Here is a 237,899-nt window from a genome sequence, read left to right as displayed (position 1 = left end):
ACAACTGATTGTTTCAGGCATCTTGGAGCTAGGTATTAATTCAGGCCTACAAAAGTATTATCCCTACGTAGCTGCCACTCTCCCATCACTAATCCACTGAACAACACAGACTCCTGCTTTGCAAGTGCAATGTGGAGGCATTCATAATCTGCAGACTAGTGTGGGTGGGTTTTTTAAACATTTGTGACAATTTCCATCTGCTTATCTAATAATGTCCCTCTACCAATTAAGATCCTCTTCTCTCTGTAGCACAGACCAAATTAGCGCAGTGTAAATGAGCAGTGGAATTGAAAGTCCAACAGCTGCCTTACATCAGCTTCCTACGCAGAGACCCATTTGCCACCATGCAAGTGCTTTTTTGTAGTTTGGTCCAAGCATGCAGAGATAGCAAGCCCATTTACAAAAAGCAGCTCAGCTGATACTGCAGCTATAAATAGAGCCACAAGAAACTGTTCACCCAGAGATATAAACTAAGCTAGGCAAGAGCTCTGAAGTCGAATCTGAAAGGTTTCTCTCCAGTTTTGTCCTTACTGTTCTCATGTATCTCATTTTGATTAACATTAAACTGGTGGCATTAAATTGAATTACAGCAGCTAGATGCAAGACAGATTGTTAAAAATATTGCTGGATTCTTGTTATAGATTTGCCATACTCCTCCCCTCCATTCAAAATAATTAAAAACTATATGTTTCACTTATTTTTTCCTCCCTACTGAAGATATAAATACTTTTATAATTATTTGAAACTTAAAAAGGCTTTTTCTTCCTGGTCACCTTTTGTAGACTCCCCAGAAGCAGGATATGAATGCTGTGGGCGGTTTGTTCCAGTTGCGACCAGACTTTACTAATATCCTACTGTTAAATGAATGTTCCTGTTATGGAGTAGTAGCATGGAAGGTCAGTCTGTTTCCTTAGCAACTTAAATATGAATATGTAAAAAATGAAGTAATTTTAATCTATATGGTGAAAACTATGCATTCAAAGACAGCTAAGTGGAGAGACCAAAGTATTAAAAGTTGTTTTGAATTTGGTATCCTAAGGCTGAGAAGTTCAATGGCCTCCCTTTTTAGAGAGTACCAATATCCCTACAGGTTCCACTGCTAAGGTTCCTGAGTTTTGAACATGTTGGTATGTACTTTAATAGCCATAAAGTGTCTCAAAGGCAGGGTCACTGATCTGGTATGTCCAACTGGCTTATGGAATAACTCTGAAAAAAATTCCTGAAAGGCACACATGAAGCAAATACTAATGGAGACAGGGAGAGGGGACACAACAGAGACACCAACAGGGTAAGGGAGGCAGGATAGACAGGAGAGGACAGATGACATATAACCGAACAGGTCACTGATACACAACAAAACACAGTAGCTGTTTTCTTACTACAAGCTGCACTACCAGTTTCAAGCTCATGTCATTTAGACCTGAGAAGATTAGTCTACTGTCAAATTAAGATTTAGGCATCCATCTTCTGTCCTAGCTGTTTGACCTCAACATGTATCAGTCCTGACCTTCAGCTGAGCCATGAAGGAGGGATAGTCTTTGACAAAAATGTTCCATTTGATGGTCCCTGAGGCTGAAACAAAAATAGCTCAAAAACTCTCCCCTTTGCATTACCATAGCTTTGGACCAAGCCAGTGTCTTGTTTCTTCTAGATCCTAATTATTGACTGACTACCCACCTCAAACAGGAAGGCTTTTCAGAAGAATGGGATCACTCCCATGAGAGACAGTCCTCCAAGATCTTCTCCAGTGTGGATTCTTCCCATGGTCTGCAGTTCTTCATGAACTGCTCCAGCATGAGTCCTATTTCATGGAGTCCTCCAGGAACAGGCTGCTCCACCGAAGGCCACCCACAGGGTCACAAGTCCTGTCAGCAAACCTGCTCCTCTCTCCATGGGCCAGAGGTCCTGTCAGGAGCCTGCTCTGGTGTGGGCTTCCCACAGAGTCAGAGCCCCTTGGGGCATTCACCTGTTCCAGTGTGGGGTTGTCCATGGGCTGCAGGTGTTCCTCTGCTCCCCTATGGACCTCCATGGGCTGCAGGGGCACAGCCTGACTCACTATGGTCTGCACCACGGGCTGCAGGGGAAACTCTGTTCCTGTGTGTGGAACATCTCCTCTCCATCCTTCCTCACTGGCCTGAGTGTCTGCAGAGTTGTTTCCTCTCTTCACTTGCTGTTTCTGCAGTGGTTTTTGCCTCTTCTTAAGTACTTTATCCCAGAGGTGTTACCACCATTGCTGATGGGCTCATCTTTGGCCAGCAGCACATCTGTCTTGGAGCTTTCTGGCATCGGCTCTGTCAGACATGGGGGAAGCTTCTGGCAGCTTCTTACAGAGGCCATCTCTGTAGTCCTGCCTCCAGCTCCTTGCTACCAAAACCTTGCCACACAACCCACTACAGCTTATTGACTGATAACTGCTCCAATTCAGGTGAATATTCTGTTCAATAACCCTCTTGGTAAGTAGCGTAATACACAGTTTTATACCTGAGGTGACAATGCTCTTACAAAAATTGCTATTTGTAACACTGTTTTGGAATGCAAACATGAAAAAAATCGAGTCTAGGCATGTCAGCCTTTCAAAATATTTCACATGCACTTTTTCCTGTAAAAACTGAGATTTTCATGAAGAGCATCTCACTGTCTATCAAGAGATCTGAAAAGTACTCCATCAAAAAAATTTCAGGCAACTCTTGACAAAATCTTTGTTTTAAACAGGGCATTCTACAACATAAATGGGTTCATATTGTCATAGCTGCAAACTTGAATAAAATGCCCTTATTTTGCATTTTGACACATCAAAAACTACATTGACCTGAATAATTCCTGCCTCTCAATTTGAAAATGCTTAAAATTAATATATAACAAACTTTGGGGTGAACCAGTTATAATTGATTCATATACCACTTTTGACAAATCCATACAAATCTGAATTACTTTGAGGAACAAAAAAATTCTCTTTTAATTACATATTTTATTTAAGGCACATATATTCTACATTTGTTTCCTTCTCAGAATCACCCCACTATTTCAGACAAGAAATAAACAATAAAACTAAAAAGTCCTAGACTTAAAATTGTTTGGGATCCACCTGTAAAAAGTGGTGAAGGGTAGTATCTACAATGGATGAAGGAGAATCTGCTATCTGAAAATGAAAATTTAAGTATGTTCATACATAAACACAACCAAAAGGAAAACTACATATCAAAGTACAAGATAATCATATCTTTTAACAGTAAATCTTTTGCTATATGAAGCATCTTGACAACATAGCTTATTATTTGTCCTGATATGAGATTCTGAAAACAAAACAGGACAGACTGGCAACAGCTCTACCTTTACATATGCACAGCTGTTGCTTTAGAAACAGATTGAACTACCTGCATCTCATGGAAAAGGAGAAGGTCTGTAGATATTTTTTACAAAATAGAGGAAAAAAAAGAAATATAAAAAGAATGAAAAATGCTTTTCACATAAGATAAATAACATAGTACTGTCTCTCTTTAGAAACAGCAACTAAATAGCATTAATTTACAGGTAATCTCAACTACTTTCATCGTTAATAAAAATATCTGCAAGTCTAATTTTTCTTCTTGTCCTTTGGTAGCCCTCCATAAAATGAAGCAAAGCACTGACTTTGAAAAAGAATTCCAGCAGGCTTCCCAGGTGTTCCCCTTTGAATTTATTCTTCCTAGACTACAGTGAATCACTCTTATATTGATCTTTTGGCTGCTGCCTCACAGTGTGAAATGCATTTGCATTGTACTTCTGGAAGTCACACTTTGTGGTTTGCTAGCAATCTGTGAACTATGTCACCAACATGGAAGTTGTAGAACTTGATGAACTTTACTGTGATGTAGAATATATGGAATGTCAAATACTGATTTGTATGATTATCATGAAGTTTTTCAAGTTACGCGCTGATACATGAGTGGTGTATCCAGCTACTGAGCCTGAAATTGCTGCAGGAGGAGGAAGAAAAAGGATACAAGAATTATGGGTGAATCTAGACAGTGGAAAAATAAAACAGTATAAACACTAGATGTAAAATGCATTGGAAGACAAGAGGTATTTATTAAATACAAATAGCTTCTCAGCACTAGAAAGATAGTAATAATACTTAGTATCTGAAGGCTAGAGGAGAACGGTATGCAGCTTTCTTTGGGCATTGTACTGCATGTATGATGTGTATCTGTTGCCCACTTTCTTGTTCTTTTGCAGGATTTGGCTGCAAGAATCCAAACGCATTTACAGAATGAGAGAAGAATACCAGTGAAATACTAGTGCTCTGAACACAGGAATTTTCAACATGCTGTTGGAGGGCCCATATATATATATATCTTTGTTTAAATTTCATTGGACTAGTCTTCCCCACCATTCAGATGTCTTAACATTTCATAGCTTACAGAAATAATATTATTTAACTTTTATAAAAATCAAAGAAACAAGGCTATTGAGCTAGGTACAAGGTTTGTTAATGATGTGCAAGAATACAAATGAAAGCAAAATCCTGAATGTACAGATTATACCTGAAAGCTGCATATATATATGACAGTATAATAGAATCAACTTTACAGAAAGGGGTTTCATCCATAGTAAGAAGTAATTGCATTGACCTGTGGTAATACCACAATGATTTTAAAGGCCTGGAGTACATTGAAAGTCTAAGAGGAGATCAATAACTTCTTTAGGTGTTCCTAGGACAGATTCATAGTAAGTGGTAAGGAGGGATTTAGGAGAAGTCTTAAGCATAGCTGAGTGACAGCTTGCTTTAGGCAATGACTGGGGCATCGGTTTTGCTGTTATGTAAGCTATTTGAAAAGCCTTTAATTCCATTGAAAAATATTTATCTTAACTTATTAATTAAAAGGAAGAAAGCATAAAGACCATAAAAATATTTCCCATAAGATTTTATTAGACTGAACACCTGTCTTGAGAATTACTGATTAAAAGTCTCCAACTCTGTGTGAAAAATCAAGTGTGTTATGTTGAACATAACTGAAATAACTTACATTTTTATTTTAGACTGGCTTAGAGGGACCAAAATTCAGATTGCTTGTTTTTCAGCAAATTAAGGCACTTGCAAATCTACTGTAATTCCAATTTGCTAGTGGGCAGATGGCTGCTATGAATAAACTGTGCCACACTCAGTGAGACTGTGGCCTGTGCCATGTATTTGGTACCCACAATTATGGGAACTTCTTCTGAAAGGACACCAATGCTATACAAATGCATATATGTTTCATGAATGAGAAATCTGAATACTTTTTACTTTTCAATAACATACCAGAGCTAATAGTGCATAAGTTGACTTCCATATTCATATGGTATCAGCCAGAAAAAAATCTTGTAATTATATGCTGTTGTGTAAATAGGATAATTTTATTAATTTTGGACTTGTTAGGATGCTATGACTGAAAGAATTTCAGGTACTGATTACAACAAAGCAAAAATTAATTGTTACTATCTATGCTTCAAAGGAGCATAGATAGTACAATTACCTGCTTTTTCTGACTCGCCTGGCTCATCTATGAAACTCTGCAAATGCGATACTTTTTAATTCAATGGAATTTAAATTAATCCCGAATATCCACAAAATAGCAATTTTTTGCATCTTTTGCTCATACTCATGTCCTGACAAGAAAGATTATTACTTTAAATATCCCATGAAGTTCAGCGTTGCAAAGGTTAAGGGAAAGGTATGCAAGGGCCAAAGAGGTTGTCAAAGTGCAAAACAAACAAAACTTTTCTTCCCTCCTATAGCTTCTCCTAGTTTTTGTTTAAGCACTGTGGACCAGTTCTGAAGTAGCAACACTACTACTGTTTTCAGTATGCCCCACTTTGCTTATGTTTATGCATTTGAGGTAAGTCTGTATCACCTACGGAGTAAATGACTGCAAAGTGCTTAGGATGCCACCCATGACTGAAGACAGTAGAGGTGATTTAGTTTCTGAAAGGCAATAGCAAGTCTAGCAGGTCCAGCAGATCCAGGCTGTTGAGTTAGCTGGCCATAGCCTGCCTCAACATCTAACTGCTGAATAAAAGCAGCAGCTGCAGCAGGTTTAGAGCGACAGAAGCCATGGGAAAAAAGTGTAACTAAGAAACAGCAACAGTAAGACAAAATACATATAAACTTTTAATGAATTAACCTTACAAAAGACAATAGCTTCAAAACATTTGACACGTTTGTACAAAACTATTCCAGCATTGTAATTCTCTCTTCAGAAATAATGCCAGCAAGCCACCCAACGTGTCCCTGGCTATGAGATGCAACTGGTGATCACATCCAAATCATGTGTGGACAGAGTAAACCTATTTACAAATACTGTATACTTTAATACCAGATTAGTGGATGCTATTGGGGAGCGACTGTATTTTCCAGAAAACACCATGCATCAGAAAATAGTATGCACCCCTAGCTTTATTGCCTTTTTCCCTCACATTTGTCACTAACAACTCTCTTAGTCCTTTCAGGACGTGTTATCTTCTTTTGATTCCTATTCCTTCTTTACTTGTCTTTGAATAACAGTGCAAGTAGCAGTACAATCTTCCAGTCCTATAGCGTACACCGCAACTGTTCTTGAACATAGGAATATCAAGGTGCAAAATGATGGCTCATGGGACTATTCTGCAGCCATATGAAAATAAGTGCCACATACCAGAAAATAGCACGCATGTTAAGGGCCAAAATGTAGTTAAAAAGTGCGTGATACTTTCCTGAAAATATGGTACTGATGACACGTACAAGCATCTTCAAGATGCCACATTCCCCTGTGAAAGGGATCTTGTCATTTCAGTATGTACAAAGTATGTCTTCAATTCTCCTTTTCCTTTTACATTTATTATTCCTCTGCAAGTGCTCATGTATCCCAGTGTTTGCAGGACATTGTTTGTCTCCTCTGTAACCTGCAACGACACAGTAATACAACCAGTGTTGGTAACAAAGCAAAGCAGAATCTTCTTCCAGCGTGTAGTCTGAAGACATGTTCCGCACAATTATAATGCTTATAAGGCCTTTAAGGGTCTCAAGTTAGGTTTGAGGACCTGAGCTGTCAAGTAGTCTGTTGCTGGATGCCCGTTCTAATCACTTACATCAAGTATCAAATTTGGTGTAACCACTTCTCTAACTACGGTTGCAACAGCTTGTAGATACACATATGGCACTAGGGACAACACTCTTTCTCATAGTGCACTTTTATCAACGTCAGGACCTTATTTTCACTTCCTCATCTTTTTACAAATACTAAGGCTGTGTAAGCAAAATGATAGTAAGATGTTAGCATCACCTGTCAGAGCTGCTGCTGCCAGTTTCTCACAAAACTGTCAGTGAACCCAACTTTAGGCTGTTCTGCCATTTTAGGTTAAAGCCCACTAGGACAGAAGTTGCTCAACAGCATCATTTGTCTCAGACTACATGTGTTTCTTTGTGAAACGAGCAACTGTTTCTAGACAGCATTGCTTCAACATTCCTTCTGTTTTCAGTTCTGACGAAGTTTGTAACTTTACTTTTCCATTACTTAGTTCTGAATAATCTCAGTGATAGATCTGAAGTGCTCTCAAATGCATGCTGGGATCCCAAAGTGCTAGGCAGCATACTAGGCAGGTACTTCAAATGTCATCTCTGACTATGGAATCACTGGAAAGTTAGAAAATTTAAGGTTTTTCTATACAGGTCTATCAATAATCTATACAAATAATATAAAAAGATTATTAATCAACATGGTTCATTACAAGGAAAGTTTCATGATTGCTTTATGGATTTAACTTGATGTACAAGAATTAGGATAATTTCCTTTTAGAAATAACTAACATCCAGATTGCCCTTCAGAGACAAGATGGCTAGTATTTTATGAGTTTAGAAATTCACTGAATAAAAATGTGATTTCCCTCAAAATCTCTCTTAATCTAGGGAGACATTTCCAGGCACCTATGACTTCTTCCACTGTATGCCTCTGCAGGGTCAAGACAAAGTTTTGCTTCTCCTCCCATTTTCCCTGTAGTTTTCTTTTAATTCTTTATGTAGCTTCGAAACAAAGACCTGTTTAGGTAAAAATTATATGATGTTTTTTAAGAACTAAACTCAAAAGAATAAGATAAATTCTAGTACAAATTCAAGACTTACCTGTATTTTATCTAAGACACCAGTGCTGTCCATCCTGCTGGCCACATTTACTGTATTGCCCCATATATCATACTGTGGTTTTTGAGCTCCAATTACTCCAGCTATTACAGGTCCATGGTTTATACCTGGAAAACATCACAATGTAACATTAGGAACAAAGACAAGTGCTGGTCAAGGGTCTGGAGCACAAGTCCTGTGAAGAGCAGGTGAGGGAGCTGGAGTTGTGCAGCCTGGAGAAGAAGCTCAGGGGAGACCTTATCACTTTTACACAACTGCCTGACAGGTTGTAGCAAGGAGGAAGTCAGCCTCTTTCCCCAGACAACTAGTGAGAGGATAACAGGACATAGCCTCAAGCTGTGCCAGGGGAGGTTTCTGTTGCACATTAGAAGAAATTTGTTTCCAGAAAGGGTGATCAGAAATTGGAATGGGCTGTCCAGGGGAGGTGGTGGAATCACTGTCCCTGAAGGCCTGGACACAACATTTAGTGCCATGGTCTGTTTGAGATGATGGCTTTCTGTCATAGGTGCAACTTGATGATCTCAGAGATCCTTTCCAACTTGATTGATTCTGTGATTCTGTAAATATCCACCAAACAAGAACACACAGTACATCTGGCAACATAGCAAGTCAATGAACATAGCATCTGGCCCATGCTGAACAGTGAGTGCAGCAGTGAATAGTCTGCTCACCATGGTTTCATCCACCATTTACAGCAGGAGAACATTAGTTATAAAAATGTCAGAAGTCAATTAATCTTAGTTTTACAGCTCCCTCTTATCCTGAGTAAACTTGGTATTTTAAACCATTGGTATCCTAATAACCTATTACAGTTTTTATAAGGTAGCATCAGGAACACACTGTGGGAGAGCAACAACTTCTGGGAAAATGGACATATAAGAATTTATTTTCATTTCTGCTTGTAGTGAAAATGGCCTCTCCCCTCTGCAATAGTTGATGTCTGAATCAAATTACTTTTATAGTATTGTTTGCTTCCTAAATGTAGAATAAACTAATGTGAATGAACTGAAAGGATTTGAAGCCTTATTCTGAAGGCTGGATTGACCACAGGATGGTCCTAAATAACTGCAGTATAAATATATGTTTTCAAATAATTTGATTAAGCATGGTGTAGAACAATACAATATACTCCCTCATTTGACTCTGGCTATTTTTTATCTTGCAGTCAGTTTGTAACCTATGTTACATCTACAAAGGGAGTAACTCTGCTAATAAAGAAACCAGGAGGCAAAATCAAAAGTACTATTGTTTACCAGCATAAAATGCACTACAATTATACCTACTGATGAACAGGAAAGCCAAGCTAGACCTAGTGAGAAATACACTCAGAAGAAGTGAGTAGTCTGGATTTCTAAAATTACCACAATGAATCGTAACTGACTTCTACTAATTCTTTGACAGAAACCATCATGAGAAATATATCTATGTATCAAAATTTAAAGTGTGATTGTATGACAGCCAAGGATCTCAGAGCTGTCTCATCTAGTATGTAATGTGGCAACATGGGCTAGCAACCACACCGTAAGCTCACTTGGAAACCCTGGAAAAAGTCACTGTAGAAGTTAAAGTCAGATAATTGGGAAAACATGCAAACCGTAAAAGACAAAAAATAGAACAAGTGCTTGGGATTAAATGCACAAAGGGACTTGGGTCTTGCCAACACACTGCATTAACAACCAAACCATGGATGGGTCTTTTTAATTCATGACATCCAATGTGCAGAAAGCACTAGGGACCTAAAAATGAAATTTGCAAAAGCCATCTGGCTAGCAGGCAATAGTGAAGAGGTGTGTGTCACGTACATTCTGCCATGGTCCAGAAACAGGTAGTGCAGTGGCATTTTCCTAGAAAATACAATAGCCAGGAGAGGACTTTTATCTTTCACCTCCTTCCTGAACCATCAGCATGGATGGTTTAAGTAATACTTCTAGGCTGAAAAGTCAGCTTCAGATCCCTCCTCCTTCAAGGAGACTTCTACCTGTATCTCTTAGGGATGTTTTCTGGCCACCCAGGCCTTTGGCATATCCTACTCTTTGTCATTTCTTGCATGACACATGAATGTTTGTTGAGGCAAGGCTGGAGGAGTAGGACTCTCAGTACAGGTGAATGCTCTAACAGAGAGTGATACCATTTGCCTCTTTCTCTCATATTAAAAGTGATATTTAATAATTTCATGAAATAGGAAATACTGTTCAGCAGGAATGACAGAGAACATCTCATTCCAAAGTATCCTACAGCCCGGGCTCATAGCCTGGCCTCAGTCAAAATCAGGAACCAAATTAAGTCACCTACAACACAAACAAATGTTCTAACTGCTAAGTGTATGGAAAGCAACACATCCACCTCTCCCCAGCCAAAAGTAGTATCTGTTCAAAACTTGCTGCAAAAGCATATCTAAGCTCGTGTAAGAAATTGAGTACATCCCCTAGCAGAAAGGAAGGAATGCCTGAAATATCATCTAGGTGCTCCCCTCCCTTGCCTGACAAGGTCAGATTGGGCTGTGTACCTCCTAAGGCCCATTAGCATTTTGGGCACTCAGAAAATTATGAAAGCTGAGACCTCCAGTGAGTTGCAACAATTCCAGTGTTAGATGCTGGCAGAGGCTTTTACAAATGGCAGTTTGGGTATAAGTCAATTATGTCGGAGGTAGATGTTCAGATATTTCTGTGGTTATAATTGGTATGGATATCAGATACTTCCATAATCAGGTTGTGGTGGGAAGTAGAGAAGTGAAGTGAAAATGGGAAGTGAGTATTTCAGTAGTGCCTATGTTGGATTAAGATGGCAAAAAGTTTTCCACATGAGTCTCAGTTTAAAGGAGTCAGCATAGTTTTAAGCAGTTTGCAAATGTAGCCCCAACAAACAGCACCTCTTTATCCATACTGACACTGCTGATATAAGTATGTTTGCAAGTATGTGTCATGTCATCTATGGCGAGAACTTCTATTTTTTACACAAATATGGTATTTGTACATATTTCTTTTAAACCCATCAAGTTCTGAAACACTCTGAAAAGAAAGCATACTTCAGATTTGCTTTGTCATTTTTTTGCTCCAACAAGGAATACAAAACTACTGGTAAAGGAATGCCCTAAGGAGCAGAAGACAGCAAGTTTTGCCAGTGGGTGGCACTGTAAAATAAACATGAGAGGAGCAGCACAGCAAGAAAAATAAAAGGGAGAAGAATAACTGTTGGAAATCAAGTACTTTTGACATGTTTACAGGATTTATGGGTTTCCAATATTTGTTTACTGTTTTCATTTCACACTTTCCACGTTACATATTGCATTGTAAAACTGCTGTATACTGATATCAGGAAATAAATATTTTGGAACATATGGTTCTTCAGCAGCTCTGAATTCATTCATTTCATCATTCTTTCCATCGCTTACTGTAACTATTTAATTTTAGAAATACTATGATGCACAAGTAGAAACAATTGGAAACTGAAACATAAGGGATATTCCTTTCAAAGATAAATAACTAGTCATCTTTCCTCTTATCTGAATAACAAAGAAGACAAATACTCTCCCTTGTTTAACATTGCAGGGGAAAGGGTGCATTTTTGTATGCTTGCTTGAGTTTAGTAAGTGTAAAATATTTCAAACTTCAGCCTCACTGGCCCCTCATATCGCTTGTCCTCCAAAACCCTTTATATAGTTTTGCAAAGCCCAGTCAAGAGTTTTCTTGTGTCTTTTGGTGTTGGTAAACTTAAAAAATGTATGTAGCTAACAACCTCTACAATAATTTTTACAAACTTACCATAAAACCATTCAGAGGCATGCAAATACATTTTTGCAACCATTCTTTATTTAGAAATACTGCTCTTTCCTGAGTCCTGTCTTGAAACAGCAACTAAAGCTGATAGGCAATACAATGTAGGCTGTTTTTAAACAGGGTAAGCATGATGCAGTTTACTGTCATGGCCCTTCTGGTCAGTTCTACGAATACTTTAATCATCTGGTACTTCACAGTGAATTCTTCCCCTCATCCATGATATTCTGTCTTGGTTTAATGACAATATGTTCAGGAGGTGAGACCTGTGATGAGGTAAACTCTTCTTCTCTTTCATTTATTTCCCTCCCCACAAATATTGACAAGTTTTTGAATTTAGGACAAGTCTGAATAAAGGAGGAAAAAGATTACAATTTTACTAAAAAAATGGAGAACTAACAGAACAAAACAAAACCAAACAATAGCAGAAAAACATGTCACCTAGTCACCTCCTTCCCCTTTGGTTAAAACAAGAAAAACCTGGAAGATTATTTAATTCAAAGAAAAGAAGTACTAATGCAACTATGTTGCAGCATGGATCCCGATGGAGAACATGTGACATGACAGTGATGGAGCCAGAGTGGTGCTGGGATCAGATGATTTTGAGGCATGTGCAGCTCACAAAAGGAAATCTATGGATTATTTCAGTGTGGCAGTGGCAGCAGCTGGCGGAGGCAACTCGCACCCTTCAGGCAGCTGGTGGTGGTTTGTCACAGCAGAAGTGGTGGGTGTTGTGCAGGAGCTGTGGCAAAATGTGGCAGGAGCAGGAACTCTTAAATTGTCCATTGGGAGGCAGTGGTGAAAAGTTATGGGTGTCCTTCCTCAGTACTCACACCCGGGAAAAAGCGAACCAGTTCCGGAAATGCCGGAGGGTTTTATCTTCTTCTCCCTGAGTTCTCATGGTGTTCCACTTCAGGGACACACCCTCCACCTCCCAGTGCAGCCCCAGTGGGGTGAGGGGTTGGTCCCTCATGCTTCAAATTATCTGATAATATGAAAAATTCAACAATCTTTCTCCTTTTACTTAAACAATAACATATTCTCTTAATAATCCTATGATACTTACCTACTCGTAACTTGAAGTCATTGAATGAATGCTTGTTTATGACATCCAGTTTTGCCACCAAGGCAAATGCGAACTCCACCATAGTTCCTATGTGCATATACTGTCGTTCAGGTTCCTTAATTGAAAAGACAAACAAACAGGGTAAAATAATTTTCCTGAGCCTTAGTTGCTGTGAGAATACAACCAAAATATGCTGAACACTTGAAAGCACTTGAACCTTTAGGGATCTCTTAATGCCAGCAGGAAGATGCAGAAAAGTAATACAAAAGGTGGCACCCTGTCCAACATCAGTTAGGTCAAACAATGGCCAAGAGACCAGGATGTCTTTTACTTACACAACCAGGCAGTCAAGAGATGATAGATCCAAACCATGCTTAATCTAATATTTTGATTCTCAAATAACTGATTAGGTGCGACCTAATCTCACAGGCACTCAATGTTTATGTGTGCTTAGGATTTGTTAAACTATTTTCTCTAAGTGTCTGCTTCTATTTTATGACCTTTCATAATAAATAATGCTTATGGACAGCCTCACAAAGTCTCCTCCCTCTCACTATTGTACAGCTCAGCACCCTTATTAAATGTTTACGATCCAGTGAAATTCCCAATTTTAAGAGTTCTTCCACTGATCTCATCTGGCAGATAAGCAAGCACCTCTGAGAACATCTAACATACGTGAAAATGAATAAAATACGAGAGGAAAAGAGGAAGAGGGTAACCTCACTCTACCCCCCAATTTACTAGCTCAGAGCTTATATCACTTATAAAGGCTGTAGACTTAATCTCTCCTCAAACATCACAAAGTAACCTTATTTCTAAGTATTGTTTTGAGTCCCTTCAGATTGAGGGGAAAATTGATCTTTGGTCTCCTATAGCCCAGAGAAGGACCCTGTCAAGGGAATGATTTCATAAGAGATGGACCCACTGTTCTCTGTGAGAAATTACTAAATCTTCCTCATTTCTTGAGATAAAGTGACAGAAGAGATGATTCACAGAGTGGATGCAATCAGCCTAGGGTGGGACAGTAGCAGTGCTTGCCGACGCAGCTGTTTAGATGAATGAAGCCTGTTTCTTTTGGAGTTCACTCCTAGCTAAGACAGATGGTTTCCTCTTAAGTTGATACATCCAGACCCCCTCCTCAGGCACTTAGTCTTCCTCGGATGCTTGTTTTAAGCTGGGGGTGGTTCCCAGCAGTATGTCTGGCAGTCAGTCACTACACTAGGTACTGCAGTATCTGTGCATCTTTTGGAATCTGGACTGAAGGCTGCTAAGTTCTGGTGGATTTCTTTAGAAAATGTCAGCTAAATAATCAAAGGAATGCTACAACATGGATCTCTTGATTCATAGTTTGTGGAAGTAACTCAAATGAAAAATTTCTTCTTGTGCACACTACTTTTAGTAATGACTGATAGCTCTCTCTGTCTTCTCATCTCCAGTTCACAGTTCATTTTCTTCATCCCTTCCCCTCCCCCTATTAAATCTCAGAGCTAATTTAAAATAATTTTTTTTCCTCAGAATCCTTAGGGTCTATAGTTCATGTGCTAATTGCTTCTGTCTAGAACAAACATGAGTTTGGCAACAGAACATTAATCCTTAGCATAGACTGTGTTGATTCGTAATTGCTGTCTCTCTGTTGCTAACCTGTAGGACTCTGAAGATCATGGCAAAAGAAAGAATTTTGCTTAAAAGTTATGAATTGCTTCTCTGAACCTAATTTCCACTGATTGCAGTTCCTAATCTGTAGGGGTGAGTGTGAGTGCATCCCTTAAGGAAAGCTGTTTGGAGTTCTACCTTAAAGAGAACAGAGCTACCTGGAGTATGTGTGGTGGCTTGTGACCAATGAGAGGTTGTGGTGTATGCAAGGTGAATTGGTTAACCAATTATGTGATAGCATGTTGAATGTGAGAGTGCATAAAAGATGTGGATATTACTGTGTGAGAGTCAGTCAGATCTAGATCTACTAGGATGTGAGGTGATGTAATAGGAACTATCTACTTCTACTATGAGCTATGAGAACTGTCAATCTGTCTTGAATAAACTCTCAAAGATGTGAGCCTTCTGATCAACCTTCTGATGACTGCTGTGCCTGAGCTTTTCTGACCATCAGTCCACAGCCCAGCTCGGTATAAGGGGCTCTCCCTATATCTGGTGACCCCAAACACGCGGACCCGACATTTTCCCGAACGTGCGGACGTGCTGAGGTGTCGATGAGCCGTGGGTGATTGATGATGGAGGTGACCTCCTGAAGGTAATGGACGACGGTTTCTCTTAGTGTAGCAGAGTTTTTGCCGTGGTCGAGGTCACAGAAAAGCTGTTCTGAGAAAGGAATCTAAAAGATATTCGCCGGGATGGCTGTTGCAGCTGTGATGGCATCTCGGAAAAGGTCGCTGGTATGGGGAATGCGGTAAAAGCGTTGACGTAAGAACACCTGGAATTTCTTAAGGTGAGCCACTAAGAGAAATCCCAAGAGATAACCTCGAGATAGTATATCTCTGGAGAAGAGCGTGATAGTGCTTAAAGTGAACAGAGTAACGATTGCTTTAATATCATGAGGGCACAGCATGCAGAAGTGTGCGATACAGAATGATTGAGGATGGTAAATGAACTTAAGAAGCAAGAAATAGAAGGCAGAGATAAAGTGGATTAAAAGAAAGGACTGTTGACGTATGCTTAAAGGATAGAAAGCTAAGAGACTGTTACGAAATCTCATGCCATAAGGGTTAACTTGGAGAAGGTTTCTGCTTTGCAATAGTAAATCAAAGTGCTGGTAAGAGGACTGGTGCTAATTAACAAGGACTCTGACAAGCTTAACTGATAAGAAGGTAACTAGCTAGCTAAGAAAAACAGAAGTGGGAGAAGAGAGTCAGATTTATTGCTGCCATAAAACCGTGTTGCCTGCTAAGACTGTGGAGAAGCTTTCTTACTGAAAAATGCTGCTTTAAAGTTTGAGTTTGGGTCAACTGTTGTTCTGAAAGACTGTGCAATAGCTTATTTGCTGCATGTTGGTAACTTTGCATAAGATGAAGAATTTCAGCTGCATATTTCAAGATTGTGCCGAACCCCACAGAGAAGGGATGGACAAACCCTTGGGGGGGCAAGAGTAACACCCCCAGGGAGGTCTCTCCACATCATGAGTGTTGGCTCTTGCAGACTGCTGGGAGTTAGAGGTAGATCTACTGCTGTAATAGGAACTTCTAGGAACTAAGTTCTTCTATTATGTGCTGTGAAGAACTGTCTGTTAATCTGTCTTGAATAAACTCCCTAAATTGTGAGCCTTCTGATCAAGCCTTCTGATGTCTGCTGTGCCTGAGCTATTCTGACTGTCAATCCACAGCCCAGCTCGGTATAAAGGGCTCCCCCTGTACTAATTATACCATATTAAATAAACTAGAAACAAAGGAACACATTCTCAATGCTGAGTTTGAGGGTTCTCTAAGTGTATGGTTAGTAAACCTACTCAGCCCTCTCAGCTTACAATGGAAAACATTAGTTCTTGAAATCTTTTGTACAGTCTCTAAATCCAGTTCTGATGCAGCATGTAGGAATAAAAATCCTGTATTATATTTAGAGCAGAAGGCCTGTTTTAGCAAATACAGAGGTGGCATTTTCAAACCTCAATGTGAAGAACAATTCACATGGACTGCTAAAGTATACACTTGTACAATATAATCTATATGAATAAGAAAAAAACTAGGTCACATTATTATACATTAACTTGCAGTTTAAAGAACTGAATGTTAGCTTTCATTTGAACATGTCTTTTATTAAGCAAGAACATTTTCTTGTACCTGACTCTGTTCTTGATTAGGTGTAGCACTCAGTCCTGTTGCTGCCATGTAAGTACTTCCAATGGTCTTTATCTTTTCAACACCACTGAACTTTGGCTTTGATAGTAACTGTAAAAGAAGGACAGTTATTCATTATTCACATCAGCAGCCTTGCTGCTCTAACACCACTCAGAGCATCAGTTCTCAGAACAGTTTCAATCTAGACACCAAATTGCTTCACAAATACATATAGGATGAAGAACTTAAGGATGGATAAAAAAATGGTTACAACTTCCAGCAAAAGAGAATTTCTGTCATCTAAAATACTTTTCTATTATAAAGGGAATAAATTTATAGGAATGAGAGTAAGTTCCACCTTATTTTACATACAGCTCTTAAAAGTCAATGACTTTGCACTTGTGATATTGGAACTGAGTGACCATGCAAGACAACAGCTCAGCTTTAAGCATCTTTTCCACGCCAATGGGATGGTTTAGGTCAATGGGACTAAAATTCAGGGATCTTAGTTCATGTCCCAGGCTGGTTTGGACATTGGGCACCCTATGTTCTAAAAAATGGGTTTGCTGCTATAATACGCCCTCTATAGCAGCAGATCTGCAAATTCTAACGGTGCTCTCTTGAGTCATGACATGATCTTCATACCTTTTACTGATATCTTCATCACTAATAACTTTCTTAAAGACAACTACTGTTGTCAGTGAGGCCTTTCTAGCTGCCTTTTCGCAATCCATCTGCAGTGATATCCTTTAATTGTTTCTAACTTCGGGGAATGGAACATTAGAACTTATACAATCTTTTGATTTGTTTATGTACCAACTGGTCAATGACCTGTGTGTGAGAACAGCACAGATCAGGGCTAACACAAAGTTGTATGTGATTTTAGACACCAGTTCTTGTTAATATATGGCATGTAATATGACTGTCTCATGAGCTGCAGCTAAAGGGCAAAATTTCTCAATCAGATATACACATAGGGTACTTATTAAAGAAAATCAAAAGCAATTGAATGTGATCTCACATCAGTATCTGAATTATCCCACATAAGTATCTTTCTCCTTTAATACTCCCTGTAAGTATTTTCCATGTGACCAGACATACAAAAGTTCTTGTCTGACAGCTCTTCCACTCTCCCCTTCAAGTATGTTTGCTTACTGTTGTATACCCCAGGTTATTAGGATTGAAACCATATGCCAGCTGTTAGAAGTACATACATCATCAAAGTCAGCAATGATCTCATTCAGCAGCCTGAGACATTCCAAGCCTTCCTTATTTACATCAGATTCTGTGTAAAATTCCTTGAAATCCGGAACAGAGGCAAACATGACACAGACGCAGTCATATGACTGATGATATAGATCCTGTACAAAAAGAAAACAGAATAGAGGGGGAAAAAAATCTATCATACTCAGCTCTAAATAAGTTTCCTTATTAATATGCAGTGTACAGATTCTGAAAAGGGAGGTGCTGCAGTAGTTGGAATGCCTTGAGATCATGGTTGGATGTTTTTTGCATTTAGTTGCATTTATTAATTTTAAAGAGTGTATAAATCAGGTTTTTTAAAACGACTGAATGAACATACACAGTTGAAAACATTATAATGATTTTTTTTTTGTCTTGGTTCTTCGATTTTGCAAAATAGTATCTAATTTATTATAAGTGTATTATAAGGTTTTTGTGATACTGTAATAACTAGAGAACTGAGCCAAAATCACAAACTTAATGCATAATGCAACACAATCCTGACTTATAATTCCTAAGCTAAAATGAGAAGATGCCTAATAGGATAAAATAATTGTAATTTCTTTTCCATAAGAAGGCAAAGAATTCACCTGAACTAAAACTTAATTATGTCAGATTCTGCATTGTCTTCTGTGACGAAAGAAAGAAAGAAGAAGAAAAGAGGGAGGGAGGGAGGGAGGGAGGGAGGGAGGGAGGGAGGGAGGGAGGGAGGGAGGGAGGGAGGGAGGGAGGGAGGGAGGGAGGGAGGGAGGGAGGAAGGAAGGAAGGAAGGAAGGAAGGAAGGAAGGAAGGAAGGAAGGAAGGAAGGAAGGAAGGAAGGAAGGAAGGAAGGAAGGAAGGAAGGAAGGAAGGAAGGAAGGAAGGAAGGAAGGAAGGAAGGAAGGAAGGAAGGAAGGAAGGAAGGAAGGAAGGAAGGAAGGAAGGAAGGAAGGAAGGAAGGAAGGAAGGAAGGAAGGAAGGAAGGAAGGAAGGAAGGAAGGAAGGAAGGAAGGAAGGAAGGAAGGAAGGAAGGAAGGAAGGAAGGAAGGAAGGAAGGAAGGAAGGAAGGAAGGAAGGAAGGAAGGAAGGAAGGAAGGAAGGAAGGAAGGAAGGAAGGAAGGAAGGAAGGAAGGAAGGAAGGAAGGAAGGAAGGAAGGAAGGAAGGAAGGAAGGAAGGAAGGAAGGAAGGAAGGAAGGAAGGAAGGAAGGAAGGAAGGAAGGAAGGAAGGAAGGAAGGAAGGAAGGAAGGAAGGAAGGAAGGAAGGAAGGAAGGAAGGAAGGAAGGAAGGAAGGAAGGAAGGAAGGAAGGAAGGAAGGAAGGAAGGAAGGAAGGAAGGAAGGAAGGAAGGAAGGAAGGAAGGAAGGAAGGAAGGAAGGAAGGAAGGAAGGAAGGAAGGAAGGAAGGAAGGAAGGAAGGAAGGAAGGAAGGAAGGAAGGTTGGTTCTGGACAAACATGAAAAAAATGGCCAACAGGGAGGAGCACTAGCATCTGGACAAGGCAAATAAATTATTACTAAATTTTATCTGTATTTTCTAAGGATTCCATAACCCGAGCATCACTGAAGCTCCACCATGACTATGCACTAGGGATGGAATATATAATTGCAATTCACAGCTTGAGCTGTTATTCTGTTGTTGCATCATGAATTAATTGTTTTAAGGATCCAGATGTCTGAGACTCTACTGTGGGAATCCCAAGGGTCAAGCCGGTAAGGAAACCTGGTCTGACTGTGATGCCTTAAGATCTGTATGTATTTGTAGATTTTAATATGGCTGTATAGTCTCTCACACTTAAGGGAGCAGTTAACAGTTACTAAAACCTCTTCCTCACCATTTGTGCCATATTCTTGAAGTTCTGTTTAATGTTCTTTTCAAGGAAATGATTTTAGCAAGGACATCTTGTTTGGGACACATGCACCTGGGAGATATATTGTAGTCAAAGCAAGATAGAAGGCCCAAAACCCTTGGAAAAGCTCCAAAGGGACAGATCCAAGGAGGTTTTGGGGACAGATGGTTCTCGTGTTGGATGTATCCAATAGATATGATAATTAATAAATTAGTGTTATAAATTTGTAAGAACCCTTTACTGGGAGTGCACTTATGTATTTTGTAGCACCTGAAAGCAATTTCATTAAAGGACTTGCTCTCTATTTTATCCACATTAACATTGTCCAGTTCTTTTCCTCCGTTTTAGGCAACAACTGTGTGAGCATGGTGTGTGACGAGAGTCAAGCTGGGCACCCTTTGGCTGACTGGAGCTGCCTGCTCAGGTGGTGCAAGCATTGACTCCTACAGCATCAGACAGGAAACCTTCCTTAACAACATCCTGTGGTTAAGCTCAGCTTTCCTTCTCTTTCTTCAAGTCGCCTTCCCTGTAACTTGATTTCAATTTTGGATGAAGGAATTCAGTAACAGTATCCCATTATCCCATTCCTCTTCCTTCCTCTCTAATACTGGGGCAATACCACCCGCACTAACACTCTATAGCATAGTACCAGCATGGAAAACATATCAAATGGCACTGTTTATAACCAGATGAGTAGCAATTGTGACTGTCACAATAAATGTCAGAAAATTTTAGGAAGGCATTCCCAGTTAGTTTATTTTGATCATTCATAATAATAAAGGCTGTGGTACTTGAATGTCTTAATTTTCCCATGAGTATTTCACTTGAAACATTACTCTCCAAAATGTTTCATCGGAAAATTAAATGCAATACCATTCCAGGAAGGAACAGCTTTGCTTCTTTTAACAAAAATAAAATCATCCTGTCTTCTGTATTCAATTCTTTTTTTTCCCTCTTTAAAAAATTCTGAAATTTTGCAAATATGTTCCTCTTTCTGTCCCCTTGTCTCCAGTGCCTGAATATCTTCTTAGGATGGAGAAGGCAAAGTAGTCCAATTCTACCTCTTGAAAGGGTACTACGGTGAGGCCCTCTGGGGCAGAATATTTGCTCTAAATAGGGTGCTAGTTCCACCTTGTAGCTAACAAAACAAAATGCTCTTTCTCAGTAACAGGCTTGCCAGTTAGTTTGCACCATAAAAGCTCTGGAGCATTTTTTATTAATAGGGAATCTGAATGCAAACAGTATTGAGGAGAAGGATGCACAAGCCAGGTGCAGATCTCCTGCCCTGTTTCTTAGTTTATATTTTAGATTTGTTCTTACCTTTCTCTCTTTCTACCTGTCTACTACCCAGCACATAGACTGGGTAAACAGAAAACCAGCTCCAGAGGTTCTGGGAAAGCAAATAAACCTTTACTACAGTTTGCTCTGAAGGAACTTTGCTTTTGCATATAAGCATTAGACAATGTGTACCCTGTTATAAAATGACCTTTGTTGATTATCTGAAAGTGGAGTGCCATTGCTTCCAGTTAACATTCATCCACTCATTTTTTTGTCTTCCATTTCTTCTGCCTGCTCTTCAGCAGCACATTTTGTTTTCCCCTTTCTCCATATAGCTGCATGAATAAAACACTAAGAGGTATTTTGAAACAGACTATTCATCCATTAGCTTGATTTAAATCTCATAATCTGTTTTAAACAGAGAAGAACATACATAAAACTCTATTAACACGAATGTTTGCAACTAAGGAAAATGTGGACAAATTTCAGTTTAGTATCTGTCGATCTACATTCCACAAAAATAAAACAAAGGCCTGATCTGTCCTAATATCTTTAGGTGTATATACATACACATGCTGAATGTCGTTTAAGGCTCAACACAACCTTGTTGACATTGAAGTAAATCTGAAGACATGACAGATGCTTATATTCCTGAATAATTCCAGAATTTGAAAGGCTCTTCTTCTTTAAAAACAGTGTTTAAAGAAACAAAATAAGAAACAACTTAAGGATTTGGGGTTTGGTTTTGTTTGGGTTTTTTTTTGTTTGTTTGTTTTCGGTTTTGTTTTTTTTTTTTTTAATGGATGCCATTAAAATCATGTCAAATAATTTTTACTTCAGTTGACATGATATATTGGAGAGCTCAGCATATTACAATTTTTGCTCTTCATTATGTTTAAAAAAGCTCATTCCAACCTAAGAATCTTGAGGAGGGACAAGACAAATCCAGTTGTCAACACAAAGGTAAGCAGATGGTATTGCTCTGCTGGGGAGCTGAGGTGGAATAGCACATAAACAAGAAAGGAATCTCCTGATGGTTTGCTGTGTTTAATGCCTTAACTGAGAACGGGAGCTGAGTCAACTTGGCTTGTAGCCAAAATCTTTACTGCATTCAAAGGAACCCCACAACAATTTTCATTCAAAGTTAGCTACCAAATGACTATTTTCAGGGAATACAGTATTGATATGAAGTCTTGATCAGTACTGCTTAATGCAAACCACAGTGAAAGGGAAGATATTGTCCTTTTTGACACAGGAGATCATAAAGTAATCCCTGAAGCTGGCCTCTCCCCTCTCTTGTCAGTTTTGGAGCAATTATTTGGTATGCATGAGTAATTCAAACTCTTGCATTTAAGACTCCTAGAGCTGTTATTCTCTCGAAATGGTTTTATATTATCATTCTTTTTTTGCTTTATTAATACTGTAAAGGAATATCAGGAGCAGATTTAATTTCCACCAAAGTAAAGATAGATCTTTTGGGTGATTCTTCTGGTGCTTAGATTAGGGCCATAAGCAGTGAGCAAACAGGTAATTCAGTGTTCAAAACATCTTTGCCACTGTTTCAGGGAAAAGGTTAATTTTCACTTCAAGGAGCAAGCTCTCCAGTCAGCAGAAGAAAATTGAGATCCTGGTTGCAACTTCACTTGGACCATAGAGGAAAAAGCACCTGAATGCATGTGATTTTAATTTAAATCCATGTTGATTAAACTATCCTTCTCTTCCCCCCCTCTTCACCTTTTTTTACCCTCCTTCAATAGCCATAGTGCATTGCCACTTAAGATAATTCCACTTTTTTAATTTCAAGGTATTAAAGTGCATTCAGTGCAGTAAAGCAGGTGGGTAAGACTGTAAATCTATAATCTTGCAGTATGGACCTACTGTTCAAAACAGCCTTAAGTGTATTTCCAGGGTACACTGAGGATATACAGAGACAGCTGACCTCATTCTTCAGGTTCCTTGCCAAGAAGTGTTCAGCTACGTGGGCTGGAAGCACATTCTCCAGAAGCACCCGATTTAGGTTCTCCATGGTTTCAATCTCCTCCCGCTCTTTTTTGAACTTGTTCTTCCACAGGAAGTCTAACCTACAGTAATATTCATTCTGTTACAAGAGGACACAGAAGTAAAGAAACAATAGGCATCTTGTCCTGCTGGAGTACAGGGTTAAGAGACAAAATAAGCACAGACAACCCCTACAAGGCTATTATTTGGCCACTCAGGTACAATTCCAGATCCCACAGAAATCAAACCCCAAGCATGCACTATGACATACCTATCATGAAACCCAACCAAAAGACCCAGAAGAGAAAAAGAAAAGTTGCAAGGTGCCTTCAGAAATGGAAGATTTATTTATTTACTCTTAGGCTTTAGTAGAAATTCATTCCAGAAATCAGACACTGTAATGGAAACAATTTACAGTTTTGTAACCTAATGTGACTTCATAGGTATGGAATTTCACTTAGAAAAATGGGCATTTCAGAAAGACCCTAACTTTTACCAACTTGAAATTACTTTATGCAATCAGCTTGGTAAAAAGAAAACAGCCTACTAAAAAGGAATCAGCTTGGTAAAAAGAAAAAAGCCTATTCAGTTTATCAAATCATGATCAGACTATCAAAAATAGCCTCGTCCATTGGGATGACCCAACTGAGTTTTGGTTGTTGAGTCTTTTCTTTGTTTTAGCTGGTGGATCAATTGCCTTTCGTTATACTTTATCCTTCTTTTCTTTTTGTCCCAGGGTTTTCATAGTAGCTTTTTAGTATCTACAACAATAACAATACCTGGAACTATATGAAAATGTGCAACATTCTTGGAATATCAAGTATATTTTGTCATCCAATTCACTACAAATACGGTGAAAAATTAATAAAAATACCTTTTTGTGGAAAATTCTCTACTTTTTTCAATACTGTCAATGTTTCTCATAAATTCTATGGCACCATTTCTACAGTAAAGCCTTCTCTGGCCTATCTCTTTTGAGCTGATATAAATCAAGAGCTATTTCAACATAGTCTAATGGTTTAACACTATCATGCAGTCTCAATGAAGACCATGTTATTAACCAGGAGAATATGCTTAGGATGACAACCTTAGTATAGAAAAACCAAAAAATGCTTCCTAGTGTTATTAGCAGTCAGTAAGCATTACATAAAAATGAGAGCAGTCCTTCTGACTGGACAGTGACTGTCACAGCGCAAAATGGTTCATAGAGATTCTGTTAAGATCATAGCCAAAGATAAGGGTAGCAAGTTGAAATTAGGTGGTATTAAAATGATTTGACAAGCTTTTAAAAGACAATGAAAGTAAAAACTGGTGGAACAAAAAATGTATCTGCCAAATAACAACCCTTAAAGGCAAGAGGGTCCAGGAGGGATGGACATGTTTTAGGAAGGAAATTTTGAATGCACAGCAACAGGCTATACCAGTGTGCCGAAAGGCCAGCCGGAGGGGAAGACAGCCAGCTTGGTTAAATAGGGAGATTCTGAAAGAAATCAGGGATAAAAAGATTTACAGACTATGGAAAAAAGGGCTGGCTACTTACGAAGAATTTACAGATAGAGCTAGGTCATGCAGGAAAAAAATTAGGGAAAGAAAAGTGGAATTTGAAGTAAATTTGACTATTTCAGTTAGGGATAACAAAAAGTCCTTTTATAAATACATTAAACACAAAAGGAGGGGCAAGGAAAACCTCCATTCTCTGTTGGACTTGGAGGGAAATATAGTTAAGGAAGATGAGAAGAAGGCTGAGATACTTAACACCTACTTTGCCTCAGTTTTCACCAGTAAGACAGGTGGCCCTCAAGACAACTGGCCTTTGAAGCTGGTAGACAGGGAGAGAGAGCTGAATAGCCCTCCTGTATTCCAGGAGGAAATAGTTACTGACTTACTGAGCCAGCTGGATCCTAACAAGTCTATGGGACCAGATGGGATCCATCCCAGGGTGATGAGGAAGCTGGCAGAAGAGCTTGCCAAAATGCTCTCCATCATCTTCCAACAGTCCTGGCTCTCTGGGGAGGTCCCAGATGATTGGAGGTTGGCCAATGTCACCCCAATCCACAAAAAGGGCTGCAAGGAGGACCCTGACAACTACAGGCCTGTCAGTCTGACCTCTGTGCCTGGCAGGGTTATGGAGCAGTTCATCCTGAGTGCAATCACACAGCACCTTCAGGGCGGACAAGGGATTAGACCCAGCCAGCATGGGTTTAGGAGGGGTAGGTCCTGTCTGACCAACCTGATCTCTTTTTACAATCAGGTGACCCACCTGGTGGATGAGGGGAAGGCTGTGGATGTGGTCTATCTGGACTTCAGCAAGGCCTTTGACACTGTCTCCCATAATATATTCCTGGAAAAGCTGGTAGCCCATGGCCTGGACAAGTGTACCCTCTCCTGGATTAAGAGCTGGCTGGAGGGTCGGGCCCAGAGAGTGCTGGTGAACGGAGCTGCATCCAGCTGGCGGCCAGTCACCAGTGGTGTTCCCCAGGGGTCTGTGTTGGGTCCAGTCCTGTTTAACATCTTTATTGATGATTTAGATGAGGGGATTGAGTCCATCATCAGCAAATTTGCTGATGACACCAAGCTGGGAGGGAGTGTCGAACTGCTGAAGGGCAGGAGGGCTCTGCAGAGGGACCTGGATAGACTTGAGAGATGGGCTGATTCCAATGGGATGAAGTTCAATAAGGCCAAGTGCCGGGTCCTGCACTTTGGCCACAGCAACCCCCTGCAGCGCTACAGGCTGGGCACAGAGTGGCTGGAGAGCAGCCAGGCAGAAATGGACCTTGGAGTACTAATTGACAGGAAGCTCAACATGAGCCAACAGTGTGCCCAGGTGGCCAAGAAGGCCAATGGGATCCTGGCCTGTATCAAAAATAGCGTGGCCAGCAGGACCAGGGCAGTGATCCTTCCCCTGTACTCTGCGTTGGTGAGGCCCTACCTTGAGTACTGTGTTCAGTTCTGGGCCCCTCAGTTCAGAAAGGATATTGAGGTGCTGGAGCGAGTCCAGAGAAGAGCAACAAGGCTGGTGAAGGGACTGGAGAACAAGCCCTATGGGGAGAGGCTGAGGGAGCTGGGGTTGTTTAGCCTGGAGAAGAGGAGGCTCAGAGGTGATCTCATCACTGTCTAGAACTGCCTGAAGGGAAGTTCTAGCCAGGTGGGGGCTGGTCTCTTCTCCCAGGCACTCAGCAATAGGACAAGGGGGCACGGGCTTAAGCTCTGCCAGGGGAAATTTAAGTTGGATATCAGAAAAAAATTCTTTCCAGAGAGAGTAATCAGGCATTGGAATGGGCTGCCCAGAGAGGTGGTGGATTCCCCATCCCTAGAGATTTTTAAACGCAGATTGGACGTGGCACTGAGTGCCATGATCTAGTAAATGGACTAGAGTTGGACCAAGGGTCGGACTCAATGATCTTGGACGTCTTTTCCAACCCAATCGATTCTATGATTCTATGATTCTAAATACGTGCAAGATGAAGAAACAGTAAAATGATTCCTTCTCTAAATGCACACAGAGAAATACACTGACTTTAAATTAGTTGAAAAGGGCCAGGTACTATTTAGATATTCAATTACAAAACTGAGGGAGAACATCCATAACATGAAATCCTTGTTTCTTTGTTGCCATACACGCTTTGTTCTTATCCATATACCACTAAGGACAGAATGCAGACCTCACATGCACTGCAAAAGAAATATTCTGGCTCTCCTGACTCAAAGATCACATCCTTCTGAAAGTAAAATGGATCTTAACATCTTAGAATGCATCACCCAGCATCTCAGAAATCTGGACTTGGAATGTCAAATAAACAAGCTGGTTATTTTCGATGATTTCATGTTACTAAAGGATATTTGCAGATTATAAGCAAATGAAGAGCGGGCAAAGACTTAAACCCTTGTACACCCAAACATGAAGGAACAGAGAACCTGAGAACAGACTTTTGCAGGAACTTGGAAATAGAATTTTATCGCTGCTCTGTTATCATGCCTCTATTAAATGGCAATTAGTCCTCCTATAAAGCCTGAGGCCAAAACCAGGGGTTTGTTTGGGTTTTTTTTCAGAATTGTCCACATGATGCAAAAAGCATGCAGGCACTTCTTTAGTATGTCTTTTTTATGCGTGTATTAGATATTTATACATCTAAGAACTTAAATGTATAAATATACATACACACATGATAAATTCAAATGCCATCAACTGTATTCATGCAGGAAAAATATAATAAAAACCTGGGATGTCAAAATTATTGGTATAAATTGACAGAAGTAAAGTGAATGCCTACTGAAATTAGATATCCATACATTGAACCAATTTTGTGTTGAAAATAAAAGCTGGTAGCTAAGCTAAAGTCTTCAAAAAGATCTTTCTTCTTTAAGAGCTGGTATTAAATAGATAACTTATTTACTATTTTACTATTTAATGAAAGAAATTTTGGCTGCTGGAAAAAATGGCAAAGAGAACTCAGAAATCAGAAAAATAAATCAGAATGTATTCTACAATTTGCTTTGAAATTAGAAAAGGCAACAAACCGTTTTTCAAAATTCATAATCAGAATTTTAAAAACAAAAAAGCACTAGCTCAGTAATTTACTTTGAATTGTGGGAATTCGTTTTGTTTGCATCATATGAAACTTGTGGGGGACAGCCAGAGAACTGACAAATGGTAAGGATATAATGAAAATCTTTGGAAAAGAAATGAGACAATAGAGCAAGGTACTTTGGAAAAAAAAAACAATGCTAAGGAAAAGAGCTATTTAGACATATTTGCTGAAGTTGATACAATTGGAAGGGTTGACACCTCTTCTGTAAACATGCCTCCGTCTTAAACATGCCTCCACCTATTACAAAGAAGTTAATGATCATGTGACTAGGAGTGAAATCTGAAAAAAGTTTCACTAAATTCTTTCAGAAGACGCTCTTGAAAAAACTACATTGGCCAAGAAGAGAAGGATTCACTCACAGAATAAAAGCTCACTTAAAACCAGAACAGAGTATACAAAAAAGTAGTTTTCACAGCTGAGGAAAGTTGTCATAAGCATCTCAGCAATAAAATAGCCAATGAAATTCAGTGTGGATAAACATGTGTAACCATCACGGAAAAAATACACAGCCAGCCTACAGAGTAATGGGATATGTATTATTTTAGGTACTGTTGAGAAAGGAATTCATAGGCTATGTCAGTTCTGGTAATTCAAAGCAGGTCATAAGAGAAATTAAATGCTCAGTGGTGTTTAAATGTGAGCACACTTACACAGTAAAGCCCATGCCAGTCTGCACTCTCCTGGGCGGGGTGCGAAGAGTCGCCACTCTCAACACATTGTCTACCTGTTGGCAGCCTATTTTGAAGTAACTCTAGGTGTATGCATGCAGAATGAAATGAGTCATTTGGTCTCAGTGTCAGGAAATGGTTGTAGTCTATGCTGGCATGACTATTAAAAAAACCCAGTTCTACTTTCCCCACCTCGCTTCTGTCTGCTCACTCCCATCCTATGCTCATTTTTTGGCAGAAGCATTGCTGTAGCCACATCATAAATCTTGGAAATAGATCTGGCTGAAAACCAACCATTTCTCCAGGGTTAATTTTTAAGTGTGATCATTTCCCTGTTTTGGTTTACTACACAGCTCCACAGCAAGCTGTGCCAGTACAAATGAGGAGACACAAGGATAAGAATGATCAGCTGATGGAAGGCCTACTTCTTCCAGCAGGAATACTGGTTGTGCAGCTAAAAGTATTAGTTGAACTTGACAATTAAGTTGGCTTGTAAAACATGTAATGATACAGTAACTCTCCCTCTCTTCATTCCTATTGAACCAGGCTTTTGCATCAGGACAGGCGTCTCTCTGACCCTAGGTCAGCAGGTTCACAGAGCTAGGCTTGTAGGAAAGCATTCACTTTTTATTTGGATTAACTTTTTGGTTTCTCACTCTGGGGACAGAGGGGCATCAATGGCAGCTTAAGGGAAATGGAAAGCCTACTCTTTTCATCAGTGGCTATTATCTTTAGAATTATTAAAACAATCAGATATCAAAAGAAGATAAAAGGCATATTATCCGCAAAGTAGAAAAATGCAATAAGAAACAGAGAAATTATTTGTATAGTACCCTTGATGGAAGAAGGGTAAGGAAGAATTTCACTTTGCCTACACTGCCAAGATGGCTCAAAAGTGTCCTGCAAGTGCCACTCGGTGAAAGTAGCGAACAGAAAGTTTAAAAACAGAAAGACAGACACTGTCACATGACTTTTTATCAAATTGTGGCATTCATTATCAGTGTTGGGAAGACTAGGAAGATAAAATGGCTTAAAAAGGGATTAGATAGTGAAACAGAAAGCAGAGCAGCCAATAGCTGTTAAACACTGCCAAAGAAATGCCAGCTGCCAGAAAGGTAGAAAGTATATATATATGCCTGGAAAGGTCACTCTGTGCAGGTTGATTTCCTCTCTACTCTTTTTCCATGCATTTGTTACCAATCAGTACCACCAACAGTAGCTTAAAATGGCAAACCTTATGCCAGGTATGTATTAAAATGAATCCATAATATTTTCTAGTAATATTTATACTTTCCCTGAGAGTGTTTGAAAACACAGAATTTTTTTTCTCTTTTTTTAAGGGAAAATAAATTAGTGGGAAAATCAAAAGATTGATGAGTTACAGGTAAGTAGTATAATGACAAGGACCTGGAATCCACAACTCTGAAAATGAAGACTTCTTCCATTAGAGGATCATTTCTTAGCTGGCATCACACAGAACACCTGTACTTCATGTAAAACAAACGTTCTTGTTGATGTGAATGAACACACAAAGAAACCTCTCCTTTCCCAGTAAAGGTGATAGTCCTTCTCTCCTTTTTTCTTGGTGTTGCACCCATCATCTTCATCTGACACTTTGGTTGACAAGGACTAAAGATTCTCAGTTGGTCCGAAGAAGCCCTTATCCCTCTTTCTGAGTGCAAGTAGCTGTGCTCCATCCCCACTCTCTGTTACCATCATCAAATAAACAACTCTAATGCTGTGCTGGCAGCAAAGCAGATGAAGAATGTTATTTCTAACTCAAGAAGGATGTTCTCCACTACAGGAAATACTGTAAAAGCTACCAGATAAGAATTTTTTCTGTAGCAACCTGCAGGTCCTGCATGGCAATTTAAATGACAGTCATTACATTTCAAGGAATTGTAATGTGAATGAGTGTTTTAAGGACAGTCTGGGATAAGACCCTCCCTAAAACTGCCGTCCATGGAGGTACAGGCTCTTCATGCGATCTCACATGGATTGCTTCTTCCATCTCAGAGCCCTGTCTTGTGCACTGTATCCTTCCTGACACAGTGGGCTGAAATTGCAGTTTTTAGCCAGGGACCATGGACAGGATTTAGAGAAAGAACTGCTCTTGCATCTTCCCTCAGCTTAGGTTAGGTAAGACCATTGACATCACATTTGTTCTGAAAAAGCACAACTGGGTAATAAAGAGTACTTTCCTGTTGGGTCACAGTTTTAGTGCAACTATGGCCTCAGCATGTGGTACACTTATGTGTGCATGCTATATTGTTTCTGTGTCTGCATCAAATTGTAATAACTGTGAAGAAAATAGCTTGTCACTAAGCAACTAGGGGAGACAGCAGATGGATGCAGACAGATGGGTGCAAACCAGGAAGCTATGAGATAATATCGGTCAGAGTGACAAGCAATAGTCACAGTATGCTATCAGCATAATGTCTCAATGACAGTTATTGGTGAGGTTTGAGTGCAAATTGGAAGGTAATAAATAAAATAGCTTTATAGATGCTTCTGACACTCCTTTCCAAGGGTATGGGATGGAATAGAATAAGAGAGTTTCTTTAGGAAAGTGACAGGCTGCATGTGGTGGCTGGCATTGTGTTCACTGATGCAGAGGAACAGAATCATGCATCTTACCTGTCTACCCAAAACCAGCAATGTAATAAAGAATATGAACAAGGAAATGGAGCCCATTGTCTTCAGGTCTTTCAGTATTCCTGGCCTACAACGCAAAAACATAAGTCAAGCAGGCTGCGCAAAAGTTAAACCAATATTACTTCCACCACAAAAAGAACACCACAATTTATACCACTTTATAGTATGCAAACTAAGGCCATTTAAATACTATATGCTTTATTCTTTGATAAAAATACCATTACTTATATTACGTAGCTTGAATTACTTCTACTACATTCTGTGCAAATGTGCCTACATTTTGAAGTCCAATAATAAGATGAGGATTCAATAAAAACAATATACTTGTTTGCTTACAAATGGAGAGTGTTTGAGGCTTGTTCTGTACAGGCAGAATAAAAAGAAATTTTTAATGCAACAACACTATTTCCATAGTGGAGAGCTTGACCATATTCAATGAATATGGAGAAACAGAAGCTAAAGCACCTAACTCAAGATATTTTTTCACCTGAGAATTACAGGAGGCATAAACTAGATGTTGTACAGAGTTTATTAAAAACTCTACTTTGGCAAAAGACACAAGAGGTAATGGGAAACACCAGAACTCGAACTCTGCTCTGAGACCACAGAAAGAATGTTGGTGAGAAATTTAGAAGGAAAATATCAACAGGCAAAGAAGCTTGAATAGCAGAAACAAGACTGCCAGAAACACATGCTCAGTCTAACCCATCCCACGATTCTCCACACCATCACATAGACACCCTTTCCACTAATGCAATGAAAACAGAGACCTGGGTTTGTTCATTTAATCTTTTAGATTTCAATGCAAAGAAAACCTACACCTTTTTAAAAAAAATCAGAACCTTCTTCATGATTGTTATAGCACAAGAAATTATACTGAAACTCTACTCTGAATATTCAGTCTCTGGTATGGCATATGCCATACAGTCAGCCTACACAGAAGAGAATCACCTCTTTGCTTTGAAAATAAGATAGAAAATACAGGTGCCCAAAAATTACTTTATGGAAATAGTTGAAATTGGGAGTCAGAAGTTTGGTTTTATATATTATCACCTGTAAAAAATATTTCAGCAGTCTCATGGAAACTTAACATACAAACTCACAAGTACAGCAAAATTTAAAAAAAAATCAAAACTGTTGGTCTACCAATTTTTTCAATAGCTAACATTGCACTTGTAAAGATTGAAGACTACATATGTAGTCCTGAGGAGGCTGATTGTCTTTGGCTTGCAGCAAATATGCTTCAGCAGCCTTAATGATGTTCAGTCTGAGACCTTAACCTTGATGATGACTTCTTTGTAATGTCCTTTATTACAAAATGTCTGTATTAAACCATAGTCTATTCCCTAAAGTATGTAATTTAAATGCCTTGTCCAGAGTTATTTCTTTTATTCTAATGATCTGAGGTGCAACATTAAATAATATATTTACTGCAGCATGACAATGATTTTAAATTTTGAATCATTGACTACATAGCCAAACACACAGAAAAAAAACCAACCTGTTTCATGACATAAGAACTGCCATAGTTTCAGAAGGACTAGAGTTATCCACCTACCTTCTAAGAGGAGCCATTGTGTACATAAATTTGCTGTAGTCATCCAGCATGGGCCCATGAGTGTGTAGAAGGATAACATTGTAGCCCACCAATGCAATCAACATTATTACCATTTTCAACTCATAATTTATCCTCAGGAAAACAGAACAGGAAATGAGCCCTAATATGCAGCTGTATATAAAATACTGGCAAAGAAAAATCAAATGGAAAGTGTTTAGAATTTGGCTCTTGAGTAGGAAATCATGCATAATAAAATGCTCAGGCTAGTGTAAAAACCAAGTAAATGATTGACCACTGAAGTATGCAATCTATCACAATCTGGAACACTATGGCCAATAACAATCAGATGCTGGTATTTCATGAAAGAGACCAATTCATTGGCTTCAACTAACCAAAACTCAAAAGAATCCAGATTATGCTCCTAATTTATACTCCCTAATTTTCATCCTTGCACACTTTTGATTCACTCATCTGCATTTGTGGGACACTAGTGCTGGTTTTGATATCTAATGTAAGAGTCTACTGCCAGCAGACTGACAAAAGATTTATTTCTGTGCCACTGTAGAGTTTTCACTCATGCTTGAGTACAAATACTACCCTGTATATATTGTTAGCACAACGGTCAGGGTAAAATGTCTAAAGATCTGAAAACTACAGTGTCATTGCCTATATTTTCAGTAATTATAAACTGATGCTAAACGATTAACTAATGATGAACGGTTGCTATGAACCTCATAGATATGGAATTTCACTAACTCTAAAAATACAGCTAGGGTAGGAAAAATACAAAGTTATTAACAGGGCCTATGCATAATATAAATATAAAAATCCTTCTGTCAAATCCTCTTGAATTATGATGATATAAGAATACAATCATTTGCAGAAAAAGCCTTTTCTTTCCAATTTTTTACATATATATATAAATACGTATGGTTGAAGTCAAATACCTGGAAAAATATTTTCTCTGGATACTTTCTGGAAATTGATTACGGCATCAAAATTAATGCTAAAACAGGAATAATACATCATCCCTAGAATCATTATCTTAGTCTTTAATATGCAACAATTTTTCCAAAAATGCTTCCTGAAAATTACAGTCCTGCACCTTGTAAGGAAGTTTCTTTTCTGAAACTACAAAGCATTCTATTTCTAGATGTGCTATTTTCAGACTACTGTTGACTTGTTGATGGCAGTACTTTTGACAGAACCTGAATCACTGTATACTAATTCTGGAGGATCACTAAGAAGAATAGTTTTCACAGCACTCATCAGACAGAATTGATCTGCCATCTCAGTCTTTGCTGTTATTGCAATTTGCTTGAAGATCTGGTTGAAGTAAGAAATAGATAGTACTATTGTTCAGAATCACCAAAAATAAAACTACTCTGATGGCTGCATTTTGCAGGAGGTCACACTCCAAATTCAGTGCTATATTAAAGCATCATTTTTTGACTCTGTAAGGCATTCTACTGGTGAAATCAGTTTTCCAAATAGAAACAAGCAAAGATACTTTTGAATCCACCACTGGATGCTGTTGGACAAAACCCAAGAAACTTTCAAGTGGAACAGTCTCTGATAGTGTTCCACGAGAATACATAGCATAGATTGGAAACTTCAACTAAGATTTCAGACAAGGGCTGATGGATTAGAGAAGAGTGGCACAGACACATTTAAGAACGCAGACTCTGATATTGCATATTGCAGTGCAATATTTCAGTAAGCAACAAGCAGATCTGTAGAGCAGGCAATCCAGAAAGCAGTGAGGCTGAGCAGGCACAGACCCATGGTCTGCTTGGCATGTCCCTTGGCCACAGGACAACCTCAGCCAGCTCAGCCAATTTATCACAACCATGGAGCCTCCAGGCAGTTCCCACTTGGTAGTGGCAGTGGTACCACATCTGTGGTCTCTTATCTAACAGTGCAACAGCAAGTCCTCATGGATGTCATGTCTGAGAGCAGAAACAGCAAAAATCCTCTAACAGTTCAAATGAGAAAAATACTGGGTAAGCTCTCCACAGGTGGAATATGCCCCTCATGGTGTACAATTCAGGCTTCTTAGCATCTGAAAAAGGGCGTAATTCCATCTATCCTTTTTCCTTCTTGATCTAGCTCAAATAAATGGTATTTTAACCAATACCTTACAGAGTCTGAGTGCCTTTCTTACTGGGATCACAGGTCCAGTGCCTTGCACCAGTGCATTACAGCCTTAGGATCCAGCCCAGTATATTTGGTCTCTTCTCTTAAAATTTAAGACCTACCATTCTGTGGGTGTAAAGATCTTTACTGAGCTAAAAAGGGATTCTACTCTCATATGTCTATAGAGAAAAACTTGACAACAAAGTAATTTTGGATTGTCCTAGTCAAATAAAGTGTATTCCAAAACTGCATCTTTTAGAAGTTAGTATTATAACTTTCATTTATTTAACATGTGGAGATAGCAGCACTGACACCAGACTGTATTTTATCACAGGAAGAGACATGTACATCTTGAAATCTCCCAGGCTTAATTTCTATTACATGAAAAATACAGAAGCATCATAGCAAAACTACACAAAACTAAACACAAAAATGCCTCTATAATTTTACTATGGAGTCTTTGCTAAAACTTTAAAAAAGCAAGCAATACAAGTCAGAAAACCTATTCTGAGGTATGGAGGAGGAGGAGAATCAATTACATTGCTTCAAAATGGACTTATTTCAATTGGGAATAAAACAATTCCCAAACCTCTTATTTACTTATTTTAGATGACATGGTCAATAGATCTGTCATGTCCACTATCATAAATCGCATAAAGTTTATCAACATGAATAAAGCTTATAAGTAACATACAGACTCAAAATACTGGATTTTTAATTTAAAGAAACAAATATTTGCCAGCTTAAGTATTCAATACATCATCCAGTGAAGACAGAGGAATTTTATTTCCAGATTAAAAAAAACACTATCAAAAGTGGTATCTCAAAAGGAATTTATAGCTTTTTTCCAAGCTAGAAGTTATGCAGTGTGTGAAGATGAAAAAAAATGTGTATTTGAGAGATGTTTTAAAGTTTTAAAAAACTTTAGCTAACCTAATATTTTCATTTATTATTCCTAGAAGTGAAATTTTAACATAATTTTTAATGTCAGTTTATCAAGGACAAAGTTTCATAGATGAAAGAATGTGTTTTAATCTTTTAAAAACTATATAAACCACAAATTGCTAGAAACGTGCCACTCATAAGAAGAGCTGACAAAGTTATACAAGAGAAAACAAAGAAGGCACACTCCACACACTGAATCCTAATAGAAAATATAATTTATGAAAACTATATTCTTCAGATGCTTGTTGGAGAACTTATTGGTAAAAAAGAGAACAACACCTTTCAAGATATTCAAAACTATAATAAGAAATAGCAAAAAAGATGACTAGAAAACCTGTTAACTAAAGAAGCAAACAAATATAAATAAGCATTAGAAAATCTATTTCTACGTGCTTGTGAGTGTGAACACATGCAGAGGACAGGAGAAGGGTTGCATAATTTCTTTGTCCAAAAGGATTACTTGATGTCAGTCCCAGAAGTAGATGAAGGCACCTATCCATACCTGGTTGCATCAAGTTAGCTAAATTTGAAAATGAGAAACAGAAACTAAAGCTCCACTATAACTTTACCAGAGAGATGATGAAAATCTGTAAGTGCTGCAGTTAGTGCAACCATTTTTCTTCCTGGAGAGTTCTGTACATAATTAACATCTTGCTTTTGTGTGCCTGAGACTGTTTAGTTTGACATAGTGAATAGCTGTTTCATTTAAGACACACTGTTTGGAAATCAGCATCCACCATTTTGGTAATGGTCTCATTATTTCACCATAGAAATAAAATAATCTCTTTTTTCCTTTTGCTGCCACAAGCTTATTCATCCAAAGTCTGTTGACCTATTTTGACACAATATACAGCTTGTTATGTTCAACTGCAGATCTTTTGTAATCGTTTTAAGAATCACTGCTCTCCAGGATACAGTTCCCGTTTTTTGCAGCAATGTCCTTCCCCCTCTTCTTGCAAGTGCCATTGTGCTTTTGTTCACAATAAGACACCTTCTTCAGATCAGTTCAGATTTTTTAAGTAATTTATAGTGGTACATAAGTATTTTATTTTCCTCCCTCTTACCCCACCTCTTAATCAAATTTGCAATGATGGAAGTGTGACAATCACAGATTTCACACTTAGTGATGTAAATGGTGAAGATTTTCATATCAGCCACTGGTCCTCATGAAACCTGCCTGCAGACCAACCTGACTTTCAGTGCACAGTCTGTTTTGCAGTCCCTGTGTGTTATCTTGATATCTTGTAATGTGTTGACATGGGTAAGCTACATTTCCTAGTTAGCATGCTGTTTCCTGCTTTTTTAATCTGACATTCATAAAACCCTCTATTTTCAGAAGTAACAACCTCCTTTAACTTCCCACTTACTTCAAATGCAGTTGCAGGTGACTGAAAAAAAAAATCAAGCTTTTACTGCAGTCTTAAAAACTGGTGGGTGTTTAACTTCAAGCAGATCTGGCAACAGTCAATTTAGTGTAATTGTTATAAACAAAGAAAAAAATGTAAAATGAACTTACCGGTAGGAAAAAACAGTTGTTTTGTATACACCACCGTGTCTGATTACTTGAATTAGGAAAACTTGCATTTGATGAATTAAGAACAGGGGGAAAAGCTATCACAGCATTATCCAGGAAAAACTAGGAATAAAACAACATATAATCCATTAGCTTGACAACTGTTTGAGGTCAGAATAGAGAATAGGAACAGAGAAGGAGAGAAAGCCTTGCCAATAATCATTTAACTTCAGTATTTCACTGCAAATTGAAATAGTAAAGGGAAAATGACATCACATGATTACTTGTTCACGCATCCTCAAACAAAAAAAAACCTTTTTAACCTTCATCGGACACTCTTCTATTTGAGTAAGACAAAGGACTCTTTGTTGTGTTACTTTCATATATTAGAAGCTCACACACACAAGAGACAAGAATGAAATAAATTCAATATGAGTAATTCCTGGGTTTACTTCAACTGAATGTCCTATTTAAACATAATTGTATAACATGAAAAACTCAATTATATTATATAAACATATATGCTACATATATATACGACTGCCAAACCAGACCCTAAAAAATGTTAGTAAACACAGATTTTTAAACACCCTCCTATAACTGATCTCAAAAGGCTCTAATGACTCGCTGGTGCATGAAGACATATGAACATCTGCCTCTTCTTGCAGGACATGTGGGTGAAATGCACACACTCTTGCTTATGCTACTTGCACACTCTCCTGCGAGGAGATGTGGGTGCTCTAGTTTTATGTGCACTTGTGCACACAACTCCCTGCAAACTGTGAATGCACAGGCTAAGGACACAGCACCCTGAGTTCATGCACAGACAAAACTGAGGTGTGGGTTCCTGCCTGTCACAGCCTGTGCTGTGCCCACTTACAGAGCTCTCAGTATCTGACTGGGAGTCTGCTCTTGCTGACTTGATGCCAGAGGGGTGACTTATAACAGTGTCAAACCAGATTTTGACACTCAGCTGCTTTCATTCATAACTCTGCCTCCTGCTACACATTTCCATGTTTCTTTTATACTTTTCACACTATTTCCCTCTTTACATCGGAATTTTTCCTGAAGTCGCTTGGTTACTTTTTCTTTTTCAGCCAGCTCATGCTGGCCTTCCTCTTTAACAGGAACAATTTCAGGCACAGGCCCTTCAAACAGCCTCAAGTATTTAATCCCCTGCCTGTCTCCAACTATTTAATAGCTGTTGTTAACAAGGGTACTTGCCAAGGGTCTCCACATCCCTCTAACAGTGTACATACTTTTTCTCTACAGGTGAAATAACTATTTACCTTCAGAATCCCACTCTACATATGTCCACAGAGCAAGAACTTATATAACATGAGGAACTAAGATGGAATTTTTATATATATAAAATTATATGTATAATATATATATTATACATATAATTTTATATATATAAAATTATATATATAAAATATATATATATAAAATTATATAGAAGTATTTTATTTTGGTTTTGAACTTTGTATAGGGCATTTCTGACCTATAAATGTTACCTATATACATAGAACACTATCTGAAATATGGTATATCAATGAATACGTTAATAGATATAAAAAGGGTAAAAAAGGATATGGAAATGTTGTCACCTCCCATGAGCTAAACATGAATGATATGTTTGTACTTGTCTTTCTTGTCTCTCATCAGTTATCTACATCTGCTCTGACGCTTTGAAGATATATATTGTTCTTCAACATAGTATATTTTGTAAGAGTCAGTTCAGTCCTACTAAGCAGTCACACCTACTCAAATGACTCAAGTGAAAGCGGTATTTTTATGAATACCAATATTTTCCAGGGAACATCTGAGCATGCTACCATTAAATTCTCATTTTAACTTCATATATTCTAGCAGCTTTTTCTTTTCTTGTGTTTGCATAATCTGTAACCCTTTGTTGTGAGTTTTGCCTCACATGACGACAATACCTGCTGTGCTGCTATTTCTTTCAATAGGAGCCATGTGGTGATAGACCCTCCCCTCAAAACAAGGGATAAGCAAGTTAGTGCATCTTTCTTATCTCACCAATATACATATCTCACTGAAAAAAAAAAGACGCCATATCTCTCACTAAGGTATGAAAGCACTTGAATGCCAAATGAATATCACAGCTTCCTTTGAAAAATGCCAGTTGGTCTGGCAGTTGAGTCAGGATTTTTATCCATATATCCCCACATGAAAGCCTCAAGAACAGTGTGGAGAAGCCCAGTTTCCGGTATCATTCCTCCTCTTCATTAAGCTTATAAGGAGAATGTTAAGCAGAGTACGGAATGCCAAGTACCTACCAAGTCTATAAAGCATTTTTTTAAAAAGGAAGAGGTGATGCTGAGATATCAGTTAGCTGGAAAAGGATAGTGAAGATTCAGAGAGTACTGCAATGCATTTAGCAGAATTTTGAGAGCATTTTCTTTCTGTCTTTGTATAATATTTCTTAGCTTCAAAGTGTTCATGCATTTGTGTTACTTGGTGTCCTGTGGCATGTCTCTTGTTAACGGTCAAAATGTACCAAATTCAAGTTGCTCAGTAATTTTGGGTTTTTTTATAAAAGCTTGTGTGCCAAGTGAAAATACAGAACTACCTTTGTGCCACCATGTATTCAGGTCCCAGCCTCTCTGTAGAGGCATCATGCAGTGGCAAACCACTGCCTTGTTCAAAGCTTTCACCAGCACCAGGTGAGAGAGACAAGGAGCTTACTGGGCCTTCACAGATTCAGATAACACCATGGTATTTGACAGACATGGAGAGATGCTCACTTATGGGTTCATCTTTGCTGGTCTGTGGAGCAAACTATCATGTGACAGCAAGACTCTGTCTCTCCCCACACACCATAACTGCTGCAAACATTATTTCAGAACAGTGTCTGATCTGCTAGTGCATCTCAGCTAATCTAGTGCATCTAGACTGATACTGATTTTTTAAATTTCTTAAATCATGTCTATAATCTGGAATAGATTTCTGATGCGGCCCTGAAAGTACCACTTAAGTGACATGACTGCAGCTGTGCATTGCCCATTCTCCTTCCAGTTCCCAGGCCAGGTGAATCTCCCTAGGCAGGGTCTGTTTATTCTTCTTAAAAGACGTGCATGCATTAGGCACCCTCCAAACCACTACGTGCTGTGGTGCCACATAATTACAGCATAACTGCCAAAGACCTTGCTTATTAAAAAGGTCAGCAACTGTATCAATGAGTTTGCTCCACTAAGTGGAAGGCACACTAAAGAAACCAACTTTCCACTATGAGAATGAAAGCAGCTTGCTTAATTATTTGTCATTATTTAAACATGGGATATAATTCACAACTAGAGACGGACAACACTTGCATCGTTTAAGGCAGCTCATGCTCAGAGACATACATTAACAATGGAGCAAAAATACTCAAACCTCTGTCAGTCCTCACATTCCTAAAGACATGTTCTTTAAGAGGAAACAGTCCTGTTGCTAAAAATACACTGGACAAAAAGACAAAGCAAGCCCTTCGAGGAGGGCCACAAAGACAATCAGAGGGCTGGAGCCCCTCTCCTGTGAAGAGACACTGAGGAACCTGGAATTGTTCAGCTTGGAAGAGAGATGGCTCCAGGGAGACCTTATAGCACCATCCAGTACCTAAAGGGTACCTCTAAGAAAGATGGGGACAAACTTTTTAGCAGGGTCTGTTGTGACAGGACGAGGGTAATGGTTTTAAACTAAAAGAGGGTAGTTTCAGACTAAACATAAAGAAAAAAAATTATGATGAGGATGATGAGGCACAGGAACAGGTTTCCCAGGAAGGTGGTGGATGCCCCATTGCTGGAAACAAAGCCAGGTTGGACAGGGCTCTGAGCAACCTGATCTAGTTGAAGATATCCACACCCATGGCTGAGGGGCTTGAATTCGATGACCTTTTAAGGTCCTTTTCAATCCAATCTACTCCATGATTCTATGATCCTGAATCTTAAAGCTGGTAGTTAGAGAACCTTCCTGGGACTTCCTGAGATCCTGTTGCTGTGCCAAGAACCATTCCTGCATTTGAATAAGAAGTCATTGAAACCAAGAGCTGTTACAGGATTCTCCCATCATGCTGTGTTCCTTGAAATCAAAAATCCCAGAAGATGGTAAGGTACAATCACTTAATGTATTGCATGCAGTCATTGGTTCAGCTTCCAAGTACTGACCCTTTGCATTCATGCAGTCCTACCATCTCCTTGAGATGTCTGGATTGTTCTCTGCAGGATACTTTTTCATGTTTGGTCTAAAGCTGGTTAGCTTGGCAAAAACAGTTTTTCTCAGCCACTGATTTTTGTCCTACTCTCTGTATAGCACCAGATCTAATGCTCACCCTTTCCCTTCAGCTAAGAAGTATTTGATACTAACATCACATTAGCTGACTTGCCTCCAATGATCATGACTATATACCTCTCAAATGTGAAGACTAGATTCTGATGTCTGCTGAAACAGCTAATTTGAAATAAAATTGCACCCCTATTTTTTCTAGTGTTCCTTGACCATGAAAACTGAGTTTTAATTGATATTGTGGTCTTAATTATGATTTATTAGGTGTGGAATGGTTAGACGCTTTTTATCTCCATTAAATCTTAATGGCTACATTTTGCCTTTTTCTACTGAAAGGGTTCATGGAAATAAATGCAGTTAATGGACTCTGCTATTAAGAACATGTTGCTTGGAGATATAATAATGATACTTCAGAGTCTCTCCCACAATTTGCTATTAATATTAAGGAAATGCAAATTTCACAATCATTTAAAGTCATTTTTGCTAGTCAAACTACTAAGGTTTAGTTTCAAGGGGAGAATTGTACTTAAAATTATCATCTCATGAATAACATGGAACGTGGTTATTTGTAACACTGTAACATTACTGATAAGGCACAAAGACTCTAAATACAACCTATTAGGTTTTACTATAACATTCAGTCCACCTAAATTGAACTTGAGCCAGTAAAATTAAAGCCTTTTTCTAAAAATGACATACTGAACAACTGCTCTTTTTTTTTTTTTTGCTAGAATGTCTTTTACTAGTTGAGGGCCAAATTTGAAGTGGGCTGTACACACCAGAACTTTAGTCTAAGCAAAAATCAGTTGCTGACCATATCTTCTGTTACAATTTTTAACTTAATAAATAACCATATGCTTGAACTCTAAATCAAAGTATTCTCTAAACACAAGTCGGTTCTTTCTTTTTTTCTTATTTATAGAGAAAGTCTAATCTGATCTTCATTTTACAAGTTACTCCATCTCTACGTTTTATTCTGTTGTATATACATACATTTTGTCTGGTTAAAGGTTATAATTCAAAAAAGCATATAGTCTTCAGCTGAGGATAAGAAATCATGGAGAATCAACAGCTTTTCACAATAGTTGTTCCCATTGCTAACTGCTTTCACTGCTGAAAAGTGAATTTATTTTCTCATTTCCAGCCACTGCTTCTTCTGAGTTTTTCCTCTATCAGCCTTATACACCCAATTTAATTCACTGAATTTTAAATTTTGAAAATGGAATTGGTTTTTGAGTCTAACTCCTCTTCTTCAAAAAAGCAAGAAAAAGAAAAAAACAGAAAACCAACAAAAACAAGACTAGGAAAATTTTAAAGTAAAAAGGGAGACAAGGTGCTACCAGAAATTTCAATTGTACGCATTTAAAAGCCCACATTACACAAAAAGCCCACATAAAGCCTTCAGATGAGTTTAGTACTTACTGCAACAAATGATTGACTAAGAGTCCCCCAAAATGTCATGGGAAAACAAAATAAAACAGTGTAGTTATTTTCAATCTCTCAGTCTTTTATGAACTTCAAAACAAAAGTAACAGCAACTCCAGGAAGAGGCTGGAGTTGCAATTTCAAAAGCACTAAAATGTGAATCTCATTCACTTGAAACATGACTATTACCTCTGTATTAATGTGGTAATGAAAAGATTACCTAGAAAAATATTAAGAGTTCCTATTTTGCAGATACAGAACTGAACTGGAACACCTTCACAGGTTTACAAATCAGCCTTAGCCAATGGGACGAAACAAAGGAAATTTTTTGATCCCATATGCTGCTTATCCCATGAGACAACACACTCTTGAGAATAAACAGGATCGCTAAGATTCATGCTTTAGGAAGACAATGGCAGATCTAAGCTATATTTGCTTCAGTTACAAAAGAATAATAGAATTACAAGGATTTTTCCTACTAGGAGAGAAAAGCACAGGTTGAAATGACTAAAGTAGACATAACAAATTTGTAGTTAATTATTTTTCAAGTTTTGATGTAACTTCGATTTTTTTTAATTTAAAGAAAAAGAATAGTATTGAAATCAATAATGTATAAATTATGATTATTTTAGAGGTGCGTGACAAACTAAACAGAGCTTCATTTGTTTTGTACAAAGTCTTCCACACATCCTTTGAGGGGATACTTCCTTCTTTCAACGATGTTCTGTTTTACTAAGCAATGCAGAGATGACCAAGGGACTTGTATAATTAAAACCTGGGATTTAATAATTTTCTATTTGTTATAAATAATATTTTTCTTTAAGATATTTAGCCAGGTTCTGAGCTCTTGTTGACCCTCCTGTTTGCAGAGGCCGCCATTACACTGTATGTTTTCTGTTGCTCTGCTTTACATTTCTGTCTCTGACAATCATTATCATATAGGTTCCTGGCATAGCCATGGGCCATAAACTTGACATCTAAACCAATACTGACTAACAACAACCAAAAAATCTTATAAGAAAAAAAATACCCCTTTTTCCTTACCATGTTGAATATAGCCATGGTTAATATTATAGCAGTGGTTGTCAATGTAAGAGTGATCCTTGGCCAAGGACGGTTTGCAATTATTCCAGATGATTTCAGGATCCACAATAACGAAGCTGATGCTTTCTTGCTACATTGCTAAGTGTAAACAGTATAAAAAAAAGAGAAAAAAATAGCTTTAGTATATTTATTTAGTATAAAAAAGGGTAGAATTAAGAAGGCTCAATATTGAGGGCAGCATTAATCTTGAAACACATGGAACTATTCAACTATTCTGGTCTCACAAGAATCACAGAAGACGATTATACATGAATTATAAGGTCAAATTCAGTTAAAGTATCTGCCATAATATCAATTCTGTTAAATAATTGTAATTTGTGAGTACCTTATTAAACATTTGATATATAAACATTTGATATATACTACTAATAATAGCAAATACAACGCTGACAGCAGTGCCACTACCTTTAATATCAGTAAAACTTACAAAAATTAACTGACCTGCCTTGCCTCAATTAGTAGCCTCTGGAAACTTCAAAATGTAAATAATGACTCTTCAAAGTTTTTGACAGAGAATAAAGGCTATATACATAGATACACCCCAGCAGCCCTCAAAATAGAAGATTTGCTGGGTTTTGCTTTCATTTGTTTGAAGTACTATTTGATAATTAAATTTTAAGTGAAAAATAACTAAGCAAAGCAAATCTGCCTTCCCTAAAACTGTCTAGAATGCAACAAAGCATTTCATACAACAACTGGACTCACATTGATCACAAAGAGAATAGAATTTTTTTTCTTATATAGTGACAAAAATAAACAATAAAAAACTGACTCATTTAATCTGCTTCTAAGAACACATTGCAAGGCCTCCATTCATACATGAATAGTGCCTGGAGGACAAGAAGCTCACACAGAATAAACAACAATTTGTGACACATCCAATAACTATTAATTCTCCCAAAATTTTAGCAATGAGCAGATAAAGTTGCCTAGAAGCATCTGGTGCCCTTTCAAAATGTCAAATTCAGTTATAGGGAAACCTCTGCAAAAAAGGTAATAAAATCTTAAGGAACACAACGGTCCCACAAAAGTAATTGCTTTTATCAACTTGTTTTCTCTATTTACTTAATATTATCAGATTGCTTAACATATTGTTTCAACTCAGCCACAGCAACCAGCACAGATACAAGCATAGGAAGCCTCAGAAAGGACAACACAAGCACTGAAAACTACCAAACATAGGACTTAATTTACAGCACTGATCTATTAGTTTAGGTTCAATAGCTGTGGCACATCTTGCTAAATTACACTACTACCCAACACATATGATGTATTTTGTATGAAGGTCTTTGTCATAGTACATGTAACTATTTCCCTCTTAATTATACACTATTTGAACAAGTCCACTACATATGCAGATTTTTTTCATATATCGTTTCTTTTTATGACAGGGAGTTTTGCATACTGGATTGGACAGATTCTGGGTTCAGTTTCTGGAAGGTCAAAACAATAATTGGAATCTCAAGGATGGACAAAGAAAAGGCAAAAACCAGGCAGTTTTATATACACATTACTCTTTCATATTATAAAAACACAAATACATGAACTCAGAGGACCTGCATTTCCTACTCAAAAGCCTTTTTAAACTTCCAAACCTTGTTCTTCATCCCTATGTACATAGCAAACTTCCAGAAAATGTAAATACATATGTAAATTTTAGAAAAGTTTTGTCCTCCTTCCCACTTTAATACAAAAGCAGAAAGCCTTGATTGCTGCTGTTGCTACAGAAGGGGAGTGCTCCAATGATGCAGGGAATGGATCTGTGTGAAAATGAATCATTCAGTTACCTGTCTAGTCTGCCTAAAATCTAATGAGTCAAGGAGCGCGGATTTACAGCAAATTAAAACTGTCATGAAATCGTGCCTTAAATTACTCTTTGCCTTTATTATAGCTCACCTGGAGCTTTATTACAACTTCACCTACATTGTTCTGTGTAATTTCTTGTAAATTTAGAAGCAACTGTGATAGTTTAAACAGATTAAGGACAAAAGTAGGCAAGTACACCAAGAAAGTATAAGGAATATAAAATATAGGTAAAGCTGTTCACTGTGTTCTTTTTGAATTACATTACAGGGAGCTATATTGTGCAGGAAAATTTTTTAGGGTAAGAATTTCCAAGAAAACAAGCTAATGATGAAAATAAATTATCTGGTCTAAACCAGGTATGTTTTACTAGGAATTTCAGTAGTTTTAGGTAAACTGTACATAAACTTCCCTTACAGGATGCCCTCCAGACTAAGGCTGTTTTCTGCCTAGAAGGATGGTGGGCTGGCACAGGACAGTTAATTTTGCAATGGAGCAGAGAGAAACTTGGGATTGTGTAAACATTATGGTATATTTTAAAGGCATTGTAGGTATGTGGGAAAACTTCCATGATGTTTAGGGAATAGGGCACAGGAGAGCAAGAGGCAGAAATCTCTGTTGAAGTCCAATATCTAAATACACAAATGTCGGTGTCAAATAATGACAACTTTTCAAAATTTTCTACTTTTACATCAATATTTCCAATTGTTAAATTTGAACTTTCTTCAGTTTTTAAAGTAATAATTGAAAAAAATTACAGTACAGAACTGCTGAGATTACTTAGTAATGTCCTTGCTGATAACAGAATTTTTTTCTGGTAACTGCCTTTGCTTTCCAAGTACCTGGAAAGCAGGTACAGACATAGAAATCCTCTATACCACACTTCCTTGCAATAATTCTAAACTTTGCTTACAAGATTTTTGATTAACATCACCTGACTTTGCTAATGGATTTTAGCAAGGAGGAACTAATTGCACTGAATTTTTATATCTCCTTAAAAGCTGTTTTTCTGCGACAGTTGGAAAATAAAAAGCAACTTTATCACCGAGAAAAAGTCTGGAGAACAACATAGATTTCAACATAGATTTCAGGAAACAGTCATTGTGATTAATCAATAAAGGTAGTCCATTCTTCCCACTGCTATTGATAAAATTACAGATACTGCTGGCTCTGACCTGAAGAAAATTGTGAGTGATGTCAGAGGGCAACTTCAAAAATGAAGATGTAGATAGTTATTTCCACTTGTCAAACAGAAACATACCAGAGCTCAGTGATGTATTTCTTACCAGGCTGTTAAATGCACAGCTATGATTTCTAGAGGTGAACGACCACTGTTTATTTGGTATATCTGTCATGTCCACTGAGTTTGTTAAGCCAATGAGGGTCCTGAAAGGAAAATCTGTGACAAAACCCTAAAAATCTTTAAGCCATTGAGTAGACATTCCTTGGAAAACATGAAAGAATACATTGTTGAAGAGTATTATCTATGTGAATTAATAGATTTGCAGAACTTTGTTTCACTTTTGAGCAGTCCAAATCCAGAACATACGTAGTACCACAGCAGCAGTTCACTACTGCTGCAAATTCGGGGAACCTCTGGAAGCAGAACTGGAGTGGTGGGGTGATCATTAAATTCAGACTTTTAATAGCACTGGCAGATTGTGCAGCTTTATTTTGCTGATTAAATAGCTTACATCATACACTACTTCTTGTACATGTTATGTCTCCTTTGCAATTTTCTGAATTAAGCAGAGAATGAGATTAAAGGAAGAAAGTAATCATTTCTTGAAAGCATGAAAGTAGGATAAGACATCAGATCTCAGTAGCATTAGATTCTGTGTTTATTCTAAGTGGAGCTGGCAGAAAATGGTTCAATGTTTACCATTTGCCAACTAGAAATAATAGGTATTTGTAGTATGAGAGGTGACTAAGGTATTACCTTTTCATCTGAACATGTTAAATCTGATATGACAGCTCAGCATGATAGTGAGTAATAACTTATATTGAATATTCAGAACATTAAAATGTATCCTGTGTTGTCTTTCTACACACAAAAACCTACTTCAGCATTTGGTAAAATAAATGCTCTTTCTGGGTGAGATCAAGGAACTGGTGAGAGAATAAATTGTGACAGGTATGTTGTGGAAGAAAGACAGTGTCGCAAGAGCTGTCACATTTCTTCACATGCTAGCTGAGGTTGGAACATCTTCAGTGATGACCCCTTACTTAGAGAAAGCCAGTGAATCCCATTTTCTATTCATTTGGCATTCAAACATGACTTGATATTTAACCAATACTGATATTACACAGAACGAAATCAAGAGAAACAAAATCCAGATTTTTTCATGTGTTTGTTTTCACTCAGACTTAAGAAGACACCGAAGGTCAAACCCAAAGAACTCACTGACAGTAGACCTAAGCTTCTTCAAGGGGGATTTTGCTATACAGACATAAGCTTTTACTTTACACATTTCTTAGCGGTCCTAATGTTGATAAAAAGGATCAAAGTCCTTCTAAAATGAGTACTGTAACACCAAGCTTTCGAACTCCATTTTGAGACCTGTAAATCTAAGCCAGGCACTTCGAGTCATACAGAATGCGTACAGGTGAAAAGTCTACTCAACTGATATTTTTCATGGAACTGGATGGACAAAATCTAGAATTCTGGATAAAGAAATAACAGCAAAAAATAAAGTTGGTATCACAATTTTAATTTCATCATATTATATAATAATGTTATTATTATATATGTCTCCATATAATAATGTTAATTATACTTTACAAAGTGTCACATTAAAATGGCCACATGGTTTGTTTCAACTGTGTCACTCAAAGTAAAGAACATGTCTATAAGCTGCATAAATATAACTTTAGACAGTCAGAATTCAGTCTTGGCACTTCCTGTGGTGCTCTCTTCATTCAATAAAATGTACAGTCACTGTGTGATATGCTACTTTAAGGTAAAACGTTCTTAGTTCCTCCCATCAATATTTTTCTATTTCACAGGAAATATTTAAAGAGCTACTGGTTTTGAGAAGAATCAAATCTGAATGATTTTTTAAAGACAATGCTCAGGGCTTGGAACTAGAGGAAGAAGTTCCAAATGCTACGTTTTACATTGACCAAGTCTTGATCTCCAAGTGAGACACCATCATCCAAAAACTGTCTCACAAAACAGGAACCCTGATCTGTGATCATATTGCAGTACTAACACATCATGAATATGAACTTTCAGGTGACATGTTAAAAACCTTGAAAACAATCTGGATGCTCTTTGCTTTTTTCCTTTTTTAATTAATCATAGGAAAAAATGTTTGCATACTAGACCGTTGGTATAAGGAAGAACACTTGGATATCTTTTTACTCGAAAGCAACTTAGTCTCATCTTGGGCAAAGATATTAAAGGCAGCATTGTTGGATTTTAAAAATATTCAAAATGAGAACTTATTAGAGAAACAGACATAAGAAACTTAGTGACCAAGATAGGCAAGTTCTTCAGCTGGTCACAAACACGTAATGTCATAAACATATAACTGAAGAAGTTGAGTAAGTAGGAGGATTTTTGTTTTTATTGACATCAGGACACTTTCAACATTCTTGAAGTCTGAACATAGTAGTTAATGGTGATGGATTTGCTGTACTTCTGCCTGTGCTAGAAGTTCATCAGAATGACTTTTAGATTCGATGAACCTCTTTCCTGGACACTGCTCTAGGTGCCAAAGTGCTTCTCTAGGTTCTCCCTGCCTTTCCCATCCCTGTTTTAACTTTAATTTACAAGCAAAGCCTTACTATTGAAGAGACTAAGGGGCCTAGATCTTTGATCTGTATTGGCATTAAGAAACACTCACATCAGAGATAAAATTCCTGGTCAAAAATAATTTCCAAGCAGTGCTGCTAGTTCAATTAGTCTTTTCTTTCCTTGAAGAACTTTTAAATACCTTAAATGTATACAGTTTTTCTGACTGTTAAGTACCAATGCCAATTGCTTTAGAGTAAAATACAATCTCAGCAAAAGAAAAAAAAAGGTAATGATTGTGTTTCACTCTGTGCAGTGGTGTGGTTTAAACAACATGCTGTCTCCATAAGGGACAGGCTGCTCATGTACTGGATGCACTGTGTAAGATGTTCTGGTGACCTCAAAACAGAGCATCTTTCTCAATGGTGAAGCCAGTTATTTTCTGATGTTTATTTTGTTGGTATTGTGTTCTGCTAATTGCATGGCTCAATTGAGTATTTAAGAGAGACTATAAACATGTTCAGATGAGATGATATTAATTCTATCCTCCCTGTTAGCAGTTAAACAGGTTTGCAAGTTATAAACATATACAGCAAGAATCCATTTTACATTAATGGAAAATAACTGGTACACAGAATATGTTCCATCACTTAAGTGCACGCATGTCCCAGGTAATGCAAAGATTTTTGAGACAACATTTGAATCAATGCTCAAGAAAAATCTGCTTGAGACTAGTACTTCTTTGGCTGGCTACCTCAGCTACCCCAGAGACCTTTCCTTTACATGCTTAGTGTGGTTTTTTCCTATTAATTGCAATACATTTTCTCATGTATCGTTTAGGTAACCAGATGTCTGCTTCCTTGCATTCACTTCAGGAGGTAATCCACAGCTAACAGTTGCCAGGTCTGAGACATTTCACACTCATTCTATGAACTTGTCCCTACCTTAAGAAGACAAAGGGGAGATAGAAAATATATGAGCTAAAGGACCATCACTGTCCTATTTCTCCATGTAATTTGGGATGGAAAGTTCTCAAGAAAAATTCAGAGAAAATACTCCAAATTAATAAAAAAGAAGAGAATATATTTAAAATGTGAAACTATAAACCAGAAAGTACCTTTACCAAAAAGACTCATAATCTTAAGATTTAACCCTAAATACTGTGATTATCTAAAAAACTTAGAAAAAATACATTAGCACAAAACAGTAATTAGAATATAAAAAATATAAATTCCTTTCAAGTTTCAGGATATGTCATTTTAGCTAGGACTGAGGATGGTTCAATGCCTATAGCCCAAGATTGGCAGGGGATGAGACACCACAAAGGCAAGCTCTGGAAGTCTGTAATCTTATTTGAGCTACAACTGACATTGTTTGATGGAAAAATTCCTGTTCTTCTTTAATGGCTGATATCATCACTCCACATCAGATTGAGCTGGACCACACCAGTGCTGCTAAACAGTAGAATCAATTAAAAACCAACTCAGAGTGAAAGAGTGAGCATAAATCTCCTCTTACAATATTGTAATTAAATGCCATAAGAGTTAGTAATTTTAGCATTACAGTCTGAATTGCTTTTTTCTTTTGCCAATGAAATGAAAATCATAGAGAGAAACTTGTCAATGTTGGGTTTTGTGTGACTTACTCTGTGGTGGTGGCAGCCATTTATAATCAGTGGAGATGAGAGGGCACTGCCAAAGTACTGAGACAAGCACATAGTGCAGTGACAGCCAAGGGTCCTAACCTGAACTTAGATTTTGCTGTCTTTATAGGCACTCCAGGTCCCACTCTATAAATCTTGCCAACAGTCCTGTAAATATTTGACTACTACTGCAAGTTATGTACCAGGTGCATGGGCTAAGGTTGGTGGTAGGGCCTGATCCTGGCCAGGCACCCTGGGGAACAGCAGGGCAAGAAAGAGACAGCATTCTTGGGCAGAGAGAGGAGGAGGGAACAAAAAGAGAGAAACAGCAGAGAGAACACCAAGGTTGGAGAAGGTACTCTGTGCTGGAGCCACTTCAGCCGACGGAGGACACATACTGAAGCAGGTGAAGTTCCTGAAGGAACTGCAGCCTGTGGAGATGCTAAGATGGAGCAGGATGAAATTGTGAATGGAAGGACTAGCAGACAGAAAGGCCTATGTACCAACCCCTCTCCACCCGCAACTGTGTTGCCTGATGGGACGTAGAGGACTCTGAAGCAAAGGAGTGAAGCTGAATTTGGGATAGGAGGGAGTAATGGTGCAGCTTTAATGTTTGGTTTTGTTTATTACTACATAAATAGATTTTACTTGGCAATAAATTAAATTTATTTTCCCCAAGTTGAGTCTCCTTTGTCTACGACAGCAATTGGTCAGTGATCTCCCTGCCTTATCTTAAGCCATGAGCTTTGTCATCATGGTTTCCTACCCCATCCTTTTGAGTGAGGCAGAGTGAGTGAACAGCTGGGTGGGTGTGTGCCCATAGCCAGGGCTAATCCACCACAGTTCATCTGTCAGGATCAGTCAGGCCCAAAAAATTCTCAAGTTTTTTGGTGCATTTATAGAAGAGAGATATTTGGTGACTTTGAACTCTAATTATGTGCAGATGCATGTACACACGAGAACACCCACATTTATAACATGTCTTCTGCAAGGGAATCCAAAATGTACCTCTTTAGAAAAACAGGTGTGAAGAACATCCACTGGCAAAAACATCCCCAAACAAACCCAAATTAAATCAGCATTGAGACTGCTTTCTGTTAACATTGACACTGTAGAGTGAAAACTCAGATATCGATACTTATATGCTTTGAAAATTTAGACTTTTTCTTCTATAAAGAAAACATTTACAGTTATGGGTCAGATACTGCAGTGGATATGCTACTGAAATATAATGTAGGGTGCCACTGTGGTTAAAGCTGCAAAATAATACCTGGATTTTGACAAGAAGGAAGAAATTTTAGAAAGAGGACAAAGGAAAGGAAAACCTACTGCCTTTTTTGTTAGCTGCCTCTCATCCATCATTTTTACAGAACTAAATGCATGCTCATGAAGGAAAAGCAGCATAGTATCAACTATGGTCATAACTTGCTGAAAGGCTTAGCAGCATGGCTTGGGTATTAGAACAGCTGAGCTCATAAAGACATAAACATATGTCTTCATTGGAACTCCTCTGCAATTTATCTAGGTTAGAACAAGTCAACAGAAATGCAATAATAGGTCCCCATTTCTGGGAACTATTTACAATACTTATATAAACATGGGAAAAAAGGCATTGAACGTAGGTATTGGATATTATTCAAGTGGCCCAAATCCTCAAGTCTGCCTTGGCATATTTGCTTAGCCATCCCTTTAAATCCAGAAAAATATGTTTGTGTTCCTCCTAAGTAACACTATAAATAGAAGCCCCAGGAGACTGTGTGTCTTGACAGTATTTCATTAGCACCTCTTCTACCTACAGGAGAATGGCTGGCTTTTCCTTGAAGGATTTTTTTTAAATTTGCTAATTCAACGGCAGTACACTGACATCACCATTTTATTCTTAAGTCAATAACAAAGAGCAATCAAGTATGACATTACATGAGAATTAATTTTGCTGTTAAGTAATAACAATACCTCTCAAACCTCTCTTCAATGATTAAAAATATTTTAAAATATTGTTTCATTATATCTCAGATTAGTTCTTGAGCAGTGACAGCATCTCTAACTTATTGGAAAGACAACTAAAATGTACATTAATTATATTTTCTTAAAAACATGTCCTGGTTAATTACAAATCTCACAAGAGAAGAGGGAGAAATTATAAAATCCTACTTCCTCTGTTTCTTCCTTTAACTATCTTTTCTTACTGTTTTACTGCATAGTGAAGTAATTGTCTTTCCCATGTGCATATTTTGCTTTTTTATAAAAGATATTTCTGTTTTCTGTATGGGAACTTGTGGAAACACAGAGAAGGAGAAGTGGGAATTAAGTGACAAGTATACAGATAGCTTTATTTCAGCTTACATGCCAAATTCAGATCGCATTCACTTTCTTACAAATCCTGAGACTCCTTGTTCTAGATGGAGTTATATGCTGGACCTATTTGAGAATAACTGAAAGGAGGACAATAATACTCAGAAATTCCATTGTGAAATGCTGAAAGGTTTACTCAAACCTTGAATTAAATTAAATTCTCAAATTCAGCATAATAGTGTGTGCACTAATAGGTATTACAGTAACACCTGGAGTGCTCAATGGCCAAATTAGAAATTTACTGTGACATTTTTATATCCCAGACTAAATTGTTATGGTGAAATATCCTCTAAACTCGGAAAATGGTCTTACACAATACTTAAACAAATACACAGTCCCCCAAATTAAAGCGTTCATAGGATGAGTCATCTCCTGTAAGGAAAATAGCAAGAAATTTTAAAAAGGCAATCAATCAAACAATAATGAAAACCTCTCAGAGGATCCAGCATCATAGGGGAAAGAGATAATCAATGTAGACACAGACAACCACTGCAATGGCATTTTCTGGTTTTCAGATAAATGAGGACATTTTACAGAAAATTAACATGGACAAAACAATTCCTGCAGAAGCCTGAGCATGCAAGCCTTTCTCCTTTAAGTGGTAGTCTGCAAAGGCAGAGTAACTTGGCAAAATTAGAACATGTTATTGAAAAGAAACCATCAACTAATGGATTAAATTTCCTTGAATACCTACCAAAAGCTGTCCAGCAAAACAGATAAACAAAATGAAGGAAAGCAAGAGAAATGCAGCCCCAAATGAAATTCCAAGAATAGATGTTCTAGAAGAAAAGGAAAAGACACATTAATTTTTCTCTTGCACATTCATAACATGACCTTTTTTGTCTACAATATTGATGATATGAAAAATTATTATGCGCAAGTTGCAACTTCAAAACATTAGCACCACAGAGAAACAAGTCAAATCCTTACTGGAATGACAGGCATTTCTCTGTCATTTGCTCAATTCAGGAATACTTCAGTTCATATTACCTATGACTTTGCAAGGCTATTACCATGAGATAATTTCTACACATATAATTTAAATGACAGAGTATATTAGCAGTAGCAATGTTTTGCTCTGTTTTGACTTTAGGAAGTCTTTGTTAAAGATTCTTAGTGCTCTAGTTTTATATTGTTGATTTTATAATAATTTAAGAGTCCAATATATATACAAAATAAACTTGCTGGCAGTGTACATTCACCTCTAAAAAGCAGAAAATATCATGGGACACTGATACCTGGTTTTCAGTGTCCTGCAGCTAGAACCTCTGATATCTGTGATGCTGCAATGTCTCAGACAGCAAGGGCCCTAATATAGTGACAGCTATGTCATGAATGGTCAGATTTGACTGGAGGGCCAGTCTCATTCTGAAGTATTGGAGGACATGATAGGAAGGAAAAGTAAACACCATGAAGAAAAGAAGAACCACAACAGACTTCAAATAGGGAAAAAAAAAAGAGTAATCTATACTCTTCTTGAAATCATCCTTACTCAGTGTTCTAGTTCATCTTTATCTCATGTGTTATAAACAGGAAGGTCTAGCCAAAATAGCATCCCTGGGCATTCAGTAAACAGAAATAGGGATGCAGTAACAATCTGTGAATTAATTCATTCAGCAAATGTGAAAATCTGCCTATATGAATACCACAGTAGAGCATAATTGCTCCATCAGGCCCCATACAAGAGCTTCTTAGCACATCTGCCCAGGGAAAGCTGCAGTGGAACCTAATTATGTTAAATGAATGCCAAGAGGAGACCAGAAGCTCTGGATCAACTGAATTGTTTAAGGAAGGGAATTAGATGCTGCCATGAAGTCCTTCACCTGAGTACCTGCCCTCAGTTTTAACCACAGATTTGACACTTTTACAGAATTAAAAAAATATATCTCAACTCCTTTGAACATCAGCAAATATCTTACTGTATCAAGCCTTATATGCCAGAAATATTGGCATGTCATTTTAGAAATAAGTTCTATATCCCTTTCATTTCCATAAAACTGTAATACATATTTTGTTTGCGCCTCCATAATATTATGATTCAGAATTGAATTACACTATTAATACAAGCACACATCTCTGTTCTTTAAAGATCCCATGTGAATTCGAATGTATACATTTTTAAAACTATAATACTAAAAATCTAGAACTATATGAATCAATTTCCTTAGGTGACATACAATAATTGGAAAACGTTTTGGTCTGTTTTAACAACAATGTTATAGAAGCTATTTTCAGGAAAGAACAAAAAAGCATTAACATCACCAACCAATTTGATGCCATTAAAAGCATTTTGGAGAATAATTGATGAGCTTCCCTGCCAATCACTCAGGGAACTTTTTATACGTTAAGTATCAATCATCACATTTTGGGCTGACGTGCCAAGTGGATGAAAAACAAAAAAGTGGCAATTCACATTATATATTAATCTTGAAATAATATTTCTATTAACAGTTATTTGAAAATCATTATTACTTATGAAAACCAAATCTCAGGTGGACTGAGATAGCACAATATGTAAAACTAGCCTCCACTCTTTAGGAACTTAAAATCTAGTAAGCAAGAGAAGAGATGAAAGGAAAAAAAAAAGAACAACAACCAAACTAGAAAGAAAACCTGTTAGAAAACTAACACTTTCAAAGTTCATATATGCATAAACACTTCCAATCATATATATCCTTCAGTAACATTCAAGGAACCAATCCTCTACTTCAAACTATTGCTATTCTTTCTCTGATATAAAGGGTACAAAAAGGAGCCTGCACACCTTAAAAAGCAATTAAACACAAGAACAGCCTTATTAATCAAGTTTGGGGTGCATCCTCTTAGGAGAAATGACGATGTTTGTGAGAGAAATTGTAGAGCAAGGGAAACAAAATTAACATGGCATAAAGAGAGCTTATGCAAAAAGTACTTAATCTCCCAGGCAACAGGCAAGAACAAAAGGTCTTTGTAGCTGTTTTACATAATCAATGATGTTCTTGAGGAGACACAAGAAAAAGAATTACACAGCAAGGTGAGCGGGGCAAAGAGGAAGGAACTGAGGATAACAAAATGAAAAAGTGGTATCTTAGAATCCAGATTTGAGTGGTGAAAACAGCCTAAAGTAAGTCATATTTTTGTTTCCTACAGCCCATACTTTTCTGGGAACAGTAGGAGTACTCTTTTAGTTAAGCTAAAAAAAAATGGTTTCATGCTGCTCCTAGAAGGAAAGAAGTGGGCTGAAAATGCTACAAAGGGAAGCAAAATACTAAAAATTCAGCTCCACCATAAACAAGCCTTGCTTGAGGCAATAACCACAGGAAATCCATAACATGCATTTATTTTTTTTTTGGTCACTGGAACATTATAAAACCAGTATAGGTCTTTACAGTAAACTGAGCTTGCTTTTGTTCTGTAGCATTATCAACTGCATTGCCCAGGTCACCAAATACATTGCATTGACAGATTCAGGCAAACTAGTCAGAAGAGCACCTGAAATCACATCAGTCAGATAACTTTTTACCTGCCTCTTCTATGCTTCAAGGAATGACCTCACTTCGGTTCTCTGCTGCCCCATCAGGAACTCTGACAGGAGAACCTTTGATCACAACCCATGGTGGGACAGTTTAACATTCAGGAGACAGTATAAGAACTTTTCAGGCTTCAGATAGTTCCATTCCTAAACAATTTATGGTCTTGGCTACCCTCCTCATATTTTTCTTGTTTCATCAGCAAATATCTGTTTTGAATTTTTATCAGGTGGCACGGGATTGGAAAAAATTGTATTTATACATACTTAGATCTTGTTGGCAACATTTTAGCTGAAGAATAAAAATTTATTTATGAAGGTAAAGATAGTGAAAAATGCAGAAAAGAATGTATTTCTTCTACAATTTCATAAACTTTATGAAAATATGTGACTTGCAGCACATATCTCTTAGTAGCATGTAGAATTTCCTTAGCTTGCCATGTAATTAATGTCCATGTTTTGAACTATAGGACTGCAAACTCTCTTGAAATGATGAAATCATAATTAAGACCTTGCAAATGACAATGATATAAGGCAATACTACATTCAGACTCTCTTTATATCTAAACATAGCTATTTCTTTCTTAACTCGACTAAGTGCTTTCACTAAGCCATTGAAGGATTCAATAGCTATGGAGATGGCATGGTAATTTCAGTATTGAAACAAGTATCAGTTGAGTGTTCTAACCCCACTTGAGCTGTGGTTTTGGTTATGTTTAAGTATTTTTTTGTTTGGTTGGTTTTTTAAATCAGATATAGCAGAAAGATAGCTAGTAATGGTGGGGGTTTAAGTACTACCTTTTTATGAAAAAATTCAGCTGTGCTTGATTGGAAATACTATGGTAAGGCCTCCTAACCACATCCCTGGGTAGAACTAGATGATTGTTTGGCATAACTCAGGATGAAAGGACACAGTTTCTTGAACACAGCAGTCTCAGCGAGTGAAGACTCATGAAGAATCTTAAATGCAACCCCTATAAATCCCTTACTTGAGTAGCACAAGAAGTACCTCCTCTTCAACAGAAATATTACTTTCGTCAATTCACCAGTTTGCATTTCAAAAAACCCAACACTACCAATTCCACGTTAATTGACTTTTCACTTAAATAAAGAATATAGGGTTGCCATGAATTACTAGAGATATTTTTCTCACTTGATAAACCAAGAATGCTAGAGAGCCACTGAAGGCCTGTTGCAAGGGAATGTAATAACAAGATTTGCTTTCATTTTAATGACACAATAAAGATCTATTCCTCATCATATATTTCACCCCAAAATATTGTTTACTTGATTAAATTTTTAGTTACCAATTTAAGTAAAGTTTATTATTCAAACACCTCATCAGTTTACTGACCCTGGAAAAATTAAAATATTAATAAATTATTTCAGCCTGGAAATAAATGTCTTGTGATCTTGAAGATATTAGTACTTGCAACTTGCTGGATTTTATTCAACATCAAATATCTTCAAATCTACTTTTAAGTAGCAGGTGGCATGCCTGCACAGAAATCAGTGGTATTACCTACTGCAAAACCAGATTAATGGAAAAGTGAATCAATAAAACCCAATGACAGATGTAGTTCTTCTCCCTGTCTTCATTAGATCACCATTTAAAAATCCCATAGATCTTTTGGAAGAAAATAAAAAGGCTAGACAGAATTTTAGTAGGAAATAACATCTGCAGCATTGTAGTACATTCAATTTATGCTACATTTGTGATAGCTACCTACACTGTTAATTTTCAACCTTTTTTTTTTTTAATTTGCTGTGCTCTTAGTTTTCCAGCAAAGATGCAGGTGCCTGTATAATACCCTGACTTTCTATCTTCCATTTTTGCAACCAGTAAAATAATACACAGACTACTTGAAGCTGAATATCATACATGTTAGTAATACCTGATTTCACACTTTTGCTTTTACAATTTAATACACAGTCCTATAAAAGGATCATAAGACATCTAACATGTTGTTAATGAAAATGTTGAAGCATATGTACCTTTTGCTCTGATGTGACAAAGAGATCATGTATATCTGCATGTGTTTTTACAAGTTGGAGAATGCTTTTCTTAAAACTCCTTAGAGTTCAGTGATAACCTGATATTTTTAAGGAGCTACACAATTGGTTTCAGTGACATAGTAAGGATAGAGTAAAATGAGCATCTTACTATGTGTATGATAGATGTATGATAGATTAATGTTCATGAATGAAATCAAAACCTAAAAAGAGATTCAGACATCATATTGCGGGAAGGCAGTATTGAGATTCATCTTTGGCTTTTGGGATATCACAAACAATGAATTTCCCTGAATTAACTCCCACACTTATCAAAATATGGTTTGAGCTGGTGAGATAAAATTTACCATGCATTCTAATTTCGTATTTTTCAATAGTAGCACCCAAAATCAGACTGAACCATGAACTAGATACAGATGAATTCTTGGAGGAGTGTCCCTTGATGGCTTGTGTCTCTGTTTTAGAAATTAGCTAGGAACCTGTTTGCTGTAACATCTGAACAGAAGTCCATAAAAATTTTATGCATGTTATAAAAGAAATCTGCAGCATGGAAAGTCATTTTAAAATGACCTAACAGTTCTTCTGGCTTTGAATTAAAATGTGAGTAAATACTACAGAACAAGACCCATCAATCAACTATGGTTATAAAAAATACTCCTGACAATGCTGTACGGGAGAAAAGACTATGAATTAAGAATACTGTACCACAGGGAATATACAGTATTTGTTTCAAAAACAATTTCTATAAAACAGGTATCAACTTTCCACTATGTAAACAACCTACAGAAAAACTCCATTTTAAGAAGTCTAATAAAACATTCCTTCTTAGAGCTATCTTCCAGTTTTCAGTATGTCTAGAATATGCACAGAAAGAAAGATAGCTGATTTATATTCACAAATATAAATCTGCTCATAATAAATAGCTGCTGATGAAAATAATTATTCCAGAAATGGATCCTAACATTCTAAAATTAATTTTTAAAATACACACATATGAATATTAATGATGTTTTCATGCTTAATAGAGCAGTATTATCACATTCTTATGTTAAATACATTTATTTATCACAGTTCCAACTCTGAAATCCATTTTGTGCAGCTTCAACGTCCAACTGTCACACATTTTACATATAATTTTAGTTGCACAAACTTCTAGCTTATATTACTTTTTTTACACATATGAATTTAATTCCTGTCATCATCATCACATTTTGGAATGCAAAGGAAAAAACTAAAATGAACGAAGAATTCATACTAACGTTTGGCACAACACTACTGACAGTGTTTATAATTAGAAACAAGCCTAACTTTGAAGATGGGATGAAATCCTCAGTCTTCTCTGTTCAATATAATTTCTACAAACTGACCTCTGTAATCTGAAAGTTCCAAAAGTTTTTAATTTTTTAACACTAATGAGCAAATATACGTAGGAATGAGTACATGCTAAATATCACTTACTTTGGCAAAACCAGAATCTGTACAACAAAAATGCAGAAGAATATGAGACAGGCGCAAGTCACATAATACTTAAATGCAGGCAGAGTAGTTGCTCGATACTAGAATGAAAAAAAATCAAATGTTATAAACACAATTGCTAAAGCAGATAAAATATCACCCAACTGAAACTTCAACTCAAACATGCACATATGCATAGGCAGTCTTTAGCAACAGTAAATTTCCTGTTCTTCACTGGCTTCACATCCATTCACCTAGGGTGAGGGATTATCAGGCATAGTATTGAATCTTTTTGCTTCTTGAAGAACAACCATATCAAACAGTTTTAACTTGTCCTTGCATTGAACAGACTGTCCCAAATTCATCACAAAAAGTTTCATTAACAAACAAACAAACTTAAAATATTTAAAAAATATTTTTAGGAATGGCCAACCATTCTTAATAGATTGCAAGATTCTTTGTCATTCATTCCTCAAACTGATTTTCAATTGTTGATAATGAATGGGCTGAAACAACTATAGAAAACGCAACAGTCGTTTAAACAGGAAATTTCTGAGCACAAATGTAGCAAATTGTAAACTGTGCTACAGAGCATAGCTAGCAATCACACTGATATTTACTGGTCCTATATTATTACTTCAATTAAAATATTTTATGTCTGTGTTAAAAGGCCTCTTATGTCCACTGATACTACTAAACACTTGATATTCTTAGGAGAGAGTCAATTTGATCTGTTTTGTCATGAGAAAAATCTATTTATCTCTAATTAGTCTGTCTAGAGACATGAGAATTAAGCAATGAAATATTTATCAGAGCTGTTCTGCTATTTGAGATAGAGCTATCTAGGTTGAAAACAATTAAGTACTCAAAGGAAAATGATCTAAGTAGCTATTAAAGTTACTTACCCTATCCAATTTTTTTTCCAAAGAATAAAAGTTTAAGATTTAATTACTAAAAGAAAATACACCCAAGTGCTCAAAATGCAAACTTGAGAAAATGGAAAGTGCATGACCTGTGCCTTCTAACTGCAAGCACACAGCTGTGTCTTTGTGCTTGCTGCCAAGTTCTGCCCATGGAACCAGTGTACCAAACTTTAGGTGAACATGTAGAAAGTGGCTTTGGCAACCCAACAGCTTTATTCCATTTTGAACTGTATGACAAATAAAAAGCAATTCTTACCACATATTTAACTGCATTTCAAGGTAAAGATATGATTTTACTTGATGATTTGCATTAAGTTCTGCTCTTCCACCTGTTAAATATGTTTATAATGGTCCTGTTCAACATTTTTGGACCTCGAGCTGCTGTTAAAACCTCATAGAATTCCAACCCACTTCTAAATTTATGTTGGTGTTTCACACTTCTCCAGACGTTTCCTAATGAAGGCAGGCAACTCATTTCTTAGGTTAAACAATTACTTTGCTTTATTATCTTGCAGTACTTTCAGACGCTATAGGGATGTCATGTTTTTTTCTCAAGTTGTCTGTCAGAATTCATTGGTTAATACCACCCACATCAAAATCTTAGCGTGCTCCTAGGTACAGCCTTGATCCACTCAGTGTGCCCCCTAAATACTACAGATGAGACCACATCAAGTCTAGACTCTTCTCTCTTATGAAATCTTTGAAACCAGCTCAAGGAGTCTTGAAACTTTTTCCACACAAATGCATTGCTAAGGGCATACAACACCTGCCTTTGTCAGCTGTAACAACATTGTTCTCAGGAGCTGTGAAAGAATCTGAAAATTATTTAGATGCTTTGAAGTGAAAGATATGTAAAAAAAATGTATTTGAGTACCACACAGACACAAAGGATACTTGCTGCACAGTGTGAACACAGTATGTGAATACTTCCTCTAGCCCATTCTTGCCAGGTTCACTCAGTTGTCCAGCTAGCTGTGGTCAAACCTACCTCTTACTTCCCTGAGGGACAGCATAACTATTCATCTATCAGCTTCCCTATGCTTATGGGAAAGCAGAAAGAGGCAGCTCTCCAGTCTTCCTTCTGAAGCTGCACCAGCATGCAGAAATACACTTAAGGTCCACAGGGCCATAAAACAACAAAAAGGACTCACTTCATAGGCTAGTGGTCACGACAGTCACCTAAAAGGGGGGAATCTTTCATTCTCCAAGGACTAGAAACAGCATCAGTTACTTCATTTGTACATACAGGTCTCAAGAGTGTTTTATCACACATATTAGTCCAAAGAATATTTGGTGTGTTGCATCCAAGATAGCTAGGCATTTTCCTTAAAAATATATTCATAGTATTGTTTCCTGAGAATGGCTGTGTGTATGGAGAAAACTAATGAACAACTGATATCATTACAAGTCTATCATTACTACAGGTGGAGTCTTTGAGACATTGCAAAAAAAAGCCCCAAACCAGTGCAGTTCGATAAATGACTTTTAAGAATGTAGATTATGTAACTTAGGAATTCTTTGCTCCAGTTCCATAAAAATTGGACTCTCAAGCCTCCTCACAGTTCTGTGAGACCATGAAAATGTCAAGAAGTTCAGGTGAAATGCAGAGCCCTACAAACAGGAAACTAGTTGCAGGCATCACATGCGTAAGATTTCTTCCATAAATTAGCTAAAATATTATTGTAAGGTTTGAGTACTTCTCCTTGCAGGAGAGGTAGTGTCGACATGGCTCTGTATTACAAAAGCAAGGGATACAAGCCTCATTTAGGGTAGGTCTAAGAAGGAACTGACCAAGGAATTTGCAATTGAACTTAATGAAAATAACTTACTTCTTTTTCCAGAGTCTTGTTATAGAAAAGAAGTGATATTCTTTGAATGTCTTCAGATTTAAGCCATTGCCTAGAAAAGGAAAAGAACACTATCAGTGAGATAAGAATAAAGTAGTTCTGTCCTTTTACATAAATGAAATACAGCAAAATAAGAAAATCACTTGGAATAAGTCACGTTCTTGTGTATTGCAATGTATATGGTGAATTTCACTGACAGTAAAAGTGGAGACTACAAATCCCCTCTTGGTTTTGACTTCTGGTGGTAACATACACATGAAACAAAAGCTCAGATAAATTGTTTTATTGTGGATCACTCTTAGAAGAATCAGGGGAGAGATGTATATGATGCAATTCTAAAAGTGATATTCCCCTCATGTCCAAAATACTGTAGCATATCCAGCTGGCAGAAGAGAACTTGAGATAAAAACAGCTCTTCACAAGTGTTTTTTAGGAAGCACACTGCTACAATATACAAGAGTGGTAGGTAAACTACACTTCATGAACTCCTACTGCAAATGAAAATGTAAAAAACATTATTAAAAGTGGTGGAGTGATTTTGTCTTTGAAATGTGTCAGTCTCTTGACCATGACCTTGTACTACAGAGGTAGATTTTGACCCTTTTACTGATTATTAAAAATTTCTTTCCAGCTTAAAGATAAGAAATAGTGTGAGTACTTGCATTGGAATGACAAATCTATTTTAAACAAAGTGAATCCTGACAAAAGCTTGACTTAACTTTTACAAAACAAAATGTTCTAATATGAAACTCTACATTTATTTTAATGGACACTCGAAAAGATATAATGTATTTAAATTTCAAGAGGGTTAGGCTGCTTGTACCTCAAGCGCACTACACAAATCTGAAAAAGAAATTAATTAAGCAGGCTAATTCTGTAGGCATGAAATATTTGAGCTTGAATAATAGCAGCAGGGCCTGACATTTTTTGCAACCTTTCCAGCAATAACTTTAAATTAGGCTCTAAGTAGTGCCTTTAGTCCCAACTGACAGGCTGCAATGCAAACAAGTGGCAGTAATGAAGCAGAGCGGAACAGATCCAAAATTAAAGTTCTGGGGGAACAGGAGTGGACAGAGTGCAGTGTAAGATATTAGCTTTGATTTATGAAAAAAAAATCTTTGTTTCCTTGCCTGGGAGCCTGTCCCTGTTCCTGTGCAATCAGTTTCATTATAAAAAGGGGCTGTAAACATTCTCAATTCTAGGAATGTTTAATTTAAAAATATATTTCCCAATTTGCCCTGCAATGGCTCATGTTTATATCTGATCACAGTTAGGATTCTGAGAAGAAACACATCTGGTAAGCTGGTGTACATATGGCATGACTTTGTTTTCGTTCAGCTGTAACCTACTGGAGAAAACATTCAGTTTGTGGCATATTTTTGGTAAACTGAAAATTAAATGCAAACCTTCTACAATTTAGTCATAAAAATCAATCTTAAAGTAGCCCTGTTTTTCAAATAGTTAACTAATTTCCCATTTTCCCCTGTGGTATTTGACAGGATGATTGATTTGATTACCATTACCATATTGTTCAAAAGTTCTGTCTGCAGATCTCCTCCCAGAGGCCTCATTCAGTTTGTACACACTTGAGCGTATGTGAAATCAGCCTCACATTTCACACATTACAAGCTCTTTTTTTCCGAAGATTTTAGTTTTTCTTTAAAGCTCAGAAAAAAACCCCAAAATCATACTGGTTTTAGGCAGCAGATGCTGAGAGATCGGAGATGAGGGAAATAGTACAACATATATAAATGGAAGTGGAGAGTAATGGAAGAGAGAGTACAATGTCACATACCTTTGACACAGAGATAAGGGCTCAAAAATTCTGCCTCCAGCCTCACTCCCTGATGAGCCTAAAAGTTACCAAAGTATTTGCAAGAAATTGGGGATACAACTCCTGAGAAGCTTGGTACCAAATTTTGGCTTAAATTCTTTTGAAATTCCAGGAATAAATAACATGGAGAGAGAGCTGAAATTCTGGCTCTATCCACAGACATGTGTGGTTTCACAGGGCTTGTCCTGATTGACAGTACACAGCAAGGAATTGTGCACAGAATACAGCAGCCACTGTGACTTAAAGGAAAAAAAAGGCAAAGAGAGTCAGTCTCTTTAACAAACTGCTACCAAAGAGCAATTGGTGAGCTTTAGTTTAGCCCCCTCTGTAAGTATATATTTAACTAACAGATTGCCATCCCTCACATGTCCTACACAAGCTCCCTAACCACCAAGGCTCAGGATGGGCTGCTCATCCGCCTCTTGTGCAGGACAGGCACTTTGCAGCCAGGAGCACTTTGTTTAAGATACAGGAAAAAGAAACACATGGAGAAAGCATCACATTACACCCAAATGGCTAAGGGACAGAAGCTCTTTGTTCCTCACTCACTCTTCTAAAACTGTATTTCTGTATCTTTTAATGTAGTGCTCTAAGATAATAATATTGAATAAACAGGTCATAACTTTCCTCATTTGACTTTGCAAGGAGCATTGCCAACTAAGTCTACCACTCTGAAGGATGCTGTAAGGCCCATGGGCTGTTTTTAAGATGCCGAAGTTTCATTTAAATTCCAGAAGAAGGAATTTAATGCCCAGGGTTACTGGGCCTGTTATTGAGGCTGTGTACATATGGTGGTAGCAGTTGTGTGGGGAGATGGCTAAGCCAGCTTATGAACTGTCTGACAGGAGAGCAGTGAGGGAGGGAGCCCAGAGAAAACACTACAGTAGCCTTAAAATCTTGAGGTACCATTTCAATACATACTACATTATTTTACACTGAGTAAAGACAGTGATACATTCAGACTACAGATTTATCTTGGGACTGGCTGTAAAGTGCCTGGTCATGTAATTTCCAAAAACTTCCATATTATTATCATGCAGGCATGATAATAATATCATGCAGACATGCAGATAGCTCAGGGTGGATGAAAAATGACTCTGTAAAGTGAATGTTTGCTTTTGAATTACTTTCACGCCTTGTTCTAACTAAAAAGGTCAAAAGCAAGGTACTTTTAATACTGTATTTTAAATGCAATAATGTTTTTTTCCTCTTCTTTTTCAGTCATAGACCTATTTGCTATACAGTCCAAATTTTACACTTAAAAACTTTTAGAAATATCAGTTTTCTTATAGGATTTTCTTAAAAGTTTGCTTTCTGATTCACGAAAGCAAAAGATCTAGTTTCACAACCACTCAATTATAGATGAAAATAACATTTTCATCTTACAGCCAAAAAACTGAGGTACAAAAACATGCACAATAAGGAAAACAAAAATGTGATTAGTTTTGTGTCCCAAAAGTAGGAAATACTTTATTTAGTTGTTCTCAGTGCTTAGCTTTCACATAGTTACAGTATTACTGAATTCACTTGCTGTTTGAGGAATAAGCACTTTTAACAACTTATTCTCAGGCATTCAATTGAATCACAGCTTTTAAGGCATTCGTTCAGCAAATCAATACAGAGATAGGTTGACAATAGTGTTTTGGAAGGTGACATTCAGCCTTTCTGACATATACAATCATTCCTTACCTTTCTGCAGTTCCCCATGTAATTCACAAAATGCACTGACACTTTTTCAGAAACCATTTTATCTCACAATTTCTCTGAATTTTATGTACTAACTAGGTAAGACAAGGATTCTCTGAAGTAAAACAACATACAGTATGGTCACAACAGTATTTTAATGCATTCATACAGATGCATTACTTTTGACATCAAACAATCACTTTTACAATCCACTTATCAAGTGTCCCTAAAGACACACAAAACCTGCCAAAATTTATACAGCTGTTTTAGGGAAGTCTACTATAATAAATTTCAGTGCAGTATAAATTATAAAAAGGCTTTGCCTATCACATGCCCTACCCTCTTCCACTCTATTGTTCTATGATCTACAACTATCAATACTATTTTCTGAAATTACTGAAAAGCCTTTTCCTAAAGCAAAGTACCACTTAATAGGACTAAAATATGAAAAAACCTCCAAATGTGACATATGAGCATTTAATAATTAGGTGTAATAATCAGCTGATTAAGATTCTGAGCGACAGAAGTAGGGGGGGAACAAGTAATTCATTGCAATTATTGTCTGCATTTTTGAAGGACAATTCCCTCATTTCATCATTTAATATAAGAAGCTTAAACACTTATTTTGGTCTGGTATTGATTTCTCTCTCAGTCTTATCTATTCACCAGCAAGCAGAGAACATCAATACTGCCTTCAGCTTTTCCTAGGACACAGAAAAAATACATGCCAGGTTGCTTCCCCCAAATTCCAATATGCCAGCAAGATTAGCCTTCTCTAAGAAATCAACCAACTAGTTGAAATGAAGAGATATTAAACTATAATTTTAGGGAAAGTTTCTAATTCTGAAGAATTGTTTCTGTGACAATTGTGAAGCATCAATTTTCACATCATTCAGATTCCCAAGCCGGTTATTTCTTGTGTCTTACTCCTCTGCTCTAAGGTAAGATAATTCTGTATGAAGGCTTTGAGTCTACAGATACAAACAGCTACAGAGCAATAACCTATTTGCCATGAAGATCAAGACAAGACAAAATCTCTGTCACACCATGATTCACAGGCACTTTCTTATCTCGTATAGTAGAAAATGTTAATGTACAGCCTTTCTTCACAATGTGCAGAGCTTCCTATGCCAGTGTTAGTGACACCTTTCCTGTTTTCAGACTTGGGTGCATGTGGGAGCAAAAAATAGTAAACACTTCTCTCTCACAGATTTATGCCAAAGTTGGAAAGGATAGAGACAACAGAGGATAAAAACATACTTCTGAGCATTGATTCCATCAATGGCCTGGATCATTCTCTCATTCAATTCCTCCTCAAACCTTCTTTTCTGTGATTTTGTTCTGAAATGAGAAATGTTGGAAATTACCTTGGAAAATCATTACATAGCTAATAAACATTAACCAATAGCTAGCATATACTTGTGAGGATAAGAACAATTTTTTAACATTTATACTTCAATAGGAGCTATAGACATCAGGCACACTGGACCTTGCTATGATTTCTTAAAAGAAACAGCATAAGCTACAGTCTGACACACACACACTCACAAATCCAGAGTTTAGCTATTAGGGAGCTCTGAAAATACAAATCTAAGCAAATATTTCATTAAAAACAAAACAAAACAAAACCAAGAGAACTCAAGAGATTCTGATTGAGGGAAGGTCGCCCACAGCATTATGGATTTATGAAGAAGAATGAGAATATGTTCAAATTCATAAACCATTTCAGTTTCTTGCAGTTATTTTAAAAAAATTCAACTTTTTCAGTATCTTATGATGAGCACAATGTGATAATGCACCCAGGCATAATAGGTATTCTCTACCAAAAGACTGCTAACTCTTCTTTTCTTGGAAATATTTTACTATTTTTAGTAAGAAAACTGAGCACTGTCTGAAATCAGTTTCAAACATACATCATGTTTCTCTGTTTGTAACTTTGTAACACATGTGCAATAAAAAAGCATCTTTTCTTTGGACTGGACTCAACACAAGCCCAGCAGAGGATCATCAGAATGAGTTTGTCTTTGCTAACATAAGTTACTGCAAAGATCATCAATCCTTTCAGAAACTGTGTTCTCCTTAAAAATTAAATATTTCAAATATTGACAGATTATGTCTCTGTATTTCAAAATTTAAATCCAATGTTAACTTAAAACCAGTGTTTTGTAAGAAGTCAACAACCTGATCTGAAATTTGACTTTTTGCTTACCAAAATATTCTTAAACTACAAATTGAACCCTGTCAAAGGTAAATGGATTTTCTTGGGAGATCTCTTGGGAGATCCTTAACAAGATAAGACTATTGTGTAATTACGTAAGAACTAATACTGCCACAAACAGAAGCCTACAGTCAGGCTTCAAACCCTACATTTTCATATTCTAAACCAACATTCATTTACAAAGTGCTTATGATCATTTCAGGTGTCTCATATGGGAATGATTAACTAGCTTATCTAGAATCCTAGCTACATGTCTGTCTCACCAAGGACTTTCGACGTCATTAATGGTTTCTAGAAACTCCTTCCATGATATGGTATCAAGACACATTTGTACTTTTTCAATCTATTTTAGAGTGGAGTGTAGAAACACAAAAGCAAGATCACTTGAGATTCTTCAAGAATTGCAGTATTTCCAAATGCCAAAGTCTGGTGATCTTTCATTGGCTGATTGAAGTTCTTTGGACATACTGTCCAAATGCAAACATGCAGTTTCAAAATTAGACTATTTTTATTAATATCATGCATGTTCAATCAAAACTTGTTCATCTTCTGGATTTTAGCAATATTTTAGGTAATTGCATAACTCTACAGTAACTAAGAAAACATACAATAGACTGAAACAATAAACCACATTACGAATACAAAGCAATTAAACAAATATATAAAATGTGTCTTTTAGTATATATCATTAGCTGTTGTAATAAAAACTATTAACAGTCCTTTCCATCTTCCTTTTTCTCACCCCTCTGTGCCTTCTCCCAGTTTTTCTGCATATAATTTTCTTCCCACAAACAGAGTAACTAGTTCCTTAGGAGAAACAAATAGCTCATCAACATATCAGATCAGAATAATGCTCTTTGGTAGCAGGAAGTATATTTACAAATCATAAGTAGTGTGTCTGCCAAATTTGTTTCCATAGCCCTTCCCTGTGTAAGAGATATCAGCTGAAAAAGTAGTTTGCATGAGAAATGGCCCTTGATATTTGAAAGCATATCAATATATATGTGTTTATATAGACTTTATATGAATAAGTAAATTTTTCACATTAATTTACCTCTCTCTGCAACGCTGAAAATGATATTGCCCCATGGGAACATCCTAAAAAACAAAACAAACAAAAAAACCCTATTAATTACAATAGACTTTGACAATATTAAGGTGCTGTAAAAATAGTGTTGAAAAAGGGTCTGGTAAGGAGAAGTTTCCAATACAAATACTTTTAACATTAGATTAAAACTGTCTACAGGAAAATCCAGCCAAGAGTAAAGACAAAGTGACCTGAGGAAAAACTATTTGTCATTCCAAACACTAAACAACTAATACAACAGTCTGAATCCAAGAATATTTTGCTTTACCACAAAGAGTTCAATGTCACTACTGTTTGGATGTAGCCCAAACTCTTGAAAGCTTCAGCAAAAAACAAATCTTAAGTAGCCAAAGGATCTGAGGAGCCAAATACTACTAGTGGTAGTCATTACTTTTTATTAATAAGCAACAGCAGCCATCACGGCCCCACTTATTTTGTGATTATAGTGATGGGTGGGTACTTTCTGTAATGTAATGTCACGATCCACATTTCAGTGCACTGTATTTATTGAACAAGAATATGAAGCTCAATCCTATGTCCTCATATGTAACAGAAACAAAACTGAATGCCAATGTTGAAAGTTATTAAAATTTACCTTTATGCTTTCACTTTTTAGAAGTAGAAAATAATGCAAGGTACAAGCTGCAGCTTGTACTGACAGCAGTAAAACAGTGTTAGCAAAACTAAAAACAAATTTGTTCTGCGCAAGAGATGCAACATTGCACTATAATACTCTAAAACTCAGGCCATCAACCACAGCTAATAAGTGGTAGGTGCAACTTCAGATGGTAGATATAACAGTGAGTATGGATTTGATTCCTGGAGTACTCTGAATTAAGTCCACTACAGCTATCGCAGGGATTATTCTAACTTCACAGCCTTTGCTCCAGGTTTGGCCATATTCTAAATGAAGAATGTAGCTAAACAGTCAATAAATCTCAAGGAATTTCTCTGTATTGGAAGTTTTCCTTTGTAAAGGTGTTGCATTCTGGCTTTAAGTTCAAAATATCTTTCCATGAGATGAACAGCAGCCACTATACATGCTGTGACTGGGGAGTCCAACCTCAGAGGGTCAAATTGTGTATTTCAGTAAGTATGTTGGACTCCTTATAATTCAGAGATGCACTTACAGGAAGACACGGCTTCTTAGACCTAATCCAAAGCTCACATTCCAGTGGAAAAGAGTTCAGCAACTTCACTGGGTTTATGCCCTATACAAATACGTGTATCTTCTTCTATCAGAAATAACCAGGTATTTAGCAGTAAGCCCCTTTTTCCTTTCACATATTGCTAATTTGTATGAAGTGACATAAGTAGGCCCCTACTGTTGTGCTTATCTTGCCGTTTTCAGTGGTCATGCTGTCCCTGTGGTGCAAATGTGCAAATGGCTTGGCTGCTCCCCAAGATTCCAGGTAACGGGTCATACGGACAGAAGCTCTCATTTTGGCTCCATCAAGAGTATGTCGAGGTCGAATGTGGTGCTGAGGGCTTCGCTTCTCTCCCTGGTTGACAGAAAATAAAAGGTGTTGTCAGCCTTTGCATTCATGACCTTTGGAAGCAGCACTTAAAAATGGAAAGTTGCTAAGAACCTGCAAATCTTAATGATACTGCTGGGAAATATCAGATACTTATTTCTGAAGAGCGGGAAACATTTGCAATGCAAACATTATGTATTTGTAGGCATCAGTAATAGCTCTATCAATATCTTATGGTAATGAATTATTCAATAAAGAGATTAGTGGTCCTGCTCAAAAATATCTATGACTGGCCACAAAAATAAAAGTACTACTAACCTTAGGATTGATTACAAAGTAAGTCTTAACATTATGTTCTTTCAGATATGGGTCCCTCACATCTCCATCCCCATCTTCTACTTTGTAAGCTCCATTCAAATGTGCCAAGGTGACTGAGGTGATGTGAACACGGCTGAAATTAAAAGAATGACAGAATCACAAATAACGATCAAAACATAATTTGAACCTGGTCAACCACTTTAGCAGCTTTTGGATTTACCTTTTATATATTGCTCACTTCATTTACAGTCCTGCTAATCTAATTTTTAGAAGTTTAATGTGTAAAAATCTAAATTTCCATACAGCAAAAAAATATTCCTTAAAATCACAGGAATACTGAGCGCCCCTTTTTATTTTTCCTAAAGCAGCACTAAGAATTAGTTCAGGCATCTCCACGAAAGCTGATGGCTTAAGACATGCTACCTATGCATTTCTCCATGACTGAAAAATCCATGTGTTCAGAGGTTATCAGGGAAACCTCTTACCCTGGGACTCCTCCAGCTTCCATGTGATTGGCCAGAGTAACATCATGTGACCACACATCGTACTGCCACTTCTGCAGCCCAATAACGCCGCACAGCACATTCCCGGAGTGCACTCCCACACGCATATTGATATCAACTCCAGTTGCATCTCTCACTTTCCTGCAGTTGAGAAGAAAACCTCTGTTAATATACATAATACGCCCTTTCTTTGCTTTTAATTTACCAGTCAGAACTGTGTGGATGTCACGTCCCTGGAAGTGCTCAAGGCCAGGTTGGATGGGGCTTTGAGCAACCTGCTCCGATGGATGCGTCCCAGCTTGCAGCAGCGTGGTTGAAACTAGGTGATCCATTCTGATCAAAACAATTTTATGATTCTATGAAATTAGCAATAACAACAGTAATAACATTTGCCTCTTTTCAGCATTGCCTCCATTGTTCTTATGCTAAGAGTATATATTGCTTTCCTACTGTCTATATTTGCAACAATTTGTAAAAATATTAATTCTCAGCTCCATGTCTGAAATTCATTCTTTCATACTCATTGAAATTATTTGGGAGGGCTGAGCTAAGTAGTGGCAATGTTTGGTCTCGTGGTAGAACCTAAGGACTGTTCCTGTTCTACAGGAAGCTTTTGGAGATCTGGAACTATTGTTACACACCCTTCTGTCTGAAGACCCTAGTATTTGCACTGGAGACCTAATATCTGTCATATCTGAGGGGAAGGATGAAAAATCCAGCACCTCAGGATATTCTACAGGCTGTGGCTTGTACACACTTTGGGGATATGGGCTCAGTGCCATTCAGGCTGTGGAGACCACGAGATTCAACAGTCTTCCACATGCTTAGTGTGACTAAGAATATTATACAGTGATTGAAAGGCCACCCTCATTGTTCAGACCACATCTAAACCTTTGACCTTTCTAGTGGCAGAGCTAAGTATCTCTTCACCCCAGCTCAAATCTCAGAAGAACCCTACACATAAGTTAGGCATTTATCTTTCCAGAAGAAGCTCTTCCCAATCATAAGTGGGTGACTAAGGTCAAACTACCAGAAGGTTTTCAGACATATGTCATATGGGTACCTAACTCCATATATAAAGAGCTATAAAACTAATTAAGATATTGATAGGCTTATACAGCTCTAAAAAATGCAAAGATTGTAACTTAAATAGATTTATGTGTTTAAACCCCAACTCACATGGACCTAAACCTGACCAGTAATAAGGAATGTGCACATATATTTATCTTTGAGAAATTCAGGGTGTTAATGAAAGAATCAACTACAGAATTAGGAACCCAAATGGCTCCTGTATACGAGTCAGGTTCATAGTTCTAGCAACATCTTCAGTCCCAGTGACGAGAATCATCAGCTCTGTACCTTCTGGAATACAGAATTGAGCTGGCCCGTAGAATTTAATAGGCTTAATTTGATATGGTAAATGCTACATTTAAGCAGTAGTTCTCAAGTGTTCTTGTTCTGGAAAATTAAAGTAACGGGAGCATGACTGAAAGAATTTTAATTCCTCCCGTCTCTATCAAGTGTTTATTAGTATCTCTTCACTTTGCCATTTTGCACTGCTCTTGTGTAGCTGACACACTTGAAAACGAACTGCTCGCAAATGATCTTTCTAAGCAGTTGGCAAATGACAAACACCACTTTGCTCTGTACAAAGAATATGACACAAGCTTAGCACTTCAGAAAAAAGGGTTTTACAAAACTGGGCAAAAATGGAAGAGGAAGATTTACTTACTCTCTAGGAGTGATTGCTAAAAGGCTGCCCTGCCATATTCTGCAGAGCAAGTAAAATAAAGTCTGGTCGAAAATAAGCTCTCAGGAATTCAGGAGGGAAGCAAGTAGAATATCTACCAAAACTGAATCTTTTCTTTCATCTCCCAAATTAAAGAAACCATAGAAGACGTTAAAATAGCAGTGTAACTCTGGACTAAATTAGGGTTCACTACTTTTTCTCTCCTATGCTCCTTGAACACTTGCTATGACGATGCAGACACTGAATGCGTTAAAGAATATGGTCTATCACACCCCCATAGGACACTTGACTTATATACACAAGTGTATCTGAAACTTCCCACTTTAATTTTCTGCTCCCCCAGTCTCTCCAGTTTCTTAGCACACCACAGGCTGTGTCCCCATCCTGGCTGGGCAGTCAAAATACTCATCCTGATGGTATATTTCCTACTGCAAGCTGAAATTTGAGTTTGTAAGGATTCTTTGTTTTTCAGAGGCATGGTTAGCTTCCAGGTACTTGCAGCAGCTTTACTCCACACAAGCAAGAGTTTGGGTCTTTAGGAAGGCACCTACTCTTCTTACCTGAGCTTTATTCATCTCTAATATGGACTCAGGTATATAAGACTCACCTAGTCTTGTCTTACACACTATAACACATTTAGTGAGCCTGCAGCATTTAGTCCCCTGCAAACAGCTAGCTTTAAAAGTATAGATTCCTTTTGGATCAGACCTACAAGAATGAAATCATATTAAAACAAAAATATTCTACCTTATATCTAGCATTCAAAACAGTATAACCATCTCATCCAACACTTTCACTTTCCTCTGAAAAGGAACTCATTTCATGCTACTAAATTAAAGTCAGTCTTTGAGAAACATGTGGCTGAGAAATATGTGAATTAGGAAGTCACTAGAGAGAAAAGGGGGTGGAATTTGGGCTGAAGGAAAACAACACATATATTCACACATAAACATATTTTGCCTTAACAGATAAACTCTAGCCTTCAAACATCCAGTTAAGGTGGCTGGCTTTCAACATCACAGGCAGCACTGGCATTTATGGCTCGGTAAGGTGAGCATCCCACTCCTGGGCATGCAGGCTGCAGACTACAAGAAACACTGAATTTGTTCCAACGTAGAGTAGGAAAGAAACTAATCAGTGGGACTGCAATCCATGTTTAAATTGAAACAATCCACAGCACAGTGAGGCTGAATAATTCAAAATGTAGCTACATATTATTAGGTAACAAGACTGAATAAGACTTTGTACTACAGATCACCCGGCAATTTGGCAGAATTTTTTGCTTCAAAGAGAACTGGAACTGAAACCACATTCAGGTGGAAAAATCTATACAGAACTGTTAATCCAAGCAGTGAACTCCTCCGTTTGAGTAGTTTACACACCCAAGGGGCAGTTTGCACCTCAGTGACTGAATACAGCAAAAATTCGTATCTGACAAAAAGGATATTTTAGATAGTGAGTCAAACTTACTGAGTTACACACTTCCAACAGTACAAGTATTACTTCTCATTTTACAAAGCACAGAAGTATGTCAGGAGGTGATTCCATACAAAGATGAAGTAATCATACAACAAAATATGGAGCTGATTAATAATCAGCAATTTTTATTCACCTGCAGGCTGCAACACTCGACATAACACTCTAAAAGCATTTGAAAGCACGGGGTAGAGATGCCTCACTTCTGTAAATAGGCTGTGGTAATCAAGCACGTCTCTACAGGAGCATCATGGTTTCTGACTACCATAATAAAGTCAGATCAGAATATACTATATAACTAACATACAATTTTCTAGTCTATAAGGCTGCTCTTATCAAGAAGAACCTGATCATACAGCATTAACAATGAACATACTTGATAGCAGCTTGAGCAGAAACTTATTTCCAAGAAAATTGGAAGTTCTGAAGTGTGAGGAACTGACAGATTGCTCTCTGAGCTCAAGTAAAACATTGTATTATGATGTGTGATATTATACTTTCGGTTCTTTTTGAAGGGCACTGTATGGCTTGAGCTTAGCGTTGTTTTTCCACCAGTCTGTAACCTTCTATATTTTTTTTCTCTTAAGCAAGGCTGATCGGAAACTCCATGCAAATCCTTTTAACTCACATTTCTCACACAGCACACAGATGTTTTGAAATCCAAACCAGAAAGCTTTCATTTTCACTCAAAGGCTGGGGAAAAAACCCCAATGCGTTTAAGCCAGCCAACAGCATGGATCAGAACTTCAGAACTGACACCATTTTACCAACTGTTCTACCGAAGGGCTGGTAGCTTTAGTTTCTAATATGCTAGAGAAGCAAAGGTTTTAATTATAATATTGATCTAGTACGTCTAAGTGAAAAAGAGAAAGCATCCAGTGAAAGCAACTGAGGAGACAACCAAATCTGTAGATTTTAATGTTTGGGAAGAAGTACTCCAAGTGTCATTTAAAAATGGGTTTTTTGGGGCACGATGTAGGGTACAACCATACATGGATGAAGAAAAAACATTTTAGAAAATGCAGCAACCCAGTTTCTGTATTGAAGTTAGTTTTAAAGAAAGGAGATCAAAAACCTAGATTCCATAACTGCTACACCTTTGCTGTGAATACATGTAAAGGAAAAGAATCAAATTTTCGTTAATCAACCTATCCATACAGTAAATACCCCCTGAACTGAATAAAAAGACAAGGCAACTGAAAGGCAAAACTCTTGTGACTACAATTAAACACATATGAAAAAAGTATTAAAGGATTAAAGGAATATTTTTGTATGTCTATTTCATTAATCATTGAGATTAACACTGTTCACCATATCTGCCCATTTCATGATGAGGTGCACACCACACACATACTATACAAGGATAAGACAACTTCTTACTTTGCTACCTGGACAGTAGTAAATATGATCTGGGCCATAACATCAAAACTAGAACTTAAACTTATAGAGGAGCATGCAAATTTTAAAATCAAAGTCCAATTGGATAGAAAAAACCAAATCATACAGATGACTCCCAATTATCCAGAACTCCACGCTACATATTTTGGCAAAGTGTAACTCACTTATATACTGTAATTTTAGTAAAAGGAAACTTAGTTTTCCTACAGAAAAGATATTTGTGCCATTAATGATAACTGCTATAAGTAACTGCTTGAATAGTTTAATCCCTAAAAGCTAAAAAGAATTATGTTATGAATTGTTTTCTGACTTGGTTAAAAAAAAAAAGAAAAAAAATGAAAAAAGACATGAAAGGCTTTGTAATTGTTCTTTCCTCAAAAAATGTTTTCTAAATAAGCTAACGGAATAAACACCTTGCTTAAGAAACAAGCTACAATACTGAGCTGAAGTTTCTGTGTAGGAAGGTTTAAGATCCTTCAGCACGATTTGCAGACATCCAAGTTAGGTTTAAGTACCTTCATACTGAAACCTGTCCAGTTTTGGTGGCAGAACTCAGTCAGGGCAGGTAGCTTACAAGAGCTATTTCAACTCTGCACTGAGAGTTGACAGTAGTCAGGTGTAGAGCTGAGGGGGAGTAAAGGTGCCCTTTTGCAAAACTTCTTTGAATTTCCGTCATCGCCAGAACTGCTGGAGTTGCCTATAATCCATTCCCAACCTACTCTTCAGTAATAAGCTAGAGGATTCTCCAAGTGTGCCTGTAGCTGTATCCTCAGTTGTCTTACAAGTGTTAATCCATCAGATACAACCATATTTCTTTTTCCTCTTTCACAAGCCTATCAAGCCTCCTGTTACTATCTGAGTTACTGAAATAAATTACAACTGCTGTTTCAAATGTAATCATATTAGGATTCGCAAATACTTTGCTCTATTTTCTGTTTTGAAGGCAGACCAAGCCCAATTTTTGTGGGAAGGAAAAAAAAAAGGACATATAGAAATTCAAAACACTGTTGATATGCACAAAATTCTCAATAGTACCTCATTGTGTTAATGCAAAAAAAATTTTTCAGGAAGTCCTCACCTTTACAGAAAAGGTGACATTAAACCTAAACTTGGGGTTTTGTAAGAGAGGCATATTTAATTGCTTATCTAACAACATGGGAAATAGGTCTCAGCTCAGGAATCTTTAAGCTATTAGACATATCTTTGGTGGACATGCTCAGTATCACTCCACAGGCTTAGGGCTTGAGGCATCTTAATTGTGGTCAGGCAACTGCTCCTGACCACCACCGAATTCCAAACTCATCAGGAGCCAGGAGCTCTGGTCTTTCACAGAGCTGTTTGACTCACAGATGGGCGGCAGCATCATGACTGAAAAAAAAAATCAAAGCTTCCAGGTTTTAGGTGATGTCTACTGGGATATTTATCATCTCATAATCACAGAATCACAGAATAGCTGAGGTCAGAATGGACACCTGGAGATTGTCTAGTCCACCCTCCGTCTCAAAATGCAGACAGCGAAAGGAGATTGCTTAGGACCATACCAGTTGGATTTTGAGCCTCTCCAAGGCTGGAAAGTCCACAACCTCCCCGTGCCAGCGCTCAGCCACCCTCACAATGAAAAAAAGTGTTTCCTGAAGTTCAGAGGAAAACTCCTGTGCTTTAGTTCGTGCCCATTGCCTCTAGGCCTGTCACTGGGCACCACTGAAAAGCTTGGCTCCATCTTCCTTTTGCTCTCACTTAATATATACTTAAATATATTGATGAGATTTTCCCCCTCAGCTTTCTCTCCTTCAGGCTGAACAGTCCCAGCTCTCTCAGCCCTTCCTCATATGAGCAATGTTCCAGGCCATTAATCATCTTTATGGTGTAGCGACGACGGCCTTGCACAACCCAAGACTTTAAAACATTTCTTCGCTGAGTCCAAGATCAAGATAATCCTGCTGGACCTTGCGGGGAAACACAACTACTGCAGGTTTGAATATTTCAACCAGATACAGATAAAATAGATTTTTATGGCTGAATATTTAACAATAAGTTTGGCACTTACTTAATGGCTTCGCACATGTCCAGTCCCATTTTCACACAATTCTTGGCATGATTTTGAAGAGATATAGGTAGTCCAGAAACACAGTAATAGCAGTCACCTAAGATTTTAATTCTCATACATTCATTTTCCTGGAGGAAAAAGCAAGGTGACATGGTCACTTTCAACTTGAAATACATAAATGTAGGTTTACTGTTACAAAGTCTGACTTAAATGGTATTAGCAAATTCATTCTACTTAATCTTGTTTCAGCAGAGAAGGATTTGGCTTGCTAGAAGAGAAGTGCTATTAAGAGTTTTGTATGGCTGATCCCTCCATCTGTTATGGTCCTCAAGGGGCAAAATCAGGAAGTAAGTTCATTGCAAAACATATATAAGCAATGGCAATCATAATACTATTTCTATAGTTTAATATATTTTACTGTAAAGATTTTAATTTTTTTAAAAAAACAACGCTGGATAATAGCTTTTGAACTAAGGAAAACCAGGAAATTTTTGTATGTTCTGGTGTTTCTGATTTCACCTTCACACCTGAACTTTGATGTAATTTTTATAAAAATACTACCTAAATGAACAGAAAAAAATTTCCAATTGTATTTTACTCTTTCCTTGAGTAATCAAGAGGCTGTGTTCAGTAATTAAAATTGCTTTGATCAATACTGTCTCTCTTCTCTAGTCTCTTAAAGGTTTTTCTAGAGATCAGTAAACTTACTGACAGTCTTTTATCTTGTGATCTTTAATCCCTGTTATTGTGAAAAGTCTATTTAAAGAACTGTTCATCTGCCATTAAGCTTTATTGGGCTCCATAGGCCATCTCTATTGGTCCTATTAGAGAGAGCTGGCTTGTGTTTCACAGACTGTCACACTGGGAGAAATACACTTGCATTCAGATCAGACCCAGATTTTTTTTCTTCACATTTCAAATCTAGTCTTCCCACCAAAGTCTCAGAAATACTGCCTGAAGTCCCCAAGATGAAAAAAATATTTTAAAGATGACTTATTTATTTAAATTAACAGTAGCAGCCCATAGAAACCCACCTTTGCAATCTGATCAAACTTGCCAAACAGCTCATTTAGCATGTGCACCAATTCCCCTGGTGAGCAGTCACTGGCCAGGCGAGTGAATCCCACAATATCAGCATACAAGATGCTAGACAGAAATAGAAATGAACAGAATCGTGGTCACAATTTCCTTCTGCAGGACTCAGATTTATCAATCAACAGCGAAACTTGCGAGTAAGCATTTTGAACTTTACAGACTTCACAGAGATATGCCCATACTCAAAACAGCCACTGCTAAACATAGAGCAATAAATACAACTATATTTATAGGCAAACATACCTTTACCTTGATAGGTGCTGTGTTTATAGGTAATATATACCTACATTTACCTTTATCTGTATTACCTCCTGAGGTATTACTTTTACGGTACATCTATGTTTGTAGGGATTTACATATATTCTTTCTAAGAATGTAATTCAAACTAACTTGTTCAATCAAAAAACTGGCAAAAAACTTGCGAAAAAGAAAGAATTATTGAAATCAATGGTGAGCTATTTTTCTAACTACTAGAAGTTTATAATTAATAAATCATTGGATCCTTCAGCAGAAGATTTTTATCTCAGATACTGTGTAAAATATATATGTCATACAGCTGCCTTTATTTGCACAATATAAAGCCTGAGAGATCGTTCCACTTAAAATTTACAAAATCAGAAAAATTCAACTGACAAAAATTACAATTTTGACTAGTATACATGAAAGCAAGCTTCAGTATTTTAACTCGAAAAGTCACAGAATCACATAATATGCTGAGTTGGAAGGGACTCAGGAAGACCATCAAGTCCAACTCCTGGCCCTGCACAGGACCATCCCCCAGAATCACACCATGTGCCTAAGAGTGTTAACCAAATTCTTCTTAACCTCTGTCCGGCTTGGTGCTGTGACCAGTTCTCTGGGGAGCCTTTTCCAGTGCTCAACCACCCTCTGGGTGAAACACCTCTTCCTAATACCCACCCTAAACCTCCCCTGACACAACCTCAGGTCATTCCCTGGGGTCCTGTCACTGGTCACCACAGAGGAGAGATCAGTGCCTGCTCCTCCTCTTCCCCTCACGAGGAAGTTGTAACTGCAGTGAGTTTTCCCCTCAGTCTCTTACTATCCAGGCCAAACAGACCATGAAGACATTATGAAAAGAGATTATTAATGTGTGGCTTTTTCTAAAAATTCCATTCTGTTATCACCTTTCTGGCTTTTCTGGAACAAGGAATTGCCAGCATTTGATCAGATTAACAGACAACAAACACTACGTTGTTGAAAGTCATATTAAAAGAATTATTTTCTTAATTGTTCCCTTAACACTTTTCATTTTTTTTCTGAAGGTTTTTATATATTTTATTACAGTACAGTACCTTACGTTGGTGTGCCTTTTGACATACAAATTATGGAAGTTGTTGGTGTTTTCCAGCTGACCTGCCTTCGGACCTTGTAACCTCTGAATGATCTCTGCTTTCATTTCCATGGCAATGTGAGCAGGCAGTAAAGAAAGTAGAAGACGCTCCTAAAGTTTAAAATGAAATGTCCACAATTTCTTTAAGGAGAATAAAATTAGTATGGTAGCAACACTGTGCAAGGCACACACTATTGTCAATACTATAGAACATTTTGAGGAGGCTTGTGCTCAGATCTGGTATGGCCTCCAAAGTTAATCAGTTCTGTGAAGAATATGACAGAGATATATACATGCTTCCAGGTAATATCTACCCTCTTAAAGTCTTTGTGTATATTAGAAAAAGCTTAAGCTAAACTTAACATAGGGAGAAGTCATGCATAGTAATCTATTCAGTATCTGAGTAGTACACAGCAATTAAAACAAGAGCAGCAAAGCCAGTTCAGAGAACTTTCAGGGAAATCCAGTCTAATTCAGGTAAGAATAGGCTAAATCTTTTTTTTTAAATGTATTTTAAATAGTTTGCCGTAATTTAGCAGTTGCTCGACTGAAATTAAAAGATAAACACTGACATGAATATACTGAGAATCTTGAAAATTTGCAGACTATTTTGATATGTACTCTCCCCTTTTTTTAATATACCATTTGACAAAATATTTTTTTAAATATCAACTTAAAAGCAAACTGAATATTAAAAAACCCCAAGCCCTACATGAGTTTCCTCATCATTTCTTGGTATTATGGTCTTCCTCTTGTAAAGCTCTCTTACACTAGTCCATTTTCATTTTGTCCATTTTACCTGTGACAGCTTGACACTCAAGTCCTATTTCTCTGGAAAACAGATCAACAACAAGAACTCTGCAAAAAACTCCTTCTTGCTTTGATCATATTCCATCTTGAAATTGAACACGAATTTCCCATTTTCTCCTAGACACAGCAGAGAGACTAATTTGGGCTAAGCACAAAAACCAGAACCCTAAACAAGTGAGGAGTGAGAAGGCATCTGATAAAGCCCTTGACAGAGTCAGAGGCAGCTAGGCCAGAAGAGATGACAACCTAAATTGTGCATGATCCATAGGTGTTACTCAGAATGATGCATTCTCTTTAGTTCACAACACGTATTTTTGCAGAATGTGCAGTTCTATTTATGAAGGTACCAGAAGAAGTGGAACCATTAATGCAGTTCTCTGTCTGGGATAATTCCTCTCATTCAGGTCTAACGAACTTGAGTAGAGCACGGCAATACAGGGCTATAGACTCTTCTGATATTTGGAGCTACCTCACCTATCTGTCATATATAATGAAGACTTCACATTCCTCATAGCAGTGGTGCACTTGTAAGCACAGGATTTATATGTGGCCCTTTGAAACTGATTCTACACGTACTTTGTAAAAACCCTGTATTCCACTGAATCAAGACAGAATCTTGCTTTGTTGCTGTGTAACACTGAGCTAGTAACTTTCCTTTTTCTCTTCTTTGATGAGATCTAAAAATAATTTTGATTCACATAGGTATGGATTGTTTTTTATTTTGCATACTAAGGCATATCACATAAACAGTAAGATGACTCTTGAAGTAAATGTTCAAGGCAAAGCATACCTGTTTCTAGCCTGACTAAAGGAAGGAAGAGTAAAACAAGATGTACTGCTTTGCTGCGGCTAGGATCTCAGATTTGACACATTGTAACTGAGAAGAACATATGCAATTGATTTTTCATCAAAATGTAAACGTGACTTTATTTCTTAAATGAAAGATTTATTTAGCATTTTTAGACACTTTAAGAAGTTTTTTCCCAAGAGATTGATGTATGTTCATTGCTTATGCCCATTGGCAATGTTTCGTTTCCCAGTTCTTAGCGGAAGTATTTTTCTAACTTTGGAAGAATATCTGTACAATCAGTCAGGGTTTTTTTCCATAATGAAAGCTTATTCTTCCAAGTTGCTCTTTATCTACCAGAAAATTGTTGGTTTGTGATGTACAGGATAGGTCAGCATTTGTTAATAATTACACAATTAGTGAAGAGGTGAGTGCTATTAGCTACAATTTGACATCACCATTCTCCTGTTGTGCCATGGCTAGTAAATACAAGCTAGTTCACTATTTTCCTATGACTGTTATGATTCCAGAAATGCAGTGATGCAGACACTCAATGTATGTGTTTGAAACACAGAGAGGTTGGAAAAAGGTCACAAGGGAAAGCAAAAAAGGCTTTCAATGAAGCAAGAGAAAAAGCAAGAGATAAAGTTTTCATAGGAAGAACCATAAAGTCAACTATAAGCCAAAGAATAATATGAAAAAGGGAAAATAGAATGCCCTCATTTTGTAGGGGAATTCAGAAGAGATAGAATATTTTCCCTCCAGGGAATTTTTCTCTCTAGGACAGACCATTATTCCACTCTGTTTAAACATCCTGGTGAAGCTTTTCACTACACCAGAATTCCCCTAAAAGAATGTTTTCCTTTCTCTGTTTCCACTGTAGAGAAGATGAGGTTGCAACCAGAGGTGGCTTTACAGAAGTGCAATTGGTGAAGAACATTGCAAAATACTTTGCCATGCCCAGCTTGGGTACACAGCCTTCAGCCACCCTCTCTGTCATGCAGGCTACAAGAGCTCACATTTCAATCCTTAAGTTTTCACTTGTGTGATAATGTAGATTGTTTATTTTCATTTCTTTCACTAAAACTCAATTGTGAAAGAACTGGAATCTCAACCACTTATGAAGACTGTGGCTGGGCTGGACAGCTAGACAAATGCTAAATGGTTGCAAATACATTGTTTCCTCTCTTTCTGCTAAAAGATCTCAAGAAATGCAAAGCATTTAAGAACACCTCTTCCTGTTTTGTCAACTCTGATGCCTTAAAACAGCATAATGGAAGCATCAAAACCAATTGCTTATCAGCCTGCAATGCCTGACGTTCTGTACTGAATTTTCTGCAGAATGGAACAAAGTGAGGGAACAAATCAAGACCACTACTTATATTTGGTAATACATTCCATTCTGTACTATTCCCTCAAAAAGACACAACATCTGCACATGAAAATCTAGGTGAACTGACTTTGAGACGAAACACTTGTTTCTTCACTTGCTCATTTGTAGCAGACAGAGAAGCCACTCTCAGAGCTAGTCGGTAAGAAAAAAACATAAGTAATTCTGAATGCAAGGTCAAGAGGTACCATTTAAAAGTCTTCAGACTGAAAATAAGAATACCTGATTCTGGTGAAAGAGAAACTGCTGTTCTATAGAGGTAACAAAAATCTCCTCATAAATGTCTTTCCCTGAAATATTACCAACATGACATTGCAGCTTATATATAGGATTCATGAACATAAGACTATTTCATTACTGTGCATGCTCTCAGGGGCTCTGCTTTCCTCTCAATCACTCAAGTCACTTGTAGCTGAGATCTTTTAGGTCCTAGGGCTAAAAGACAGAGCTCAATCTATACTGAATACAGCATTATAGTGCCTTTTGATACTGTAACATTAAGTAATTCTCTTCTTCATCTGGATCCCAGCAGAAGGATAGCAAGTAGTCATCCTCCCTGGATTCTCCAGCTGAAAGTTTTCCATGCTACACGTCATTTGAATTCCCTTCTCTTAATCCCTCACATTCAAGTGGATTTCTTTGTCAGAATTTTTCCTGAATCATACACATGACTTTAGCAGTGATTTGCAGTTACAGATCACTCCTCTAAAGCTTGATAAACTCTAGGTGTTTGTTTAGCTAGGGTTAGTACAGCTCATTTAAAGAACACAGCACTGTGCTCGTTTCTGCAAGGTGGCAACTGCGTTTGAGTATCTTGCACAGTATCATGATGTTGTTATGCAGCAAACAAGCAAAATATCCTCAAATGCTTGGTACATTACCTTTTTCAAAGTCCATGTTTCACAAATCAACCTCTTCTTGGCTTGAGGCAATAATGCTTTATTTATTTGCTCATTCCTATTCTGTTATGTAAACTACCAACCCTGATTCACTCATTTGAACGAGATTACACAACTATCAGCTCTTTTACTGTAGCATAATTTTAAGGATTTATAGATTTAAAAGCCAAATAATCTTTCATCTAGTCTGGTTTCTTGAATAATATAGACAATAAAATGTCATTATGGAGAAAGGTAGTCTGATACGACATTAAAATTAGCTTAGTGCCTTCCTGTCAATGGAGAGAAACTGTTCTTCAAGGTAATTCACACAATCTAATACTGAATTCCTGAGGGGGCAACTTTCTCTCTCTCGTCTATGGAGGGAACTGTGGGGCCAGATTTTGGTATTACTGGAAGAAATGTTTGTCTGTTGTTAAGCTGCTTCTGCTCAAGCACTCTGCAGAATATATATATATATATATCTATATATATCTATATATAGATATCTCAGTAAACGACTATAGGAATATTTTTGTCTCTATAAATCCATATAAGGATATTTCTCTCCTTTCAATGTCGTTTAGGGCACTGAATATTGAATTCTGATTTTCTGTGGGTTGGATTTTGCTTTCAGATTCCTGTGGCTTATGTCTAATCATCTATTTAGCAAGTTTGACAAACCAGGTCAGTAAGTCAGCAGTAAGAGCTTGAGGAACAATTAGCCTATATATGCATTCTGCTTCACAACAAAGTTAACAAATAAACATGAATAAAATTAAATTTTCAGCTGCCCTTGAAATGTAGAAAGAAATAACCTACAAGAAAGGAATCTTGTGACTCCTAATCACACAATGATGAAACAGCCATGAAGCTGATAGAGACAGTGATCAACAGGGTACTTGTTTGTCAAATTATGCTACTGTTTTACCCAGACCTGATGACCATTCTCTCAAATACACCTAACAAGGACTAATAGTTTTAAATTGTTTTTTCTTCAAGCTAACTTGGACTCCTAACTGGGAGGGGAGATTATTTTAAAAAATTACATCCTACTATCCCCTTAAATTACTTGTGCTAAGGTCAATAAATTGATTTCCCTCACACCCACTCACACAATTTTACTCATACAAAGGTATTCAATCTTGATTATAGAGACATCAACAAATGGAGAATTCATCAACTCCTCAGCAGTTGTTTTAGTGGTTAATCAGCTAAACTGTTAAAAATCATTAAAAATATCTTCTGTATTTCTTACTTTGAAATCTTGGCCCTGTTACACCTTTCTCAGCTCAAGATTAATGTCCATACTCTTTTCTCTGTAAAGTTAAACACCAATAACTTAACTCTCTTTTTAGTCAGGTAAACAGCTCCAGAAATCTCCTGCCCTTAAGTATTTTCTGCACTCTCTTCTCAAAACCCTAAACAACTTTCAAACAGATTGCAAAGTTTTTTTGACACAAATCCTAACATTTTTTTCCAGTAAACAAAGACAGACATGCATATACTCCCCTGTTTTATTCCCCTCAATATGTGCACAATTTACACTGCACAACTTTCTGCTGTAATGTCCCTGGAGTTCCCTGTATGCTGTTCTATTTCTCACATGGTCTGCAAAAGATTTTTTGAAATTGTGGCCTTACAATATCCTAGCTATGGCCCATTCTCCTTGTTTCTAGAATTATGACTCTTCAGATAGTTATTATAAACTCCCTTGATCAGTTCCATATTGTAGTATTTACTATCAGACCAATATTTGTGTTTTCTGCAAAAATGAATGTCTATGAATGTTTTCATACACTGCCTAATCATGAACAAGGAGATCTGGTTCTTGTAGAAAATGACATACATGCCAATTCATTGAATATCTCCACTGATAATTTCCAGTTACTCCACTTACAATCCATTAGACTGCGCTCTTTTCATGGGGAGTGTCAGTACTTTTATGCTGAGCATATTGCATCAAACATCTTACTGAAATCTTCTGATTTTGGAAAGTTACTTAACCCCTAACCTGTTCCCCATTAAAAACTGAAAAATGTTCTCATGACTCAATTTCCTACCAAGTTGTTGAATACATCACTATTTCTTTCCAAATGCAAAACCATCACAGCAGCATCTTTTATTTCATACTGAATGCTAATACTGTTTCTATCTAGTGGCAGCTCCTTCACTATGATGACTTCTTTCCTGGAATACTTCCAAAATACTGTTACTGCCCTTGATAAAACTAGACAAGGATTAAGGATTTTTCCTGACATGTAGAAATCTCCTATGTATCACAACTTTTGCCACTTTGAATCATTTTTTTACATATCTAATTGCTGCTTTGGCTTTCAGTTGTGGCTAGCACAGGCTTTATGCAACAGATAATACCGTTCCTGATGACAGAACTATGAACTCTCATCTGTTCTTGTCTGTTCTTCTAAAGGGCCCCTCCCACACTGCTTACAACAATCATGGAAAATGAGGTTTTCTTAACATCACCAAGCACAGCACTGTAAGATATTTTGGTTTATGACCCTTTTGGTGAAATTTCCAGGCTGGTAATGCCAGGGGCCAGAATATCAACACCAGAAAATCAATACACACAAGAGGAATGAAAGCACCATCCTCTCAGTCCTCATTACTTCCCCAGCCATGGAATTCAAATGCCCTCAGGAACTTATTTTGCAGAAGAGAAGCCATTGCTGTCCAGGAGCTGCTCCCATGTGAAAGGGAGCCCTGAGTGGGCACTGCCAGTGGGCAGGCCCATGGTGGCTGCCAAGGGCTCAGGTCACCAGATCAGACCATGGTGATAAGACATGTTCACCCAGGTGCCAGGACTGGACCAGGGCCAGGGTGAGGCCCATGGAGGGGCCAAAAAAGGATCTGCCCCCGTGGTGCTGCCAGGAAGCCCCTGTCCATGGAAGAGGTGCTGCCCTGCCTGACCTGTAACAGAGTTTCAACCGTGCCTCCAGAAAAGGGCACATTGTCTTCAAATAACTTTGCAATGGCAAAACATCAGTGGTAGGACTTGCTCACTTCACAAGAATGGTACAGCAGATGCAGGCTTACGATTGAATGGTTCTCAGGCTAGATCCACAGTGCCCAGCTCATTTGCTGCTGAGCAGCTCTGTGAATGTAGAGCTAGCATCTAGCTGGTCACCTTCACCTCCAAACAACATCAAGGCCATCCAGAAGCACAGCTTTGCTGCCATAGTTTCAGTGTACGGATCTGAAAGCTCATTTAAATTCACAGGCTCACCACATATTTGGCAAAGACAAATTCGTTCACGGAACTTAGGGGATGTTTAATGTTTATGCATAGATTACAGTTTGCATATGTAGGCTGTTTATGACTAATTTTGCAAATGATGTTCACTGCACCTTCAGAATACATGCCTATCCTGCGGCTGTTCGAGTGACGAGTCATCAAACAGCAAAACAATAGAGTAAACAGAACATACACTGCCAGAGCTGCTTAATTAACTGACAGAATTTCGAAGTTTGTTTCCATGTGATCCTGTTAACTCTTGTTTTACGTTTTATATATTTACAGAACTGATGAACAGGAAGAAGCAGCATTTTGCAAAGAATCATTTTGATGAGATTAACATGTTTATTACTGTGTCACCCAATGATGAAGTATTACAACACTGGCAATTGCTCAATACTATTCCTTTGAAACAATAAACCCTTTAACTCCTGTACATCTCAGTTCACACTTTGATGAGACAAATTTAACACTATTTTTTCAATAGACATGAACAAAACTGGACACGTCTCTCTCTTCACATATTTTCCTTCTTTCAAACCACCCATGAGACATGTCAGGGAAGATATTCAAAGCAGTGCTTAAAGTTTCCTGTTCAGCTGCCCAGTTTAGAGCCAAACCTTATGGTTGAAAGCATCAAACCCAAAGCAAAACTAAGAGCATTTCTAAGGCACAGCATTGCACTTAAATTAGAAGATTACGTCTGAAGCACATTCTCATCATCACTCCTCCATGCTCTTGTTGTTACCATGAAACTGGTTGTTTTTACCTCTGACATTGCCTGTTGATATTCTTGCCATCTGCTTACAGAATACCAGCACGGCATGGATTTCTTTCCAATATTTTATCAGATTTTCCAATATTTTATCAGATACTATACAGATAACACAGATTTGTGGGATCAAATGTTAGTCACCCCACAGAATAAGGCTCAAACCCAAGGATCAAACACCCAGCTACGCCTGTCAGGAGCTCATATATACTTTGAAGTGGGGCAGACAGAGCAGTCAGAAGTAGGGCTAGGCAGCAATAGAAATGAATCAAACCTCACAATATCTGCATTACACTAGTCAGGAGTAGAAGTAACTAAACACAGGTTCAGCCCATAAAACAGCCAATTTAAATAGTGATGAAAGTCTATTGAAGCAGAAGCTAATTCTAGTTTATTTCACCCATATATTAATGAAAAGTGAACCCACAGTAAGGATCTGTCCTACTTCCTACAAGACAGTGATAAATTTTAATATTGCAAGCTGTATATTTAAACACCTCTTTTCTGAACAGCAATAAGCATCACTGTTCATTCAACAGCTCACTTCCTAGCTTTGAAGACAGAGGAAGCTGACTCACACTAGGCAGAAATCAAAGAACAGGCAGATGTCTGGAGGGTAAATGCTGGTACTGCATTGATAAAGCAGACCTGTTTCTTTACAAAGGTCTAAATAAAAGGGAACAAGATTTATTTACATTATATCTCTATCTCAGAAATGAAAGTTCCTCTTCTGCTTAGTCACAGAACATGTATCTTACAGAAATCCCCCAACTGCTCTTTAATGATTATATTCACCAGCTACTAAAGACAGAATATTTTAAATGAAAAATTTTGCTCCCACTGAAAACTAATTCTCTTAATTTTGAGGAGTTTGATCAGGAAAAACAAACAAAAAATGACAAAAACTTACTATTTGTATGGCAGATATATGCCAAACTATTCATTAACACTCATTACTAGGCCTGACTATAAAAGTTAGCATAAATCATAGCAAGGCTTAAAGCTTTCTATGGTAAATACCAGACTTTCAAGTGCCTTGTCACCTGGGGAAAGCCTATCCCATGAGAAAAGCACTAAGTCTTTGAGTGTAATGCAAAGAGAAACCAGGAATCCTAGAAAAGCAATTGAGAAAAATTAGAGCTGCAAGAGGAGGCCACATAATAAGAATATGGCCAGAAAAGGGTGTTGTTTATGATTCTGTACTAAAAGTCAACACATGCTTACCTCCAGACTGGAGGGAGGCACCTTTATGTGCTCAGGACTCTTGTGAGCAAAACAGTCTAGAGCCAGGTGATTTTAATTGAATTAATTTATTGCAAACAAAAAACAAACCTCTCATTGCTGATTGCTATTTTTTAAAAAAAAAATCAAATAAACACTTAGATAAACGCTTGTACAACCATCTATCCTCTGTACTTCCTGGTCTCAATTTTCCCTATTTTTGCTGTGGATTATACTCAGTCCATCAAAATTCCTGTGATGAAGTGACAGGCAGTGTAGGAAGTTGAGAGTGTGTGTGATAGTTTATTTCTCTTCCTGTGTGCTTAACCACTTAACTGCTTCTGCTGCTTTATGCTTAATAGTTTCTCCTGCTCTTTTCCTCAGTGTCCCTGCCCTGGCTTGGGACTGATGGGCTGCAGTGCCCTCAGGTGCATCCCTGATCCAGTGTGGGTTGTGCATGGGCCACAGCCCCTCAGGGGTGAGGGTACCCTACTTGGGTACAGAGAGTCCTCTACACAAATTTGTAATTTGTTTCATTTGTACCAATTCCAAGTTCTATGTCTATTGTTTTGGAATCCTGGTTTATACATTGATGCCTAAAAATTTGTACATGTGAATATGAATGGTGTAAAAAACAAATACAAAAGCTGCAGCTGATTGATTGTGGCAGTCTTATGTCTAAATATGATGATGAATCAAATCTATTCTATTACCTTTTAAAGCTTTCAAGCTTTTGAAAAATTTGAAAATGGTTTGCAACCTCTTTACCTAAATGGTCTTTTTTATTATTTCTAGCATACATCATCAATATACTCCATGCCTTCATTTAATTTTGAAACTCTGCATTTTAAATATGGATTAACAGATCTATCCATCAGAAAAATATGTTGACAATGAGGATTGTGCTGCTGTTCAAAGAGATAAAATTAAAAGAAAACAGATGGTAATATATAATAACTGATAACATTTTACCATGTAATTCACAAGATCATAATTTATTATTTATCCCTGAAGCCTCAGCAATACAGGCCATAATGCTGAATATTTAAGCTATAGGAAACTTATTTCCTGGAAAGGAAAAAAAGAACAAAAAATATACATCTTTAGTGTAACAAGATGTTTATTTTCATATTAAGCTTCTGTTCCAGTCCTCTTGGTAAATTTTTTTTAATGCTTAAGAACTGTTTTTTGTATGGTATTAGGAAAGGTTACAGAATACATACATTTTTTTCACACTTGCATTACTGTTCCTACCATTTACACCATACAATTTTGAATAAAATGGTAAAAAATGAGACTTCTATATGTTTCCAGCCACTTGTAGTAAGAAATGTTATAAAATACTTTTTAATTTTTATTAGAACACTATTGTTATTAATAAGCAAGAGGGAGGCAATTTCCTTTCCAATTTTGCCTCCAAGACACACCTCAAAGTAGTTGTTCTCCCCATGACAGCCTCATAGCTGTCTTCAGCAGCAATTGCATTGTCACATCCAGCAGAGCTTAGCAACATGCAAACACTAAGTCCTGCCAAGAATTCACAGAACATGTGTGAAATACACTGCTGTGTTCTGATGAATCAGGGCCTTCCTACAGAAAGATGCTCTGTATATTCAGTTTGGATCATTGAAGAACTTGCTTGTTGGCAGTTTGCAATCTCAGTACTAAAAATAATTGCGCTTTTTTTGTTTTCTTTTTTTTTTTCCCCAAGGGCTGAGAGTGGAAAGGAATGCTTCACTCTGAGTCAAGTGGATTCATCTAAATGAGAGCCACTGAGAGGTGCAATAGAAATAACCTTTTGGAAGATGGGATGGAACAATCGGGGAGAAAGTAACTGACTTCCACGGAGTAAGCTGTCAAGCAAGTCTAAAGGTGACAGGAATATTTTCCAGAGACTCCGAAGGGACTTGCTGAAGTTCTTTCAATGCTGGAAGTCATTGGAAGCTGGTGAACTAGAAGGACTTTCTAGAAGAAGGCTGGAGGAAACCGTCCTGCAAGGACTCAGTAAGAGATTTGGTATTTCCTCTGTTTCACTGGCAATTCTGCACTTTCCTTGACTAAAGAGTTAACTTAGTCTAACTTATGCTAAGTAAGCTAACTGTGCTGTCAGTAAAACTTATTTTTGAGACTGGCAGCGATTTCATCCAAGGAGCTATGAGTCATATTCTGTCATACCAAGTCTGGTTAAAGTTTGAATAAACTCTCTCAGTGAACCAGCAAGGTTAGGCCTTTGCAACTATGCCTTCTTCTGTATGGATTGCAGTCCATGTAGTGAGCCATTATTTGGGGGCAAAAGGTTGGTTCTTATTTGGGCAATTCAAAACAAACTTCCATTGCAGAAGCTCATCCCTTAGCTTGTAATTGCTGTTCCAAGAATGACACTGCACATAACACAAGGCAATTACTATTTTATGCTTGATAGATAAAGGTCTGCATTGTATCTGTCTGGTGTGATGAGTTCCTCTGCTATTCTCATATATCTTTTTCCAGTTTCCAAAGAAGCCTGATGCCTTGGTCTGAGATCATATGCTGAAAAACTGCCAGCTGTTTCAGAGCAATCACTCAGTCTTTCTTTTGCAAACCTACAGCTCCTCCAGCAGGGCAAAATTCATTGGATACAGGGCAGTAATACATACCCAGACCAGTCACCTCACATCTTCCAGCACAACTTCTCTGAAATTTGTTTTTCTCTCAACACTAAGGGGAAGGTGACATTTTGGTAACAATTTCTGCATATTTCAGCTAACTTTCCTCACCTAGAGGTTCACAGTTTCATTCTTCAAATGCTTGTTTCTGGTATATCACAGCAGCACATCGAATGGATGACCTCCCAGATGTACTTTTCCCATTCAAGCGGTACAGAAATCCAACAGCATATGCAACACAGCATTTTCATATGTCTGCTTCCAGAAGAAAAGAGTAAACAGAAAGGAACAAAATATGGCCCAGGAGGAACTGGAAGATTGGTAATAAATCATGTTTCTTCAGTGTGATATAGAAGACAGAATGAAACAATGGCTGGGCCAGCTGCCCAGATTTAAAATACCTTCAATAACCTAAATCTGATAGGTTTGTGTTTTTTTAAGAAAATTATCAACAAAAGAACATGGGGCTACACCAAAAGCTGGGGCTCAAGCTACACTGCAAGATGGAGGAGCAAACAGTTACTACTTGGAAACATTAGACAGAAACACTTCTATGAAGACATAAGGAAAACGTCTGCTGTTAATTTTACACCAACAATAGGCTCTACCCTCAATATCCACATTATTTGACAAACAAATGTATCTCACTACAGTAGAGCGAGCAAAAAAAGCCCTGTAAATCTTCACCTTATGAATTCCACTAAAATTACTCTTCGAGTATTGTTTTCATCTTCTAGAAATGTACATAAACTACCATCTGTATGCTTGCATACACAGGCCTTATTTCATACATGACTAGAAATCTAAAAATCATCTTACATAACAACCAAATTTATTTACAGATTTCCTTTGACTAGCATAAAGCTCACTGTACAAGCTGACAGATCTTCACGCTGTGGTGTACTATGTGAAAATAAAGCACTTCTGTGAACAACACTCTGCAGACCGGTAGAACATGCTCCAACAAAAATTATTATGTCTGAGACTTGTAGATATTTTATGGTTGATAAACAACTTTCCTGGAAAATTTTTTTTTTGAGCAATCCATAAAGTTATTTATAAAATTATCTGAGCATGAAAGAAAATTGAAAGGACACGAGAGAACTTTTTTAAAAAAAACTCTACATTTTTAAAAAATTTCTGAATGGGAAGAACTAATAAAATTTTAAATATTGGGTCATGTAAAGACATTTTTTATGTTTCTTGACTGCTTACTTTCTTCAATACCCCTTTGCGAGGGATCTTGTCTTCCAGAAATCCAGGTAGCCTGCCTCAAGTAGATCATTTGCACCCACAAGACTTGAAACCTTCAGAGAATTCTTACTTTTTCCTCTACCAAAGCTGTCTTTTCTGCCATACCTTGCCCTCATCAAATGTGCAGTGATCTTACATTCTACTTCCACTCATATGCCCAAAACAGACACTGGGTTTCTAAGCCAGTAGACCTCTTGGAGCGCTGCTGAAATTCCTATCACAGTTGCCTCCCTCTTGCCCTGCAGTATCAGCCCCACTCTTGGTGAAAGACCCCATGTAAGAGGTGGCAGCAGCAGTTATCTCATTCCTGAGCTTCTTTGCATCTCTCTGGTGAATATACAGACATGAGGATTTATTACCAATTATTTTATTTAGTCTATCTATTCCTTGACCTCTACTTCTCACGCTTCACCTTGAGATAAATGCTGCGAAGAGTCTGCCATAAATGTAGAAAACCTCCTTATTCCACAATGAGCACAGAAGCATTAAAAAAGTTACTATTATTAAAAAAGTTACATAGGGAATCACATGGCACAGTTCCTGAATATGATCTTACTTTGAAGAAGATAAATCAATTCATTTCTTAAAATGTTTCTTTCTAATAGTTGTTTACTTTACAGTAAAATGGCTCTTATCAATGCTGATTTATTTTTCCAAAAAGATAAAAAGTGTTTTTTTAGCTTTTCAGTTTTTTAAATATCCTCTTTCATCTAAGCAAAATTTCAGATGCTTTTGTATACATTTAAAATTACTCTATTACCACATTTTAGACATGATAACAAAGTATTGAGCATGAGAAATGGATTAAATTGAATGCCTATTTGTTTCTTTTTTTTTTTTTTTGGACTGAGAACAATTAGGTGGTCTAGAATAACCTAAATTAATACTTTGCTTTCAGTGGTGAAGTGAAAGAAGAAAAGAAGACAAAGCAAGTAAGCTACGGCAACACAGCCTAGTCATTTATAAATATTAATGTTTCTTTTGATATATATTCCCTATCAAAAGGCACATGAATTCACATAACACGACTTACACAAGTAGGTAACTTGCATGTTTTTAAGGCATATCTAGAGACACCTCTCTAACAAGCGCCTTTTGTCTATTTGTAATTTATACAATTAAGTACTGTATACAAACTTACAATTTCAAAGGGCACAGACATGTCTTAAATTTTTACTTTTCCAACTTCTTAAAGCTGTGACTCACATAATAAAATTCAAATGAAATAAAAACACAAATTAACAAGACTCTACCATGCCCTCTTCTTATTCTGCTGTAATTCCTTACAAAAATACTCTTAATACTATATATTATATACCTCTTTTCATTTTAATAATACAGTGCATTTCAACAATGGATGCTACATAACATTCAAAAATATGTTATCCTACATTATTCAAGGCCAGGCTGGAGGGAGCTGTGAGCAACCTGGTGTAGTGGAAGGTGTCCTTGCCCATAGCAGCAGGGTTGGAACTAGATGATCTTTATGGTTCCTTCAATCCAAGTCATTCTATGATTTTTGTCTCCTCCCTTTGAAGAAAGAACCTAACATTGCAACTCTACAGTTGAAAGGCTAAAATCTTCCTTTTGTGAATGAAGAAAACTTGTGAGCATATTCTCCTGCATAGGTATTGCCCTGCATAGGGATATCAGACACAAGACAGGGTAGGAACTTAGGGCAATGGGGATACAGTAACAACACTGCAACAGTTATAGTTACTTCAAAGCTAAGGGTATGGTGTGGTTACAGCAGTCCTTCCCATGCCATGTGTTCATCTGCCCACGAGCACATCTTTCACTGAGGGGTAAACAACTCTGCATCCCTGTTAACACAGTCAGTGACTCAGAAGAAGATCTCGCTGCACTCACCCTGCAGCTGATGCCAGAATGTTCCCAATGCCAAATCTACCTCACAAAACACAAAGCTCTTTAGATAGCATTTTAGTTTTGGGGTTTTTTTTAAATACGTAGACTTTTCAGACTAAGAGATCAGTTGATCCAACAAGGTTATGTTAATCACCTGACCAACTCAAGCAAACATTTCTATGGAATGAAAAACTAGCATGATGTCACACCATATATCAGTTATTATATTTTCCTTCCTGCTTCTTAAGAATGTGTCTAATTACCTACACATATTAACAGGCTGAAATTCCAGCATCATTTAAGAAAGGCCACTGTACTGCAGGTACTGCAAGTGACTTAGCGCATTTCTTGTCAACTAATGCTACTCCTCTCAGTTACACTAACCATTGTTTTTAACTCTCAGTGAAAATGTGTTTCATTACAGATAAGTGCCTAGTTGTCCTGATCCTTGTGAAGATTTTATTTTGTGAAAGAAAGTTTGACATATTATGCCTGGAAAGGGAAGGAGGCAGTGAGTCACTTAAAAGGCAACAATGGTGTGCAGAGTCTATGCTTAAGCTCAAGAAGAGACAGAAGAGTTCTGGCAATGGTTGTCTCTTACAGTCCAGTAGCAATGCAACTTTCTCTAAAAAATGTGATATACTAGACAAAGACAGTGACTGAGCCATATACTGATCTTGTATTGAATTTTTCATGAGTATTAAAGACCCAAAACTTCCTTGAAAGTTACTATTCTGCAGTAAATCTCTTTCCCAGAGGAGGAGGTGGTAGAATGCCCTTTGAAGCAGATATATGAGGACAAAGAGGACACAAAAGCTGATAGGAGGAGGGTGCAAAATCAAGTACCAGTAGCTTTTTGGGAGAATTCTGGTCAAGTACTTTCATCGACTAAATGTTTGGCCCAACCTATACATAGCAAACTATGAGCAACAACCTTTCCGGATCTGAAAACACAGATTAAGGTGGTTTTGAAGTCGTTTTCTCCCTTGCCTCTGCACCACAGCTTTTAATTAGGATTAAAATAGGGTTTTCTGAATATGTCAATCATTTTCAGTGAGGTTTGTGTATTTTCACATTTTTAAATCTGAGAAGTACCACTGAACCAGATCAATTCAGGATCAACTTGGAGCTTTCTGAAACAAAGTTTGAGGGATCCCCTATAACACTCTGTCAGGATCAGTCATCTTGAGGGCATTTCATGACACCTGGCTAAAAATCCTTTGATGTATGCTGTTAGGGCTTTCTCAATGAGGATATCAGTGAGCAAACCAAATTTTAATGCAGTTTTGGGGTTTGAAAGGATATTAAATCCCTTTTGAAAACTTGCACTGTACTTTCAGCAGTAATTGTGGCCATTCCTTTAAATTCAGCTCCCTCCATCCCAAGTTCAAGACAAGTTTAATATGTCTCTAATGGCTCTCCACAGTACACAGTTTAAGTGTCCAGTTGTCCTGCCTCATTAATTATGCAAGATCCCCAAAGGATTGAAGTTTTTATCTATTTTCATAGCAATGGAATTTTTTATCTTGTTATTGAGACTCTGCTCACTTAGTTTAGTCCTACTAGTACGGAATATAACAGCATGCTTTTTCTGGAAATCACCATAAATCCTCACTATGAGTAACAGACATTTATCATGTGGCTTCTACATTTAGATTACAACATAGAAGTTTCTCTTCTTCTCAAAATAGATGGCAATTTTCCTATACATACACTTTTTTTAGCAAAGTCTAAACAAGCATTAAGTTGACTTGATTCTTTTTCTATAGTATGCCCCAGACAGTATAGCAGAAATTTTGCAGATCTTGCAACTGTCAGCATTTTAAAGCATCCTAAACATGTATGGTTGTACTGAACTCATCAGAGTTTCCTAAGGATCACTTATTGTATCCACATTTCCATTACAGGTATATAATACTATGGTGCTACCTCCTCCTTTTCTCTTCAGAGCATCATTATTCACACTCTTCATACCTGTCAACCAATTCACCTTCAGACAGTCATATCTTGAAAATGCTAATGTATTCTATGCTATGCAACGACGTGCTTCTGTCTTTTACTGGCTAGATAAAAAATTTAACTGAATGAAAAAAATGATGAAGAAACCGTGGTACAGTGATTTATGTAAGTTATAGTACATCTATTAATAGAATTACACAGCTTTTTAATGATAGTCTGTTGTCGTAATTAAGACTCCTTGCACAGAGTTTGACCAAAAACATAACAACAACAATAATATTTAATTGCATTTTATATGCAAAAATCAATGGGGCTTCAGCTAACAGCAATATGTTATTCATATGCTACTGATTCTAAATTGGGTTGTGACATACCGTTTGCTCCTCAAAGTCACTGAATATGCACACATTAATTTACAAGAACTCTAGAAAATGCATATGGAAAAGAAAAATAAGCCCTACAGTTTACACAAAAGAAGAGGAAAAACAGAGACAAAGTTTATCACAGGACACACACAAAATAAGCAATCAACCCTCAAGCAATTATAAAGGCATATACTAATAGAGCAAAAAAAGATTACATAGAAACATTTAACCTAAAAAGCTGGCATAAAAAGAAGAACAAAAGCTTGTCATTCTGATTAAATTATCTTGTTAGAACAATAAAAAACCCAGACATCCTTGGGCATATTTGCAGAGTATTTGCATGTCACAATAACAGTCCCAGGCACACTAACTTCCGTCTTCTATTTTTATAACTCCTATAACAAGCTGAACATATTTGCTTCCCCTATGGTACCAGAAAACAAATGTTCTTTCTTAGCAAGTGCAAACATGTATTTTAAATAACCTGGAAGAACAACTTGAAATGCAGGAAGAGTACTGGCGCTTTTGTTTTTTAAATATGGAAAGAAAATAGAATTGCTATCAATTCTAGAGTAAACTTCTTTACCGTAACTGTGCTTTTAAAGAGGCCTTTTTCTTAATTAGACAAAAAATAAGAAATGCAGCTGCAGTTTTTGCAGCAGATCAGCCATGGGCTGCCTGAGGGTTTCCTTCAATGATGTAAAGGGCATTATTAAAGTTATCGGTGACAGACTGATTCATGAACAAAACCAGATGTGACCTATGAAGAAAAGGGAATTTAACAAGACAAATTTATAACCTTATTTTCCCTCTAACACTTGAAAGATCACAGTAGCCAGTATAGCTTAGAGTGAGGATAGAGGGCAGGTGTCAGGAGCATTTCCAAAGGATCACATATGTAAGTGGAGATAGGCAGTCTTCCAAAGCTGACATTCTTCCCAAACATAAGAAACAGAGAAGACCATAATATTATGAAAAAGCATGATAGACAAAGTTCTGGAGAAACAACTTTCTCTGAGCAATAGAAACAAAGGACTTTTGCTCTCAAGGAGTTTAACACAAAGTTGGCAGGGCCAAAGGAATGTACTTAAAATGTATTGCAAAAAGAGTGCTGAAAAACTACAGTAACTTTTCATTCCTATCGAAAAGAGGAGATTGGGAAGATGCAAAACTATTAATTCTGGGGTATGAATCAAAGACATTGATAAAAATCAATGTTGCCATAGAACAAGTTTTCAGGGTCATTTTCTTTTCTGACAATACAAAGTTATTGGTAACAACTAGGAGAAAGAAGGGACTGAAAAGCTGAGACAAAGTTTCAGTAGACCATACTATGGTTTCACAGAACACACAACACTGTGCATGCACCACCTGTCACCAAGAGCTCCCTTCCACCTGCCTCATCACTGCAACTTTTGGGGTCCCCACATCCTATATGTGAGACCTCTTGTTTCCACTGGGCATGGGTAGCAGCATTTTGGCAGCAGAGCAGCTGCAGAGGAGGCCTATGTGGAAAGAGGTCAGTGACTCTGCCAGACCTATGGCAGAAACAACTGAGTCCATCAGCAAAGCTGGTGGTATCTTGGGAAAATGCATGTGAAGAAGGGCAGGAAAAGTCATACAAGAGAGATAAAAAGGAAACAAAAGGAGTGAGATACAGCCAAGGGAACATCAAGATCAGCAGAGGAGGATAAGCTCCATTCTGGAGCAGATATCAACACTGCAGCCCATGGAGAACAACACCAGAGCAGATGGATATGCCTGATGAAACTACAGCCTCCTGGACAGCCCATACTACAGTAGAGGAAAACCTTGAGGAGGAAACAGCAGCAGCAGAGAGGAAGGAACTCCTATGTACTGACCACCCCTCTATTCCCTCCATGCTGCTTGAACAGTGGTAGGGGAATTGGGAGTGAAGGAGTAAAGTTGTTCCTGAGAAAGGTGGAAAGAAAGATATGCCTACATTATCTGTCTCTTTTGCTTCTAACTAGCCAAAGTTGTGTTAGTTGTCAGAGATTAAGTTAATTTTCTCACAGTTCAGTCTGTTTTGCCCACAGCAATAACTGGTAAGTGATTTGCCTGTCTTGACTCATGGGCTTTCTCATGTCTGGTTTGTTGTTTTTTTGGTTTTTTGTTTGTTTTTCCCAATTTTCTCCCCTTTTCCTACTGGGGATGTGGGGAAGTGGCTTAGTAGTTAGGTAGGAATTTGGCTGCAAGTCATAGCTAACCCACCACAATACTATGCTGTTTAAATACTACAGGAAACTTCCTATTCAACGCTGCAAGAAAGTTTGGGCTTGTTAGACACCATTATAGCCTGAAAATTCATTATCCTGTGTAAAGTCATCAATACAGTAATTTTTCACTATCTGCTATAAGCAGAAAATTAAAAAAGGCTACACAAATTTAGTGCTTACTGCTTGAGCAGTCACCTTTGATAACCTGTAATGAGAAAGCTGGTAACGGCTGAACTTGAAAAATCCAATAAAAGTAGCAAGGAAGAAGAAATTTTAAAACAGGCAAACAGTGATCTGAGCTTTAGACTATTTGAGACTTACTTAAGTGGTCATGAAATAAAACTATGCAGACAAGGACTAAAAACAAACAAAAGGAAATTATTTTTTCACACTTTATGCAAATTATTTTTCACACCTTATGCAGCTGAGCTGAAAAAGTGTGCCACAACTTGTAGATATCAAAATCAGTTAAATGCCACATCAATTCTGGTTCATTAAGTAACTGAACCACTGATTTTCTTGTGCTCAGATAGATCACTGGGGAAGTATATGCATGAGATTAACTTCTCCACTTTTTCACAGGCATAAGCTACTGGATAGCAACAAGATACTGGGCTAGATGCTCACTTCCTTTGTCTCAGAGTGCCTGTTCTCATGATCTTTATCCCTAGCAATCTCTCTAACTCCACTTTTGAACAATATTTTGGCACATTTAGAATATTTTAAATAAATGTCCATGTCCTCTAAGCCTCTCATGGTGGTTTAAATAATCTTCGTGTCTCCCTTCTGACCAGATTTAAAAATATTTCCTAAACACTGTTTTCAATCACTTTCCTGATTTTTCCCCCTTTTAATCACGCTGGGATACTCACATATAAAATGTTCAGGAGTAAAACAAGTTTTACTTTCCTTACAGTATTTCTACAATTAGAATATCTGAGAAAAACTAAGGATGCCACAAATGGAAGTGACAAAGGAAAAGGACTGCTTCTTGATGAAGTTGTTTAAACGATGGTTTGGGGTATTCAAAGTGATGAATTTGGGAAAAGTCAGATGAGATTATTTCCTCCACCAGATTTTATTACTTAGTAGTAAAACAGAAAATCCAAAGCACTGGATATAAATAACAGTGCAGGAGAATGGCATCAGTTTGTTTATTAAAATACTGAGCAGTCCCAAATGCATATTAGCTGGAAGCAGAATGTGCCTACCAGTCAACAGAGTAAGACTGCGAAAGAGCCTTCAAATACAACTAGTTGATACAAAACCTCTCTTTGGTGTTGAGGGAGATGATACAAAACCTCTCTTTGGTGTTGAGGGAGAGATCTAGAGTTACAAAAAGACTGGGAGAACATATGTCCTTGCAGTTTCAGGGTACAAGATTAGAGGGATCTTGTAGACTTTCCAATAACTGACTAAAGGGCATCAGTATTGCAGCCATGTGGTTTCTCTTAGCTCAGTCTAATATCCTACACGGAGAGCTGAATGGCATTAATAATATTTAAAACATTAAACCATTTTAAATTGCAGTAGTACAAAGCACCAAAGGCAATTTTCTTTTCCTCACTTTCAGAGGAAAAAGATAAATACTACACATTTATATTAGATTTTGGTTACACCAAATAAGTAAAAATAACTTCTCTATTTCAATTAAGTGCATGGTGATTTATGTAACTACACCCTGAAAGCAGGAAAACTACTGTGTACAATGGAGTGGTGAAAGAACAATGAAACTGTGGAGATACTGTCTACCAGTTCTGGACTGGAACTGATACTGATTTAAACGTGGATTCTATGTGACCATCAGCAATTTAATTTTAAAACAAACTTTTGGAAATGGAAAAGTGGAAGGACAATAATAGCACTTCATATTTCAAGGTCCTCTGAAAAGTCAAATTGTACTTAAAAAGAAAAATAATGCTGCCAAAGTGATTAAAATTACAGAAACTCACCTGGACTGACTGGAGAAAGTCAGACAACACAAAACATCAGAGCTCTAGAAAACATGTCCTACAAGCCACAAAGGAGGAAACTGGGCTTGTTTGCCTTTATTCAAGGGATAACTGAGAGGGGGCAATAACCTTCAGGTGCACAGAAGGCTGCAATAAGGAGGCAAGAAATAACCCTTATTTGTATTCAATGCAATTCACAGGCATTGTGGATTAGTTAGCATGAGTAAAAGGGAAAATACTCTCCAGAGGTAAAAAGTGAGGGGAACAGGTCTTCCAGGAAAGGTGTAGAAGATCCAGATTTTGTAGAGACAGTTTAAATCAGACATCTGTTTAGCATGTTTCAAGAATTCTTGATCCTGCCACCCAGCAAGGAGAAGGATTAAGTAACCTCTTCACATTTGAGACTTCTTTACCTACATTGTATAAAAACATTCTTAAAGAGGGTTAAAACCTTCTATAAATTATATTTTAAATACAGATCTAATAGGGTCTACCCTACAATTTTGCTTCTGCTCATAAAAATTGTTTGAACCCTTCAGTTAGACACAAACCCCTCCTTTTAAAAGGATCAAATTAAGTTCAAGAAATGGGTTTCAATAGATACAGAGGAGTTGAATATAGAAGTCATAAGTAGTTACATCTGTGGACTTTTTCATTCTCTCTCAATTCTATTTTTCCTTTTTAATCCTTTTTGGATCTCTGCCATCTGAAAACATCTTAAAACTGGAGGAGGCCAGAAAGAATTCATTAGTGGCTCTGATAAGGATTTAGAAGGAAAGCGTCAGGTCTCAGTGAACTGAGGAAATACAGGGAGAGGAAATTTGGGGAGCATGTTTACAGCATTTTAAAAAGGTTAAGCAGATTTTTATCGAGATGTCAAAATTACTCTTACCTATAATCATGCATGAAGCTTCATTTCAACCAGAAGTACCTCAGGAACCAAAGCAGCTGCAATTTTTGAGTTTGTTTCCCATACTATGGCATTCAGACTTTTTTAACAAAAGGACATTTGCTTAAAATAATTACTTCATGTGATAATTTAGATTTATACAAACACGATTTAGTGTTATTCCACATTCTGGTTTAAAAATTAGCACACTAGCACAGATTGAATGGCTTGCAATCACACATCCTGGCAGATTTTTAAATCCAGTTTACTGAGAAACATATTTTTTATGCTGAGTATTTTGCATAGCAGGTCTGAGAGCTGTTGCACATAACCATGCAGTAGGTATGTCTACGGCCAAGCATCCAAACTCGGTCATGCGCCTTTTAGCTCTAAGAGTAACACTATCACCGCACCCGTATCATCTCCCCTTCCATTCCATATAAATTTACATTCCTCTCAATCTGACAGACTTTTTATATAAAAGAAAACCAAAATATAATAAAATATAAAACATGGCCCTGAGAGTCAGCAAGGCACCGAACCTATGAACATCTTTCAGGACAACACAGTTCACAGAGCCTCTACTTACTAGTAATTTACTTTTCTGTCTCATTTCATTAAGCATCCACATGCATGATTCTCACAAAAACCTCAAAGATAAATGCGGTTGCCTGAAGAGAAGCCTGGTGACCTACAGGAAAAGACTAATTTTCCTAACACCATCTTTCAGTACAAACAGAATAATCCAATGACCACTGCAAATGGAAGGAAAGGGTTTTTCTTTAAGTAGTCAAATCTGTGGGTCAGGATCCAGACTGACAAGTTAGATAGCACTGATGTGATGCTCAGGTGGGACCAAGGGTGACAGCATCAGCAAAAAAGCAGCTCCGAGGGGAAGAAGCACTGAGACTATATTGTAACTTCTTACACCTTTCTTCCTAACAGCTCTTTGTACCAAGCTGACCTTGTACACAACCAGCTGAGTCCAAGAAGGAAGCAGAGTGGGCTTCTAAGCCTGACGTCTACCAACTGGTATGTTCTTTTGGTTGAAAGTACTGGGGAATAGTATATTTTGCAGAGTTATACTTTTTCCTAGTGGTGTTTCCTACTGTATGAACCCCTTCAGATCTAAGGTTTTGAAGGAAAGAGGGAAGAATATTACAAAGTATTACAAAAAGAGAATAGTAACTGATTTACAATCTGAAAAGAGTTAGAAGTAGGCCACTGACAAGGATATGAACTTTCAGAAAAGTCCTAATTTAGCCAGATTGCTGAGAAGACCTTAAGACAGTGAGCACACCTTTTTCATTGTAACTTGTGCACAGTAAAGCAAGAAGGAAGAATATAGTAGCACATAGGGTTCAAATGTCCCCAACTTAAGTTGTTTAGCATATGTGCTCTGCCAGTGTGAATGCTCATATGGACAATCACTTAAAGAACAAAATGTATTAGAACTGACATAAAGAAGATATTTAGAAGTGATAGAATGATTAACAATGTTAGCACAATACATAACTACTTGTGTGCAGTGATACAGAAGGCATTTAAAATACACAAAGGAAATTAATTCAGAATCAAAATAACTATTTACAATATGGAAGCATGTATGTTGGAAAGCAGTAATTCTGGAAAGAATACAGACTCCATGGTACTTAACCCAATGAGCAAGGTCTCCCAGCATGATGCTGCTGCTAACAAGGCCAATGTGACCTAGAGACTTGTAAGAAGACTTCTTTTATGTATCTTTACCTCTTTATGGAACATTCATTGTGAACATTGTTGATAACATTGAGTTCAGATATGCTTGCTATAAAAATGATACAAGAAATCATTAATGAATTCATTAAAAGGTCACAAGAACGATCAAATGTCTGGAAAATCCTCATTACAGAGAATCCTTTCAGATGTTTAAGTTATTTATAATATCATAGGAATGTTTATGACATGACTGAACAATTCTGTACGTGAAAACAGAAGACTGGAAGAGGCCTCTGGATTATCAAAATCTATCTGTAGCTTCTTTAGGCACAATATCCTGTAAACCCTATCTGAAGAGAATAATTTCTAGTGTGGAGAGCTGAAAAAGATACAGGAAGGTTAGTAAGGACAAAGGGATCTAGCTGTATTTAAATAACTTTTAACAGGAAATAAAATGGCAATTTAAAAATGAGGCAATTAATTATGGAAATAGTTAACAATTGAAAACTTTGGACTCACTGTCAAAAGACATCTTTATAAAAAGAAGAAATTTTTAGCTATTAATTTTAGCTTTTGTAATGTGGCTGACAAAATTGCAGGTGCCAAGACAAAAATTCACATTTGCCTGTCAGCTATGTATTTCATCCAAATTATCAGGATATCGATGAAAATGTGGTAATTAGTATCTGCTTAAACCACACGTTTTCCTCTTAAAACAAAGCAGCATGACTCAGCAGTTTATCTGAGTACATTCAGTGTAATAAATTACTGCAGATCAACACACAGAGAAGCAGCTGAAACCTCATCTAGTTCAGTGCAAGATGACCTTTTCTCGCTATGAAGTCCTGAGGTAAGAAAAAACATTACATGCAAGAACTGCAGTGTGTCTCTATTGACCTGTGCAGTAGGTACTTGCAAAAGACATTTGCTAAGCCATTGATTTCAAAATTGTGGACTATATGACTGTCTTCATGGAAGTAAATAGACTTCCAATAGTGATATCTCCCTGCCTAAGAATGAAATACACCTTCCCTAGGGCAAAAGGCACAGTTTAGAACATTTAAAAACATGACAAAGCCTTATTTCTACATAAGGAGTATCTCACAGCTCCTACAAATGATTTAGCAAAACTGGAAAAATAATAGTTCAGAATAGTTGTCATCTGTCAATAGAGTTTTGGTATAAATTTAAAGGTCATTTTTCAGATCCCCAAAAAAGCAGTGAAAGGGAAGTACCTGCATTTGCTGGACCTCTGGAGTTTTCCATATTGGTAAACTGAAAAGCTGTATATGAAGAGGGTTAACCAACTACCCCTCCTCACTACTCCATCTCTAAAGGGCAAAAACACCTAAGCAAATTCTGAAGTAGTGAAGTATGATGGAAGAATAATTCGAGGGCTTAAAACAAGATGCAGGTTGCTAATATAGCACATGATCCTTTTTCAGGCAAGGAACTGAGTATCTTTTTCACGTTACAAAAGCTCTGGTCAGCAAGGTATCTGTGAAGCCTCTGTACCTCCTATCCCTACCTTTGTTGTGGCTTTTTAAGTTCCAAGGCCTTGGTTGTGACATAAAACTTGAAACCTAAGTTTTCAAATTTTTATTAAATATTGAACCTCAGGGGGAAAAATACTTGCAGACTCTTAAATAGATACCAGAAAATATCCTTCTTGTTTTAGTATCATGATTATTTAGTCCATTTCAAATTCTTCAGTGAGTGAGCAACCTGAACATAATGAAGTGACAACAAGTACCCATGTGACTCTCAAATCCCTCAACTTTTCACTATAAAAATAGATTTCTCTTGCAAAACTACTATTATTCTCACCGATAAGCGGAAGAAAAAATAGCTACATTGTTTCTGGTGTTAAATTCCTGTAAGCAAATAGTCAGTATGAGAAACTTGGAAGAATTTCAGTAGTACCTGATAGGATTTTTTGTTGATATAAAAAAACATTTATTTGCCATTATAGGCTAAGATTCAAAGTGACATTTACCTTTTCATTTCTCTCTATCTGAAATCATAGTACCCTTGTATTTCATAGCACTGTGCCGTAAAAAAGACATTAAAGAAAACTAGAGACTCACTCTAAAATTCAGGCTGGAAGTGACCTCTTGCGATCCATACTCCAGCATCTTGTTCCAAACAGGGCTAACTTCAAAACTAGATGAAGTCACTCAGGACCTCTGAAGCCCAGAAAACAGGATTTTTATCATAGCATCACCAGCTCTGTATTCAGCACAGGATCTCCAGACTTCTCTGAGCTTGCTTGGCCTGATTTTCAGTTGTGGCAGCAATTGCGTAGTGGCCACGCATTTGTTGCCTCACTAGGATGGCTTTGCTGAGGAGCACCCGAGGCAGGACACTGATGCCCCTACCCAGTCACTGTGGGACCAACAGCCCCTCTGGGGTAACAGGGCTGGTCGTCAGCAGCATACAGCCTTGAGTGGAAAAAAATTGAGGAAGAAGTGGGTTCAAACCACCAGTATTTACCTCCTCCTTATGAAGAACTTGAGACACCTTGCTATGAAACCCTTGCTTTCTGCTTAAGCAACACTGATATAATTCACCTTAGGATCCAGAGGGACAATTGAAGCATAACACTCGAAACCTTGTTTATGGACTGAAAGGAAATAAACCTGATAATACACACACACACACACACACACACAAAGCTAAGAATTTATTGTTAATTTACATTTATTGTTACTGTATCTGAAACCTTAATGGTCTAATCTAAACATTACTTTTGCTTTAATTATTAGAGAGAAAAAAAAAAGAAAACCAAATAAAGAAATAAAGTACTTCTATATTAAAAAAGCAAAGTCCCAGTAGTAATAATACAGCTTAAATTGTTATACATACACTTCTTAGTTTATAACCTTTCTTATGGTAAAAGCCTCATGCTTTAACTGTACATGTGGGTCCTAAGGTTGATGGCTTCAGCCTGGCAGTAGTGGTGAGAGTCTCAGCAAGTCATCAGCATCTGAACTCCTTTGTGAGAAGCAGTATGATTCTGATGCTGATGGTTACTTCTTCTTCAATCTAGTATCTCTTTGCAGTAATTTTTAGAGATGATAATACCCATGTATTATCATGGCCAGCTTGGTTAAATAGGGAGATTCTGAAAGAAATCAGGGATAAAAAGAAAGTTTACAGACTATGGACAAAAGGGCTGGCTACTTACGAAGAATTTACAGATAGAGCTAGGTGATGCAGGAAAAAAAATTAGGGAAAGAAAAGTGGAATTTGAAGTAAATTTGGCTATTTCAGTTAGGGATAACAAAAAGTCCTTTTATAAATACATTAATAACAAAAGGAGGGGCAAGGAAAACCTCCATTCTCTGTTGGACTTGGAGGGAAATATAGTTAAGGAAGATGAGGAGAAGGCTGAGATACTTAACACCTACTTTGCCTCAGTTTTCACCAGTAAGACAGGTGGCCCTCAAGACAACTGGCCTCTGGAGCTGGTGGACAGGGAGAGGGAGCTGAATACCCCTCCTGTATTCCAGGAGGAAATAGTGACCGACTTACTGAGCCAGCTGGATCCTAACAAGTCTATGGGACCAGATGGGATCCATCCCAGGGTGATGAGGAAGCTGGCAGAAGAGCTTGCCAAACCGCTCTCCATCATCTTCCAACAGTCCTGGCTCTCTGGGGAGGTCCCAGATGATTGGAGGTTGGCGAATGTCACCCCAATCTACAAAAAGGGCTGCAAGCAGGACCCTGGCAACTACAGGCCTGTCAGCCTGACCTCCGTGCCTGGCAGGGTTATGGAGCAGTTCATCCTGAGTGCAATCACACAGCACCTTCAGGTTGGACAAGGGATTAGACCCAGCCAGCATGGGTTTAGGAGGGGCAGGTCCTGTCTGACCAACCTGATCTCTTTCTATGATCAGGTGACCCTCCTGGTGGATGAGGGGAAGGCTGTGGATGTGGTCTATCTGGACTTCAGCAAGGCCTTTGACACTGTCTCCCATAATATACTCCTGAAAAAGCTGGTAGCCCATGGCCTGGACAAGTGTACCCTCTGCTGGATTAAGAGCTGGCTGGAGGGTCGGGCCCAGAGAGTGCTGGTGAACGGAGCTGCATCCAGCTGGCGGCTGGTCATCAGTGGTGTTCCCCAGGGGTCTGTGTTGGGTCCTGTCCTGTTTAACATCTTTATTGATGATTTAGATGAGGGGATTGAGTCCATCATCAGCAAATTTGCTGATGACACCAAGTTGGGAGGGAGTGTCGACCTGCTGGAAGGCAGGAGGGCTCTGCAGAGGGATCTGGATAGACTTGAGAGATGGGCTGATTCCAATGGGATGAAGTTCAACAAGGCCAAGTGCCGGGTCCTGCACTTTGGCCACAACAACCCCCTGCAGCGCTACAGGCTGGGCACAGAGTGGCTGGAAAGCAGCCAGGCAGAAAGGGACCTTGGAGTACTAATTGACAGGAAGCTCAACATGAGTCAACAGTGTGCTGAGGTGGCCAAGAAGGCCAATGGGATCCTGTCCTGTATCAAAAATAGTGTGACCAGCAGGACCAGGGAAGTGATCCTTCCCCTGTAGTCTGCATTGGTGAGGCCACACCTTGAGTACTGTGTTCAGTTCTGGGCCCCTCAGTTCAGAAAAGATATTGAGGTGCTGGAGCGGGTCCAGAGAAGAGCAACAAGGCTGGTGAAGGGACTGGAGCACAAGTCCTATGGGGAGAGGCTGAGGGAGCTGGGGTTGTTTAGCCTGGAGAAGAGGAGGCTCAGAGGTGACCTCATCACTGTCTAGAACTACCTGAAGGGAAGTTATAGCCAGGTGGGGGCTGGTCTCTTCTCCCAGGCACTCAGCAATAGAACAAGGGGGCACAGGCTTAAGCTCTGCCAGGGGAAATTTAAGTTGGATATCAGAAAAAAATTTTTTACAGAGAGAGTAATCAGGCATTGGAATGGGCTGCCCGGAGAGGTGGTGGATTCACCATCCCTAGAGATTTTTAAACACAGATTGGACGTGGCGCTGGGTGCCATGATCTAGTAAATGAACTAGAGTTGGACCAAGGGTTGGACTCGATGATCTTGGAGGTCTTTTCCAACCCAATCGATTCTATGATTCTATGATTCTATGATTCTATGTATACCTTGCTCTTTCTTTGCTGGTCTGCAAGTCCATAGTATATCCCCAATTAATCTAAATAGTGTTTTATACGTGTTAAAACTTGGTTTTTGTTCCCCCTAAAGACACTCGTGTCCAGGCTCAGGTCTGTATTTAAGTGATCAGCGCTGAACTACTTATAGATTTGGAGTCTCCAGTGCCAAGCCTGAGAGTCATCGCTAATCATCAGATGTCTGCATTGCTCCACACTGCACTCTGTGTGTTCACTTCTTAAGGCTTCCACGATCATGTCAGGTCTGCATTTTTCCACATTACAATGCAGTAAATATCTCATTCTTCACAGAGTAGTTCCTTACTCTGATTTATGTAATATCTATGGTTGCACTGTGTCATAAGAAAGCAAAATTAATTAGCCATAGCCACCTTGTCATTAGAAAAATTGCTGTTACAGCTAAATCAAGCAAAAACAAAGCTCCAGGAAGGTCAAAAAAATTCAGATAGCCTTAACACTGAGACTTTGCAAACTCAGCATAAAGCATGTGGCAATGGCAGTACTGGATTGTGGAACTACATAGTTACAGAAGACTGAGGGCAATAACAGAGAAAAAGGGGGATATATTTGAGTATTTTCTGCATAACAATTTTAGCTGTATTTATGGGGTTTTTTGTGTTAATTAGATAATGTGTACTGTAACTGTTATCATTATAAATGAAATATTAGTAATAATTGTTTTTTGTATTTTCATTAGATCACTAAGACTTTAATTAGCCATCAAAAGATTCTGAGCTCTATATTTATAGTGTGTTCCCTTTTGCCCACAACAAGATTTGAAGCATAACAACTGGTCCAGTTGAGACTATAGTCTCCCTGCACACAGATTCCAACACCTCTCCAGGTAGCCTTTCCCCCTGTTTAACCCTTCTCTTGGGAAAGAATCTTTTTTCTCCTTCCAGCCAGGATTTACCCTGTCACAGCTCAGGCCTATTGTCTCTCTTTCGCTGTGTGCCTTTGAGAAAAATCTGACCACACCTTTTGTGTAAGCTCCTTCAGGTAGTAGGTAGATGTTAGTTGTCCGCTCCAAGCCTTTCCTTCTGAAGCCTGAACACCCAGAGTTCCCTAAATCTCATCATCTGTTATGAGCACCTAATTACCCCTGCAGCCCTTCAGTGTACTCTCTCATGATTCTGTTTGCATATTCTATCCACCTTTCTCATGGTCTACCTTGCAAAACTTGGTGCTTCCTCAAACAGGCTTTAATTCTCGTAATGACAAACAGATTAACAGAAAGGATTGGCACCTCAACCATGTGTATATGTACAAACACTACTGAAGTAGAAAGCGGATTCTAAAATTTAAAAGCTAGTTTTTGTTTTCCCTATTTACTAGCCCTGAATCTATGAGGAGAAGAAAAGAAAAATGAAGAAGCTTAGAAAAACTATTCTATGTTCATGAAAATATTAGTAGCTTACTTTTCATAATGCATTAATTGAACTTATAGGAATCCACATTTTATATATTGGTTCCAAATAATGTATTTCAATGTTTGTGTACTTTGCTAACAGTCTCATGCCTCATAAATATCTGAGGCTTTTGTTTTAGATTAATTTAAAAAAAAATTTGAAATATTTCAGTTCCTTTAATGAATGGTATTGCTTCACCATGTTTCAGTGAAAAAATTAAAATCCCACTCAATGATTTGAAACCTCATTCATTTTCATCTGCTACCTGAGTGTTGTTTCTAAAACCATCATTATACTGCCTCCTTTTCAAAGACAGCATTACAGAGAACCCACTGAACACCAACACCTTACAAACCCCTCCCTGTGAAGTTGTAAGAATCTCTCAGTGTATATTCCTGTCTCCTGATGCAAAGCACCACGAGAGAGAGAAGAGCAATTATACTAACTGCTTGTCATTGTTAAGATCTTGCACTCAGTGTTAGTGAGTCATTACCCCTACAAACTGTCAGCCAGACTTTATCAGTGAGACAAATAATGTTAGGAAAGAGTATTTTAAATATATATATTGAAATAAGTCTATAAATTAAAAAGAGGTCTGAATAGTTCCACATTTCTCTTTTATAAACACCAAAACCACATAAAAGCTGTGTGAGAAACATCAAGGTGGGCATTGAAAATACTGCTTTTTACCACAGGAGTTCAAAATTGGCCTCAGCTGTGCTGGGAGGTGTCACCACCCATACCTTCTCTTCCCTTTGGGAGTAGCCAGCCTTTGCTGTGCCCTTACAGATGAAATACACAGTGTTTTGGGTACAATATGTCCAACTCATACTTCAGTATATATACCCACATCCCTACTTCACCAGATTCTAATGTCTCACATGAAAACAATGATTCTGGTGTGTCTCTTGAGTTCTTTGGCATAACTGTTGAGTGGTAATTCAATATACTTATCTATTGATCTATCAAAATGGTGTTCTCAAAGACACTATTCAAAGACACACAAAAAACACCTAACAACTGAAAAATAATAGTTGTCTGTATTTTTATGGGCCTACTCTCAAACAAAATAAGAGGAAATTCATGGAATAATTTGAAACATAAAATGTGCATCTTTCAAAAACAATTATAAAAGACATGATGTGCGTGATCTGGAAAAATGTGAAAATTTGACCTTGAGCCCCAATCATTTAGAAGCACATCCTACACTCTGCACTTGTACTAAAGTAGGTTATATAAAGTAAATTAAAGTAAATTAAATTTTTTCCTGTTACAGAGATGTAGAATCAAGGGTCATGCTACAACCTTTTACAGGCTAATAAAGGCTTTGATCAAAACCAATGCTTTTTAAAATGCACCCTGCTCCTACTATTTCAATGTATCTCAGTTCTCTAAAACTAGTCATCAATATGACTGATTTGCTTCCTGAATACTAAAAATGCGGACGATCTTTTCTATCTTCTTGGCAAAACAAGCAGCACTAAAACACAGACTAAAGTACATCCACTTCTGAACTAATGTTTTCAAACAAAGAAACATGTTAATCTTGGGAGGAAAAAAACGAAATCTAAATCAAATTGATTCTCTACCTTTTCACATTTAAAGCTATAACATTCCTAAGTGTGATAATATGAACGTACACATATTGGCTTTTTCGTTGGAAAAACCTTGACACGAGCTAAAGGACATACTAAGGGATTGTGGAGATAAAGGCTAAAGAATTCTATATAAGAAGATCTGAAGATCTAATGATCTCTTTTTGAGCTCTTTGGAGATTAAAAAGATCACTGACATCCACAAAATATTTCACTTCTCTTTATTAAGATATTGATCCATCTGTTATTAATTCAGACCTGCAAAGAACTACTTAGAGTTGTATAGATGTCTTAACTAATTTGATACATTTATTCCTATCAAAATACAAATATGTTGACACTTAAATATATATATAATAAATTATGTACAATTTCCTTCATTATTCTATAAGAATGACACAATTTATCAGTGAAAGATGGCTTTTGCTGCTTTCCATCTTGCTAAGTTACAAAATTTTTGAAACACAACTCCTACAAACCCCAAAGAGGAAGCATGTGTCACAGAGTTCCAAAGAGTTTTGCTTCTTTTTGTTGGGAGAACACACATTTTCAGGCTAGTGAACCAATAACAAATTTGCAGGAGCCAGCTTCTGAGATAAGAATGGAATCTATTTGGAGACCTTGAGCTCACAGAGAAGCTAAAAACGAAGCCTGCAGAAGCTCCGTGGAGTAACACACCTAAAGAACTCTTTTTATAAAGTTAAAAAAAGTTACATAAAGACTGTTTGGATTGAGCAATTTTATGAAATACACATTACTTAATGTTTAGCTATACCTGTGTGATGTTAGATAATTTGCATGGTGTGTTTAGGTTTTAGAATTGTATGTAACTGTGTGAAAATATAGTCCTGTGTAAAGTTCTTCTTGTAGTTAGCACATTCCTGTGCACAGGAAGATAAAAAGTGTTAATGCAAACACAGTTGCACTTCCTCTGCCCCATTTTCCATCATTCCTCAAGTAACTGTAACCCATTATAAAGAGCACCAAGAAATAAACTACCAATAAAGAAAAATTTAAAATTAGATGCAATCAAGTATTTTATTCAACAACTAGATGTTGTAGCCTCCAACAAAGGCACACTGTAACTGTGTCTGTGGAGAAACAGGCATCATGACACCATTCATTGTCAGGTTCTCAACCATTTCCACAACACCTTCAGAAGTGACAGTAAACCAAAGCTACTTACTTATTTATGTCTTTCCATAGAAATTAGTAGTGTTTAGCAAATAATATACACTTGCAGAAAACATCAGCTAAAAATGTCTGCTGTAACTACTACCTTATTACAAAAGCAGCATCCTTAGTCTTTTGAATTCAGTGTCCAGTGACACAACCCTCCTGTTTCTTGCAGTTACACCAATGCATTCCCTATGCTTGAAGGAAAAAGCAACCAATAGTAAAATCCTGGACCCTTAGAACTGTGCTCAGAAAGCTGAGAGATCAGGTCTCCCCTAAATAAGGGAGACCTTGATGCCTGCTATGAATAATGTTGTTGGATTATGGTCTGCATACACGCTTCTGGCAGCTGAGGCCTAGGCACAGGGAACAGTGCTATACATTTTATATGAAATCACCATGAGCCTAGAAACCATCACACCAGTACCCACATTACTGGAGACTTCCCAATATGGAGCAGTACTTCTCCCACATATCTGGCATTGGCTGTTCTGCACTCACAAGCTGTCTCACTAGAACAAATTTGGAGATATTTTTCCAATTTTTTATCTGTTGAGGCAGAATGCCCAGCAGAATAAGGATAAGGAACACGTGTTGGTGACGGCTCTTGAAAACCATAACTCAAAATGGCTACAGGTATTTGTGAGACAGACATGACAGTTAAGGTCAGCTGGGACATACAAGGTGTATATCAGCACTTTTTGTGACAACAGAAACACATCAGCAAAGACTCTATTCTCTGACCCTTAACAGTTCATGGAAGTTTGAGTCTTGGTGACCTTCAAAACAAATCACACCTATCCTCTTTACTACTTGATGAAATCATTTATATTTCAAATTCTCTTAAATGAAGCACCTATCTGACAGGATGATAGGCACTGTACAGAGCTTGCAAAGAGAAAAAGAACTATATAAAGCAATCAGAGAAGTCTTTTATTCAACTGCTACAATAAATGACAGATACATCTCATTATGCAATTCCCCTAGCTCCTCTTAACAAACCTGACCCCTAGAATGGTATCACATGATTCATAAGTATTATGGTTTCAAATATTTTTTTCAAAAACAGTGCAGTATTATCTTCTTGCAGTGATTTGCAGCATTGGTCTTGGGCATGAAGAACTGAAGATTTTGAAAAGCACACATGTACATCTCAGATGATTTGATGAGGACAACAAAAGAGATGGTGTGCCAACAGGATCTATTTTAAGTAGCATTTTTTAACTTTCTTTTTAATTGAACATTTTTGTAGAACAAATGAGAGAAAAAAATTGGCAACATAAGTAATTGAAATACTTTCCTATATTCAGACAGAAATTAAGCGCAACCATGTTCATAAGACTGCTTATTTTGTTAAGTACGTTTAAGTAATTCATTAAGTGCTTTTCCATTAACAAGATGGATTATATAGCAATGAATAGGGAGTTAGTGTGAAAACAGGAAAACAGCCCCAGACATGGACGTGACTTTACCTGTTGCCTCTTCTCAAATTCTAACTTGATACGGGATTTGATGCAGTTGCACGTGTCCTGATACGTCTGCTGCAGCGCAAGCTCCATGAGGTGTTTGTGGTATGCTCCCGCCAAGTTTCCGCAGATAAAAATGATTACATTTGCCAATATCTAGGGAGTTACAAAAAAAAATTGAAAAAGTGTTAGGGAATTTATATAAATAAATTAACAGAAAGTAATTCTAGACTGCTATGACAGATTGCTGCAGTTATGTATTTTGCTTTTGTTTGATTTCTAGCAAAGATTAACCTTTCAGAAAGCCTTCACATCTAGTGGCAAAAATCCCAAGCAATAGCAGAATCATATTTAGGTTGGATACTGTTTTAATTTAGGATTAAATAAGAATGAAAATTAACAACATTTGTCTACTAAATGAGGTATACATTTCCTGAAAAAAGAAATTCAGCTCGTGTTAGACATCCACTACAGAGTATTAATTAGGTGGCATCACAATCTGCTGATGTAAAACAATAGCTATGGCTCCTAATAACAATTTCAGAAGCCGTGTTATTGCCATGCTTTTTTGGCAAGACATTTTCTTTTGCAGTGCCATATGATTAAGGAGTGAAAAGTTTCACCTACACACACAGCCTGACCTTTATTTTACCTCAGCCTGATCCACTACTATGTCAGTCAGCTATAAACACTAACCTCAATGATGATAAGCAATATTTAAGTAGCAAGATCTGACATCAGTCTACTAGAATATACTTTTCCCTTCTATCGAAAACCTGCATTTGCTTAAATCACAGAACTTAAAGATTTAAGATTTAGTGTCAAACTTACAGCATCAGAAACCTTCTGTATACAACAACCCACAAACATAAGAAATAAGTTCACTTAAAAAATCCAGACCTGCTGTGCTTGACCTTTGAAAAGGACACAATACTGTGTGGCACTGCTAATACGTTTAACTGTACCCAGCTTATTGCTGCAAATAAAACAGACACATTTATCCATTCTAGCTCACTCAGAGCAAAAGAAATATGGTAGAGTAATGAAACAATTCCTAATTCAATCATAATAATAAAGAAAATATTAAATTGAAGTTGAGATACAGTTGCAGTCTGGTCAGAGCAGATCTCTACCTGTAAGGCCCTAGTGTATCATATACCCTAAATTACAAGCACTACATAATGTCATAGTACTCATGATCTGGAAGGGAAGGAGGAAGAAAGGAGGCTAAAATTTCACAGTTAATTTAATCATGAAGTTTATGATATATTTCCCTAGTGATCATTCATTGGTTGTTTTTGGTCTAACTTGTACACCAGGCAATCTTTTGTGAATTGGTAGCAGTGAAAGAGTCAGAGATTAGAAAAAACTCCAACAGTATGCTAAAATGGTTCAGAGAAAAAAAAAAAAGATAAATTTTCCAATGAACTGAAATCCATCTTCTTATGGCATACATTTTATCCGCAAAAAATACACAGGCATTTTAATGCTCCTTTTATAAATGAATACTTTAAAATGCAGGATTTAAAGATATACTTTTATTGACATATCTGACATGTCACGACTCATGGTTCCACAAAGCTAAAAGAACAAACTATCCACCTTTGACAGAAAAATGACTGATGTTTGCAATTTGATAGAACGTTTCTTTCCCTAAAACTTGAAGATCATGGCATTATAATGTTTCTAAAAACAACATCTGAGTGAGTTCTTAAATTTTTATAAAATGCATAAATGTAAAAATAGTAAGTAAAATGTACATACCATACTTTGTCCAAAGGACCTCTGTTATGAAGTAGAAGCATAAGAAATATTTTGAATGAAATACTTCACAACAGCCAATAATTAAAAAAAAACCCTGCAAACATACAAGAATATGATGTGCAGTAAATAATTTGAACTTAAAATACTTCTACATCTCTTTGTAAATCTGCTTGATTCTGCTGTGATGTCAGCAACACCATGGCACTCTCAGCAGACACAGAGTAGTGAAAAAAGACCTTGTGTGACAAATAGTGGTGCAGGGGTAGAGTGTTTGAACTGGCAATCATTGCAGGTTTTTTAAATGAAATTATGAGGTCTGCTGGGCATAGAAAACTCTCAGATATGCAGTGGGAAGGTTCAGGAACAAACTGATCATGAAATTGAACTGAAAGCAACAGTGTGCTGTCATAATCTCTAGAGAGAGGTCATTGTTGAAAGACTGTATACAAACTTACTAAATGTATTGTCCAGCTTCATAGAGTTATAGATTATTTAAAGCAACACATCAGGAATTTAATCAATTAAAGGAAAAAATACTGTAACGGGTAGATGGATATGTAAATTATGAGTATCTTCTTCACAGTCATAGAAAAACAAATTACAGTTTTATGACTGAACTAGCTGAAGTGAGAAAATAGATGGAAAGACTGACAGGCAAGGCAGCTCATTAACCAGGCTTTTCAGATTCTCTGTGGAGTGATTCAGCCCCCAGGAAGCTCTGTGATGGTTTCCGGTACCTGAATTAAGTTGTCCAAAGAGAACTCAAGATATCTCTGCCATTGCCATACTTAGTGTAGATCTAATGCCTAAGTGTGTAAGTGAATATGCAGATAGAAACTGTGCTCAAAACATCCCTAAATCTTTTGGCTAGAATGGAGTTCATTCAGAAATGTGTCAATAGGGTATTAACTTTGAAAAACAATTCAAGAAATGGATGAACTGGTTTCTAACATAGGCCAACAGATTTTTTTCTCTGTATGTAGTCTATTGAACAAAATGCATATTGTCAATAGACTGTTCAATAGAAAGTGCAATTTACATGACTAGACAAAATAAAAACCATATATTCTTCTTGCTGAGTATCTCTCTTCTCCTAAGCCTTGCACTTTATTCTGAACTGCAGCCCAATTTCAACCTACAAGGTCCATCCCATCTCCTAAGCTCCCCCGGAAGGGACAGGTTCAAAGCTTTTCTCAGTCCAAAAATACTAACTGAGCTTCCCACTTCTTAAGCAAGTACTCTAATCAGTACGCAATAATAAAAAAAGTTTCTTTTGTTCAGCTACCTGCTCTGAGAAAACCCCACGCTGTCAATCTTATTTGTACTAAAGCACTTGGAATGAAATCCTGAGTCAGATCAATCTTCTACCTTTCCATTTCTCTGCAGTCTCTTTTCCCTTTGTTTTTTTTAATCTCCCCATCCCTGCCTCCTCCCTAGCCCCAGATGTATGTTAGATAATAGGAAAAAATGTTGTGGATCTTCTGGTAAGAAATTCTGCATCTTTCTGTAGTAGTTCTGATAACTGTGCAGATAAAACTGTAGCTGAGAACCTCTGTAAGGGAATTTGGGGACACCTGAATAGACTACAGCACAGTTAGGGCTTTGGCCCAGGACAAGACTGAGCTATGGAAAAGAATCTAACTAATGATGAAAACTCAGTAGCACAAAAAGACCAGAGTTGACCTCAAAGACTGTGTTGCATGAACATAGTTCACATCCTTTGCAAATAGACACTGTATGATGGGGGAAAAAAACGCAAACCAACAAAAAATAACAAAAAAACAAACCCACCAAAGCCCTCCATATAGAAAAACTATAGTAAGGTCCACTCAATTTACCATATGGAAACACTGAGTGACACAGCAGAAGTCAGAACGGACAGAGAGAGGCCAGTCCATGCCCTGGGCCATCTGCATCCCTTCAGATTAATCCACTAAGTGTACACTGTAGTGAAATTTCTGCTTCATCAATAAATAACTTCAATGTCTAGAGAAGGTGATGTAAATATGAGTCAAAAATTAACACAAGGAACACCAAGATACCACTGGGAAGTATCTCTAGGTACTCCAAGTACCAGCTTGTACCTCTAATCACTTAAGGAGCATAATCATGCCAGATGTCTTTTCCATCTCTTTTGACCTACAGAAAACTGTACACACTTCCAGGCAAAGGTGCAATTTTACATTCAAGCACATGTATTTTTCAGTACCAGTGAATATCAAGTAATCAGATGTCTAGTGCTTCACTATGAAAATAGATTGTATTTAAAAGCAAATGAAGACAAAGTTAAGTAGCTATGACAAATTTCTCAAGAGAGTACTACAGTACACTGAGTTGCTCAAAAAAATGTAGTGCATCATAGAGAAGTTCAGCTGATGAAAGCTGCCCACAAAGGGATATGCATAGAAATAAGTACTATGCTATATAAAAATAAAAAAATCAGGTTACTGATTCTGACTGAAGAATAAATAATTTCTTAAATAACTGAGAAACTGCTGTTGAAATATTGAATATGAAAATCAGAATTCTCCATAGATTTTACCTACGTGTAAAGCCTCCACTTGGTAGCATTTTTTTCCTCTGAGACATTGTACATATACTTCCTGAATTCTTGAATGGAGAGAAGTTTGTGGGAGTTCTTTTTAAAAATAACCCAACACAGTTAACAATTTTTTCAATAGTTATATTTCACTTTTCTTCTGGGTAAGAAAGTTGAGGAAATGTAAGCTGAGGGGTGGGCAAAAAAGACTATAATTTATAATGTCTGCATGGAAATTAACAGGAGAAAAAGAATTCTTATGTCACTGCCAAAGTGCAAATTCTTCAGCTCTGCAAAGATGAATTGTCTCTCCTTTCATGTGATGGCTTGTGGTCTGCCTAGCCAAGCTAGGGAACAAGTCAATACTTCTTTGAAACTTGTACAGTTGTAGACTCAGAATGAATTCAGTTAGAAAGAACAACACTGGGTAAAACCTGAAAAGCAGCATTTAAAAAGGGAAATGTTTAGCCACCATGCACTATGCCCAATATCATTATTTTAAGTGGATGTGATTAGAAGGTTCCCAAACTATTCCATACAAAACTCTTGTCCATGGAGCTCTGGCCAGACTTTTTTTTCTTTCACATTTCCAGACCTATGGAGGTCCAAAGTCCAACATTTTAATACATTTCAGTGTCAACAATATCTATAGCTATGTCATAGCCCACAAGAAGGACAGAGAATTTGAAAATGGGAAACATTTCACCATATAGCAACCTCTGTTTCAAAAACAAGCAGTTTGGGGATGAGCAAAATTAACAAAGTCTGGATTTCTATGGATTTGCAGCATTTTGCCCACTTACTTCCTGACTTATACAACACTTCCAACTCCTCAAACAGGCCAAAGATTTCTTCAGCTGGCCTAGTCCACCAGCTGCTGTTATACAGAGTAACAGCTGGCCTTTTCCTGCACTTAGTGAGATGACTAAGTTGGGATCTTTATTATGAAAGCTCATGTGTTTCATAAAGAAATGTATCAATCTCTTGGATTTCTATTTCTGTTCCAGAGATAATGGTGAAAGTTCACAAATTAAAGTTATTTGGGTACACAACATGACAGGTTGAAGGACAGACATTATGGGCAACTGCATACTTACTTCCTCAGGAATTCGAAGTGAAAATCAATTTCTTTAATCAGTGCACAAATATTTTAATACTCTGAAAAGTAAAAGATATTCAAATTCTTAAATACTTAGGAAGGCCACAATAAAAACACACTACAGACGCAGAGAAGAAACAGGAAGTTGCAGTATCCTCAGACCCTTTGTATCAAGGAGAATGTAAAATGTTTTTCGGAAAGGTAAGTAGAAAAACAAGTTGCAATTTTGCAAGAAACCACCCAATTAAAAAAATAAAATATAAAAAACCCACACAAAATCTAACATTTCTCAAAGTAACTGAGAAGCAATGAAAAAATAGTTTGAATTACTCAGTATCCCAGATGGTTCCATATTTTCAATGCTAAAATAAACTTGGTAAAAAGTCCCTTTGTGGAAGGGGCATTGATGTTATTTTACAAGCCAGGAAGGTTTGACGCTATCTTCTAATTAGTGTGTGTAATTCTCTTTGTAGCTTATGCAATCAGCATTGAGGACAGCAGCACAATATTCCTTTCCTGTAATATCTATGCCATTTGATGTGACTTTCTTTTTATCATTTTTACAGATTGAAGTTTCTCATAGCTCTAGGCTGTTCTGTGGCATGACTGGATTCATTTTACTCGGCTCTGCGACCCTATCCATCAGCTCAGCCCCCTGTCAGCTCACAGACCCTATCTATATGTCAGCACAGATGAAAACAGATCATAAGCTGTAGGCTCTTTAATCAAACCCAGCAAAAATAAACTAGAAACAAGAATCAGAGTTACAGTCCCTTTAGATCACTTCTGTGTAATACATATAATCAATATAATTGGCTCTAATTAATGACTCTTCATATTTTGAATCTAAAATAGAATTTTGCCAGAGGGAAACTCATACTCTCTTCAGTCAGAAGGAACCAGCCAACCACTGTGCTTCCCTGCTTGCAGAGAGGTTTTTTGTGTTTACATGCACCTCTGGGATAATTTCATTTGTTTACTACAAAAACTGCTCAAATATATTTGAATATGGAATTGAAACAAACAAACAAACAAAGCCAAAAATTCAAATTATTGAGATATATAAGTAAAACTAACAGTGACTTTGGGTTTGGCTTGAACTTTGGAAGCACAATCTCTAAACAACAGATAATCTCATTGATCTTAAAATAAGATTAATTTTTAGGGGAGAGTACTTGTGTGCAATAAAAAAATAAAAAACAAAACCATAAAATTAAAACAGTTTGCTTAAAAAACCCAAATAAATCATTAGTTTTTGATGTATTACAGAAATAATCCTATGTTTGATTTTGAGATACCCTCAGTCTTTTTTAATACATTCATCTGTTTCATGCTTAAAAAAAAAGAACAAAAAACCCAGCTAAGATCTGTAATATAAGTACATTTACGTACAGCACCACAAATGTGCTGCCAAGTGTAATGTGTAGGAGTAAATTTCTCATTTCTTCCCTCATCAGGAGTATTACTAGGCTACCTCACCTGTACTACCTACCAGTCCTTATGAAGTTTATTTCATATTATTATCTACCAGGCTTCATGAAATTTCTTCATATATTATATATGTCAAAGTATCTCCCCTTCTGGCAAGTTTTAAAGAAATTAGTCAACAGGTTCAAAAGCTACCAGGGAAAGGGAAGACAAACAGATAAATGAACTGATAATCACATATGTGCTCTCTATTAATGTACTTGTATGCTTAACACTTAAAACCATAATGATAATTTCAGCTTTCTTCCCTAATTGCTGTATTACTGCATTACTGCTGTGTTTATGTAACTGTGCTGCATATTCATATGCTACATACTCTTAATGCACAGACAAGTTACATGGATAAATTACAGTAAGAACATACAACCAATGTCATTTTTCTATTGCATCGTAAACAGTTTGCAATTGATAGACATTTTGAAATAGTATTTTTATGATCTCTAAGTGAAATTCTGATTTATATAAGAATGCTTTTCTTAGGTAATATTTTTCTGTCAGTATTCATAATCATCTGGATAAGCTTTTGAATAGGAAATACTCAAGTATTTATTCTACTTGTCTGATGACTATGTCAAACTTTTATGAAGTTCATTTGTCATAATCTGTCAGCCTGTGCTAGGGATCAGTGGTCTTTGGCTGTATGCTTCGCAGAGAATGGTATAGAGCACAACGGAGAATAATGGAGGAGTGTGTGAGGAAAGTGATGACCTACAGAATTGCATTGAAATGACTCCAGAATGTCCCCAGAGACAAAGTTTTGAATGACAGTCTTACATGTGTTTGTAATGGGTTTTTTTTTCAGAACGTGATTACCATTTTGAACTGTATTGAAATCTCTAATCAGTATTTGGGTTAATGCTTGATTGGAAGTCACCTAACAGGAAAATTTGCTCTCAGGAAAACTGAAGGTTCAATTTTCTGGTGTCAGGCAAACGCTGCCAAGAGTCAGAAAGTCGGACAAAGAAAGTACTAAATTTGGTTTACATTCAGGAAGGAATGTAGTAAGTATTAAAATCTCTTCAGGTTTTATGCCAATTCATTCCATCTATACATAAAAGATGCCCTTTTTCTCTTTTCCATGCCTCAAAACTTCCAAGTTGTTATTTTGCAGGTCAGGTTTTCTATTCCAAAGCCTTAGTGTGAAGCATGTTGGACACTCTGAAACAGTTTTGTCTAAATCACATGGTTTGTGGGAACATATTCTGAGTAACACTTCTAAAGTCAGTACAGAACCTCCCATTCATAGAATAGAATCACAGTCATAGAATCGCTAGGGTTGGAAAAGACCTCTAAGAATGTCGAGTCCAACTGTTAATCCAGCACCACTGTGTTCACCACTAAAACATGTCCCTACGTGCCACATCTACATATTTTTTGAACACTTTCAGGGATGATGATTCCACCACTTCCCTGAGCAGCCTGTTCCAGTGCCTGACCACCCTCTCAGTGAATACATTTTTAGTGATATCCAACCTTGACACCATATCCTCTTGTCCTGTCACTTGGGAAAAGAGATCCACACCAATGTATCTAAAACCTCCTTTCAGGCAATTGTATAGAGTGGTAAGGCCTCCCCTAAGTCTCCTTTTGTCAACCACTTTCTATTCATACCAGCATTAGTGACAACTTCTATATAGCAGTATGTGATTATACACTATAGACACCTAAAATATAGCAGAGCATCATTGGGAATAGGCTATTACACTTAAACTAACTGAGGGTAATGATTAAAAAAATGGAGGCACTTGTCCAGGGAAGAGACATTTTCCGTGTCTCCCTATTTGTTCTATTCTTTAAGTCTGAAATAAGAACCTACCATTGACTCCTACCTTCTATTCCTTGTCTTTTAAAGAACTATTTATCCATGCATAGATCTTCCCTCTCAGCTTCTCAGATCACTGAAAAGGTTTAGGCAAAGGACTCCTTCAAAGGCCTTTTGGAAATCCAGCTCAAGCTGTCAATGAAATCAGCCTCACCTACCTGTTGGATGATGCCTTCATACAACTTTGAGATACTTTTAAGGAGATACCTCCTTTCACTTTTTTCAAAATAAAATGCGTTACAGCTTTGGAGGATTTTTGTCTCATGAAGACACTGAGTTTACAGACCTACAGCCTCTCCAACGCTTTCTACAACCTTTTCATAGAGTTTATTTTCACATTTTTTCCCTTATGGTCTTTAGGAACCAAAATCTGTTTCAGACCAATCTATATTTGCTCTCCTTCTCCCATTCCTCTGAGAAGGATTTTAATGTGAGATTTTCTTCAGTCTCTTCTTCACTGGACAGGGATACAGAAATTGTTTCTCTGTGATGGCCTTATCCTCCCTCTTTTCTAACCTGTATGTCAAATGTCCTTATAGATTCTCTGAAAGTCCTTTTTGTAACTCAAGTGCTTGAAACAAGCATTCAACATGCAAGGAAGACATGTTGGTTTTGTTACCTGCCATGGCTCTACTTGTTATCTAACATAAATTACATACTTATATATACATACTCTTCAAACTCCTATCTGACCTGTGTCACAGCATACCAAGGCATTTTATGCACAACACTTTAAAAAACATTTTCGCAGATGAAATGTTTTCATTTTGGCTGATTAACTTCAGTGGGGCAAATAGAGTCTAAAATTGCTGATAAAGCACGCTATTTAGTAGAATGTATAGAATGAAAAATTGCAACTACAACAAGCAAAATCATAAGGTGAACTGAGATAGCTCCAAAAGCTTTTTTATAGTTAGATTACTGTGCCCCTAAGGCAAATGATATTTTAACTGAATCACAGTTTAAAGCTGCTAACGATTATGTAATAGTAAAAAAATGTATAATTTCCTTATTATTTTCTGACACATTTTGAAATATCTTTATTGCTCATATGTTAATTTACTCTTTCATGTGTTCGAAATATTCTCTAGAGGTTTTGCTTTAGGGATAAATCTACAAATTCTGTGCATCATACAAGAAGCAAGTTTTAGGTTGTGAATGCTGGAGGAAAAATTAAATTCTGGATGTGAACATGACAGAGTTTTCCCTTTCAAAGAATATATTTCAAAAATTAAATGGGTTTAATACTATGAAGACAAATAGAAATCCACTAAACTGGCACTAATAATTTCCATGGAAAACTTGCCTATTATTACCTACACCTCTGCCTTAATAGCAAGTTATGCATTTAACACATTTCTTACATATTAGTTTACAGTCTGCATATGAAATTTCCAGGCATTTTAGTAAACAAAACTTGTGAATGTATTATAGAAATACATCTTGATGCTTTGAAACTGACAGGCCTTCCTACACAAAAAAAATCTTACTACTAATATGAAGGAAAGAATATTACAATTTCCAGATGATTGCAAGCATATTGCTTTTACACTTATTAATTTCTGACTTCATTCCCAAATTTGACTGGAATAGTATTGAAACGCTATGGATAAAATAGAAATAGTCACAGGAAAATACAATCCCTTTACAAATTCTGATGCACATGTAGCAAGAAAAATAAAGAAACAATTTCACTTCTCTAATGATTTTTGTACCCTGACTATTTATAAAAGATGCCTGTTTTGAACCTTTCATGTTATAAGCTAAAAGAAAAATTACATCATAGGTGCTCCTAAGCAGCAATATGAACAACGTAGAAAGTGCATTTTACTTGCAGCATTTTTTTCTACATGGAATGACTTTTTTTATTCTCCACAACAAAAACAATCCTACAGAAAAAGAAAATTCCTACTTAAACCTCACCAGTTTCAGCTGCTAATACAAGTTACCTCTTACAGTGAAGTAGGTTACACCCTGCAACATAACTTTTAATGGTATAGGCTGCCATTAGAAAGATTTGACAATACATCATGAAGATATAAAGTAATACTACACTAAAAAAAGACCTGGAGCAGTATTTCGCACCCAATACCCCTTTTCAATCAGAGAAGGCTGCTGGAGCATCCCCGTGTTGCAAAGTAATGTGCTATTTAAGAGAAGGGGATCTCAGCACCACACAGTATAGCAATTTACTTTACTTTCCAGTTACGTTATGTGTAAAACGCGATTTCCAAAATCTGTAAATCCAACACACACATTAATTTTTCTTCATTCAGCATTTATCTCAGATAAATTTTAGTGCATGAACACTATCCATACTTCCTACTGGAACTGGATAACAGTCCTTGCTCTGTTTACTAACCAGTCAAACATATTTATGTAGGTGTTTCTCAGTTCTCTACAATGGGCATTCAGTATCTCTACTTTCAATATCTCAATCTGATCAACAAACTCTGCTACCTTGTTATTCACCAGGTTCTGCAGAAAAAGGTTTTTGATATACTGTGCTCTTTGAGGAAGCAACAAAATCACAGCTAGGAACCAGCAGTTACCCAGCAACTCTAAAAGAGCACACAAATTGACTCCTTTCTTTCCCACTCCCATTGCTTGTTAAGACATTTCTACAAGCTGCAGGATGCTGAAGAACAACACAGGCTGACCTAAACTGCTCCAACTCTCACAAATTCATTTCAGCACAAGTTTATCACTCTGCACAGAACTTCTCTCCAACCAGTTTTCTCAGATAGTCTGCAAACAACAGGCTTTGTGGAAAATAGCTATGGACAGTGTTACAGAAAACTTCAAAGCTAACAGGCAGGTCAGTAGCTGAATAGCCAGTTAGATGGGCAACACCAGTAGGTCTGGCTTTTGCAAGAACACAAAGACAGATTTGGCCCCTGCCATCAGCATTTCTTGAAACAGAAGCATGAGAAAGAATATGATCAGCAGCTCACAGGAGAGTTCTTTAAAAGCTAGCCCCAAACCAAAATGAGGGAAGCCACATGCAAGGATCACACAATAGGACAGGCAGAAGGCACCCCAACACTTCATTGCTTAAAATGCCAGAAAAGCAAATAAATGAGAGAGGGCCTAAAGCGCCAGAAAAGGATTCCAATGAGTAAGGAGCTTTGCTTCCTCAGGTCAAGGCTTAAAAATTCCTGAGTTGTCTTAGTACTCCTTAATTCAGTTACTTTGCTAATATGTTTTGAGTTGTTGCTCTGCAGTTTCTTTTGTTTGTTGTTGTGTATACATTCAAAATTATGACTTTGTCCTCCTACAGATTTTTTCACCTTTATTCTTGTTCACTGCTTTGCACTGTACAGTTAGTGTAGATAAATGTCCACAGAGGTAACAGTGGACAGTGAATTGTTTCACAGTGGTCCTTTACAAGGTACTCTTCAGTAAAATCAAGCAGCAGCAGGAGTAATGACCATTAGGACAATCAGCTGCAAAAAGGTTTGAGGCTGCATCCAAAGGACAACAATGAAGATGGTGAAGAGCCTTGAGGGGCAGGCATAAGAGCAGCACCTGAGGTCACTTGGTCTGTTCAGCCTGGAGAGGAGCAGACTGAGGGGAGACCTCAATGTAATCAACAATTTCCTCATGAGAGGAAGAGGGGGGACAGGCATTGATCTCCTCTCTGTGGTAACCAATGACAGGATCCAAGGGAACTGCCCGAAGTTGTGTAAGGGGAGGACTAGGTTGGATATTAGAAAAAGGTTATCCACTTAGAGGATGGCTGAGCATTGAAACTGGCTCCCCAGGGAAGCAGTCATAGCACCAAGCTTGTCAGATCTCAAGAAATATTTGGATGATACTTTCAGGCACCTGGTGTGACTCTTGGGGCTGGTCCTGTGCAGGACCAGAAGCTCAACTCAGTGATCCTTGTGGGTCCCTCACAACTTGGCATATTATGTGATTCTGTGATCCTGGAATCCTAAATCAGTGCTAACAGAGGTGTAAGTTATGCATGAGGCCCCCACCTTTAGCAAGGCAAATGGAAAACCAGATGCAGAATAAAAAAGCAAGGAATAGAAATTTATGCTTCTCAAAAAATAAGTATTTGTTACTCTTGATCTGTTCCTACTCTGAAACAATGTTAATCAAAAGTACTTCCACAGGGTGACAAAGAGTTGTATGCCTTTTTATTGGTGTTTTGTGGAGCTGCCAACATTTGCCTGTGTGGCTGAGGGCAGGTGTATCCCCTCTGCAGTTACTGTGTACAGACCTTTCTATAGGTCACTGTGTTGAACATAATTATTGCCTACTAAATAACAAAAAAAGGTTTGCAGACATCACACTAAGACAGTGCATGCTAAAAAACACTTCTAACAGAGCCCCAGGGATTATTTCCTGGAAAAGTATTTTTTTCCTCCAACAAAATCTCAATATTCTTGCTTTCATCCCTTATGGATTGGAAATTTCAGCCTCTCAAAAAATATGGAAATGTTTTTTTAGTGTCTGACTTTATCCTAAAGAGAGAAGATTTCAAAAATTAAGTGCTCTCTATGTTAGCCAGAGTCTACCGCTGAATGGGAGTTTCATTAGTTCTGAAACTGGAGAAGCATCCTGAGCCAATGTCTTACATACAACACAACCACAAAAATCAGCAATTTTATATGAGGAATTAATGTGGTCCTCTCTTGTTAAGAAAATAGTCTTTCTTTCAAAAAGTTATCTGCCATTTCTACATCAAAAACTATCTTTTGATTTATATTCTCTCCACATTCGCATATAAAACAATCCAGAACACCTTTTCTAAATCAGAATGCCAGGAGATCGTCTCAAATGCAAAAGATTCAGCACACTATTTTCTCCTGAGATTGTTAAGAGACCTCATCAAAGATCTAGTTGACAGTCCAGTTCAAGGACATGATGGGATGTAGACACAAGAACTGAGAGAACTTGCTGATATCACTACAGGGCCACTCTTGAGTAACTTTAAAAGCTCATGGCGATCAGAGTAGGTTCTTGAGCACTGAAAGAAAGCAAATCTTAGTCCCACCTTCAAGAAAGATAACATCACCCTGACCCCTGGGAAAGTGATTGTGCAAATTCTCCTAGAAGCCATTTCCAACCCTATGAAGGACAGGAAGGTGAGTGGGATTAGTCAGCGTGGAGCAATGAAGGGCAATTCATGGCTGAACAATGTGAACACTTTATGTGATGAAATGACTGGCTTTGTAGCTGAGGAGAGAGTGGTTGATGTATTAGAGATTTGAGCACACTCCTAAACCCTAACAACTCTAACCGGACGCACCTGGGGCTTCCACTAATATGGCCAGGCCCAGGAGCAATGTATACCCACAGCCTAGGGCCTTTATCTCCTGCCTGTGCTATAGAAACGCAGGTTTCCAGTTAAGCTATGCCCAGCCACAGACATCCTTGACCTGGAGTCCTCAACCCATGGACTGATTTGATCTCAGTCTTGCCTTGTCACTGTGGATGTGCCCAGCAATTGCTAGATGTGATCCTGACCTATGGACTGGCTTTCTGGCTTGACCTTGCACCTGTCCCCTTGCCATGCCTTACAGTTTTGACTCTTGGTTGAACCTAGTTACTGTCTCTGGGCTTGCCTTACTCAGGTGCTTTGGGACTGGGATGAGGGCAGTGAGGCCCTGGCCATGTTACCTTGTCCCTTAACTGCTTCCTTGGAAAGAGCTCTGAAAAGAAATGCAATTCAATTCACTCAATTTTCATTAAAATAATAAGATTTACCCAAGAGCTTTGGTTAAACATCTTCAAGATTTTCAAGCAATTTCACTGGATTCAGATATTGAAAATACAATAAGTGCTTTATAAACAAGCAATGACAGGGAAGATTGAATGCAGGAGATATATTTCTATTTGCTGCATATTAAAATAGCATACTATGGCAGGAATAGGACAAAAGTTCAGTGCTATCTAGTCACTTTCTATAGTGTAGATCCATCAACAGGAACATTCTGGATGATTAACACACCAAGTTTCATCCATGTTCCACCCAAGTATCTTTTATTTACTGAATAGAAGTGCATTGAAGCATTTATAACTTTTAAAAACATAATTTCCAGTTACTGTAATTATACACCAGGAGCATTTCATGTGAATTAATGCTAAAGAGTCACCTCTATATCATCATTTCTAGAACTCACCAATGTCCCCAAACTTGGGTTTCAATCATTGTTTTGATATATGCTTTTACAAATAACAAGTTGTATCTGAGCATCAGCTTGCAGAATAATTTTGTCATAAAAAATATAAGCATAACTATTAGCTTTAGTATACATAAGCAAAATACAGTATTGACAGTATTTTCACCAATATACCCATTTTCACCAATATATACACATATATTGGTGAAAATCCGAAAGTCTATGTACTGTCACATGAAGTACTACTAAGTATAAGCTCATATTCTAAATTGCACAGATTATATAATATTGGGAACTTCAGCAAAGTGGAGTTTTGATTAACATCAGTGCTTTCTACTAGGAAAGATGATTTTTTTTTATTTCAGACTTATTTCCCTAAGAAGGCAGAATTACAAAATACGTTGAAGCATTTTGTTTTAAAGTGATATGAAATGACTAATACAGTCATCAAATTTTTCACTAATTTCCATGTAACTGCAGTAGCTTATGGTATGTTTGCAAACAATGGAGATAATGGTACTATTGATAAAAATATATTTAGACTTTTAAATGCTACATTTAGTCTGGGAAAACAAATTACATTTAAAATTGGAAAGGATAAAATTCTAAAACTACCAAAATAATATACCTATATAGTCCTAAACATTTTTTAATGATCAAATAGTTAATATTGCTGTGAAGAAACCCTAAAAGCAACTCACATATAAAGTACTAATTTGTAAACAATAGTTGTTTCATCTTAATCAAAACACATCCTGCTTAAAAAGCATTACTTTATTACTTTGGTAAAAGCTTAAACAAAACATCATTTTGGCAAATAATGAGCTGTGCTGCCACATACTAAAAGACAGATACTACAAATCAGTTACACAGCCTGCAACTAATGAGCATGACTGATAGGTGAGGGACGCTGGTGTACTGCAAATTGTTCTATATATCCCTGAAAGGTGGAATTGTGTGGCAGACAGCTAACCACAAAACTGCAAGATCAAACCCCAAAGTTTAAAGCCTCAGGGAATAAATTTCTTTGGCCAAGGACACAAAACTCAAAAGTAAAGCAGTGGTCGTTTATCACTGCCAGAACACTACAGCATTAAGTGTCCCAGCAACCCTTCCCAAATTATATCACATGCTCCAGTGCAGATGACTCTCAATCCTATTACCACCTCTCTACCCTTAATTCTGTTAGATGTTCTTTGGGATGCCACAGAAAACATGCTGGGATGCTGCTATCCATGCTGGGACACAGCCATAGCTGCATACCATGGTCAGTGACTTTTGTTTTGAGGTAAAGTAGTAGGCTGATCCTGGCTGGATGCCAGGTACTCACTAAAGCTGCTCTCTCACTCCTCTCTGCAACGGGACAGACAAGAGAAAAATATAGCAAGGGGTTCATGAGTTAAGGACCAGGAGAGATCACTCATCAACCACTCTCACCGGCAAGAGGGAGTAGACCATGACCGTGTGTAATACTCGAGGTATGGTCACTTGTTGTTTCTGCCACTGCTCAGGGAGAGAAGCCTTCCTCTGATGCCCGTGGGGTCCCTCCCACAGGAGACAGTGCAATTACATTGGTGTACAAAACACTCTTACAAAAGAGTTACTTCAGGATCATGAGTGTAGTTTATCCTGAATCCTGCTTCTGCCCTACTAGAAACTATCCAGCCTCAGAAGTGCTTAATGTAGCTTGTAGCAGTCAAACAAATATGCCACTTTGTAAAAGCACAGTATGACCATACCTCGAGTATTACACACAGTCATGGTCTACTCCTCTCAAAAGGAGTGGAACAAGATAAAAAGGTTATGGAAAGAAGAGCCTGGAAAAGGACAATATTGTGGGAACATTATGAAGATTGACACACTCCAGGATGGACAGAGTGCTCTGGAGTGGTTTTGAGCTTATTTACTATTCACTGGTCTCTCAGTAAAAGTTGTCTGGTAAATTCATGTAGAACTGAGGCAGCAAAACTACATATGAAGTACAGATAAGACACCATGCAGATTGCTTCAGCTTTGTGTCACCTTCCCACCCTAAAACAATAACTGTAAGATTTTGAAAAATAGGTCTGGAGTAAAATTCTCTTTGTTTACACACAGCATCCATTTTACTGCTACTAAATGAAGTACCTTTATGTTTTGCTTTCTTTACAGATAATCCGGGCCATCAATGGGTAAAAATAGGGGATGGTAGGCAGGTTTTAAAGGGAGCTATTAGACTAGCTGGGTTCCAAGAGCAGTTTTAGCTGCAGATTATAGTCAGGAAAATGACACTATCTGGTGTTTGTGATTGGCACACACCAACTAAATATCAGAAGAGAAAGGGGGCCATATATTGATCTATTCAGATTTTAAAAATCAATAATCAAACTTAGCTGAAGAGACATAATAAGTGCTTCCATGCTTTTAAATGCTGTAACTTTTAGTAGGCCTTGATTTCAACATTTCTTGCTAGTGAACAATTGCTATGTGCGCTCAATAAATGATTAAATGAATGGCACTTAAAATGAGATTTTTAAAAAAAAACATATACCACAATAATCAAAGAATAATCAAACAAAGAGTTTAGCAGGAATTAAACTAGTAAGAAATGAAAACAGAATTAGAAGAGTTCATTAATATATTTAATGACTATGCACAAAAAGCAAATTAAAACTTATTCTAAAAGCAACTCAAAAATATCTAGCAGGGTTTAAAACCCCTTTTATTCGGCAGTCTATTCTTTAGAGCCTTGCCTGCTATTCTATATTGTGGGCAATATTAATCTGACATTTAAATGATCCTCTACCAGTCTTTCATTAACTTAGCATTCAATACAGAGCTCATCACAAGCCAGATGTTTAGAGCCAGTTTTAAAATGCTCAAGGGATCAAACCAAACAGTCACCAGTAGTGAATTCCAACAAAAATAAATGATAATAATCCACCTCTTATCCCAAGAAATTATAATTTCATATGCTTAAAACATATATAAAAAATAAACAAACTATACCATAGTAGTTCAAAGTCCACCGAAAATTTTTATTATGGATGAAGGAAAAGATTAGTCATGTACCACAACTAGTACCAGATGGATAATTAAGGACTGAAGTACAAAGGGAATACAAAGATTAGTGCAAGTAAATATACAGAACGCTGACCATAAAAAAACAGTTGGAATTATTGAGAAATTATCTCACAGTAGAAGAAAACGTATGAAATTTTAAAATGCAGACATTATTATATTCACTATATTAACTTCTGTATTACTCATACTTGGGAGAAATACTCAAAGCAAATCAACTGTCTTAAAGACTTGGATTGGAACAGATGCTGATCAAGGTGGTTATAAAAACACTAAGACTGTCATGGACTTGTTTTAGAAAACTCCTCACAGTTATGGACATGGCTTCAAGATGAATCTTGGATTCAAAGTAATACTTTGTGGCATATAAAAAATGTTTTTGCTCTCCACATTTGGCATTATCTGCTTGTTTTAATAGCTTGATATTTGAAATACCAAAAATGTTATATAATGCCCTCCATTAAAGAACCTTTTTTTTCCACAATCCTTATTTTTGAAGGAAAATTAATGACCTTGCATCCCCTATAGGAAAAGTAGAATAAAAACTACCAGATTACAGAGCTGTCAACCATCTTGCTCTGAATCATGCAATGGGGTGCAGCAGTGCCTGCTGGCTGGCAGGGGAAGGGAACTGGAGAAGGTGGCATCCCACAGGACAGTGCCCTTGCCTCTGCCACATGCCCCTCTCTTCTGCGAGCCCCAGGCAGCTTGCCCAGACCCCATGCCACAGTGGGTCCCTGGGCAAGGAAGAAATTGCAGATGCACAAAAGGGCATGTAATACGGAACTTCAGGGAGGAAAAAAAAAAGACCAAAACAAAAGGGAGAGTAGGTGGAAAATGACTAAGTTTAATGTGTTGCATTTTGGATGAGACATGCCTGGTAGTGCTGTTAAAAATAAACAAACAATTAAATACTCCAGCTTTGTCTCCTACCTAGCACATTTATGGTAGTTACAAGAACTTCTATCATATCATGTGAAATGTTTCCATAACTGAGGAAATTTAAATCACATTCAAATAAAGATGTTTTGGAAACAAGTTAACTGCATGTCTTTTAGCTTGCCTGTGCTGTGCTCAGTTGCTAATTTTTGAGGAACTACTGCAGCAGGGGACTATCAAAATAGCAAGAGATGTTAACTAAGATGTGTTGATTTGGTCCTTAATTAAGGTCAGTGTGACCTAGGTCATGGCAAACATTTCCAAGTCTTAATGATGGGAAAATCCATTCACAAGTTATAATCAAATTTTCTCTATGTTAAGAGAAACAAATCCATCTGGATTTTAAAGCACAGGTACAGCAGCGTCAGAGTGGATGCAGAAAGGCCCTTTAGAAGCTTTGTGATAGACAAGCAGAAACAGATTTTGCTTTTCTTCTTTCTGTGCTGCTTTCAAAGGTTGTCAAAGGCAATCAACATCAACAGTTACTGTATGGGAAGGGAGCCAAAAACCTTTATGAGAATTGTCAGGTGAGGAACATAATATTGATCTCAGCAACACTGGCATCAGCTGCATTTGCAGCTCCTTCTGGCTTTGTAATCTACATAGTAGCCTTTACTTCTGCTTGAACACACTGAAGACCCTAAAGTACTTTCTGGCCATGGATAAGGAAGGGTTATAATGATTTCCAGCCTCATCTGATGATACAACACATCTCATACTCCAGGTGAAAAGTAATTAAATTCCCCACAGTGCAGGTGGAGACAACAAACAAAAATCACGGTAAGGAAACCCATTAAGTTGTATTGATTTTTGAAAACTTGAAGCAAGCAAGATGATTTTTTATGTACCATATGAAAGATCCTAAAATCCACAATGTTATTCATCAGATCTGCTGAGAATAGACAAGAATGTGGCAAATATAATATGTTCTTTTCCACTCCAGATGTGAGCTTTTCCTTTGCAATAATTGCCCTCATGTTACAAACATAAAATAGGATGTTTGAGGTCAAACTGTATGACCTCAGATATTAAAATCAGCTTTTAGTCAGTAAGGAAATGGAATAAATGGAGGCATACAGCATAAAGATGATACTTCAAAGGACTTCAAATAAATCAACAGGACAGACAAAGCCAGAGAGCCACAGGTCAGCTCTTCTGAATCCCAAAGCAACATACTGTGGCAGTTTGGCACTGACAAAATGTTCTCACTGCTCTACCTTTAGAAAATGCAGAGTTTTAAAATAGTTATGTAACAGAATGCAGCTTTGGATTAATTTTCTTTTTTATCCAGCTGAACAAACTTCCTAAAAAGTAAAAGAGAATTAATTTCTCTTAAATTTCACTTAATTTTATTCCCTACAACACTATAGGGAAAGGGAAACAAAACCCCACCCAAAACAACAGAACAGGCAGAGTTGGCTGTCACAATACAGTATTAATTGTATTTGCTGTTCTATTTCCAAAAGTTTACTTAGGTAAATGTAACAGTGCAGGAGACTTACCAACCATTAAAAATATCTGTGTTTAAAAAGAAATTATTTTTCCATGTACATTATGGTTTAGCACTGTCCCTTACCACAGCTATCTCCACCACCCTAAAATGCTGTAAATGGCAGTAAAAGAAAATTGAACATCAACAGTCTTGATCAATGTAGATGGTATATACACGACTTGCTTGTAAGTACTTTGATGCAAACCTAACCAAAAAAACCTCACTAACTACAGCTGAAACACAACAGTATAATCCACAGCATTTGATTTGCAACTTAAATAACATGTGTTGAAGAGGGACAAAATAAGTTTATCTATATCATGTACATTCTATATATATAATTTTGCATATTATATATACATAGACATAGACATGCACTAGTACTGTCAAGGCCTCATATAATGGAAAGCTTTTAATCAGTGCTAAGCTGCTGAATACCACAGAACATAGTAGGAACTCTCTCTGAAAAATACTAGAACTATCTCATATCCATAATATGTTCAAGAAAATATGAGTTTCAAGCCATACACACTGCAGTTCTACTTTGATCCAGGGCTTGGATGCTTGTTGAGGGAAGACTCTAATATCTGAAACATAACACCCCTCTGAGCCACTGCTTATTTCTCTTTTGTGAACTGACTTTGTCAGGATGAAGCACAACATCCATAATGCATTCTGAAAATTTTCTTATCAGCAGCTACACAATTATCATTGCCCTCTTTTGGCACCCAGTTAGTGAGACAATAACTGCATTATCATTCAGATAAACTGAAATTTTTCTTTTTTTTTCCTAATTCACCATCAGTTATATGTCCTTTTGATGAATGCGTGTTTTAAAGAGGAATAGAGTTACCTCAGAAAAACAGAAATAATAAATTGTTCCTCTGGTATAGAAAGGATTGTCTGCCTGCCTTTAAGTAGAGATTTTCATGTAATATGGGTATAGAAGCTTTTTTTTATTTTTTAATATTTAGCTTCACAACTCTTAAACTGGAATTGTTAAAAAATAATAATTATAATAATCCAATAAGCAGCAGCCCTGCTATTAATTGCTCAGGGTTTAGCATAATACAATATAATCATAGTCACTATTTTCTCCTTTATTTTTAGTACAAGCAGACCTCAGCATTGTAGCTTCTGACGTGTAAAGCAAACATATTTATTTGTCTTACTTCACCCTAACAAATGTATAACAGTTCTTTTGAACCTCATACAGAATCATGTGCATTTTGTTAAACAAAATATTCTAAGTCTTCACCTCAGAACTGCATGGGTCAGGTCACAGATTTTTCAGTTCCTTCACTGGTAACATTTCAGCTAATTTGTGCTTGCCTTGAGCATCAGTCTCATCATTTTTTATTTTCTTTATTCAGGGTCATCAGAATTTACAATGACCTACTTCTTTATTAAACAAGCATGTTATGAAGCACTAATGGATTTTCTGTCTTACGGACTGTGCTTTCATATCGTGAAAGGAAAACTTTCAGATCAGAGAAAGGCAACAAGGAAGATCAAAGGTACAGAATGGCTTCTAAATATAAGGAAAGATAAATAATTTTCAATTCTCCAGCCTAGGAAAGAAATTATAGGAGAGGTGTGACAGAGGTTTATAAAATCCTAAATGATCTGAAGAGGGTGAACTGAGCTCAGCTGTTCACCCTTTCCCAGTGTAAGAATTTGGGGGATGCGAACAAATGACAGGTCTAAAACAAGCAAAAGATAGTTCTTCCTACAATGCAGTTAAGCTGCCGAATGCTTTGTCACAAGGTGTTAAGCAAGATGCACTATACTGAAGGATTTAAAAAAAAATCCTTAAATTAAATTTTTTTACAAGATCCAGCTAGGCTGGGGAAAAAAGAATGAATCAGGTGTTATGGGTTTAGCCAGGTGTGCCTAAACTTAGGTTTTAAAGTTCAACTAGGCCTAGGATTGTCAGCTGATTTAAGCTGGGCTGAGCTAGCTAACAGCTGACCTCTTCCAGCCAATAATATTGTATTCCATACCATACTACATCATCTCAAAGGGTGTAAAATCCAGTGTGTGGGAGTGGCTTGGTTAGTTCCATCATGGCTGCACTAAGAGGAAGACATCTAGCAGCTCCTCTACTATGCTAGGCCCTGCTTCTGTTGCCTCTGCTTGCATTTTGTTTGCATTCAGGGAAGTAGAAACATTTTTGTTGTTACTCTTTCTGTTTCATGCTATGTGTCTGATCTCAGAGTACTTACAGATCTAGTGTAATAGACTTTGCTTTGTATTAATTGGGGAGTGGGAAGTTATTCCTTGTTATATATATGTAACTTGTGTGTGTTACATTGTAGTTTCCTCTTAATTTTTTCTGTATAAATACATGTAGTTATTTTCAACATAGACCTGGCTTTGGAAGTTTTTTTTTCCTCTCTCCCTCTTCTTTTTCCCTTAGCTGGTTGGGGGGAGGAGGAACCCTTTTAACTCTGTCCTGGACAGTTGGCATTTTGCCAGCTCAACCCGAGACAATCAGGTTTGTAAGAAATAATAAATAAGAAATAAGCAAAAATGGATTTCAAACAAAACTGTGAGCAAAGTAGAAAGAAGAAATACATCATGGGAGAAAACTTCCAACCATTTACAAGGCAAAATTTGAATTTAGAAGGCTAAACTAAAATGGCAGACCTCACCGAATAACAGAATGTGAAAGGCTGGAAGGGATCACACTGGGTCATCTGGTCCAAGCTCTGTTAAGGCAGGGTCATCCTAGAGCATATGGCACAGGACTGCACACAGACAGTTCTTGAATATCTTCAGACTTTTGACTTTTGCTAATTTATTGTCCTTACAAACCAAAAGGGTGCCACTGTCAGAGCTATCAACATGATGGCCAACAGTGCTAGTTTTCAAGAAGGGAGGATTTATTTTTCTTTCCATAGTGCAAAAGAAGTCAAATTAAATTCATACGTTGCAACTGCAAAACAGCATCACAGATACAGAGACGCACCATCCTGAAGCAATTAAGTCCAGTTCTTGCCCTACCTCTTAGCTCCTCAGTTCTCTGAGATGCCCCATTATGTTTCACATCAAATCCTCCAAACTGAGCCTAGCATGACTGAGAATCTGAACACCATTATCTTCCTTGTGCTGTTTTCACAAACTAGCTAACATGTACTAAAAATTTTTAATAGGAACAGAAGGAATTGTGTCAGGTATTTCAGGGATGGAAAGACCATTCATTACTGTAAATCCCTTTTCAAAAGCTGTATTAGTTCAATCTTTCTCAAAAAATTATAACAACCTTTCTGGCTTTGCTCTAACACTGAGCTCACCTCTGCTCTTTACCCTTAACATTTCTTTCAGTGACAGTAAAGAGGAAAAAATGTACACCACCACCTGAACTCTCAATGTCTGTCTCGGGACAGCATTATCTGCTCTGGCAGTTGGCATCAGAAAAGCCTTTCTCTTCCCTCAGCACCCCCAGATTGCCTGCAGCAATCCTTCACTGCCAGGTACCATTCCAGTTCAGTAATTATGGAGCAGCATTCCACACTTATTCATTTTTAACTCTGGTATTATTGTGGTTGCCTGGAACTCTGACACTGATCAGCAAATGTACAGTGAAAAAATCAATCACCTCGTCATGCAGTAATACATGTGCCTGCAATTCCCAGGAGGAGATATGAAAGTTTTATGGTTTCTTTTGATGACCATGGCTCATAGATTCAGCCTTACCACATCTCACGTGTGAATATGAAGGGAAGGGATGCCCAGCAAAGAAACTGCCCCCATGTTATACACTGTAACGATATTAAAGTCAAATCTTCGTCAAGTTCACCAAAAACCCCCCACTACCTACACAAAAGTCATAATGCTATTTACAAATATATGGAATTCTACTTGAAAATAGATGCCTCTGGTTTTTGATGGAGGTTGCTGAATCCTGTAGTCTGAGAAAGGCAAAGCTGCTATGGCAGAACGTCTCTACATCCATCCAGTTGTGAGGCATATGGCGACACATACATAAAATGCATATGTACATATACCCATAGCCAACCACACAGATCAACACAGACTGAGAAAACAAAAGATCAGTGCAGCACTTGGGCAAACATAAGCTGCACCAACTTCCTGATCCTGCTCCCCTCACTGGCTGGCCAAGATGAAACCATTTAGTACAAAGTAAATACATAGATACATTATGTAGCCCTCCAGTGACTGGCCACAGATGCCCAGTCTGTTCAATAACCAGCCTCTGGATCACCCACCCACGGCACAAAAAGGCCTCTCTCTGGTCCAGCTTGGACTCCTCTGCTTCCTCCACTACTCCAGCCATACAACCTCTAGCATCTCCAGTATCCAAGCTAGGCTTACAGCCTCATCTCCCACTCACCAGCTACTGTGGCCTGATCAAGTGATCACACATGCTGCGATATATACTCACAAAATAGCTATGTAGTACGGTCTTTCCAGTAGCCCCAGCTCTTGAGCCACTTTGACCCATGCCCCGCCCCCCCAAGTAACACCTGGTACTTAGACCTCTCCATTCTTTCCAGCTGCTCCACCACAGACACCTGGGACCCTGTTACACATCGTTTCCATTCTATGGTCTCCCTGCACACACAGACATGTAAATGGACACAGAATCAATGTGTCCATTCACCTAGTTAGAAACTGAGACTGAGAAGAAGACTGGACAGGCAGTGTGGGGGTCAGGGATAGGGCATAGCCAGGTACTGACCAGCAGCCTGTTAGCACACAATTTTTATCACCTTATTCCTTCATTCTCTCTCACTTGTTCCTCCTCCAAACCTCTACGATCCCTCACTTCCCTCACTTTTGGTTTCTCTCCTAAATATCCCATCCTAAGCCTTGTGCAATCCCAAAAAAGCTCTATACTTGCATGAACTAATGAGTACCACGGTCTGCTGAGACTGACCCCCTCTGTCTGTAGGGTGAGCTAGAGAGCCATTCCCAATGACCCACTTGGCTGATGGTTGTCACTCCTGACACTGGGGCTAAAGGCTGTGCTGTGACAGGGGCAGGGTGTCTGATTTGCTCTAATTAGATTATTAGGGCTCCTCTGTCATTGTTTCCCTGCTCCCTCATATTTTTGCAAAATTAAATCAACTCTAACTTAACAGCTGATCCAATATAAGAGTCAGTGGAGTTTGGAAAGCACAGACAATGGACATCAGCAGAAGGCTAAGACAGGGAAAAATATCCAAATCTCTTGTGAAAGCAGGGGCACATTTTTTCCAGACAGAACCAGCTGGTTGCAGCTGCAATTATTAGCTCAGTAGTAGGATCAGAAAGGCTGCAGTCACTGCTGGGACTGCTCCAGCAGGGCTGAACATAGCTCTCCAGCACACTTTTTGCTGCCTAACTGTGGTCTCCTCCAATCAGAGGAGGGAAAGTGGCACAGCTTTGTCTCTCAAGACCCATCATCATCAGTCTCTCATCCAAGACCTGTATCAGGTGATTCAAATGCAGAGCTGAGTTTAACACTGGCTCTGCTGAGGAAATGAGTGTTACCAAGTGGGATCTTTATTAGTACTCTGCTCTAACCTAGCTGGAGCTGAAACGTTAATGACAAAACTCAGGGCTGACAACACAGGTAGGTCCAGAGAGGATACAGAACATGTTTACACAGGTTACTGCTTGCTCCCCCACTGTCCCAGGCAGGCCAGCTTTGCTTGTGTGCAACCACGGGATTTGACTCAGGAATATTTTTAGCAAACGCAACTCAATGGAAGCTGAAATAACATAATTGAGAGAAAATAAATAGATAATGATTTAGGGGACTGCATGTGTGCCACGTGCCAGAGATTCTGAAGTGATTTGGTCAATACCAGTAGCAGTAGAAAAGAGAATCAGCTCTGCATTCAAGGTCATCAGTGCAGCATCAATAAACTCAACTAAGGTGGGAAAGTTCCAAATACCCAAGGAAAACATTCACTATCTAAATGACTGGATAACAGAAAAAAAGGTGTCATCACTCATGACTGTAAACAAAACAAACATGCACAGCAAATAAAGCAAAATCTTAGAACAAACAATAGAGAACATTATTAAAGGTGCCTTACCCACTTTTCAACTTTTCAGTATTCTACTTCTCATACTTATTAGCATTTATGCTTTGATCCCCATTTTTTCCACAGATAACCTAATGTTTTTCTCAGTCTCCTTATCCTTTTTGCTTCATGTTCTTTTTTATACATTGTGGTCATTTCTGGTCTTTTACAACTCTCAAATTGTTAGTTGTTATTATTATTGTTATTAAAAAGAACTCTGTGCAGGGGGTGGTGGTGCAACACAAGCCCTAAGAATATTAAACCAATCTGAGTAGATTTGATGTTACAAAATTAATTAAACATGATAAATGAGTGGATCTAAACAGCATGTTATGGCAAAAGAACCGGAAATGGGATGCCACCACTTCACTGCTCTGTTAGACTCAGAGGACACTGTCACTACAGCAACAGCCTCTGGATGTCATACAAGGAACACACCATCTCCTCTCTCCGTTCCTGCCCGCTGGCCTGTGTGAGTTGGCTGGAGCAGGCAGACCACCTGGGAGCATTGCTTGTTGTCACTATGGGCTGCTCTTTCCACAGGCCAAATTTCAATGACACTTGCCACAGGCCAAGCACTGTGCAAGCATCCAAAAAGTCTCTCACAGAAAGAGTGCATTTATGTGTACATGAAGGTCAGTATCAGACAGCATTCAGAGACCATGAGCAAAAGCCCAGCACACTTCCATCAGAAGCTAAAACTCTATCTCAATACCTACATAACTACAAAAGTGCATATGTGAGTAAATGCTCATCAGGACACAGTTTCTTCCTGTCTGAAAAAAATCTGGGCAAGATCTCATCTCTTAGAGTCTTGGGACAAAGTGTGGTAAATAACGCTAGTAAAAAGGACAGACAAATCCTCCTATGATTAGCCTGAACAAATGTTTCTGTGATAGAATCACTGCTAAACTCAGACTATACTGAATGAGACAAAGAAGGTTATTCAAAGGTGGCCCTTAGAAATCTTTTAAACAAATGAGCCAATCACTTCAGAGTAACACTTGATTTATCACTTTGGAGCAAAACAGTTTTGGCTTCTAAAAGACAAAAGTGTGACTGTGTTGAAGAAGTCAAAATCTTGTGCTTCAGATTCTGAACTACTCATTTGCATAGGAATTGACTGAAATAATTTCCCCCAGTTTAAAATTGATCCAATTAACTTTTAAGTTCCTCTTTTCATCCTCTTCTGCAGTAGCACATAGTGGTAACAATTGTTAGAAGGACAGGCACTGAGATCTTGAATAGCTAGAATTTTGCAGGCATGGAAGTCTTCCCACTAATATGATCAAAGGAACCCATTATTCTTGTTTAGGAGAGAGATAATATTCTCCAGGACAGATTGATAAGGATGTGGGGGGTATCAGCTTCCTTCTTCAGCACTGAGAGTGAACATCTGGTGGAATCCTTTAGGGTGATTTTGCTCAGGTGTTTATTTCTTGTCCTGCTAAGGCCTCATCACTGACCACCTACCAGCCTTAGTTCTGCGCATCCATAAGCCGTTGAATCTTCTGCAGAACTATACTATTTCAGCATTGATAAGCCTTAATTACTTGTTAAAACGGTGTAGAGGGCTGTAGATTAAGTGTGCCATTGTATATCTAAAGACACTGAGGCTGGCTTCTGAGCTGACAGACTATCACACAAGAGAAATACATCCTCAAAGGGAAAAAGAAAATAAAACTGCAAATAGATTAATGAACATAACTTTATGTCTGAGAAACCACAGCCTATGCTGTTTGCAGACTGTTGCAATCAAAGTTAAAACATACAGAATAAAGCCAGTTAATGGGGAGGAGCCAAACATCAGTTGTAACTAATACTGTCCCACTCAGAGACAGTTAAGAGCTAACAGAGTCGAGGCAGGTGACCTTTACAGCAAATATGCAGCTTACAGTCTGTAGTATACCCAGAACCAGTCTAAAGTGTAGCAGATAAACATGATTTATTATACATAGCTAGTGAGAGGCACGAGAGAGACATGACTCCTCAGGCCACACAGAACAAATAATGATGCCATTCACTGGGCATGCAGGAACACAAGTACCTTGAGACAAGAAAGAATATGCAGTACAATTACCAAAGGTGCAATACCTGTGAACAATTAGGAATTCATAGATGCACAGGATCATTGAGGCTGGAAGACACCTACAAGATCATCCAGTCCAACCATCCACCTAAACACTACAGCTGTAACCTCTAATCCAATAACCGTATCACCCAGTGCCAGATCCAGATTTACTTCAGGGTTTGCAGATGACAACACTATTTGAGTCTGGGTCAACCAATACTTTCCATGAGCCTTGACATATCTCAGGGAACAGAATATGTCAGGAATTATTTGGAGAAAGTCGACACCTGACAATCTTGTTTGGGGGAGGAAGAAGGGGTAGGAGTTTAGACAGGTAAACAAAAGCTGTGCTGTGGTACCAGCTACAGGGTCAGAGAGCAGCTCCCCTTTCACCAGCAGCAAAGCTGTAACTGCTAACAAAAAAAATTACATGTAGCAGAAGTTTACCTTGTTTGGTTCTGGCCTCCATGTACTTACTTGAGAGCATTAACTGATTCCATCACACACAGCATCTACAAGATTGGCACTTGGGAGGCTGTGGTTATGTCACTGAAACACACTGGGGACAAATACATGGCAGAGTGAGCTGAGGGAAACAAGGGCTATCCAAGGACTTGTGTGAGCAAGCACTGACAGGAGTACAAATTTTGGAAGATGATTGGAAGAGGGATGACTTCTGTTTGACCAGCAGTTTAGCATTGGGGGATGGCAGGGGCTTAGAGGACAAACAATGATCACATCCTACTGCAGGTGTCTGCAAACAGATGGGGTCTTGAAACACTGCAAGCGAGGCATCTCAGCTGGATTCTGACTCAAAAAATAGGTGTTTTATACTGGACTAAAAGTGACTAACAGGATGGGGAAATGTATCCACATATTGATAGTGAAAGATATTTTCCTGCTACTGAATTCTTGAAAATAACATGTAGGGTTAGATGATAACTCTACGAGTAGATTAAATGACAAAGCATCATGTCTATAGCAAGTATCATTCAGAATTTAATGCTTCAGCTGCAATAAGAAGTAAATTACAATAAATCTGACAAATAATATCAAGCTGTAAAAGTACTATGCAAGTGAAAAGGCTGGGGAATGTCTGTGAAAATGGAAAGGAATCAGTAAAACTCAACTGAAGTAATTAAGATTCTTTACTGAAGAAAAATTATGTGAATGGACAGTATTACAAAATTCTGAATGCATGGATTTAACCTTTCACTGGTAAGTTATTTATATGGTCATCCTTAAAAGGATATGGAACACAACTCTCTTGCAAAAGGTATGCTGTATGGGTGAGAGTTTAGTTGGTGCTCCAGCCTAGAAGTACTGGGATTTCTGAACACCTGTTTAATTCTTTTAATGGTTTTGGAGGCATAGCAGCATTCTGACATAGACATTTTAAAATTTCATGAACTGTGAAGTACTGAAGGACTGGGTACTTGCTCAGAAAAAATTATTTTGGAAAACTGAAATTGCTAAAACAAATGTCATATATAGGATAAGAAATGTAAGCTAAAGCAGTATAAAATTGATAAATATACAGATGAAATTCATTGCTGATAAAAGTATTACCTTAAATGCAGTTGACACAAATGGCAATCTGCCCCTTTCAATGAAGTCTAAGAATCAATGCTAACTGGAGATATTTCCATTATGTAAAAACAAAGAGGCATTTATTGCTTATCTTCTGTGCTTTGATGATTTCCTACACATTGCACCAGAACTATTTTCTTAAATGCTTAATTTGAACTCCAGGTAAATGCTGCTTTTGAAAACCCACATGGCTGCCTGCACACATGATTTGATTTCACAATGCAATTCGAAGACTTTGCTGAATCTTCCATCATATTAAGTATTACAGGTCTTCCCTTTACAGCCTTAGGGACTCTCCGGATGTTGTTCACATTCTCCATGTGTCCTAGTTACAGCACCTGGGACCAGTTTACCACTGTGTGGGTGTAACCAAAACTGTGTATTCACAGAATCACAGACTGTTCTGAGTTGGAAGGGACCCACAAGGATCACCGAGACCAACTCTTAAGTCAATGGTCTATATAGGGGATTGAACCCACGACCTTGGTGTTATTACAACCAAGTTTTAACCAACTGAGATAATCACAGTGGCCTACACCCTCTATGTAATTTCTCATGAACTGTTAATAACGGACCATTTGCAGCAGCTGCCCAGGGCACACCTGACCCCTCAGGATGTAAGCTGGCTATTAAAAAACTCTGTGAGATAGGGGAGTGTCCTGTCTTCATACCAATTACTCAGCTGTGATAACTCCCCCTGGAGAGGCATTAGCACCTTCACACCCAGGCTGAGGGGTCCTGTCTGCTAATGGGCCATCAAAGATTCCAAAAATAGCCCAGGACTCAGAATTAAATCACCCATTGTGAAACTTCTGGCCCTGAGGGAAGGTATTGGGCTTTCCCACCTGAACCCCAATCTTGGGGTTTGGGGACTTCTGGTACCACTTGTTGGATCCAGAGGAGGACCAGAACCTCAACAGGACTGTGACTGCCATTCTCGACCAGACTGTGACCATCATCCTCACCAACACGTTTTCCTTTCCTTTTACTTTGTACTCAAGGGGACCATGTGGTGACAAACACCATTCTGTTTGTGCCCCAGGGTGCTGAGTTATATATCTATGTTTTGTGGGTTAAAACCAACTTTGCTCTGTGTCATTGAATTATTGTAATCTTTTCAGTAAATTGTAACTGTAATTTATAATCTCTCGAGTCAGTTCATTTCTCCCACCAGTTTATGTATAAACCAGCACACCATGTTAATGCTTAAATACTCTGAAATACAGCTATGCATTCTTCTACATATCTATAGTCTTGTAGGCAAGTGGGCTCTTCTTAAGCATATACAAACTGTACAGATTGTCTTTAAAAAATAAGTGAGACCCAAAGTACATCTGCTAATTGAAAAAATTAGTTAAAAACACCACAACAGATGACTTTTTAATATCTGCCTAGTTTAAGTATAAAATGAAGAGTAAAGAAACATGCAATAAAATCAATGCCTAATGCATTGTGCTATGCAGGATATAGCATTCCTCTCCCTATATGTCTTGCAGCTGTTGTACAATGCGATGAGCCAGACTGCTGCCAGAGTGGGGACAGCAAGGGGAAAAGGCATGAGGTAAGGGGCAGTGGCAACTGCTGCTACAAGAAATACAGCTTCCCTCTTCCACAGCAGTCACTGTCCTTCACACCTGGAACAGGGACAACAGCAACTCACTTTGTGTAACTGTGCAGCAGAAAACAAGAGTTCTTAAAGCTGCATTACCTTCAGGAATAATTGTTTTACATCTCCTTCAAAAAAGGTATTCAAGGAAGAAACAAAAATTCAACCCACAGTAACAGCTTTTTAGCCATTCAGACTACTAAAACTCCTGTGTGCTTTAGACTTTCACTATGCAGCTATACAGCCTTAGGGGTTATACAGCAGTGAATGTACTTAAAGATGTGGTCTTTTTTCTGGATTTTTTTAATAAAGATGATTTTTTCCTTACAGTGTGTGATAGCAGCATAAACCAACTTCTATTTCTGAGCCCTAGAGCTGTATATTTTCTTCTTTTATTAGCCAGGGAATGCTGATGCTTTTTATTTTTATTTTGCTGCTATGCCACTCTATTACACTAAACATTTTTTATAAATATCATCACCTATTAAAAGATATTCAGTGAACAGATGAGTTTAAATCAGTGATCTAAACATGAGGTATATGCCTATATTTTGCATGTGGATTAGAACATCCAAATGTATATTATAGATGACATATCAAAATTGTCCATCTTTGAAAAATCTTCTTTCACTTATGATTATGAGATTTTGGTATAATTTGTTTCAAGATATGTAGTGCCCAGGAAATTGGATTTTTTTTTTAATAAAACCACATTCCCCTTTTAGATCCATTGTTGTTTGGTTCATTTGTTTTTTTCCTGAATAGGCTATAGCCATTTATTTTTAATTTCGTAACAGCAGGTCTCAGCATAGCTGATGACAAATGCAAAGATCTTGTGGATGTAGCCTTGGAATTTCCTAATTCCAACATTCTTGAAAATAAATTTTTCATAAAGTATTTGTTTTTTGCCCACCAGGACAGAACAGTATCTTAAGAATTATCCAGGCCACCAGATCACACAAACAAAGGCTTTCACAGAAGTCATTAAAAATTGTTTCTTTTTGATATATACATTCTTGAACAAAGTCCAAAACCAATAAAAAATTGTATGTATGTACACATGCATTCTGCTAACTACAGTTTTGTGCCTCTAAAAGGGACTCCTTTTACAGTCCTGCAAGAAGCTCCCAAAGAAAAAATCACCCCAAAAATGTTTGTAGTGATTTAGATGAGGTTTGGAAAAAACTTAGCCACAGCTCAGGAAAACAGATTGCAAGAGCAACAAAATTGTTTGTTGGGAAAGTAAAACTAAAAGACCAAAATAAAAAAAATCACACTTTTCATAGAAAACTTAGGGGAAAAGAAAAATGGAAGCATATAGGATGCTTAATTATTTTAGTTAGTTCTTTTTTTAACAAATTAAGAACAAAATTACCTCTAATGATACTATCAAGCCATTAGGAGATCAGAATGGCTAAGCAGTTGATCATAGAGAATGAAAAACACAAGCATTTGATTAGAATCTGTTCTGGCTTGGGGAAAAACAAGTTATGTGTTTATAGCAAGAGATGGCAGTTAAATACTTTCCATTCCAGGAATAACTGAACAAGATGTTAAAGTTGTGAAAGTCTGTTGAGCCAAATGCCTTAACACCATAATTTGAGTTTTGTTCTCTTACAGCAGTCCTGGAGCAGACAGAACATCCTCTGCTTGGCCATAGGATCCTCACCTGGAAAGAAGGGGCAGAGTCCCAGATTCAAGACTGTGTGCCTTGTAAAGGTTAGGATTAAAATTTTCAACAGAAAAAAACCCCAAAACCTACATACACTGTTATTTTTTCATAAACTGAGGCTGAAACACAGGACTCTTTTTCCTCCTGCCTGTCACAGATCCCACAGCTGTGCATTAAATTCCCCACAGAACTGCACTGGGAGACTAACCAGGTATGTTACTGTAGAGTCTGTGTCTCCTTGCTGAGCACACAGCACACTAACCCCGTTGTAGATCTGGCCCCTTATTAGCATTTGGCAATGCTGCAGCTGCTCCTGGCATGCTCTTCTAAGGCTAATGCCTATGCTGCAAGAAAGATGTTGATGAAGCACAAGTGAGGACTCAAAGAACAACTGTGAAAGTGATGAAAGGCTTAGCTAGTGCAAAAGCAGGCAACTCATTTATTTTACTGACAAAAAGGTTATGAGGGAAATTCATGATAATCTAGAAATACACTCGCGGGAGAAACAGAAATTGGATACTATTGGGTCTGTCAGCCTACTGGCCAGAAAAAAATGAGATGCAGAAGCTGGGTGGCAAGGCTAGACAAATTCCTACTAGGAAAGATGAACAAAATTTTAATATTGACAGTCAACAACCATGGAAGAAACATGAAGGCTTGTGGAAGTGTATCTCCACCACTGCCAATTTTTATACCAAGATGGATTCCCTCTCCCCAAAAGACATGTACAGGTCTAACAGTAACCAGAAGAGAGTCTGCTGAAAAACTGTTTACCCCAGTAGCAGGCTTTTATCTTTGTATCTCTAACTGCAACCAACACTGGATAATCAAGAGTATCCTAAGCTTTTCAGCTTTAGTGAAGCCACTTTTTGGATGTAAAAATCTTTGAGAGGACAACAAAACCAGTAAGATAGGAGCTGCCAAATCTCAAAATGAGCGAACATTTCTGAACATCAATTTTCCTCTACTGATAGAGGGAAGGTATAATTAACTTTCAAAATGCTATGCCATGCCAATCAGAGTACTTGAAAAAATGCTGAAAAATTGGAGGGGGTCCAGCAGAGGGCTATCAAAAGCATTATACAGCAGGAGAACCTGACATAAGAAGAAAAGGTTGAAAGAATGTTTGTTCAGAAAAGAGAACAGAAAGCTCAGAGAAATCAAAATCTTGCAATACATATAAAGTAACTATAAAGGAGATACAGGTACTCTTTACAGAAGGATACTTGCTATTATATAAGGTAGATAAGTTATAATATCCTATATCAAATTGAGGTATATAATTGACAAATGTTCTTTCTCTTTTTAGTGTAATCAGTATCTCTAATCTAAGCCCTTATTTGTGGTCTTGATTTTCACAAGAAAAGAACACAAACATTTTTTTGCTTACACTCCAAAGTATAAACAATAGTAATCTAAAACTGTACAGAGGGCAAACGAAATGAAATGAGATTGTGTCATTTAGTCCCTTCCATGCTTTCACAAGAATGCACTTCACTCAATACACCCAGTAACTGCCAAGCTATTCATAACACAACACATTTTACAAAGACAGAATAGCAAATTAATAGCAACCTGGAAATTAAATACTCTAAACAAATCTACAAATCGCTGAAAGACTTCTACTCTTTCGGAATGGAACAGGAAGTTATAGAAGAGCTGAAAGACACTAATGGTACATCACAGACCATAATTTATTTCTTTTGATTCTGTAGATATTAGGCGTCTAAAAACACAACATCTTCTGAGAGTACTGTTTTAGACATATCAAATGCTAATGGTCCAGAAAGATAGGCAGGAAAAGTAAATAATTTTTGCAACAGCAACTTTAACCCAAATTAACTTTAGAGGAGTGGGAAACATTAATACTGCTTTAGCAGTATGTCTATGTCCAGAATAAAAGCCATAGGTTCACATAAAACCGGGAATAACATTTTCCCTGATTTATTCCACTACAAATAACAATAACAGTATTACTGAATTACTGAAATACTGTATTAACTGCTGATGACCACAGTTCTTGCTTAACATACAGCATAACTTTGCAACCTCCACAAAAAAAACACTCAACTAATCCAAATTAGCAAGAGAAGAGCAAACCTACTTCTCTTATCATTTACGATTTCTACAGGGAATTACATCTTAGAACATATTCTGTTTATCAGACTTCAATTTCAACATTCCATAGAGCACAGATCTGCAGCCGAATCTGGAAATAAAATGCATTTTCCTGAACAACAATTTACAAGGCAGGACTTTTGTAAAATCACTGTAATTTAAAAGTTATCCTTTGAGGCACAATGTTTTTCAAAGTAAGTCTCAAGTAACTTAAAAGGTAAAAACTACTATTTGTCTTCAGTCTTAATGCTATTCACAACGAACAGTATCATGTCTTTCTTGTTCTATTAGTATGTTTATAAAAATGTGTTTACTTTAAAGCTTCAGTATCATTTTGACGCAAAAGCTAAAATAATTCTGTTTTCCTGAGATGGCATAACTATATCAAAAAGGAAACATAAGTATTTGTTTTGCAAAATGAAATCTAAATTTTCCCTTAAAAACACTGATTTCTATCAATGACAGCTGTGATTGTCACAATACTACAAGTAAAACTGTAATATTTCACCATTTAAAAGATCTGCAAAAGGGTAAGGAAAAACAACTCCTAATATTGGGACTATTACATATTATTAATCTGCACTATGCCAAGTAGCAGATTATCAGAGTTACAATCCAAAACCCAACTGCAAGCACAGATGGGTTCCCTAAATGTCACAGTCTCTGGAGCCAGCCAGTCTCCCTCAATCATTGGGCCCACCCAACCCAGATGATGCTGTAAAATTCCTATAAATGGCTGAGAATTATAGGAGATGAGACCTACAGCAGACTTGGAGAGGGCAATGTCTTCACAGCAGATCTTTAACTCAGTGGACCTCAGGGTATTCAAAGGAACAATGTGAGGGGATTTTGAGTCAAAGATAACACTTTGATGCCTGGAAAAAATCCTTGGTCTTGGAAGCTAAGCTTTAAAGAGATGAGGAGAGGAATAAAGTGGTTTACAAAACAGAGGGGTGATGCATCTACCACAACACAGCTGCATCACATAGTTTTTCAAGGAAGTTTTTACATTGGTAAGAGCTATGTGGCTGTAGATTCTACCGCTTAAGTGTGCAATTCAGCAAGACATAACATCCCTGACACCTTCATTTTCAAAAGAGAATTACCTCTTAATTAGCAATTCAGAAACGAAGACAGAAGTAAGTTTATACTCCCAAGCTCCCACTAAGGCACACGTGGCTCATTTACCAGGCTATTCAGCACACAATTAATCATTAATTCCACAAAACACCTACCTGCCAAACCAAGTGTTCCTTTACTACAGCTGTACCTGACAGACAGACGCTGAGCACAATTGTATGAGATGCAGAGGTCAAGACGCTGGCAACTATAGCATCCCTCATGTTGAAGGGCAGCATGGTATACACCACAAAAATGATGAACAAGAAAAATGACACCTGTGCAAGACAGAAAGACAAAAAAAGAAGCATGTCAAATTTACTTCATAATAACATTTAAAAATAGCATTTAATTTTGAACTCTCTTCAAAATAAAGTTACACAAGTTTTTAGAGGAACATTAACAACCAACCACTGCAGAAAATTGATTTATGAAGAATTAATTTTTAAAAGTGTTGGGAAATTTACATTGTATTAGATTTAAGAAGTGCAGTTGCAAGATACTACATCGTGGTTTCAGACCTACACAATACTCCAAAGTTTTCATATTTACCTTCAAATTTATCTTTTCAAATTTTATTTTGTTAACACCGTTTACAGGTAAAGAGTAGTTTTGTCAGGACTGGTGGATCCTCATTGTGAACTGCATTACAAAACAATTTACCAAATCCCTCCATGGAGCCTTAATTTCAATACAGAGAGATTTCATACACTCTGATGCAGTAAAAATTCAAAATATCTGACATTATGGAAAAAAAAAGCCCAAGTTCAGCCAAGCATTTTGGTTTAATAAGAATATATTTCACATGTATATACATGACCTATGCTAAATTCCATCAAAACACTACATTTTAAGATTTATTTAGTCATGAAAAACATTTTCAGAAAATCCCAGTCCATATGCAGAATTTCCTGTTAGCTTCTTTTAAAGGATAAGGATACCAGTCTCCAGACTAACTTTATGGAACAAACTCCCCAAATGCACAGTCCCACCTGCAAAAGGGATTCCTTCACTATACACAGAAAATACGTATTTGATGGTATGTGTATGTTCCAATCTCCACCACACAGCTGAGAAAATGTAACTAGACTTGGGACACAGGTTTTGTATACATGAGAAGGCAATTCTGAATATGTGCCAGCTCGTATATAATTATATCTCTATGTAAGATTTTCCATCAGTTTTATTTGACTTGCAAGCCTATTCACCATTTAACTGTTGTATATGCATGTAGCTCAGAAAGCTCCCAGTCAGGTGTGAGCAATAATAATTTGCTTCTCCCTTTCCTTCCTCTCAGGTTGTTTTCTACACATCTGCATGTAATGATTTCATAGTCAAACCTAAGCCCTATGATATGTGTTCCTACAGGACAGTGGAGAGACATTCTTTTCCATCATGAAGACAGAGCTGGATGGAGAAGGATGTCCACTTCTGTGCTCTACTCATCTTTCTCCAGTTCCTCCATCAAGATTAATCCACCCTCTTCCTCATCTCTCATACTCATTTCAGTGCTGCCTAACTATCCCATATGCTCAAGTCAAAAAGTTCAATGGCATGAAATGAAACAGAACTACACAGGAAATGAGGGATAACAAGAAAATACAGTAACAAAAAGGCAGAGCAAAAGCTTTGCTACTCTACTCTTCCAATCTACCAGCTGGTAGTACAAGGAAACAAAAGTGTTTGATTCCTTTTTGGTTTCAGTTGTCCCTAAAAGTTTTAACAGTGATCAGATGTTAATAAAACCAACAGCAAATGGTGTACAAATTCAGTCTAGGTAAGAGAAGGGTTACACAAGTGTGATGTTTTAAAATTGTCCTGGCCAAAAAAATGAACTGTGATACTGAAAGAACAGATAGTCCCAAAACCTGGGAAAGTATGGCAGGCTAAAAAATGCACATGCCTACAAAAGGCTGAGAAAAGGACTATAAAACTGGTCAGATTAGCTTTAATTCCTATAGCGGCAACAGAGAAAATAATAAAAAATTCACAATCAAGATTTCTGAAAGTTAAGAAGAACATAGGTGACAGCCAATGTGATATTGCTGAGAACAAATTATGTTAAAGCATTCATATTTTCTGTCATGATAACAGGCATTAGTATAGGAGAAAACACAAATAATGAGTTAGGAAGCAACAAGGGATGTCCTCTAATACAGGCATAAGAAGAATGGATGCCAGAACCAAAATACCTTACCAGCATCTAAGACTGGTTGCCTAAGACATTTCCAGTTAAAGGCCAGGCTGGATGGGGCCCTGAGCAACCTGGTCTAGTGGAAGGTGTCCCTGGCCATTGCAGGGAGGTTGGAAGCAGATGATCTTTAAGTTCCCTTCCAAGATAAATCATTCTATGAATCTATGATTAAAAAATGGTTTGAAGAATAATCCTGGACTCTAGTTTGGGAAGAAGGATTTCAAATGCCCTCATCTTCAGTGATTTTTCATGAAAACAAGGTTTTGTTGTGTCTAAGTTCAGTTTTCTCATTGGCTAGCGGGAAAATGGCATTCACATGTTTGTGAAAATTTTATTATTAGAAAAGAAAAAATTATCCTTCTCTAACTGTCTTGTCTCCAAAAAAATAGCACTTGCACATTTTTTGCTAACTGACTTTATAGCCAGACTAAATAACTCCCTCCATTTGTGAAGTGTATGCTAGGTACTTATTAAAACACATTAGTGGATATAAGATAGCATATGATGCTGTTGTTTTGCAATTTTGACATAAAACAGCCTATTAAGCACGTAAAAAATATTTTGGCATTTTGTAATATTTCTAGTGGAATCAGCTGTATCAACTCCAAATTTGTTGTATATCTGTAAACAACTATCCATTTTTGAAGCTACCCCACTATTTTCCTTGTTCAAAATAAATGGATAGTTTTAACATTCCACAACTACAGAGAGTGCTTTTAGAAGGTACAACCCCTTTGACACTACATATTCAGACTTCAAGTTCTCCGTTGCTGAACTTCAAAAGGGCTGGGTTGCACTGGAACTGGGTTAACAAACACTTGATAAAAAAGTGACTCGTCAATTCTCGTATTTGCATTTGAAATCTGAGTATCATAATGCTGTTGCAAAGCAGAAGAGCTATCAGTCATGCTACCACAGAAACTCATCCAAAATACACGTAGCAAATGGCCCCAGCCAATAGCTCTTCCATTCTTGGCCATGCTGCTTTTCTCCTACTTTCAGTAGTGGTCTAATGACTCAAGAAGATGAGAGCTCCATTTATCACAGAGGTTGCTTTTTTATTTCACCATGGCTCAAGAATATTTTCCCCATGTTGACTGAAATAAGACACTTCTACCCTTCATCTTATTTCAGACATAGATAATATGTGAGGCTTGGGACCTTACAACATATTTCAAAATGTCAGTGTATTTCAGTTCAATATTGTAGAAGTAGATACTCAAAGGCTTCTGAGCAGGTAGAAAGAGGAGACAGGCTTTCTGGACTGAGTCACAGTCTGCAGAATGGCCAATGGCCCTGACCATTGATCTTTTTCATGAATGGCCCATTTCATTATCTTTTTATATGAACTGGCAGAATATTGAAAGTAGTGATGCCAAGCTCTGAAGGACCTCAGTATCTCAGACTTGCTAATGCTAATGCTCATCACTGGATGCCTGCACTTGGGTGTCTGTACCTGCCAGTAAACACAGCATTAATTTACAGGGCACAGTTTTTTGACACTATTAAAAGGAGCCTGTTCCACCAAAGTGTGACATAATCACAAAGCCTGTCACTGTGTTGAAACTGTGTTGGAAGTAATCTTTAATGTGAGTCATCACTATGACTGCCTAGTTGAAACACATTTTTGTTTATGTTATCCATTCCTTGGAGATGGGGAGTGCTTGAGCATAGCATAGCATGTAGCATTCACTGTTGGTTAACACTGGTGTAACATCCTACACAGAAGTATGTGGCTTTCCTGCTTTCACTGAGGGGTATCCAGGACTCTGGCCCATCACTCTTGACTGTTAGAGCTTAGCAAATTTCAGATGTGTTTGCTGCTCTCCATATTTCTTCTCCCATGCTTCAGCAGGGCCACATTTTCATCTACTATGTAAGCAGTTCTTTTCCATGGTGATTTAAAGGACGATGCGCTGCCATAGTGTAGCTGTCTAGATGGGTACGTAACAGACTATTTTTCTGCATATTTTATGCAGCTGCTTTCAGAAGGGTAGTGAAAGTTCTCATACAGATTGCTGTACTAATGCCACTAGAGGGAGTTGGGCACCAAACGGTATAATGACACCATGTTGCGGGCTATCAGTGATGATCATGAACCTACAAAAAAATTCATTCTTGTCACAGAACACAAGCTAAAGCTGTAAGTAAAAATCTTCATGGCTCATGCAAAATAGAAAGATTCAGTTTGCACAAGATAGAGAAGAAGATCCTTCCTTAAATGAAACCCATTCTGAGTACTTTTCATGTTGGCAGTTTTGTCCCCAGCTTCTCCAAAAATAAATTCACTACTACAGCCTCTGACCTATACTGCTGACCATGACCTAGGAGAACTGGGATGACGTTGATAGTACTACTTGGTGGTTCACAGACATTGCTGTTGTAAATGTCACTAGTTTGGACTGTGATGGCACAAACTGCAGTGGGCCCAAGCTGTGAATCCATGCCAAAGCCCATGGATGTAACCTGCTCTCATAAACCTTGTCTCCCTATTGTCACCAGTTTCTATTCTGAGTGGTGTTGCCTGAACTCTGAAGGGTATTTGGAGTAGAAATTTTAACATATTTTACGTATTAAAATTCTATTTCCTAGCATATAGAGTATCACAGGGAATGTTACTTTTGACACTGGGGACAACTGCACAAAAAGATACTAATCATTCATTTTATCAAGTTATGTTCCAACAATGACTCACAATTTCCCATCTAGACATTCTTTTTTTAAAATTGTGTTAAGATAGTTAATCAAAACTGGCTTGGCATGTGTAAAATTCACTCAATTTAATGTTACTCTGACCAGAATTTCCCACTGAGGAGTGCAACACCTTGGCACTGAAGCTGGCATGCAAATCTAAACATGCCATTGCAGTATGAGTTAGGGGAAAGCACTGCTTTGATCACAGCCAGGAGTAAAAAGGCTACAGTTAATAAAATAACTGTAGCTCTTTGGGACAAATTCAACAGTGGTAGCTTTTCACTGTGTAACAAGAAAGACCCTGTTGCAATAATTAAACTAGTAGACTACAAAAACTGATGCTAACTGGGCCAGCCCACTACAGGACCATTTCCAGAGGTTTTTCAAGATCAGCTTCCCCCTTACTGTGTAAAAAAAATAAAAATTTATCAGGTAATTAAAGAGTTTTCCCTTGGAAAGACACTTAGACTACAGCCACTGACTTCAAATGTTGTCTGTATACCTAATTTCACAGAAGAAGACTCTATAGTTTTTCTAAAGGAAAAAATAGTTGCAAATACTATGTTTGTGGTTTAATACAATATATGTATTAAGGTGTCAGAAGGGTATTCAATACAAGCTATAAAGTGTATGTTAAAACTTTATGTTGGCAGAGTAAAAGTTGCAAATGTGTAAAGATCTCTGCCATTCTACTTCTGAATTCCAGCTCCCAAAACTTGTGACTCCAACTTCTAAAACCTGGGCAATGTTCAAAGAACAAAACAAGCTACCCACATTAAACAAAAAAAAAAGATTCACTGAGTACTAAAATCAGCTTCTGTTCTGAGTCATCTACAAAAAGGCTTAAATTATGAAAGCATTGGATAAGGTGAAGGTGGAAATGTTCACCAAAACCCTGAAACACCAAAAAAACCCAAGTACTCAATCAAACTAGTAAAAAAATTGGTTGAAAAAGATGAAAAGGAAGGACACCTTTACCTAGAGAATAATGACTTTCCTCAACCTTCTGCCACAGAAGATCGCAATGTACCATCAGGATCAAAAAGAGATTAAACAAATTCCGGGACACTGTGTCCATAAACTAATACTAAAAAGACAAGGCAGGGAAGCGTACCCTCTGATGTTGCTAACACACCTGTGGAGGCTGGGCAAGGTATGAAGGAAACTGGCCACAAAAAGTGATCAAGCGTGTGCTCTGCATTTTAATAGCAGCTTCTCTTGCATTTCTTGGAGATAGCATACTGTGCTAGATGGACCATGGTCTTACCCTGCAGGAAGTTCCTAGTGTTCTTGTGTTGAGTCAAAAATGCTTCAAAGAAAAAGATAAAGCAGTTATGAGACAGTATCCTCCCTGACTTTAAAATAAAGCCAGGCAATTCAGAAAAAGAACTGAAAGTCCAAGGAGACTATGAATAGAAAGCATTGTAGAACCATTTACTATCTGGAAGGGAACTATGAAAGGAAAGTTGAACTTTGACAACAAGAGGATAAAATATACAAGAGGCTACATTTTCACTCATATAAACCCAATGTTTCTCAAGTGCCTAGTATGCCATAAATCTCAATAATAAAAACAACAATTAGATTTTTTGCAGATTTACTCTACAAAATTATGTCCACAATAAATTATTACTTCACACATTTTTACCAAACATAAAGTTTTATTTTCCAGTAATTGTCATAGAGGTAATAAACAACCCCGTAAATCATGCTTTGCTCTTGATCATAGAGAACTCTCAAACTAATAATCCGTTCTGCACAGGTCTGGGTTTAAATGTCATCAGGAAATAAATAGTCATTACAATCTCTGCCAAAAAATTAACCACAACTATTAGCAAAAGGGGACAGAATAAAAGCAAGTTCATTAAACTATCACCTAAAATGGATATTATAAAATAACTGTGCAATAAGAGACCTTCAAGTATGCTCCTAAAGTCACATATTAATCTGACAATAAGATGAAATACTCCAGAAAAGGAAGGAAAATTCATATTTGAAATAATCATGATATAATCTGATTGCATGCTGTCTGCTGTATGGTTGCTTTCTATGTCACGGAAGTTTTGCTTTCACTGGATGAAATCAGTAAAGAGGGACATGGGATCTGAAAGGAGTGACCCAAGGAACAGCAGCAGTGACTCAACGATCCATAGTAATTTTTGGTCCTTCCTGCTACAGTAAGGGACTGAGCTACCATCATCTCCAGCAGATTTGAGATTATTTCCAAACTAACTCAGAAAAGAAAGAATGCAGTCTGCGCTGTAATATCTGTTCTTGCTAACATTCTCTTCCTCACTTAATTCTTTTCTTTCTGCTATATCCTATCACTCTTATTTCAATCACATCATAGTCTAACTAGTCAAGAAGACACATTTGTTCTGTTACAATGGTCATAAATCCCCGCAAGCAGAAAGACAACTTCATGAAGTACTGTATAGTCCAACAATGACAGCTGTTTGCAATGATTTGAGACTCTAACTGGATCAGATGACAACAAGCCATGCCTTTGGTATTTTCAGTGATGAAACAAGTCAAAAGCATCAGACATAGTGAACACATTGTTCATCCTTGCAGTTTTTTCCCTCCTGTGCTTTCTTCATAAATATTAAGATCAGAAACATACAATTGCAGCCTGATTATCACAGGTAGCATTTTCGCTAAAAGGGGCAGTTGATATCCTCTTTAATGCTAAATTAATAATTTTGGGTTTGGTTTGGTTTTTTTTTTTGTTTGGTTTTTTGGTGTTTTTTTTTGAAATCTAAGGACAGTAGAAAGGCATTACAAGACATTGATAAAAGCAAAACCTTGTCTTTCCATGCCACCATAAAAATAAAGCCAAATGCATTTAACTCTTATTAACACCATGCTGTAATACCACACAAATCTAAACTCCAATTAAATTAACACATTTTAAAAGTGGAAAATCAAAAGAGATCAAAATGATTATACCGTATATGTAGACAGACTGAAGTCCGCAGAAGTAAATTGTAATTTCATTTCAATTATTAAGGAGCTAATTTTACAAAACTCAAGCACTGTGCCTCAAATTCAAAAGGCATTTAAGAACACACGTTGAAAACATTTTCAAAGTTTCTGTGAAGAAACATACACAACTGTGAAAAATATACATAAAAACCCAATTTGGTTAGAGAGGATGTGAAAATCCATGTTAAAATACACATGCTTGCACATACACAGAAAATATGAACAATTACAGAAATTAATAGAAATCAGAAATCAAATAAGCCAGTAAGGGAGAATCCATTACATTTCAGGAGGTCCAAGGAGCTTTTTCTACATGTTAGGCATGAAAGAACTCCAACAGTGAATTTCTTCAACTATTGTAAGAGAAGGTAAAACTTTTAATTCCAACAAAAGAAAAGCAGAACTGCCAAATAAAAATGACTGTTAATTCTTTTCCAGGGATTTAATTTCAATTGAAATTCAAGAAAACAAAAATTGGGTAAAACAATTACAGGGTAATTTATAGAAATTCATAGAAATTCAACTTGTTTTGATAACATAGATGAGCCTTCACTTGAAATCTGTCAGAGGTTTAACCCATTTTACATAAAGACTGAAATGGGAAAGATTAAACCGGAAAGTGGCTACACAGAAATTTTATTAAGGCTTGAATTTTACCTGACATACAAGCAGATTCACCATTAGCACAGTCATGCCAAACTTCTCTAACTGCCTTCCTGTGTCCTGCTCAAGGTCAAATGCTTTTCTCAGCCCAGGTTTTTCACAATGAGCTTCTTTTCCTCTGAAATCCAAACCTTGTTGTCACAGCGCAGCTGGGATTTGCTCTCCAAAGATTTTTGTGGATTTATTTTGAAATTGTGAATATAGCAATGTGGAAATCAATCAAAAATTATAATAATGTCTTTCTAACTGAGAAATTGTCAGGTGAATCTCAAACACACACACACACACACACACACACACACACATATTGTAATGGAAATTAAAATATAATACTGGTCATTTCAGTATATAAGTAAATATAGATTGATATTATTTAATGTAACATCTGTATTTAAAATAATACTATGTAAAATTTAAAGTAATTTTGCAATAGAGTGCAGCAGTGGAGCATATCCTTAGGCTGGGTGATCTAAACAATCTTGATAATCCTGATTTAAAATACAGAATCCTTCATATTTTAAATACTGCAGTTATTTTTATAGAGTGTTCACTGATTTAATGAATAAGGTAGGCCCAGATACTCAAGGACTATTGATGTGATTTCATGTGCAGCTCTTAATTGCAGCTATCTTCTAATTACAAAGAGATTCATTATGTAGCTGTAGGATTAGTTAAATGTGGTAGACTAAATTAATCCCAGTAGGATGAATATAGAGAAAAACTTATCCCAGTCTGTTTTAACAAGCATGGAATTTCATGTCTCACTACGTTGCAAATATTAAAATTAGTCAACAATCATTTCCATGTTCTTGTGAAGAAGGTTATGCATTGCTTGCTGAAAAGACTGTGTTGTTTCACACCTGCCATTTCACACCTTTCACACTGCAAAGCTTTTTCTCTTCAAAAGTTTTCAGTGGAACAATTTGTCTGAAAGTCTGGGTCCCCAAAGGAAAAAAACAGCATACTCAAAATCTCAGAAAGCATGACACAACTTCCAAAGGAATCAGAATAGCACCTTTTTACAGTAAAATGTCTCTAGTTGTACAGTAGTAGTATACCACACTCAGAACCAGAAAAATTATCTGAATTAAATCACAAAATATTTGTCAGATTTCTTCACATAACAGAATCAGAGTAACTTTAGGCTGGAAAGGACCACTGGAGGTCATCCAGTTCAACCTCCTGAGTGGTTTAAAAGGTAGACAATGATCAAATTACTCCATATAAAGGGCACAAATCTCAAATTAATTTATTGCTGTCTACAAAAAAAAATGTGTATTTACAGAGCGATGAGTTAATTAAAAGAGACAATAAACAGAGAATTATAAAATAAAAACCTAAACTGTTGTAAATTTTTTTCTTTCAGTAGGAAATAACATTCATATTCTTAATGATGATATTCAATCTTGCCAGCAAACAGAGCAAGGCAATTCCTGTAAAATGAGAGGAATAGTTTTAATCTCTTTATTGACATACCCAATCACAAATCACCAATTCCAGTCAAGTTCCTAATAATAGCAGGTACAACTGGAAGAAAAAAGCTGCCAAAATTACATAGTCACAAATTGTTAAAAAAAAAAAAAAAGAAAAAAAAAGGTCACATTCTTCCTAAATTATGACACAGTCTCACTTTATGGAACCACACAAATTTTCCCATGAAAAAAACAGCAGGAAAATAAAGGCAAGAATTTGCAGATACTGTTGGGAATGCAATGACAGAGACACTCCAACAGAATTGTAAAATACAAACGTGCTCCTTGCAGTTCTTGAAACAATACAATACTGATCTTTTCTCTTTTTTAACAATCTGATTGTTCACATGCACAGAAATAGATGGAAACACAGAGACATCCACATTAACAGATATGGCTAAATGCTACCTCCTAACCAGTGTTTGTGGATCATAGTATAGAAATGAAGGGAAACCATGCACAGCATGTAGAAGGATACAGTCATAAGATGATATTTTCAATATATTTCTGAGGAGATGGGCCAACTCCAAATAAATTGTCTACATCAAATCCAAAGTCACTGCTGACCAGATTTAGTGCTAACAAAATAAATGAAAAAACAAACAAACAAAAAAACCCAAATCCCCATGCCATGCACTTAAGAAGCTGCAGGACTTCACTTTCAGTTAAAAGCCCTTAGCATTTAAATAGTCCAGAGAATTAAAGTTTAAACTAAACATCAGTCCTACATCCTGCACTTCTTTCCCAAGCAGCCTATCCACACACTACCATCACCAATAAATCTATATCAACATCCATTCTTACTAAGCTGCCTCATTCCTTCTCCCTGAATGTATCCACAGCTGCCTGGTCAGTGGTAGAGAGGAATTTTAAAACACTCAGCATGAAAAAAGCTTCATTTAGGTCAGAGGGAAATGTTTCCTTTGTTTTGTTGTGTTTTCTCAGATGGAAGAGGGGGACTACTTGGAAGCAACAGGATATATTTTTTCTTCTACCCATTACCATTCCAACTGTCTGCCACTATTGAGTGGTAGATTAAAAGTCAGGAAAAAGACTGATGAACACTGTGGGTAATATAGATTAGTAAACCAAAGGTATTAATTCCACTTAAATGACTGGATACAGCAAGACTGACAAGCTACAGCTATAACATACATTGTAAGATTCAAAGACTGAAAAGACTGTACATGGAGCATGAACACTGCCATGACCAGTGAAGGAGAGTGTTTCACCTCACATTAGGCTGGCAATTTGTAGGTTGATAACATAGCACTGGGTCTTTGAATGGTTCAGTAAGGGGATACTTAATAACTCTCTCTGCCATCAGGTAGGAATAGCTTTATCTAGGCAAGAAAGGAGAAAAGGATGAGGTGAATCTGAACACAACCACAGACCTGGTTGTGCGTAAAAAAAACACAAATGTTCAGATCAAATTTCTGTTCCATGAATAAAAATGTAGAGTTTACGTCAGAACAGGTTTCCCGTGCATAAGAACCACGATGCCCAGCCACACAATTAGATGGATACTGCAAACAACAAAACAAAATGAGAGAAGCTTTGGAGTTAATCTAAGGATAACTCAACCTAAGCTGATCTTCAAAAACATTTATAACTGGGCAGCCTCCTGTTTTCCTGTTTTGTAACCAGATTGCTTATTTTACAGTTATTTAAACCCGGATTGAGTTATGGGCGACTGGTAAGTTATTGGCAAATACGATCCCTGCCAAAGTGGTAATCAAGTAAGATACTGAATCATCCTCTCAGAGTGCTCAGTACAAGTCCAGAGAATGTAAAGAGAAATGTCAAGCTAGAAAAAATGCTTGAAAACTGTGTCAGTTGGAGTTTGTATGGAAGAGATGTCTTTTGATGACAAGCACACACCAATGACTTCAGAAACACATGAGAGATGACCTTACCTCCAAGAGTCTACCAGCAAGTTTGGAGTACCTATGAAGATAATTCAGTTTATTTAATCTAATTCATTGCACAAAGAGTCATAATTCACATCCTGGGTTTTTTCACTCTAAGGATATCAATGAAAGCAACATAGTTGCACCAAAACGCCATGCAGGTGACAGAGAACAATTAATTGTATACACTGGATGTTCAAATTCATTGATAATTATGTATCTCCCAAGTTTACAGATGACACTGTCTTAAGGTGCAACATAACTATGTTAGGAACATGTCAGAGCAATTGGTGAGCTCCAAGGAGTCACAGACAGATTAGATAAATATCATTACCCCTGAAATAAGACACCGTATGCCACTGCATCCTAACAGCAACTGAAAGTCCTTACCAAAAAAGAGAAATGGAGAGAATATCAGGTGTCACAAGATTTCAGCATTCCCATACACATACTTCTGAACATTCACAAAAGTACTTCTGAACTCCCATTACAACATATAATTATACACATCTTACAGACACTGTAATTATTTCGCCAATATGACAGGAGAAATCTGAAGCAGAACTCCACAGCTCAGAGATGCAATTTTCTACACTTTGAAGCACTAATGGACAAATCTCATTCTGCGCCCAGTCCACCTCTGCAAGCAACTTTTTCATAAAGGAATAGTTTAGTGAAAGCTTTAGCTAAAAATGGAAAGAAGCATGAATTAAAGATGACAGGAATAACATTTAAAAACAGAGCACTATAAAAACTGGGGCTTTCTGTGACCCCTTTCACAATCCTGGTTTATCTGAAAAGAGAAACAGCTAACTACATTTCCACAGCAGGCAATATTTGTCATCAACATACAGAACTTGAATAAAAAATCATTTATGTATCCCCTTCACTATTTTTAGGTGAAATTATCATTATCCCTATTAAAACGTTCTTTTTTACCACAGATATTATTATTAATTTTATTCTCGAGACATTTTTAGTCTATATAAAAGCCATGCAAATGCTTCTTTTCCAGATCAGGGATTTTCATTTACACCTTCATATGAGATGCTATGTTCTCTTCTATACCTAAACACACAAATTCTTTGAGCAGGAAACTTCTCCCAGTCCCAGTCCAATCATATTACTACAGATGTGTGCATGAATTTTCCTTCAGACTGCATCCTGGAGATTCACAGCCCAAAGAATTAAATTTGCTCATTCTTTTCACTCCTGACAATGTTACTAGAATACATCAGCTTTCCCTTGTTATCATGTAAAGTTACAGAAATAGTTTACTTCTTTCTCAGTAATTTCCTTCCTCTTCTTAGGTGCTACCAACATGAAAGTTTGAGTTTGTCAAAAACCATGCTCTCCATAGTCAACGTTATCTTTGTCAAACATTAAAAAAGAGTGCAGTAGCTTGACTCTTCTCACAGCACATATCCCATAGAAAGGTAAAAAAGAAAAGCACCATTCTGTTGCTCCCACACTCTGACAGATGTTTCCATACTAGATAATGGGGGGCTGGGGTGGGGGATGGAAGGGGGGAAGACATGATTTCATTCAGATGGGATTGGCTAGGACTAGGAAATGTTGAGAATGCAAGAGTTCAAAGTCCCTTTCCATCCTCATGCATGAAAAGCCAAATTGGTCATGCCCTTTGAAACTTTATAGTCAAGCTATTTGACAAGCTTATTTTTAAATGATAGTCAGACATTTTACATACTATACTATACCATACTATACTATACATATTATACTATAGTTGCCACTCTTCATTGAATAGTAATGTTTTTTATTTCATTATTTACTTTTAAACAAAAACCAGAACAGTAAATCTTTCTGGGGAGCAAAAAAGTACAAGCTTACTTCGGCTTAGCTGGTTATACTAATTGGTAGCAGCAGAAGAGTTAATTTTGATATTCAATAGTATGAGAGCAGAATCAAATTTGAAAAGTTAAGAACTGATTTAGATTGAGGAAGTCAAACTAAAATTTCTAAATTTTTTTTTTTATTTTATTGACTGAGTACTTTAGTATCCCATTTAACTAATTTCAGTAGCTGCATAATAGCTAAAAAGAAAAAAAACTTGGAGAAATCATAAATACAGTGAAATTGAGCTAGGAGAGGAACAAACCATCAGATCTTCAGAACTCAAATATGTAGAGGAACAGATGTCAGAACTTTTAAGTTAAAATATTATTATATGAGAGAAAATTATTAGTCTAAAATGAATGAGAAATCACAGCATGCAATAGCCCAAGTGTAATTTTATCAGCAGCTTTTCTTTTGCAATATAATACAGTGGTTTTTTACTTAAACCCACTTATCTTTCTCCCATACTTTTACCTAAGGTCCACAGACTCATTCACTTAAGCACTGCAATAAATGAAAAGTACATCAGTTTCTGCAGAAGTAACATTTTCAGTATGCTTTATTTTCTATTTTCTCTCCTCTCAACTCTTCCTATTTCATTTTGGAAAACATTACTGAACAAAACATGCAAGTTTCACCTAACAAGAAGAATAACAGATGGTCTGCCAAGAAACTGGGGAGCATCAGTACCTCCTCTAATATTAAGCTGGACAGGCAGCCCACAGAGCTGTAAAAGCTTCCAGTGATCCACCCTGATCAAGGCAATGTCTACAATACTCACATAACTTATAATGTTAAAAGGTTTCATCTATATTGCAGTATTTCACATGCTGTGCAGAAAAATATCTTTAATATATTCAACATACTCTGCATATGCTATCAGGAGTGGAGGTTTTAAATGGAAAAGAACTGACTGGTTTTAGGTAGCTCTTATGCAGCTACCAGAGATGGTTTATCAATATCTACTTCCACAGTTCAAAGGTTCAATATATTTGATACTGCTATGGAAAGACACAAGTGGTGATTGGTAATAAGAAAACAGGATTCTCACTTTTCAAATGATACTCAATAACTATTTTTAGTTTGTGTTTCTTCTTCTCCATATAAAGAAAATATCTCTGCATTTTCAGTATAAGAGTATGAAAGACTGTGATGTTTAGTGTAAAAAAATATACTTTCTATTCCCAAATGCTCTAACCTCTATTCCCAAATGCCTATGTCAGAAAAATAATTACAGAGACAGATAAGATCCCAAGCCTCCAAACCCAGCTGCTGTCCATCCTTCATGATGACATCAAGCCTTCGCCTCTTCTACTCACTATTTTGTTTGAGATTTGGGGGGGAATTGGGGGTTTTGATTGCCTAGCAGCAGCACAAAAATGTATACTAGAAACAGTTAATTCTGCCTTAAAAACAAAGGAAAAAATGCACAGACCCAGGCACAGAAAGTAAAATAATTTGCAGAAAATGGAAATGGTAAATGTTTGTAATGGCAGCACACTGGACCTGAGCTACCTATGTTTCTAAGCTCTTCCTGAATTTTGGCGCAGGCAAAATGGTCTTCACTTGTGAGATTTTTACTTAAGTCATTGCCAAGCTAATGCCAACCTGTAATGACTGATTATCAGAGAAATAAGGAGCAAGACAGTTAAGTGCTAAGTCAGCACTGCCCTGGCATTGGCCACTCATGGCCAGTGTTCCTCAGACATGCCTGTGCTCCAGCATGGGTCCCTCCTGGCCACAGTCTCTTATTAAAGTGACAGCAGGTGGATTTAGATTAGGTATTAGGAAGACATTCTTACTGTGATTGTGGTGAGACACTGGAACAGGCTGCCTAGAGAAGCTATGGATGACCCATCCCTGGAAGTGTTCAAGGACATGCTGGATGGGGCTTTGATCAACAGTCTAGTGGAAGGGGTCTCTGCCCGTGGCAGGGGGGGCTGGAGCTAAATGATCTTTAAGGTCCCTTCCAACCCAAATCACTCTATGTATCTATGATTCAGAAGGATGCCCATATCCCTTCCAAGTGCATACCTCCAGCCATATGTCTCATCAGCAGCCTATTCCTTCCCATATCTTCCCAAGACCATCTTGCTGCCTGCCTTTCCCACAGCAGCTGCAGCCACTTTAGAGGCACTGCACCCTGCTGTGGCTGGCACACAATAAGGTGCTGTCTCAGCTTAAAAGAAAACTAAGATGTCTATCTGGACTAGGAAGGGGGCCTCTTTCCCAAAAACCACCACAACCTTTGAAATTAAGTGACTTTAATCAGAAAATGTATAGAAAAGGATAACAGTTCTTTACTGCAAATACATACATATATATATATAACCAACACTGGAACAGAACAAACAGCAACACTGTAACCAAAACTTTCAAACAAATCAAGTTCTATCTCTGCCCCTTTGGTGCAGTTGTATTTACAGATAGAGGGAGGCGATGCCACGCCTCGGGAAGCAGCAGCTGCAATAAGTTACTCACGGGCTCTGGCAAGGCAAAGATGAGGGCAGGGAGAGGCACTGGCTCCGAAACTCACTTGGGAATGTTAGCCACAAGGACAGGATGAAACCTTTCCTGTGGGCAGGGCATAGACCCATCCCTACCATTCTTTGCCCGAAAAAAGCACTGGGGGGTGGGGTGGGGGGTGGGGAAGGGACAGCAACTCCTCTGCAGATGGTGTCGGCCCCTCGAGGACTCTGCATCAAATCCAGGCAGCCGTGACTGTTCCCTCCAAATGGCACAGGGAGCATGGAATCGGGGGGCAAACCAGAAAAAGACCTCCTCCCAGTGTTTCCACCAGCCCAGCAAACAGCAGCTGGCACCCATGCAGACCAAGGAGAGAAGCATGGCCAGCACCAGAAAAACCTCTCTCTCCCCCTAGACATCTCCCAGCCATGACGCTGGGAGTACAAAGTTATCAGCCATCCCTTTTTAGACAGTTGGCTGGTTCTGGGAGCAGGTAGTGAGGGGCTGAGCTACAAGAAGCCATCTCGTCCTGGCTCTTCAACTCCCAAACCACTGCGTTGGTAAAGGAGAGAAAAAAATACTCCATGAAAGATTTTGAAACTGTAACAGGGACTTATATTGGTTTCAGAACTATGTGGACACTGCTGTGACCAGCACAGGGCACCCTGCAGCCCCTACTACAAACCCCTGCCATATACTGCCCCATATACTTCCCCGAAACACTCTCTTTGGAGTTTTAGTTATTGTTGGCTTGCGGCTTTAAAAATAAAAGTATTTTGAAATAACTGATATACAAGTGTTCTGATTACAAATAATTAAATGTGCAAATACATTTACTTTTAAGAGTCTATACCTCTGCTAATGTTTGAATTTACTTCTAAGTAAGCTGGTTAACAGTTCTTGAGTGGCTGCCCACAAAAAATATTAGAATTACACAGCTGTCACTCTAGGCAGAACTGCTTATCACAAAAAAGATGCCTACTTATCTAAATATGCTGCAACAAAGATACCTCTGTGTGCATTTGCAGAGTGCAGTGAAATGAAATCTAAACAGGACTCAAGGCCAAAAATGGAAAACAAAGAGAGGTAACACTTTAATTATGAGGCTAAAGAAAGATAACAAGTATCACTCAGTGCATATTCATAGCACTACTTAATTAAAGAAAAAATTATTAAATCCCAGTATTTTGGAACATTTCACTTCCTCCCTTTTCAGTGATTTGAACTTCAGTAAAGCTTAAAAATGAATGACCACTGGGCACACCAAAGTCTTCACGCAGCTGTGCTCTGTTTGGGTTCCTGGGCTCTGGATATTACTGTTTCTCTTTCATAACAAAAGACTCCTCCTGCTGGATCATGTGAGCCAGTCTCACTCCCAAATGAGCAATTCTGTATCAGAAATCCCATACTACAGATTTACAGAGCAGAAATACATACAACTAGTGCATCAATGTGAAGAAAAGACTAACCAAGCAAAGCCAACTACAGTGGCAAAGCCACAGGCCCTGTTCATGTAGTTCAGTAATTACAGTAAGTACACACTAATGCTGTAGAAACAAACTTAAATGTTTTGATTTTTCAAGGTGAAATACTCTATCAATGTGATCTTATTTGTCCAGAGACTCTGAAAGGAGCCATTAGAACAAGCAAAAGTCAAGTAGACTTTCAAATTTTCCTTTGGATCTTAGTAAATAAGGAAATTAAATTCCAAATAAAAATTCCATTGTTTACAAAACTAAGTCCATTTGATTATATCAATAACAAAGGAAATAATTTAAAACTTTGTTGTTTTGGGTTATTTTATGGCATTGTTCCTTTAAAAGCTTCTCTTAGAGAAACTAAAATGTGCTGCATTAAGCGCTTCCCTTAGACTAATAAGTACATCCACAAACCTTAGAAATTAAACACTTCACACCTTCTGATATGTCATTAATTCCATCCTCTGGGGAGGTTATGGAAAAATAATAATTAATGTACTGCCAGAAAACAGTCTCAGATTTCAGGCTATTTCCTTAGCTACCAATTGATGTGTTAGTTATTTTCCTTTTATTAAATGTGTAAATCAATGGTCACTATTTTTTAATGGGAATAGTAAACAGTTTTTTTGATTTAAAGTGTCCACTTTAAATCTGGACCCACATCTCCACTCAATAATAATATGCTTTTAATATGCTTTTGAAATGCTAGCCTATATGTCAAACAAAGGCCTCATACAGATTCTACTTTTATTAAAAGGATTCTTCTTTTAATTTTCCTCTATGAAATCTGATTTTTTTACAAGAACTTTCAATTCACCTAAGATTTGCACTTTGATGGGTGAATTTTCATTTTATATTCCAACCCTCAAAATCTTGAAGAAAAGGTTGTTTTTGACTCTGAAGAATTAATGTAAGGCAATAATGTTAGAAAGGTAACTGAAATTCCCTAGGAATGGTAAATTCAGCTCTTCAGTCTTCTTTCTGTTACACCTTTTCCAATCCTTTTCTACTTATTTATTTCTTAATTTTTTGATTTGCAAACCAAGCACAAACAAAGACACATCTCAGAATACCAGGTCATTTGGCACAATCAGAAATACTTCCATAGAAAGTATTTCATAATGCAGTATGATTAGTTACCAGCAGCACATAATGTGGTTTCTTTCCTGTTCTCATTTAAACTGTTTCACAGTAATTTGCTTCTTCAAAGACTTAGTTAAGATAGGTGCTAGAGTGTCCTATTGGTCAAAAATTAGGCTTTGAATTGAGTGGCTATACTGCTTAAACAAATCAAAACATCTTTTTCTCCTTTCTCGTCTTTCTCTAGGACCCCATTTACCAGTTTATCTCAGACAAGAATGACAACAGTGAAAAGAAACTTACAGCATTTCTAGTCTGTTTTGTCTACTTTCTGACATACTTCCCTGTTCAAAAAAGCTAGCAGAAGTAAACAATATAAAAGCCCTGTTAAAACCCAGGGTTGGAGATGTGCAGCCCTCCATACAAACTGCAAAACTAGATGCCTGGAGACCTAAAGAGCCTTAAGAAGTGAACAGAGAAAGAAGTCAGAAGGAGGGGAGCAAAACAGTCTTGAGGGTCATTACCACCTTCATGAATGCAATCATCTTCATTCCTCAGGGGGAGAGGGGGAGTAGGAGCAGCAGCATCCCAAATGCTGCTAGTTCAGTGGTGTATTTATGTTTCAGCAGCAGTGGTATAAAACTCACATCCCTGAGCCCTCAGTCCTCTTCCACAGCATATTCCCAAACTATCACATGCAAGGAAAACTAGCAGTCAACTTCCCAAAACTGCCTTTTGAGGGAAATCGCCCTTTGAGGGCAGCAAGAACATTACAGTATATTTGTATTGTTGAAAGAAGACACTGCTCACTGAAGTGAAAAGGATCCTCTGGACAATCCAATTCTTTTCTTTATGTATGCTGACTTTGTGAATGCTTGCATTACTGACACTAGCACAGCTGCCTGCTACTACTGATATGCAAGAAGAATCAAATTGTGCAAGTCTGGTAAAAATGCTTGCTTAACATAAGAATCAAGGTATTGCAGTAGTCCCATATATTAATGTCATTTTCCTCAAAAAAAGAGTGCTAATGAGATGCAAAACTCTATTGGTCCTTTATTTTCAGATTGCTGTCTTCCATATATATCTTCGAGGAATAAGGAGCTAAAATGCAGCATTTAGAATTCTGCCAGCAAGTTCCCTATTCATCTCTGCCAAGAACAAATTCACTCCAATGCAAATATTCCTCTTACTTCCACTCCTGCAACCTAGGACTTAAAGCAATCAAGAAAAATTCTGTGCTGATTTACTTCTGAAATAAAAACAAATCACTAACTACTGTGGAGTTTGGTTAAACAAGTTGCATGCTACCATCTTCTCTTTTTGATGCAATTCTTTATGGTTTGTACTGTTTTATGAAAGGAGGGAAAAGGATGAACAATGCAATGGCACAGAATGGTTGCTCGTTCACAGGGTAGGAAATTAAATAGGGTCTTTCATCCATCCAACTAACAGTTTTTCTTGTGTGGCATTATAGTTGTACTAATATGCGTGGTAAGTCTGTCCTTTGGAAAAAGACTTCTCAAAGAGAGTGAAACTTCATTTGGAAGGGAAAATGATCCCAGTTCTTGGAGAGTTTTGGAAAGCAATTTTTCTCATCAAAAGACCAGACTTTTTGCACATCCTCATTACTTCTCAATCTGTCCTTTCCAAGCTTGTTATTGAAGTGTCCTCTCATCTTGAGACTCAGCACTGTTCACACAAATCTTTCCCCTGCCTAACCAAATATAAACTTTATCTCTTACCGTTGTAGTGTTTCTCTAGCAGTCACTAACAAAACAAAACAACAATAACAACAAGAACTAAAAAAAAAGCCCAGAAAACAAAGACCAACAAAAAAAAATCAGACTGGCTTTGCTTCAGACAGAAAAAGACTACTTTCGACCTGATTTCTGGTTTACTCACATGAAGATTATACCCTGTATTGTCTTAGCTCTTCTATCTGCACTCATTAAGACCAAAAAATTTATTCTTCTTAGCTGAAAGCTAGGATTGTTCAATGATAGAGTCTGTGATTCTTTTACTGAGGATCCTAAGACACAAAAATTAAAAATACTTACATTCTCTCCTCCTTCTAAATTTACCTTTTACTTAATTTATTTGTCTGTAAAAATCCCACACCTTTTTTTCACTTGTCTTTCATCTTTCTCCCCAACATCGTAAATGTTCCAAATCATGGCAGTTTTTTCCCCTTTCTGGTGCTATCTTCAGTAAGGAAAGCAGTATCTCCCTATTTATGAAAGTGACTTCTCAGTTTACAGTATGAACTCTGAAGACAGAGCTCAAGCAGGCCTTCTGGAAAAACAGCTACTAGCGATACACAAACATACACCTGTGTGAAAGTCGCCGTGCAGGGTGGGAAAGATGTGCCCTTGGAGCCTTCACACCCTGCCTAGGAAGATAAACCCATTCCTCCTGGTAGAGTACACTGCAGTTCCCCCCTTCCCCATGTGTCTGAATTTCCTTCCGCAGCAATGTGGAAAGAACAATATGTACCCAGGTCTTGTCAAAACATGCCATTCGGCCAGGACTCAGTCATGGGTATCAGATCTATGAGGTGTACCACAGAGTAATAAGATACAGTCTCTCAGGCCTAAATGATATAAAGGCTGACTTGCTTTCTCCATCTCTCTCTCTTCCTCTGAGGCTTTCTTCTTACTTAAGAACAGAAACAGCCAAGACTAAGAAACTGTTAGGCAATGTCACAATGGCCAGTCATTTGTCAGAAACAGGGAAAGCAGCCTCAAAAGAGCTTTTAACAACCTGAACTATATAATACTGCTAAGTTGTTGGTAGAGTCAACCTGCCGTCAAAATGAAACTATGACTTCTCAAAGACGAAGGAGTTTATTAAAATGTTTCAAAGACAGGGAGGCCCAGGAGGCCACATAGGAGCAAAAGGGTTTGAGGGACAGGAAAAGATGATAGCTCATCTCAAGGCAGATGATCAAACAGCTAACACACCTGCAGTCAACCATACCATACCTGCTAGCCAGGGACATCCATGTCGAGCAGCAATATTTTTAAGTACCCTGCAGACCATACAGCAAATATTACATCAACTTGCCTGGCTTAATCACATGAAATGTCCCACTGAAGTACTTATCAGTAGTAAAAGCACCAGTTGTAAACCAGTCCTCTCCTTACCTACAAAAGACAGCTGTCCATCAAGAATACCAATTTATTCCACTCAATTCTGGAAAAAAATTAACTCACATCCACTGAAAATAAGAAAAACTCCATTTTCAACATAATTCAAACACTGATATCCTTAAGATCATTATGGTACTGACATCTGCTACACTTTTGCTTCCCTTCCATTGTGTCCTTAATGTCCATTGTGATCACAGCATTTCTCAGTAGGACTGATGCCATGTAGCACTTGTTTTTCAACATTGACAAAAATAGGTAATAAAAATCTGTAACACATAGTTCAGTCTTCTTCTAAGTGAAAGACAAGCAAGGCTCAATTCTCTGCTTGATTCACGTTTACGGAATCAGGCAAAAAGGATTTTTTCCTAAGTAATCCATCTTGAGATGTTTCTATGAACAGCACAGAAAGCCAGCTTTTCTCTTACCCCTTATGCTAGCCTGCAAATGAATGAAGACACTATACATTTATACATACCATTTCATGAGAATATTCTTTTTAGAAGCCATATTTTGCAAGATAATAATTGTTTTGAAATGAGAAACCTTTTATAGGCTTTCCTAGGAGAACAGACCTAGTGCCTTTCAGAAAACTCCCAGACATCTCTACTGTACAGGCAATGTATTTATAAGAGATGGTTTATCTCACAAAGCCATAACTCGCCTATTGGCAATTGCAGAGACCAAATACACTCCCAACTGTGAAATGTCCCCTCGCAACTTCAAAGGCTGGTTATATATGAGAAAATAACACTGAGATCATATTTAAAAAATTTTAAACTCTGCTCAGCCCATTTGTCATTTTTGGAAAGACCTGAGCACACATCATCTTATACTGTTTATACAGGGATTAAAAGCCATGATGATTATACATAAACTTGAGCAAGATGAGGCATGGTAGTGTTTGTCCAGAAGAAAAGCATAGGCATAACATTTCTGCATATCGATAATATGAGAGTTTTGGGGGGAAATTAGCAATTATCAATTACTCAGATGGAAATAAAATTATGTTACAGAGTTATTCATAAAGAGTTCTAAAATAGCCTCCTTATCAGTCCTGGTTGGTTTTTTCTTCCATCAACGTCCTCTAGATTTAAATCAATTTATACTAGCAACAGCATCAGTCTTATCCAGGCCCACATGAAGCACTAACACAGTTCTCTCTGTTTATTTTCCTGTCTGGACTGCTGCTGCCCATGGTGAATGAAAAGATGCCTGTCTTTCATAAATGTTTGCTGTTGGCATAACTTCTTTCACTGACTCTGTTTTCAAGACTAATGACTTTCATTTCTAGTTCAGCACCTTCCAGTATGGTATTTACTTAATAAAGCTACAGCAGTATATCAATCTAAACACACTTAGCATCTGGCCTTCAGTGCTCATGCAACATGGATTTAAATACAAGGTAAAATATCTACTTCAGTTAGTCGTATTTTACACTGGTCTTTTGTGGGTTGGGGTTTGGGAGATGGGTAGGATACCATTTTAATTAAGAGAGATTTAGTTTCTCAGTTTTATGACAGAACATACACAAACTCAGGTAAATCAACGACCCATATGATTTCTCTAACAATTCACATCTCGGAATGCACAAAAACCTCACAGAAGTTCCTGGGAACAACAACTGTATTTTAAGGCTAACATTTTTAAAATCAGCTTCATATGATATCTGCAGTCCTGTTTTCCTCTAAAAGCTGATATATAAAATCAGTCAGAAATGTCAGACAGAATAATTGTTTAACCTTCAGACTTACTGGCAGGTTCTAGTTGCTTTCTCTCTGCATTTTTAAGATAAAATTTGGCTATCAAATAAATCATTCCTTGGCAGTTCTGTTTTTCATTACTGACCAAGTTATCTGCAAGAAAATGTCACTTGTCCTGCTAAAATAGGAAACTCAATACATTACATAATACAAAGAATCTTTTTGAATGGTTTAGTATTTTTTATCATTAGGTAAAATAATCAAATGGATGCATGGATAAAAGTTATCATCCATAAAACGTGTTACGTTATAATAAAGTTTATAGGCTGCTCATACAGACATAACTGGGTGATACAAGGGAACAGCTCCAACAGGCAAACACAGGAAGAGCAAAAAAAAGAAACCAACCATGCCTGGTTCTCACTCAATACCATAATTTCTGTCCAGTTTGAGGGTTGGGGTTTTTTTCCTGAAATAAACACTACTGGCTGATTTGTGATGAACTTTAGACCCTTTGTATGACTTAGGAATTCTGATCAATTCTATGATGTCAGGGTGCAGCATATACTTAAAAACTGTAAACCAGAAAGCTCTCTGGCATGAGAGGCTTCCAGTGGCATCCAGCAGCTAAGGGGCAATTGCAAAACTTCAACTTTTGACATCGCCTCAAGCAACAGTGGTTAACATAAGGGGAACCAGGAGTTCTTCCCAATCTCATAAGAGAAGAATGCTGAATGGAATATCCCAAGAAGGCAAAAAATAAGTCTGTAAATATTAAAGATACCTGATAGACAGAGGATATCTTTGACTTTTTCTGTCTACTCTCCATGTATCTACAAACTATCTAGACATTATATAGCTATATAAATAGTTAGATATTTTGAATTTGAAAACATGTAGTTGCATCTGACAGAGGCTATTAGGAACTGAGAGAAGAAGATGGGAGGATGTGATGTTAATCCATTATGCTTATAGTGTCAGAGAGAGCAGCAATTACAATTGGGAAATATGGGAAAGAGAAGCAATATTCCACACTTTAAATGACACAGGCCTTACAGCAGTGCCAATTCTGTGTTACACAGAACACACCCAATGTTTCAGGTTGCTAGCTAGTTCAGAAGTACTGAAAGCTCTGACAAGTTTCTTCTACCTGATACAATTTTTTTTTTATAGATGCTATATACTTTTTTGAAGTAGTCCAGAACAAGGCCAGCTGTATTCCTCCAATGAGAATATGATTATGAAATCAAAATATGAGTGTTCACTCCTAATTTTTTCATCTGCTGAACTCCTGACAAACCCAGAACAAAGGCTCCAAACAGCAAATGGCACACACAAAAAACAGTTCCCAAGCTGTTGCTGTTGTCAGTGTAAACACTCAAGCAGGAATGCTTTAATACCCCTGATCCAGAGGTTTTAAAACACTTTTCTATAAACTACAAATACTCAGACTGACATCTGGAACATCAACTGCTTTCCTCCTGCATCAGACACTGTCACTTCTGCAGCAATTCAGCCACTATTACATAAGGCAGCACAACAGCAAGATTCTGCTAAGCATTAGTTCTTTCACATGGCTAAATCAACTAACCAAATATAACTAAAAGACATGCAAAATATTATTCTAGTCTACATTACAATGATTTCACAGCTGCATAACTAATAGGATGTTCCCAGATTGATTTCTGATGTGCTGCCTTGACAGTGGTTCCTGGACTGGATTTAGATTTGTTTGGTGATGAAAATGAGAATTCAGAAGTACCCAAATGAACATTTAGAAACACTAAAGCGGGGGACAGTGGGTGGAGGAAGATCTGAATATGTGCCTGCTTCATCCCATTTATCCTGCAGTGCTGGTGTAGCTCTTTGAAGTGTCAGTATGGGGGAAGAAACTGCATTACCCAAATAACATTTACATAATCAGTTTTTCACATTTAAAGAAGACATTTCTCTCTGTTGTTACTTTAATTTGTTCTTTGTAATCATACACCTCTGACAATGAATGTAAAATATATGCTAATTTCCTCCATCCTTTCTACTTCAAAAAAGGAGATCACCTCTAGCAAAGCAAGTATTATTTTTATATGGCTCTGGCAGGAAAACTGTACATGGACTGGCAATTCATTATTTGGTTTCCATCTGAATCCCATCCCTGCCCTTGAGAAGAAAGAAATCTCTGACTACTACTTAGACTTGTGAAGCTTCTCTTAAAGAGAGAGAGAGAGACAGAGAGAGACAGAGAGAGAGAGAGAGAGAGATCATGTACTATGCCAGGTTCTAGGCACCATGTAATACAAAATAATGTACATATTCATATAAGACTTTTGTTACAGCTGAAAACAGAAAGTATATCTATATGAAGACTATATTTACACAGTACATCTTAAGTTAATTCTCTGAGGCATCTGACAGGAGCAGTGGGTTCACATTCTGCTCCAAACCTGAATGATTATTTCATGCATATGATTACTTTGTTTTTTGTTATCATCCCTATCCAGTATCACACAAAGGCAGATGAACAAACAAATTCGGTGCTTTCACGCTGTGAAATTATTTGATATTATCCTTACATTCACCAACACTACAATGGATGTATATATTTGTGTGATATTTTTTTTAGGTGTCAATATCATAGTCCTGTGAAAGAAATTTTCAATGCAACCAGAACTACGTAGAGTTACCTTCTGTGGGTTGCTACACATGTCAATGTCCACATTCCAAGCATTTCACCAACCCTTCATAGCCTGGTGCTCTCTCCAGCAGCAGTGAGAGCTGGTAATATAGAGAGGCAGCAAAACAGCTCCAGAAACATGTACTCTTCTCCCCACTGTAATATTTTTAGATTGAGCACTTGCTGCTGTAAATCCTACTTAAGACTTCCTCCACTAGGAAATACAAACACCAGGATCCCCATTAAGGCTCCCTGCCATGCCTGTGGCCCCTTCCTCACAGTGGCCCTGGGTCACCACACAGAGCAGCTGGCAGCCCTCAGAACTCCTGTGAGCCAACACTGGGCACACAACACACAACACTCCCTCATGGCACTGAGGGCTGATGCAGCACACAGCCTGCCTACTGCATTAGGGGGGCACAGAGGAGGGGAACACGTCTGTTTGCAGTGATTGCAGCCAAAACCCATCTCTGCACATCCTCATTCAACAAAGGTACCCCATTTCTTGGTCGAAACAATTCCAGTATTGCTGCCGATAAAAGACTCTTACTTTTCTCATTTTGCTGATGGCACTGAAGCTCATTATCACAGAATTGTTTAGGTTGGAAAAGCCCTCTAAGATTACCAAGTCAAACTATCAGCCCAGCACATTAAAGTCCACCATTAAACCACGTCCCCAAGTGCCACATCTACATGTCTTTCAAATACCTCCATGGATGGCAATTCCACCACTTGCCTGGGCAGTCTGCTTCAATGCTTGATAACCCTACTGGTGAAAAGATTTTTCCTAAAATCCAATCTAAATCTTCTCTGGTGCAACTTGAGGCCATTTCCTCTTGTCCCATGACTTGTTGCTTGGGAGAAGAGACCAAGCCCCAACTTGTTACAACCTTCTTTGACCTAACACCTATCGCTTTCCCCATGCCCACTTTGTCTCCCATACCTTTGGATTACAGCTGTCCTCCAAATAACCAGCTGCACAGGCATGTATTACACAGGCATGTATTCCATGTCCTGCTACTGGCAGAACTATGCTGCAGGTGAGCCATCACACCTCTGGCAACCTCATTCAAATGGGAATGCCCTGATTTCTTTCTTATGTCTTCTCCTACTTAATTTTTTCAGACAACACCACAAACACATCTCTGATGGAGCCACAAAGGCTTGTGCAACCAGAATTGCTGCCCAAGTCAGCTCCTGATCAGCGGACCGGCAGGCAAATAGTGGTAGCCAGTTGTATGACAGTTGTATGACACCACTGGCAGCTGATCAGCACTGCCCGAGCTCCAACAGCACCACAGGGTCCTTTCTCAGCCTGTTCCACACCACCTTTGCATGCTTTCTGCCACTTCTTCCTTTCTCTAGGCCTGCCACCTTGCATATTCTCCCAAATCAACACGTGACAGGAATACTCTCACTGCAGCATTACCTTGCTCCATTTTGAAGTGGTCCTTGGAGGTTTGATGCTGCTATTGAACTGCAATAAAGCAGGATGTTGCCAAAATGCCATTGTGACAAGCAATCGATTCTGCTTGAAAAATCTGAGAGGCTAGTGCTTCTGATGGCCACTAATCCACAAACACAATTCAAGCAGGAATCTTCCATACTTCCCCCCATAATTATAGCTGTTGTGATAAGTACCTGAATTTCTTCTCCTAAAGGTAAAACCTTCACATTTGACTACCAATACACACAAAACAGTATGTTTTAGCCATAAAAATTGCTTTTTTAAACAAACATACAAAACATAAGGTAATTTACTATTCCATGTTACCTCAAAAAGGGTCCTATTTCCAGGGAAGAAAAAGATACTTTACTAAACCTCATATTCTGCAAGCGGTAAATTGATTCTCTCTCATATCAAAACACCTCAAGTGAGAAGCTGAGACACTACATGCAGAATTTGGGAGTTCTTGGCTTCTGAGATCAAGGACTGAAACAAAAATACAAAGAAATAGAATATTTTAAAAATTATTTTCAATATGGCATGAAATTTCGCCACATAGGTTATCTCTTGGAAATCCAGTGCAATTGGAAATGAACAAACATTACGGCTGATATATTTAATAATCTGTCATTTTTTTATTCACCCAAAAGGAATCTACTGAAGGCTTCATCACAAATCTGAATGAAGTTGGTAACAGACGGTATCTGTATCTCATTTGAAATGTAAATGAGTCATTCTTGTCTTTTGGGGAACTAGGATAGCAGAGACTGATCTTCAGTCTTGTGGTTAAAAATAACTTTCCACTCGTCCCACACAATATCCCCTTTAATGATCCCTGCTTAGCATTACTTTCATGATGACCTATTAAACAAATGGGGACATGATGCAGCTTCCAAAATTTAACCAAAGTCAGTATTTAAAAAAAAAAAAGGCACACAGATTTCAAGACCAGATATCGCATTACATAAAAATATAACATACTAAGATTCAGGGGGAAAAAAAGGACAAGGGAGGGGTGTGAGATACTGCACAGAAGGGATTTGTTGCCGGTCCTGAATGTTCAGAAGAAGGACCTGCTGCTTCAGGAAAAATCTCCTATTCAACTTCAGGCCTTGACAAACATTGGAATTATTCCAATTGGTAGCTTGGCTGCTGTCCTTTCCCTTAGGGCAAGCTGAAAAGCCATTACCCCTTGAGTGTGAAGAGGCTAGATCCAATATAACCTTCGTCTATATTCATGCAAAAGTTATCTGATGATCATGATAAAATGCTTGCCCAATAACAATGGATTAATGACTGCAAAATACTCTCAACTGAGCTCTTGTACAGTGTTTTGTCAATATCAAAACTACCTAAACGTCAAAGTGGACAACAGCAATACATCATCTGGGAATTCTAGCCACAGTAATCTAATTACAACCTTTACAACATTGTTTTCTCACTGCAAGAGGTTTAAGCTGCAATGTAGAACTCAAGAACAATCTTACAGAAGGCTTCTTTGTAGCTTTTAAGCCAGTATCCTGGACTCAGGACAGAACAACACTTTTTGCTAGGAGGATGGATAGACAGATTGGATCAGAGATCCTGTTCTGCAAGAGATTTCACTCTGGATACACTGGTGGAAAGCATCACAGTTCCACATCATGCTTGTCCCATTCTGGGGGTCCTGAACACTGAAAGGCATGTACAAAGAGTCAGATGTTTCAGCTATATCTAAATTAACTCAAGTACAAGAGGCTACATCACTGTGCTAACTATAATATTATAACAGGGTTCATTTACTATGTTGACAAGGTCCAATGTCAGTGATTCCCAGACCTCCATGATCAGATAGGACTTCCCATCATAAAATCAGTAGGCAGCAGGTGGGGAAGAAGCTCTGTCAAATCAGAGGTGATTATGTCTTAATATTGCACAATTGGGGTATAGGAGTTGGGGTGTGCTGGAGGAGTGAGAAATTTATGCTTTCCAGGAAAAGGGTCAAGAGTTCACAAGCAGAAGACGTTTCTGGATAACAAAGACCTGGGTTTCCACAGGGCAGTTGGCAGCCTTGCTTGCTCAGACACCAATGCTACTGGGGTTTCTCACCCCACCAGCTGCCTAGCGCTGCCTCTTTCCTAACTCAGGACTCCAGTTGTGAAAAATGTACAGCTCTAAATACTGAAGTTCTGTAAAATTAATTCAACCCTAAAAATACTCCAGTACCTCCAGTCAGAAAAACAGTAACACAAGCAAAGTTCAAGAACTGAGAAATGGGATTTGAAAGTAGCAATTTATTTAGCAGTAAGAAGAAACCTAACTAGAGCAACATTCTAATTGCATAGACACAGACATGAGTCTTTTACTATGCAGTTACAGTTTAGATGATGGCTTCTTTTGAAGGATTTCAAGGATAAGAAGGATGAAGGAAGGGTTAGAGCACTGCAGTTTTAAACAAGTGTTGGGAGTTCATTTTGTTACTCTGTGGTTCAACAATGATTATCATACTTTGCCACTTAAGGGGATGCTGGAAAAGTAACCACTAAAACTTGTAAAAAATGTACATCATGTAAAATGTGTTTCTTTTATTCTTCTCTCTTTTTTTTATTAAATTCCAAGTATACCAAAATAGAGAAAATAAACTCAGAGAAAAGCAAAAAACTTCCCTTTCATTACGGGTAAGAAACTGAAGCCATAACATCTTCAGCTACATTTCATAAGAAGAACATTTTTAGACAAATTCTTTCTGCCCAGAAATCTCTTTGCTTTAAAATAGATTTCAAAATTGTGACAAGTTTAATGTATTACTTCATATTGCATGACTTCAACAACAGACCCTGCCTAAAAAGAATGACATCTTCATGCATATTCTACATTAAAATTAATCTATTCAAAACACACACCCCCTCTTGCTAGCATTATTTTTTTTCAAACACCTGGGGAGTCATATTAGTATTAGAATGTCAAGTGTTAAATTGTATTTAAAATTATATAAGATAAATTTTCCTAACTAAAGTACTTGATGGTGTGATATATTCAAGAAGCAATTTCCTTAACAGCAAGAAACCTTACCAGTCACATGATTTAGTAAGATTCAGCAGCCTGAAATACACATCTTGTTGACCTTTAGTACTTCAAAATTGTTCCAGTTTTTATAGCCCTGTTGTTTGCCATCCCATTTCTATTCCTTGTCACTGAGTATACAAATAAAAAGAGTTGAAAGCCTATTTTCTGTACAAACAAAATGCACGCTGCACTATGCCTACTCAACCAGGGATTTTATTTACCATCTGCCTACACTGACTTATCCCTCACTAAGGGTTGTATTTCTTTTACAGTTTTTAACATAATTGTTCTTCTTCACCTCTCCCTTCAGCCATTCTCCATGCTGCTGGTGAGGAACCATCTATTGCTCAGGACTGTGTGACCAACTTTCACAGCTCCCAGAAAGAAGGAAAACACTAGAGTAGCATGAAAAAAAACCAACAAGCACTGCTTTCACACAAACCATTTTTTTGCCTGTGTGCCCAGATCTCCACACTGCAGAAGCAGAGGTGCACAGCTTTCTACACACTTCTAGGTGTCTTTTTTTCTCAGTACTGACCCAGGAACTCCCAAGGGTTGTGGCCAGTCTAACTTGTTTCCTCTGTCCTCCCTAACAACTTCACACAGCAACTCCAATGTTTCTGCAGCTCAGCCTGTGCACACTGAATGGCCAATAGATACAGGTCTCTTTTCATGCAAACAGTGGGAAGCAGAGACCAGACACAGTGGTATTGAGCTTCTGTTCTGACTACAGTCCTCTCCCACTCTCACTGAGACTGCAGCCATCCTGAACAAAGGGGTACATCTCAGTTTTGACAAAGCAGGTAAAAAAAAAAAAACCAAATACCACCCAAGAAAATCCTACTATAAGAATTGTAACAAAAGTTTAAAAGTACAGAAAACTGAAACCTGACTAAGTTTTACTGAGTAAATCCCATTTAATTTATAAACCTGTATGATAAGTGGTTGCTCAGTGTGGTAAATAAAGGAGCACACAAACCCTGCCACAGCACAAAAGGCAAAGTTCTTTTGTTTTGCATTTCTACATTATGTCAAATCACTAATGTCTGATCGCAACCACTAGCTAAATAATGCCACAGAAATGATGCAAATTCTGTGGATCCAGAAAGATTTTCCTTTTGTAGCTTCAGAAGCCACTACATGTCCCTGCAACACCGTAAAATGCTGTTCCCTGAATCTTGGCCTGGCTTGAGATAAGCAGTGCTTACTGAAATGCAATTAGAAGTAAACAAGGAGAAATGAGAAAAAAAGGAATTAAGAGGTATTAAAGTACAGATTCTTCTGCTAGCCCCTCTGGAGAAATACGCCTGTAACATTCTGCCTACATCACCAATGAGTAAGGAATTATTGCACTAATCTAGAGAAAATCATAGTATACAAATAAGTATGATTCTCACTTGATAATGTGCATTTATTGCACTTTCCTGCACTCAAGGCTTTGTTATCCATCAGGATTTATCTTTTCAATATTCATCTGACCAAAGAAACATGATCTTTCTCTCCTTTCTTTTTTTTTGCATGCTAATCCAACACTTTAAATGGAATTTAATATAAAACATATGTCATTCAGACCACATACTTTCCTTCTGTTGTCAATATCCTGGGCCATCCAGTAGACCTGGCAGTTTCTTTACACAGGACGTAACAAAGACCCAAAATGGTAACTGATATTCTTAAATAAGTTTCCAAATGCTGAACAAATGCAGGTTACTGCATAAGGAAAAGGTGTCCACATCTACCTAAGTAAAACTGTCATCTCATCTATGCGAAAGCCATTTAAAACACCAATTTATACTTGTTTATATGTGTGTAAATAATATGTACACACTGACAGGAACCGTCATTAGATAACATATGCAGTCATAATGGACAATCAGAGCGTGACACGAGGAAAAAAAGACTTACTCAAATCTCTGCCTCATTTAATAGTGATAAGATTTTTTTGTTCTTGTTTTATGGAAAGTAGAAGTTTTCAGGCATATTTAAGTTTAATATGATTTATTTAGATGTAAACCTTCTTTATATGACAGACTGTCTAATCCATTTCCTTCATCACTGTACATTATTTGGAAGAAAAATTTGATGATTAAGGCTAACAACAGCATAATAAAGAAAAATTTACTTAAACACTTACTTAGGAGCAATTCCATCCCAAAATAGTTTGCAGAATCTGGAAGATAAAGCCATCACATTTTGCTTGCTTATCTTACCAATAAAGAGCAAAAAACCTTGGCACACATTTTTTTTCTTCCTTCCCCCCCTCCCCTTTTTTTTTTTTGTAGTGAGGGTGGGGAGGCAGAACTGCAAGTGTGGTAAAACGGAATATAACAGAGCTCTATCTAAGCCCTCAGATATTTGAACTTGCAAGACTATCCCTGTCAGAATGACACCTAAAAATTGTTATTTATGAAAACTCATCCATATTGAATGAGGTAAAAACGATTGTTATGAAGAATACAGATGGCTGTAAGACAAAAAATTCAGTGTGACAACAAACATATTAAATTGAGGAAACACTGTCTTCATTAGTAAGTGGGAGAGGAAACAACTGTCACAGTAAATAAGAGAAGGTGTTACACACTTGGGAGAAAATGTATGAAAGAGTTGATAACAGAATACAAAGGAATTGTGAAATAACCAAAACAAGCAGAAAATATGCAAAGGACACTCATACTACAAATGTGCAAACTGATAAATTACAGAAATCATCTCAAATTGGTATATTACAACAAGTAAGAAACCTAGAAAGAACTAATGTGGAAAGAGTCTGTGCATTGTACAAAATGCAAATTACTGTGCAATGCCACATGAAGACATGAAACAAGGAGATTGTAGTTATAAGTCATCACTTCACTTGCCATTTTGGTTCTTGGAGAACAAAGATATTTGCAAACCACTAAAGTGTTACAGAAACCAGAACATTTATGAAGAGATTCAGGTTTTCCAGTTTAAGAAAACATAATGCCCTGAAAAGTAAGATACAGAAGTTATACACATTTATAACTTAGCTGAAATGGTATGTACAAGAAGCAAATAAGAAAAATGCAATGTACAATTCAACGTAATTAATATGTAGTTGAGTTCTAAACTGTCCAAAGTAAATCTTCCAGAACAATATAATCCAATAACTTCAGATTTTGACACAACTGACAAATGTGTTGTTTTACAGCAAGTTCATTTTAAGCTGTAAAACCAATATGAAGCCTTGGAGTAGTAACAGAAATGTACGCTTTCCACAACTGGCATAACAGCGGATGCTGCAATGCATGAGAACTTGTTTTATTGTTTGAAGCCTTATGAATGCATTTATGTGGAGGGACAAAGGGTGGAGGTTTTTTCCCTTGATAGACTGAAAAGGCTCTTCCTGTCACATTGGTTCAGGAAGCCTAGTTTTTCTGAAGAATTGAAGCTGGGAAATGTTGTGTCCTTCTCCCTGATACGGATCCCCCAAGTAGTTACTGGTTCCCTTTTGAAAAACTGCTCCTTTTGAAACCTGCCTTCTGAAAGTCCTCTTACCCTTCCTCTTCTCAGCCCTCCAAATCAGTCTCATATATTGCCTAAAGAGGAAGCAGAATCATAAAAGACAAATACCTCTGGGATTCTCCTTCATCAACACTGAGATATTGTCTGAGAATTGACTATTATCTTAGTCCATAATTTTTCTCCTTCCTGTTTTTCTAGACAGCCCATTGCTGAATTAAACCAATATGAACATCGAAGCTATGTCCCAATAAACAAGCAACATACACTGCTCTGTATACCAAAAAAAGTCAAATAGTAAAATTAAACAAACAAGTCAATAAATGAGCATAAATAACCTCTTGAAAGCACATCTATTTTCTATATCTCAAGGAATTTACAATTTGTAATGTATAATTATGTAACTCACATTTTAATTATACATTATTCCGAAAAATCTGAGCTTAACCACATTTTAAATCATGTAATAATAGAATCCTATGACATAACTATGTTTGTCCAATTAAGATACCTTTGAAAATTAATTTACATAGATTTTACAAATTATATTTTTCTATAAATATATGAAACTTAAACATGCATTTTCTACAACTCATATTGAGTGAGCCCTACTACACATCACATATTTCTACTTCTTTATCTCTTACTTTTGTAAAACTCTATAAACTTAGTACCTTGCTTGCCAACAAACAGGCAGATCATATGGCTTTCTTATATTGGGTACTTTAAGACGACTGATGTTCCCTAATTCTGCATAACTCTGCAGATTTGCATCCTGGCAAGTGAAGCCAAAAGGCATTGCACCTTCAGAATATTACAAACTGCAGGCACATGGGGGCAGATTCTGTTATCTGCTTCCTAGACTAAAAGAGAAGCCGTCATCTGACAATCTGAATACTAAGATTATTGTTATGCCTAAAACTCCATAAAACGTACAGAAACGGAACACTCTTAAACAATGAAACTGAGATCTTCTTATACAGCTTTCTTCTATGAAAAGGTTTCACCATCTATTTTATTTTAATTTGTGCAACAGCTCACCAGATAAATTAGTAGAGCAGCAGAAACCTGCAAACTGAATCAGATTAGAGGCAAAAGGCAAAAAAATTATCAAAGGTTATAATCTATAATGATATGCCATTTCATCACTTAATGCACAGAAATAAAAACATACAATATGATGTCCAATGGCCTTGTAAGGGTGCAATTTTTCCCTGGCAGGCAGGTATGCAAGGTCAAAGAGCTTAAACCAACAGACTAACATAGTGTCATGACAAAACTTTCCCTCCTGGAAGTCAGGTAAACTGTTACATTTCTGAATGAGAAACTATTCCAGTGAACAGTAAACTTACATGGCTCCCCTTCTTCTGCTAGCAAGAAGTACTGGATAGCTTCTTTCATGGTTCTCTAGTAGCTCCATCTTACAATTCTTAACTATGTATGTATTATTAAATGTTTATTTCCTAATGTCAAATCAATTATTAAGCACATAAGAAGCCATATGAATGGCTTATATTATTCATTTCCATTTGTCATTTGGTCTCTTGACTTCAAGAACATCAGAACAATATAAAGTTAGCATTGCTTAGTTTCAGTATTCTCAGAAACATTAATGTTTTTATTGATAACTGTTACTTCCCATCACAGAGAAGAATATTTCCACATTCAGTTCTGCACATTCATTCACATGGCTTGCACTGCAAATATCATACTGCATGTAAACCACACAATAATCTTGATGAAAACTACCATCAGCTCAGCCTTTGTACTTAATTGTCCCCTCTGAGATGAAAAAATCACTACAGGAAATGGAATTAAGAAAAAGAAACTAGCAGGTAAACAAGAGTTTCATAAGGTTCTTCCAATAACTTCCAGGACACATCCTGCCTCTTCTACTCTATAATGTGTCAAATCTCTCTCATAAATGTTATAATAAATGCCTAAAGAAAGAAATAGATGAAGATTGTTACCCCCAGATGTTTTAAATTTTGAGACTACTTCTCCAGAAGAAGACAGGAAGGATAAAAGATATTTAAATAGCAAAAAACTGTGTACTTTTATAATTCAAACAATGCATCTCTTCAGCTTTTAGATGAACTTCTGGCACAGGTTAAAGTAAACTGTCATTTAAAACAGCTCAGTAGTTCCCAGATGTTCAGTAGTCCACAGGAATAAAGAACTAAAAAGATGCTCCTGAACCACTGAAGTCCATGTCCTTGTTATGGAAGATGCTGAATGACTCTCAGCTAAGGGCAGTATTCCACTGTAAAACCAATTCATTATTTTAATCCTTATTATCCTGAGGATATTAGCCATTCCACAAACCCAATGCCCTAATGGCTATGGGATTAATTCCAATTTTCAGTTTAATTTTCATTAATGGCCAGCTAATTTTTATTTGTGTGTGTGTATGTTTATCTTCTGTTTATCTTTATCTTTTATAGGTTCTCCTCAAATCTCTTGTCTGCAACCACAGACTATCTGTAGATGGCAGTCACATCGCTCTCAACATTCTTCTTCTCTGAAGATCTATACCCAAGACAAGTTCATTTTCTTTCACAAAACTCTCCTTTATCCTGGTAATCTTGCTTGATACTCTCTACATTTATTCCAGTTTCAGTTTATCTTTTAGAATAAATGTGACTAGAAATGTACATCGTCATCCAGACAAGGATTCATCTTTAGCTGGATACTTTGCCATCATAACTGAATCTTCTCTGGACACATGTCCTAATGATCAGTGATGAACTAATGCTTCCTCTCTTCATTCTGCTTGTCCTTGCTCATTTTCTCCTGATGAACTCAGATTATAGGTGAAACTTCTGCTGTTATTCCCCAAATGCAGGCATCTCACATTTCCTATTATTAAATTTCATCTTGCTGCTATTACTGCAGTACTCAAGGTCAAGCTTTTCTTCCCCATAACACTGTGATCTTTCTCTGCATTAGGAATCCTTGAACTTGGTCATCAACAAATTTCATTATAGCAGTGACATTCTGTCACCCCATCACTAGTAAAAAACACTAATAAAGGCAAACATTCTCCAGAGAGCTCCCTGACAAATCCAGCCAGCAATCTTCCTCCTGCCTTAAGCCATCTGAAGGTACACTATTTGCCATCTCCCTTCACCTACACGTCCAGTGACTTCAATAATGGTCATCTTGTCTACCAGTGCTCCTAATCTTCTGTTTGGCACTAAAATAGATTTTAAAAACCCCAAAACACATTCCCTATTTAGAACAGTAATCAGTTCTCTTTCCACAAACTATCACAATGCACTGCCATGACATCACAAAGGTTAAGAATGGCATGTTAGTTGTGCCAACAGGGATTCCAAGGCTCCACACACTATTTTATTATATTAATATACTATATTAATGATTTTGTAACTGGCAGGTCTCTAATAGTTTATGTTTTTCCTGTCTTCAATACAGATATAGCCATACCAGACTTGATAATCACACTTAAATGTCTTGCTATTAAGCCTGTGACTTCACATGTCTCTAGAAAATGTATTAACATAAAAAATCATCTGTTCTTCTCCTTCTTCAGATACAACTGAAAACATGGCATATACTTATCAATTGTGGGTTTCATCTTTTTTTAAAAAGATACTACGCTAAAGCACAGTATCATCTGCTTGGCAGTATCTTCCCTTTTAACACAACCCTCCTGGTTTTCTTCATATCCTTTTTCAGGTGACTACCAACAAGGTAATGCTCCTCCAAGATTTGGTTCCTTGTTTAGGATACTCATTCCTGACAATCTGATTAATCTCGAACTTAAAAAAATGTGAAATATCCTCCCCACTCCAAATCATAAAGAAGTGGTATAGCATCAACTTATCCTCACTTGCCTGTGCTACAGGGCCTTCACTGATACCTGCCTTGCATTCTTCAAACATCTAAACTTTTTTTTATTTTTTTTTGCACTTCTTAACCACAAAACATGTTATTAATACTTAAGGCCTGGCTTTAGATATGGCAGGTTCCAAGCCAGGTGTGGAAATGTAATTCCTTACAAAGACAATCATTCTTTTTCTGCAGACCCATCAGCTCATCCCAGGGCCTAATACAGGAACCAATTACCACAACCACAGAAACTCTGTGTAGGCCCTCACCCCCCAGCACACAACAGACTGATATCCTCAGGTGCTAAGACAATATTAAACAATGGAAATTACAAATACTAGGGCATAAAATTTTGCCTGCACTTCATAAACTGGGACTGCCCCAAGGCCTGAACTGAACCATTCCATATCAACACATTAAAACAAAACAAAGAAGTGCTTTAAATTCAGCTCAAAAAGTAGAATTTAGGCTAAAATAATCACACGTACTTTCTACACATATCACTGGATATTTTTTTTACACCCTGAGTGCCAAATTCCGCTTGAAGTAGTTTCTGTGCTGTAATTCAATACAGAGGAGGAGGAACACATCTGGTGCCTGTGCCGTGCAAATGTATTTATAATTAAACGGAATTGAACACCAAAATCCTGCAGTGATAGAATTCATTAGACTAGCATAACGCTGTATAATTACTCTTTTTTTATATAATCTATGGCATGCTTTAAGAGCTCTCTTTATCCATAGATATCAATGTGCTATGACATATTTACATACACCCTGTATAAAAGGCTGAGGAAGTAATAGACATGTCAGAGGGTGACATGGAAAGGCGACTTGCACAATAACTACACTGTCAGCAAAACAAGAGGAAACTAATTTAAATTCATTCCCTGGCATGAAACTCTTCAGATAGGTACTGGATTTACATTTTGAAAGGAAAGGTGCTTCATTCTATAGTAGGGAAGAGTCCTAACACGACAAAATCAATACATTACCTTTTTTCACCAGAACTCCTTACTCAGCTTGCCTCCCTTGCATTACTAGCTCTCCACCAACGCAACATCCAGAAATATCTACACAGACCTTGCTAAGTAAGCACTGCCCTTGGGTCTTTCCTCACTGAAACCATCTCCACATATTACTGCTCTCACCTTAGACTTGCAAAAATGTTGCCAGCAGGAAATTTCTTGGCATGACTGCCTTTGCTCTACTTCTTTCCTACCCACTCTGGTGTCCTGCGATTCCTAGCAGGCAGCCAGTTTCCCTCCTGGGCTGCGGCACAGTGTAGCATGTGAAAGTCCTACAAAAGCAGCTAAGTTCCCTGGGACACCAGGGAAAAACAGGGGCTCTACTGTCAAGTTTGGCAGTGACAGAAACTTGGGCTGACACCAATAAGAGAAGGTTGCCACAGGTTCTCCGGTACCAAAGACATTGGCCATCACTGTTCCAATTTTTTTCATGCTAAGCCACTCAACACCTCCCTAAGGCAGGCTCCCTCTACCTCTCCATGTTCTTGCTGTTTTTCATTGTGAATACAGAGGAGTATGGGAGATTGGACTACCTTAAGAGGTAAGTTAGTTAGTAAGGTTGATAGTGCAAATTCCTGGCTTCTATCATAAACAGGTTAGTGATGATACCCAAGCAGTCCAATAACAATAATAGGCTTTGAATCAGGTTCAGCAGCCAATTATGGAGTCAGCATGGGGCTTGCAGACTGGCCCAAGGGACAAAGCAACTGTCCGCAGTTGCACTGTCTTCCCCCTTCAAACAGTGTCCAGATACCTACCTGATAACAGCTTTCTCTCCAAAGCTGTAGCTGCAACTAAGGAACAGTCAAGGAAATGGAGACTGATAAAAGCAGTCTGCAGGGACAATAAAAAGATAACTGTAACCAATTACGACTTGCACTTACTTCACATGAGCCTACAGGTTTCTAATAAAAAAAAATGGCCCTGACCAGCCACTTCATTTCCAGTCCTCTACTAATCATGGAAGTTATTTGAGCTATGTGTCCACAGGCTCAGGAGGAACTGCTCTGCATTGAATATATTGAGTTCCTAACCAAAATAGTCTCTCTCAAGTGGTATTTTTATTGTAAACAAAAGCTGTAAAAGTTCACACCTAAGGTTTCTTAAGATTACAGAGAAAAACTATATTTAGCAGTTGCAAACAGCTGAGACACATGAAAATCATTAAACCAAAATGTAAAAGATGCAGGGTTCTCACTCAAAAGGAAAAAGTTTGTCCACAAATCACAGAATAACATCCTTTTTTCTATCAACTGTGGTATGCAAAAAAATCTGTCTTTCAATAGTTATCAGTACAATTAAGAAATGCCATATTCTTAACAAGCTTAAGATTCGGGGACATGAAAGGTATGATGAAAAGGGTATTCTTAAACTCTGCTGGACCAGAACAAAAGTTGGGCTGTAATTTGAAGAAAATTAAAATAAAGCACTTGTTTAGAAAGTAACTGTGCATGAATTGGCTCTTTCTCTTATTTTCATAATTTTCTCATTAGTTATGTTGACAGAGACGTATTTGAAATCAAACCAATTTAAATTTTACATCATATCTCCTTTCTTTCATAAAAAGCATAAAGGAACCACAAAAACACCCTAATATGCCAAGCAAAATGGTTTAAAGATTCACAAAATGTAAAACTTCAACAATGAAGTTGTTGATCACTGGGAAGGGACTTTTCATAATTGCTTTCATTTATAAGAGAGAACACTGATTATTGATCTGCACATTCTCAATGCAGAGCAAACAAAACACCAGCATCACAGGTATACCTGGCAGTATTTTATTGCTCACAGCTCTTTTTCAGATGTTCGAAACCATCAAACCTGCAATTAGTCTATTGTGTAAGGTGTCAAATTCCCAGAAATATTCCCATATTTCCACAGTTTACTCTTAACTGATACTAGGCAAAAGTATGCCTACAAAAGCAATCCACAAAGTGCACTGCTAATCAAAGGAGAAAAAAAGTGGGTTTGGGGAAGTGCCAGGTCCCACTGCAGGGAGCCACATGACCTCGCACCCCCAGTAGTGGTCAGGGGCCGTTCTGGCACAGCACCTCCTCCTGCCAGAGGCCAAAGACATCTGCCACCAGGTCCAGCCATTTTGGAAAAGCCTTGCCCGCTCTCGGCTGGAGCCTGCCCAGCACTCAGCAAGGCAGCTGACTGGAGCCAGCTGCTGCTGGCAGAGCAAGCGATGTAGCTCCCTCCCAAATATCCTCTTCTCCAAGCAACATTTGCACGCAAAGCAAGAAGTAGACTGAAACATCAGAGGAGTTGTGTCCTGGCAACCTGCAACAAGACAATGCCTTTCCTCAGAGCTCTGTGGTGCTTCCGGCCTCACATGGCCAGCCACATCCTTGGGATACTGTGGGAATGCCTACATTTTTCCCTAAGAGGAAAGCAAGAAAGGGCAAACAATCTTCATGGGCTAAACATGATCCCAGGACAGAGACATCAGGATCCTTTTTAGATCTCTTTTGGGCCATACACTTTTGAAAATCATTGTCCCATCTTTCAAATACCAAAATCAAACTCAGTACAATTTGCAATGAAAAAATAATACATCTAATTAAATATTTGCACCTAAGCTTGAAAGTCTGAAATATTCTAGCACCACTTCCCACAAATGGCAATGAAAACAAATGAAAAAAGTAAGACTATGTGAATTATCTAAACCTGATACTGCAAAGATACAAGGACTCCCAAGGTGAAATCTGTATCTAGAGAAAAGTACTTAATGTTCTGATTTGCTTGCTATTACATTCAAGTGTGGCATGATATGTCATTTTCAAATATTGAAAAGAAAAATCAAAGAAACAAAAACCCTCCAAAACCAACCAACCAAAAACACCCCACCAAAAAAACAAAAACAAAAACAAACAAGCAAACAAAAAACACAAAAAGAAAAAAACACCCAGAAAATATATTTCTTACATAATTAAACACAGAACCATCCAAGAAAATGAAAATATTAAGTCACCCACAAAGGTAAGGGCTCCAAAAGTATTATCAACATACACCAGTAACTTAAACAATTTTAATTAAAGAGTTCAAGGGAACTACTCCCATACTTAAAGTTCAGTATTTGCATAAGTCTTTGCAAGATCTCAATAACAAGTCAGAGATTTTGTTTCAAGTCTATCTCAAAGACCTAGAAGGCATTCTGGATAAAGCAATACCATTTAAAGGTTATACTAAACTCATGTAATCAGCATGGAATTTTCAGAAGACACATTTATATGTTTAAAAGATTATTTTCCATTCTTTAAAGAGTTTTAAAATTACCATATCAGGAGTATTCCCATGTAGAGCAGTTTTGTGGGAAAGAAAATAATATGGCAGAACATCATCAGGTACAGCACATCATTTATTGACATTTCAAAAGTACTGCTATTAGGGTGCAAATATATTTTGCTTTGTCTTCATTACAAAATTTAAAAAATGTGAAGGGCACTCCACTTCTTCAATACTCATTCATTTTCCTAGACAAGTAAGTAAACTCCCAGTTCTTTTTTTCTCATGTGCTGCTAGAGAACATCTTGAAGACCACAGAAAGCCTACACTGAGAACAGAAACATTTTAAACTGAAGAAGATAGCATCAGCAGTGTTGAACAAAGCTAGCATTTCTCCCATATTAATTGGTTACTAGAATCAAATACTTAAAGAAGGTGGTGATTGGAATCAAATATTCATTATGTAAAGGAGCTTAAAAATATAAAAGCAAAAGCCTTCAAATATTTCCTAATATATCCTAAGTATGAACATCTCTGGTATTTATAAAATAGATGCAGGGAGTCTCAGCATGCAACCACTTAGTCACAAAAACATTTTATGAGATGTCCCACAAAAATGAATGTGAATGCTTTTGTACAGAATGGTTCTTGGAAATTTACCCAGTGGAAGTAATATTAATAAAAATTATAGTCTTACCTGGTCCCAGGGACAGATGATTCCTCCAAAACACATAAAGAGATATCCCATGGCAACAAGACACACCCAGACCACCAGAGAAAATATACGAAGCAGCTTCTTAAACACAGGTTCTACGCAGACAAGGATAAATATAGCGAAAAAAATTGCTAGGGCTGTTGGAACGGTTATTAAAAATGCCACGTGTTCTTCAACTTCCTGGAAACAGAGGAAAATAAAAAGAAGTTAAAAACTACTGTACTTAAAGGTCAGACAGAAATAATATACTCTAAACTTATTGTACATGGAGATCACAGAAAGGCATGACTGGATATCGAAAGTAGGTAAATCAAAATGAGATTTCTTTCACAGTAAGAAGCTGTTCATAACTAGAACTGTAATTATTAACCACAACACTGCATGCTACTTCTTTTACTAATATGAGCTGCAGAGGGCTGTTAGAAAGCTGTGCAACATCAGGGAGGCTGCATTAGATAGCTAGTTCTAAGTGCAGTCTGTAGCGGACACAGCTTGTGGCCAACCAACCAACAACTCCACCACCAGCACACACACAGAACTGAGAGGAGCTGATGATGCAGGAATGGAAGCTTGCAACAGCATGGACCCACTGGAGCAGGAAGCCTGGCACACCCTTGCAGAACCTCTATACTGCTCTGCAGACTGAAGAGGAAAGACCCATTGCATCAGGGGAGATGCTGGAGACGAGCAAGGCAGCTCCATCTGCTCCCTGTGTAAAAACCAACACAACTAAAAAACCATGATGGGTGATAGTAGCCGTTGACTCTCTTCTGAGAGGTACACAGGCACCCCTGTGCCGACCTGACACACTAAAGTTGTGCTGCTAACTGGCGACTCATATCAGGGATGTCACCTAGAGACTACCAAGCCTCATACAGCCCACTATTACCCACACCTGTTGCTTCACCAGTGGAAGCCAGGAGTAGTCTGAGGAGTATCAAGAAGGATTACAGAGCGTGGTGGTAAGGGACTCAAGTGCAGGTAGTTTATTCACCAATCCTCACCAAATTAAAGTTGCCAAAGAAAGGGAAAGTCAATCCATTCCACTCCTAGAAGTTTGATGCCAGAAAGAGGTACCCTGAGTCTGATGAAGGATTGCAGGTCAGTCAGAAAAAGGAATTCCAGCCACTTTAGCCAGAAGATGGCTATGGAGGCCCAACTTCAATGCCCCTGTGCAAGTACACATAAGCGTGGAGAGTAAACAAGCAGAGCTGGAGACATGAACATGCCTGCAGACCTATGATCTTACCATGGAGATGTAGTGGGATGGCTCCTATGACCACAGTGTTAGAATGGAAGGATATTGGTTCTTTAGGAAGGACAGGCAGGGCAGACAAGGAGAGAGTGTTTCCCTCTATTGCAGTGACCAGCAAGAATGCATGGTGCTTTGCCTGGGGATGGATGAGGAGCTGTCCAAGGGCTTATAGGACAGTGTCAAAGGTAAGCAGACACAGGTGACATTACAGTGAGGGTCTGCTACAGGTCATCCGACCAGGAAGACTGAGCAGATAAGGCCCTCTATACACAGATAAGAACAGCATCATGTTCACAAGCCCTGGACCTCATGAGGGACTTTAGCCACCCCAATATCTGTTGGAGGAACAACACAGCAAACACAAGAAACCAGGCAGTTCCTGGAATGCACTGATGGTAACTGCCTCTTCCAAGTGATAGAGGAGCCAATGAGGAGAGATGCCGCTCTGGACCTTGTTCTCACTAGCAAGGAGGGGCTGCAGCAAGTCCAGAGGAGGGCCATGAAGATGATCAGAGGACTGGAGCACCTCTTCTACAAAAATGGGCTGAGAGAGCTGGGGTTGTTTACCCTGGAGAAGGCTCTGGGGAGACCTTATAGCACCTTCCATTACCTAAAGGGGGCCTAAAAATAAGCTGGGGAGTGACTTTTTACATGGGAAGGTAATTATAGAATAAGGGGGAATGGCTTGAAACTGAAAGAGGGTTTGGATTAGATATTAGAAAGAAATTCTTCACTGTGAGGGTGATGAGGAACTGGAACAGGTTGACTAGAGAAGCTGTAGATGTCCCATCCCTGAAAGTGTTGTGATATTTAAGCTCCTTTCAAACCCAAAGCATTCTATGATTTTATGATATTCTTTGAAGCAGATTGGGAAAACTGTAAACCCCACTACAGTAATGCATCAGGCCACTAAGACTGAGGAAATTAAAAGAAAAATCCAATCTGCAGAAGTGGAATAGCCTTTTTGCTCCAGAATTAAAATGATTTCTGTGATTAGTGTGGTTTACATCACACTTGAAATTCAAGCAACCCTACTGAACAGTGCAGCTGTTAAAATGCCTCCCAAATCAAGTATGTGTCCATAGGTCTATAAAAGCTTTTTTGACAGCAATAGTTACCAAGTACTATACATTTTGTTTCTGCTTTAAATATTTCTCTGGAAGAATAGACTCTGGATTACATATATATGTATATTTTCCAAGCAACTGCTTATTTTGAAATGTACCAACAACACCCAGAGCAAGGACTGGAGTATAACTTGAAGTAAGATTCAGAATAATCAATATTTAAATTTATTTACAGAACTTACTTGGAAGTTAAAACACTATCATCTCAATATCATCTAATTATGCATGCATTAAAAAAATAAATATTTGATTTTATATTCCTGTATGTATTCAGAAATATGCCTGGTTGAAGTACAACAGCACTATATCAAAGTCTGGTCATAGGATCTTTAGTCATTCCCCAGCTGTTATGAATTCTAACAGCCTCATTTGCAGCAACATACATTCCAAAAGCAAGCACCAAATGCTACTGCTGCAACAGTATGAAATCCTCTACTAGCCACACACTTCCTGCAAAAAAGCCTCAGATTCATTTTTCATGTTGATGACATTTTCAGAAGAATCTGAAAGTACTTATTTGATGATTTGTAAGACATCTAAGCACAAAGAAATAACATTTCTTTTTCCCTGATTTGTAGTTGCTTCCTTAGTGCCTTGATAAATCTTGTTTACCAATCAGTTTTCAACTTTAATACTTCATATTTTACTTAAAAGTATTTTGATATGGCTTTTTTTCTTTTCTTATGTGTAAAAGACTTGCTCCAATTAAATCAAAACCAAAAATTTACAAACAAATTTGTAAATTTACAGAAATTTACAAATGCTGCCCTCACTTTTTGTTGCTTTTTTCCCCTCTGATCTATCAAGTTTTACGGCTTGATATCTAACAATGGTGTAAGAATCTGTCGCCCTCCTCCCTCAATTTCTCTGTTTTCCTTGCAGCCCTGCCTACGTGTGTACTGCACGCTGTGACACACAGCTGCTGCCCCAAGCAAGCTTCAGCCCAGGAGTACCCACTGCCTCGGCAGGTTCAAATCAAGGGAAACACCACATTGAACACCCACATCTGCCCACACAGTCTGCAGATGACCTTTCATATACCTTACTCTGCCCAGCAAAAGTCAGCTCATCTTTCACATCTTATTTTCAGTTCCCTTTTAAATTCACAAAGTCACACATTTAAGCAATTATTATTGCAACACTGATAATCAGGATATAAGCAGAAAAAGAGTTGAGAAACTGTAAGTGATGGTGCTAACTTTGGAATGCAAACACTAAGCTTCCAAATATTAAATACACACATGAAGGCTTTCAAGGACTTGTGTAGTCATGCTGAAAACAAAATTGTGGTCTTGAATTTAGGCATAGAGATAAGTGTCTGCAAGAATACAGAACTGCATGGAGTAAGATATATGCAATCTTGCATAGTAAGATTAAAAATACAAAACCTATCTAGTAGTAGTAAGAATTAATGATTTATGTATCTGAATTTTGTGATTTTTGATCATTCTCACCTCTGAAATTTGTTTCAGTTAATTTTCACAGAATATTCTGAGTTGGAAGGGACCTACAAGGATCATCAAGCAGCACCATGCTCTAACCAGCTGAGCTAAATTCAAGAGTCAATTGAATTAGTAATGTCACAAACAATGTCAGCCTAGATGACACCAAAAGCATTTAACTTCGACCTCTGACTTCTGCACTTCCAAATAGGATGGCTAAACTCTTGCTGCAAGAGAAACGAGACCCCTGACAGGTGACAGGACAACATTAACTTCCTTGTACCATCTGTCACACAGCCCAGGTCACAGCACTGAAGGAAACCACAAGCTCCTGGAGGAAGCCAAGACTGTGGAAAACCACATATTTAAATGTTGGCAAAGGCATTTCAGTGATAACAATCTTGCTATAAACATACTAGCAAGAACATCCAGATGCACTTCAACTGCATGCTTCTCCAAATCAGTAAAAAAAACCCAAAAAAACAAACTACCGTACTTTCTGTGAGGACTTCTGTTCCTAAGAAATCAATATTTCTTAAACAATATTTATATATCAGTTTAGAGCATATGCAAGCTCATGCAGCTACATATTTTGTATGTATTCTATAATTAGATCAATCCAATAAAATGTTTCTCCCAAATTAACAGCTAATCAGTTACCTTTTTTATGCACACACTGATCTTAACACTTAGCTGAGCCATTTTGATCACTAAATCTAAAATTTTACTTCTATTTTCTCCCCTTCTCAGGTTGCCTACTACCTAATTTTATATTTTATTTTGATTTAAACATATGCAAAGAGAAAAATTGACCAAAATGTATCAACTCCTCAGCACAGGTAACAAAAGCAACTCACTGACTGCTGTGGGGTGTCCCCTCTCTGAGTTAACACAGAACTTCCTGCTGCTGTCACAAACACTTGCATCACACCATACCTGTACAAATTCTGAAGTAAAATTGAAATTAAATATTGAATAGCTTACACATCAGGCAACTTATAAAATAAATGAGAAAATATACCTCATTACAATTTGAATCCCTTACAGAAAGCCTTAGTGGGTACAGGGAGATTTTTCACAATCCTGCCTGTAAAATACATGCTAATGTCAGGCCAACAAAAGCAGGCCCTGTAAGTCAGAGGTTTATTTTGGAAACTGCTTTTAACTATATTTTCCTATTACTTCAGAGGAACTAAATCTTTAAAGAATTGTGACTTTAAGACCAAGATATTTAGAACTTGTAGCTTCCTGATCAATATGTGTAATAACCAGTATGTTTAGCAGGTTAAAAGTTGGTGTTGCAAAATCAAATCCTGAAGGATAACTGTTTTGTTACTTTAACCGTTTCCCAAATACCTGGGGGGGAAAAATGAAAAAAAAAAAAACACAAACCCAAACACTTTCCTTCCCCCTTTTTTCCCCCCCCACTAGTTTCAGAAATTAAAATACACCAGACGTAGTGGAATTAAAATATCAGCATGACACTTGTGAACATAATAGCTAAGCCTGCAATAACATGGATCTTACCTGACAGCTCTGTCTTCCCGAGTGTTTTCTATCTTGCTGTCTTTTAATTACTGAAGAAATTAAAAAGTCTACTGTTGGAAATTTTTCCAACCCCCACAATTCTTCAGAAGTGTGATAATCTTACCACCACTAAAATCTGAAGAGTGACTTTCACTCATCTTTCCAGAGCCCACAACCTTTTCTCATTCTACATCCTGTTCTTTCCCAGATAATGCCATGCCCTCAGTTCAATTTTAAACACTAAAGCTGCTGTAGAGCACTTCACTGTTATATATGTAAATATACAGTTAGATGAAATAATCTATAAAAATGAACAGATAAGGAGTTAAAAGACCAGTTTTAGCGTAAAAATCTTTTAAGATGGCCCCTCATTCACTTGATACTTTTTCATTATTCTTTTTGTCTACTGAAATTCAACAGCAGCCTATATACAGAAGACTCCTGCTGAGAGATCTAAAATATCACATGCTTTGAATTAACTCAAACCATTTACTAGATTAAATTCCTACTAAAATCACTTTTTTCTGAGATCAATGAAACACTTTCTAAATGAAAATATAAAAACAAGGCAGTAACATTCTTCACACATTGATTTCTTATTTCATACATCTATTCAATTTTCAATTTCAATTTTCACTATCTTAAATTTCATACAGCTATTTTAAAATATGTTGAGTGCTAAACAAAAGTTACAAGGCTCAAGGATTACTAGCTTATTGATCTCTCAATCAAAACATGATGGCATCTTCCTTTAACCACACTAACTGACTGAAAAAATCTGTTGAGTTTTCTTTGTAACAAAAACTCTGGATTTTTCCTCTAGAGCCTTTTCCAGGACTTGAGGCAAGGATTTGCAGAAGACACAATCATCCTTCTCTTTGTAAAACTGGACAACATTTAAATTCTCTAATAGCTCAAGAAATAGTTCTCTACAAAAGCTGCAAAAGTTTTCTGGCTACCTGTGACACTTCTATGGGTTTATATTTTAGTGAATTTGCTTACAGCTGATGCACTGTGTGCCATCTGCTAGATAGCTGGAACAATCTCCATTTTATTAGGAGGTGCCTTGCCCTACTTCTGGCCAAGCAGCTGTGCAGTCCCATCTAGGACTTCATCATTTAGGACAACTGAAAACTTTTAGCCAACAGTCTCAGATTTCTTTTCCATCAGTTCCATCGGTATCAGTTCATCTTCCCTTCAGAAATGGTGGACTGTCTTTAAGGCCAGATGCTATTTCCAAGTCTACATTGTATTTTCTGGATCTGCAACTTAGAAAAGCTCCTCTGCCTTTTGTGCCCACCAATTATCTTGCATAATTTAAAACTTTGCTCATTTTCTTGCTTAGGTGCCTGGTTAGAAGCTTTCTTTTCTGTTTGTTTTTTTTTTCATTTTATTTTTTTTAATCTTCCATTGAGTTTTGTGCAGTGTTCAAGACACTAGCAGAAAATTAATTGAACCACATCTTTTAATCAAAGTGTCCAGAAGTTTGTGTCAACAAAGCTTTTGATTATCACTAAGGGCCTCTATAAGTGCATGCCTAAAATTCTTTTCCCTCTGATTCAGCATTCCCTGTCTGGCTTAGTAGATCAACGATAACAGCATCAGGCTCAAATCCAGTCGTTTCATGATCTTTATTGTATTGAGAAATTCAGTTCTGTCTATTAATGAGTCTGATGTGCAGCCTACACTTGTTAGCAGACAGAGATAGCTGACTCCTCACTATACACAATCAGTCCAGCAATTGGCACAACACGTAGTTCAGGTAATTCTAATGGGCATTACAACTGCTAAGCTGCTGTGTGATGTCATCTGTAACCACAAGAAACAGTTCTGCATTCATGGTCATATTCTACACCATTTTATTTGTTAGTATATGGGGACATTACTGGAGCAGCAAGATTTCATCCAAATCTTTCAGATGACACTCTGGCCACCTGGACCCTTTCCCCAAACTTGAAAGCCATGAACAAATATGTGCTGTAAAATCCTAGCTGTATGAGAAGTGTGCATTTGCAACAGTGCAGTAATTCTGCTGAAATCCAACAGGAACAGTTCTTTGACTTCACAGGGTCTGTCCTCGTTAGCACACAGGGCTAATAGTGATAATACAGTGACCAACCACATAGATGTCGTGATCACCCTTCTTGTGAAATGTGCCTGACTACAGAGCCAAGCACTTTTTGCTGGTGAACTTTTTTTAGTGAGTCAATTTATATATAGGTGTTATTTTATCTTCTAACTTAGTGGAAAACAACTGCATCCATTTTTTTCCAGGTTTGCCTGAGAGCTATGAGCAAACCTCGTCAGTCTCAGTGTTGTAGCAATGATTATCAGGAACACCAAGTCTTGACACACCAGAGATCATAGACTTCTCTGTTTAATGCAAAAAATGTTAGCCCTCATAGAGGATTTGGAAAGACTCCTTGGAGGTGTTGAGTCAAAGGCCATGGCTGCTGTGCAAATACCAGTAACATACAGAAGTTGAAAGAAAAGTTCTGGAGGCAAAATTCATGTTGCTAGCGAAGAAGCAGAGAACTATGGTAGCATTCCCAGAAATGTTCCCAAAACAAGACTGGTTGACAAAGTTCAACAAGCAGCTAAGAAAATGTGCTCAAAAGGGAAATCAAAGAAACAGGGGAACTTGGGGAATAGGGGAAGAGTCTCTACAAGGTATCTGAGCTTAATATAAACTAGAAAAGAATGAATTTACTAGCCCTTCAAAGGTCATAGGAAAAACATTCAAACTGAAGAGGTTATAGAAACACAGTACATGATTTAAGAGAAGCAGTAATGTCAAAAAGACTTGTAAGTCTCAACTAAATGAAAGAACAGACATTGATTAACTCAAACAAGAATGAAACAGCAAAGGCAAGGCAAAAAAACCCCACTCTCTTTTTAAAGTTTTTCAGAGAAATAAAACACTCATATGAAAGTGTACTGTTCTCTGTAAGCCTAGGAAGCTAGATGGAAGAACTAAAATGCCTATTGTTAAAACATTATTTACACAACCATCTCACTGAAAACTTGGAAAAAAAGGCCATCAGCAGGATACTGAAAAGGTAGAAAAGACTGAAAACCATGCACTTGAGTAGAGACTGAGGAAAGCCCTATACTAACAGTCTAGAAGAATTAACAAATAACAAAAAGTAGCTATGAACCAAAAGAGAGACTGAACAGCATAGGCTTATCAAAATAAATTATCTAGACAACTGGTCATCCAACCAGGCTGGAAACTATTTGTGATTCTATGAAATACAAATATAAGAAAGGCCGTCAAAGAAGAAACACAAGAGGTCAAGGGATAATTTAGTGACACCCAGATAAATCACAACAGCAGAGGGAACCTGCTGTGTCTCATGCACTGTTGAAAATCAAACCAAACAAATACATAAACAGAAAACACCCAAACAAACAAAGAAAAAAACACCCAATCTGATATCAAAAAGTGAAAAGAACATGGCTCACTAAATATTGCCACGGAGGAGTTTCTTTGTAACAATGACAAAGCTTGTTAAGTGAACAAATGCAAAACGAAACCCAAACACTAAAATTGAAAGGGGGAGCTATAAGCTTACAGATTAAAATCTTTGTAGGTGGCCTGAAGACACTATAGAACTCAGAGGCATAGACCAAAAGCTAATCAATTTTCCAAAATGACTGGAGAAAAAACAAACCACAACTAGAATGGCTGAATGGCCAAGTACGGAAGTTTCTAAAAATTATCTTTCATAGAAAAAAAAACAACAAAACCAAAACCAAAACCAAAACCAAAAACAAACAAAAAACCCCAACCAAATAAAACCCACCAAACAATAACAAACACACACACATAAAACCAACCTGGAAGGGTATAATAAAAAAGGATCATAAAATTTATCAGGATTAATATAAAGACAAAATAATGCTGGCCAAGAAAAGAGCTTTCTTGGGAAATTATTTTTAGGAGTAGAAAAATAAGTAGTAAATTCTTTTTGAGACATAATCAGGAGTTGTCAGCCTGCTAAAGGCTTTCTAAGTAAACAGATGATGCAGGTATTAAAAAGAACAGTTAGAGAAGAGCAGACTGTAGCAGACAGGGTTTGGTTGGGTTTTTTTGTATCTGTGTTCAGTGTGTGATAATTCTAACTCCAAAATAATCAAGATAGAGGGAGATCTCAGAAGATCTGTCTCAAATTGGAGAGTTGGTGTAAGGCATTACAGACAAAAGCAGTAACTCAAAATGTTAAAAAAAAATCACCACAAGCAGACAGGGTTCACCAAAAAGAGCCAACAAGCCTCAAAGGAGAAAGAGCTAAAGCTGTAGTACATGTAACCTCCACCAAAGTTCCCCAGCACACAAGGATGTGACGTGTTGCTAGTCTCTCCTGGGATCTGTCTCAAAGACTAAGGGAAGTACCAGCAAGTCTGGCACCTCTCCAGCCAAATTTGTTAAAAAGAAAGGTACCAAAGTCCTAGGAATTCCAGGGTATATGTTGTTTGACATAGCCATAAACAATTTGGGAAAAAGTCTGAATAGTAATCTGACAAAGATGAGGGCCACCTATAAAGAAACACAACAGGATTTCATTATAGTCACTACAAAGCAAGAAAATGGCAGATGAATTTAAGCAGAGATGTATTTAAAGGAATGCAACTCAGACAAATCAACCCTAATTTTATACACATGACAACAGGCTGTTGGTTGGGTATTAACACTTAGAGATATTTGGTCTTTATCGTAGGTAGACCCACGAAAACATCACTTTGGTGCTCACAAGCAGTCAAAAAACAACCTAAAATACAGAACATAGGAAAAGAATAAAAAGTGAGAACATCATGATGCCACCACAATGCATGATGAACACCGCAACAATTCTGGTCCAATCACCACTTCGAAATGAATGCAAAAGAAGTAGAAAAGAGATGTTTCCAAGAGTAGTCAAAACTGCAATACAGTGGCTAGATACTGAAACAGTAGCATTTGGTTTTAAGGTTTCTTTGTCTACATGGATTGAACATAATTGTCCTTAGATACAGCTCTTTTGGTGTTTAAAGGTAGTATCCATCTCAGACAAACAGGAATAACCTCCATTGGAGCTGTCTGCACACAACGGTGTAGCTGGAACCCCATGAGCCTGTGACCATGCCTACTATATCATATGCCGTGGAAGAGAGGACAGACACCTATTCCTGAGAAAAATATAATTAGTAGAATCAGGATGCGTGAGCTTGTATATTTTATATACATAAAGATGCTGTGTTAAACACCATGTACTCAACCTGAACAGTGAGCACTTTTGTTACACGTCCTCATATCAGGAGTTTTGTCTCTCTTGGTGTATTTTTTTGCAAGGATTTGTATCTTCTCATCTTGTTAGCCGCACATGACATATAAAATGTGTCAATGCATATAACTATGTATTTAATAAGCTTGGGTTCAGAGGGCCCACAGTCAGGAAACATAAGCAGGACTGTCATGCCTTTCAGTCATCCAGCAGCATCTCAATCATCTTTTAGGCTGGAAAAGTTTTACTTTAGAACACTTAACAGACTATGAAAAACAAGATGATCCAACCCAGTTACTAGGGCAACCAGTGGCTACAATACTGAGCTGGTGCACTTCTAAAATTGTCCTACCCAGTGGCACTAGCTGGCAGCCACAGAACATAAGCCATGTCCTGGAGAGCAATGACAGTTGATTACATTCTACTCCCTGAAGTGTCCCATTCAGAAGAGGAAAGATACAACAATCAGCAAAGTGAGCAAAAGTTTGTATTTTGATGAAACTAATTATTTCAGGCTCTGCAGCTAATTAGCAAGCACTCCTACCATTTAATTATTTTTATGCAACTATGGTGATCAACTTATTTTTCTTGTGTACTTTATATATTGGTTTTTAATTCCTCTCAAAAAATGTGGCTTAATAACTCAGTTTAGCTTGTTCTCATAATCCTTCCTCCTATTCTTAAAGAAACTCTCCAATAAATGCAACCCCTATTTATACATGAAGATAAGTTGAGTAAAACACTTACGGAAAATGTGTATTTTGCAGTTAAATATATTCAAAATATGTCATTGTTGAAAGAGCTCCATCAGTTAAACATTGTGGATAATACATTACTTCACAAGACACAAAGACGTTTTTCAGATTAACTGCACTGTAATATGTTACTAAAAGTGAAATTATGGCCTTCCTTGTAACCATACAGATCCATAAAAGTCTGAAATACCTGTTCAGATTTGTGGAATTCAAAAGTACTCATTCAATTCTTTGAGCTATTTAATACTGACAGTCACATATCTTGGCTGTCACTTTTAAATCAAAGCTAAAAGGTGGCTTTCCCTCACTACTTTACTCCTGACATAATAACTTGAGAATCTGGCTGCAATCAAGAAAAAATGTCAAGATGGAGCTTGTTTAAAAGTAAAGATCACAAAATTTGAACCAGGGAGCACATGAGTTTCAGCACATAAGGAAACAGTGTTCATTTTAAAGGTATGTTTAATGAAGAAAAAGGTACACTCAGGCTCCTTTCTTTAATGGGTCTTTTAAAAATATATTTTGCAAGAATATTCCTCAGAATTTAACATATCGGCATAATGGGGTAGCATGAAAAATAGTTTTAATATTAAAAAGTCACTACTGTCATTGTGTAATTACTTTTCAAGTGTTTCCTAAGGTTTTGCAATTATATACTAAAAACAGTTGTTATTATTATCACAAACATGTTCTTAAAATTTACTCCCCTAAGGACACTTTCACACTCTCATATGTCTCTCCATCCAACTGACTTCAAACCAAAGAGATTTCTTATTTCATTTTTGACTTCAGGTTCAGAACCATGTTCTGCAATGGCTATTATTTCTATAATGATAAAATTTCAAATAAAGGTTACAAAGAAGTGAACTTACATTTGAAACACAACTGTGTCAAATAACATCTCAGGAGTAAAACATATTCATAGGAAACAGAGCAAAACTGATTCTCCAAATCCAGGCATTTTGGTTTTGTGTTAGCAAAGGGCTTATTTAACCAATACTGTTACCCCATTTCATTAAGGCACAGGTAAGAAAATATTAAGAACCAAAGAAAACAAAAAGAATCTGGTAAATTGTTTCAGCGTTAAACAGACATAACATCACTTAAAGCAACCTTTTAAAATCACATCACCTATCAGTCAGGATTGGAAATTGCCAGGACGTGTTGGAGCAGAAAAGCCCCAATGAGAGTCTACAGCCATTTTCTGTTAGCAGGGTGCCAGTGGGGATCATAGGACCAGCTGCTACTGGTCTGGACAACCTACCACTTCATAGGTCTTGACCAGAGGCAACTGTTCTCAGACCACTGTGCTACTACAAAGCATAATCACAGAAATAGAATTCATCCACCTGCCAGGATATATAAAACAAGAAAGAGTGATTTATGAGGAGCAGTTGAGGGAATTAGGGTTGTGTAGTCTGGAGAAAAAGAGGTTCAGTGGGGACCTTACCTCTTTCTAGAACTACCAGAAAAGAGGTTGTAGCGAGGTGATTCTTGGTCTCTTTCACCAAGTAAAAAGCAATAGGAAAAGATAAAATGGCCTCAAGTTGCAGCAGGGTAGGTTTAGAGTAGATATTAAGAAAAATCTCTTCCCCCAAAGGGTGAGTGGGCAGCCCGGGGAAGTGTTGGAGTGACCATCCCTAGAGGTATTTAAAACATGTGTAGATGTGGCACTTAGGGGCATGATTTAGTGGTGGACTTGACAGTTCTGGATTAATGGTTGGATTTGATGATCTTAAGGGCCCTTTCCAACCTAAGTGATTCTATGATTCTATAGAAGCAGGAGCAGTAACAAGCCGACACTGAGCCAAGTTCAAAGAGTATCTGTTTTCCTAACACATGTCTCGGAAGAAATAAGATGTTCAAGTCCTCAGCCTGAATTCAGTCTTGCTGAAAAAGAAGATGGGGGGAATCTAGTCTTTCTAGGATTCTCCTGCAGGACTGACCAAAATACTAACAAACTGGATACAGGGATGTGGAAATTTTACCTGGAACAGAAGGACAGCAATCCCACTTATCCAGTCAGTGAGCAGGTTGACTGTGTATAAGACAGCTTCTAGGGTCTTTAAAAGGTCACACAGAACAGTTCCAACTACTTTTGCAAACTCTAGTGAGTGGATATGAAAAGCTATCAGTCCACATGGGACTCATGGGACTCCCAGACTGGCTGTACCTGAAACTATATGGGAGACACATACAGGCCAGAACACCTCTTACCCCAGCTGCTCTCTGGTGTATGCAACCAGAAGCCATTCTTCCTGCGCTCTGGAGCACATCTTCCAGGTAAGAAAGGCTTCAGACTAGCAGGTCTGAGAGAAAGGCTGAGAGGCCAGTCATGATGGTTGCTGCTTACTCTGCCTTTCCCATGCACACACCTGAAAGAGGGTCACACTAGAAACAGCAAGGGGTATTTATTTCATGCAGGCACCACTAAGAAAAAAGGTTCTGTTTAAAGACAAAAGATCACGTTTCTGTAGAGGTTGGAGAAATAGACAACTGGGAGGATCTGTGTAGAGACAGGCTCACACTCCTCTGCACAGATGGTGCAACAGTCCCTTTAATTTTCAGCATCATCTGAATAAGGTTCAGTATCTGAAGGCTGCTTATTCAAAATATAAAAACAAAAGATCTGGAGAAGAAAATGCATGGAGCTGGGTATTGGGTTTGTTGGTTTTTGTTTGTTTTTCCAACAGGATCAAGACCAATGCTCAAAGGAAAAAAAACTCAGGGAAAAGGTATGGAACTGTGTTAATTCACTTATTCTGGGGTCCAGATCTCCCAAACCAGAAATTTAATCTGTTGCCATCTTATTATCACCACAGATCAGTATGGCTTGAGTTGACTTAATTCTTTTTGACATATGCAGAAGATACGATGGCAGTACGCAATTGTTTGGGATCAAAGCTTGGCTATGATTGGGCATGTAGGCACAGAATGAAAACTACAGGTGTTCAGCTGCACTTCATTCCTACAATGCCAGCACACCCAGCTGCTCAAGAGATTTGCAGATCTGTGTTAAGTGTCCATGCCACCACCAGAGCGTAGTGATGCACAGTGCAGTCTGGAAGATTACCGTGAAAGCTACTATTGTAACAAGTTTTCTCAATCACAGCATAAATGTATGGACTGTGATCTCTGGTTAATGTCCTTAATCTAGAAGACCTCTTGAAGGTTTGAAGAAACCTATTCACTATTTTTATAGAAGTTTTAAGATCCCCATAAATGTGTCAGACATATGTGTTCACAACAAGGAGCCTGAAACCAATTTAAAAAAAAAATAATGAAGATAAGCAGACAGATATTCCCAGGTCTGTGGTAGATCCACTATGAAGTTGCCAATACATGATTTGTGAATCCACATACCTGGCTTGATGCTGATAAAGACAGCAGACAATTGTAACCCGATCCATCATCTGTCTTATTCCCATTGCACCGCAGAAAATAAGAGCTCTAGTCAGTATGTTATTTATCATTTCTGTCAGCTGCAGTAATGATTAGGAGTTGCAGATCCGCCATTTTGAGTCACATCTTGTAACATTAAATAAGTCTTCCGTTGCCAGGTATTCATAAAACTTTGATTTAAAGCTTTAATTTATTATAATTATAATTACAATTCAAGGCTAGGTATTTTTCCAACATAGCCATAACAGTGGTTTTATCCAGTTCTTATTCAGAATTCATGTTATTCAATATGAAGGATGAAACAGAGGTATGGAAAGTGAGGTTGCCACCACCACCTCATTAACTTGACAGCTCTCTGTTTCCAGGCTTGTTAGGGACTGGCAAATGAGACAAGTTCTTAGCAGCACTAAAAGTAACCACAGATGTACGAGAGTGTCATTAGCAAATAAGGAAGAAGAAGCAGCCCAGTATGATGCAGTACTGAGGAATGAAACCAGACAGAAAGCTAAGCAACTTCTGCTTAAGACAGGAAGGTACAGCAACGTTTCTGGCCTAACTAAGGAGGTAATACTGACTTACAGAAGTCACTCTCAGAGAATCAAAGATATTACTGGAAGAAACATTGGGCAAGGATATCCTAGGACTGTATCAAAAATCCCAGCAACTATAGCTGCTAAATAGCCAGCAACCATAGCTAGAAGAATATATTGCAATATGGTGTCTAAAGACAAGAAAAAAAATAATTAGAAACATGGGATTTCCTCATGGAATATTTTAATAAGGGACTTGAAAGAAGAACTGTGCATTCAATTATAACTGGAATTATGGAAAGAAAAGGCATTGTAAAAACACTGATGTTTATATTGAATTCTTTCTCATTTTGGCAGTAGAAATAATCTGGCAGAATGAGTTTAAGAAGAGGTAGGATACCTCCTGGGCACAACAACCACAGCATCAAGCATTCAAACAACCTCGGCTTGTCCTTCAGTTAGTGAGGATTTTCCTACTTCATTACCTTTGCTGTGGCTTAGTTCTCTTCTTGGGGGAATGGATATACTGGAGTTTGAAAACAGTACAGTAGATGCTTCAGTTTACTTTCAGTCTACAAGGATTCCAATGAATGCTTTCAGACTGAGTACTCCTGGACTTTGAGAAAACAGTTGGTGCTCCAAAACCAAAAAAAAAAGCAGTAAATTATAAAGGCACAATCTCAAACATTTACTAAAATTGAGAGTACAAATGATCTTATATTATGTCTGTATTATTCTAGGCAATTAGGTTTTAACAGAGCATCTCATGTGCAGAGATATAAAACCATGTCGTTGGCTTGGTGACATTTTGGTGTGGATGGATGAATTTTTCACACCCAGAGTGATGAGAACATTACCAGAGGTATGTCTCAGATAGAATCATAGAATCATAGAATCGATTGGGTTGGAAAAGACCTCCGAGATCATCAAGTTCAACCCTTGGTCCAACTCCAGTCCATTTACTAGATCATGGCACTCAGTGCCACGTCCAATCTCAGTTTAAAAATCTCCAGGGATGGTGAATCCAACCCCCTCTCTGGGCAGCCTATTCCCATGCCTGATTACTCTCTCTGGAAAGAATTTTTTTCTGATCTCCAACTTAAATTTCCCCTGGCAGAGCTTGAGCCTATGCCCCCTTGCCCTATTGCTGAGTGCCTGGGAGAAGAGACCAACTCCCACCTGCCTAGAACTTCCCTTCAGGTAGCTATAGACAGTGCTGAGGTCACCTCTGAGACTCCTCTTCTCCGGCCTAAACAACCCCAGCTCCCTCAGCCTCTCCCCATAGGACTTGTGCTCCAGTCCCTTCACCAGCCTTGTTGCTCTTCTCTGGACCCGCTCCAGTACCTCAATATCCTTTCTGAACTGAAGGGCCCAGAACTGAACCCCATACTCAAGGTGTGGCCTCACCAACGCAGAGTACAGGGGAAGGATCACTGCCCTGGTCCTGCTGGCCACGCTGGTTTTGATACAGGACAGGACCTTATGCAGACACATTATCACTTGAAACACTGCTATGAAACTTTCCCCCCTTCATTTCAGGATGAGATTCTGATCCTGGAAATCTGAAAGGGCTTGGCTGATGTCAAATTTTTACCAGAAACAGCAAGGATTTATTTTAGCAGTAACACCAGTTCAAGGGAAAGAGGATTTGCTGTCCTGACCAAGGGCCCAAGGAAATGGGCAAGCCAGTTCAAGCCCCAGGCGACTTCCAAGACTCTCCTGATCCTGTTCTCTTTGCACAAAGAGATCTCTGCCAGCAAGGCTGTCAGCTAAAAAGTTTCCCCGTATGCCTGCAGAATGAGGCAGCTACCTCTTCTTCCATGCAGGGTCAGCTGAAGTCAGTCTGATGCCAGAAAACCAGTTCCTACAGAACATACCTCTGCCGTGCTTCAGGTACACTTCCCTAGTTAATTATATTCCCCTTTTAAGAATGATTGACTACTCCCTTTTTTGATACAGAAGGTATTTGGGCATGCCAGTGAGGCAGATGTGCAGCCAACCTTTAGTTTCTTGAATTTTTGAATCAATAAAAAGGTTTAGGAATTGTAAGTTAGCCTGCCAGCATGACTGTGAGCTTTTCAGGAACTTCAAAGAGGTTGAGGGGGTAACTAAAACCTCTGCTCCACAGAGAGTCATTAGGGATCTAACCCAATGCCATCTCATGGTGCTTTAGAAGAGGGAAGGCAAAGAAGGCCACACTGCAAGAGCGCTTTTCACTCAACACATGCTCCACTCGGCCAATGATACATCAAGAAGTGTGCATCTACACACCAACCTCAACCCATCAACAACCACATCTTAAGAGCTTTACAAAGTTACACGTAGAGGCAAGAATTCATGAGGGAGATAAGGGCTGCAGTCTAATATTAAAGCACCACACAGGAGGCCTGCAGGTGGCAAGGGCCAGCCTAAAAGAAAACACATTTTTATCTGGTAGAGGATTGGTGAACTTCGAGTTTTGGGAAAAGGGACAGAAAGATCATCTTAACAGACTTAGATCTTCTCCCTCTTACACCACAAATGCTAAAAGATTCTGATATCCCTGAACTGTAGGTTTTTATTGAAGCCTGTATCTATGGGCTGGGCAATCTCTCCATCTAGAAAAATACATGGATAAAGCAAAGTTAAGGCCTTCCAATATATTGTACAATTTGGGCATCACCCCTGTCTTCAGTCAGAGCTTTGTTTAACCACATAAGAAACAAAACATCACAATTACAGATAATTAAGTTACATTAAAATGTTACATTATAAATTTTAAAGTGCCTCTTTTTAAATCTCCTACGAATGGCAGTTATAATAGATATGTTCCGGCCAGAGACAAAACTGCTCTAGATTCCACTAAAAATGGTCATAGCTTTTTAGTACTAAAGAGAGAGAGAGGGGTGAATAATGAGTTAGTCCTATATATTATATTAAAAGAACAATGCAATAGTCAGAGAGAAAATGAAGCTGACCTCTGGCATTCTAAATGCTGGAAGGTTTTCACTGGTTTGGAAAAATAATTTACTCTCTATCGATTAAAGCAGCAGCTAAACATGGATGACTGATCTCATTTTGCCAGTTTGCAGTTCATGCCAGGTACAGAGAAATACAGAGGATACTCTGACACAGGAAATTCAAAGGTTGATACTATCACTACATTATTTAAAACTACAAGCTGTGAATGATCATCTTTCAAGCAGACTCTGGGAGTTTTATATCTAGGGTTTGAGGAGGCAGAATGCTTAATTCCAAAGGTCAAAGTCACAATAGTTTTCTGAAACAAAAGCAAAATCTCCCAAGAAACCTCTCTCAGTAATAATGGCAGTACATTGTCTGAAAAAAAGTAATCAGATTTCCAGGCACACTTTGTAAGTAATCTTATTTACTGTAATTTTGCAACAGCTTTTATAAATTTTTCATCTGAAATCAGGAAGGCTATAGCTTGTATTCTGACAGGTTGAAATAGCTGAGTAAGTGGAATACATCTCTGTGTGGCTCGCTGTGTTTGGAAACACTTCAGAATACACTGTCACAAAAGAAAAAAAAAGGGGGGAAATTCAGACATCACAGTGATATATTTTAACAACTAAATAAAACATTAAAATAGAAGGAAAGCCTCTCACTTCCATTGGTTTCTGAGTTTTTTTAAGAAAGCCTAGATCATAAAAATGGTTCATGCTTCATGAATATCTGTCTTAACGATGTCCAATCCCACGTTCTAAGCTGCTCTTTGAAGTACAAGCAAGAAATACAAATCAAGTGTTATGGTGAGTCATTTTAGAGTTCTGCTTCCACAACAGGCTTAAGTAATTTTCAGTAAAATTTTAACTGCTTTAAACAAAATCCAGAGGAAACAACTGTTAATATTTCCTTTAACTTCAAATGCATAGCACAGAACTACACAGAACCATCTCACTTCACTTCCATTGCACCTTCTCTACAAAATTAAATCTTCTGTCAAAATAATCACACATGGAAAAATTGTGCAAGATAAAAGACAAGGATATTAATACTGGCTTTTGCGGCTCAGGCTCTCCTAACTGCATGTCTCTTTTATATCATCAAGCACAAAAAAAAATAAGTAAGATTCCACTGCTATATAAAATGAGTATTCTTTATTCAGATATGGCAGAAACAGATCTAAACCTTCAGTAGTTTTCAATTAAAATTTGATATTTTAATCACAAATGCAGCCAAAAGCTAGATTGTAATAAAACATTTTTAGGTGAAACTCTGGGCAGGGCTCCAAAGGATTTTGTCCAACATCCTGTGGCTGGAAGTCCATATAGGCAAGCTTTCTCTCTGCCTGAAGTTACTTTCATCTGTTGAGTGGAAACTTTAAGGATGAGCCCCACCTCTTTCTCCACTCACCCATCCAGTTGTTAGCTACAGGAAGATAAAGGCTCAGGAAAACTGTTTTCTTTCTCAGGAAAACCGTTTTTCTTTCCTCTTCCGGTATGTCTGGAATTCCAGATGCAGACTGAACCATAAAAATTCACTCTTTCTGAAGTAGCAATGCCTGGCAAGATTCAGCCAGCTCACAGTTTTGTTTCCACAACTTTGGGTAGTCCTTCAGTCTGGGCCCAGTGTTACGTCACCTTTGTTATTGTGAATGCTTTACCTCAAGAAACTGAATTACCCAAATAAACACATGAACTTGTAAACAAGCTTTGGATCATACCACAACTGAAAGGTACAAAATTTAGTACTAAACACTGTCAAGCCCAAATTCTGCCACCTTGACTACAGGCGAGTATGGTGTTCATCTCCACACCTAATTACGCCTCAGCATATGCCCAACAGACTTCATTTCCACCTTCCATTGGCCCCTTCAACCCTGATCAACAAGTACCCAAGTCAACAAACCAGAATGAGGTAAGTGGTCATACCTGTATTTTGTACACAGAGATCCAACATTGAAATACTTGAACATTAAACAGCTCAATTATGATGCATCACCATTACTGACCTCACATTAGCCCTTTTACAACTGTTCTGTATTTAGTAGGAATGGCACTTCAAACAAAAAAGCTCAAAATGCAATTAATACAGCTATTAAAGGAAATAAACCAATTGACTAGAAGTTCAGCTAATCCTGTAAGCAGTTCCTGCCGTTTTTAAGACAAAAGTTTAGTCAAGCAAGAAAGCAGGATTCTCTGAATAAGCACACACTAGCTGCAGTGTCTCTGGTAGAGAATCCATTAGATTATACTAAACTACTCATCGTCGCCTTAGGAGATCACTAGCTCTATCCAATAAATATTAAGCTTTTCAAAAGAACATTAAAAGATTTATTTCTTAAAAAAAGAGAAAATAGTCTGAGAGCACTCAAATCTGATTCTTTACTTCATAAGCATACAGTAATGCCAGTAGCCTGTCTTTAACCATTAACAGCAGGAAAACTCTGTAAGGAGCAAGAATTTTACTGCCCTCTGCAGCTTTTCCTTTGCGTTCAAAGCAAGGGCAAAACGCCACCAATTTCTGGGGAGATAAACTCATACCGACTGTCATCTGCCTCTGCATTTTTCCTCCAGAAAGCTGGAAGCCCCGCACTGGCCATGCCGAAAAGGAATTCGACCGACCAAACTTCACCTTCCTTAAAAACGAAGGCTGCGCTGTCCCAAAAGCTTCCTCGAGAAAATGGGTCAAACGCTTGAAAATGGTATCGGGCAAGAGAGGAGGGCGCGGCGGCGGGACGGAGGGGATGTATAAGGAGGGCACGGCCCCTGCTTACTTGCCCTAAAAATATTACTTTAGATACGGGTACTGACTGCATTTTTGTGCGGCGATTTAAACCCTGCCACTACAAGGGCCACCACGGCCAAGCCGCCAGTTGGAAGAGAGCGGAGCCAAGGAATTAAGTGAATTAAACTCGATGCGCTTATTGACTCAGTTTTCTCTCCATCAGCCGCGCGGCCGCTGCTCCAGCGTCGCCTCCAAACACCGGGCAGCAAAGTTTGGGCGGGGGTTCCCCGGCCCCTGCCGCCACCTCGGCGCCTCCCGCCACCAACTTTCCGCCGCAGGAGCTGCAGCACCGGCTCTCGCCCGCCCCGTCCCGTCCCATCCCGTCCCGTTCCGCCCCGCCCGCCTCGGTTCAGCTTGGCTCGGCGGAGGGCACCGGGTGCGGAGATGGCAGCGGGGTGGCGGGAGAGGGGATGCCGAGCAGCGGCAGGGGGGATGCCCGAGAACCCGGGGATGGCGCGCGTCCCAGAGCAGGAGAGTGTCTCTTACCAGCCCGGAGGCGAAGAAGACGGCTAGCAGGGCCAGGCAGGCGCCCATCACGATGAGGAGCAGGAAGACGATGAGCGGGTGCTGCTGGCTCATGCAGTAGTAGGACTCGTAGAGCCAGTCCCGGGAGCGGGACTGCTCGCCGCTCGCCCCGCAGCCGCCGCCCGCCTGGTCTGCCCGCTCCAGCAGGTAGCGGCGTCTCCTTCTCATCATCATCGCTTCTTGCCACATCGGGCAGAGACCACGCAACTCCCTCAGCGCCGCCGCCGCCGCGGCCGCTGCTGCAGGAGGCAGCCGGGGAGTGGAGCGGGGCGCGCTCCCGCGCGGGAGGCGGAGAGGAGGAGCCGCGGCGGCGGCGGCAGCGGCATGGGCATGGTGCGCCGGGATGCCGCGGCCGCCGCGCAGCCAGCCCGGGGCTTGGTGCGCCTCCGGCAGGCGCCTCCCCGCACGCACATGCCTTGCCCGGCTCCCCCGGAGGTGGGGGCGGGAGGGCGCTCCTCCTCGCCGGGGCGGGGAGCGGCCGCCCGCCCAGAGCCAGTGCCCGAGGGCGACAGCGGGAGCGAAAGGTTCCTTCGCGGGTGACCGTGAAAGCAGTCGCTGCCCGGTGCTAGTAGATGCCCGAGAGGCCGGGCCACCTGACCCTGGCCCCCGCCTGCGTGCGGCAGGAAGACCTCGCTGCCCCGGAGGGCGCAGCTGCCGCCGCAGGTGCCGCTGCCGCGGACGGCCGTGGGGTGGAGAGTGCGGTGTGAGCCGCTCCCGTGCCCGCCCCCGGCGGTCCCGGCCCTACCCGGCTCCCCGCGGGAACGCCGCAGCTTCCCAAGGGTGCGTGGCAGCACCTCCCGGAGCCAGAGACATTTGGAAATTTCTTTAAAATTACTCCCACGGCCGTAGGGCTCTGCGGGACTGTTTCGCTGGGTACCTTTTCCGGAAGCGGAATCTCCTTTTTAGAAATCATACCTCGATTTGTTGTCAAAATCAACATTCAGATTCGGAAGAAGTGTAACATACATTTTCCCCAGCTTGCATGTTCTAACAAATCAGGTGCTGGAAATGTGTTGCACATGTAACACTCTAAAGTTACATATCTCTCATGCACAACATGGACCAACTGAAGTTTTCCAAGCACGTGCAGTCAGGTCCGCTTCCCCAGCCCATTACCTCTCTGAATGTCCCACCCCACAGGCCAAATCCCTCTCTTCTTTCTCTGACCTGCTCTCTATCTAGCCTCTGTTATTGCCTTACAACATCCTTAAACTCCTGGAGAATGTCTAAGCTCTCCCAGGAGTGGAAGAGACCAGAGTGACACAGATGCTACTGGGCCTGAATGTCCCAAAGATGTCTCCTGGTGACTGGAGTAATGTTAGGAGTAAGAGGGACTTGGGAGTACTACAATTCTACAAAAAGTGAAAAACTGGAGCTAACAGAAATAGTCATCATAAGTCAATCATTGGGAGAGACATAAAATAGAGGGCTAACCACTAGCCATGTGGAAGAGAAGGCAGGTAACTAGGATGATATAGACTGAAGCTACAAGAACTATAAAGTAAATTAAACTCTATTTTCTGCATTACTGCTCACATTTTTATCCAGAAGATGCATCATACATCATTCACGAGTGTGACAAATCAGAGAAACCAATGGCACATATAGCTCAGAAGCCCTGTCCATATATTTGCACTTCTTAGATTCCTTAGGTTTCAAAAGAGGGATGAGACATGACCTTTTCTGCTCCCTCTTCCTCTCTGCTGGATGGATGAAAGAAAAGCTCCCTGGCTTTCAATCTTCCTTCCCCTGAAGTGCTTGCTGGGGCAGGAGGAACAGATGAGGAAGAAGTGGAAAGTTACAACTGCACCCACTGATCTGGGAGAGAGAGGACGAAAAACTTTCAGAAGCAGCAGTGATATTATTGAAGGATGAACACAAATCTATGTGGGGAGAACATTCTGGCAGAATTAATTGCTGGGAAGGAGTTAGTAGATGTGGGTGTGAGAATTTTTGCAACATGAAAAGGCTTTAACTTGCAGTCACTTCAAAAATTATGGAGTTGGCCACCCTCCCTGTCACACACACATATATAGTGGAATAAGCATGGGGAGTTTAAAAAAAATCAAGAGCCAAATTACAATATAAAAATTGTTGTAAAAGCAGGTCTCAGTATTTGGCATCTGAAGGCTTCTGTTTTGATCTGTCAAAGGTGGAAAGACCAATATCACATATACACTTATGTAAATTATAAGAATAATTGCATGATCCTCTATGTACTCACAAAAATGCAAAAGACCTGAACAGGCAAAATGTTCTCTATTCCATGTGTACAACCATCCCCGCAAAAGTATTCGAAGCTTAGACAGTATGTTAATACAGATGACAGAACTGGTTGTCTTTCTTCCCACAGCTGATTCTGCTTTAATATCTTTCCACTACTTTCCATCTCCCTGAACTTGAACAGGAAAGGCCGTTCCAAAGAGTTTACCATGATGATCATGTAATTTGTTTATTATTTCAGCAAGATCTTTTGCCTGTAACAACTAATTCCTCATTATATTAGTCTCATGCAATTTCTTAGGAAATAAAATTATAATTCCACAGCAAGAACTTAATTAAGCCAAAGGTTGCCCCGTGGTATCTCATGCCTTTCCAGAATGATAGGATCAGCCTTAGTTTCTTCTGAAATACCAGACATAAGGTCCTTCAACAGCAGAGCAAGAGGAAGTGACATGATAATAAGAGGAAATAAAATGATCACTTTTCGAACATCACATCCTAAAAGCACAGGAGCAGACAATTCCTAAATGTCCCAAGTCAAGCAGGCGAGACAGAAGGGTGGCTTGGTTGAACAGGGATCTTTTCTTGGAAATAACATGAAAAAGGAAGGTGTATACTCACTGGAAGCAAGTTCAGGTGACACAGGAAGAATACAGAGATGCTGCTTGCTGCTGTAGGGAGAAAATCCGTGCAGCCAAAGCTCATCTGGAGCTGAAGTGGGCTAAAAATGTGGGGGACAATAAAAAGAGTTTTTTCAAATATACTAATGACAAAAGGCAGTATAGAAATAGCACTGATCCTTTACAGGATGAGGATGGTCACCTCGGAGAGACATAGACAGGTGTTTAATGCTTTTTTTTTCCTCTCTTTTCAACATTGATAGCAGACCAAAGGGGTCTCAGTGCCCTGAACTGGAGGACCATGACTGTGAGAATGATCAGCTCACAGCTGATCCTGTAATTGTACAGAATCTGCTGCTTCAGCTGGATCCCTACAAATCTTTGAGACCTGATGAGATTCATCCAAGAATTCTGAAAGAGCTGCCTCATGTAATCACAAAATCTCTCTCAATGATTTTTGAGTGGTCTTGGGAATCCAGAGAGATTCCAGTTGACTGGAAGGTGATAAAGATTGTCCTGATTTTCAAGAAGGGCAAGAAGGAGGACCCTAGAAACTACAGTCCCGTTAATCTCACTTCAGTGCCCAGTAAAATCATTGTAAATATGGGAAGTACTGAAAAGTACATGGAGGACAATGCAGTCAGTGATCATACCCAGCATGACTTCATGAGTTGGAAGTCCTGCTTGTTGAACCTGATTTCCTCCTACAACAGGTTAATCCACCTAGTTGATCAAGGGAAGCCAATAGATGTAAACTTTTTGGACTTTCAGCAAAGCTTTTTGCTGGATTCTACATCTGGTATGGGGCAACCTGGTCATGTGTATAGACTAGTGAATGAGAGACTGGAGAAAGGGACTTGAGAGTCCTGATCAATGGCAAATGGAATATGTCAGCAGTGCCCTTGTAGCCAGGAGGGCCAGCCATGGGGGCATCAGGTAAAGCATCGCCAGCAAGTCAGAGGAGATAATTGTCCCTCTCTGCTCTGCACTGGTGTGGCCTTATCTTGAATATTGGTGTGTAGTTTTGGGCACCACAATATTAAAAATGACATTAAGTAATAAAGTAATATGGTCCAAAGGAGGGCCATAAGAATGGTGAAGGGTCTAGAGGGGAAACTCTATGAGAAGCAGTTGAGGTCACTTGGTCTGTTCAGCCTGGAGAAGAGAAGACTTAGGGAAGACCTCATTGCAGTCTACAACTTCCTTGTGAGGGGAAGCGGAGGGACAGCTTATGGTCATTCTTGTGACCAGTGACAGGACTTGAGGAAATGGCATGAAGGTGAGTCAGAGGAGGTTTGGGTTGAATATCAGAAAAAAGTTTTTCACCCAGAGGGTGACTGGGCACTGGAACAGGGTCCCCAGAGAAGTGGTCACAGCATCAAGCCTGACGGAGTTCAAGAAGCATTTGGACAATGTTTTCAGGCATATGGTGTGATTATTGCGGTGTCCTGCATGGGGCCAGGAGTTGGACTCAATGATCCTGATGGGTGCCTTCCAACTCAGCATAGTCTACGATTCTATAATCTGTTTCCATTGGACTCTCTGTTTTCTTGCCCAACTGATGGACCCACCATATTTTCTTACCCTCTACAATCTAGAAACCTGCATCTTTCAATTAATTCTTCAAACTCCCACTAGAAACACCCCGTATCTTAAACTCTCACCATTTCTTAGAGCAAATCTATAGATAGAAGCAGAGGTCCAGTGAAAAAGAATACTATACTGTCATGTAAATAACAGCTGCAACATTCTAATTGAAATTGTGAGTACTCAAATCTGAATTTGAACTTCTAATTTGAATGCTCTACTTTTTATTTAACATATTAACTCTTTTATTTTGCCCCAAGATGCATTTAATTAAATGAACATTATTATCCTTTCTTGGCTCAACCTGAAATTTTGCTGTGCCTTAGGGAAAAGGAAAGTACGGTGAATTTTATAGTCTGGGATTGAAAAGCAAAGGATTTTCAGAAAAAAAACCCTCTCTGTGTATTCCACCTTATTTCTCTAAAAGAGTCAAAGAAGCTAAGCTAACACTTAAGATTATCAGAAACTGTCCTCTGTGTACCCTTGGGACTCTAAGAACATCAAAGTGTTTATTCCTTAGCCAGCTAGTGTCTAGGCATCTGTTGTACTCCTCTGGCAAAGAAAAACAACACAGAACAAAAGGATGAGGTCCACAGCTGCTTGTCAAAGCAACTATGTGCCAGAGGCATTACACATTGAAGTAGCAGCTTAACTTAGAGAAGTTCTATTTGGACCATCTCCAGAGGTCCCTTCCAGCCTCAGCTATTCTGTGATTCTTTGTTATCACACCTTACTGGTATCAAGGGATCTGTGACAGGTCCTGGGAAAACAGCTAAATAGGAACAGGAGATACAGGAGAACCTCCTGTTCCCTGCATTGTTCTCTTTGCCACTCTGGCTCAATCAATCTCTGTCTTCTTTTTCCTTCATTTTCCCTTCCCTGTTGTCTTCTCCTGTGCGAGTGTTCTGGTCAGGGATGGAGACTAGCTCTTGGCGCAGGGAGAAAAGAGACAGGTCCTTTGCTCTCAGCTACTCTGTTCATCTATAGGACATCCCTAGCCACAGGAAATAAATTGCATGGAAAAGATGTAGAATCCCACAGACCTGCAACATAGCAAGCCATAGAAATTGGCCTGATCAAAACACTGCCCACAAGTCCACTGGTGGTCAAATTCCCCTCCTAAGAAGCAGACCACCAAAGCTGCCCATTGCTGTAGTCTTGACACTGTACTGCCACCGCCCACATCCATCAAGCTACCTTATGCTGAACTGTGATTGCAGGTCACAGTGCCCTGCCAGTATGATTACCTATAGCCAGTAGCCAAATGACACTTCCAGAGCTTGGATGTGGAAGCATGGCCAAAAACAGGTGAACCAGCCCTGCTTGGGAGACATCAGTCTGTGAGCCATCCTTGCCATAAGAACAATATATTAATACATCTAGCTTGACCCTGATTTCAGAAGGGTGGTATTAAATTTTGTGCAAGTGACCGGGTACTCCCTGGGACCTTGAAACCCATAGGCTGAGAAATAATAAATCTCATGAGCATTATTTAACAACATTATCTTCTCCACTGGGGAAGCATAACTTTTTAAAATTATTTAACACTGAAGACTGCTATTTTTTATGGAATTTTTCTGGATAGATTTTACTGAGTTCAGTTAACAAGACTTGCTCTCGCAAACCTTATAACTGCACCTATGTGCTTCTATTGCTTATCAAAAAATGACAGAATTTCTTACAGAAATATATTTGATTTCATACACCTGGAACTGGGTGAAATTCACTCTTAATTTAGATACAGACTTTCTTGAGGTGTTGAACATTGTTATCTAAGATGCTAAATTGCAGTCTGACTGATCTATAACTCCTTGTGTAATTTTTCTCCCTTGTCTTTTTTTAAGATAATGTCTAACTTTAGGGCTCCCTTAGCTTCCATAAAATTTTAAGAGTATTTACTAATAAGTTCTGAGGTTACTGAAGGAACTATTTGAGATCCAGATGATCTGAAATCTCCCTTCTTCACAGAGTCACAGAATAACAGAATATGCTAGTTGGAAGTGACCCACAAGGATCATGGAAGTCCAAATCCTTAGCACTGTGCAGGATCATCCCAGAGAGTCACACCATGTGCCTGAGAGTACCACCCAAACCCTTCCTGAACTCTGTCAGGATTGGTGCTGTGACCACTTCCCTAGGGAGCCTGTTCCAGTGCACAGGTACCTTCTGGATAAAGAATCTCTTGTTAATATCCAACCTAAGCCTCACCTGACACAACTTCAGGCCATTTCCTTGGGTCACATCATTGGTCACCCCAGAGAAGAGATCAGTGCTTGCCCCTCCTCTTCCCCTCATGAGGATGTTGTAGACTGCAATGTCTCTTCTCCAAGCTAAGCAGACTAAGTGACAGCTGCTTCTCATACAGCTTCCCCTCAACACCCTTCACCATCCTTGTGGCCCTCCTTTGGATGCTCTCTAATAGCTTAATGTCATTCTCATATTGCAGTGCCCAAAATTGTACACAATTTTGGTGAGCTGAGGCTGCCCCAGTGCAGAGCAGAGCGGGACAATCCCCCCCCTCAAACAGCTGGTGATGCTTTGCCTGATGCCCCCAGGACACAGTTGGCCCTCTTGGCTGCCAGAGCAATGCTGACCAATATTCAGTTTACCATTGACCAAGACCCCCAGGTCCCCTTCCACAGTACTGCTTTCCAGCATCTCATTCCCCAGTCTCTACAAATATCTGGGGTTGCCCCATCCCAGGTGCAGAATCCAGCACTTTCCTTTGTTGAATTTCATATAGCTGGTGATTGCCAAGTCCTCTCATTTGTCAAGGCCACAGATGGTAGCTACATCTAACTACAGCTAACCTTTTTATTACAGACTGGAGCGAAACATAGGTCGGGTTTTTTAGATGTTCTGGTTCTGCCTGTTATTAGCTGAATAACGGGTCAATTATTCCCACAGTCTCCTTCTTTCAAAAAGCATATGGTGAATAAAATATTATTCAGAAGTGCATTAGTTTTCTCTTTGCTTGCACCTTACCCTTTCTTATTTTGGTCATGCTGTTCTTCACATTCACTCTTGTAATTTGACTAATTTTCCAAATTCTATATGATATTAAACTTTTTCAGTTTCAAGACATTGACCTCCAGTTATACATTTCCTAATCTTTCATACTCGGACAGTTTGAACTTGTGCAAACTTAGTGGTATTACTTAGAAAACCAACTACTCTTCCATATAACCTGCTTTCAGATAGGACATCTAGGGAAGGAGAGAGGAAAGCAATAAAACTCTTCAGAAATTTAAAACAACTCAGGCAGTTTTATAAAATTGCAAATTAACTGGAAAAACTTGAGACAAGTACAGTAGACAGGTCAGGAAAGACCTGTTCAATACATGACTACAGTCGTAACATTTTACAGATTCAAATGAATAAAGAATTAAATAATAAATAATTTAGAACATACAATAATACCTTTACATTTATCAGTCATACAGCTTCATCTTGAGTTGTATGACCCTACTTACCCTATCTTATAAAAACGACTGCAGAACTAGATACAGATTTTTCAGAGCACAATTAATCAAAAGCAGTAAGGGTTTCCTCTATTTAGCAAGTGTCTGTTACCCACCAAAATGAAAACATAAGAAGAACTATACTAATGCACATAGTTTGACATTAGAAAGGACTGCTTGGAGTTTATGCTTTCTTTATATTATTTTTTTAAGAAAAAGATTAGACTGAATGTTAAAGAAATGAAATGCAAAATTAGTAAGTGGCATTTGTTACTTTATACAACCTGCAGTTAATTGGTGGAACTCTGTTGCAAGAGGCTTCTAAGAACAAGAATCTCAGGGTGGCAAAATGTATTGGTTTTATACGTATATCAAAATAATTTTGATAATTGCCAATAATAACAAATTATTAGAAAAGTCTATCCTGATGTTTCACAAGTACTGTCAGTGCAAGGCAATAGATGCAGACATGAAACAAAAATTACAAAAGGCAGATTATGTCAAAATGGGTTTCTTGCATCTGCCACTGAATCATGATATGGCTATTTTTTTCTCTCAGAGATTGGTTATCGGCATAGTTTATTCATTATTGTCATTCAGTTGGAGTCAATAGTGTTCCTAAGATTTTAATTGAGTAAAAGTAGTATAGATTTCCTGAATAAAGGATGAGACAAATGGTTTGAAGCCCATTGGTTCACACAACACTATCTACTTATTCTCCCTGCAATAAGGAAGGCATATATGTGGTAAAATTATTTTGGGTTTAGACATTTGATTATGATCTTTACTCCATTTGCACAATCCAAAGAAAGTAAAATAAAATGCACCTAAACCAAAACTATAATCATGCAACACTTCAAAATTACTGCAGTGATCAAATATGATACATGGCACGTACTGACCTATGCAGGTTAACTCATATTACAGAACAAAAACAAATAAATCTAAACATAAAATGAGCAATTAAAATAGAGAAATGCAATACATTCATATCAAAGAAACCCACATTCATATGCATGTAAAAAGCCATTTTTGCAAGTCATTGTTTTAACTTTTCCATCAGTTGCTGTCATAGTTATGTTAAAGGAAACCTTCCTTCTAACAGAGGCTGCAAGTGACAGTGCAAATTATTGGTTCAAGCCTGCAAAATTCAATATATGATCCAAGCTCTGAAAATACTTAATAGCAATCAAGAATCTATGCATGTTAATTCCGAGATTTCTGAAAGCTTAGAATTAATCAGTGAAATAAGTTTTTGCAAGACAGAATGACCAGTATTTTCCTTAAATGAAGAATTTTCTGCTTTTTATTGTATAGACTTCATGTCTCCAAGAAAGTCAATCTAGGCTCATGTTTTTATACTTATTATGCTATTATTTAATTAGTGGCCAAAGTTTTGTTTAGACTGAGAAAGGAATACTCTAGAAAATGTTGTCAACAGGTTAATATTCAAATTGGATTGAACTTAAGCACAAAAATACAGAAGAGTTGAACATCACTCCAGATTTGGAGCATGGGTAAATTTTATTCATAATTTTCCCAGTTGCCAGGGCTATCCTGTCTCTCCCATTCCTGCAGAAGTCCTCCATTTCTTCCTCTCCTTCTTCACAGCTTCAGCATGTTCTGACAGACAAATGCCACATGCTCCCTTCAGATGGAGCTGGTACTGCTTCCTTTCCCACCTCTGCTGTGCTACTTAGTTGACCTTAGTAAAAACATAAGGTAATGGTTTCAGCTGCTTATTTCATAAGAGACCCAGCAGACAGCAGAAAGTTGTAAGAATTGGTAATGGTCCAGGACCCAGGTTTGGAGAGTTCTGCCTAGAGTAACGGATTCCAGGATTTTGGAGAAATGGCTATTTCTGGAGTGGAGCAGGAGGCACTGAGCTGCTGCTGAGGATAAGAAGTCACTCTGACCATGAAATGTCCTGGTACTGGATGAGTGATAGACTGGAATGTGGAGTTTGGAAGGCTGAAGTGCTTGTCTGAAGGGAGGCTTTGGTTGTGCGGACTGAGTCAGGTCCTGGCAGTGTCACACCTTAAACACAGAGATTGTGGGTTGACAGCACAGCCCAACCCTACTGCAGCCAGCAGTAAGGAATGGGGAGCTGTGGAGTAAATGTCACTGGCAAACACAGCCCAGCCCTTTGCCGCACTAATGAAGTCTACTTCGCATTGAGAACACACATATCTGGAGAACAAGAGGATTAACAGGTCTGGTTGTTTTGCTGAAAAAGTATTGATATTAAGCAAGAAAATATTCCAGCTTCAGAAGTTTTCTTCAAACCAACTGACACACAACTGCGTATCACCCATGTGTATTTAGAAGAGAAGTTTGTAAGTGGCTGCTATAGAAATCTTTCAGATATTTGAGCATCATCTAATTAATACAAGTCTTGGTGTAAACTTTTCAATCAAGAAAAGAATCAAGATCTCAAAAACTAAAGTACCAGAGACCAATCCATTTCACAGAAGCTTTCTATCTCCTTAGGACTGAAAGAAAATTCACAGTTGAGGCTGTAAGGGACTTTCGTAGATTGCCTAGTCTGACAGAATTGGCAGAGTCAGCTAGACTAGGTTGCTCGAGACCATGTCCAGCTGAGTTTTGAATACCTCCAAGAACGGGGAGTCCACAGCTGCCCTGGGCAACCTCACAGTAAAAAAGCTATTTCTAAATGTTGTATTTTTTTTTGCATGTTGCATCCATTGCCCCTTGTCCTTTCAGTGAGCAGCACTGATATTGTTTCATTATGAGCTTCTAACATCATACCGCCTATGTGAAGTTAAATTAAATATCCGTGTACTTTTATGACTAAAAAAACCCCAAATTTTTATTTTGATTATGGAAGAGTAAATGTTCTGTGATGCCAGTAATTTACCTTTTGACATGATTTTTCACTAGCAGTATGTTTTCCTGTATGTGCATTCATAGGGTGTGATCAGTCATTGAGTTGTGTATAGTCAGACTTCACTCATTGATTCAATACAATGTAGCATCTAAAATAGATATGCAGCCAAAGGCAGCAAAATAAATAAAACAAATGTCATAAAGAATCATTTTTATTATGTAAAGTATAGACAGGACTATATCACTGTATCAAGTCTTAGTTAAAAATAAATTTGAGGGTTTGGAAAGGAAATGGAATTTGCAGAGCAAGTTACTCCTTTTACTTTTAAACATAGTGACACAATAAAAAAAAAGGTAGATTCAAGAATAAAGAACAAGCAGCAGCTTGATGACAGCTATAAAAAAAAACAGTTAGGGATCAATATGTAACTTGAACATTTGTCCAAAGTCCAACATCAGTCTCCTGATGAGCGGTAAAGTTAAAAGAGGGCAATAGACTGATGAAGAAATACAGAATACTTACATGATTTTGTTGAGAATGTTCAAAGGCAGCTCTGATGATGCTGAGGTTATCAACATATAGAGAAAAAGATATGATTTATAAGGCAATCTAATAATGAATAAAATTAGAATAAAATCTTCTAGTTACAGAAAATATTCAGTTAAAAACCAGGTCCTTCATAGTGAATTAGATTTATTAAAAACCAAAATGCAACAAATAAAAAAAAAAAGTTGTCCATTTTCTACACAGCTGAGACATTTTGAATAGAGTGAAATTTGTAGCTGTAAGTTGAAGTACAAGTAGAAATCCCAAAAGACAATCTGAATTTCCAGGAGCAAAGAATGAAATATCATAATTGACATGTTGATATACTTACAGCAAGATGAAAAATAAAATACTGCAGTCTTATCTAAATCATAAACTGATTATGTTTGTCTGAAAAATTTAAACTATCCAAAGGAACAGAGAATGATAATTTGATCAATAAAAAACAAACAACAAATAAACAAACCAACCCCTTTTGCAATGATTACTATCTCAGGCTAGAAAATCCTTAGTTATACTGTAGATTCATGTTTCAATGAGAGAGAAATATAGGAGTTTTAGGGATCTGTGAAAAGCTGGTCTTTTAAAGTATAACATATTCTAGTCATTGACTGTTTTCAGGAAAAAAATAGATTATATAAAAGCTGCACAAATACTTTGATTAAGAAAAGTCACAGTTTAGGAAGATCAGCACTAGTTTTTTTTGTGCTATCAATACTTGATTAAGCTTAGGAACTGCTCTTCTACCATTCCCCCTGAAGTATCCATGCATGTGTCCTTTTATTACCAAATTCCCAGGTCTGGTAGGAAATAATGTCTTGCACTTGTTGGTTTTTTTTCTTATAAGGCTAGTGATCTCCGGTATTATAGAAAAAGACAGAGGATACTGTACAATATAAATCAGGACCTAAACATATTATTCTTCCACAGACCCTATTTGATCTTTAACTCAATTTATTGGACTAACAGAGTTTAGTAGGGAGACAAGGAAAACCATTCAAGCCCGTGTGTTTCATCTACATAATTTTTCATCACTACAGATTTTGTCCAACTTTTATACACTTTCCAGCTGTAGCCTTATGACCCAACCAGTTTGGTGCTTTAAGCTGGTTTCAAGCATAGCTACAAAAAAAAAAAAAAGCAAAAAATTTCTTTTGCTCTGTGAACAGATGACTGGTGCCTAGGTTGTAGCTGTAACAGCCAGATTACTCAGCTTCAAGGTGTTTGGTGCATGTCCTGTAGTTCTAATCATGTTTTATATATGGTCTTACCTAACTTGTTTTAGCTTAATTTTTGCATAGCTTTTTCAGATATGCAGTTCTGTTTTTAATGTCATCATGTCAATAAAATGTACAAAACCTAAGTAAGCATAGTATAACTAACACTGGTGAAATCAGGAAATGTGAAAAAACAACTGTTGAGCAAACCCAGGGAATGAACCTTCAACACTGGATTCCTCTTAGCAAAAACTCAGGACACTGACAACTTGATACAACAATCCACTGGAAGGGTGAGAGCTTAAAGGGATTATACTATATTATATTTTATTGTCTTGCTAATTGCTAATAGAAATAAGAAATTTGGATTAGAATCATAGTGTTGTAACTGGACTAAAAATAAGTAGTTGTTATATTTGATTAGACTCTTACAGCATTAGACTAGCAGTAAATGGATCTTCACATAAGTTGTGGTCTCTTTATTACTCATCAGGAATTTCTTTGCATAATACTACTGTGCACCAGCCACTGTTGGAGACAGGTTCCCAGGATGGATAAACATTAGATCTCACTCAGTAGGTCCTTTATGAAGAAGAAGCTTCAAGAAAATTATCTCAATAACAAACTGTTCCCCTAGAATAATTTTAAGTTTTCTGATCTTGGAGAGCAGCACTGCACCCACTGTAATGCTCCTGCTACTATAATTGGAATTTCTGGAGTGTTTCAGAAATCTTGGAGAATAGACGGATAATAGGAAACAGGTATCTTTTCAACAAACAGATCAGAGGACCCAATTTAAGTTCTCATCCATACTGTACACTTATCCAAAACTCTAGCTGTATAAAAACAGGAGTTAAATTCATACTACATAAATGTCACATGAAAGTGAGATGCAAAGCCATTCCCTTTCCTTCTTTTATTTTTCCTAGAGAATTACCAGTAAATTAAATGATGAACCAAAGCAACCCAGCCCTTATTCAGTGAAAGGAAACACATCCAGAAGCCAAAAAATACCTGCTATTGAAACTCACCAGACTGGCGTCTGGCCAGTGAAGAACAGACTATGTTTAAGAAAATTTTAGATCAGATATTCCTTTCATCCTTCTCCCCTCAGATTCCCATATAGAAATAGCACAAGCCCAGTTACAACACAACAGGAACAGTCTTTCCGCTCTAAAAATGACAGACATCCATAACAATGATAAAAAAGCACAAAAAATATTTGTCTTAGCATTATGCCATCAACTCTTAAATGGGAAAAACTAGTTAGAGGTGAACCAATTTAAATTACACAATTACTGCAAGAAACCATAATTTAAAGGAAAGTTCATTCTTTTATTATTGTTGGGCGTTCCTGAGTCTGTGTAAATACTGATAAATGCCACTAAAATAAGTCTCAGTCCTCAAAGGTGCCAAACATCAACACCTTGATACAAACGGTTTCTGCAGGGATGCTCAGCATTCCTAGGAGTGTGACTTGTAGAATTCCACCAACAAAAAGTCACCTTACTGTGGTTTTGTTTTGTTTGAGCCATACCCATTTTCAAAACAAGTAGAAAGTCTTCTGCATGAACACTAAAAATGGACTTGAGTCACTTCTATATGAAGTAACACTCAATTTATAAATTCTTAGAGTGTTCCTTGGCAAACAGCTTTGTTCATTGGAATTACTGCAAAATATTGGAATGTTTTACATTTGCAGATGATGCATGCGGCTATTCTGGTCAATATCCGAGAATATGCTCTTGGTGACTGCAGGTGTTCACTACAGAGTGAAAAGCTGGAAATTCCAATGGCAAGAAACAGTTTGAAAATTTTTAAACAGGTGTAATGATGGTTCAAAAGAGAATTGAAAAAAAAAAAAAAAGAGAGGTGTAAAAGCCATATAAAATAGAGGAAATCATAAATTAGAGTGGGAGAAATAATTAAATAAATTCTTCTGTTTATGTCAACATTCACTAAACAGATTAAATAAAAATGCAAGAAATTTCTGGAAGAAAAGACAACACCATTTTATAGATGGAAAAAGAGAAACACAGTGAGTGATATAAACAGTCCTTGATAACACTAACATTTCTCACTCTCCCTCCGTCTCTGATAAGAACATTTTTTGAGAAAAGCATCTGTGACTTAAAAAAATTAGCTGTAACAGATCATAGAGGATTTGCATTAACTCTCCACCCCCTCCCCAGAACATATTGATGATATTAATTACACTTTATCCTTTAGCTAGCATTGTAATAGAAAATTTGCTAAGTACCCATTACCTTAAGGAGATCCTAAGTGAGCTTGGAACCTATGAGAGTTTTTAAAAAAAGTATCTTCATTAAGACTGGATGCTTTCTGATGTCACAAACTGGGGTGAAGTAGCTGTGAGGAGCAAATGTATAATTAATATGTGATACAGTGCCAACGGGTAAAGAATAAAGGTCTTCCTGTAACACAGCAAGCCTCCTCATTGTCAGAGGAAGTCAGGCATAGGAAGGAAGGAACCATGACAGATATGGTTGAGTCTGAAGGTCTTCAGACCCTTTGAATGTTGGCACTGAGTCCTGACTTTGGATGGACAAACTTAATAATGAAGCATGTAAAGTCTTCAGCCTGGGAATAAAACTTATTATGATTTTCCAACAGATGTGAGAATCAAAACCAGAGAGTTTAGCTCAGAGCAAATATTTATCCTGACTGAAATCCCATTTTTATAAACATATTCTTCTGGTATGACAGGTGTTCTTAGTATAATGTATTCATTGTTCTATTTGTCAGAGTTAGCCTTTTCTTCCCTCATCTATAAATAACTGCTTTACTTTGTTTTATTACTGAAAATATTGCTTCACTTCACTTAAACAGAGGGATGTGATTATCATAACATTGTTACTGTTATTATAAGCAACATAATAGTACTAATACAATCACAAAGATGAAAAATCAAGAGCAGAAAATGCCAGAGCAAAGGCTGAAAGCTTTAACCATCCTCCAGGCATTCATTTCTATCCTCAAGAAACCGTAACATAGTATAAAACAATGTGGAATACCAAAATATAACAAACCTGTATACGGAACATACATTCTTCCCCAGTGCTTTATAGATTTGTGTAATCTACAAAGCATGCAGTGTTTAAGAAAAATGGTAGCATAGCATAATAGGGGAGAAATAGACTAAAATTTTAGAAGAGAAACTTCCTATACTCAGAGCTTTTATTCTGAAAAAAAAATTGAAGAGAGAAAGATTTATTACGTGAACGGGTTGGTAACTTGGAATAGAAAAAAATGAAGTTGGAGATTAGGGCTGAGTAGCTGCATAAGAAGGAGACATGCAGTAAATTTGTACAAAGTATCAGGAAAAAAGTATAATTGGTATCAAAATACACAGCAGTGTGAGTTAGAGATCAAGTGCCATACAGTCTGCTGGACTGTGGAAGAGTAAATCCCACAGCTTCAGTGGTTTGTTGTAAATGTGTCGACAGAAAATGTAAATTCATTTTGTAACAAAGGTAGATTCATAAATGTTGAGAGATGCAAAATACATGTAGATAATACAGAGATTCAGTCTTTCCAGTGTCTTGATATGGCTACCACTTACAGCAAAAGGCAGCAAATGTGCGTATTCCTGGGATTAGTATGGCTCATCTCAGCGGAAGAAAAAAAGCTGACAAAAATGCATGACATTTTTTGTAAGGATCATGAAGTTTGTGATTAACAGCTTTAGCTGGAGCCCAGGACAAAGAAATGCAATTCTCGCTTTGATGTAGGTATCTGAAATTGCATCATTTCAAGGAAGTGATTTCTCAGCTTCCCAAATTTTCCTGAAAATATAAGGTTGAATTTAATTTTGGAGTACCTGTTGAGCACTATGGCCCTATTACTGAGGGCAATATGGAAAACAATAGTGTTATGATGTTTAAGGAATTCCAGGAAAAGTTATGCACAATTTTATGGTCTGGAAGATATACAAAGTAAGCATCATCATCAGTGGTGGGCTGGATGTAAGCCTAAAAACAGACATTGAAGAGTAGCAGCAGATTGCCAGGCATCAGTTCTAGTCACCTGTCCTTGGAAAGGTGATTGGTTTCTCATTTTTGGTCTAGTGCTCTTCTGTTTTTTCCATAATTTTGTTTTAACACTGTGTCTGTCTTGCAGAGCATCCATTGCACTCACTTTCCACACCTGTTGCTATATCAAATGCATAAAACCCCCAAAATAAAATACTCAGACTAGTCTGCAATTTTTTCCCAGGAGTTCTTTCATGAGTTTAGTAACAAGCAAATATGGCTCCTTTTATGGCCCCAGTTTCTTTTCTTTCTGTTTTGCTTCACCTTTTTCATTTGGTTGGGTTTTCTTTTCCTGTTTTGGGTGGGGGTGGGGGGTAGGGGGAGGGTGTTACATTGAAGTTGTTGTTGTTCCCGTTATGCTATCTGTTTAGAATATAAATGTTTAAGTCCACAGAAGAAAAAAGCCAGAAAGTCTAATAACTCTAATACTAATAATAGTTATTTATACATTTCCTGTGGAAAAACTTTGATGAATTCTTAGAAAATGTACTTTCTCCTTGAGGGCAAAAAACCAAACCAAACCAAAGTAAAAGCAGAAGAAAAATCTGGACTGTATTAAAAAGATGAGTAGAAAAGCAATACTATGAAGAGGAAAAAATATTTTAAAAGCTTATGGCATGAAATTATGAACAGGAAATTATGTAACAGTAAGAACTGAAAACTTGTACTGAAAATTTATTTTTTTAATTACTTGAGTTGTGAAATCAAAACCAAAGACCTACTGCAAATGAGGGGATGCTATGATAGGCTTGATGATTAGGCATAACTTTTTTCAGTCAGTTGTAAGCAGATAGCTATCAAAGATAGCTAAGAAAAAAATAAGAGTCCATTTTGTTACTGGGTAGAAGAGATGCTTTCAATTCACATAGACCTGATTGAATTTCATCCTAGACACTGCTCAATGATATCTGATTTCCATCCATGACAGCATAACAGATTTCAGATAAAAAAGATAGTTGCATAAGGTTTTCAAACTCATCTCAGATGGTATTCACATATGCAAACCAGGGACAAATATCCACAAATTAAATTTTTATATACTGGGTGCAGTACTGCTTTCAGAAAGTCTGCACCAAGGGAGCAGCTGTTTCTGGCTCAGTGTCTGAATGAATCTGAGCGACCTAGGAAGATCCTGTGCAAGTCTGTCATAAGCCCGGTTCATGTTTCCATGTGTAGCCTGGGGATGAGATAAGAGCATGGTTTATTAAATCTGCAAGTGAGATCAAACAGGAAGGGGTCTCAAGTATATTTTAAGCTAAAATGAAACTTCAGCTGCTGGGGATATGATACCAAAAAGTGGAATTCTGCTCTGCAGAGTGAAACACATGGAAATCCACTCCATACTGAAAACAAAACAAGGGGATATAAAGGTTGTTGCTGCCCTGTTTGGCACTGGAAAGGGAACAGCAAGAGCACTGTGTTCAGAGCCTGGCACTGCTGTTTCAGGAGATAGATCAGAGTAAAGATAACCTATAACAGAAAAATAAGATTGAATAAAAGACTGGAAAATAAAAAGAAAACATCTCAAAAGTAAGGGAATGGCTCGTTCATATGATGAACAAGAAGAAGTAAAGGATTGCAAGTTTAATGGGGAAAATTTTAACAACTCTGTAGGAATTTTTTTGTTGTTTTTTTGGGGGGGTTTTGGTTTTTTGTGGGGTTTTTTGTTGTTTTTTTATTTTTGTGTGTGTGGTTTTGGTTTGGTTTGGTTTGGTTTCGGTTGTTTTTTTTTTTTTGTCTAGGAAGATTCCTGTATCATTGGATGTAGTTAGAGAGCAGCTGACAGGATGTGCACAATGGTGAATGATCCTGTTCTGAGCCATGGGATGGGCTGAATAACCTCTTGAGGCTTCTCTTCCAGTCCTGTGATGACTGCTGCAATGGTGTGACCATGAAATTCAGGTAATTGCAAGTCCTGTACTAAGTGGCTGGTTCTAATGCTTGACATCTTCAAAGCAACTCTAAAATATGCAATAAGTCAAAATACTATTTTGGAAAAGGCTTGGTTCAACATAGTCTTGATTTTCACAGACTGCAAGCCTGTCATTGATGCTGCCTTATGTCGACCTTAAAAATATTTCACCAGGTGGTGCTGTTACACATAACCTTCCAAACCTTACCCTACCACCTGGCAGCCTTGGGAAAGCATCTGTGGGTTATGCAAAGGTGTCTATAGAGGCAGAATTACTTTTAGTCTTTGATATAGCTGTAAGCGCTATGGAAAGAGGAATTGCCTAAAAGGCTGCTTGGTACACTTAATTCCAGATTGCATAAAGGATATGGTAAGTTCTGTATGTGTATGTATATATAAATGTGTGTATGCATGTTTTAGAAATATATCTGCTTTACTGATTTCTCCTTCCTTCAGCATCCTGGATATGACGACAGAAGGACCATACAGTGTCTAAGCAGAATGCTGTGTGATTATGCGTGACTGGTGCATATATAGCTGTAATATCTAAACAAGTGCTCTGTGAATTTACTATGAAAAGCACAACTAAGGTTAATTCATTTAGGGATTATTTTTATTGTACAATATAAGACAAGTGTTCTGTGTTACATGATAGCAAAGACCAAAACCTTGTAATTATACTGAACCAAACAAACTTTTGGACACTGTATAATTCTGCTTTCTAAATAAGGAAAATATTTATATTGTCTTCTTAATATTCTCTTTTATAAAATGAGAACATTACAATATATTAATACAGTCAGCCTTTTTACATTAAATTAAAAAGATAGGACACATACAAACTTTCACTAAAACTATGAAAAAAATAAATAGATTCTACTATAAATCTAAGCTAGAAGCAACTTTGATGGCCATCTAATCCAAACAAGTTTCTGGTCGAAGTACACTCAGCTATATCAGTTTGCTCAGGGCCTTGTCCAGGTCAATGGATGGAGATTCCACAACCTCTCTGGGCAACTTGTTCAAATGCTTAACAGAGTTCACATAAAATTGCTTTCCTTGAATCTCATCAGAATCTTCTGTTGCAACTTAGGTACATTACCCCTGGGCAATGCATTCTGCATTTTTAAGAGAAATCTGGCTCCACTTTCTCTGTGACATTCTGTTAAGAACTTTAAAAAAGCAGTAAGGAACCCTCTTGACTTCTCATTTTAAAGCTAAAAAACCCCAATTCTCACAGTCTCTTAATATTTCATAATCTTCAGCCCTAATCAGCCCCACTGGACTCACTCTACAAACATTGTTGAGACGCAATTTGTGCTGCTGTTGTTGCTGCTTGTCCCATCTCCATCTATCTCTGAAACAAATCTGCCTCTGCTTTTCCTATATGTGTTTATCTGAGAATTCAAAACAGTGAGATGTCTGATCAGCCTTCTCTTCTCTTGAGGGTAAAAGACCCACTTTTCTCATCCTCCCTCCTCTCATACACCATTTGCTGCAGTCCCCTGAGCATCTTGATGGGCCTTCAGTGGACTCACACCAGGGTGTCAATGCCTCTCTTGTACTGTGAAGCCCAGAAGCAGGCCCAGGAGTCCAGCTGTGAATAGTCCAAAGGGGAAGTATCGTCCCCTTGGCCTGCTGGCTACACTCCTGCTAACACAACCTGCTTTATTGTTGTCCATCCTTGCTTTAAGGGCACTTTGCTGACTTATGTTTATTTGACATCCTTCTTGTACACCAGGATTCTTCACCCCTTTCCTGCAAAGCTGCTTTCCAGGCAGTTGGTGCCCAGTCTGTATTGCTGTACAGTTACTCCACATAAAAATATAGGACCATAAACCTGTATTTGTTGAACTTCATGAGCTTCCCATCAACTTATCTGTCCAGCTCATTGAGCACTCTCCGAACAGCATCCCTGTCCTTCAGTGCATTGTTCTCCATCTTTT

General features: G+C 37.9%; 1 protein-coding gene across 1 annotated transcript; it reads right to left on the bottom strand.

The window, feature by feature from the left end:
• Positions 1-4,057: 4,057 nt before the first annotated feature.
• ADCY2 (adenylate cyclase 2) lies at positions 4,058-217,874 on the bottom strand. Its single transcript, XM_071553661.1, has 25 exons — positions 217,449-217,874; positions 195,913-196,110; positions 152,930-153,091; positions 116,269-116,418; positions 81,461-81,609; positions 80,087-80,198; positions 79,053-79,180; positions 72,364-72,522; positions 71,879-72,011; positions 71,411-71,587; positions 70,053-70,096; positions 68,041-68,121; positions 63,243-63,312; positions 60,494-60,591; positions 54,209-54,293; positions 43,922-44,059; positions 37,169-37,288; positions 32,572-32,756; positions 30,996-31,080; positions 23,043-23,201; positions 17,973-18,119; positions 16,762-16,869; positions 12,974-13,088; positions 8,117-8,241; positions 4,058-6,900 (listed from the first exon to the last, which is right to left on the bottom strand). Exons 1-25 carry the CDS (start codon positions 217,674-217,676, stop codon positions 6,748-6,750), a joined length of 3,309 nt encoding a protein of 1,102 aa, XP_071409762.1. The 5' UTR covers positions 217,677-217,874; the 3' UTR covers positions 4,058-6,747.
• Between the last annotated feature and the right edge of the window lie 20,025 nt (positions 217,875-237,899).

Source organism: Pithys albifrons, chromosome 4, assembly GCF_047495875.1.
Source record: "Pithys albifrons albifrons isolate INPA30051 chromosome 4, PitAlb_v1, whole genome shotgun sequence".
Classification (NCBI taxonomy): Eukaryota; Metazoa; Chordata; class Aves; order Passeriformes; family Thamnophilidae; genus Pithys; species Pithys albifrons.
Note: the sequence above shows the minus strand (reverse complement) of the source record. Positions and strands in the feature narration are given on the sequence as shown.

Bases quoted from the DNA above. Each gene is read 5' to 3' on its own strand.
- ADCY2 (XM_071553661.1), bottom strand. From the start codon at position 217,676: ATGTGGCAAGAAGCGATGATGATGAGAAGGAGACGCCGCTACCTGCTG. The intron at 153,092-195,912 runs GTAAGACTATAA...TGTCTTGCACAG, and splicing joins TCATCTGTCCCTGGGACCAG to GTGTCATTTTTCTTGTTCAT. The intron at 79,181-80,086 runs GTGGGTTTCTAT...TTTTTCCTCCAG, and splicing joins AGTTTGATCAGATTGCAAAG to GAAAATGAATGTATGAGAAT.